Source organism: Perna viridis, chromosome 8, assembly GCF_037379345.1.
Source record: "Perna viridis isolate PV_CMFRI_1.1 ecotype Kerala chromosome 8, ASM3737934v1, whole genome shotgun sequence".
In the NCBI taxonomy this organism is placed as follows: Eukaryota; Metazoa; Mollusca; class Bivalvia; order Mytilida; family Mytilidae; genus Perna; species Perna viridis.
In genome coordinates, this window is record NC_142452.1 from 11526153 (window position 1) to 11814510 (window position 288358).

Below are 288358 nucleotides of genomic sequence, written 5' to 3' on the forward strand. Positions count from 1 at the left end.
TCCCCTTGTTGCTTACATGGATTTAAAATATTCCTCAATCCATTGGTGACGAACACTTTGAAGCAGAATACATGTTCTATGTTCATATGAAGCGAATTATTAAATACTACAACTTTTAGGCACAACGAGTCAAAAAGCTCATGTGAACTATTGCCGATACATAGCGTCCGCCGTTGTCGCCGTGGTCCGTTAACATCTTTTTTCAGAACTATCTACTCTGACACTACTTGCCAGAGTTCGATGAAAACATGTATGGTTGTTCCGTAAGGTAATATGAACAAAAGTTAATTTTATTCATTTTTTTTTCATTATTATTTTTTCATGTTTATAAAAAAGCCACTGTTTGTACATATATAACATAGAGGTAAAGCCACTTATTTCAAGATTAATCTCAAAACAACGAAGAAAGAGAAAATAAAGATGCCATTCTTTCTCCAGTTTGGAGAGCTGTACAAAAGTCTTAATGTAGTTATTGTTGTTCGACGACAGCTTATTAAGGTTACTGTTCTTAAAAGACGAGAAGTGACTTTTTTTGTTGTGTTTAAGACAATATCGTGAAAACTAACCTACAATAGAAAGGAAGAAACTTCCATAATGATCAGCCCTAGAAAAAAATTAATCTGAGTCGTGATATGAAAATACTCCTATAAGGAATTACTGTCACCCGTGCTCGACTTATTACAATTATGCTTCTGGAACAAGGTTATGTTGCTACAGAATTGAACTCATCACTACAAAAGCTTTATGGTCGTCATCGTGAAGTTGTGGATCGTTACGGTGTATCCATCTGCATCATGAGAACCGATTTGTTCACCGTGTCATAGTTTTCTCTTCTTCTTCGTCTACCCCGGAATTAACATTTTATAAGCAACTTAACGGCGTGTGTTTTCAGGAAAGCAGAGGACAGTTCCCCTGTCGATGTACCTGGTTCATGTAACCAGCTTTTGGTTGTGTCCGAGTTGTACAATTGCTTTTGTTCCTTTGTTTCTTTGTACGTGTTATTTTGGTTATTTCGTGTTTTTGTTGTGTGTGTTTGTTTACCTATCTGGTCTTGATCTTTGGAATATGTTTCCTTGATTGCAGGTCGAATCTTGGTATCGTTAATTAGTCTTAAATTGGCGCTTTATTTGGAAAATTCAACTTCATTGATAGACAGTTAACAGTTTACGCTTATGCTTGAATAGCTTTTGATTATGATGATCCAAACCTTAAAATTTGCCATCTTCCAACATAATTGACGCTATTAAAACTTCAAAGACAGTGTCCAAAAGATCACATAGGTGTTCTTTGGTAGTTAAATAGGGCACATTTTAATAATGTTGGGCAGATTTTTACCGAGAGAGCTATTTAAATTACTCCTAAGCCTACCTAGACTTGAATTGAAATTGGAATTGGTCTGTTTCAACTAGATGTAAATAGTTGTCATAGTCATAAGCGAAGTGAAGATCAGGTAAAAAGGTAAACAATTGTATATTGTACAAAAGGGGACTTTTAGAGAGTATGCAAATGACTGGTATCTAATTTCATCGAATTTGAACGACTCGTATCGGACCCGTATTGAATAACTGTACATGGAACATAAATGTCAATGTTCTTTAATTTTTCAGTTCAAATAATGAATGTTTATTAAAAACAATTTGAATCATATTTATTGAAAATAAACACCATCGAAGGAAAACTTCACTGATATCACTATATTGGATCTAGTGCAATATAAGAACAGTATGTAAACCACACTTCAGCTAAAAAAATAATTATTCAGGAACACTTGAAAATGTATTACTTTATAATGAGAGGGTTGCATGAATCTTGGTGAATATAGACCATGACTATCATATTGCACTAGCACGCTCATCCAATATAATATCTGCTCGGGCCAATATTTACCAATATTCTTACAATAACACTTTGAAATTGCGTATTTACTTTACCTTACTTTATAAGGAAATAATGCTAACTTGCAATCATATGCGACATTTAAAACAAATTAATATAACATTTTTTTTTTCAAGTCGGATCGAGATTTGAAAAACTCCAGATTAAAACCCCTTCATACACACATACACAATTTTGAAACATATATATCCCAACCAAATTCGAGTCCTTTTGTGTCTACGTTATTATTAATCCAAAATACATTCAATAACACACAATGTTAGTAAATGGAACTCTTCTATGTCGACTTAAAAATCAATTGATAGGATTAACAGGCTCGTTTAAATGGCTCAGACATAAAATTACACAACATATAGTAGGATAGCAGAGGTTTAAAAAGTCTTCAAATACCGTTTAATGCACCGAAATATAATACGGCTAAATTTGGTATCATATTTTAGGAAAATTATTCTACTTTAAAATTAAAATTTTTGTACAAACGTATTGTAGTCACAGCTTGTAAAATTTTGCGTTTTCTAAAGCACCCTGTTTACCTTTACAAGTACTGGCTGATAAAAAGTCAATATCGATTCTGAAAACATGAAAAATATTGTTAATGATCTAAGTATGTTTCAAAGAGTAATCAAGGGAACTAAGGTTATAGCGGTAATCAAAAGAATGTAATCCAGGCACAAAGACTGACATGGAAAACAGACATACACAACAAAGAACATAAAGTAACTAATATCATACATACAAAATAACAAAAGCAAATGAGCAGCTCGGACTCCACTAAAACTGGGAGCATGGACCAGGTGCAGCGGTAGGGTACGCGTACTCTGCTTTTTCAGAAACACAAGCCGAGTTGCTCATAAAAAGTTAAGTCCGGGGTAGACAAACGAGGAAAGGAAAACTATGACCCGTTGAATAAATCAGTTTTCATGGTGCAGGAGTTCATGATGTCGACCATCAAACTACTGTAGTGATGAATTCAATATTGTAGCAAAATAACCCTTTTTGTTAGAGTTATACAAAAAGTCTGCGTAGTTTCGGCAAGCTCTGGCATAACGTATGAGTTGTAATATGAACACTCCATACGCCGGTGCTGAAGGAATGTTGCCAAAGATGAAAGAAAGTTGACAATTATGAATGAAAAGTCATCACTTGGTCAATAGTTTTCCTTTACCGTCGATCTCAAAGTGTAGGTCAAGATATGAGGCTGACTTCAGAGTGTCTGTCATATCTTTTATCTCAAGTTCTTTGGGGTAGATGCGATGTATCAAAGCCCCGAAATTAGGATTGTTTAAGATAATACGTCATCTATATAGCGGAAACCGAGATTAAAGGATCTAGCCAAACGATATTCTTTCTTTTGGATCAGATCAGTTTTAAAGTCATCCTCATAAGAGTGAAGGAGCACAAGTTGTTCCCATTGGAATGCCGACCGTTTGTTGAAAAACGTCCACCACACTCATTATGAAATCTATAAACAAAGAAACAAGGCAATTCAAAAATTCTCTGCCGCTTATACATGCAGTAATTACAGGGGCTTGCCCCCACTATCTAATATGCAGCCCCACTAGTATATATCCATGTTATATATACTAGTTGGGCTGCATATATTTGATAGTCGGAGTAAGCTCTCTGTGCAATAACCGATCGTGAATCGGGCTGCTAAAATTTGAAAATTTTGGGCATGTTTACCAAAAACTGCTCCGGACAGCACTATTTACTAGTTTACTTAAAAATAGATATTGATTTTTGTAAGGGGGAAATTGAGAGGATCTAGTGTAAAAAAGTTTGGCACCAGCAAAGGGAAGTAAGCCATACAAATATGATACATTTTTTCATGATTGACCTCTGACCCCAATTTGTTAGAGACGTGACCACAATCTATATGTACGACATCGCTATTTCGATAGATCTTGAAATACGTTTTGCATCGATATATAATTTAGCCATACCACATGTATATTCCGGTACATTAAATGCTCAAAAATCGATAGCCTGCTATCTTACTAATAAGTGCCTTTAAATTCATACCTAAAACTTATTCTAAGTGGGGTTGTCTAGAGGACAAATAAAGCAAGGAAAAGTATCAAAAATGGCAGCATTCATTGGAAAATGGAAGGGAGATATGACAACTTCTACTAATTATGATAATTTCTGTAAAGCTTCCGGTAAGACAAAACAGCGCACTGTCATTTGATTTCGAAAAAAATATATACTTCTTCAGGTTTATGTCAGTTTTAAATATGTCTTGCTTTGCTTACTATGATGTTTTGCCAAATGGTAGTTTTAAATGATTTACCAATATTTTAATATTGAAGGTTTTAAATAACTCGTACAGTATCGATAACACACATTTAAATGATTCACAAACATATTCACTCACAGTGTATTTACTGAAATGAGGGATTTCCAATGAATTTGACTTTCTTTATTTAGTAACCGTATGCAACTGGTTGAGGAATGGTGAATCCACAGATTTACAGAAGTGGGTGATTCCCGGGTGGTGGGTAACCAAGAGCCCCATTTTTACTCAAGAATATGTATAAATCTAAATACTGTCTTGTGTTTATAATACAAATAACTAATTTGCTTGATTTTTCATTGATCTATATTGTCTTCTGAATATTTTTGCAATATTTACCATAACAAATGTAAAATTTAAAATAAATTTCGTAAGGGGTGGGTTAATTTTACCTTTTGAATCTGCCTGAAAGGTAAAATACGAATTTTCTCAAATTGAACAAAAAATGATAATTACACATTTTATGGTAGTGTAGTTAATAGTATTTCTTGTCAACTTTGTCAAATTTATTCAGTGTGTCATATTAATCATTCGAAATGTGAGTAATTAGAAAAGTGGAAAGAATAAACTGTTTTATATTGTTCTTTATAGAATAAATTTGACTGCAAAACTTTTTGTTTTAAATTAAAATGAAATACCGTATAACACTTAGTTTTCTCAAAAGTGACTTTCAGAAAGATTGAAAGATGTCTAGGCAAAAGTTTATCTCATTAGACTTCGTTTGTATAATTTTTAGTTGAACATGTGTTTAAGTATACCTTGACATACTTTGTTCTTATCATAAATCTTCAGACCACATTGTCCTTTAGAAAAATTAAATTAGTCATTGAAGGTTATTGTGTGGTCTCAGATATATATAGCATGGTATACTTTATATTGGATCTGGAAAAATGTAACCCTGTACACTTGATTATGTGCGTTTTAGCTGGTTTCGTAAATATAATGGTCTGAAAAATTCCCAACGATGTTAGAACTGTAAAATTTGCGGCGCAGATCTAACATCGTTGGGAATTTTTCAGGCCATTCCCAAGTTGTCGTTTCTCTGTAAATAGTCGGTCTAGAAACGACAACTTTCAATACGACAAGGGAAAAAAAAATTGAAAACATACCGCAAAATAGGATAAAAGGGGGGATTTAGCTATATTTGGATGGAAAAAGGAACGGGTAACAGAAGACAAAATCAGACAAGATCATTGCAACTTAAAAAAAAACAATAAAAAATAAAACAAAAACCTGTCGAGGGTAAAGTTTTTGGACAACTATGATGAGAGAATTATTTATACGCCTTTACTTATTTTATCCACCTCTATGAATGGTTATTGTGTTTTTACAATGTTCAAAGAGCAATAAAATGAAAAAGAAGGTACTTTTTTTGTTTATATTTTATAACATTGAAACAAAATTGAGTAATGAAGCTCAATCGACAAAGATGCCAAAGCTGGTGTGAGAGAACCAAAAAATAAGTTTACCTCAAAACCGTGAAAAAAAACTAAAATCCACCTTTACAATTGTAATACACAAACTGTAATAATGCCTGAAATTAGATAACAAATCAGATATTATATTTTAGGAATCGACGGAGAGCTCGTTGATAAGTTTAGAAACTCCACTTTCGATTTAGAATTTACCCGTGATGGCGACAATTGGACATGTGCATTTAACAGCTCTGTCTGGGGTTCAAAGACTTACGAGTTTAAACCTGGAGTTGAGATGACCACAACTGATCCAATGGGTAAAGGAATGAAGGTATTGTTCTACATGCGGCAGGGTGAAAATCAAGCATAAATGGTATATGCTAACCGAGAGGCAATTTTAGCGTTTACATCGAAAGAGTGCGTTAATGTACATAGTACCATTCACATGCGTTTCCTAAAAGTCTTACTGTATTCTTGATTGCTTTTCTCGCGTAGACTTATTGCAGTGTGGTTTGTTTTCCTCGTAGTCTTAATGCATTCTGGTTTGTTTCCTCTTAGTCTTATTGTATTCAGGTTAATTTTCTTCCTAGTCTTAATGCACTCTGGTTCGTCCCAGTGTGGTGATATTGCATTATGGTTTTTTTCCCTTGTATAGTCTTAATGCATCCTATAACGAGAATGTGTATGGTGAATATGTCTGAGAGACAACAACGCCACCGGGATAAAAATGTCAGCTTAAGGCCACCCATTTGTCTTTAATGAACGACGAGGGAGCCCTAACACCACAAATCAGTGCGAAGCTGGCTAGTTTGTTTCCCTTGTAGTCTTGATGCCTTCTGGTTTATTTCTATTTAGTATTATTGCATTATGGTTGGTTTCATCGTAGTCATAGACTTATCGTATTCTGGTTTATTTTCATCGTAGTCCTAATGTACTCGGGTTCGTCCCCTCGTAGTCTTATTACATTGAGATTGTATATCTCCTTGTCTTAATGCATTCCGGTTTGTTTCCTTTCAGTATAATTGTGTTCTGGTTGGTTTCCTCGCTGTATTCTGGTTTGGTTTCCTCGTTGTATTCTGGTTTGTTTTCCTCGTAGTCTTAACACATTTTGATTCCTTTCCTTCTAGTCATGTTGCATTATGGTTGGTTTTCCTCGTAGTTTTAATGCGTCCTAGTGTTTTCATCGTGGTATTAATGCATTCTGGTATATTTCTACTTAATTATATTGCATTGTATTTGTTTTTCGAAGTCTTATTGCATTTATTGTTTGTTCCCGTCGTAGTCTCATTACTGTTCTTTTATGTTGTCGTAGTTGTATTGCATTCTGGTTTGTTTCATTGTAGCCTCATTGCAATATATCGTGGCCTTAATTCTTTCTGGTGTGTTACTTGTAGTCTAATTGCATTGTGGTTTGTTTCCCTCGTTGTCTTAATGCAGTCGCGTTTGTTTCCTTTCAGTATTATTGCATTCCGGTTTGTATCATCGTAATCGTAGTCTTTTTGTATACTGGTTTGTTTTCATCGTAGTCTTATCACGCTCTGATTTTTTCACTTCTACTCATTTTGTATTATGGTTTGATTCCCTCGTAGTCTTAATCCATCCTTGCTTTTTTTTTATTCTAGTATGTTTCTACTTAATTCTATTGCAATGTGTCCTTTTCCCTCATTGCATTGTGTTTTTCTAGTAGACTTATTGCATTTTTTTTTGTTACATCGTATTCTGATTGCATTACTGTTTGTAAAATTTGATTGCATTCTTGATTGTTTCAGCACACCATAAATTTTGAATCTGATACAATAATGAGAGAAACACAAAAATCGGAAATGGCAAATTGGGTTCCGATGACGGTAGTACGGGAAGTTAAAGATGGTAAAATACACGAGGTATGTGTAATGGTAATAACGAAATCGACTGATTCTTCCTTAGTTAAAGAGTAATCAAGGGAACCAAGGTTATAGCGGTAATCAAAAGAATGTTATCCAGGGACAAAGACTGACATTGAAAACAGACATTCACAACAAAGAACATAAATTAACTAAAATCATACATAGAAAGCAGCAAAAGTAAATGAGCAACTCGGACTCCACTAAAAACTGGGAGCATGGAACAGATGCACCGGTAGGGTAAGCGACCTCTGCTTTTCTAGAAACAGCCGCCGAGTTGCTCATAAAAAGTCAAGTCCGGGGTAGACGAATGAGGAAGTTATTTAGTATAATACCGTAGATTTGTTATTTGAATTTACAGAACAGAAAGTAGTTATTAGCAAAAGCCTCAAACAAAGTAGCAATAATAATTTTATTCAACAATCAAATATAAGATTCGTGGTTCAGGAAAGCCAAACCGCACAAGCAATATTTTTTTCATCTACATACGACTTTAATTTAGTCCTTTCTGTCTGAAACAAGTTACAGCATGTTTGGATCAAATCTTGCATACCATTTGGATATAGTAGGATGTCACACGGCTATCGGATTTTTAAGTGTGTGATATTTGTTGGTTTTGTTTCTGCACTTGTCCCTTAGTATCTTTTTAGAATGACGCTCTGATGACTTACGTTTCACTAAATTTCACAGGAAACTATTACTGAGCTGTCGTTGACTTTTTATACAATCAGTTTATGTGTTTTCTTTCAAAATTGGGTCGCACTGAAACAGCGATGCGAAATTGAGTATAAATTATTTTCATTATCTCTCCTAAAGTTAATCAGCTTTTACTTGATTGTAGACAACAACTATTGAAAGTGGAGTTTCAATGACGTCATTTATGACGAAAGCCTAATTGATGATGTTATTAATGCACTCTTTTGTTAGTGTTCATCGACTGTCTGCAACTGATGCTGTTTCGGATAAAGACAATTGATAGAGATAAAACAGTAGCTCAAAAAAAAACTAGTATCATCAACAATTCTGATATCGTAGTTCAATATGCACATGGTTCTTCTGACTCTTGGAACTTTTTTAAAGGATAGATTGCCGTATTTCGCTAAATAAATCAATAATAAAAACATTTGAAAGCTCAATCAAGGGAAACAATCCAGTGACAAAGACCAGACAGGGAAAACAAACATACACAACACAGAACATATGATAACCAAAATAAAACATACAAAGAAAGTGGGAGAATGAACCAGGTGCATCGGTAGGGTAAGTATGCTCTGCTTTTCTAGAACAATCCACCGTGTTGCTCGTAAAAGTAGGATGTCAATGTGTCAGAGTATTTGAAAAAAAACTTTCTCGTCAGCCCTTGGTCTATTAAAAACAGAGATAATACGACGCAGAGTTGCAACTACTTAGTACACGAAACAAAACAAAAAAACAAGAACTACTTGACTGTCATTGCCGTTATGGTAAATGGTGTTTTGAGACAATATGAAAACAATTGTTTTTTCTTCTTATTTCCTGATTGATCGTGCAAATCAATTATTTGAAAATCCCTCTGAAGTTTAATATGTAAAACAAACACAAAGGTATTCTCCAAATCTAACTCACCTTATAAATGAACTTTCCTATGACCGATGCATTCTGGATAATATGGAAATTACGCAAGTCAATTAGGTCTTAAATGAAAGTACAAATGTCAAAGCATTTTTTCGACTAAACACTGCCCTAAAAGTATTTTTTTGAAAATTGTAGGCTAAAAAACTAATTTATTTACAAAAAAAAATAAGATCAACACAGTATTTTATTTCAATGATCCATTAAGCTTTCAATTTACATTTATTTCTCAATCGACAATTCAACTTTGGAATAAGCAATATCTATAACAAAACGCTGTTACATGTATCTAAACGCTGTTACATGTATTTTAACTTTAAAGATTAAATGTATGTGAGAGGCATGGACTCACAATAGCAAATGTTATGCCCGTATAAGGCAGTAGCTTTTGTAAGAGACGAGTATCTCAACGATATTTTTGCAGAAATGCCGATAAAGGGGGCGCTGACTAGCATAATGGACCTACTCCAGCGATTGTCTACGGTAAATAACATCCATAAATATTCCAGCAGAATGACGAAGACTTCTCCCCCCCCCCCCGCAAATTATTTTGGTGCGAGATTTTTTTCTGTTGCTCTTTGGGTTTCTTTTGGATTTTCTGTGTTAGAATATTTATACCATGTGATTGTTTTTTTCCACTGTCGGCAAATGTCAGTCGAGGAATCAATTAAACGTCAGCATTTTAAATATATTTCTCTTTAAGGCTGTGTCAACGAATGTTTCAGCTTAACCTTTAACTATATCATTCAATTATACTAAAAATATTTTTATAACTCGGGTAAATTCACCTTCAAATCCCCTGTATTGAATAAGTAAATTTAAATGACCTCCAAAACGTATCCAAATATCATGATTTAGGACAAATACATATACACGCATTTGTCATATTTGTAGAATAAAATTCAAGTCCATACTAGATAATACCGAAGGTAAATGTTTCATTATAAAGGACTGAAGTGCATAAAATCAATAGATTTACCGATTTCATGTAGGTTTTCAGAAATGGCAGTCGAAGATGTCAAAAGCCGATAATTATTTTGGCATTCGCGAAAATGGGACATTGCAGTGTTGAATTCAGGAGAGGAAGGAAAATTGACAACGGCAGATAGATTCAACGCCAAACGAGCGGCATACTGGATTGTTGAATCGCAGCCTGAAACTGTGTGTGTCAAAATTGGTATTAGCTAGCGGAAAATGTCTTCATGCTAGTATAAAGATCTTGCTTAGAATAAATAAAGCATTTTGTACGATTAATCCAATTTTCATGTGCTGAAATCTTTGTTATTTCTGCCAATTGACAGAAGTGAATCATGCAATTAATTTTAAGGCATTTAAAGACATAAATAATTTGCCGATTTCGGTTACTGAATATAGATATGACATATTGACACTAAGCGAATTCACGAACAAAACACACACACATACACACTAACAAACATACGCACACTGAAACAAAATAAATTCGATGAGCAAGAAGAATGTACTGTTTATATACACCATATAGAAAAAAAGATTGATTAAATTCCCCAACCCTACCCATCCCTCCTTTTTATCTTGTGGTCATCAAAATTTGTCGACCTTAGTATCCTAGTGTCCCATCCCTTTTTTTATTTCGTCATCTCCATTTCATGTTCATTTTGTCATACTTTCATGTTCATCGCCTGAATATAGCTGAAGTATTTCTGCTCGGGCGTTAAACCTCAATCAATCATTCAATCATATAGAAAAAAAGAATGTTCAAAGTCACTGAAAGCTGTCTCAGAACAAATCAAAAAGTGACAAAAGGATCAAAACTACGAGCATTAGAAATCACCAGTAACTAAAATTACAAAGGACTAGATATGGTGTAGTTACGTTAAATCCGCCAGGGGTAAATGTAAATTGCAATACCACAAAAAATGATCATGTTTTGCGTGGGTATGTAGTTAGTGGTCGTATATCTCTGAAAAAAAAAGGACTCGAGGAATTCTGAGACGTTTATATATATATAAGTCTCAGAATGTGACGACTATTCGCCACACTGCTCCATCGGATCAAATTGATACAGAGAAGATATATAAATAGCCTAGCTAGTTGAGTGATCTAGGGCGCTGGACTTTGTGCAGGCGGTGTTGCCATAGATGTCACAGCGGTACGAGTTCGAGTCCAACGGAGGGAACGACCAAAAATTTGCATTGCAAATTTGACAGTTCTAACATCGTTGGGAATTTTTCAGACCTTTATATATATATATATACAAAAAACCTTTGGAAGAGTAATCGAGGAAACGAAGGTTATAGCGGTATTCAAAAGAATGTAATTCAGGAACAAAGACCAGACATGGAAAACAGAAACCTTAATATAAAGCTTTCTAAGACGTGGAACAACAACTTAGTAGCAATTGAGCAATACAGCATACAAAGATTCCACATCTGTCTACTGATACCCATGCCATTTAGTTTATACAGTAGTATGTCTTGTCTCACTCGATCAACACTTCCTAGTTGTCTAAAAATAATATTTAACTGTTTCTTTAAGAGTATGAATTGCACGAAAAGCCCCATGGTCTTTTACAAACAATATGAATCATTACGTATTCACGAAAGAGTGTTTTATTATGTTATAGAGCAGTTCTTGATATATATTGATACCCAACAAACATAATAAGCGCCATCTATAGGAAGTAAGTACTTTGTCTCAGGGACCGTTCAATCTCCAGCAAGGGAGATTGTCTTTATTCTGCATTGGGTTACACTAAAAAATTTGCTTTGGATTAGCGCAAATGACGAGTTGTATTGATTCATTTGAGACAATCACATAAATCACACTCTATCACAAAACTACTATCACCCGATTCGATTTTTTCAATAAAATGTTTTCTATACTGCTTAAAAGAAAAAAATCTTTAAACAATGTATAGTACCCTATCGGTATTAGCTTTAGAATTAAATACATACAATGTCGTGATTGAAATATTGATCATCTACATTATTTCACATATAGAATATACCAAGATATTATATAAATCGGTCATTTAAGATCGGCAATATACTTAAACATCTAACACAGTAACACATTAATATTTCAATTCGCCATAATATTTAGACCGTCATATGGAGACTGATGACACCAAAAGTATACATAGAACTGATCGGACACCACAACGTTAAACTATATATAGCAAAATATTTACAAGAAGTGCCCATATCAAGACTGATTCCAGTAAAATTTATAACATGTAGTACTGCCAAAATTGGGTAGGCTAAAAAGAATATCATATCATTGCACAGATCATATATCAAATCTATAAATAGCCTTTGATGGGTCAGTGTAAATATTATGCAATCATTTTGATCAAGTTGACATGTAAGGTGTTTTTACAGTAACACAGGAATTGTAAATTAAAAAACATAGAATGTAAGGTCTAGTTATGCATGCCCAAAAATCACTTACTACAATATTTGGTCTTTTTCTAGTCATGTGAAGCCACACAAAAGAATGTGAACAACATTTTCAGTGCAAAATATGTCGATCTGTAACATACAATAGCGGTCACATTGAAAAATTCTACCATTTTGAATTTTAAGGTGAGTCAAAAGTAGATATTTGATACTGTCTGTTCGTGGTGCCCAACACTAATTCCAAGCCACAAATGGTACTTCCATTATCAAACCAATTTTTTTTCTCATACCAACATTGCGTCCTCTAATTTCTAAGTTCCTTTCGGATTTCTCAGATATAAACTGCCTATTCATTTCCGTTTGTTTTTGTTTTTGTTTTTTTTACATTTCTGCAACATGTAGATCAATAATATCACATTTCAGGTATAAAAAAATCAGTACTTATAGTGTATCCATCAGCACCATGAAAACTGATGTATTCAACGGGTCATAGTTTTCCTTTCCTCGTTTGTCTACCCTGGACTTGACTTTTCATGAGCAACTCGGCGGGTGTTTCTAGAAAAGCAAAGGACGCTTACCCTACCGGTGCACCTGGTCCATGCTCCCAGTTTTTAGTGGAGTCCGAGTTGCTCATTTGCTTTTGTTACTTTGTATGTATGATTTTAGTTACTTTGTGTTCTTTGTTGTGTGTGTCTGTTTGCCATGTCCGGTCTTTGTCCCTGGATTGCATTCTTTTGATTACTGCTATAACCTTGGTTCCCTTGATTACTCTTTATACCTTAAAAGAAAATCTTATCGCCTCTAAAACGTTAGAGAAGGATTGAATCTACTTTGAACGCGTTTTGTGCTTACTCATGACATGTTGGTGATATTGAATATCAGTGTCTTAAGTTTTGTCTCGTTTCATATCTTCTTGTGCAGATTGAAATCCTTTGATCAACTTTGCCATTCCATGATTTCACCCAGTGTCTTATTTGTAGCATTTCACCGCCGAACCAATAAATATCCCTATCATCTCCTTTGACAGTTTGACGTTCGAGTAAAACGAGAGCTTGCTGTGAGATTTTGGTATCACAACTTTTTCATTGTCAAACATGCTACATATAGCTGAATTTGTCAGAGCTTGAGTGGTAAAATGCAAAACATCATTAAATTAAAATTTTCTATTACTAGTGCAATGGAATCTTGAACGAATTGAGTTTAAAGCCTCAAGTTATCGATTTGAACCGCAATGTGACATACTGGTAGTGAAAAAAAGGTGGATGTAATTGTCACTATGTTGTTGTGCCATTACTCGAAGGATACCAGACTCTATTCTGGTTCTTCGTAAAAAATAAAAGTCTTATTTGTCCTTTCCTCGTATTTCTGTAATTTCATGGACTTCGAGATCGTTATACATGTGACGCTTTCAAAAATAAATCTTTGGATTTTGATGAATTACTGTTATCTTGAAGCAATGCACTCTTTCATTCACTGTTTTCTTAACAGTAATGGTGCGATTACTTCTGTTTGAAGACCAACGGACAAGACAACTTTGTGATATTCTAAAGAAAAGATTCACCAAAAGGTACGCCACGTGTCATTGCAAGTATTGGACTATGATTTAGAATTATAATTTTCTCTATTTTGCTTAAAGTCCCTTTGATTTTGCTTTACGTTCATTTTCAAGCTTATGCCAGTCGAGTGAGAATGAAAATTATCGTTTAGCTGCGCAACATACCTGACGTCACGTAGCACTCCGCCGAAAAATAGTTCCGAAAGGAAACTTTGCAGCGATTATAAAACTTACATTTTAGGTTAGGAAAACTGAAAATAAAAGAAAACTACACTTCAGCAACACAGGGATAAACAGATTATTCATTTTTTTTTAAAACTCGCGTTGAAAAAATATTGAAGAGACTAATAATTTTATGTGTTTTATTCTACTCTCTACTCTCATTGTGCCATATATTTGATCTCTTTCTAATCCTGAGTAGCCAAATATAAAAAAAAACATATTCAGTGCAAAATGGTATTTTTATGTTCAGTGAAAGCCATCATTAAAAGTTTGCCATTATGATTCTTCAAGGTGGGTCCATAGCTGATATTGGATGTTGCTTTTGGGCTCCTACACTACAATCTTGCCTATTATGATGCTTTCATCACTAAATCCCTTTTTTGCCTAAGCAAACTCTTAGGTATTTTGACTACAAACAAAACGTCTGAAAGGTCGGTCAAAAATTGAGTTTTACAATATCATAAATTTCAATATGCTTAAATAAAGCGGTAGACATTTCTACACAATAGTGTATTCAATTTACAACCCTTTTGTGTCTGTATATGAGGTAATCTTTAAATACCTGTAATATAAACTGCTTTCAAACATGAGTGCATAACACAGTAAATACAGGTTTCTAAATTTGTATTATAATCTCATTTGACGCAGGTTCTTCTAGAAGGTTTGAAACATCAGTTTAACATGGCAGCATTCATTGGGAAATGGAAGGGGGATATGACTACTGCTACTAATTACGATGAGTTCTGTAAAGCCTCAGGTAGGACTGTCATATAGTTGCGAATTTTATATCTGCTTCTTTCTCATTTTTCGCGTAATAAAATGAGATTATGACCAGCATTCGCTTTCAAAGAAAGTTCTGGGTCGAATACATGAGGATTTTACACAATTTTCGGGATATATTTCACTCAAGCAATTTTAATTCATTCCATATTTAAAAGTATGTCCATTGCTAGCACAGTTTTCAATTGTTTTACATTGGTGGCAGTGATAAAAAGTTCGATCGAAATCCGTGATTTGTAAGCAAAAAATTTGCCTATTTCGATTTTTGTTTTAAATTTCATCGATTCCTTATAAAAAGTTCCTGTCTGCATTATTCAATCAGTTTTCAGATTTCTCTCTGTGGTTCCGATTTACAAGGGGCCAAAGGGATCACTTGTTAAAAATTGACTTTTTTATATTTTGTCCTATATTTAAATTTTCAATTTAAGGAAATGTTTTTTTCTGTATTGTGTCCATAATGAACTGTAAGTATATGGGCCATTCGAAGAGTTTTAATTGTATGACAAATGTTGTGCTGCATTTGTACCCAAACCAGTTGTCGACTGTAAGTCTTTATTCTTAAGTGTGTAAAAATCTAGTATTGTGTCCACTCTTGCCCTAAGTGAACAGAGTTCGATATGCTGTGGTCATATTTTCATTTGCTCGGCGAAGCTCTTTATTTTTTAAAAGGAATTCCTCGTCACGGTAATGAATACGAATGCAACAAACATTAAAATACCAAAATACACAATATCATTGACTAACGTTCGAATATTGGCCCATATATGGTCAAAACTGCAAATACAATACAAAATACAAAAGTGCGCCAATACGAGATATAGCCTCAATATTCGTGAAGATGATGATGATAATTCAACTAGATTGCAAACTCTGAATAGAGTTAATCATCAACTATGTCTGATTGATAGTTTGAGAATCAATACATAGGAAAACCTGCACGACATGTTTTGACAACAAAAGAAAAACATTTAATTTTCATATGTTTTTTCATATTATTTAGGATTACCATGAGTCACATATGAAAAACAATTAAATAAATATCATATGGAATTTATAAGTTTGTCATTAAGATTCAAATATGAAAATAATAAGGTTTTCATATGATGATCGTAAAAAAATATCCTTTATTTATTTTTAATATTACTAAAACATTTTTTACCATACCGGTCATAAACTTGTTTAATATGTTTTAAAACATATGAATAATGTATTTTTTCCCTTTGTAAATGTAAACAAAAGAAGTCGGGAAAGTGAAGAAATAGGACGACTGGGTGTTTTATTATCTTTTTCACACTTTTCATCTTTTTTTTTAGTGTAAACGATTCATAGTAGAACGTGTATATAAGTAGCACTCCAGCTAAGAATCACGCAAAATCTGCAGCATCTTTGGAAATACCTACATATTTTTTAATTTTGATATGTTGTTTGAAATGTTTAAATAAACAGAAATTTTCTTAGAAATCTTGTTCTTAAAGATATATATTATATAGAATGTTCCGTAGAATTCAATATTAAGGGAGATAACACTGTAAATGACACTAAAATACAGTAGAAACCATTGCATTTTCAATGTGACTTATCTTTGAGCAGACTTGTTGGAATGAATGATTATACATTTCATCATATAGACATATACAGCTACTTATTTACAATAATAAAAATGTGTATCACATGTTGCAGAATTTTCATGATTGTTACAAAGACTGATACTTAAGTATACCTTAATAAATTTTGATCTTATAATAAATCTTCTGGGTGTATATTTCAAACAGCAAAATAAAATAAGTAATTGAAGTTAATTGTTTGGTTTCCCATTGTAGTATGCTAGACGTTCTACGGGACCTGGAAACCATGTCCATGTAAACTAGATTTCGTGCGTTTAAGTGGTCTTTGAGTTTTATTTGTTAGTCATTCTATAATGCTGAGACCGATAAACTGTCTATTGATTGTATTTAATGGTTATGACTCCATTTTTTATGATTAAACATCATCGCAAGAAAATATTTCAACAAAGATATAGAAAGATACAGCAAAACGACAAATTTTTCGGTTGGCGTATGAAACGTTCTTTTTATAACTTTGGTCCACTGGCATTTCTCAACGAGAGCATCAAAAGGGAAGAATAGTGGCTACTAGATCTGGCATCCCTAAAAACCGACTCTGAATGTTAAGATCCAAAGACTGAAGTAGGTGGTATATAAAGGACAAACCCGGGCCATTTTGTCTAGGATTCTGGTCATAAGTTTAGGACCAATTTATACAAGTCTAACTGTTTGAAATTTTCAATAAACTCTATGTAAAAAGCTTTCTTCCTGAACATACAGTTTTGATAAAATCAGATAGAGGAAGATACAAAATATGGCAAAATACAATAATCATTCATTATTTAACGCTTTGATTGGTTATAAAGCATCTTCGAAACCATTACATTGTATGTGTTTTGTTTTGTTTAGTTTATTCATATATTAATTCTGTTTTAATTTTTGTGTTTAATTGTGTGATTTGAGAAGAAAAAATTTCAAAAGTGCGCTTTGTTAAAAATGTAATTTTTGGGGTTGAAAAGATAAAATACAGGAACAGTACACCTCGCGCAGCTTATTACGACACATTTGGCTTGTAGTTTTATTCTTACAAATCCATTTGGTAAATTGTATACATAGAACTGTGTGAGATCGTTGTAGGAAACGGAGCCAATTATTTAGAATAAAGAACCTTACAATTATTTAGAAAAAACGGAATTATTTAAATGCTAGGCACGAATTTACTGAATTACATTACGCACACGTCTACCCGGCTATTATAGTTGTGCCTTATGTTTTCTTTCCGTTGTTAATGGTTAAGAAAAAGTAGCACGTGCGTTTAATTGATTGTAACGCAATGCCTATGCTTCTAAATCTTGTATGTTTAACACACACACACCGGTGTCTTCTAATCAGCCAAGTATCAAAGGAGTACTATAGGATTAATCACATTGGCTATTGTATGTTCTTTGTTGTGTGTGTCTGTTTTCGGTGTGTGGTCTTTGTCCCTGAATTGAATTCTTTTTATTTTCGCTAGAGTCTTGTTTCCCTTGATTGCTATTGATGTATAAACGATGGCGATGCACTTACAAACTTAACAAAAAAGTCCAAAGCTTCTGAGTGTATTACACCGCTTGAACATCATTAAAATCTGAGATAATGTGTGTTTAATCATTGTGATATTTTTTAAATGTGTTGTGATTCCCGTTTATGCCCATAACGAGCTTCATAAAAATAAGTGTGGTTTGAATGTCTTGAGAAAAGGCAATATTCTGTAGATAATACTATTTTTCTGAAACAAATTTAAAAGTTACTTTTGAAAATTCAAAATATGATTTCTTTAATTTTCCGACACACGTAAATAGGTGGATATCTCTCACAGGAGTGCTTTTTAACCAATCAAGTATAGTATTTCTAGATATGCAAATAAGATATAAATTATTTGTAAAAAGCCTATATAGCTAATTATAGCTTACCCCATGAGTACTTAATACCCGGAAAGTAGGCCCAATTTGGAATAAATGTCGTCTCGTTCGTCATATTTTTTGTTTTGAGATTACTACTGATATCGAATGTTGAATGGCAGTCTGAATTGATGCGGGGAAGCTTTATAGTTCTGTCTAATATATGAAGCCATTCTCCAAATTTAGGAAAGCTAAAAGAGAGAACATCGTCAAAAAATGAAATGTGAAAGGATTTAGCTTCTTTAAGCTTCTTGTCTTTCACTAGAAGTTGAAGAAACTCCTGTTAAAATGAAATAAGTAACAGTGGTCCATTAAAAAATCGTAAGCGTATATTTAGTAGTAAGTTATGATGCCATAATAAATCAGAGTCTTGTGACGTCATAACTTACGACTAATTTTACTAATTTTTTTTTGTGAAAAGTGCTGCAGATATTTTAAAGAGGCACATTAAGAATACATTTAGGATTGATGAAACAGGTTACAGATCGGGAAATTATATCGATTATCGTTGAACTGAAACAAAAAATACCAGTCAATGATACTTTTCTTTAAATTAATTGTACATATTAAAATTACAATTCAAAGTTAATTTCTTTCTTCTCACGTTTCTTTTAATGAAAATCAAAGAGGATTCGACTTTATTTCACTTTTTCAAATCGCCTATAAAGTGTTTTGGGTACATTATGCAGAGAAATGATTGGGCATGTGCTTTCTGTTATATTGTATCAATATAGGTATTAGGTAGTAAATGGGGCACATTCCAAAGATATATGGCTTTATAAATCCATGTTGTTATATTCAAATTGGTTTTAGGAATCGACGGAGATCTCGTTGAGCAGTTTAGGAATTCCACTTACGAAATAGAATTTAAACTTGATGGTGATCAGTGGACATGTGACACCAACAGCTCAGTCTGGGGTTCTAAGGTGTACGGGTTTAAATCTGGAGAGGAGGTGACCACAACTGACCCAATGGGCAAAGGACTCAAGGTATTTTAATACCCACACCTTTGTTAGAATTTCGCAGAAGAAATGATCCCTAAAACTTTATCACTGCTGACAGTTAATTTTTTTATCAATTTGAAAATGTAGTTGATTTGCTGTACTTTCAATGCTCTTGAATGACAATAAATCAAATAGATAGACGTTTACTGAAGCATTTTAATGAACAAGTAATGTTGTAAATTCAGGATGTATGGTAGTCTTGTCGGGCCACTTTCAGGGTTTATATATCACCAGGTTTGTATTAACATGCTTTAATAGAAATGGGTTTTCACATATTGTTATTATATTCCTATTTGTTACAGTACACAGTCACTATCGAATCCGACACAAAAATGGTAGAGATAAATAAATCTGAAATGGCAAATTGGATTCCGATGTCAGTAGTACGGGAAGTTAAAGATGGTAAAATATGCGAGGTATGTTTATCCATTTATCAAAGGACCAGCGACGCTTCCTAGATAGAAGTTGAAGGACATATATCTGAAGTTAAAGTTTTTAACTCCAAGAAAATAATGATGATACAATTAATAGATTCGTAGGTTTACAACTTATGACGAGTTCAGATCAGGGCTATTTATGTTTGCGCCGATTACGTCTTAGAGCATATATTTTTTGCCATCTCCTCGGTGTTCAAATATTTAAGTCAGCAAAAATTTGTCGATTAAATTGCGCAAATTTCCAGTCATTTATAGGAGAACTAAAATAATCGTGTAGTTATCATGAAATCATGATGATGTCTATCTATTGAACTGACAGTGAAATCATACTTCTCATTTGTGAAATTTCCGCTCAGTTGAAGGAGAAGAAATATTTAACGATATTGCGTTATTAGGTTTTTCGAAGTACTTTCTACAGAAATAAGCCTCTCATGTCTTGAAGTAATCAATTCTCCATCAGTTTATGTCTTCTAGTGATTCCTGGGCTGTTGAAGAAAAGTTTCACCGTACAAGATTCAAACTATTATTATTCGTTAAATTTTGCTTTGGAACATGACGTCAACTGCAATGTTGTTACCAACCTGCCAACATATGTTTGGTTAGATATCACGGTACACATACGGTTTTTAATATTTTCCTGGTTTTATTTTTTCCTCACCAAAATTTGTGATGTAGTGCGGATTCAGTATTGGATTGGTGCGATGATCTGGAACTGGATACCACAAGTTCCGAAACAGCGTTCACTCTAGACACTGCAGCCGGCACTCTCAGAAAATGCAAAATCTTGCTAATTCGGAAAAATAATAAATGATTATACGCGACGTTATCCTATTCTCATACGACGTTTCATTTGAAAAGTGTCTGGAAATTTCGAGAGGCCTGTCTGCAGTGGTTAGTAAAAGATGGAACGAACGTCTGACGCTGCTTGGGGCTTGTGGAATACCAGGCTTTAACGAAAACATCAGAGACCGATCTACATTTTATTGCTTAATTCCGGAATCTCGAAACTCTGCGTTTAAATGCAAAATCTTCTATCTGCTGGTTTCTAAACACTTGTATCATGTAGAAATAGATAAATCGATATTGTTGGGTGTTTTTCATGTCTGTAACAGCTGCTTATTTATTGTAGACAACAACTCTAGAAAGCGGAGTATCAATGACAACAATAAGTACGAAAGCCTAAATATGATGTCGCTAATGACTTCTCTTGTTCATCAGTGAATGCTTATCGTTCTATAAAAGTGCTGTCTCTGGTAAAGGCAATGAGTAGTTCGGAATTTAAGGAAACATCCAGAGTTCGAGTTAGGGTTACTCATATTCCGCTTTTCACTCTTTTCTTTGCGTTTGTTTTACCTTTTCATTAAAGAAGTATGAACAATTATTTTCTATTTTGCACGTATATATTTTAGTCTTAATGCAATTGGTAAAAGTGTACTCCCTTTAATTTTGAATATGTAATTAAAATGTCCACTCAGAATTCTTTTAGGTGGTAAGATCCCCGAGTTCTATTTTAGAAATAAAGAAAAAATAAATCCTGACCTTGAAGAGCATTAAATAAATGATCTCCGTCTTGTTGGCTTTCACGTGAAGAAAAAAGTCAATCTTTTCCAGCCGTCTTGTTTATTACCCGATATAAATACCACGTCATATCTGCACAAATAAATATACCGGTAAAAAAGACGAAACAACTACCTAACAAATTGCCTCTTTAGTTCATGTTACCTTTAAATAAAAAAAAGAATTAACCTTTTTTTCAAATCGACATGGTAGATACTGCTATTCTACGGAAATTAGATGTTTCTTGAGATTGCTTTTGACGTATATGAATTTCATTTTTATATTAAAGAATAAACTTAGAAAGGCAGAGATAATTCAATTGTTAGTAAAAAAAAAACCATTATTCGTGTCGAAAACGCTAGAAATTAAACTTGTGCACAAACAAGGATCACTTTCGGTCCATTCACTTTTTCCAGTTTCTCCGATGGTACGTTTGTGCGTCTGGTTTGTCTATTCATAAGGTTCAATGTCTGAACGAACAAGCAAACGCGTCCTATCCGTTCATTAAACGTCGATGAAAAAAAACCAACAAAATCTGCTTTTATCGATTATTTACTTTACAATTGCCATCTAGCAGTGTATTTCCTAACATCTCAAAGACACGTTAATAAATCTTTCTTTAAGTTTGATCAATATTCGCTTAGAAAAGTATGTGTCGTAGTATCTTCTGATAAAGAGTGGTCAAGACTATGAGGGTGAGTCGACACTCGTCACTAATTAGGTAGAACAACATTTAAAAAAAGATCCACAACACGAACAGATGGGCGCAGCGCACGGACCGGAAAGGAAGTATACATTGTATTTATTCCCATAAAAAATAATGAAATGATTGTAGAGCACTGACCAATAAAAGGATATTTATATATTTCAAATATACAGTTAAAAAAATCAAATAAAGAGAATATCCAAAAATGAACCACATCTATAGTGTTTTATAAATTCGAAAACGGCCAAGCAAATTTTGGACAAATTTATTTTGTTTTTGTTTTTGTTTTGTCTTTGTTTATTTTGTGTTCAATGTTCAATTTTAAACGAAAAAGACCTATTACTTTTGTTTTCGTGATATTCCATGAACAGTATTTTTTATTTGCTGTTTACTTATTTATACAACTAAATTAAGAAAGAGAATAGTGAATAAGTGAAGAATAGCTGCGTTTAAAAGGTAAAAAGGAGAACGGAACTTTGAATGGCACCATGCCGCTGTGGTGTGGGCAGGCAGTCTTCTTTTCAATAATTTTTGCCACTGACGAAGAGCATAAGGCCAAAAATTTGAGCCCATGTACATTTTATTGTTTGCGTTTTATTTGTATTTATTTGTATGTAGTTCCTTTTAGCCTTTTTAATGTTGATATTGTATACTTAATCATTACTCTTATTACTCTTATGTTCTACCAAAGTCTTCTTGAGTCAAAATTGTTTGAAAATTTCTTGTTAAATTTATCGCCTTTGTAAGGCAAAATTCAAGAGATTCAGGCCCCTGGGAACCTCTTGTTTCTTTACATTATATCTTACACTTGCGTTGCATAATTATGTGGCGTGTGTTGTGTATGTCTGTTTATCATGTGTGTTGCATTAATTTTATGAATTAATCAATTCAGTCTGCATTCATTTTTGTCAAAATGTTTACTCCGGCTTTTTTATATAAGAAACGTACCTTATATCTCATTTGGTTTTAAATTGTACAACATTGTTCTAATTCATTCTTTATAAAATGTTGTAAAATAGTAATCAAGGGAACCAAGATTCTAGAGGAAATCAAAAGAATGACATCAAGGTACAAAGACCAGACAAATGGAAAACAAATACACACAACAAAGAACATGAAATAACCTAAAATAATACATACAAAACAACAAAGGTAAATTAGCATATCGGACTCCACAACATATTTGGAGCATGGACTAGGTGCACCGGTAGGGTAAGCATCCTCCGTTTTTCTACGAACACCCGCCGAGTTAAAGTGTGATATACTTTATGTTCATGAAGTCATTATGTTCTTAGCAAGTGTTTTGTAATTTATTGGATTTAGACTTAGTTGTAAGTTGTAAGTTGTGAATGTTGGTCTATATGACTGTGCTCAACAATAATTACTATCCCATTCATAGTCGCGTTTTACCATCATAATAAATATAACATATTTGCTTTCTTCTAGTGCGGCCGCTGAAATTGTTCTTCCTAAATATACTGTTTGATCAAAAGTTTTAATCAATAATTAAAATTGCATGTCATTCAAATAGTTCAGTTGCATGTATACAGAAATTCTGTATGACACATACATACAACTGCATTTAAATTCCCTTAAAGCTCATTCTTAATAGTTTTGTCTATACGACGGTAAGCATCAGATAACATCGAAAATGGCAGCATTCATTGGAAAATGGAAGGGAGATATGACTTCTTCTACTAATTACGACGAATTTTGTAAAGCGTCAGGTAAGACAAATTTGGATGGCAAAATTTATAAAAAAAAAAAAAACTTTATTGTCAGTCTCTGGTTTCAAGTTCCTCTTTTCTACTGAAATTCAGCAAAAACAGTCATACCTGCTACTCTAAGACTAAGGTAGCATTAGTTACTGGTGTCATATTATAAATATTGTAAGTTTATTTATTTATAACAAAGATTATATATCAAGAAATTATAATATGCCATGTATTATTCTACTTTTGTTTTCTTTAAAATTACAGGATTCTTTTCTCTTAAATTTGAGTTAAGACTTAATTTTAATTCAATTAAAAACTTAATTTAATTTTGTTGAGTTCAGGTTTGGAAAGGGAACTTTTAACCTTACAGCAGCTTTTTATGTGATTCATCTCATTAATACGCCTATGAAATAGAAAAGGAGTTTCTAGATTATTTTTTAAGTTTCTAGATCGACCGTTGAAGTTTCCATATAAAAAATCCGGATATCTGGAGAAAGGAGGGAGGGCATATATACGAGAGAATATTTATAAATTTATGAAAGCGTTACACCTAGAAAACCTATTTTGGTCTACTAGTATGAACAAACAAAGGTCACAGATGTCCAACGTCGTGCTAAAAGATCACCAATCGTTTCAGTTGAGATACTCAAACATTTTAGAAATTGTAGCAGAGTAGCGACCTCATTATTATTTCGACAGCAATGTAGATAAAAAATGTATATGACTAAATGCTTTATAAATGACCCAAAAACAAGCAAGCCTCTGTTTAAGAAGGACTTTAACTGAATTTGATGGGTTCGAAGAGGAATATAATTGTACCCAAATATATCATTTTATCAGCTATTTTACGGTATTGTTGATTAAACATGAAACACGTGTATTTGACAGTTGGTTGGGTAGTTATCAACAGTACAATATGATTCATTGGTGTAAAAAGATTTTAACAAACTATTATGCAATTTGACAAATTGTGTGCAGGGGAGTTGTTAATATTGAAAATCTTTAGGCTACATATTCACTAAGCAAAAGTATAGGGAAATTAAAGTGTTGAAGTACATATACAAGTCCTGGATAAATCGTGATATGATAACATTGGTTACGTGCGTTTACGATCGTTTGGGCTCTAAACATTTTCTGAGACATTGTTTATATCTAATGATTTTTGTCAAACATTAATATAATAGGTAATATATACTTTAAAAGGTTGCGGCGAAAATCCATAACATAATTAAATGAGAAAGAAACAAGGGTGGAGCAAGAAACGAGTAACAGAAGATCAGATTAGATCATTATCATCAAATATTAACTTGTCGATGGTAATTTATTAAGCACATTTAAAAAAAAGTTGACTGAATGCCAGAACTAATGAATTCATTTAGATGGTCTGAAACACGTGTGAACTTGAAGAAATGATAATTCCCATTTTTTTTTTAACTTTCAGGGTTGTCTGGAGATCTCGTTGAGAAATTTAGAAACTCCTCTTTTGATATAGAATTTAAACTTGATGGCGACCAGTGGACATGTGATTTTAACAGCTCGGTCATGGGTTCTAAGAAATATGAGTTTAAATCTGGAGAAGAGGTGACCACAACCGACCCTATGGGTAAAGGACTAAAGGTACTCTAATACCCGCGCCTGTGTAACAGGCAATAGATAAAACAGTGTAACCTGATCACTGTGAAGTAAATGTTTGATTACATAAAAAAGTGAGTTAAAAAATTATTTGCGAATGAACAAATTAAATACAGTTACGTGTAACTTTTTTGTACTAACGCATACTGAAAAATCTCCAATTTATAGCGTTGTATATAATAAATCACGATGGTCATTCCTAGTGTATGAGGTAATTTTAAGTGTACAATTCGCCTGGCTTGGAAATATTACACGCTTTACTAAATGTAATACATGTGATTGTTTATTGTATCCCTATAAGTTGCATTCTAAACTGTTGCAGTACACAATCAATGTCGAATCCGACACAAAAATGGTAGAGTCACAAACATCTGAAATGGCAAATTGGGTTCCAATGACGGTAGTACGGGAAGTTAAAGACGGTAAAATACATGAGGTATGTTTATAGGTCAAAGAAGAACCGATATTTTCTGGATTGGGAATACGTGTTTATTAAACCATACATGTCTGCTTATTTTAAGTTACTGTAATTGATAATAACATGAAAATAACCATGTCGTTTAGCACATATGTAAAAAAATCGATTCTAAGAGAAACGAGTTACAAAATATTCGGACAATGTCTGTATATGTTGGGATCCGGCGTACTCATGTAATATCAGTTTTGTGATGTTTTATTTATTTCATTTCGAATTCCTTTACTGTATTTGTCACTTTTAAATATTCAAGTATTTAAATTACGTTGAATTTACTTTAATTGATTTCACTTGATTTGTTTGAGTTACCATAGTAATGAAATGCTGTTGTTGGTGCACTTAATAATTATGTATTCGTTCCTGTCCTTGTTTTGTTGACCATATTTGCCATTCTGTATAATCAAGCAATGGGTGGCACGTAATTTTTCTCATTTTTTTCTTTTTTTCTTTTTTTTTTTTTTTTTTTTTTGCCTCAAGTATATTCAATACATCTAGAGAACAATCGAAAAGCTGTATAAACTTATCCTGTGGCATATCAGCATAGATATTTTGGTTGCTTATATAGGAAAAACGAACACGCAAAATTCCCCGTAATTTTGTCATAGTGCATTTCAATTAAATTTGACCCATCAAAATCTTAAAAAGGCAAACTAAGCAAATACTTAGATGGTTCTTTGTTAAGGTCATGGGATATAAATGTTTGAAAATGAATTATAATTGTTGCATTTTTTAATTTTTTGTGCAACACTTTGTACACATTAAAGATTTTAGATAGAGAAGTACTAAATATTATTTCTTGTGTTACTTTGCTTTCTGAGCTGGTATTAAATTAGTTCGAAGTACCGTTAATCTACCTTCTAACGTGTACATTTACAAAATACTTCTTCATTGTAGACAACAACTCTAGAAAACGGAGTATCAATGACGTCATTTATGACGAAAGCCTAAAAAGGGACCTCCTAACGACTCGTTTTTTTTTTATTTCTACTGTACAATGGTGTCTGGGGCAAAGGCAGTGGATATGATTCATGACTAAAAAAAACAACAAAAACAACAGTATCGCTTACATACTGGATTTTTTTTTCTTTTTCATGTGCTTCAACACCCTTTCAATAAAGACGCTTTAGCAATATTTTTTATTTATCGTGTCCCCCCCCTCCCCAACAAAAAAAGCAAATGTTATTATTTTGGCTGAGTTTCATTTTTTATCACACTTCCTCATAGCGCATATATGCCGGAATGATTTCTCGGAGAGCACTCGTCAGATAATGGAAATAATAAACAGATACATTTTAAATATTAACAAATAAAGACTTTTCATTTCAAGTAGACAAAAAAGGTACAAGTAAAACATAAGTTGAACTTTATGCTACTGGAGATGATTTAATTTATTGCCAAGCAAGTTTAAGAATTTTCCATATATAAGGCACGTATCTTTAGACATTATTCTCTATGGAGATAAAAACCTGATAAATGCATTATCAATCATTATCATACAAATCAGTTAACCTGGTAATACGTGGGGTATTGTCTATGACATATTTAAGGTGCATCACGGCAACAGCAAAATATCAGGGCTCTAAAATAAAACGCAGTTAAAAACTACTTGTATCAGGAAAAGAAAAACAAGACATGGTATTATTGCAATAAAACATAAAACAATCGTACCTTTTTTCTTGCTCATTTTTCATAACTGACAATTATTCAAGTACACACGAAATAATACATGATTGAAAATTAACCTGCTGGTTCAGACAAGAGAACACAATTCGGATGGAACCTGTATCTTTTCGGATAAGTTTGAAATAGCATTTTACAACTTTGCGCCTACACAAATATTGCATTTATCTATAAAGACAAAAGTGAAAACAAATGTCTCGAAAAGACAACAGCCATACCAAGATTTGAAAAAAGGAACAAAGAAAAACAAAACTGAACAAAAAACAAACAGATACCTATTCACTTAATGCATGTGGTGAAAATTTTCCAACACCCAGAGTCTGCCTTCGACTGACAATTGAAACCACAAATCTATAAATACTTGCTCTGTTGCCTAAAATCATTATTTACACGAAGTTTTACCTTTCAATTCTAAAACTAACTAAATCAAACTGGGTCAGTTTAGAATATAAAACAGTGTTGTATAGTTAAATTGGTTTGGAGTTTTCCATTTCCTTCGATCTTTAAGTGTAGGTCAAAATATGAGGCTGACTTCACAATGTACGTAGTGTCCTTTATTTCTTCGGGAGTAGATGCGATGCATAAAATCCCTGAAATTAGGATTGTTGAAAGATAATATATCTTCTATATAGCGGAAACTAAGATCAAAGGTGTTCCTCCTTTGGATCAGATCAGCTGTAAAGTCGGCATTGTGAAAGTGGAGGAATAGCTAGTCAGCAAGTAGGGGACTTAATTTTGGGATATCGACACGCCCACCACTCTGAATAAATAAGTTGTTGGTAAAAAATGCCAGCATTTTGACATCTTCTCAAGTATATTAATTTAAAAGATTATATGTTTTTTATTATTATTTCTTCGTTTTTACTAAGTATTGAGTATCTCTACCAAGTACTACGTATTTGTATTTAGGTGTTCCATCTTTTTTTAAAGTAAAAACGATGTGTGTAACGGTTTTGAGTTGGGATTTCAATTGAGGATAAAGGGCTAAAAAATCATAGGTCTTTATTCGATCGTATTCCGCGAATAATCCAGCATTGAGAGTGTCCAGAAAATATTTCCAATTTTTCAGGATTCACATTGAACTGATACCACTACGGGAGTAACAAGTGTTGTGGTTCTACTCATGATCCTCTATGGCAGCTGTACTTTACTTTGAAGGTAAATAGTTTCGAAAGAGACTTTGTAGTACATTAGGCAGATTTAGCTATAAATTGTTGTTTGTATGGATTCTTGCTAAGTTTTTGGATATAATAAATGGACGGAAGGTTACAAGCATCGTTTTCTAAGTAAAGAGACCACAAAAAAGGATAGAACGATTTATGGTTTTCAACTATCTCTTCTTTGGGAAGTGTGGTAATAGTATAGGTCTTGTTTACTGTTATTATTTCTACATCTAACCACAGTCGAAATTTCGGCGGTTTCAGTAGAGAAATTAACTTTTAAAACGCCCACATGCAACATAATATTTCTTTTTTAGCAGTCTCATCGACGTTTTAGGCAAAATTATCATTTAGATAATTTTCAACTGAATCAATCATTAGAACTCATTTTGATGACTTGGGTAACTCCTGTACCGAATAAGTACATTTAAATGACACTTAACAACAAATTTAAAGATCATGATTTAGGGCAAATAAATAGACGCATTTGTTCTATTTGTAGAATAAAGTATGAGTCCATATCAAATGTTTGTCGAAGTTTAAAGATTCAATACAAGGGACTGAGGTTATTTTACGTAGCATTACAGAAATGGCCGGAACACAATTCATTGGGAAATGGAAATCAGATATGTCAAAAGCCGATAATTTCTTGGAATTTGCTAAAGTTTCAGGTAGGCATTTGCAGTGTATATAGCGCGGGAGATCAGATACGCACGAGGTATGAACATTTGTAAAAACTGCGTCTCCGTCAATTTCGTTAATTGTTGAGTCGGTATAAGTGGACGTATGTCTTTGCGCCAGAACGAATAAAATCCTGCTTAGGCACTGACCATTTATGTATTGAGGGGGGTGGAATAATTTGAATATATATATATATTAATTTCACTTTGAAGAAAAATTAAAAAAAATGTTTTTGCTGTAGCAAGATAAAAATAAATGAAGTTGCTTAATGATGAAAATTAATAATAATGTTGTATTCTGTTTTTCATTAAAAAAAAGTTTAGGTAGAAAAAAAGGAAAGGACAGGAGAGGACAGGTATCGCATGTACATATAGTGAATGTACCATAAACTGACATTCAACATGTTAAATTATGTATGAAGGAGTATGTAACAAATGTCTTTAATATTAACATTTATAGTCGAAAAATTCATAATGTTATAATGAGCAACTAAATGGATATCAATATCCAGAGACTTTTGTGTTATATTAATCCAGTTTGTTAAACAAACTATCAGAAAGATGCAAAAAATACACGAACTACCACTAAACATTATAACCAATTTAGATGTTATCTCCAATAGAGAAAAGATAAGAATACCAAGCCGTCCGAGATTATTCCCTATTGTGGACTTCTTGACTATTTTTGCTACCTATAGTTAAAGACCAAGGAACTTACATACGCATGTATGCAAGCATGTTCAGTAATGAACTAATTAATGCAGCTGAAAACATTCACTTTGAAATGAAAAAAAAGAAGACCATGCTATATTTTTGAGCAATGAGAACTTACTTCTAATATTATAATGTTCTATAAGAATAAGTTCTTAATGCGATGTGCAATGAGGACAGTCCCTAGCCGTGACATATGTGACATACAAGAGTAAGAACTTATTAACTATATGGTTGAAAAATTCCCAAACAAGCACAACATAATTAGTTCTGAGATGATGGCTTTATTGTCTTTAATGGGTCTTTTGATCAACTTCAAATGTTATTTAACATGGCTAATAAGAACCTGAACTACTCTAATTTACTTATTTAAGTCCTCAGTAAATTTCTTAGAGAAAGTGCAGTTAAATGGAATAGGGTGAAACCTTACAACACTTAAGATTTAATAGTAGTCCAATGTGCCTAATGCACAATCTCAACAGTTTTAATTCATTAAAAAGTTACCCGGCTTTAAAATATGCAGCTTTTTCTGACCACTAGCAGAGCGTGTGGTCTCCGACTTAAAGTCAATAAAAAGTAATAAAAAGTTATTTAAGAATTAGCTATAATGAAAATTTTGTCTATTGAAAAATAACATAAATTTTCCATTTGCATATTGTTTATCGCGCCAAGTGCAATAAACAAAATATGCACATGGAAAATTTATGTTATTTTTCAACAATTTTTATCATGGCCAATTCTTATAAATTAATTTTAAAACGCATTTTTATCTTTTAACATGTTAAAAGTAACTCTGAATTTAACTGAATAGGGGCGTGTCAGTATTTTTTTATCCATTGAGATATAACAAAATTATTTTAACCAATCAGATTACATTATTTATCTCAAACTAATTTATTAACATTCGTAACAAACTGCGATCCAACATTACATACAATCTCGTATTTGTTACGAAAGCACTGGTCTAATATAATTAATGACCCTGAATGCTCTCAACTATTAAAACCACCACTAAAGCAGACCCTTATCAAACCTTTATAATGAACGTCTTTCGTGAACAATTAAATATTACTCAATAGCACATTATATCTGTAGAAGATAAACTCATCACATGTATACACCGTTCTTTATATATGCATCTTTTACATAGTACATTTAATTACGAAACTAATAAATATTTCCACTATATGATCTGAAGCCAATGCAACATTCCTGAAATATACTTGTGATATGTGTATATGTATTACACAATACATTCAATTTCCCTTAACTATAATTTTTCATCCGCCTTTGAAACTTTTCTCCCTTAAGACTGCCTCAATGAGACATTATACGAAACCGGAAAAGCTGTCCAGGCTGCAATAGAAATGGAGCACTACTACCTTGATATTTTGGGACGAAGTTAGATGGACATCATCTGGAGCGGTCATGCTATCTTCTGGGCAAATTTTACTGTACTCTGATCACAAAACGAGGATGGCAACCATCAACATGGAGTAGAAATCTCACTCAACATGAAGGCCAAATTATCATTCATCGGATGGAATCCTGTGAGTGAAAGATTTATTGTGGCAAGATTTATGTCAAAGATACAAAAAGTAACAGTCATTCAATGCAACGCTCCTACCAACGTAGCAGAGGAAGAAGACGAAGAGTTTTACAACCAGCTCCAAGCTACCCAATATTGAACAAGACTTGGGGCATCTTGATTGTAATCCGTGACAAGACTGCCAAAGATTGAAAAGATAACACAGGGAGAGAACTCATCACGGGGAAGGAATGAATTGGTAACATCAACGGAAATGGAGAACTTAGAATGCAGATTTTTGCTCCCAGAACGATCTGGTCATAGAAGATACGACATTCCAACTCCCTCACAAGGATATACACAAAACTATCCGCGTGTCTCCAGAGATGAAAACTAGAAACTAGATAGACCAGATTACAGTCGCCAGGAGATGAAGAAGGAACATGACAGCCGTTAGAGCTTATCGAGGTGCTGATATAGCATCCGATCATCAACTTGTGTTGGCTAAATTAAAGATCAAGATAGCCATGGCAACCAGACAAGATCAGATTAGAACGCCAAAGTATAACATAAAGACGAGGTGCAGTAGTCAAACAATTGGAAAGAGTAAAATCCACATATAACACCACATGCCAAGAAGAACTTGGATTCTCAAAGAAGGAATACAAGCCATGGTAATCTGACGATACAATCGAGACAACTGAGAAATGTAGGTCAGTTAAGGTATTACTTGACCAGGTCAAGACAAGACTGCTGAAAGAATGTTTGACGAGCGTATAAGCATTAGGAAAGAAGTAAAGAGAAAACAACAGACAGGGTAAAAGAACATACATCAACGAGCTCGCTTCAAAAGGAAAAAGAATGCAATGGACAGAAATGACACAAAAACTGAGTACAACATCACTCGCAAACTGACAGGTAGAAAGACCAACACATCCAAACCAGTGAAAGACAAGATGACAATGTGATAACAAACCTAGATCGACCACTTTTAAATGGAGAAAATATATCAGAAGCTCCTGATCTACCTCCTGGAAAAGACCTTGATGTTGATACTGGCCATTCAGAAATTCAGCTACTCTCCAGATTCTGATGCGGTCGATCATGTATTGACCAAATTGCCACATTACAGGTCATCATCGAGGAGTAAATAGAATGGCAATCAGCCCTCTACATAAACTTCGTGGACTTCAAGACGGCCTTAGCATAGTTAACAGAAATGCACTTTGGAAGGTACTAAGACACCATGGAATCCCTGTCAAATTGTAAAGATTATCCAAGGACTCTACAAACAGACCAAATGCCAAGTCATCCACAATTCAACACTCTCATCATCCTTTAATGAACATACAAGAAATACTCCAAGGCTGTCTCCTGTAACCCCTTATTTTCTATTTAAGTGTGCAAAAATTTAGTTAGATATAATATACAATCATGAATTTTCTTATAGATTGCTTCTTGCCTAATTGATATTTTTTGGTGCTAAAGGGCTATAGACTCTAGATTGGCCATGCACACTTGATTGTGACGTGGGCTACTTCCCTGCACAAGTCCCAGACTTTATCGTGCTCTGTATGGTTTAGAAAAAAAGAAGCATCTCATCATCAATTCCTGGCTACAGACAAAACCATGTCTTGTTTAGGCCAAGTAAATTTCACCCATCCTTCACTAAAAATGTGGGGTGGTTGGGAGGAGTTTATTGTTTTTATTTTTTACTCCTTACCAGATATTTGCTGGCCTGATTTTATCTTTTTGGTGTATGGACATGTTCTAAACCCATAGCCACATCAGAAAAGAATTTTGGTAACCAAGAATTGAAAGATTTGTATATTGTTGTGCCTAAATACAAGAAATTGAAGTGAAAAAAATCCTAATTTTGAAATTCCCGTCCCATTTTAAAAAATAATGCCATTTTTTAGGAGCGGGAGCGTCCAACTACAAGGCTGAAGAAGAAGCACTCATCCATGCGGCAAATTACATCAAGGAAACCGCAGAAAATATGCAGGTAGTATTCCAGATGCCCTCTCCGTAATACAAGCACTGACCAACAACAAACTACTACAACTTGAAAGAGCTATTTATTCCATCGAGAGCCTTAAAACTGCCATACAGTGGATACCTTCACATTGTGGAATCAATGAAAATGAAAATGAAAAAGCAGATAAGCTAGCAAAGGAAGGCCTCAACAACAGCAAGATGAAAATCCTATCTGCTACACAGAGATGAAGACCATCATCAAGTCTTTGCACAATATACCTCAGAAGCAAGATAGCTACCATCAACTAAAAAGATTTGAGCAAACTACAATCTTCATGCTCAGGACAGGACACAACAGATTCAACCAACATCTGTACAGAGTTTTGAATGTCATGCCATCACCTATGTGTCCCTGTGGAGAAGCAGAGCAGAATACAGAACACTTTCTGCAGACGTGCAAGTTACACCAGGCACAGAGAGAGAAAATATGGGATAAACCAACCCCCATTACAGAGAAACTGTATGGGCCTGTGGAAATCCTACAGAAGACGCCAGATTTGTTGAGGAGACTGGCATTCAAGTGTTATGGCGAACGACAAGAAGAAGAAGGAGTGGGAGGGGATGTAAACCTATTAATTAATTTTATTTGGTCTTAACAAGAATACAATATCTGATTATCTGAGTCTTTATTTTCATATGTCCTCCTTTGATATTTATATAATATTTTACATTTATTGTTTATTGTAAAATTGACTAGCAAAAGAAAAAAACGTGCCATATTCCTGAAAAATAAAATTATAATTCATTTGCTATTGAAAAAAATTTAAGAAGAGCAGAAAAGAATTATTTAGCAACATTGAAAATCCTTAGTATTTTTGTCATCTAATATCATGTTAACAAACATTTGAACTTCGTCCTGTGCTGGTTGCAAAAATCAAGAAGTAAAAGTAAACAATGTAACTCGTGTTAATTACTCTACAAAATGTTCTACTGTTTAAACCAGGTATACCTGAAGAATATATTGAGCCTTGGAGAACCTCAGTCAATATAATTACTTTCCAACGTGAAGGAGACAGTTTACAGAACTATAAATGGAAGCTCGTCCATGATAGCTCTATCATGGGGATGAGAACATACGAATTCACATCAGGTGTCGAAGTAACAACTACTGACCCGGAAGGAGGACCCTTGAAGGTAAGTTTAGACCCATACATCAATTGCAGGTTTGAACTTGCAATTGATTCTAGTAACTAAATAGAGTAAAGCTGATTAACAAATATTACTTTAGAAGACATTGGTTATAATAACGGTTTAATTAGTCATATATCTTTGCATAACCTATTGAAAGTAATCAACTAGTCCTTCAGAAAAACATGTAACATCAATACAGACTTTCATTTTTTTAACTTTTTATTTCATATCAGAAAACTGATGCGAGAAAGCGGTCATTAGAATCATGAAGGAGAAATGGTAGCATACTTGGTGATGTAACTTTCATGGAATATTGTTTTGTAGTACTGTATAACGTTTGAATCTGACACAGCAATGATAGAAACAGAGGCATCGGAAGGTTCAAAGTGGGTGGTCATGACTGTAAAACGTCAAGTCGTAGGCAACAAAATTGTCGAGGTTCGTAATAATTGCTAAGGTCAAAGGTTGACCCAAATAATGTATTGCAACTCAGCCCAAGATTAACAGTAATGTGATTGCAAACAGTTCATGAGACATCTGTAGCTCTGCATCCAAGGGTGAAATCCGATTCTCCTAACAAAATAGTAACTTCAATTTAAAGTAAAGCTTGGAACCCTTAGAAACAAGAAAATAGAAATGGAAGTGATAACAAAATCTAAAAGAAATACATCGACAGTCGATTCTAAAACATCCTCCAAATTACTTTGAATTATATATATCATCAGACAGGATAGATAACCATGACTTACAAATAAAAAAAGAGAATCTTCTTGGGATGTTAAGAAGCTGAAATAAATGACATTTAATACAAGACAGAAACAAACAAAGTTTTTAAACTGTGTAAGATTAAAAATTATGTTGGACATAAAGTGATTATGGTTCAATTGTAAGTTATAACTGGTATAGTCTTGTGTTTACTTTTATTGCAAGTATTTTCAATTTACATCTGCATTTTTTTTATTTTAAGAAAACAGAAAGCAATGGAGTGGTGATGACTAATCATTATGAGAGAATATCCTAACAGAATTTTACTCTTCATTTCCATGGAATTGTTATCTTCTGTTTTTGCTAAAGTTGAATAAAAGGATTTTATCTATTTTACATATTACCTTTAAACAATCCTAATTTCTGGGATTTGATACATCGCATCTACCTAAAAGAACTGGAGATAAAGGATACTACAGACACTGTGAAGTCAGCCTCATATCTTGACCTACACTTAGAAATCGATGGTAAAGGAAAACTATTGACCAAACTTTACGACAAACATGATAACTTTTCATTCAGAATTGCCAACTTTCCGTTCATCTGTGGCAACATCCCTTCGGCTCCTGTGTATGGAGTGTTCATATCACAACTCGTACATTATGACAGAGCTTGCCGGAACTACGCAGACTTTTTGTATCGCCCTAGAACTCTCACAAATAGGCTTCTGGAACAGGGTTATGTTGCTACAAGATTCAAGTCATCACTACAGAAGTTTTATGGTCATCATCATGAACTTGTGGATCGTTATGGTGTATCCATCAGCACCATGAAAACTGATTTATTCAACGGGTCCTAGTTTTCCTTTCCTTGTTTGTCTACCCCGGACTTGACTTTTTGTGAGCAACTCGGCGGGTGTTTCTAGAAAAGCAGAGGACGCTTACCCTACCGGTGCACCTGGTCCATGCTCCCAGTTTTTAGTGGAGTCCGAGATGCTCATTTACTTTTGTTACTTTGTATGTATGATTTTAGTTACTTTATGTTCTTTGTTGTGTATGTCTGTTTTCCATGTCCGGTCTTTGTCCCTGGATTACATTCTTTTGATTACCGCTATAACCTTGGTTTCCTTGATTACTCTTACAAACCAAGTGACTAAAATACTTTTTTTAAAAAAACTTGATGTTGGTTTTTGATTTGATATTATAGAAGAATGTAATAGCAATAATGAAATGTTTCACATAATACAGCTTGATATGATAAAAAAAGTTGAAATCTGAACAGTTCAGGACAAGGATGGACAAAACATTAAAACTTGATACAATGCTAATTTAATTGTAATCAAAGGTGATAGCATAAAATTAAGGCCAGAGTGAAAGTGGTGAAAGAATTTTATAATTTGTAGTTAGACACAAGAAATAAACAATTCCAAATTTCCCTGTCCTATAAAAAGCCAAAAAAGGAAGAAAAGTACATTCCAATAATGACTGACAAAAAAATCTGTTTATCATGTCATTCAAAAGGACCAGAATTCCACATGACAGAGCAAAGGAATATCTTCTACAAGTTTTAAGTATAATGTAAATCAGTATTGAAGTCTAAATGTCCATGGTTTCTTTAATTACCTTTGAGGGACAAACTTTACCTTTCAACTTGCATCCAACATACATGTAACTTGATTTACAAACAAGAGTCTCCCAGGACCCTGAATCCCTCACCTGGTTAAACTATACCTTTCAACTTGCATCTAACATACATGTAACTTGATTTACAAACAAGAGTCTCCCAGGTGCCTGAATCTCTCATCTGGTTAAACTTTACCTTTCAACTAGCATCCAACATACATGTAACTTGATTTACAAACGAGAGTCTCCCAGGACCCTGAATCTTTCACCTGGTTAAACTATACCTTTCAGCTTGCATCTAACATACATGTAACTTGATTTACAAACAAGAGTCTCCCAGGTGCCTGAATCTCTCATCTGGTTAAACTTTACCTTTCAACTTGCATCCAACATACATGTAACTTGATTTACAAACAAGAGTCTCCCAGGATCCTGAATCTCTCGCCTGGTTAAACTTGACCTTGTATCCAATATACATGTAATTGGATTTACCAAAAAACCTTTTTTAGCTAAATGATTTCAGAACCTTATTATAAAACTTTCTTAGACTTAAAACAACATTTTTGTGGTGAATCAGAAATTCAACACAACAAAATGTCAACTAGATCAGAATAAATTATTTACATACAGTATCATTTTTTCTCATCCAACACCCTATCCACTATGGCGAATGACGACAAAAATAAAGACAAAATATTTTAATTCTATGAGCTATATACATGTACAAGCACTGACTTTTGTAATGTTCCACCATAAAAAAACCTAATATTGTTACCCTTATTTATAACAAAGATAACTCCACATATTTATTTATCATAACTGTTTTTACAAAAAAACATTTTATAATTCACTTAACTTACAAAATGTAGAAACCAGTAACACAAATTTCAAAAGAGAAATCCAAGGTGGATGGATGGCCATGTACATGAAGCCTGGCCTGAATGGAGTTTACAAATGTATCAAGAAATTCAAAATTTAGCATTGTAATACTAACACAAGTGAATATTAAGGGTCTTGGGGGGGGATTTAGCCCAACATTAGGGCCTTTTGTAATTCGTTGGATTTGCCAATGATTTTCTAATGCTGTATTAACATGAAATAAGTTACGTCTTCGTACAAAAAAGGAATTACACTGAGAACAACATTCATATCTACACTATATCATTTATATATATATATATATGTATGTCCAAGGACAATTCATCAGATCCAGGACATACAATGTACATATGGTCTATAAAGAGGGAAACACATATCTTAAACATTAAAAATTGGTCATTAAAAACCTATTGTTAGTATCTTCCTATTTCTAACTCAATGTTAACATGTTGTTTTATTAACAATATAAATTAAAATGGTAAAATACTTTTTAATATATTTCTGTATTATTTGAACAGGAAATTATAAATCTAAAGTTCATATCCCTATAATTGTGCTTCTTTTAACCAATAAAGAAAAATATTTTTAGAATGTCACAATGAACTGATTAACTCTATAATGAATTGCTAAGAAAAATAATGCACAGAAAGCTGTTATATAAATCAGGTAACTGTACTCAAATTGAAATAAACTGGTTAATAATTGCTATGAGTTAACAGAATTTTAGCAAACCACGAGAAAATTCCTACTCGGTAACAAACCGAAACTCTGATTATTGAAAAGAGATAAGCACATCCTTGTCAATTTATTTATATCTTCCTGAATACAAATAACAGCTGTTAGGACCAATGACTGTTATATAAGCAAGATAAGTAAAAATAATAAGGAAAAAGACCTTCACATTCAGACCTAACAAATAACAACTACAGTCTTTAAAAAAAAGATAGCCGATGCAGTAAAATTTTCTTCTTTTTATTTTTAAGTTTCTACATTTCTTTCAAGAAAATAACAAGATACACAATTACCAATTTTCAATACAGGTTTTTCGAACGCTACTAAGTTATCAGTATATGGCCAATTGGGAAACAGAATTCCAATCAGATGACTTGTGTTTCCATAGAATAGTGTTCTTATGGTCAAAAGGTAAAAAGCAAAACTATACCGACTGCGTCGAAAAAAATAAAAAAAAAACCCAAAATTTCATAAAAATAGTGATAAAAGTAAAACTTCACATGTACATGTTACTTATTTACATAATTATCAAAGTTCAGTACAAAGAAGTAATGGCATCTATGTACAGCCTGTCAAAATCCTGAGTTAATTTACATGTCCACACAAAATGTCAGGATCAGGTCAATTCAAAGAATATAACGTTTAATTTTTTTTCATAGGTGCCATCACTGCTACTAATTATAAATGAACTTTTTTAAGTCATTACAAGCAATTGGCTGCTTCATGAGATTACAAAAATGAAATCACTTTTACTAATGACATAACATATAATGAATTTACAAAGAAAATGTTTTTCATGATTTTAATAACCATATATACTAGTATAAAACTGATACGAAGGTTAATGGAACTTAGTTCTGGGAAGATTCTATGAGGTCAACAAACAAAGTGGAAATTGGCAAATCGGAAGTGAATATACAATAAAAAGAATCGTAACAGTAAAATCCGGATTTGAAATAGCAGAAATCCGCTAAAAAATGGAAGAAAATCATCCCTGTTAGTTAAGGAAGTCATAGAATGTGTTTAACATTTTAACTACATAGTTTAGAATGGATGGTTAATCATGATATCATAAAAAATGTCCTTTATTCCAACACTGTCTGAAACTGCTAGGAATTGCTGTCATATTGGAAAATGAAACAGTATTATTTGACAGACAATAATAACCCTTAATTATTTTGATCCATAGGACATAGGCCTATAATTACTCTACTTTCGACAATGAGATCTTGGTCATGGAGTTTGACAGAAACAATGTCATCATCTTTCCTCCATAGTCTAATATCAATAATTGGTGGTACATTTATTCAGTAATACAAGTATTTTACTAATGAATGAACAGTACAAAAATGTATAGTTTAGTTACTATTATCATATTAAATTACATGATATGATGTTTACATTTTCTGTCAAAACGTCCATTCACACTTTCCAACTGAATTTATGGTTTCCTGATATAAAAAATTGTAACCTGGTGTCTTTCATTTAAGTATTTTTTCTTGTTTTTGAACACATCAGGAATATTAATAAACAGTATGAGACTCTTTCATTATATACATGTTTCCTGTCACACAATGAATGAGTTAGACTCTAAGAATTTCTAAGAAATTGTTGTAGCAGATAGCAATCCAGTCTGGTTGTGTTGAGGACCACTGAATCTGATTTATCTCCCCTGCTGCTGTGTAAGCCAAGATTGGATCTTCAATGGCTCGAGGCATTGACTGTATATCCCAAATAAGTGCTTGGTGGTCATCAGCTGAAAATTCATTAAGTATAAATGTGGGAAATCACGTACAAGGATATTAAACCTTATAGTAATAATAAATTGCAAGTATAGCTAGTGTCCAAAAATATATAGTTGAGTTGACCATGCTATATGTATGCTTTAATACAGAAAATAATGAATTTCATCTACTATACAGAGTTAGTAATTAAACTTACAAATATAGAAGCAACTATTAGTACTAAGACATTAGTTGTTTTTAAATCTATCAACCTGAATGTCGTATTAGAACTTTAGAATCTGTTCCAAACATTAATATAACTTGTTCTCATTTCATCTTAAACCTTGGTTCAATACAGCTGATTAATAGCTGACATTCAATTTGTTTACAATTTCCTGGCAAGGTAACAAGTTGTTCATTATGAAGTACATAAAACCTTTTACAAGACATTAACAGATGGGATGGACAAACAAAAAAAGAACAGACTGAAATGGGGCAAAAATTATATTAAAGGTGAAATGACAAGTTACTTGTATATAACATACCAGCAGTACATATGTGACAACTTGAGTGAGGAGCCCAGGCAATACTGTTGACACAGGCTCTATGGTTGTTCAGTCTGGCTACAGGCGTACAGGGAACTCTAACATCTAATATTACAACCTGTTAAGAAATAAAGCATACAACTAAATTGTGAACTAGTGGCTCAAGTTGGTATACTACAAATTACTTGTCTTGAATATAAACATTAAATAAAGAAAGCATAGATTAACTCAATCATATAAATTGTGAAATTTACTAAGATACTGATGCATGCTTCATATGAGGATACATGTGATTACTATTACAACCTGATATGATTTCTCTATCTCACAAATATCAAAAAAAAAAAAATCTTATTCTTATGTCATGTAAGAATACAAAAAAGCAAAGTTTTTTTTTCAGTAGGAACACTAACCACAAAACTGCTTTTCAAAGTGGGAAAAAAAATCAAACACAATAACATTTGAGAGACAACTCGGAAAACTTAGACACTCTTTAGGTACAATTTAATTGTTCTTGTTGCTGAAATTGATATCTTGTTGATGGGGGTCTAAGATTTCTTCGTTTGCTCTTCCATCATTATAAGATTCTCAATATGTTATGTAAAAAAAAACACACACACACAAATAAATTGCTGTGAATAAGACCCTTTATCGTGGACTACATGTTTGGGAGAGTGTTTGTCCTCATAATGAAAATAAATTGCCATGAAATTGAATTATAGTATACTTCAATAACTGTAAATAAAGTTTTACCTCTAGTGCATCCATGGCCATAGTTGCGAGATAGTTAGGATCCTGTTTGTTCCATCCGAGTCTCAGAAGAGGATGATGTTGGGGATCTTCATAAATAATTGTAGAATGTTCTAAATGACGCAGGTCAAACATACGCACAGACCCATCAGCACCTTCAAGTAAAAAAATTGGCATTTAGATTTCACATTACAGAATCATCCATTGACAAGAACTTATTTGAAAAATCAGTGATTTAGTTTAAAATATAATGAAGCATTAAGCAATACCTTTTGAGTTACAGATTACACAAAGTGGGTACCCTGAAAGCATGACAGACCAGTGGGTGGAGTAAAATGGCTAGAAAACCTGCTTTTACAATTGGCAATGCAGGTTAAATTGACATATTAACTAATTTTTGCCATAATGTTAACTACATAACCAGTGATAAGTTTACACACCTATCTGCTTTTTAATGTGTCACTTTGAATTAAAAAAAAATTAATGTCTGCATCCATTATTGCATTTTGTCATTTAATCCAAAAATGTGATTTTAATTTTTACAATTTGAGGAAAAATTCAGCATCTGGTATAAATGCTAAATATCTCATAATAAGCGTTTTTATCATTGAAATTTAAAGTCAGTTACATTTTAAAATTTCTGAAATTGCACTGTCTGTCTGCTTCCACCTGCTCTATACTGTGATTTTATTTATTTTCCTGATTATCAATATTAATGTTAAGAGAGGAAAAAGACTTGAAAACAGTAACTGGTTTATGGGTAAATAAAATAAATAAAAATGCTTTGCAGGGTACAGCTTGATATGCCTGCAGAGGACCCCTCCATTTTGTGGAATGGCACTTTGGTATACAAATTTCAGAGATCCAGTTTTTGTCTGTGCATAATAAAAATGCTTCCCTTTTGTGGTTTGGAACCTAGTTATAAAAATAAGATTAACCAACTAATAGTTATCTCACAAAAACCAAGTGTCTACAGACGAAGATGACAACAAGGATGACAGCGCCATACTATAATATGTCACAAATTTGTGGTTATATAATAAAAAAAAAATTATAAGGGTATCTGCATTTCAGGCAATTCATGAAGTTGAAGGTGTTGTTGTGTTATGTATACCCTCACTGGTACTGAAGTTGATAATGGATAGCAACCAAAATTGCTTACAACATATGCCTAATCTATATGAAGCCACACACTAAATTTGAAATTAATCCATCCATTGGGAACCAAAATTTCTAGGAAGAAAATTCTGACAGAATTAGGAACAGATAGAATGACAAACAAGGTGTTCCTTGGTGCTAGGTAATTTTAATCATGAATTGAATTTACATATGTGATACATCTGTCAGGGAATAAAGAATCCTATTATCATTTACCTATAACACGTAAAAGTTCTAGTAAATAAGAAATAAGAATTAATTGAATGAAAAATTCAGTCATCATTTCTACTTCTATGATAAACAGAGAGCAGTGAAACCCTGAGTTTTCCTTACACCACATGTATGACAATTGTTATCAAAGGAGAAATGGAGGGAAAATTGGAGGTCACTTTTTATTAATGGTTCACACTGACACAAGACTATTTGACTGCTAAAAAGTTAGTTTGCTGTTTAATTAAACAGTTATGAGATGACAGGATGTCAACTGCTCAATAAGACTATGCCCTCCATGTCTCTTGAATGATACCAAGAGTCAATCAATCTGAATTATCAGTCATCCATCGAGAAAACTGTACACTGGATTTTCAAAGTTCAACATTACCCACGGAAACCATGGAAATCAGTGCTACACTAATAAATGAAACCAAAGTATGTTCTGTTCCTAACTTACCCACACTGGCAAACATGTCTCTGCCTCCACCTGCTCTACTGAAGGCAATGTCATATACTTCCTTGTCATGAGCTATCAACTGTGTTTTAACATGACCTGATACTAAGTTGACTCTTCCTAATACCTGCCCTGTCTGAAATTATAAAAAAGACTAAAATTAAACTGACAGAGAGTTAATGTCTCTACCAGTAACACTATTGATACATTGAATAACTTAGTTGGTGATACCTTAAAATATCAAGTAAATACCCATTCACAACTTATAAGCTTAATCATTGTCATGATGGAGTAAATGATCCACTTATACTTGTAAGCTGTATCATTTGCAATATGCATTACCAATGTACATGAATATATACAACATGCTTTCTCAACCATAACAAAAAATAAGTCACAAGGATAGTAATGCTCTACTCAACTATCATGACAACATTAAAGGCATTCATATCACTGAACAGCTATTAACATATAATACACAAAAAGTAATATAAATAAATGTTCAAGTCCCCAGATTGCACATACTGGATATGACATACTGAAGGAGGTTTACATGTACTTACATGTACCTAAGCCCCCAGATTGTACATGTAGTATCTATAGGTGATGTTAGCTATGATATACTAGAGGAGGTTTACATGTACTTACCTCAAGTCCCCAGATTGTACATGTAGTATCTATACTTAATGTTAGATATGACATACTAGAGGAGGTTTACATGTACTTACCTCAAGTCCCCAGATTGTACATGTAGTATCTATACTTGATGTCCCCAGCAAATTGGGATCAACTTCATTCCAGTCAAAAGAAGTCAGTGGTGCACAAAAATCAGAATTCTTATTCTTAAAAAGAAAGGTAATATATAGAATTAATGGTGTCCATCTCTGAAAAAATAAAGTACTTAAAAAGTCAACTTGTTTAATTTTTGTGGAAAATAAATTTATCATATATTTACATAGTACATGTATTCATTTGCAGAACCATACATTTGTAGTTTTGTACATCATTGTTTTCAAATTTAAACAAGAAAATCTTCAAAATTGGCTCACAATCTAAGTACTTTTTTAAAACAGCAAAATGATCAACCTAAAAGTGAGGGACTTAAAATAAAGTATTGAATCTAGAATTATCTATATTATATCCGACATCACAAACAGTAATTTTAATTAAACTAGATCATTTATGAAGTTTTTCAGCCGACATTTTCAATTTTCTGACAGAGTATAAGTCTAGAAAACCATCTTGCTAAGTAAAATACTGTAAAAGTATTATTGTTCGTGGGGTACCAATTTTTTTTTCAGTTTTCGTGGGTCTGGTAAACCACGAAAGCTTGTTTCTAATGAAAAGGAAATTTCCCATTCATTGTATAATGGAGTTGCAAAACCCAAGATTTCAAGAATCTAACAACCATGAAAATTGGTACCCACAAATAAAAGTACATGCCCTTTCACAGTAAACGGATTTCCTTACATTATTAAGAAGACATTCTTGTCTTGTATCATTATCACTGACTCTCCACACTCTCAGATAGTCACCACTGGTTGCTAATAAGTCAGGGAAAACACCTTTCTGAAAAATTAACAAAACTTTATAGATATCTATGCTAATAGACCATGTAAAGCAGAAAAATGTGCTCCCACAGGAAACAAGAAATAATGACTAGAGATATCCTTGATTTGGTGATCACAGATACCCCCAGTATTTATCACGATATTGGTGATGAGTACCATTATGTAATGATATGTAAATTTTTCAAAGAAGACAGAAAACAATTCTTGCCAGTTTATTGGCATTCAAAGGCAATACTTTGAAATTTTCAGAACTTTTTTCCTCACAGGATATTGATGTACTTGGAAATATAGCTAAATTTGTGAAGATAATTTTAACGAAGGTCGTACCTCCAGGTTAATTTCATTACATAAACAATGGTTTACACATGCACTTTATGTAATATTATCAATGTTTGTATATTTTCTCTGTAACTGTTTATAGTTTAGGAGAATAAAGTAAAGTAATCAATCTTCCTAGTTGATTTTGTGATCACAGATACCCCCTGTATACCAATCTACCTACTTGATTTGGTAATTATAGATAACCCTTGTATACCTATCTTTCTAAGTGAGCTCCTGAGCAGTAATTAACAGTTGGACTTGACCTGTATATATAGTCCACAACATAATCTTGTACACATAGTTTAATTTGCTTAGGTTCAGCATATCATTAAATGTCATCCAAAAATCAAAGTGTAATGGATGAACTGACAAGAGGATCCTTATAATATATTGTCAATACTCTGTAAACACCCTGACTTGTCTATCGTTTATATTAAAACAACAAAATATATCCTAAATTGTTCACCTTTCACAATATCTATGATCACCATTCACTTATAGTAAAAAGCCTACTCCTTACTAAGTTATACTCCAAAACCAAACTTCACATGGATAGATTCTAGGAAATAATAGGGAAAATAACTACTGGTATATTAATATTAACTTACAGCATCAGGAATCCACATTATCTTAGTGGTAGGATAAGGATGATCAAATGTACTTTTAGCAGTGAATTCTGAAGTATCTTCATCAAGAGAAACAATCTGAACCTGTTAAAAAACATAATATATCGAGTTCTATCATAAAGATGTGTGGGGAAAATGATAAATAAGAAGCCATCAGTTAAATTGTCACTGAAAGTAATACTTCATACTTTAGTGTGGGTCTTTCTTGGAAAAGTACATAAGGCTGGTAGTTTGTATTCTAGAAGCATGATGAAACTAAACCTGTAAAAGACTTCATTACAGTTTAGTAATAACAAGAGTAATTTCCCAAAACAAAAAATAATAATAAAATAAAATAAAATAAAAAAATAATAATAATAAATTCAAATCTTCAATTTTTTATACAAAGGGAACATGTTTTTCATTTATTATATCAAGAGTAGATCCAGAAAATACATGTATTACCTCCAAATTACAAAGTTAATTTTTATTAGGAGCTTTCCTGTGAAAAAACAAAAACTTTCAAGAATTCTTGACACTAGACATTGATGGGATGCAATGCAACAAAGAGAGATTGTTGGCTCATACCAAAATAACTGTCAAATATAAACAAGAAAGCAGACAATTATTATCATTAGCTACAAAATGTTTATGTACATGTAGCCATAAGTCTCCCTCAGTGCCAGTATTAGTTAATGAAATATAACTAAAGAAGATGCTTGTTGTTAAGTGGAAAAAATAAAAGGTGTAAATTTAGAAGTAATTGATAAATGATTATAATGATATACAGTGTATGGTTTAGATTTAGCCATTAAAATGTAAGTTTTAGGAAAGTTGCATCTTCTACTCTTGAAACATGCTGAATTAATCAAAGTCCCAGGTAAATACAAGCAACATAAAAACATTATTCACATTCATCAATTTACTCAATAAGTATGACGGGTCTGGGATGGATGGACACATGAACACTATATCTCCTCAAAGATACAGCAGAGGAACAATAAACAGAGGGAAATGTTAAACAGGAAGAACTTTGTTTTAAACCTGAAGGCAGGAATAAAGAATCAACATGCACAGAATGTGAAAAAAAAACATGGAGATCATCACTGCATGCATACTTTGCACTCACTTTGTTGTTATATTCCTCAACAAAACTGCCAAGAGCAAGACGAAACCTTTTATCTGGTCGTATACTCCAGTTCATACTGTACACTGTCCATGGTGCATCATACTTGTAGATCTCCTTCCTCTTCCCCGGAGGTGGGGCTGGTGGTGCTGGAAGCGCACACATTCTTAACCCTGAAATTATCATAAATGCATATACATATACTTAAAGATTTAGCTGTACATGTATGTTTGTGTTGGTGTCACTTTCTTATTGTAAGCCATACATGTCTTTGTGTTGTTACTGTATATTACTTTTTATTTTGGATTTGAAGAATTATCATTGTTCTGTTACCAATGTACATGTACCATGCATTTATTACTTTTTTTGTTAGGACCTTTCACAGCTTTTACAACTATCGAAGACCTTTTGGTGATCTCTGAAAGTATTTTGCTATTTCATATTTAGGTTATACATGTACATGTAAGATGGTGATACATTTTACTAAATTCTCTTTAGTATTATTGAAATTAAACTACATGTACATGTATGTAACCCATCTTCCTTAACATAAAAATCAGCAAGGTGAGCTTTTCTATGTATATTTGTATACATTGACATTTTCATCCTGGTGGGATTGTTCTCTCTTTGACATATTTACCATACCTAATGTTATGATATGTATAGACATTGTCAATTAAAATGTGTACTGTATATGGAAAACTTTAAAAGTTTCCCCAGATTATGTCTATATCATGGTGACCCTCAATGTATTATAAAAAAATAAAAACACATTGATATCATGGACTTTATAGTACACGGACTAGTCACTCCTAAAAAAGTCTTTATAATGTGTAAAAATACATGTAACTGTGCCTCCCTGGTCCTTATTATGTTTAAATTTTGTCTGTAATATTTACATTTGACATATGCATACTGGGGGAGAGAAATCATTCAGAATTTTAGTTATATAAGTTATAAAATTGACAAACTGATAATGACAAAGTTATGATAAAAAGACCTAATTTTGTGCGTATTAATTTGGCTATTTTATGTTCTTTGTTGTGTTGTCTGTTTTCCATGTCTGGTCTTTGTCCCTAGATTACATTCTGTTGATTTCCACTAGAATCTTGGTTCCTTTGATTACTCTTTGAAATAGAAAATATTTATATTCCTCTCATTTTAAATTAAAAAAAATATAGATATATTGCCATTTTCCAATGTTTAATTTGGGGCATCACTCACCAAAATCCATCCAGTGGTTTCTACAAAAACCCTTAGAAATTTAAAAAAATTGGCTAATATTAATAAACAGCCAAATAGCAAAGGCAGTATTCTATATAGATTATAACAAGTGATCTCTCCCTCTAATATAAACTCCTTGATAACACCAAGTGTTTGAAAGATTTTTAAAAAAATGTAGAACTACAAATGTAAATTAATGAGGTCAAAGACAAATTCATTTCTGAACTGAAAATAAATAATAATAATAATAATAATATTATTTATTGGCACAAACACAATTACAATAATTGGCAAAGGCCCATATAATTGATATATAAAAGAGTAACATATATAGTAGCGGTATACATGTAAATAGAATATTAATCAAATGTTATGAGAAGAGATATTTGATATGAAATAAATTTTTTTCTGATAGAAAAGATAATATCTAAAAAATTTGTGATAATCTTTAGTATAGTATATGAATCACTGAATATACATTGTTTCAGTGTGTAGTAATTAACTGAATCAATATCTTTTTTGAGGATATTTGATAATTTGGACATAATAAAAAATGAAAGAAAAATACATAAATGGTTGAATACATATAATTTAAGCCTTAAGCTGAGTTGGGGAACAAGTAAAGTGTCCTTTTGTTTCTTCAGACCATCAGAAGTGTTGGCTTACTTGTACATTGTACATGTACACACAGGTAAAATTTTATTAACACAGGGTATGATTCTAAAATCTAAAATTCTTTCTCAGTCATCCGATAAAGATAAAACTTAACTTACCGGTAAAGTTCCTCACATAAACACTTGCTGTGAATGTATCATATAAATATAAATTGAAAACCAGAAAGAGGAAAAATGCTAAAATTTTGTTGTTTACAAAATCAATACATTTTTTTTTACTTTACAACAACCGGAAATTGGACAATTTTGGGGGTATTTTTTTTTTTAAAGATATTTCATTTTTGAAATATCACAAAAATCTTGTGTTGTATATTACAAGCTTATTATTTTGAATAATTAAATAATCAGATAGTGAGATATTGCTTTTTAAAATTTCATGTATTTTACGACAATTTAATGCAGTTCGTATTCAGATCTTTGTTAGTTCGATGCTTTAGAATACTCAAAGTTTTCATTAGGTTTTTAAACGCAGTTCCGATAACATTATTGATTTATGCAAGGCCAGAAGAAACAGCGGGAATGAAAAAACAATAAGAAAATTCTCTGAAAATGGATGATAAAAGTAGCCAGAAAGTGCCTGATAACCTGTTTGAAAAAGTGAAATATTATGTCGTTGGTGACATACCTCAAAAGGTCTCATTTTCAACCACCTCTTGGCCCATTTCATCTCCAATTAAATTTTCTAAAGCCGGCGCTACTTGCTTTGAATCCTACAAAAATAGAACATAAATATGTTAATGTTATAATAAGTTTATCTTCACCTGCTTATATTATGAGGAAGGCACTAACTATAAGTGCAAGTGAAGTATAAAGTGTTACGTGTACTGAGCATTTATTCTAAAACATACTGTTTCACATTTCTAAATTTCTCAATGTTTAGGGATCTTCATTCACTCTTAAGTTAAACTGTCCTCGAGGTCAGAACAGTAAAACTTATTTATATAAACACAATGATATATCTATTTTATATACTCAAAATTAATTTAACTAAATCAAAATCAACTCAATACGTTTTACATTAACCCTTAATAGAAACTGCCCATTGAGTATGCTCAATGAGTTACTCAACTGAACATTTATTGAAACAAAATGAGCAAAGTATCATATGTAACTCTATTTTTTAATTAATCCTTATACTTGTAAAACACAATTAACTTAATGGTACCTAGACAATGTCTATCGCTTAGCGTGAGACTCTCGCCAAAAGATTACTAAATGCTAAATACTACTGCTCTTTAGAAGTATCCTTAATAAAACACAATAAACTTTACATCGCAATTTAGACGATGTCAATCGCTATGCAAGACTTCTGTCTAAGATCTGTGACCACCAGATCTAAAAAAGAGCGAATTACAGATTGCAACGGCTTTTATATGCCCGGTCACATGACTGGATCAATTAATTAACGCCAAAGGGGTGTTTACAAATTGTTGACCATACCATTGTATTGAAAATGACGGGTTTATCCCCATGTCTAATAAACCAGTCCAAATTATCGTATGCAAACAATATAACTAAATACCAATTGAAATTGCCAAATACAAACGCACATACTTTAATAATTTCATCTAATCAACCATGTACATCGTAATGTATCAGTGGACTAACCTCAGAATTGTCCACTATCTGTCCCAATGACTATATTAAGAATGAACTATATTTAAACCACGCATGATGGTCAACATAATTGTTTAGTTACCAGATTACAGGGATTCAACTGATGTATTTTGCTGATAAAAGCATCATATTTTGTCTAACTTTGAACACAATTAATGACAGTATAATTGGCAGCTGACCATAAATCAATTTCATTACAGAAGTACAAAATATATTATGAAATTTGGGTTACCCCACTTAGTGAGTATTCAAGATCACCAGACACACCCTCTCTATCAGAAGATCTTAAATTCTTGCTGTACACATGCCTCTATGAATTTGGGCACTAACCTTCATATGGTGGTTTTTTTTACGTATTATGAAATAATAGATTTCATGTCAATCTGTCCCCTTGTGGTTCCATCCCTAGTAGATCCATCCCCAATCATAAACTTGATGCCTTATACATTAAGAATTCATACAATGAAAATATTAAACATTAATTATTGAAAATAAATGATCTTATCCTTCTTTTCCTTAAATTTTACAAGATACATGTAAATGAATAGATTATAGTTCATAAAGTATTATTAGTATTAGACCAGTGTATTAGACCTTATTTTATGAGTAAAGTCTATGTTAGTTAAGTATTTAAAATTTTTATAATTTGAATTACAAGGCAATTCTCATAAAAAAGTGACGACAGAAACACCGAAAGTCAGTATTTTTTTTTACACCATAAAAAAATTAGGGTCAGCAGGGTAAAAATAGGGAAGGTCAGGTTACCAGAAACACAGTTTTTTTTTTTTAGGCCTCATACAACCGATTGTGCTGTTGGAATGGAATAAATGTTATCCCTCTCAGTTAGTCAGGCTAACCGATTTACAGGTCCCAAAAGAACAATGCTTTACCATTGTTCCACAGTTACAAAAATGCTAAAGCTTTTGCTGTGGTAAATAATAGATTGGTAACCATTTTACCGGGTGATAGTTAAATTGGCACTTATGTAAATAGTTAGAATGGCACCTATATAAATAGTTAAAATATAGACCTAACCAATGACAGAATGAATGTTTATTTTCCTTAAACATACCAATGTGGAGTCACACACAGACATGCACACACACACACCGACACACACATATTTAGTCATAAATTATTATTTATTTTGAAGAGCTAATTTCATTAAGAAAAGGAAATATTGTTCAATTTTTGATAGCAAATTCATTAAGTTAATCAGTTTGGGGTTAAGGTTTATGACTTTGCTAATTACCTATGATTTATGGCTTTGTTTATTTGGTAGGTGATATAGGTATTATTATAATTATTTAATTAGATTATTTCACCACTTCAATTACCATCTTGATATGTCCTGATATCCACATTACTTTTATAAAAGTTTTATAAGATTATTTACTAAGTCATAAATGTGATTTTTACTTCTGTATTTTAATCTAGTTTTTATTTGTGATAAATTTCACACCTTATTTTTTTGGTATTTCATTTAATTTTGCAAAGTATTTTTATTGTGTTATATAATTTCCCATTTTTATAAATAAGTCAATGAAAATAATAAAATATGTGAACAGAATATTGTAAATGAAAGAACAAAATGAAATTTATTCAGGTGAAATTATAAAACAATTATTTTATTTTTCCAAATCATTTGACAATGAGTTTATAGGGAAATAATCTAGATATTTACAAAACTTGAGCCAAAATATCCGTGAAATGTTTTGGGTAGGCAGAGTAACAGGATACAAATATATTATTGTTTTATATTGCCTGACAGAAAAGCAATTATATTGTGTGACTGAAATCTAGTAGTCCTAGACTGTAAAATTGCATGCAGAAGCCAAAAGTTACCAAAATGATTTGTCTACATGAATGCATGTGTATGTTTGATTAAATTGATTTCAGGTTTTGGATTTGTTGAATTCGGGAGGTGCTAAACAGGACACATATCTCAGTGAAATGGTTAGCCATGTGATTTCAGATGATCCAACTCTAGATGAGTACTCTGAGGCAAAGGAACTCTTTGAACTTCCTGTTGTCAAGGTAATTTTCCATGATATCAAATACTGATATGCTGAAAATTGGTACTTTTTTTAACATTCTTGCAATTTTTTTTGTGCCTCTGCCAACTTGACCAAAAATATTGTTTATAAAGAGTCCAAATATGTACAGATATCCCTTGGTCACTTTGGCAGAAACCCTTGAAAATTTCAAAATTAACATTAAAAATTGATATTTTTACCAATTTTTATTGGTTTGTTTTGCAGATGATAGGCTTATGTACTACTGAAAATCGAAAATGGTGATAATTTAAGAGCACATAAAGAGAATTTAATCATCCATTTGACTGTGCATATGGCATTTTGGTCATTAATTTCGAGCATTTTTTTTTTGTATAATATTTTCTGGTTAACTGCTTCCTACTCTAAGAATGAATCCTTATGACTAATCATCTGGTTAAACTTGACCAAAGTGAGATGAAAAAGTACTGTATATACACTAAATTCAAAGTCCAGTGGATGCTTGGATGTCAAACATTAAGTAACATGTACTTAGAGTGAAGTGTATTAGAGACTTTAAAATCTATGGAATCCTTGACAGAAAGATGGATAAAATATCTAATATATACTCAAAGGAATTATTTTAGAAGCAACTAATTAGTGGAAAAATGAATCAGACTTTGTCATTCAATATTTCAAATGGAATGTCCCTGGTGTATTCCTGTTGATTTGAATGGTCCTTTATATCCAGAATGATATGTCATTGTAGTCCAAGCTACAACCAAAAATGTCAGGAAAAAATGTATGGAACCATATAGAATCAATGATTATATGCATGCTTCTGTTGCCATCTGCAAAAGTTTAGCAAATTTTGTTGGACTGGCAGTAATTGGATTTGTAAGTACTATGTCTGACCAAAAATTTGTGATATATGCTAACTGTAATAAGACATGTTAGTATTAGAAGCTCTGATTCTATGAATATCAATTTTTATCAGAGTTAATAGACTTTAATGTATTTCTGCATTCAACACATAGAAACATAAACAAATGCAACTTATCCGATACCACAGATAAGATCTTATCTAAAGTTGGTGGGATTGTTTCAGTGTTTTCATTAGGAACAGGCTGGAGGCCAATTTGCATGCTTCAAACTCCTGTCTGGCCGGTTCAAGTGGAAAAAGTCACATATTATTCAACTCTGAATAAGTTGATTTGTTCTGTTCAAAATTTTATCTGATCTTTTAGGAGAAAAAGTAATGGACACACTGTTGTTTTTCACCATATGGACTTGATTCTGTTGCGCTGACATTTTAATTTTACAAGGTTTACAGGAGTTGTAGGACTGTTTAGAGTATTTTGATATTGCATATTGGATTTCATCCAAACTTGTTAGGATTGTTTAACACGACATTTACCTGAAACTATTGTCCATAGATTTGCCAATAGTTCTCTCAGATTAGATTATTTTTGTGGATTTACCTAGTTTGACCAAGATTATAGTTTACACACATTATTCCCTTTCACAGTAGCAGTTTAGGCATATTACAGCTAGTTGAAATGGACCAGTTCCAATTTCAATACAAATCTGGCTAGGTTAGCAAGTAATTTAAATAGCTCTCTAGGTAGAAATCTGCCCTACATTATACCAATGTGTCCTACTTAACTCCTACAGAACACCTGTGTTAGCTTTTGGACACTGCCTTTTTAAGTTTGAATAGTGTCAATTATGATGGTAGATGGTAAATTTAAAGGTTAAAGTAATCATAATTGACAGCTATTCAAAATTAAAAGAGATTGTCTAAAAGATCACACAGGTGTTCTATGGTAGTCAAGTAGGACACATTGGTATAATGTAGTGCAGATTTCTACTTAGAGAGCTATTTGAATTGTTCATTAGCCTAGTTAGATTTGTATTGAAATTGGAACTTTTCCATTTCAACTAGCTGTAACTATGCTTCTATTTTATTGCCACACATTTTGTATATATTTGTGGACAAGAACATATGGAAATGTGTATCAATCTTTTTTATGTCATGCCTCATGTAATCTGATACAATTTTATTTTTCAGTCTAGCTGGGTGATCATGTCAGTGAAATGCAAGAAACAGTTACCGTATCTTTTTAAATTCAAGCTTTCATTTTTTTCAGCCATAGTCAAACTAAGTTTTTTACAGACTGGATACTTAAATAAAGTTTTTCTTTTATTCATTTTTCCATTATGACAAATATCTTGAAAGAAACAAACCGTAGCTTTTTTTTAAATCTTTTGTTTTTTTTTAATTTTAATCCTATTGTAAGTTTGAAACACATACCCGTATTCAGTATGGGTGAAACTCGTGTAAGGTAAAAATAAAAATACATGTGCATTCAGTGTTGGAAACCACCACTCGCCAGCTCACCAAATACGAGTATATGTGTAATTTGGTGAGTTCTCATTAGCTTACAGTCGTCAATTTGGCGACAGTCATTTGATTGGCAAGTTTCAAGGAAAGTTAACCAGCCAACAGGTTATTTAGTTAAACATCCCTTAACAACATACATTAAAACATGTTCCCTACATTTTAAGAAATTTAGCTTCAGATCTAATGTGTCAAGTGAATTTTGGCATGATATGTACAGTTTTATTGATGTAAAGCATTGTTCACGATCTGCCATTTTAATTTCTGGTAAATGGGATGTGCCAAAACCTATGCGATGGTCCCAATCTCGAATTAGTTTTCAAACAAAATTATCTTGGTAATTTATGATACATGTATGTTACCTTAAATTACTTGTTTATTGTCAAAATAAAAATGAACTAGAATGATAATGATAATGATGAATCTGTTGAGATATAATTTAATGTTTAAAATATGAGTTCAGAAATAGAGTACAAAATATACTTATTACACATGAAAAACTTCAATGAGAGTGAATATTCAAAAATGGTAAAGTTTTTGATAAATTTAAAAACAAAAGAAAAGATAGTTGAAGAAAGAAAAAGAAAGGTAGAAGATAGTCAAATCCAAGAGAAAACAGATGATAGTACAGACAAAAAAAACCCCAAAAAATTTTACTAGTCGAATTTCTATTTGGCTAGCAAGATCAATATTCCACTAGCCAGAATTGCAAGTTGGGAAAAAATTGGTTTCCCACACTGGCATTTCATTTTTGTGGACCCTTGTGTATTATTGCCAAATATGATATACTTAGGGTATCTACTTTGAAAATTTTGTCCTATATATATATAGATAAAGTGTTAAACATGTTTCTCTTTTAAGACCACAGGGGTCAAGTCACCAGTTATGTATCTCTAAAACTAAGAGATATTGGAAAACAAATGCGACTGTCCTTCTTTAGCTCAAAGAGCTCTACTAATGTCTTCATTAGGTTGAAGTTGTAGAATGTCCTTGAAAGGCGAAAAACAAGATTTTTTGCAGTTTTTAGGCATTACCTTGAAAACTTTCATAGATGGGAAAAAAAACTTTCAGATGTGATACAACTCCTTATTAAAGTTATTGCCCTTGAACAGCGAAAAATGACTTTTTTGCAGTATTTAGCCAATGTCTTAAAAACTATGATAGATAGAAACAAACTTCCAATTAATTTAATGATTCTTATGAAAAGGCCTACGAAAGTTTTCATGTATAAAAGTTGTAGGATGAATCCCTACTTGAGTTAATGCCCATGAAATAGAAAAAGGAACCAGCTGAGCAATTCAGGCTCCTTAGAGCCTGTAGTTTTTTATCCAGGTTTTCATAATGAAAGATCTTCAACTGTCTCAATTTTATGTATGAATAAATTAAAATAGTTTGCGTGTTTAACTTAACCAATTATTTGAATTTAAAGTTTTCATTACTCAATCATCCCCAGTAAAACCTACATATTTACTCTTTTAAATACCTACAAATAAAAATGAAAATTTAGCTTGACTCATGAATTAACACTTGCATATCATGGTGAAGTATTTTTGTAGCCTTAATAGTATAAAGTATACCAGTGTTCTCACCTGCTGATCTGCTGTTTTCTGGCATTGTGGCTTGTCCCTCACAGGTAAGTTTAGTTCTTTGGCAGAATGGGCTGCCTATCACAAGTAAATTTAGGGTGGGTGGCCATGCACTGGAAAATTGGTCTGTTTCCTGAAAATGGTCATTTTTTGGCAGGCGTGGGGCTCACCAGGGCAAGACTGTGACCAAAATGTAATTTATTGAAAATCTGTGTCCACTGATGCTCATTTAAGCCAAATAAGATTCATTACAGTTATAAGTGGGAGGTTAGAAGTCCCTAGAGGGGTCACTCATGATAATAAATGATTTTGTGGAAATTTTTGGCTTCAGATTCAGTTAAAACTGGGAGTGGTTAGTATAAGGGGTTGACATCGTGGGAGTGGTGAGAGACATCATTATTCTATAGAAACCAGGTGAAATGAAGCAGTAAGGGTCAATTTTGCTGTTGTTTGAAGCAGAGAAATGAGCTCCACCCTTAAAAAAATCAACTTTTTGTGGCCACCCCAACTCATGACCTCTTGCATTTTAAGTTTCTTCTTTTAACTGATTAAAGGCAGACAATGAAGAAAAACCAATACATAGGATCCCTGTCATTTAGTCATGTCAACTGGCCATGATAAAAAAGGAGGGATATCTTAATATACAAAGATGACAGCTTTAACAATTGAAAACTTATTATCTTATGTTTGCTTAAATTTTGTTGTATTATAGCTGGAGCCAGAAGACTGCTTAGCATTATGGGGCATGATAACCTATAATGGAGGGAGTTGTCAACAGAAATTGGATGAAAAATGTACTCATTTGATCACCATGGCAACAGACGGGGTAGGATTTAAAACTTTAACAGTGATAATACACAAACATAAACATTTTATTTTACAAGTTTTGCAGAATATAATTGTTTCTAAAGTGCAGTTAGCTTTTACAGTTTCTTACATGGGATTAGAATTTTGAGAATGTACCAATTTTGATCATCTTTAGAATTTCCATCATTCTTAGTAAAAAAAGTCCTGATTTCAGCAGAAAAAAAATGATAAAAGATAAAAGAATGCATAGCACTCTTTTATCCCAATCACTGCATGTTATAATATAAAATTAAGGTAAGAAACAGGGATGTTGCTGGGATTCACCAATGTCATGATTCATGATTTGTTTTATATGATCTAGGTACTGAAATAACCAGTTGGTCATTTTTTGGGGGCTAGATTTTGTATAAATGAATGAAATTGGTAGGAAGTTTGTCATCAACAATCATTCAGACTGATCAATATGTAAATATGTACATGTATTAAGCCCATTTTGTCAAAGGAAAAAAATGTGGTCTTATTCACATAACTAAATGCAAGCTTGACAGCCCTGTTAAATCGGTATTTACATTCAGAAATTTATTACTTCATAATATAATACATTCATTCAGTTAACAATTAACTTTATGAAATTTATACTACAAGGCACCATTGCTCAAAAGGAAGGCTGGGATTGATTTTGGGATTGTCACTTGAACTGCTTAGGAAATAGGGTCTAAATAGGGGCTGGAAACAATCATCTTCATTATTTCTGGACGAAAGCCTGACTATAAATGAATGGATCTCTTTGAAATTGTACCACACTGTACCATACTACAAAAGGAAGACTGGCATTGATTTTGGTGCTGTGACAGAGATTGATTACAGGGGTTGTAACCATTATGGGTCAAATAGAGGCTACTTTGATTCTGGTCAAATTTTTGCCCTGTCTTAAATTCTTAAATAGAATTAAAATTAAGAACAGTAACAAGCTTGAATGGTGTGTTCATATTTGCCCCAACTGTTCAAGGTTTAACATCTTGGGTCGTATCAAGCTGTGCCCAGTGAAGCATTTAATTCATAGACTCTCTCTTACTCCATTTGATCCGTTTGTTTAGGTGTAATGTAATCATTTTTTTTATTTAATTTAGAGGAACTCAACAAAATTGTAATAACCTTAGTATGTCTCCGTAGTAATTGTACATTGGTCCATTGCTTTATTTTGAATTAAATCTGGTTATACAATTGAAGGACACGAAGGATATTAATAATTAGGGGTTTTTTTTATTCTTCAAATCCTGATATTAATATACAAGAATGGAATTTTTTTTACTGTATGTTTACTTCCAATTTATTCCCTGAATATATGATGTAAAAAAATGCGTTTCTAGTAGCCCGACCAACCGGTCATTTTATTTATTCATTGCCAACTTAATTTTTTTCAGCAAATTATTTTTTTTCCAACAGTTAGTCTTCTTACAAATGTTTTGATTTGTTTAACTATACTAATGTGTTCTTGGATCTGCCAAAAAATGGCCTCCTACTGACCAATTTTTATTTATTTATTTATTTTTTTTTTTTTTGGAACATTACTGAAACACACATTTTTTAAGACCTAAGGATTTTTAATTGAACCGTATCCACCAGTACTTATAATTTTGCCAATTTCAGCATTTACCTCATTCCTTTTTTCTCTTGCTGGACCATCCTCTTTAATGAACTATTATTACAAGCATGAAATTTTAAATTTCTTTTGATAGGCCAAGTATGAAAAGGCAATGAAGCATGAAGGCCAAATCAAGATAGTGACACCTGACTGGATAAATGACAGTATAGAAAAGGGTAGCCCACTGGAAGAAGAGATATACCATCCAACACTAATAGTCTATCCTCCACCTGACCCTCCAACTCCACCTACTCCTCCCCCAATCAGAGTCCCTACTCCACTTCCTCCCTTACAACCTATGGAAACAATAGAATCTGCACCACCTGTCCTTGAAAAGTCTAATGTTGGTTTACCTAAACCAATTTTTACAGAGGTCCAAGAGAAAGCTCCCAGACCAAGGACTCAGAAGTCACCCAAAAGATCACCAAGCCATCAGGAGTTCATTGCTAGGAGCATGCCTAATCAGGTGATTTCTCAGCAGCTAGCTGCTGCAGTTCTAGATCGACGTTTGTCCAATGAAGATAAAGGATACCTTGATTCACCCAGTAGTACAGCACGCCCCGGCACTCCGAGTGGCACTGCAAGAGAAGCACTTGCTCGTATGGTCAACAATCGTATACAGGTTTGCTTGATCGACTCTGCACGACATGCATGTCTACGATTGTTGTGTCTCTTGCATGCTCCCAAACCAGACAGAGATTTGTTTATTTTTCCCCATTGAAGTTCTTTCTTCTATATCATTCAAATTTCTGAAGCTAAACTGCTCATTGTTTAAAAAAAAAGGTCCTGTCTAAGCAGTGAATTGAGCAAAGATTTTTTTTTACTTTGCCTAATTAAACATCACTATACTCGGCGTCACATAAATAACATACTGTTAAAATTTGAATAAAAATATTTTCTACCACTTTATTGACACCTACCGTCGTTTAAATTGTCTTAAATGACTTGCTCATTCGTTTAGCCAAACGGCTTCTCCCTACATATTGAATCGTTAAATTCCGGTCAGATTTTAATTTTCGGTGCCAATATTTACATTGTAAAAAGTCGGCCATGTTTACAGTGATCGGGTTGCTAGGAGATGTTGTTTACGTTTAAATGGTTTGTCCAAAAACCGAAGAACCCAGAATGCATTTCAGCGTTATTTCGGATATCTCGGATTTATTTTACGCAAACAACGTACAATACTGAGAAGTTGATCAAGCAGACGATTGTCACTGGAGTTCGACGGGAACTTACGAAGTTCGTTTGTAAACAAATCGTCCCGTAGAAACCAACATGGCAGATATTAGTATGGGATTTTCCCGTAAGGAATTGTTACGCATGATTTAAGCTAATAAGCGACTTGTTTAGGGAGAAGCCGTTTGGCTAAACGAATGAGCAAGTCATTTAAGACAATTTAAACGACGGTAGGTGTCAATAAAGTCGTGAAAAATATTTTTATTCAAATTTTAACAGTATGTTATTTATGTGACGCCGAGTATAACCAATCTGATTATTGGAAATAGAGTTGAAAAATGGCTTTGTGACTATTGAATAAAAAAGATTTTATAACGTTGTAGGTATGAGTTGTTGAATTTCAGAAGTTGAGTTTTGAATATAGAAAGAAATGACTTTAGACTACAGCTGTTTATTGTCATCTTAATTTGAATATATTAACCAGGTGTCCTTTATTTAATCCCCTTATTTTTTAGTTGAGTGTCAACAATAGGAATGTCAAGTATTATAAGAGAATGATTTTTTAGTCTTTGTCGTTTAAATACTCTGGTTCATCTTTTTGTGTGATTTTTATGAACTATGTATTGCAGTTTACGTAGTTTTTAAGAATATTTTAGCTGTACTTGGAAATATTATGGCATGAAAATATACCAGAAATTGCAAATTTATTTTTAAGATGACGTTTTCAAAATTTACAAAGTCTCTAAAAGAGTTGACATCCCAATTTTATGATTTAAAAAATGTGATTTTAGGTAATGTCATCATGAAAATTTGAACATGTACAAATTTTTATTTAAATGATATATATACATGTATTTTGAAAATGAAATGATTAATGTACGTGAAGTACCAGTATGTCATTCAATGTTAAAAATGTGAAAATCAAATCCAATGCAGAGAGGTCTAGTCATGTAAAAAGCTATAAGATAGTTTGAATTGATTTGAAGGATGTAGTAGACCTGGTAAAGGTAGGAAAAATGCTTGTGATTTCACCCAACAAAAGGTAATTCATAGATGAACCATACTATAATTAGTAATTTGTGTGATGATGCTAAAAACAGTATGAGAAGACAGTTGCAATTTGTTCAATAACATGTTTTCCTGCAGGGTGTTGGTCCAGGAAACCGAGGCGGTAACATACCAGTACCCAGAATGCCAACCATTGGCCAGTACCCATTCCCATCACAGTTACAATTCCCTCCAGGAGGTGGCCCTCCGCTTACTCCAGAATTCCTCTCCCACATGAGGACTTTGAGAAACATTACTAATAATGCAGATCTAAGACAAGTACGCCCTCCACAGCCAAGTGATAAGGTAAGATTTTATACACCCTCCACACCTAAGTGATAAGGTAGAATTTTATACACCATCCACAGCCAAGTGATAAGATAGGATTTTAAACACCCTCCATAGCTAAATGATAAAGTAGGATTTTATTGAAGACAAGAACACCCTTCATACCCAAGTGATAAGGTAGGATTTTAATTATTTTTTTAATTTTTTTCAGAAACAATTTAACTGTGTACATATAAATTTAGAGACATTTGATAGTTTTTTGAAACTATACATCACAATGACTGGTTATTTTTATTTTTTATTTTTTTTTTAAATATGTGGTCAAATTTTTGTTTAATTTACTAAGCCATGTTAGAGTTATTGCTGTTTTTCAACATTTTTTTGCTTTTTTCAATGTTATTTCTTTCAAAAATCTTTTCCTTTGACACTACTTGACCAATTGGAACCAAACTTGGTATGAAGGTCCTTGGGGTATCCTGCATTGAACTGATCATTTGATTCGTCTAAAAACATGGCCACCTTACTAAAAAATAGAACATAGGGGTCAGACAGTATTTTTTCGCTTTAAAAAACTGCTGATATGATCCTTATTAGAAGACCTACAAGTCTCCAGGGATAAAAGTTATCAGACAACTTCTTGTAAGAGTTATTGCCCTTGAAAGGGGAAAAAATTACAGTCTTTTTTTCCAGTTTTCAGCTAATATCTTGAAAACTATGATAGATAGATAGAAACTTTCAATTGCTGAAATGATCCTTTTGACTAGCCCTACCAAAGGCTTCTTGAGTCAAAAAGTTATCAGACAACTTCTTGTTAAATTTATTGCCCTTGAAAGGCAAAATTCAATCAGGTGGGCAATTCAGGCTCCTGGGAGCCTTTTGTTTTTGTTTTTGTTTTCTGCATTTCAGTGTAGGTTTTTTTTTCCATGAGTTAATCTCCTTGACAAACTCACTACTTCCATTTGTCTTTGATAGGGAGAAGTTTTTGGAATAAATTAGGTAGACAAAAAATATCAATATTGTTATATTTCAAACAGAACTTACTCAAACTTCTCCTTTTCATTGATGTCTAGATTAGTTGAATTTTCATTTAAACTGTTGCACAGAAAAAAATCTTAAACATTTTTAATAACGTAGACCCTATGATCATAATTGGTATTTCTTATTTCCAGGTCAGCCAGATGTTAGGTTTGAACATGCAGATTCCAAGACGACAACCTCCTCCACGATACACTCCACCTAACCAACAGAGAGTTCAACAATTACACCAACCTCCAACATATATGGGACACGAGCCCACAGATAATGGTAAGTCCTATCCTTTGAAAGTATTCTGAGGGTAAAGTTCTTTGAGACATGAACCCACAGATAATGTAAGTCTTTTCCTATGACGGAATTGGGAAAGTATGTAACTGGGCATCTTGTATAAGTAATATGGAAGAAATTCAATGAAAATGACTGTCAGCTTAAAGTCTGAAAAAATACCAATCTTATTAGTTAATCATTAATCCTCATTTATTAACAGTAAACTTTTATAATATAAATTATTTTATACATGTAGTTCATCAAATGGGACTTATTTACATTGCAAATAAATGTATGAAAAACCTTAATTCAGTGCTGTTTCTTTATGAGATTTCATTGCTGTCTAAAAATGAACACTATCAATGATTTATATCGACTGTTTTCAATTTGATTTACTAAACATTAATTGCTCATCTTCTTTAATAAATATATTTGTTTGCTGTGTAATAATAAACTTATGAAATCAATGATGTTTGTTTCAGTACCATCTGATATGTGTCTTCTTGGCTGTGTGTTCTTTATTACTGACTATCAGAAACTACTGGGACAAGAACAAATTGACAACTGGAAGAAGGTAATACAATCAATACTGTGCTTTGGCTACTTGTATATTCTCAATTGAGCTGAAAATTTCAGCCAAACTAAGAAAAAGATGGTGAGTGCAGACTTTTCGATTTTTTACTACTTAATTAAAAAAAAAATCATGTGACTTTTTTTCAGTCTGTTTTACAAAGACTGAAAAAATTGAATTGAAAATCAAATCCAAAATTGATGACATTTTTAGTGTCATTTGAAATATATATAAGACATGAAATAGGCTTGCAGTAATAAAAAAAAATGTAACAAGAGAAAGAATTTTTTTCCTAATTCATTTATACAAGTGTTTTCTTCTAATTAATTACAACCAGCTTCATGGTCACTGCTTCTCCACCAAGATAGAGACAAAGGCTAAGTTTTTAGTCAGAATGGAGTGACATGCCTTCCTGAGTGCTGCTGCTTAAGTGAACTAGCACATTTTGAATCACACTTAGCCTGTCAAACTAGTACTAAATAGGGTCTGTTCGATTAGTCACTCATTGTCATCCTTAAGTTGATGGAGTATCTGCCATAAGACATGAAACAACAATCAATCTGTTAATTACAGATAATAGAACAACATGGAGGACAAGTGGATACTTCTTACTCCAACAGAATTACCCATGTCTTAGCTGCTAACCAGCACAGTGATGTATTCCATCTGGTAAGGTTATACACATTTCTACTATATAAAATAAATACATACCAAAATGTGCACACATGACAATCATTTGTAGTGCTTTGTTTGCTTACTCCATACGATTATTGTTTTTTAGATTTACATATGAGAATCATGCATGAAATAGATGATTTATCCATTTAAATTGTTTTGTGATTATGTACAATTAAAACATTGTTTCCACAACAGTTTAGTTTCATTTATTATATATGTAGCATTTCTTTTTGTAAAGGTTAACTGGTTTGTTTTCCATTATTTGGTATGAACCAATTTCTCAATTTTACTTCCAGTTTCTGTGGTTAGCTGTCTGAGACAAACCACTGTGTACAAACAAATAATGGAACACAAATCTTTGGTTGAAGTGGAACAAACCCTATAATGGGAAGCACCCCTAGTCTTTGTTTATGCTAATTAGTACTTCTTTTGTTTATATTAATTAGTACTTTCAATGATTCTAGATTGGCCATCTACTAACGGCCTGATCAGGTACAGATTTTGATGTATGGGGCTTGTGTAGAATTAGCGAATAGGTGTTGTAAATTTCTGATTAGACATTGTATATTGATATTTTAGGTTTACCAAGTAAGTATACTGAATCATATTCAGGTACCATCTCAAAATACTAAAAGACAATGTTACAGCATATGTGGCCAGAAACTTGATGGTGCATGAGATATTGAACTGCTTTAAAGTTTCTTGTAATTTACTGTCTATTCATTATAAGTTTACTGAGATGGTCCCTTTGCTTGAAGTACATATTCAGAGTGGGGCTATATAGGAAAATAGATGGTCTTGGTACCAGTAGTGCTGTGTGTTTTGTTTTCAGTCTCTTAATCTTTGGTGAAAATTTTCAGTCATCAACCACTCTCTTCTTCATTTGAAATTTGTTCAAGGTCTATGGATCCATCTTCATATTTTCTCTTTTATGACCTGGGCATGTACTTAGTTTCATGACTTAACCTCAGTCTGTCATTTTTCATTTGGTTAAATAAATTATTAACCAATGATATCAATTGAAACAAAATAGTTGATGATTTTATTTTAAGATACAAATTTACTTTCACTAATTAGGTGCCAATTATGAAATAGTGATATAATCACAACTTTTCATTGTTTAAGGACAAATAAGTTTTATAATGATGTTTAATCCTGGTGCCTTCCAGGTGTTAGTGTTTAAACAGAAGCTAGATGTAGTGAAAATGTCTTGTATGTTTTACTGATTAATTAAATGATAAATAGCTTCAGGGGTCAAAAGTTATGACCTGAAGTATATCATTAATGAAACATTTGATACACTCAGGTTTTTACCACTTTATGTAGGTACAAATTGTAAAAAAGGAAAAGATAAACTAATCAGTGGCAACAAAAAAAAAATCTGGAATTTTTGGTAAACTGGAAATGGAGATGAGACCGCTGAAAAAGGGACTTGTGACATACAAGTTGATGGAAATTTAATAAGAAATTGAAAAATGATTAATCAATAAGTATTTATTGTACAACTTAATGTATAAGAAAATTGAGGTTCAATAATTATGGTTTGTGGACAATAATAGTGTCATATGATCTTTATTATTACCCCCATCCATTTATTTTATATTACCAAATTTTAAAACAAATTCATATAATTCACAAACATGATGGGTGTAAAAATGTATTACAAAACATATATTTGTATTGCAGATGATAGGATTATGGGAGTGTTGATACAAGTTAAAGGAATATTTTATTATTTGTTATACCCCCGCTCCGAAGTAGAGGGGGTATACTGTTTTATCCTTGTCCATGTTTCTGTCAGTTTTCTCAGCAACTACTCATCACACTGGCTTGAAATTTTAAAACATGTCATATGGTGGGATCCTTTTCAGAACTTTGTGTTTACAGAGGACTTTGTTTATTTTTTTTACTTTTTATTTGTGAAAGTTGAAACTTTCATCACTCTTTACTCAGCAACTACTCATCACAGCAGCTTGAAATATAAACATATTCTTCGAGTAGGTATGCCATAAGGTGAGATCCATTTTTTGGAAAAATTCGGCAACTTCCCGTTTACAAAGGACTTTTGTTTATTTTCCCTGTATTGTGATTAAAGGTGGGTTATCACTACTCACATATTTCTTGTTTTTTGCCTTTAAAAGAATGAAAAGTGAGTCCATTTTTGTTTTCCTTTTAAGTTGTTAATAAGTTAGCAGGGAATTCTATGTACAGTGCTCTAGGATTGCAGAATTTTCTGCTTTAAATGAGCAAGTTTAATTTCAGAAACATAAAAATGTTACTTTCCCTCGGTTAATTATCACTTACTTCTTGTGTAGGGAATTTTGAACTCTTGATCCATGAAGGGTTCATGCTTATGAGGTTTGAGTCTGCATTTCACTTTTCTGTCATCTCTTAGATCTGTTGCATTGTGTGAGCCTACATAAGTTATATACTGTTGAGGCTTGTATAGGCTGGTTTGCTCTCTTTGAGCCTGTGTTTGTTATGGTAGAATTGCACCATGTCTAAAACTGGTATTGGTACAAATGTATATACATTATATTTGAAGTTAACACAGAGAACTTTTTCAGGTGTAGTTGGAAGGTGAATGATATCCTATCATCACAACATTACTAACTGTTACTAAATGTAACATTTTGTTTTTGTTAAGTAATGGTTGCACTTCATGTTTTTATGTGTTAATAAGACCTTGACAACCAGAAAGTTTCAATAAAAAAAAATACTGAATTTTCAAGTAAAATTTGCCTGTGAGTAAATACATTGCTATTCAGATAATTGAAATTACTATACAACCAAGTTAGAAATGGTAGCCTGCCCACAAGCCTGAGACTGGCTATTTTTTTGACAGAGCTAGTTAATTTTAGCAAAAATCTATATAGCCATGTAGTAAATATATTGAAAAAATGTATTCAGGAATGGCTAGAATTTGAGTGAGTTTCCTATCCTGCATACAATGAAATACTAATTGTTTGTCATAGTATGAAAAATTTATTTTCCCTTTACCATGGTCTAGAGTACACATTGTACTTGTTATTTTGTTATTTATAAAATTTTATGATCTATAGTAGACTGGTTTGTGGTTAAGGCATTGCTGGAAACCCATGGTTGATAATGCTTAGACCCTTAACATTTCTGTTAACAAAATGTACAAAGTGCAATGAATTGTGGGTTTCCATTGATGCATTTAGTACAATGTTACATTGTTTTTCTAAAAAAATTTTTAGTACAGTTCAGAATTAATGTAAAGCCAAACTTACACTCAACTGTATGCTTTCATTGTACTCATGTGAACCTCTATTGTACTGAAAATAACTAATATTTACATCTTGATTCTCCTGTAGGCATTAAGGGATCAGAGAAGAGTTGTTACAGCTTATTGGTTGAATGATGTTCTGTTGAAAAAGAAAATGGTACCTCCATGGCAGGCATTACATTTACCACTAGTGTATGGGGAGAACAAACCATGTAGTAATCAGGTTAGTTATTGGCATTTCATTTACTACAGGTGTATGGGGAGAACAAATAATGTAGTAATCAGGTTAGATATTGGCATGCATTTACCTCTAGTGTGTGGGAAGAACAAACCATGTAGTAATCAGGTTAGTTTTTAGCATCTTATTTACCACTAGTGTATGGGGAGAACAAACCTTGTATTTACCACTGGTGGTATGGGGAGAACAGACTCTGTGGTAATCAGGTGACATTTAAATATAACAAAACAAGCCAATGTATACATTGTACTGAAAATGCACACACATAAACCTGAAATTGAAGAAAAGGAGTTCATGTTCATCTAATCATTATCAGTAATCTGGTCAATTGTGTGACATTAACCACTAGTGTACAACAAGGACTAAGCATGCAATATTCAGGTTTATTACAGGCCTTACACCTTGAATAAGTATTGTAGTAAGTCTATTTTCTCTTGCATATTATGTGTTTTTATCAATGAGTTTGGTTTTTTTTTCAATTCATTTCAGATTCTGTGTATGACAAACTTCGATGGGGATGAGAGAATTAGAGTTAAACAGATGATCAATGCAATTGGTGCTCGATATACTGGCCACATGACACATCAAAACACTGCACTAATTTGTAGAAAGTGAGTAAATTGGTCATTGTACATAAAAACTTCTTTATTTCTAAACTTTCCAAAAAAAAATATGGGGATGAAAAGTATTCTTTGTAAGAATTTCTCTGATGATTGAATTTTTATAACCTTCAAAACAACAGATGTTACCAGTAATATTTTTTTTGCAGGGTGGGAAATTTTCTTCAGGGGAAACAACTTTATTAAGGTTAACAATATCACTGAGATGGGTTCGCTGATAAAGTTATTTTTGAGTAAAGTTTTCCATATTGGCTTTGCTGTTGGTCCTTGTCTAGCTAGATTGGACAGATACACAGCCTTAGTTCAATATGAGGCCTAAGACCAATGAATAAGCCAATATGGAAAATCATATTGACCATATAATGGTATACTTATATATATATTTTTAATTTACAAAAGTTTGTAAAATTAAGAAAAAGACATGTCAAGATTTAATGACATCAGGAAATATCCAGGAACAGCATTTTCAGGTCCATTTTTATGCAGTCTTAAAATTTTGCCATTGCATAGTGATATGGCACTGTTGTATATGTTTGACACTTGGTTTGCATGCTATAACTTGAGTATTGTTTTCTTTCATATACATATAGTATAAGAAAGATGCGAAATACTACATAAAATATGAGTGGTCTTAGGCTGTTATGTTTACTTGACTTGATTTGTGTTTCAGACCAGAGGGAGAGAAATATGATAAAGCCAAAGAATGGAAATTACCTGTTGTCAATGTCCAGTGGTTGAGTGACCTAGTTTTAGGACACCTAGATGCCCTTAGGTTACCTGTCCAACCAAAGTATGTACAGCTGTATCCTGACCCATTTCAAATGGATGTACAAGTAGTTCATAACCTGATGGGTAGGTCACTTTGTCTTATATTGGCAAGATAGTATGTGTCAGAGAATCCATTGTTAGTTCTAGTCACAAGATATCATGTGTAAGAGAGTCCATTTTTCTTTCTAGTCACAAGGTAGCTTGTGACAAAGAATCCATTGTTCTTTCTAGTCACAAGATAGCGTGTGACAAAGAATCCATTGTTCTTTCTAGTCACAAGATAGCTTGTGTGTCAGAGAATCCATGGCTCTTTCTAGTCACAAGAACTAAATACAGGCATCATCATTCTTAATAGGGCTTATAAGTCGTTCTAGTTTCATTTCCCTATCTGGAATTTCCAATTTAGACAGTATTGAAATCCATAGACCGATCAGCATTTAACTGTTTACTTCTGGGAAAACAGGATGCTAAAATGCATAATCTTCTATTTTATGCCTTTCTTAACATTTTTATTATGTAGAACTATATATTAGAGATTTTTATTGATATTTTTACTCCAAAAGTGTTTTGATATTGAACTCAAGGCTATGTTGATGATGAATCTCCATGCATTTGAATGGTAGAGTGCCTATTTTCATGAAACTATGTCACATATAGTGATAGGAGTGTCTGTCCTTCCTTATGTCTGTACTTTCTTTCGTCTGTTATGCAGAGGAAGACCCATCTTTTATTGTTTACTCCTCCGAACCACTTCAGGGATTTTAATGAAATTTTCACAGAATCGTTATTACATACAAATGTATTACCATTGTGCACCTTCTTTTTAGATTTTGATCCAAATGGATTTGGAGGTCAAAAGGTGAATGTTATCAAATACATACATGAGTTGGGGGGTATCACTTAAGTGAGCACTACTCACAGTTTTTCTAGTTTTTTCCATCTAAATGGGAAATCTTATTTTTTTCCTTATTTATTGCATATTCCATTTCATTAGCTCTAAGTCAATTGTAAAATAGTGTCAACAGTACAAATGCCATAAAAAATGGTTTTCAATACACTCTTAGATTTTGACCAGACATATTCTTCAAAGTGTGACTATATTGTGCATTCTTCCTAAATAGATCTTTTGGGAGATGTTAATTGTCTTACTCATTATTATAGTTGGTTGGAGGACACCATTAAAGATACAGAGGGAAACTTGGAAGGTCAGTATATATCATTATTTGGTATTAATCCGGTTTTTGGGTTATTTGATATTCTGGAAAATTATGTTGAAAAATTATGTAATTTGACCTGCTACATGTATAAGGTATGATCTACATTAATTATATAATTATACAGTGGAAGTATTATTGTTTGTGGGTTGCTGAGGTATGATCTACATTAAGTATAGAATTATACTGTGGAAGTATTATTGTTTTTGGGTTGCCAACCATAATTTCAAGTTCCCAATGAAACATGATGAAAGTAATTTCAAAGTATTGATTTTTTTATAGAAATTCTTACCACAGCAGAAGTTTAGATCAGCCCCTGCTCCAGGCCAGGAAAACAATGTGGAAAATACAGAGCCACCAGCCAAGAAGAAAAAGTATGTGGATTTTTGTTGTTAGAATTTATGTACCCTTATAGGAAGAAATTTATTTTTATAATGGTATAGAAAGAAAAGAAACATGTAGTAATTTGTGTTAGGGGAGTCAACAAGGTTTAAAGATATTTTACAGGTGTCAGAGTGATTTATGTTATGGTAATGTTCTTGATTGCACTATTTTTTTAGTGCCCATTTCACCTTCATTAATAATGCTAGACATTTTTGTCCCCCACCACAACACGGAGCGAGGACATAGAAATGCTGGTGTGCATCCAAAGCTTGTGGATGCAGATCCTCAGAAACAGCTGAAAGGAATTTGATCAAATTTTGTAGGGTTGTTTGTCACCATATGTTGTTCACCATATTTAACTGCTATTTTGATTCGACAATTTTTATGGGAATGATGGGACTTTGTTCATTTTTCATATTATTCGCAAAGGAAAACCTTGTGGATGCATTAATAATGCTAGACATTTTTGTCCCCACCGCAACACGGAGCGAGGACATAGAAATGCTTGTGTCCATCCGTGCGTCCGAAGCTTGTGTACACAAATCCTCAGAAACGGCTGAAAGGAATTTGATCAAATTTTGTAGGGTTGTTTGTCACCATATATTTTTCACCATACTTAACTGCTATTTCGATTCGACAATTTTTATGGGAATTATGGGACTTTGTTCATTTTACATATTATTCGCAAAGGAACACCTTGTGGATGCAACTCCTCAGAAATCGCTGAACAGAATTTGACCAAATTTTGTAGGATTGTTTGTCACCATATGTAGTTGATCATACGTAGCCGCTATTTTGATTTGACAATTTTTATGGGAGTTATGGGACTTTGTTCATTTTTCACATTAATCACAATAGGAACACCTTGTGGACACAACCCCTCAGAAACCGCTAAACGGAATTTGACCAAATTTTGTAGGATTGTTTGTCACCATATGTAGTTGATCATACTTAGCCGCTACTTTGATTCGACAATTTTTATGGGAGTTATGGGACTTTCTTCATTTTTCACGTTCTTTTTTTGCGAATTTTTGTTGTTGTTGTATGAAGAATTCTTAACCTAACTTAATTTGATTCATTAAGATACATTAACCTTGAATCGCCACATGGATTATTGAAAGCACATAAGTTTTGAATCTGCTATTTATACAAGTGTCAAACATTTGTAATTCAACTCTTTCTACAGTGGCTACATGTAGTATTCTTGTTTTATTTCTAGACTTCTAGTGATGGTGAAACAAGCTCTTTACTTTTGGTTTGGTTGTCTTGCTGATATCTGTCTTTAATTAAATATTTTGCTTTTTCACTGTCACGATTTATAAGGATAATATGATATCACTGCCTATGTATGGTGACTACTTTCTTTGACATTATTCCCTATGTATGGTGACTACTTTCTATGACATTATTCCCTGTGTATGGTGACTACTTTCTATGACATGATGTTAATGTATGGGATGTCTGTAGTGTATTTATTTGTTTCCTTAGTTACTGTTACCTCTTTACTAAGCGTAATGCTTCCCTATTTACTTTATTTACTATCAGCTGTGGTAAAATCATCTTCATAACTTGTTTTTCAGGCCAGAAAATGAGGAGATCAGTATACAAATCACCAATGCAAATGTTCCTCGAGTTTTATTTACTGGATTTATGAAGGGAGTTGCCAAAAAATTACAACAGGTTTGTATCACTTTTTTCTTATAACCTCTTGTTAGAAGAATGCTTTAAAATCTTTTCTCTATGATAAGTACATGTACAGTATGAATATAATTTTTGGGGACCAATATTTCAGCTGCTATTAAGATAAAATATTTAGTGTTTTGATTTGAAATTATGAGTTTCTGCTTGCCTGTGATTTACTGTTGTTTGTCAACACACCATTTGTGGAAGGGGACATTGAAATACTGTATAAGTACTTTAATTCGTGGATACAAATTTTCATGGATTACAGTAATAGCACAAGTTTGTGGATCCTTGAATTTGAGGTGAAAACCTGGATAATTGGTACCCCACGAATAATAATACTTTCACAGTATCAGTGTTCATCTGTGCGTCTGTCTGTTATATCTTGATTATTGGACTGGAAAAAGAAGGTCAATGACCCTTTACTTTACGGTATTTGTAGATTGTTATACAGCTAGGTGGCATGGTAACTGAGAATCCTAAGCTGTGTACACATGTCGTAGCACCTGCTGTTTCCCGAACTATGAAGTTCTTTATTGCTGTAAATGTGTGTAAATATGTAGTAACCAAAGATTGGTTGGAGGATAGCATAGCTAAAAATAGATTTAGTGGTATGTAAATTATTTATAATTTTATGTACATTGAATGTAATGAAATGAGTTATATATGTCTGTAAATGTCTGTAATTACCTCCTCATGATGAGTTTGTTACCAAATATGGTCAAACTGATTCTAGTTTTTTATAGCAGTTGATGAGAAAACATATTTAAGTATTCAGTAAGATTTTTACAATATTTCCAAGAAGTAGCAAGTTATTGTGAGTAATTTGACCAATGGTAAAGACAAATGACCATGCTTAAAAGTATTGGGTTTGAAATTATATTTTCGCACTGATTATTACTGTGATTATGATGCTATTTTTAGATCCAAATCAGTATCCCTTGAGAGATTTAAAGTCAGAGAAAGAGATACAGTGTAATCTACAAGAGTCTATATCCAGGGCACAGTCACGACCTTTGTTTCAGGATGTCACTGTCTACGCTACACCTAGTGTAGTTCCACCAATCAGTGATTTGACTAAGATAGTAACCACTGCAGGGGGAACCGTAGTTAAACGTCAACCATCCATGGCTTTACTACAGGAAAAAGATGAACAGGTAATTATACCTCAAGAAGCATTTGTTGTGTATGGTATCATGTCTTTATCTGTTTGTCAGTCTTTATTTCTGTGCAATTTTTATGTATGAAAAATGTTTATGAAACTTACACTAAGGAAGTACATTCTAATTAAGATGTACATGTTGTTACGTTTTTCTTTTGGATTAAATTGAATTAGTTTTTTTTTTTAGCTCACCTTGCCGAAAGCCATGTGAGCTATTGCCATCACTTGGCATCTGTCGTCGTTGTTAACAATTTTTCAAAACTCTTCTCCTCTGAAACTACTGGACCAATTGGAACCAAACTTGGTATGAATGTTCCTTGGGGTATCCTGCATAGAATTGATGCGAGGATTTTTGATCTGTCGAAAAACATTGTTGCTGTTACTAAAAATAGAACATAGGGGTCAGACAGTAGTTTTTCGCATATATCTCCAAAACCATTAGGTTAAGCCCAATTCTGACTGGGTAAAAGTGTTCAGCATGATGAGATCTATCTCTGATCAAGTTTTCATTTTGATCTATTAAGCCATGTTGGAGTTATTGCCCTTTTTCAAAGTTTTTTGCTATTTTGAATGTTGTTTCTTTCAAAAATCTTCTCCTCTAACACTGTTTTACCAATTGAAACAAAACTCAGTATAAGTGTTCCTTGGGGTATCCTGCATAGAATTGAAGTGGGTTTTTTTTTCAGACGCCTAGGTTTTTTTTTACATTTTTCAGCCAATGTCTTGAAAACTGATAGATTTTGACTTTCATTTGCTGAAATGATCCTTATGATAAGTGCTATCAAAGTTTTCTTGAGTCAAAATTGTTGGACAACTTGTTTAATTTATTGCCCTTGAAAGGCAAAATTCAACCAGGTGACCGATTCAGGCTCCTTAGAGCCTCTTGTTAAGTTGAGAATGAGCCCTTAAATAATTTTAAAAAATAAAATACATGGCATGTTACTGTGCCTACAGTAAAACAGTTCTGTTCTGCTTCATTTTGTTTGACAGTGCAAGGATGTGGGGTTTGTGATCACACTCACAAAGGTACTTAAATGCATTTGTCTGGTTGTATTCTAGAAATTCTATACAATCCAGCATTCTTAATTCAGTTTTTGGAACGAGAAACATAAATTGTAAATAAAAATCCCTTATGTAAATTCATTATTTCAGTGACGTATTACTTAAGACAAATAGGATATGTATGTTCTTTTTAATTTCTCTACCGGTGACTTTTACCAAAATGACTTAAAGTTTGCACTTTGTATGTCCATCAGTTCGTCAAATCAGTTTTCCACATTTTTTTTCATTATGCTAGCATATAATTGTTTTATATTTGGTACCTTGCTCAGACATGATTTTCTTTCACTTTAAAGCTGAAATCAGCTTTTTCAAAATCTGTAATTTACTGATACAATTATTTTTTTACCCTATGTTTACTTTGAATTTCAACAATTTTTTGCTTTTTCGGTTGGGTCCGTAAAACCATATATGCTTGCTTTGCCAGGACAAGTTACAGATTAAGTTTCAATTTTGTTTTGGTTTGTTGATTTTTTGCTGAGTTATGGCCCTTGGACTTCATGCACAAACTCAGTTTTCTGCACTTTTTTGTCATGCATGCAGATGTGTATTTGATGTTCGGTATATTGCTTTATGATGACAAGTCACAGATAAAGTTTGAACTTCAGTCCATTTTTTTTGTTTTGGAAATATTAATACAGACTCAGTTTTCCATACTTTTCTTGTTTACAAATTATAGATTATAAATAAAATTTGCATTTTTACCAGTAAGGGACTTTATATTGCAATGAAGTACTCTCAGAACACTTTTTTTCTTTTTGCCATTTGTTGATAGTCTAAAAAATGTAAACATTACAGATAAATATAACCTTTATAGGTCATGATATTTCTATAATATTTACAGGGAAACCCAACACATATAGTGATAACCTGTGAGAATGATATCCCCATGTTACGTAATGTTATCGCCAAAAAGATTCGTAAGTATTCAGTAAGGGCCATTTTCCACTTAATGGTATGATCGAGAAAATATTTGTCACAAAAAAATTTTGGCTCCCTATTAATAGATTGATTTCAAATTAGATGTGTGGTCCATTAAGATGGAGACCTCCAACATAACTTACTGTATGATTGGGGTATGCCTAGCATAAGAACACATGCCCTAGTACGACCATGTTTCACTTTGACTCTGTGAACTCTTCTGATCACTTGATTTCTGTCCTTTCTTGTCTGTGAACATTTAATCAAATATTCTCCTTTGAATGAAGACTTCATAATGCTTATTTTTTTTATGTCCAAATTATCCTTAATAATTATTCAGTTTTGACCTCAGTGAAAATAGACCTTTGATCAATGTATTAGTACTTCAGTAGATAAAATGCATTTAAAAGCATATGAGGAAAAGTGGGTTACATAGTACTTACTTTGTAATTTTTGGGGTGATGCACTATGGAATTTTTTTAAACAGATTTGTCAGCTTCTATTGGAGTGAATGCTTAGATATTTGGGATATTGCTTTGCCATGATGAGTTGTACAGTATAGATTAACAGTCATGTCATCTATTTTGACACTTAGTGTCTTTTTTTAATGTCATCTTTTAGAACGTACATGTGCTTTGGCATGAAAATATTATTAGGGATATAAACTTAACTAATCATACCCCTCATTCACCAATTAACGGATTCAAGATGGTAAAAGTTGTTGTGTTTGAATCATAAGAATTTTATTATTAGGTTTTTTATTTGATAGACTTTTTTTCTGGATCATTGCTTTACTCTTTAGTTGAATAGAACTTTTTTTATTTTCAGCTATCTACAATGCTGAATTAGTGTTAACAGGAGTATTCAGACAGACATTAGACTTTAAATCTTTTGTCATAGATGTTCACTAATGTACAGGATTTGATAACGTGGACAATCTAGTCTTCCAGAGCAGCTAACTTTTTATACTTCATTGAAGAGGATCATTTTCATTTTTAGTGAATCATTTTGTAATTCATCACAACTGCATGATCTGATGGGATATAATGTAACACAAGGGCTAATGGTAGCACAAGGGCTAATGGGTGTTCATCATGCAATGTTCCAATGAGATATTATACAGCACAAAGGCTAATGGGTATTCTTCATGCAATGATCCAATGGGATATTGTTTAGGACATGGGCTAATAGGTATTCATCACTGGAATGATCCAATGTGATATTGTAGTACATGGATAGGTATTGCATGATATGATGTCTTGAGTTGGGAGATTTATCAGTAATGAGTAGCTAACTCTATCAATAGACACACCATTTTAATACAAGGGCATTAAATACTTGTAGTTGTTCTTTTCACAGAACTTCTATTGATGTGAAGACCTTGAGTAGAACAAAACGTAGAAAGTTCTATTTCTGGCTTGTAGGTCAGTTATATTGTTTGCATAGTAACCCAAGAGTTTTATAGCAGAGTCTACAGTATTTTGTATATTTTTGTTATGGATGATCATATTTCATTTCTTATTTTATGTTAATGATGTGAGTAATAAGGTGCTCCTATTAGAGGATATATAGTTCTTCACTCAAGAGTTATTGAAGTAAGATCTGCAATATTTAACCAGTTCTCCTTAGTTGAATGTTAACAATTAGAAGTATACCTATTATTTTTGTATGAAATTTAAACCATTAGTTTTCTAGTGAAGATAACTTATTGCTAAAATGAAATGTTCATATACATGTATGTGTCAAATTTTTATGCCCCTACAGGTAAGCATGGGGCAGTGAGTTCTACTGCTGATCATACATGTGTACATTTGTCCAACAATTTTTTTTTAGCATGAAATGAAGCATTTAATGAAATGTATCAAAGATTTGAAATTTGAGCTTAATGTACTAAATGTAAGCAATGTCATTTACCGTTACATCTTTGCTGCTTTTGAAAAGAAACCATTATTTCATCAAATTAATACTAGCAACCCTTACTGGGAAGGATTTCAAATTTGACCTTATCTTCGGCAGTATACTGTGAATTTGTGGATAAAAATTTTCGTGGAATAGGGAAGAAACACAAGCTCGTTGATTCTTGAATTCATGGTTTTGAGGTTTCAATATACACCTCTATGGAAATCTCGTTTTTGTTGGAAACCAAATTTCTTGGTTTCGTCTACCCAGGAAAACCACAAAAATTGGTACCCTACAAACAATAATACTTTCACAGTAATTCTGTTTGTGAGACTTCAGATTCAGTCCAATATCTACTTGCTTTTTAATTCTCCTCTAAATTAAAGAGGTGGAGGGGGCATCTATGTCCAGTATACTTTTCTACAGTGGAACTCAGATGGCTCGAACAACCAGGGTTTTCTCTAACACAATTCAAAGTACCAAAATTTTCTCCTATATAATCAATATAAATAACCATGGATTTCTCGAACACTCAAACTGACTAGTCGATCAATTCTTTATGAATCTTAGAGAATAACCATCACTAACTCAAACTAGTCAGTCATTTTGTCAGCTTGGGTTATAAAAGGTCTGAAAAACCAAAACCCTATCATTAATCAGTGTCATTTAAGTTAATTACAGGTAATATTTTATGTTTAACTAATTAGGTAGTTTTAATCTAACATAGCACTGATTGAAGTTCGAGAATGTTCTGAAGTCGGAAAGCATGAAAGAAAATTGGATTAAAACAAATTATTGACCAAGGAACTCGAACTCTGAAAGCGAATGAAAAAGATTCACGAACTAACACAACTTTGTAGGGAATAAGCAATTTCTAACGATAGTTGAATTTGGACCAGCAACAAAAAAATCCCGAAATATATAAGAACTTCAATTTCTCAAACTCCCTATAACTCAAACACATTTTAATGGTCATCCTTCTGAGTTCGAGCTACCGAGGTTTGACAGTAGTTAATAACAAATTACCACTGTAAACCTATGTGACCTATATTTTTTGTTCCCTATCAGTGTTTTTTATGACTAGATGTATCTTTTTTATTGAGATAATGAGATATCATGCAGTAATATTTTACATGTATGTGTATGATTTGAATTTAGTACATGTACTAATTTCTTTTTCATGTTTTGTATTTTTTTTTTTACATGTATAAACCAGTCATCATTTTCATATACCATTTATTTTTTTCTGGCTTTAGAGTGACCATCTTCAGCATTTTATTAAAGGGTCTTTTAGATAAAACACATTACTAATGTTCCTGAATGAATTGAGATTATTATCAGAAGTTTTCTCTTTTTTTTGGGGGGGGGGATTCTAGCACTCAGTATATTACAGTTGATGATATATACACAGCACCAGTGCAAATAGATTTTTTCTAAATGGTCATCTTTTCACTTTAATTTAGTAGACTGTAAAATGTTGTTTCTTTTTTTTTTTTGTGGTATAATGCTTAAATAATGATAATTTCCATATTTCAAGTCTTGACACAAAGTTTTATTTTCAGTTGTCTATTGGTTGTATCTGCATTTTTTAAAAAATTGTATTAAACATTATCAGATATTAAAAGACATGTAAATCTCTTTGTTTTATATGACATAACTGTCATCTGTTATCCACAATACTAAGATAGTATATTCTCTTTATCCACTACCAAGTTACAACATGAAACTTGCAGGTTTAGTATTTTACACAACAGGACACATTTTAAACACTTATCAAGTGAAGTTAAAGCTTTGGTGCAAGGAAGTTACGGTCTTATAAACCTAAACAAAAGTTACTGTGCAAACTTACAAAAGGATTATTCTGCTCCATTTTGAGTTACCCCCTAAATGTAAAAACCGTCAGTTCAAATATCACCTTCAGTAATTATATTCCTTCAAGCACATCAACATATTATGCCCAACCCTTATAAATTTCATCAAATCTTCTAAAATATTAGTTGAACAAGGTTTTAAGATTCAGTTGAATATCACCCTTTGTAGTCCTTTGGCAGTAATTATATTCCTTCATTGCACATCTACAGATGATGCCCAACTTTCCACTAAAATTCATTGTAGTCCTTTGAAATGTTAGGAGTTGCAGTAACAACAAATGTGGAAAAAAGACGATCAGACAGACAGGATGATTTTTATATATCCCCAAACTTTGTGGTGTAATAATTGAGACAGTGCACTACACAACATGTCAAAGTTAACATCAATTATGAAATTTCTCAGCTCAGTAGAATTCCATGTATGAACAGAGAGCTTCAATAAGTGTAGCATGTCCAACTCTTGGGGTGAGTGTGGACACAATACTAGTTTTTTAAAGACTCAAGTATTGGGACTTGGTTCATTTTGGACACAATACAGCACATAATTAGAAATTCCATAAAAAAATTCTCAAAATTGGGCCAAAAATAAAGAAGGTGATATTTTGGGTGTGTGGCCCCTTTCACCTATAAAAACCATAAGATGTATCTGAAATCGTATTTCAAATGTGTACCAGAATTTTCTTAGGGAATCCAATAAAAAAAAGTCAAAACGGAAAAAAATTATATTAATTTTTGGGGGGCATGGTCCAATTTTGTACCCTTAAACTCTAAAACGGTTAAAAGATGAGCTTACCTTGTAAAAAATTTCAAAACAGAATTTCAAAATGAACATATTGACATAAGAATGAACAATAAACTCAGCTGATCAATTCTAAGGATAACGCTCATTTTCTTACTTTATCCCTTTTTAGGGCAAAACCCCCTAAAGCTATACAGCCCACAAACATGCCCCTAGGAACAATGTGTCAATATTTCAAAAAGATCGGTTTTACTGAAATTCTCATAAATAAAGTTAAAGGACACCAACAATGACGATGACAGTGTGATTATTCTGTGATACCATACTACAGTATGATAATCTCGGATTTAAAATGTGGTTCGATATTTGACAAAGCAAAGTTTTTGTCAGAGAATGATTGAAGTCATAAAACTTAATTTGAATTTTAAACTTTTGCTTTTCTGGTACATGATAGAAAATTTAAATACATGGTGAGTTATCCAAGAATTAAAAGATTATCTGAAGCTTGATTTTGAACACTTGGACCTAAATGAAGACCAAAATAAAAATTCAATTTATATAGTAAGATTCAGCATATCAAATGCAAACTTGATACAAGAGTCCAAATTTTAACTAGCAGTAAACCATGAATGAAATTATCCAGAAAGTTAAAAATTTACAAAAGTAAATCTTAATAAAACGCTTATTTTGGCCCCTTATTCCAAAACAGTTGAGGCCACAACTCTAAAATCAATCAGAATTCTGTGTTAGGGTTACATATTACATACTGACTAACTTTTTTAAATTATAATGGCAAATGTCATTAAAATTTGATATTTTATTTTTAACTCATCTTTAAGTTCATCACCAAACAGATAGGGGTAAAAAGATCAGTATTGGTCTCAATAGAAAGGTAATTCATTTGACATGACTACCGGTATACACGATATGTATAAAATGAACAAAGCAATACATAAAAGTATAACTTTAATATGAAATTAAACTATGAACACAAAATTGAATTCAACACAGTAACTCATTTAGCCAGTTCTGACTTCCTCCTTTGAGATGTCAAGTGATAGCATGTACATGGAAAACTTGTAAAATAAGAATCCTTTTTAAAATTGTAATATAGCACCTGAAATATTTACTAAAATTTTCTGGTATCAACCATTAGATCAACAAGACAAAGATTGACATATTCAGTGAAAAAGAAAAACAAAATTTGATAGTTAATTCAAAAGACCAAAATAACTAGGTCATCATATGTACTACATATGCACACAACAGACATAATTCATGTAATTACATGGTGATGTTATTAAACAGGTGTATATCAGTAATAAGTTTCTGCTTTGATCTTGTTGAAAGATAATTTTCTATCTCTTGTACATGACAAGATTTAAAAAATATCCATCAAAACATTGGGAGTGATTGTGACGTCACTGGATCTTCTTCAAATTTTGAATAAAAATGACATCAAGCATCAACATTGTGAAGTGGCACTATTGTGTGACAAAGTACCAGTAGCCCAGAAACTAAAAGTACATCAAAATGACTAAAACTGCAATAATATGATAACCAATAAACAGATCAATAGATACTTTCAATTTTGATACTGACAATAGCATGTGGAATATCTCAACTCACACTCACACACTCATTAAGATATTCAACGCAATATTGTCCGTATCAGAATCGAAAGTAACCATTATATACATGTCTAGCATAATTAACACAATGGTAATATTTTACATTGAGAAATGGCATTGATTATTGACAATTTTATTGCATGAAAAATGAAATGTTACAAACGACAAAAATGACAAGTTTACAATAATCGGCCCCTACAATCAGATGATCCACAATAACAGTATAGAACCTTTCCTGGAACACTGCCAACTTCATAGTTATAGTCCCATGTCAATTCTGTACCAGCTCGTATGTATCTAAATGGTATAAATATTTTATAATGAAGAGATGACAAGGTGAATGTCAGAGGATGTTTAAAGTTAAAGCTGCATTAGCTGCCAAATTTGTTCAGTTTTGATTCTACTGAATTTTGCTGATTCAGTGAAATAAGTTTGTAGTAATGCAATTGAAGCAATAAATGTCAATAATACCTACAGAATATTGTGAAAACAAGTTTTTAAATCAGAGAAGGCCGCTAGCTCTGGTCTAATTATTTTTTGCCATTACTTCCGAATATCAACGACAGGATATTCACCTGGGTTAAAAATACTTTAACTATTTTAAAAAAAATAACAATAAGGGATACACAGGTAAGCACGTGTCTTTGTTTTCATTTCATCTACTTCTTGATTAGTTTTCAAATATATAATGACCATATCTGAGCCAAATTAAGTCACAGTAGGTAAATTTCAAAAGGATCCTTGCGTTATATTCGAACTTTTTTCATTTACTGCTTGAGTCCATCGGTCTTCCTGAACGTTGAATAACCACTTTCGCTTTGCAATCAGATTTGTTATTAAAGAGGCGACCCTTACAGCACATACACAGATTAAGGTTACAAGAAGTCACATGCATACAAATTTATCTAAGTAAATTTTTTTTTGTCTTGCAAGACATTAAATATATAGACACCTATTTCATGTATTGAATGCATTTTATGTGTGGATATCAAATAAAGTTATACAGAAAAAGTACAATTTAGTAGAAATAATTCAAAGTTAAGGTATATTTCAATAGAAACAAAAATTTACAAAAATGACAGCTAATGCAGCTTTAATTAACATTAACAATTAATATTTCAAACTTTAAGTCTTTATATGAAATTAAATGTATAAATTTTTATCTTGGTGAAAATACTTTTACTATGCACATTCATTTTATACATTTGTGTGTTTAACTAGTAGTCTTTGTAAGAATCATGCAAATTCTGTAAAATGTGATACACCTAAAAAATGGCTACATATTTTTATTTTTGATATTAAGTTGATTTATGGGTCTATATTATGAAATGTGTAATTATTCATTCAAATCTTCCTGCTCTTAGGAGATAATCAGCATTAAAAATCTAATAGATTCTATTGTATTGGAGTGTCATTTATAGAGTTATCTCCCTTGATTTTGAAATCTCCAGTGCATTCTACATAATTTTAATCTCCTAAGAGCATGGGTTATAAGAAAAACCGAATGTTAATTTCTGTTAACTATGGCATTTCAAACAAAATATAAAAAATAAAAATATGTAGGCTTTTCACCCATGAATCACATTTTGCATGATTCTTAGCTGGAGTACTAATCAAACAGTCAATTCTGTTTTTTTCCCATATATCAAGATATGAAATAGCTTATTTTTTATGCAAATTGATTCCTAACTAAACACCAACACCCTTGATCATAAGATAAGCATATATAAATGTTTAGTTACATGTAGGTAGAAGTAGGAGAATAAGAAATGCAGTCAACTTACTGCCCAGCCCAGAAAGTAACCCATGGAAATCTAAGATCATGTGTATCAACAAATACATTCTGTACGAACACGTTGGGTGAGCAGCTATGCTGTAAAATAGAGACAAACTAATGAATTATATTATAGAAGATACCACATCCATCACAATATAGTATAATGATACAGTATATACATGTATATTTATCATATTACATCAAGTATCTATAAACATTATCACAATTTTGTATTTAAGCCATTGCTGGTAGACCAAAGGTATAGACCAACCAAATACATGTAGTAAGACTTGTTTGACCTGAATTTTTTCATAAATTTTTACTGAAATAAGCAGTATCATTAATCCAAAAACCTTAAAACACTAAGGCTTAATTCTTTGTATTTCACAAGGCAGAACTTCTGGGTGCTGGATTTGGCTACTTATTATCAAACTTTTGGTTTTGTGTACTTCTTGTATACAATTTACTTTTGTTTTAATTTAGAACATCGTAGGTAATTGGTTCTTATGCTGCTGACACGAAGATACTCCTTTAAACTATAGTACAGCTCAACGTTCCAATATCTATATTACATGTATTGGTCTTTTTGTTAATACATATTTAAAATGACTGATTTTTTACCCCAAACAAATAAAATAGCAGATTAGTAGATCTATATTTATATAAATGAAGCAAAACTCAATCATAAAGATAATATTACCCATTGAGTGAAGTCTTTAAACGATCTGGATTTCATGAAGAAAAAAATTACTACATTATCTATATGTCAAAGCATTTTACAATTTGTAGAATCTATATTTTTCTCTTTTTGTAATATAGATCTATTCACAGTGTGAATAAATATTCTATATTTGTTTAATGTATAATGTAACTATCCACATTTTAAAATAATTCCAATGTTTCATATACTATATATGGCTATGTAGACATTGTTCTTGTGATTACTCGGGACTGCATTCTTCTTCTAATCTTTAACCAAATCTCTGTACTTACATTTAGATATCTTCCAATGTTGCCACATGACTTGGCGTCCATAATATAACAATCTTGGCCATCTTGGAAAAATGCTCTGGTACTGGACATATCATCCTGCTCATCTAAAATTATTTAAAGAGTTTCATATCTTGTTAATCTAGAGCCAAATTCTACTTTTAGTGAAAAAAAAGTGAAATTTCTTTTTCTTTAAATTTCAACTTTAACATCATTGTCACATTTTCCCTATTTTAATAAAATGAGCCTTCAGTTTTGGTTATGATTAGATATTTGACACAGGATAAAAATTTAAACAGAACCAAAGTAGGCCATTTTCCTAAATGACTCCAGTAAACACCAGCACCTTGTGGCACAATTTCAAAGCAATCCATTCCCTTTCACTCAAGTTATCGTCCAGTAATAAGAAAAAAAAACTTGTTTCTGGTCCCTTTGTGGTCCTATATTCCTACTTGGCTCAAAAATTAATCCCAAGATTCATTCACTTATAGTAAAATTATTTTCTGGACATCAGAAAAATGCATGTAATTCTGGCCTCCTTTTTTGCTCCTAATTTCTGAAAAGTTCAAATTTTATCTCCCAAAAATCAATCCAAGTCTGACCATTGTGGTATAGAATATTGTGGAACAATAAAATAAGAAATTCCTATGCTTTTACTGAACTTATATAGTTTAATTCTGAGAAATGCTTGTTTTAGGCCATTTTTTGACCCCTTATTTGGTTGGGGCTATTCCACATTTTGAAAATGTAGAATTTTGAAAATCATTACCAGCATTCCTTTTGTGGTTTGGAATCTTCAAAGATCAACCACTTGATACTAAAGTTATCACACGAAAAACAAATGTTTATGGATAAAGTTCTAATGGACACCCCCGTGCAGGTCCGGGTGATAAAAGAATAGGCCTGCAGCAGCGCTAAGCTTGTCGTACAAGGCGACTAAATAGTGCTCAGAAACCTAGCCGGGGGCTAGGCGCTCTGCCCACAGAGCAACTGGGATGTGTGCCCCAGGTGGTGGAATGGGGTACCCCTGGCGTGTTACATGCTGGGGTTGTCAGGCTATAATACGGAAAACCTGACTGCAAACCATAGTGGTGCACCGTGTTGGGAAAGATGCCACGTTCCTCGCACGTTAAAGAACCCCGCTGTGGTATTCGATAGGAGTAGGAACCTTTGCGCTCCGCCACAGGAGGCTAAATTGCCCGATCTTACCCATCCCCCCTTTTTCCAGTTGCAATCAAAATTTGTCGACCCTATTATCCTTGTGACCCATCCTTTTTTTTCATTTCATGTTCATTGTCTGAATATAGCTGAAATATTGCTGCTCGGACGTTAAACCCCAACAAACAAACAAACAAACAAACATCTAATGGACATCCTATTTTTTGACTTATGACCTTCCACTGACCTTCTTCTTCATCTTTACTAACATCCTCAGTCCTGACCAACTTTTTACTTGGATCTGGCAGATTTTTAAACCTAGATGCTTTGTTGGTTGTTGTACTTCTTCTCGCTATACAAAAATATCAAATAGCATTTTTATAGATTATCTTTTTCATATTACGAAAATTTTGGAAATTGAATTTCAGTTATTTCAGGAATGAAAATAACATTTATTGCAACATTTTAAATAAGAGATACAGTAATGTACATTTTATTCTCAAAGAATGTTAATACACAATGTATAACCATAAGTAACCATATTCAAATGAAGATGAGAAAGTTCAACAGTCTATTTTTAAGAAAGCACCAAACAGAAACAGCAAATTGAACAAATAAATAAGAATATTCATGTGTACTGCAATGTAACTGAATCCGTAATATTGTACAACTGTGTAATTTTTTTTGTACACTGTCCTTTTCTAAATTTTCTATCATTCAAAACTTGAGAAAAACGTACCAAACTTTTTGTTCACAACATAGTCAACATCCATATCATTAGCTGTCTTATCTTCCACAACTTGTTCTACAAGAATTCAGTTAAAACAACTATTAGTTAAAAACCTCAGACATTTAAGTACCTGTAATTAACTTAAGCAGGATTCAACAGCCATTTTAAAACACCATTCACATGTATACTGAGTCAATTTTACTATCATGAATACATTTGGACTAATTTAAGATGCAGTAATACAAACCTGCATAAACCTGTAATGTAAATCTAGATTATACATGTAAATGAGAGAAAGGTTTCAAGTAGTTAACCATTTTATCTGAAGAAAAATGCACTCCCTTGGAAACTAGTTCTTAAATATGCTCCCAGTAAATTCAAAAGTATTGATATTGGGTTAATTCATGATTGTTATTCACAGTATATATGCTAGTATAGTTTTTATATAGACAACAGATACTAATAAAGTTATTCTATTTAAAACAGTTCAATCACACTAAATTTAAGAGCTATGACAATATTCCATGAGAAGTACTAACTTGGCTTTAGTCTTTCTTGAGAGGTATTTCTACTGGTAGATTTCTGTTTATTTGGTTCCTCTACAACAGGGTCGGCATCTAAGTCTGGTAAGGAATCAGAATCACCAATAGATTCTACAGTCTTAGTGGTAGAACTCTGGGATGTAGACTTAGGCTCTTCCTCTTCATCATCATCAATTAATATGGGATTGTCATCTGAATTCTGTTTAACTGGACCTGCTTTAACAGTCCTGTAACAGATCAACCAGAGAGTAATTAGAGAAGTTTTTACATCCCACAAACAAAACTTCTACATGTGCAACATGAAGTTGTATACATTACCCTCCCTCTTTGTACAGGAAGTTGATATTGAACAACATGCAAAATAGTTCACAACATATCCCTGTCTATATAAAGCCATACATAAAATTTGAAATCAATATATCCATTTGGATGCAAAGACTTTTGAGTCTATAAAAATGGCAAAGTCCCAATAAACAGGAAATTGATATTGGACAGCACCCAAAATTGCTTACAACATATTCCCCATCTATATAATTTTAAATCAATCCATCCATTGGAAGCCCAGATTTTGTTATGAAATCGGGATGGATGGACTGACTGATGCACAAGGTGATTTCAATTCAACTCATTGAGTATGGGGATAAATTTAGTTATCATTGCAAAATATATGAGACTGGATTGTATTAATACAAAAGACAACTCATATCATAAAAGTGGGATTCTGCTTAATTTCTTTTTTTTTTTGGTCTGAAAAAAAAAAAACGAAATAAAATTGCAATAATAAATGCATACAATAGTTTCTGAATTGACAGTTTTTGGATAATGCAACAGTATGCAAATTAAATAACCTTAGTGAGCGCACTCACATACCCCACGTGTCCCGATGTTGGATACCAAAGTTTTCTTTGTAAGAGAAATAAATGTAGAAGGACCCTGATAAAAAAAGGAATAAGAGTTTTTAAGGCTTTAGACCTTTATCTTCTAACTAACTTCTGTTACTCAGAATGGTAGTTTAAAACTCCAGACTGTGATTTCTTTGAGTTTTAGTTAATCCAAAGTAAATATCATTGCAGTGGAACAAAACATACACTTGACCAATAACTTATCATGGTGAACTTATATACCAAAAATTATGTCATAATCTGCAAGCGTTCTAAAAGGAAAACCCCAGTGACAACCTGATAACAACCTTTTCTTTGAGATTTACTGATACCAAGCAAAACTGTCATTAACAAGTCCTTAAAATATAAACATGAAATACATAAAAATTTGTGACACTACAGGTATCATCACAACAATAAATGACTGGTTTACCATTCCTCTTCCTTTATTCCTGGTTTAGATGAGTCTCTCTTCAGGACTATTTTACCTAACTGTTTCCCTGTTGAGTCCTTTCTGTTTCTAGTTGATCTTCTGTCAATAAACATACAATAATCAGTATTGGTGGTTATTTAACCAGGAAAATATTTTTCTACATCTAAGTACTTGCTCAAATGAAAGGAAAAAGCAATCTTCCTGATTAAGAATTTGAAAATAAAAATTATGAAAACTGACCTTTGGCCTAATTTTACTAAAATTTTATAATACATTTCTTTTCATTCCTATACAAAAATTATTACAATTATCAAATAATAACATAATTATTAAGTCGTTTGACTTTTATAATTCAATTTACTTCTCTTCAACAAATACTGTTATTAGCCCAAGAGAAACACTATCCATATATACAAGTATGTGTGGCTCTGCCTTTTAATCTAAAACATTTTTAGTTCCAAACAAATATTCTGTTTGAGTGACTTGACTGTCCTGTCATAAACATATAACTATTTTACAGGGTTTGACACTAATTTTAGAATAGTTAATAGATAAATTAAATGGTGCTCAAAATTGTTAGAAGTAATAAAGAATTGATTTTAGGGTGTCCAAAGGACTGACAATTTATATTTCAAGGCTGTCCTCCCTCAAATATAAAGGTAGGCACATGACAATAAGACCACTGATAGTGTCAAACCCTGAGTTTATCTTCTCAAAGTTGTAAAACATTTCTAGTCTACATTCTAGAATTTCCATTAACTACAGTCAAACCTGTTGAAATGGTCACTTCCATTGAAAGTAATGGTTGTACCTCAAACTTTTTCAAATTAAAAAAGGTTCTTCAGATTGATAAAAAATGTGTGTATTCTTAAAACATTGATGTCCAAACCAACATCAATGAATTTCAACTGATAAAATCAAACATATGTAATGGAGAGAAGTATGACTGAAAGTGCCCACACTCTCAGGAAGATAGCACTTCTAAGTAGTTATTGACTTTCAGCTGAAAGCATCTGGTTAAAGGAATCGAAATACTTATTAAGAAAATTTACATTTACTAAGTGTGAACCTTTACTGACAGATTTGACTGCTTATTTTAGATGAATAAATAAAAAACTTTCTACAAACTGAAACCTATCTATATTTATTGGTAACATATCATTCAATCCTATATTCCAGAAGAAGAAAGGGGGGTTTCTTGACTTTAGGTGTGAATTACAAAAATACATGAATTTATTTTTTTGTATAAAAAATAAGTGCATATATTGAAACTTAGGATAATGAAGTATCTAGGGGTGGATATGACTTGCTTTATAGATATTTATATTTTCATAAAGTTGTATTTCACAAATAATGCCTTAGGTTTCAATGTACAGTTGGCTACAGTAATATCTTTACTGTTATTGACAATGAAATACCAACTTTACTGTGATTGACAATGAAATACCAACCATAAAAAACATTTCAAAATAATATCAATCTTCACCTGTTGACTGAAGTCTAATTTGTTATATATGCTTAATTGATAAAGATCATGTGGAAAATTGTTCCAATAAGACAGAAATAGGTTGGATTTCATTTCGAAGGTGATGAGCTCTTAAATGTACCATTATATATATGACACTTCTTTTCTGTAATGGCAGTTATATAATCTTAAAAAAAATGTATACAAAAATGTTTTAGTATCAATTGAAATTTTACATAGTTTTATATGAAATTTATTCAAGATAAAATTATCCTTTTGTAATATTTATCTTGGAGATTGGTCATGATCTGATAAAAATAAGCTCAAATAACAAATACATCGTTTCAGGTTAAGGATTGACTAACACAATCATACCCACATCTATATGAACTATTCAAAATAGAAACATTTTTATTTAAAGATATGCAGCACGACAAACCAAACAACTTTCTTGGAAAAATAAAAAATAATTCTATTATCCCAAGAGAGAAGGCTGGATAATTCATTACAGAAATTCATGAAATGGGTTTGAGCCATGTACAAACTATGTACATCAATTAACTTTGGCAAAGGACAATAGTATAATTCATGCACAGTCTCACATCTATGAGAATATCAATAAATTAAGTAGCAATTTTAATAAATTTCAGGATCAATGGTATATACATGTCAAATCCACTGAATTCACTTTAATTTCTAATTCAAATTAAAGAACAGATACACACCACGTAACCAGTCTTAGTTGTATTTTAGTTGTCACATTTTTGAGATAAAAATATATATACAGTAGACTGTATACCAAATTGGCACTTTGCAAGAGTTATCATTCTTGTTATGGATGATAAAGAGATAAATGCATGTTTTCTCAAAAATACAGATCTGTATACAAAAGGAGCTATAGTTACCTAAAATATACGGTATATGCACCTTGTATCACTTCTACCATTTGCAGTGTCTGAATTTTATATGGATGGTACTTAAAACTAATTAATTATCACTTTGTTAACCATCATGCCAATTTCTGTAAACGTATTAATTTTCGCTATTTTCGCAGTGAACAGTACATGTGAAATTTACTTTTAATACTACATAATGTTAGCCATTTTTTTGGAACCGCGAAAATTAATACCAGCGAATATGCTCACTTGGCAAAAGCCGCAAAAATTAGCAACAGTGAAAAGTAACACATTTACAATAATCACTTCTACCATTTGTGGTGTCTGAATTTTATATGGATGGTACTTAAAACTAATGAATTATCACTTTATTGACCATCATGCCAATTCACTTGAAACAATCTTAAGTTACATAACAAACTCCTCCTTTTTTAATAAAAATGGACAAATTAGTTTGGTTTAATACAATCAATGGGCATATTAGGTTGCATTCATACAAATACTGCAATGAAAAATTAAGGATTTTAGCACAAATGCACAATATGCTGTGACATGCAGTATTACTATTTTACATTTACATCCAAATATGAACAATATCAATAAAAAATTTCTTAGGTACATTTATCTAATGTATGGCTACAACTGAAATCATTGTAAACTTTTTAAACACAGTGAAACCTGTCTAAACCAAACCACTTTTGGTATAAACAGATGTCTGGCTAACCAAGATTCACTTTAAAAGTAGCACTATTTTTAAGAATCATGCAAATACTGTAAAATGGGATACAACTAAAAAAAGGCTACATATTTTTATTTTAAGTTGCCTTACAGGTCTTTTAATGAAATGAATAATAATTCATTCCAATCTGTCTGCTCTTAGGAGATATTCCACATGAAAAATCCAATAAATTCTACAGAACTTTCGTGTCATTTACAGAGTTATTAACCTTAATTTTGAATTCTACAGTACATTCTATATAATTTTTATCTCCTATGATGAGTGGGATATGAAAAGCCACATGTTACTTTCTGTTTACTATGACATTTTAAGCAAAATATCAAAAACAAAAATATGTAGGCGTTCCAACCATGAATCACATTTTGCATGATTCTTATGTAGAGTGCTGCTTAAATAGACATACAAGGACTTTCAAAAAAAGTATGGTTTAAGCAGGTTTTCTAGTAGTATTTTTATCTTGATTTATTTTGTGCCGCTCTTAAATGTCCCAATATCAAACACCAAAATACGATGTATGCAAAAATTAAGATGACCATATAAATCAGTGTATCGGTAGGTGTGGACAAAAGCAAGTTTAATGTTGCAATACCCTTGCATATTAACTGATACTGATTTTTAAAAAAATAAACTTTTAACACTCCATCATTAATTGGACTTGTAAAACCTGTACATTTTATTATTCATATCACTGAAAAAGGTAAAACGAAAACAAAAGTGAAAAAGGTTCATAAGCAAGTATTTTATGTAGGCTATCGGTAATTATCTTAAATTGCTTGGAGAACTTCATTGGCCAAAACATATAACACTCTGATAAGCCAAGGCACAGGACCGGTGTTGATTAACAACTCAAATAATCAATAACTGTGAAATTACCTTGAAAAGCTGATGTTTACAGTTAAACTGACCCTCCATTTTTTTTCAGGTAAACTGCAGCAATAAATCTGTCACTGGTAGCATTAGATTCATTTTAGTATGACAAAGGATGGTTTGATTCCACCAAGAAAAAAGTATCAAATCAAAACACTTACCATTCTGAATGCATCAAAATTAAACACAACAAAATTCAATGTCTATATTTTGATAGAAAAACACCAAAATAACCTGATGTCCAAATTTACAGACCCATCTATTTGTGTTCAATAGTTTCATTATAAACTTTCCTAGAATACCAAAACACAAGTAAAACAAAAGAAATAGACAGTTTTTTTTAGTTGCCCTCTCCATAAAAAATCCTTACCTGGTTGCCAATGACGACTCTGATGATGGAATACCTTTCTTATAATCATCACCAGAAAAATCACTGAAATAAAAGGAGACTGTACAGAACTGGATTCTAAACAAATATGACAATCACTTCATGATTTAAGTTCAAAGAATTATATTTTACCAAGTAAGATAATTAATTTTGCAAAAAATCTATTTCAGGGGCCATAACTCCTACACTGGAGAAAAAATCATTTTGAAAATCTGGGCCTATGTCTGTCTTCTAAAGGTGAACAATATAACCCACATCAGAATTTTGCTACATTCAACTGTTTTGAGTTATTTGCAAAAAAACTGTATTTTGACCCCTATCTTCTATTTTAAGTAAAACGGCCACGTTTTTCAACGTTTTAAAAATGTTAAACAATCAGTTTGTGTTGAATACCCCACAAAACAGTCTTACCAAGTTTCATTTGATTCTGAATAGTAGTTTCTGAGATGATTTTTGAAACAGTAACATCAAAAATAGCCAAAAATGTTGAAAAAGGGCAATATCTACAACATGGGTAAACAAATTTTCACCAAAATTGGACAACAGATAGATCTTATTATGCTGAACACTTTTACGCCATGACAGAATTTGGTTAAACCTAATGGTTTTGGGGATATATGCGAAAAACTGTTGTCTGACTCGTATGTTTTTTTTTTATTACTTGGAGGCCATATTTTTCGACCGATGGCCAGGTGAGCAAAAAAAATCTTTGGATAGAGAAGAGTTTAGTAAGATGTCTGTCAGAATCATTTGAGAGATAGGTATTCTGAGGGGGTATCTATAGCGTACCTATCTGAATCATTGTGTGAAAGATTGGCTCCTGCATCATCACTATCCTCTTCCTCCTCTTCCTCAGTACTTCCCTCCCCAAGACCCTCATCCATGTCTACATCACTTTCATATCCCTCCTTCTGCCTCTCTACAACTTCAATGTAATCAAGTTCTGCTAAATACTCATCCCCAAACTGCTGTCCATCCTGAAAATCAAGATATATAAGAATAAGAGATCTTAAGAAATTTTTTGCGCCTGTCCCAAGTAAAGAATTTCTAGCCTCTGTATGTCTTGTTTCTTTTTCACTTTAAGTTTATTTTTATGTTATTTGAGTATACAGGGGCAACTCTTTCGTTGTACCTGTGTATAATGATGTTTTAGGGCCAGCTGCAGCCCCCCTTGTGGTGTGAGGGTTTCCTCATCATTCATTGAAAACTAATGGGTGGCCTTAAGCTGACATTTTCATCCTGTTGGGGTTGTTATCTCTTTAACATACTCACCATACCTATTCTTGTTGTATTAATCATCAGTATAGCAGCCAGCCAAATAAGATGGGCTAAGTCAGACAGAAGAAAAATAAATAATAATAATTACCTCATTAGCACCTTGTTCTGTCAGTAATTGTCCAGCATAGATACAGATAAAGTTACCCTTGGCCAGGTCATCTAAACATCTTAAACCCCAGCCTCTGAAATATAGATGAACAATGAAACTCTCATCCTCTGAAATAAATGAACAATGTAACTCTGAACCTTTGAAATACAGATAAAAATGCAACTCTCACCTCAGAAAGTATAGACAAACAAATTAACATAACAATTGTGAAAACAGAAGAGGAAATTTCCTTTAATTTGGTATTAAACTTTACCAAACTATATACAAAGAACTATCTAATGTACAGGTAGATAATTTAACAACAATGATAATGAATTAAACTTTGGACAATTTTACCATATATTTGTACCAGAGGGTCAATAAACAGCATTTTAGTTTTCTAGAACATCAATAATTTCACAGTTACTCACTTCTGTTCTGTTTTGAACACCTGCAGTCTGACCTGTAAACCATTCTGTACCACACGATTCAAACATCGCTGATCACAGTGGCAGTTGGCATTGCACTCATATACCCTAAAAGAGTAGAAAAAATCTAAAACTATTGAATAATTCATAAAGCATAACACATCATTATTTTATTCAAGTAAAGTATTATCAAAGTAATGAAATGACCCCACCCCCCAAAAAAAAAAAAAAAAAAAAAAATTCAGTGAACCAAAAAATGTTTGTGTGTTTCAGTAAACCAAGTTTATTGGGTATTTTAGTTCACTTTTGATTTTATTACATTAAAAATGTTTGTATGAAAGTTTAGAGGGATTCATTGTATTTTTCATAAGATGAAAGTAATTTAATGGGTTTATACTTATTTCCATTTGGCAATACATAACCTATTCAATAACTTCATATTCAAACCCACATGTGATTGTTCTGAGAATGTACATCATCAAAATTAGTAGTGATCCTTGGGTGAATCTGCTAGTCCCACAGTAATTACTAAACTAGGACATGCCTAACTGATTGGTCATGGGTCATCCAACTATCATTAGCATACTATTACCAAAAGCTTATTAGCTCTCACTATCACTATAAATAAATTCAATGATACCTACCCAGTTATTAGTGGTTCTTTTAATCTCCTATATTCCAGGCCTACATTAGGGTTGGGTTTCCCTGATGAATTACAAGCACTAGCCTCCACTGTCAACTGTTGACAAGCACACTTACTCTTATCCTGAAAATTATTGATTATTCCAATTTTTAAAGGCAACCATATTACAAAATTTACATGTACAGTGGATTCCGCTTAATTGCATAGCCAATTTGCCAGTAAAAATTATGCAAATAACCGGGCTATTCTTATAACCGAAATTACGATTTAACCGGAAGTGTGAGTTCAGGTAAGACGACGATACTGTGGATCAACCAGGGATATCACTATTCAACATTTCTGATCTGGTATTTAATTGTTATAGACCTTCTCATTGTATTGTTCTTTTATCAATAAATAATAATATATATCGTGTTTGTCTTGTTTTTATTGACCTTCTTTACCTTGTGTGTATTTATAAGTAAAACCACATGTTTCTCAACTATAAATAGTCAAGTAATTTCCTGACCTTTCTATGAAAGAAAATTCCATATTTCATATTGCAGCCAGGATTCAGTGTAATATTCATCAATGTTTGCAGTTTCTGGGCTTTTGAAATGGTCTGTGCGTTTTTATTCCTCTGTTCAATCACCATTGTACACTGATAGTTGTGTATTATACGTGTCATTAACCTCGATATATTCCTATGAAGTGTGGATAGTATGGGGCACCTTAGGGTAGTTGTATTTCATTTGACATTGTACTGAATGAATGATGATATTAATTTTCAGTTGATATTTATGGCTAGTAACCCAAGCTCACTAAAAACTGTTCAGCTCATTAAAGAAAATTAAATTTACACTGATAATCATTTGTAGTCGGAAGAATTTAAATAGGGACAAAAAATACCCCAAGCCGCATCATAAGGTGAGGTTTGGCATGTCGTCAGAAGTCATTGTTCGCCTAGGTGCTTGTTTATTTTAATGTAATTAGAAATCATTTAAATTGTCTTTTATGTCCATTATGTTTTTAATCCATTATTAACACCTCCTGAGTGATGATAATCTAGTTTTTACAACAATAAATATGATTGACATATTTATGACCCGAAGGCTTAAAATAGTCTTTATCTGGATGAGGCAAAATTCTCTATGCAATAAACCAAAATGCACCTGCAAGGCTTATGCAAATAAGCGATTTTTTCCCTAATAGAATGATAGGAAATGGTTTTGTGCAGAAGAAAATTATGCTAATAACCGAAATATGCAATAAAGCGATATGCGATTAAGTGGAGTCGACTGTATATACTTTCATAAACTAATACATGTACCAGTTCTATATATACAAGTTTGCCTTGACTCAGTTCTAATATTCCACTGTTACATTATTTAACTTCAAACTGGACTATTGTGCCAACAAATTCCCTCATCAGTTTATACATTCTTTAGACTCATCAGTTTACTGGTTGATTTACCAAGTATTTCTCACAGAGCTCTCATTGTAGAAGCTAAATTTTATAGATTGAAGTCTAATAAAATGCCTGAATATTTGACAAATAACTAAAATACTAACAAATCTTACCCTACAGTTATCTGTACAGTCACAACAAACCATAAACTGAGGATCTAGATTGAGGTTAACTCCCTTGGCAGGTAATCTAACATTAGAATATTCTACATAGTCAGGATACTGTCTGTCTATACCATTAACACACTGTATAGGGACTAATTCTTTACCATAGGACAGGTCCTTTATATCACAGAAAGTCTGTAATAAACAATAGTATACAGGAACATTACAGTGAAAGATACTATTAACATATTAATTCAATAGTTAACAGGTTATTGTTAAGAAATAAGTGCCAAAAATTGAGCTAGCATCATTGATTTTTTACCAGTATGAAATGGTTATAATTTTTTGAAAACTGTGTAAATCAATACCCATGAACTTCATTTTATAGAATCTGCATATATCAGAAGCTTCAAAACTTAATATGTTCACTGCATATCACACAAATATATGTATTTTTATAGTACAAAAAGTATTTACCTACAGTCATTACCTTTATCACTATGGATGTCATTTTTTGTAAAGAGTTCTTGGGCCAATGTGTGTCAGTAATATCGACTCATTATTTTAGCATTATTTTTGTTTTTCATCTATATTAGATATTGTTCACTGGGTCCTTAATTTCATGAATCCAGATTATCCATGTAAGCCACAAAATTCATACTAAAACCAAATAATAATGAAACCACAGTATTGGAAGGAGAATGTCTTAAGGAGTAAAGAATATGCTTCACCTTTGCACTGGAACATCTATACAAAAAGCATTGTTATACACACTTACCTTAACAGGAACAAACTCTGTATGTACATGTAGTACAGGATCATAGCAGAACAAGTCGACATACATAGAACTAGCTGTTAACATCAAGTACTTGTCTAACTCCTGCATGTTACGTAGACGTCTACTACAGGGAGCTCTGTATGCCACCATTCTTCTACCACCAGGCTTTACCTTACATACATGTCTACAACATGAAACCAGAAAGTCCAAAAGATGAAAAAAATGCTTAAGAAATCATTGCAATGTTGTTTGTGAATAATATTTAACAACTGCATATAATTTCATTTTGGATGTAATGTTTTTTTCTGATTGGTTGACATTTTTTTGTTTATCATTTCAAAGACATAATCTTAATGTGTGATTGTGACATAAATAAAAGATTTCAATTGTTTAAAAACTTGTGCAAAATGTGGATATAATTCATCCAGTTAACTAATATTTCACTGTTTTTTTTTTTTTTTTGTTCTTCCTAAACATACAATTATTCATAATTTCACTTTTAAGCAATGAGAAAACAAAATAAATATTTACACATTACATAGTTTTAGTAGTATACTGACCTTTCCCAACCACACAGTAGAGGTATCAGTAATGGATTAGTTCCCCTGTATTTAACTGGGTCATCATCTACATCCTTCAGACATGATGCACAGCAGCTATGGGGCTCTGAAAATAGACATAATAAACAAAAGCTATCTAAATAGCTGTAAATAGAGGCATATATATATTAAATATAAACATGACTGCAATACATATCAAAATCATGAACTTCTTTGTCAGTTGCAAATCTATAAATGTCAACAGATACAAAGACAACAATTTTACATAATAACCTGGTATCCATAATTATAGACATCACAAATAAAATCCAGACCTTAAATGTTCCAGAGATTTAAAAAATGTCTCATCTTGAACGTCATTTAAATTCAAAGGAGAAGAAGGAGACCAGGCCAAATTTTTTCAGGTGATGGAAATCTCCACTGTAGAAACTCAGATGTTGTTTACAGGGTTTATTGCGCTATCACAATACTGACATAGAAGAAACAGATACTATGTAGTAGGAGCATGTGCCGAAGCCACTTTTCCACATTATAAAAGGCAAATCATGTAATAAATTATAAGCCCATACCAATTCATTTTAATTCCAAATATCATAATATAAAGCATTCTAAGATTAGTTGGGACAGAAAGTTGAAAAAAAGAAGATCTTATTTTCAAAAGAACCAGAGAATCATTTTATAGTAAGAATTGCAATTTATCTAACAAGAAGGTTTAAATGTCAAAAAGTGAATATTTAGATTTGCCAGTTTTTATTATAAAAAATTTAACAAAGTTAAAGATCAGACATTTTTTTGTATCTCAGGAATGTCTAAGGTCTGGATTTTATTTATAGGTATAAAACCATGGATACTAGGTTATAACATCTAATTGCTTTTTTTTTTTTTTTTTTTTCGTGTACACTGGCATTTTCTTCATTGCAACTGTTTGAATTTGGGATAAATATAATGGGATAAACATATGGATGAAAATACTCACAAAAAATCACTTTTTTCATCAATTTAGTTTAACATAATAAAGGTGTATAATTTAAGTGACTTCTCTTAGAAACAAATTCTAAATCAGAAATGGTCTAAAAATGATGACTGCCTTGTACCACCATAAAACGCATAAATCAATAAAAGGGAGAACCTAAAACACATACCTACATCCCTGAAATATCATGTAATGATTTGCCTCAGTACTAGGTGTACTTGACAAAAAATAAAAAAAAACTTAAATCTGTATATACCTACATACTGTGTTATCAAGTCAGAAAAAACAAATCCAAACAAAGATTGTTTTAAATGGAGACTTGATATAATCAAAACAAATATGAATTAAATTGTACAATATAACCAACAATATTATGAAATCATTGGAATATATATACTATGATGTGGCATATACAAACATGTTAAGTTATCAACTTAGACGGAGAAAAGTATTGGTTCTTGCTAGGATGTGGTATCTTTGTACCTTTTTGTAACCAAATCAAAATATGATGCTATTGCTCAATATCTTAACAGAAGACATACGAAATATCGCAGAACTCAACCCCAATGACTATAAACTTGTATGATCTTTGACATACAAATCACCCTCCTTTAAATTTCACTTTAAAAGGGAGCAATAAACATACTCATCTGTGTTTTCTGTCTTTCTTTGAGAGGAACTAAAGATTCTACTCTTTCTCCCAATGATTCTTCTTCCACTGTTAATGTAAAGTAAAATGTAATGATTCTTCTTCTACTGTTAATGTAAAGTAAAATGTAATGATTCTTCTTCTACTGTTAATGTAAAGTAAAATGTAATGATTCTTCTTCCACTGTTAATGTAAAGTAAAAATGTAATGATTCTTCTTCCACTGTTAATGTAAAGTAAAGTGTAATAAACTACATGCACCATCAATTAGATAATGACAACTGATAAAAGAATACTTTCTTCCACATTTAGAAATCATTTAAAAGTTTACACTTCCTTCAATACTATACAGGAAATAAAGAAAAAAACGAATCTAAAAGAAAACATAAAACACACTATAATAAAACATATACATTTTCAATTTAGCCATTTCCACAAAGGGTGTACTAACATACATGTACATGTATGTCAGCTGAGTCAACTTTGTGTGAAAATTAAAAGATGGAAGTGTACCTACCAATATCAGCAGTGTCAGCTGTTTTTGACAGCCTCTCTTGGAGTAGACTAGCCATGTCTTTTCCAGCTTTGTTACTGCTTATACTACTGGCTACATACTCTATAAATTAGTTTTGAATTGTTTTAACTGCCTGTTTAAAGGGCATTTCTTATACTATGAAAGTACTATAGTTCGTTGTTTTCGTGAGTAGGCCCAACCACAAAATTTGGTTCCTAACAAAAAGAAGAATTCCATTGATGTGTATACTGAAAACCTCAAAACAATAAATTCAAGATTCCACAAACTTGTATTTTTTCCATAATCCAAGACATTTGGTATCCAGGAATTAAAGTATTTTCACAGTAAATAGCATGGGTAGCCGTATTTCCATCACTTAAAGTAATGCTAAAGGATTTTAGAAAAGACACATGACTGTTAATCAATTGTTTCTTCATAAATCAGTCAATTTATATGTAGTTATGCACACATACACTATTATTTAGGAGCTTTGTCTTCTTGTACAATGGTAAGTTTGTCATGAAGAACTGATACATGCATGTGAACTAATCTTTCCTGACTGAAGAAGGAATCATTAAGAAATAACTGTTCATACAATGTTTTATTGTTTTGTTAATAATAATGATACACTAACATTTTGGTTTACAGCTTAATATGAAACTCTGTTCAGTAAAATTAATCACAATGATATATCAATAAAAGTGAAAACAAAAACTACACATACATCACAGAGACCAAATCAGACCAAAACCCTATAGCACAGTACCCCTATTCAACACATCACAATATATTTCAGTGAAGTAAATACCTTTAGCTCTGTTACTTTCACCTTTGACAGGATTTCTCCTTTGTTGTTTGACCCAGGGAGCTTGCCATGGTCCACCACTTTCCTCTGATGATGACTTAGCACTTCCTTGGGCTGTACTCTTTCTAGCTACAGCTCTCTTTTTAGGTTCTTCTTGACTAGATGATCCCTGTAATCTTACTGAAAGACAAAAGCAAGAATCAAAGTTACTCAAAAATAAAGAGAGAGAAAAACAAAGCAAGAAAACAGAGAGACAGAACATATAACATACACAAACAAAAAAAGTAAACAGAAAATTGAAAGTAAATGAGCAATCTGCACCAAAAACCGATAGAAACAACTACTGGGTAAGTTTTATTGTTTGTGGGGTACCAATTTTTGTGGTTTTCATGGTAGGGCTTAAACACAAATTTAAGAATCCAACAAAATATTAACCACAGGCCATATGTTTAGAGGCAATGACCTACAACACAGTACTTGAGACATACATATTTCTGAAGGATGTTTACCAGCTTGTTCAATCTGAATTGATCTAATAAAATGACCATGCATACTTCAAAAATTGATGTATATTCCATCAAAGACATACTTGTGTAAAAAATTTTCATATTTATATTTGTGTAAAGCAGCTGCAAAATATCATTTGTGAAGGATAACTAACTTCCGTAGTAAGAAAGGATGTTCATTTTATGACAAGACAAGACAAATATTTTTTTATGAAAGTCTCACCATAAATTCATAAAACATCACAATATAACAACAGTTAATATCATTAATCAATGCCTTTAAAAATATGTGCATTTATATATATATGTGTGTGTGTGTGTGTGTGTGTGTGTATATATATATATCAAAATATAAACTTATAATCATCACTTGTCTTATGTCATTAAAATAATCATTAAAAGACTGAACTCTATTAAAAGTGTCTTCTTATATATGGGAGTATAATGGCCAATGTTTCTCATCTTCAATATTATTGTTACTTCTACATGTATCCTTAAAACAAAGTTTATTTCACATAAAATACCTTCATACCAGTCTCTATTCATAATGGAACAATGCTGCGGCAAAATTTAGAAAAAACCACTTCTGTACCAAGCAAAAATTCCACATTTTAAATTTTTTTCTGCACCTAATTTATGTTTAAAAATTCTACATGTTTGCAGTTTACTGTGATAATTTAGATCTAAATCATGATGCAATTATTTTTAAGGATATTAAGATTTATACCTTCAAGCTATATATAGACCTTTTATTAAAGTCAGTATTACATATGTGGTTAACATTCAAATCTCTAAATTTACCATGGACTCTAAAGTTCCATTTTTTATTTGATTGATACAATGTCTGTTGGCCCACTGACAAACTTTCTTATTCAATCTGTCATTACACATTTTTGTAAATCATGACCACATTCTAAAAATGCATGACCATTGTTTCTCTATACAAGGCTACCATGCCTATATCACAATATAATGCAAGATTTGGGGTATATTTACCAACCGATTTAAAGAAACACATTGCTATATTTTGCACTACATCACTACATGAAAATTCTCTGGAGCCCAAAACTGATGCACCATATTCAATGACAGACACCACCATAGTATCAAAAAGTTTTGTAAAAATAGAAGTCAAAACCACCATTTTATGTTCATTTTATGCCAATTGAATTAAATTGTACTAAAATGTCTGCCACGGCAAGTTATAGGGTGGCCTGGCTTCTACATGTATTTAAAGGCCTTTAACTATCACTGAGTAACATCAGAAGATGTTTTAGTAAAGTCTAAGATTGGGTTACTATTTCAAAAGAGCTTGTACAGCTAGCCAGCTTTTCTTTGTTGACTGTGTTATTAAAAAAAAACCAGTTGTAATCATAAATATGTGTAGTAATTCACTCAGTGTTTATTAAAACAACTATTAAAAGTAACTGAAATTTGCTTTTATTTAAAAAATGTTGAAACTACCCAGTATTTTTTATCAGGTTTTTCAGCAGTAATCACAAAATACTACATTGTAGATGAACACTTCACCTTTCTGGACAGCTAAAAAATCCCAAAAAGACAAAAAGCAACACTTTCAATTTTTTTTTCAAAAGGGAAATCCACAAACCAACACTTCTTACATTTTCTCACTCAAATTGTAGCCAGTCTTGAATATAATTTTTCAATATATTTACTATATGGCTATATAATTTTTTGCTCAAATTAGCTAGTCCTTCCAAAAAATAGCCAGTCACAGGCTGGTGGGCAGGTTACTATTTCTAACTCTGTTACATGGGTGCTGTCATCAAACATTGTGTGTATAATTAGACGGGTACCGTCAACAAACATTGTATTTTTTATTTAGATGGGTACTGTATTTTTATTTTGATGGGTATTTGAAGATTACAAAGGTTTTATTCTAATTATCAAAGTTTCATCAAAGGTTAACTTGATTTTCGATCATGGAAGAAGCAATTTTAAGCATCTTTTTTTCTCTGCAAAATTTTATTTGCCCACATGTTTTCTTTAACACTTTTAGAATACCTTAGGCATTGAATTGTCAACCAGCCTTTGCTCATATTTACTACATACTATACCTTGAGATTTATCTTCATTAGATATGCCTCTGGTATACTCTACCACAGGTTTCTGTTTAGAACTGTCTAGATTGTGTCTCTTTACTTTGCCAGCCATTTTATTCTGTGCCTGATTGGCCTATAAATAGAACACCACTTTACCTAAAGTACATTTTAATGTCTTGTATAACATGATTTCTTTGTAATTCTATATGTATAACTAGTTTTTGTATATATTTCTTTTCATTACATGAAGTATCAAAATCTGCATTGATATATTTGCATTGGATAAGTTTCATAAAAAGGTACTTTCAACAACCATAAATAAAATATTCAGACCATTCAATGGTAGGGAGAATTTACAATGTGCTTCATTGAAGGGCCTGTCTTAGCTCTTTACATAAACAAAAAAAAAACAGAAAATAAAGAAAAAACAATGAAACTACTATAACTGTCCAAAAAAAACTACCTTCCATTTCGTATGGATCTATTTTAAGAACAATTTATCTACACTTATGGATTGACTGTTTCACTTTTTGATGTTTCCTGGGTGTGTAATAGCATTGACCGGTCACACATGAAGCACCACTATAAATAGTTAAAAGACTAACGAAACATCAAATGTAAAGGTGATTATCCAATAAGATAAGCATATTTAGTGATATGCACAATAAATGTAATCACTGTTAATTATAAACTATAAATAAACTGTGAGCAGTGCTTACTACAAAATATACACTCCACTCCCCCATGTCCGGGAATTACAAAGGATATGTTTTGCTATGTAAGACCTAAAAATATGTCCAGGTCAAAACCTAGAATAAGAGGGGCATATCTTCAAGATCTAGTAAACATTTTGTGAAAGTTTCATTACAATCTTTTCAGTGATGTAGGAAAAGTTGCAGATTAGAGGAGGCTACCTCTCTGTGTAATGGAAGTACAGAGGGAAGTATGGACATACGTATCCCTGTATATTATCTAATTTGCAAATGGGGATATAAAAAAAATCATTGGAAGTTATATCATGAAACCATAAAATTGGAATTGATATATACAACACTGAAAACCTGTTGTATTTGTCACATTAACATCAACTTTCCAAAGCAGAAAACAGAGGCTCTAGACAAGTGGACCTTCTACAAAACTTACCAGAGCAGAAAACAAAGGCTCAAGACAAGTGGACCCTCTACAAAACTTACCAGAGCAGAAAACAGAGGCTCTAGACGAGTGGACCCTCTATAGATCAACTCCTCTCTTTTGTCAGCAAGGAAAAACATCTTCACTAAGCTAGCATCAACTTCTTTTACTTTAGCTGTCCACCTATTCCAAAATAAATGTCAGGGGGTAACTTGGTTTCATCACATGTAAAGGATCACAATATCATTTAAACAGTATTCAAGACAAGTATAAGATACATACATCCATAAAAAGTTCTGTGTGTAAGTAGTAAAGACAAGTTTACTCATCATCAGCTCAAAGTTCAAAATGAGAACAAACTCAAACTACTAGCAACACTTTTTTAAAAAAATAACATTAAAAATAGCAAAAAAAAAATGTCGAGCAAAGGCAATAACTCAAACATGGCTGAAAAGATTTACATGAAAATTATACCACTGATAGAGCTCATCATGCTTAACACTTTTATTCATGTCAGAATTGGGCTATACCTAAAAGCTTTGTCAAAAACTTTTGTCTGACCCCTATGTTCTATTTTTAGTAATGACAGCCAAGTTTTTTCGATGGATCAAAATCCCCATATCAGTTCTATACAGAACATCCTAAGGAACATTCATACTAAGTTTGGTTCTAGTTGATCAAGTAGTGTCTGAGGAGAAGAATTTTGAAAAATATTTATGGACAACAGAAACAATAATCACAAACACAAATTGATGGCAATAGCTCACATGGCCATTCAGAACTATAATTATATGTTGCATTTACAATAAAAGCATTTGGAAATATTAAAACGATGAATCTAAGACTCCTTCAAGCAACTATATTTAAGACATTTTTTGCTTTTTTTTTTTTATTTCATTATTTGCATTGATCACTGCTGCAAGAGAAATATCTACAATTGTTTGTATCAATGGCAAACTTTTACTTCCAGTTTTATCAAATATGCAAAATGCATGTATCCAGACCAAATTTGTGATAATATATTTTAGAATAAGTAATCTGTAAAAGTTACTATGATCACTAAACATCATTAGCCTTCCATAATATTTGGGGGCAGTGCCTTATCCAGCATATAAGTCCAGTGTACATACCATTTACCATTCCATTCTGTTTTGACCAGCTGGTTCTTATGTAACCTCACCATTGGTCTCTACAAAATACATGTTTTTACCTTTAGCTTAAACAAATGCAACAATCTGTAAATGAAACAGATAGGCTAAATTACAACAGGACAAGCAGTGATTTTGTAAATGGGTCATTTCAATGATATTCTGAATTTTTGTGGACCATCATTTAACATTCTTTGAGAAAACAATCTGTATTTAATGTGACATTTTCAACTGGAATGTGGTATCACCACACTGGTTTGTAGTAAGGCTCCCTCTAATCATAATCACAAGGATAAGTGAACAAAATTTCAATTCTGAAAAAAAAAAAATTATTACAGTAAATGAAGAAAACAAACTCAACTGATAACTGAATTATCACAATATTATACATGATAAACTTACTTAACCTTAACTGAGGCAGAGTTATCCCCCTTCTCTCCCTTGATCATCTAGCCATGAACTGAGAGACCTTTCAATATAAACTTTTTCTTCTAAGGCCATTTTTGATAAACATAAATAATTAGGGTTTATAATATTATAACATTATAATTAAATTATAATTAAATTATATTAAAATTGTATCCAGAAAGTGATAGATATGCTTTTCACATTGTTCATAGCCAACAAATGATGAGAGAAAATATTTATTTTTTTTTATCATTGACACAGCAATCAGAGAGATAATGTGACAACCTTAAGAGGAATGAGGGGGGGTCTGAGAAATATCTAATAATTTTAGTTGGCCTAAAAGGTTCTAGATCAGAAGTTCCTTACCATACTAGTCCTTTTTAAATGTAGGAAAATGTTGTAAACATTTGTGACTATGTAATACTAGACGTACCTCTGGATACTGTTTGTGACTATGTAATACTAGACGTACCTCTGGATACTGTTTGTGACTATGTAATACTAGACGTACCTCTGGATACTGTTTGTGACTATGTAATACTAGACGTACCTCTGGATACTGTTTGTGACTATGTAATACTAGACGTACCTCTGGATACTGTTTGTGACTATGTAATACTAGACGTACCTCTGGATACTGTTTAAGGTATTCTTTAATGAACTCCTGTGAATCTTGGTGGACATCTTCCCACACTCTAATACCTGAAATGCAAATAAGAGTTGGGTTTTTATATTTTTTTTTTTACAAAATTAAATGAATGCCTTTTACATGTAAAATGTTTCAATGAACCTCATGAATGAAGCCAAAATTTGAACCCATTGAAAATTTCTTGCTAGTCATGGTATTTACTTTGGTCCACAACATGAAAATTTCGTGCTTGTAAAGGTACTTACTTTGGTCCACAACATCAGAGTCCAGTCAAGGTACTTCCTTTGGTCCACAACATCAGTGTCCTGTCAAGTTACTTCCTTTGGTCCACAACATCAGTGTCCTGTCAAGGTGCTTACTTTGGTTCACAACATCAGTGTCCTGTCAAGGTACTTACCTAGGTCCACCACATCAGTGACCTGATGAGGTACTTTCTTCGGTCTATAACATCAATGTCCTGTCAAGGTACGTCCTTTGGTCCACAACATCAGTGTCCTGTCAAGATACTTACTTAGGTCCACAACATCAGTGTGTAGTCAAAGTACTTACTTAGGTCCACCACATCAGTGACCTGTCAAGGTACTTACTAAGGTCCACGACATCAGTGACCTGTCAAGGTACTTACTTAGGTCCACCACATCAGTGACCTGTCAAGATACTTACTTAGGTCCACAACATTAGTGTCCTGTCAAGGTAATTACTTTGGTCCACCACATCAGAGACCTGTCAAGGTACTTACTTTGGTCCACCACATCAGTGTCCTGTCAAGGTGCTTACTTTGGTTCACAACATCAGTGTCCTGTCAAGGCACTTACTTAGGACTATAACATCAGTGTCCTGTCAAGATACTTACTTTGGTCCACAACATCAGTGACCTGTTAAGCTACTTACTTTGGTCTACAACTTTATGAATTTCCTCTCTTGTAGAATACTGGGCATAGCCATCATCAAAGAAAACCAGATATCTGTAAAAAAAAATCACAATAATATTTGTCAGCACAGTCCAATACACTACAAATGACTAACAGATTTTTTTTATATAAATTAACCATTATCCACTCAGTAATGACAAGGTAAAAACAGAAGTGATTTGACAAATATCAGTATTTTCCCTACTTTTTTGCATTTGATTGGGTGATAAAATATTAGCATGCATATGCATAATTTCATTATCTCCAATAAATAAGTCAAATAACAATGGACATATAGTGAAAACTCCTATTTGATATGATATCTTCTCCAATTTTTAATCAATTTTCACACCTCCTGACCAATGTGGAAAAAATGATTAATTGACTGATTGTTGGGTTTTAATGTCCTAGCAGCAATATTTCAGCTATATTCAGGCGATGAACATGAAATGGATGATAAAACGAACATGAGACAATGATGATGAAATGAAAAAAAGGATGGAACACAAGGATAATAGTGTTTGACAAATTTTGATTGCCACTAGCAAATGGGAGGGATGGGTAGGGTTGGGCAATTTAGCCTCCTGTGGCAGAGGGCAAAGGTTTCTACTCCTATCGAATACCACAGAAGGGTTCTTTAACGTGTGCGGAACGTGGCATCTTTCCCAACACGGTGCACCACTATGGTTTGCTGTCAGGTTTTCCGTATTGTAGCCTGACAACCCCAGCATGTAAGACACCAGGGGTACCCCATTCCACCATCTGGGGCACACAACCCAGTTGCTCTGTGGGCAGAGCACCCTAGACCACGGCTAGGGTTCTGAGCACTATTTAATCACCTTTTACGACAAGCTTAGCGCTGCTACAGGCCTATTCTTTTGATACCCGGACCCGTAGGGGCCCAATGTGGGAAAAATACTTCTCATCTCTGAGATATTTGAGTTCTCAAGAGCTGAATGATTGAAATACAAAGAGTCGGTTGGTTGTTGTGTGATTGTGTTGAATTGTCTAAATCTAATTGGCTGAAAGTGATGTTGTGATGTTTCTTATGTCGTTCTCCCATCATAACTAGTAACATTACAGACATTGGGTGTTTCATCAATAATACAAAAGATTTTCCATTGAATGTTTGCATGGTAACATACCTATATTGATTACTGTCATATTGGGTGTTTCAGCAATAATACCAAAGGTTTCCACGGTAACATACCGGTAACTGATTCCTGTCATTGGGTGTTTCAGTTATAATAATAGATAAATGTTTCCATTGTAACATACCTGTACTGATTCCTGCCATTGGGTGTTTCAACAAATAATACTAGATAAAGGTTTCCATGGTAACATACCTATACTGTTCCCTGCCATTGGGTGTTTCAGCAAATATTACCAGATTAAGGTTTCCATGGTGACATACCTGTACTGATTCCTGCCATTGGGTGTTTCAGCAAAAAATAATACCAGATAAAGGTTTCCATGGTAACATAACTGTACTGGTTCCTGCCATTGGAAGTTTCAGCAATAATACCAGATAAAGGTTTCCATGGTAACAAACCTGTAACTGATTCCTGCCATTGGCTGTTTCAGCAATAATACCAGATAAAGGTTTCCATGGTAACATTCCTCTACTGATTCTTGCCATTACGTGTTTTAGTAATAATACTAGAGAAAGGTTTCCATGGTAACATACCTGTACTGATTCCTGCCATTGTGTGTTTCACCAAAAATACCAGTTAAAGGTTTCCATGGTGACATACCTGTACTGATTCCTGCCATTGGGTGTTTCAGCAAAAAATAATACAAGATAAAGGTTTCCATTGTAACTTACCTGTATTGATTCCTGCCATTAGGGGTTTCAGCAATAATACCAGATAAAGGTTTCCATGGTAACATTCTTCTATTGATTCTTGCCATTACATGTTTTAGTTATAATACCAGAGAAAGGTTTCCATGGTAACATACCTGTACTGATTCCTGCCATTGTGTGTTTTACCAAAAATACCAGTTAAAGGTTTCCATGGTGACATACCTGTACTGATTCCTGCCATTGGGTGTTTCAGCAAAAAATAATACAAGATAAAGGTTTCCATTGTAACTTACCTGTACTTGTTCCTGCCATTGGGTGCTTCAGCAATAATACCAGATAAAGGTTTCCACGGTAACATACCTGTACTAGTTCCTGCCATTGGGTGTTTCAGCAAAAAATAATACCAGATAAAGGTTTCCATGGTAACATACCTGTACTGTTCCCTGCCATTGGGTGTTTCAGCAAATAATACCAGATTAAGGTTTCCATGGTAACATACCTGTACTGATTCCTGCCATTGGGTGTTTCAGCAATAATACCAGCATACAACGAGGCTGTAGATTCCTCATCTCTATACAATGCTGAGTAATGAAAAATCATGAATATATCTTAATATGTGATTCTTTATTTCAACTCTTGTACATAGATTTACCCATAAAACCTTAATTGAATTCAGTGACCAATAGACAGCAATATATTTGGATTTTTTAAATTATAAAAATAAAAACTGTTTGAATGCATTTTAAAAAAAATGCTTATCTTACGATAGTCAACAATTTAAAAAAAAATAAAATCTTATAAATCAAGGGTAAAAAATAAGTGTATATATCATACCAATGATTCTGGATCCAACAGCTACACTGATACATATGTGTTCTCTAAAGGCAATCTCTCTGGCAGTCAAAGTCTTCCTCCCTTTACCATCAAACTTTATCACATATTTCCTCTAAAGTTACAATAAGCAAGATATGTGTGTTAAACTGTCACAAAGTAACCAATCTAAGTAAAGACAAAAAGACTATTAGAAACAACTAATCAGAAACAAGATATTCACCACCTGGGAACAAAGACCACGAAAACAGATAAAAGATTAAAAACAACATGAATTAACTGAAGAATACACACAGATACTAGAAAAATGTGCTTAAAAAATCTATACCCCCTGCTCCCCCAAAAAATGACCACATACACAGAAATCTCAATTGTAGGCTACGTACAAAACTGAAAAAAAAGAGATTAGAGGATTAAAAGTGTCAATGAAATTTTGATATTTTTTACCCTAGTTGGGTCATTGTCTTGTTGACATATTTTCAAAATCCATTCTTGTAATATTCAAAGTGCTATGAACTTGTAACCTTTGAAGTATTTATGGTTCAGTGAATGTCCTCAGTGGCTTCATGGTTTCTTGCTCATAACAGAAATTTTAAATTAATTAAATGTTATACAAAGCTGTAATCTGTATATAGAAATATCTATACATCACCAAACATCTACTCATTTCTTCCAATGGGTGCTGAGAAATCTGAGACGGAAAATTTCCCAATACCTCATATGTAAAAATTCTAAGTCACTCAGAAGATATGATGAAATTTATATACCGGTAATCATTCATTCTAATATGTCTGCTCTAGGAGATAATTCACATTGAAAATTAAATAGTTTCTTTTGTGTTTCATGGTCATTTACAAAGTTATCTCCCTTAACTTTGAATTCTATAATATACTTTTTATATTTTATATCTCCTATGAACAAGGGTCATATGAGAAGCCACCTGTTAATTTCTGTTGACTACAAACTATAAAAAATATCAAAAATAAAAATATGTAGCCTTCACCATGAAACCACATTTTGAAGATGGAGTAGTACTTGACAGGTTATATAGGCAGGTACCTAGGTCCCCTTGGGCCTGGTGCTGACAAATACAGGGGATTTTTTTCATCAGCAGTAGTAACAATCTTTTATATATCTATATCAAAAAATGAAGCTAAAAAACATGTATATTATTCAAAAAAGAAAAACCTACAACTAATCTTGTAAAATATGGAGCTTATGAGACATTAACTGATTATAAGCCAAGTTGTGGGGCAATAAATTATGCACATCAAAAATCAAAGCCAACAAAAGGTGAAATGGCAAACATTAAATACTAGAGAACTTGTTATATACTTGTGCTAAATACCTCACTTAATTTGTAGTACCAAATAAATGTGCACATTTTGAATAAAATTTTTTAAACTGACGTCATGAAATCACAAAAAGGGTATGACAAGTGTTAAAATAAATCATAACTCCAAAAATCCAAAACAGAGTTACAAATGGAATTGCACTGAAATCAATATCTTAAATCTCTCTTCAAATATAGTACATGTGCTAAACAGTTACGCACAGTTTTTTTTAAAAAATCTTAAGTTATCATCAGAATATCAAAAAAAGGTGAACAGACAGACAAACACATATATGTCAATTAAAAATGGAAGATATCAAATTATACTATTCTAACACTTATCGTTGAGTATAAAAAAAAAAAGAGATAAAACATGTACTTAAAGTCAGCCATGATATGGATCTTCAAAAAGGTCCAAGAATTAAATAAAGTAATAATTTTGTTTATTATGATGATCCCAAATTAAGTTTCCTGGATACACGCCGGTGGAGCCAGTTATAAGCTATCTACAACAATCTAACAAATATTGATAACAAATAATTTCTAAATACAATTCAGTTATTTTACTATGTATTCTAATGTAACTGTCAATACATCAGTGGAAATGGCAATGTAACTGTCAATACATCAGTGGAAATGGTAATAAAAATCTAGAAATACTCTTTGTAATAGAAAAAAATGGAGTCTCTAAATTGAGGAACAAACCACGAAAATGATGATATCCAGTAATATATAATATTACAACAACTGTTGTATTAAAATGATTTTTTAGTCACCAAAACTACCAAGTAATTTTAGTACTCTTTTAAACAGTATATAAACTATTGGAAAAAAATATTTACCTCTAAAACAGGACACTGTTTATTTTGTATGGATTCTATAGATCCTCTGTACCATACTTCATTTGCCTTCTTACCAAATAACTTTGATCCAACTGCCAAACCTCTGTTGATAAAAATCAATATTTGCAAATGTAAACATAGGCTTCTGTACGTCTTGTTTTTTTTTTTTTTCACCTTTAATTTACTTTTATGTTACTTGAGTATATATTGGTAACTCTTTCGCTGTACATGTGTATTATGATCTTTTGGGGCCAGCTGCAGCCTGCCCTCAGATATGAGGATTTCCTCATCTTTCATTGAAGACCAATGAGTGGCCTTAGGCTGAAATTTTCATCCAGGTGGTATTTTCATCTCTTTGACATATTTACTATACCTATTCTCTTTTTATTGACACAAAACAAACCAATTTGTCAAATTTCATATTGAAAAGTACCCATACTAGAATGTCCTAAGACTACCAGGTGTTCAGGTTAACCAAACATGACCAAGGTTCAAACCACATATGAACAGAATTTGGAGGGATTAGTTAAAGGATCTGATTACGACAAGTTTTCAGCATATTCAATATTTAGCCTGAGTTCATTGTATCTCCATCAGTTGTATGGAAGCTGTAGCTATACTCACTAACACAATAAACCTAGACATTCTGTAAAGATACTAGTTCCATGTGGAGTAATTTAATGTCTTATATCATATGAAAATACATCCATATTTACTATTTTGTAAAAATACATTTCATGTTTAAGGAGGACAAACTGGTTCAATGTTATATGATTATTTTTCTGTCCCTACATTGGAATCATCAATTTTTCAAAGGTATTTTTCTAATGGTAGATTCAAGGAATTGACATTTTTGTGCTAACTCTCCTCAACATTACTATGCCCTAAAAAGAGTACTCACTCTGTGTATGGTAAATATGCCTCTAATGTCTGAGAGAGTGTCAGATTTCCATACTTAGGCTGTGTGTAAGGTCTTGATACATCTAATCCCTGTAACATATATTGCATAAGATGATTTACTGTATTTAATTTTAATATAAATAATATCCTTGTTTTAATGAGGAGTTCATATTACCTTACTTTTGATTGTGTTTCATCCAAGATAAATAAATCTATTAGGTCAACCACTTTTGGAGCATTTAAAATTCATTACCTTTCAGAAATCCTATGACAAGACTGCAAGTAAATCTGTTAGCATTAAGTTACCAGTCTATACCACATGATTTATTATGTGATTAATTACCTGATAATAGCTACCTTTCATGTGAATCCACACATATAAGCTTGACCTAGATCCTCTACAATAATTTGATACAGAATGATTACATAAAGAGAACATACCGTGCCATGATGAGGGGGAGATGTCATTTGTGTTGTTCCTGTATACTGTATCTGTTGTTGACTTTGTTGTTGTTCTTTTCCAGAAGGAAGAGATGAGAGTGAAATCATACCATGACCTCCTTGAGCCTTATTAATGGTAGCGGTCAAAGCAGCCCTAAGGTTCTCTAGCTTGGTTTTTGGTAGCTCTGGTGTAGACTGGGTCACTGAAGTTGTTGTTGCTTGTATAGCTGTGCTCTGATGGGCTGGAACCTTTAATATTATTGTCCTGCAAAAAATATGGGAGAAGGATGTATAATTAAAAGACAGACATTTTCTATCCTTCTAACAGTAACATATTCAAATAGACCAAACACAAACATTAAACTGTCACTATTTGTCAAACATGATTTTGAGGCTACAATTACAAAAAAAAATTCTAATTATTGAAAGTAAAAACTTAAGCAACTGCTTAGCAATTAGACTGACATCAAATAAGTATCTTTGTTACTTAATAGGATAAAAAATGATACAAATTTTTTTTGCTGCTGAAACAACATGAATGTGTTTTTAGTTGTGTAGTCAATAATTTCTCCTTTTTTTATGCAGATCTGATGGGAAAAAATCCTTTTCTGTTTTAGTGTTGCCACTGTAACAAAATTTTATTCAATTTTACAACTTTTTTACCTGAACATATGTTTACCTTCTAAAACACTTTGCACTGTAAAATTAGTCAAGTGTGAAATAATTCATTTAGTACATGCAGGATAATATGTATACAGTGGTAACCAGAGTAATCTAAAAACCTATTTAAATATACACTCCCTAAAATCTCTTCATGTCAATTTAAACTATTTTGATATACTTATTTTGTCCTGACTGAACAAATTCTACAGTATAAAAGGGTTTCGTAAGGTTCCACTATATCATGTTCAAAAAGGCAATGAATCATAAGCTTCAAAAGGCTGGTTGGTAAAAAACTGCATAGATCTGTATATACAAACGTCTCAGAATGTGATGACTCTATTCGCTATACTGCTCCATCAAATCAAATTGATACAGGGAAGATAATGCAAACTTATTGAGGTCTCACTAACCACTTCTAACGTTTCCATTACTTTACATGTTAAAAAAGTAATTTTCAAAGTCTCACTGTGAATTCCCAGGACAAATGACATCTTAAAGCTGCATACTGTTGCGAAGCTTGGAAAATAAGGCTTCCAAAATCATTATGCTAATGGTACGATGATAGTAGAAATTCTTCACAAAATTTACTTGAATAAATAATACTGAAAATCCACATTTTTACCTGTTCTGCTAACTGACAGCATGGAAGCATATTACTCACACATGTAAACAATATTCATACACTTTTGTAGTTAATTACATATATGATTTTAAAGTACACATTCTCAGCTTTATTTTGACTACTTTTAATCATAATACACACAAATAATGCACTTACAATGCACATGTCTAGGTTCAGTGCGTTTTGGTACTACATAGGGGGATGGCCATTTGACCCGGAAGTGGTTAGCGAGACCTGAACGGTCTGGAAAATTCCCAACGATGTTAGAACTGTCAAATTTGCGATGCAATTTTTGGTTGTTCCATCTGGGGGACTCAAACTCGTGCCGCTGACATCTATGGCAACACTTCCTGCACAAAGTCCAGCACCCTAGACCACTCGGCCAGCTAGGCTATATAAAAATATAGCTTTCGCTGGCCAGATCATTCCTCCTCGTAGGATTAATCTAGGGCTGTAACTTAGTACAAGATGTATGGTAGTACGGGACAGTTCATCTAAGTATTATTATGTAGGATAGAGGATCAAATTAATATATATCTGTGTGTGTGATTATTAGGATAATCGTGATTTTTTCCAAGTTGCACTATATATAAACAATATCTAATCTCTACAATTAAATATAACTGTTTGACAACTAAAAAAGGTATTTTCGATATAGAAAGTGTTATTTACTATCAGGGAGGATAAAATAGAGCTTTGCTGTACTTTAAAACATACCTTGGACCAGAAGAAGGATTAATACCCAGAGTCTGAGCAAGGTTACTGTTCTGCTCTAAAACAGTTCTATTTTTAGCTGCTATTTCAGGATCAAAACTGGTAGAAATAAACTGTACATCATCATCACTGTCTGTCTCTTCATTCTTTGCATTGGCTTCAGCAGCATCCCTAGCTTCTTCTTCTAAAGCTGCTTCTCTAAGTCTGATTAGAATAAACAACACAATAAACTACTGTGGAAAGTTATTTTAGTGCCAATTTCTGATTTTCTAATTCAAAGGAAAATTTATTTAACCATTCAAGATATTACCGATACCGGTAGCTTCCAAAGAACACATTGATTATTTTTAAACAACTTTATCATGGTATGAAATTGAACTATGTATTTAAGTAGCAGTTTTTATAAAAAAAATCAGACAAGAGGTGATTCATGGGTATCAAAAACCCACCAAACTCAATTTTATTTTTAACTCAGTAACCATTCCATCTTACTTTGTCATTTGAGTTCTTGCACTTTTAAGATAAAAATTATATAGATTGTGTATGAATTGGCATTTTGCAAGAGTTAGGTTTCTTGATTTGGTTTAGTTTGGTTGATTTCAGTAAGAAGGCAATGTATGGTTTTCTGAAAAGTACAGATCTTAATACAGGAAGGGCTATTGTTACTCAAAAGTATTGCATATGTAGACCAAACATATAGCATATGTAGACCAAACATATAGCATATGTAGACTAAACATGTAGCATATGTAGACCAATCATGTAGCATATGTAGACCAAATATATAGCATATGTAGACCAAACATATAGCATATGTACACCAAACATATGGCATATGTACACCAAACATATAGCAAATGCAAACCAAACATATAGCATATGTAGACCAAACATATAGCATATGCAAACCAAACATATAGCATATGTAGACCAAACATTGCATATATAGACCAAACATGTAGCAGATGTAGACCAAACATACAGCATATGTGACCAAACATATAGCATATGTGACCAATCATATAGCATATGTGACCAAACATATAGCATATATGACCAATCATATAACATATGTGACCAAACATATAGCATATGTGACCAAACATATAGCATATGTAGACCAAACATAGCACATGTAGACCAAACATATAGCATATGTAGACCAAATATATAGCATATGTAGACCAAATATATAGCATATGTGACCAAACATATAGCATATGTAGACCAAACATAGAATATGTGACCAAACATATAGCATATGTAGACCAAACATAGCACATGTAGACCAAACATCTAGCATATGTAGACCAAACATATAGCATATGTGACGAAGCCCATACTTACTCTTCTTCTTTGTCCAGTTCCTTTAACTCATCATAATATTGTTGTATCTTATCTGAGCAATCATCTAGTATCTTAGTCACTTGTTTTTGTCGACCTGTAATTCAACACCATCAATGAAAAGAATATTATACACTGAACCGTTTAATGATGGTACTGCAATCTAAACAATGTCAATCAGTAGCATGATAATAATATGATTTAAGCTTTGCCAATGAGGGACAGAGCTATTTGTTGTTAGGGGCAATGTTTTGACCAAAAAGAATTATTGACTTGAAAAAACACTGGCTCTGCCCCTGCATCAAAAGTTCAAACTATCACTTCAGAAATATGTAAGTCATTCGCAACAGAACAATTCTGAGCCATTTATGTGTCAGATCCCTGTTTTTAAATAAGGAAAGAAACCATACACTTGGTTCTGGATACCATTATGGTAATATCAAACCTTACTTTCAACTGTTTTAAGTTGTGATGTGAAGTTATTCAGAGTCTGTTTAAAGTTTACAGTTTCTTCATCATTCTCTGGGTCACACAAGTCTTTAATTGAAGACGTAATTAATTCATTCAAGTCAAAGTCAAATTTATAGACAGTATCATCTGCAGCATCTAGAAAAAAAAGACAACGTAGAATATGGCCTGGATTTCATAAAAAAAATCTCCAACTGAGATTTTTTCTAAAATCCCCAAGTTTTTTCCTCAAATCTTTGACTTCAATTGATATTACTTTGAAATTTTTTTTAAGAAATCAGGCCCTGTTCAATATCTGTAAGAATATGGTTTTTTCATGTAGATAATACCATCTGTAGCATCAAGTAAGAATTAAGACTCAAAAAGGAACTTACAGAAAGTCTCCTATAAACAGGTGACAAGGAACACAGGGGTAATGTGACTATATGTATCATCACATTCCAGCTGAAATGACCAATGCAAATCAGAACTTTTTACAAAAAAATGTTATGGAATGGTCCACTGAAATTCTGAATATCTCTAAAAATAGCCCATTCTCAAAATTTTAATCATTATCACTCATTACAAACTATTATCAGCATATCACTTAAATACTAACAAACAAGATCTTGGCCTGGCCAAAAAACTAAAAAAATGCAGGTAATACTCTGTAAATACTGAAGACAAAACACTACATGAATTGGATAGCTACATAACAACACTGATGCTATGTTTTTCATTGTACTACATGTACAAAACAAAATATTTAATATGCATCACTTTAACCCGGCCACTTTTTTGCACCTGTCCAAAGTGAGAAATTTCTTGCCTCTGTATGTCTTGTTTCGTTTTCACCTTTTGTTTATTTTTTACCTGAGTATATAGGGGCAACTCTCTCTCTGTTCCTGTGTATAATAATGTTTTGGGACCAGCTGCAGCCTGTCCCATGGTGTGAGGGTTTCCTTGTCATTCATTGAACACCAATGGGTGGCCTTTGGCCTTAACTTAATAACTTCAATGGCAGATCCTGGGAGGTTTATGAGGGTTGAAACCTACAACACAATAACTTCAACGGCAGATCCAGGAAGCTTTATAGGGGTTATAACCTACAACACAATAATTTCAATGGCAGATCCTGGGAGGTCTATAGGGGTTGGAACCTACAACACAATAACTTCAACGGCAGATCCAGGGAGGTCTATGGAGGTTGGAACCTACAACACAATAGATTCAATGGCAGATCCAGGGAGGTTTATAGGGGTAAGAACCTACAACACAATAACTTCAACCATCCAGGGAGGTTTATGGGGGTTGGAACCTACAACACAATAACTTCAATGGTAAATCCAGGGAGATTATCAGGGTAGAAACCTCCTTTTGTAGGAAAAATTTCTACAAATCATCACAAAAAACCAATACCATATAGCAAGCTGTTCTTGAACTTGCAAATACAATATGTTAACTTATTAAAAAGTCAATGGTTTAGTTTTCAGTATTCTTCAAATCACACTAGGCATTAGCCATTGTTTTTTGTTATGCTAGCTGTTATTTTATTTTATTTTTTTTTTCATCTCTGAAAATTACAGAATTTCTGAATTTGACTATCAGATTTTTCTTCTGTCTTGTTAAAACTTTCTCTGAAATGCATCCACAAATCCCATACCTTCAAGATTGAGTTCAGGTTTAGATTTCTTTATAGAATCATCACTAGGTTCCAAACAGCATGTGTCCTTCTTGCTTTCTTTACATTCCATTATCTTTCCTTTCTTAAACCAACCTTTATTTTTTCCCATTCTTGTTACCTTAATTTACTTATCGGTAATGAATGCCAGCTCCTTAAAAAAAAGATAGTATTTCTTGTGAAGTATCATTCATATTGTTACAAAATCTTTGCTACAGGCTTATAAAAGAACAGTTCCCTCTTAAAAAAAATATGCAGAGGGTGGTTTCAACCTTTTTTCACAGTAGAATGCAACAAAAATTTAGCAGTAAGTATCCAATGTATGTATCATCTTAGAATAAACAATACATGTACACTTTAGATGAAGTCACCAAAGAATAATAGTGCATTAAAGTTCATTTCATGTTCAAGGTTGTATTTGCTTTTCAAAATTTTGACAATCAATTGTATATTCTATTGGATGATATTGCATAAACATTCCTAAATTCAATCAGTAAAAGAAATATTATACACTATGGAAATAACCTTAATATATCACAAGCCCTAGGTTTGAAATACATGTACTTAGTACTAGTAGATTACACAACATAAAGAGCAAAAAAACTGTACCTAACACCAAATCAAAATAAAGGGATGTCTTACATCTAAAAGTCAAGACTCAGAATGTGTGTTTTTCATTATTCCAGATACTCCTTAAAATAAAAAGAGAATAATTTATGCAAGACCATAACAAAATACAATTAATCCCACATTTTTTTTTCAATTACCTATTGTACATGTTACATTTGTACCAGTTTTGTATCCATATAAAATGTTGTATTTGTAAAAAAAATGATGTACTTTTTTGTATTTTCAGTTTACTCTTCTTCTACCATGTGCCCCATTCAACAAAGACAAGTAAGATTTACATGTAGGTATTTTATATTATAACATGTTAAAAAAGTACTAATTACCTAGAAACACATATAAATGTATAAAAACTAAAACTGAACTATGCAAAATAATGTACAATCTTAATTGCTTTAATAGGGACATAAAAACTCACATTCCAGGACAAAACAACCTGGCACAAGGGTGAACAGGTAATCAGTGTGAAACTACTAAAATTTAGATAGTGTCCCTAAAGCTGTGCTAGCTGTGCACCTCTAGTTAACAGGGACAAATAAAGTCATCCTACTGCCCAGGACAAGTGAAGCTACCATTCAAAAGAGTTAAAATTATACAAGCCTTGAGTACAGACTTGGGGTAATTAAAGAGTCATCAAGGGAACCAAGGTTATAGCGGTAATCAAATGAATGCAATCCAAGGACAAAGACAATACATGGAAAACAGACACACACAACAAAGAACACAAAGCAACCAAAATCACACACACAAAGCAACAAAAGCAAACGAGCAACTCAGACTCCACTAAAAACTGGGAGCATGGACAGGTGCACTGGTAGGGTAAGCATCCTCTGCTTTTCTAGGAAAACTATGACCCGTTGAATAAATCAGTTTTTGTGGTGCAGATGGATAAACCATAACGATCCACGAGTTCATGATGACAACCATAAAACTTCTGTAGTGATGACTTCAATCTTGTAGCAACATAATCCTGTTCCAGAAGCCTATTTGTTAGAGTTCTAGCGCAATACAAAAAGTCTGTGTAGTTACAGCAAGCTCTGGCATAACGTATAGGTTGTAATATGAACACTCAGGTGCTGAAGGGATGTTGCCACAGTTGAAAGGAAAGTTGAAAAATATAATTGTAATTAGCTGTAATTAATTACAATTTTTTAAGTACTTCAATGTTATGTGTAATTCAGTGGGTTTTTTTAAATTACATTTAATTGGAAGTAAAGCATTACTTTCCATATTTTTGCATGTAATTACTTTTTAATTTGGTAAAACCAATACAACTAGAAATTGGGATTGCCTTTACCCATTGATCTCCCAGTTACATGAACACTGAAAGACCATGCCTGTTGTCGTGGTCCATCAATGCATCATACACCAGTTAAAATCTAGAGAGTATCTTGTTCTACACCACAGTTAAAATCAATAGAGTATCTAAGTATAATTATAGTAAAATTGCGTACAATCAGATACTTTTGTCATTGTGTAGAATGCAAAAACAAACGGTAATATTGCGAGTAGACGATACCAATTTTCAAGCGTTTACCTTTGTTTGGATTGAACTCTTTTAAGTGAAAACAAAGTCAGTCAACACGGACTGGTTTTCTGTTTTCTTTCTTCAAACACTTCCTTATGATGATAGGTTACGAAAGGACCAGTAAAAATGTCTTGCACATGGGAAAACTTACAAGTGAAGCTCTCTTTATCGGTTTTAAATACTTTAGCAGAGCTTAAATTTAAAAGTCCTACACCAGTACAATCAGCATGTATCCCACTCTTTATGAAAAACAAAGATGTAGCAGCCGAAGCCGTCACTGGCAGTGGAAAGACATTGGCTTTTGTTATTCCTATCTTAGAAATATTGATGAAAAGAGAGAGACTTACTAAACATGAAATAGGGGCAATCATCATATCTCCAACGAGGGAACTATCCCAGCAAATCTATCAAGTCTTGTCAGCCTTTCTACAGAACACTCCAGATATAACAGCTGCACTATTTATTGGTGGCAAGAATCATGAAAAAATGGTCAATTCTCTAAAAGATGAAGGAGGTATGTAAATATGTAAACATGTAAACACGAGAGGAAATATCACCCTTGGACATGGAATACAATGTAGCATCCTGGTAACCCCTGAGTTTAAATATAGAATCTTGTACTTAAATTTATAGCATCACATTTTTATTGGACCCTTTGCCTTTGGGAAGTTTTTTTGGGGTATCATCCTGGAACAAAATATAGCATCTGGGCAATGTGATGCTATACGGCCCTACTATTTCAGAACACTACACAAAACCATAGTCCAAATGTAATTCCTTTTATGTCATTCAGTACCTCTTTTATAACCAGTAAATATATTTGTGGTATTTTTTTAGCTCAATAATATTCTATTATTTCTGCAAATAGAATTAAGATCTAGTCTTGACTTATCAACTGAAGATTTTATGGACTCCTTTTTGGCCTTGAAAGACATTAATAGTAATAAATTTGCATTCAGGGAATTTAGTTCTTGCAGTAATGTGTCAAGAAGTGTTAAATATATTAAGAATGTTCTATTAAACACACTATCAGTCAAATTTTCCATCCTATCATCAATATTTTACCATTAATAAACAGGAAGTGAAGAGCAGTGATTTTAACCAAGTAAAATTGGCAGTAAAATTCAAATTTTTTAAAATCTTTTGTTCATCAAGGAAATTATTTTCTTACATTGAAATCGGTTTTTATTTGAGTATAATTACCATGTAGGATAAAGACTCTTAATATAGTTTATGAATGTAAATGTACATTAACATTGGATATGTTTTAAAATTTGAGAAAAAGGAGAAATGGAACAAAATTTGTAAATGTGTGTGAGGTTATAAGGCTGTAATATAGATTTGATGTTTGATTTTTTATCTTTAGGTCACATTATTGTTGCTACCCCTGGAACTCTGGAGGCAATGTTAGAAAAAAATGTGCATAATTGTAATATGGCAAGTAGAGTAAAGTCCCTTGAGGTGCTTGTACTTGACGAAGCTGATAGTTTACTAGCCATGGGATTTGAACCTAGTATCAACACTATTTTGCGATATCTCCCTAAGCAACGGAGAACAGGTCTGTTTTCTGCTACACAGACGGATGAAGTAGAAAAATTGATTAGAGCAGGACTAAGAAATCCAGTCAGAATTAATGTCAAGGAGAAAAAGTCTGATGATATTCAGAGGACACCATCAACATTACATAACCACTATATTATAGCAGATTCTGATGAAAAATTTAATCAATTAGTCAACTTTGTACAGTGTCACAAAAATGAAAAGATAATGGTGTTCTTTAGTACTTGTGCTGGTGTAGAATATTTTTCAAAGTGTTTGATGCATGTTTTGAAAAATGACCAGGTTTGTATGTATTTGTAAATTCAGTACTTGTGTACTTGTTAATGTACAGATCTGTAGAATAATGGTACATGATATTTTTATTTTTAAACATTACTTATTAGTATGAATACCTATATTCTAGTGATTGAAAAAGGCAAGGACCATGGGCCATACGCCCATTGAAGCTGAAAATGAGGCATTAATTTTATTTGTTTTGTTAAAAAATGGCATATTTAATCTTGAATACACATATTTGAAATAAATACTGAAAATGGTCCTTTTAAAAATATTCTGTCTGGACTACTGAGATTCTAAGACTTAGTTAAGATACTTATGTATTTTCATACAGATTTAGTTGATAGTACATCAAAGCAACTCCAGTGCATTTATTTGTTTAAAATGTGCAAATTTTAGGGAAAAGAACTCAGATTAAATCTTCAGTGAATAAGCCTTGAGCTGTCATGAGTTATCACTTTTGAGTTCAAAATGTTCCATTAAATAAATTTAAAAATACAAACTGTGATTAGAAATAGACTCTTTATAACAAACATATTTAAATGGACCTACTTTTAATCACAGCTTAACTGTTTTTTTTTTTTTAATTTTAAAGAAACATTATCAGCTCCGCTGGAAAGTGTTCAATGACTTTTGACCCCCTCAAGTCCTTTCCAATGACATTTACCATTGATTGCCTAAATTAGATTGCTGTAATTTATAGTACATATATATGTATATGCTGTGTTGTAGGTGCTAAGTATACATGGCAAGTTGAAACAGAAAAGAGACAAAATAATGGGAAAGTTTCGCAAACTTACAAGTGGACTTTTATTATGTACAGATGTAATGGCCCGTGGTATTGATATTCCAGATGTTCACTGGGTTATTCAATATGATCCACCAAAAAATGCTGAGTCATTTGTTCATCGTTGTGGCAGAACTGCCAGGATAGGAAACACAGGGAATGCTTTAGTGTTTCTCCTTCCCACTGAAGATTCTTATATCAAGTTTATTGAAATTAATCAAAAAGTTATTTTAAAACCTTATAACAAGATGGAAAGAGTACATAACTATTTACCTAAAATACAGAAAATGGCTTTGAAAGATCGGGCTATTTATGAAAAAGGTGCAAGAGCTTTTGTTTCATTTGTTCAGTCATATACAAAACATGAATGTAGCATGATTTTTAGGATAAAAGCCTTAGACTTTGGTAAATTAGCTACTGGATATGGACTCCTGAAAATACCTAGAATGCCAGAAATAAAAGGGAAAGTGATTTATAACTTTCAGGCCATTGAAGTTGATGTTTGTAAAATACCATACAAGTACGTATTGTTAATTAAATTATAAAGACATGGGGTAAATTGTTTCTGAATCTTGTGAGATAAAGATGATGTTAATAATGTCCTTTAAATGACACATCATTATTACCAAATGAAAATCTTTTAGCTTAAAACCTTCTCTGATTCCTCTTAGATTAGAATGATTCAAATAAGTTAAATTTTTAGAGGCATCTGTTTTATAACATGCTTCCAAATCTGTTTTCTTATTTTTGTTTTGTTTATATGTTTTTGTTGTTGTTTTTGTTTTTTTTTTTTGTTTTTTTTTTTTGTGGGGTTCCTCAAAGCTTGTCAAATTTGTGGATACCAATTTTTGTGGATTAAGGAAGAAACACAAGTTCATGGATTGGAGGTTTTCAGTATACACATCTATGGAAATCTCATTTCCTTTGGGAACCAGATTGGTACCCCATGAGCTGTAGTACTTTCACAGTATAGATTAAAATAAACTGTGTTAATTCAAATAAATAGAAATATTTAACTGCAGTGTGAAGACTACATTTTGATCATGTTTATAGTGAAATGAGGGCTAGTTTATTTTTGAATGTTAATCTAATGGTTTCCGAACTTTACCTAAATAAACAGTTAGTTTTGAATAATAATTTTATTTTGTGAAACATGTCTAAACTGGAACCTGAAAATCCAAAAGCCTGTCTAAAACAATGTGAAGTCCCTTTACATCAATTTGAATGTAATTTGAACCTTAGTAAACTGAACTATGTTTCATGAAGATTGTTAAACCCCAACAAACAAACAAACATGAAGAGCAAGTTTTTACATGATATAATAATTAAGATATAATTCATGGAGGGGGTAGATTTGTACTCATTTTAACATGGGTACAGCATTTATATTTGATTATTTAACACCAAGCGACAGCAAGGTGTTAAATAAGAATATAAATGCCAAATCCATGTTAAAATGAGTACATCTACCTCCGGAATGAATTATTTCTTTTCTAATATAACAAATACGGTAATTTTTGTGACAAAATTTTCCCAGGTGTAGCCAAAATAACAGCTGTTCCGTTTAACCCCGCCCTGTATGGATGTTGTATTATATTTGTATTAATATGTCATCATATATGTTAAATGTGTGTATTTATTTAGATAACCTCTCAGCCGTTAAATCATCATGTAAGCCTTTTTAAATGAGTGTTTTGTCTCAAAACGTCAGCGAAAGAAAAGAGACAGTGCACAGGTGCTAAAGGTGGGGGTTGTACCGACATACACTGTTTGATGATATGAAGTTGTCATATTAGAATTTACAATTATTTTATATGTAAAGTGAAGTTTACAATTTTTATTAGAGACAAAGCTAGAGAAAAACAAAGACAGCAAGTAATCGCTAATGGGGAGGAAAATAAACAGAAAAAGCAAAAATCAAGACCACCACGGACACAAGCTTGGTCAGAATTAAAGAATAAAAAACAAATTAAAAAACAAAAGAAAGATTTGAAAAATCAGAAGAGGAAATATTATCAAAGAGAAGATAACTCCAGTGAGGAGGAAGAAGATTTGGAAAAAGACTTCAAAATGTTGAAGAAATTCAAGAAAGGAAAGGTAATTGAAATGTTTTAACTTGTTCTTAAGAAGAAATTTTGCTGTTATATAATGGTACATCATTATCAAGGACCGTATTGTCATTATCTAGGTAGTCCTTTTTGTTGTCAGTAGATGTTTTTTTGTAGAATAATATTACTATTAGTCAGTTGATCTTTTTAAAATTTATAACAAGGTTCAAAGTCATAAAAGAAGGTTGGTAACAATTTTGGGGGTCATGGTCCCAACCATTTTAGAATTAGAGGCCAAAAAACAATTATTCTTAGAATTAAACATGTAACTCTATGATATTGGTCTGCAATATTTTGTACCACAGTGGTCAGACTAGGATTTATTTCAGTGTTTACATATAATAATACTTCAGCTTTAAGAAATTAGAGACCAAAAAGGGGAGCCAGAAACAAGCATTTTCCTAATGTCCAGACAATAAATTGACTGTTGTGCCCATTATTGAAGACTGTGTGGTGATCTGTAGAAGTGTATTTGTTTGTTGCTTTTGGTGGGTCTCATTGGCAATCATATCACATCTCCTATTATTATATTATTGAATGCATCTCTTTGAAATTGTATGACAAGATACATGTACCATACCACTAAATGAAGACTAGGATTGATCTTTGGGGTTAACACTTGAACCTTTGAGAAATTGAGAGTCAAAAATGGGCCAGAAACAAGCATTTCCCTTATGTCTGGACTATAACTTTAGTATAGGTGAATGGATCTCATTTAAATTATACTATAAGGTATCATACCACAAAAAGAAAATTCTGGGATTGATTTTGGAGATTTGGACTTGAGCTGTGTAAGAATAAGGGTCACAAAGGGACCAGGAACCAATACATGTATTTTGTTCGGATTTCAGGATGACAACACAGTAAAAGATCACTGTATCATAAAGTGCTGTAAAAACAAAGGTTGGGGTTAGTTTTGGAGGTTTTGACAGGAACCATTTAGGAATAAAAGGACCAAAAATTAGAAAAATTCTCATTATGTGTTAGATATCTGTCTAATTCCACTAAAATTTCAAGGATGAATCATGTTTGAATGGTGTGTTCAACTGGCCCAAACTGCTGAAGGTTTGACCTCTGCAGTGGTATTTAGCTTTGCCCTGCAAAGCATTTAATGTGTTTAAAATTAAGTATTTTTGCAAGCTGAACTATTTTTGGGATCTGGGAAAAGAGTGAATTATTTATTTTTAAAATTCAACTTAACAGTACAATTACATTAAAAAAATGAGATATTGACCAGTTGTGATAATGCTTATAAGTTTTTTCAGTTAAGAACCATATTTGGCTGCAAGTAAAAAAAAAGTTCTATGAACAGTGATTTGTGTTTACCGTGAATTGCAGGTAAAATTAACCAAAAATTGTGGTTAAAGCTGGACTTGAAAGTTATGGACCCAAATTTGTGGTTTACAATAATACTTCCGTAGTATATTAGTATTATGACTTGTAAGATATGTGTTGGTCATGTGACTAATTGATTATTCAAAAGAATTGAATAGAAAGCAATCAACTAAATCGTACACGTCTGATTTCCAGACTTCATTTTTCACATCTTGATATATAACGGTAAACTTACAATCATTGGAAGTTGAATTATTACGATGAACACATTAAATGTACAAGTCCTTTATTTTCAGTATAAAGTGATTTTTACATTGTTTATTTACAGGTTTCCACGAAAGATTTTGACAGAGAATTCATGAACTTATCAGATATGTCTGACATTGATAATGAATAAACAGATATTTGCTCCATACTTCTATTATTTTTAGCAGAATTGAAAGAATAGTGTAAAGAATATTCTTTGTTTACTGCAGTACTTGAAATTTAAAACAGTAATATATGGTGTTTCTTTGAGTTACTATTTTTGATGTTATGAAATTTATGAAAGTGGAAAGTAAGTTGTTTTAAAATCATACAAATATTTTAATGTTGGGCATTGCCTTCATCACATCCAGATCATGTGTTAGTATACAATAAAAAATGAGTTTTTGTGGTTCACTAGATTGCCTTAAAATTTATAAGAAGGTCAGGCATAATATGTAGATGTGCATGAAGGAAGACACTTGTTTCCCAGTGCCTGCAAGGGAAGTTTTTACGTTAAATTAAATCCAGCTCAACAACTCAATAGTTTTTGATGAAAGTTTTTAAGAAGGTTAGACATATACGGTATATAATTGATACAGAGCATCAGGAACACCCTTTCCACGTTGATGCTCTGAAACATTAATATTTCAAAATTGCTCTATTGGAAGTGACGCATTTAATATACTTTATTAATGTCAGAAAACTCCAGACATTTCAGGCACTGCATACTCATCCATATCCCAAATTTTGAGTGGGGTTTGTTCTGTTTCCATGTGAGTTGTTTGTGTGATATGTAGTATATCTAATGTCCTTCTGGTGCTCATTTATTATTTTGATCATTAATTTCCCTCTTTTCATTTAACTATTTCTCTTTTAGCACAGCCTAAGTGATTACTACTATGGCTAGATAATAACAATTATTTAAAAACATAAAATCATTTATTAAATATAAACAGACATTTACAGAAAACCTGATTCAAAGACAAATCAGCTCATCCAAAATATGATAGTAATGTTCAATCAATACAAGAAGTGTACATGTATGTTGGAAAACAAAAGAAAACAAAAAAAAAACAAATTATAGTTCATGGCCAAGAAGAAAGCTACTATCTATATCAAATAACTTTGTAAAATACATGTTCTATTACAGGTTATATACTTCAATGTTGCATGTGGTGATAGAACATTGCTGGTACATAGTACATATACTTATTATAAATAACATTTTCTGAAAGAGGCACAATGGAAAACTTTCTAAAAAGACCATAACATATAATGGAACTCAAATGGAATTTTACTCACTGTGCAAGCCATTCTTTTCATAAAAATCATTAAAGCAAATTTCACTTTGATTAGTCAGCCAAGATGCACTTGCATACCTAGAATTATCATCAGGGTGAAATTTACCAAAACATTTTGCCAAAATCCTTGAACCATACAAAAAACTTTAACCTTATCTATGACCTATCACAAGTCAATGCATTTGCTTGCTAAAATTATCTTAATAATTGTAGTCGGTACGTTCATAGAATAACAAAAGCAGCTTCAATTATTTTTATCTGTAACCAATAATAATACACTCAATGATTCGCATACCAAAAATTAACTGTGTGCTTTCAAAACAGAACTAAAGGAAAAAATGTCTGACACACTGCAAACCTAAACTGGCAAACCTTGTAGAGGACTTCTTAGAACACTAAATCAAGTAAATGCAGAACAACCAATAAAGAATGATATGAAAAAAATCATGTTCAGATGAAATACAAAAACTGATTTAACACATGTAAAATATTCTACAAAACAAATGGCACTATATTGAAAAAAAATATATTCAAATTTAATCAGATATAAAAAAAAAATTTAACAAAGATATTTTATGCTTGCCTTTTGGTAAGGGATATAATGTACAAAGCTTGATTTTACCTGAGACCTCTTACAATATCAGAGATTAGAATTATTGGAACACAAATCAGTATTAGTATATACTAACATCCATGGAACCCTGCATGTATATAACATGTCCAAAGTACAGATTAAAAAATATAGAAATAACCTAGGTTTGAGTAATTCAGAAGAAAAAAAAGATTAATGTATGGTTTCAAATATAAAATTCAAACAAGATATGTTAGGGTGAGTGGCACATGATGGTTTCCAAATTGTAATTTAATTTTCTTGCTTAAAATGTTAACTTGATAGGAGAAAAATACAGCCAACATATGTAATACATATACAATAAGTAAGTTAATCTTTCATGACCTACTTTGCAGTGAAAAAATATCTTGGTAGGAAAAGTGCAAAAAATCAGAAAACTTGAAATTTTAAAAGGAAATGTTAAATATAAATATATAGGTAATCAATTCCTGTCAAATGTCATCAAAGTTTGAATTTTATATGGAATGGTACTTAATAGACTGCTTTGTTAAAAAAACAACAATTTTCCCTTTCCAATTGTTTGATACATGTATATGCTGTAAGTTGATAAGATGTATGTACTTTTAATTCCATTAAAGACTACAAAAACTACCATCTTAAAACTAATTCTTAACAACAAAAATACAATTAAACATAATGAAATTAAAACCTTTAAAACATGAGATCCATTAAAAAAAACTCAAATTTCACAGTACATATTATTTATAAAATCAATAACTAACACCTCATAAAAAAAACAGAAATCAGCAATCTAAAAAGTTGAGAAAAAAAAACAACAAAAACAACAAAGTGTCAAAGCAGTATTATCCTGAATGAAAACCAGAACCATTTTTTTTTAAATTAAATTTCAGAAAAATGGATAAAAAAATACTGAAATATTACATTACTGAAGTATTTTTTTAAATGTTCAAAACAAGGACTGAAAACAAACAGTTATAATAAACACACAATAATGAAAAATTCTCTAAATTAAATAGTAAAAAATATTTTTAAGTTGAAAAGAAAAATAAATTCAGTAAACAGTATAAAATGAAACAAAGTTTGACACACTGTTGGTGTTGTACCAAATTACTGAGACAGTCATGTCAAGGTAATATATATTATCAGTAATAGTCAGAAACGTAAGGTTTCATCTCCAGAATTCCTTCCCATGATGGCCGACAATAACACTTTACACGATCAACAGATGCAGTAGATTCACCAACACTGAAAAAATGTAATAGTTTCATTTAAAAAAATAGCTTTCATTAAGTTTTTCAAATCTCTAGTAAACGGGGCTAACTTTCCATTTCCTACTTTATAAGGTTTAATACTAATACAAAAAAAACAAATACATGTAATTATGATTGGATATATATTCAAACTGCACTCTGTTCCATTATTCACTGGCCTCATTTTGTTTTGATTAACAGTCTGGGCCTGTGGAAAGTTTAGCTGAATATAGTGCAAATAAGTCGTTTGACTGTCATTAGATTTGCATGACAAATATATAGAAAATTTTGATAACAGACAATTCTGATTAAAATGTATAAATTTACTGCAAAAACCTTTTTGGTCAAATACCGACAAGCAGTTGTTAACCAGGTAACAATGATAGTAAAGACCCAAAGTACATGTATGTAATAATATTAGTTTTTAAAACAGGACCACAATAAAGAAAATGCTTTGACAGGTGAACCCTGAACAGTTGGAGGGAATATGGACTAGGTTTTGATGTCAGATAAAAAAAATATTTTTTCACTAGCACAGATATTTTATTTTAATTCAGCAGCAACCACAATCAAAATTTTTTATCTGAAAATCAACTTTGTTAACTAATTCAGAAAATATATAATCATCCTCTTATTTTTTTCATTGGATGAGTAAATTCCTCCCCCTCCCCAATAAAAAAAGGAACAAATATTAAATATCACACCCCTTGGTATCATACAGATCAACTTATTATACTCAAGTTTACTGTCCAGAAATCAAACATCTATATGCAGCTGATATCCACAATGCATTATGTGGATGTAGGAATGTATTAATACTGCTTATGACCATGATAATGACATTGCCACAAGAATAGAATAGAAGACACAAAAGCCTGATATTGAACATACAGGGGCAGATCCAGGATGTTAGATTAGAGGGGGAGATGCACAGCTTAAATTTTTTGAAGTTATATTTTGGAAATATTCTTCTAGAGTGGGTGCAATGTAGATATCTTCTGTGGTATAATTAGCGCAAAATTAAAGTTTCAACCTAAAACTGCCTAAATCAACCCATGCTTTGCAAATTTTAGGGGCTGCATGCCCGCCATGCTCCCACCTGAATCTGCCCCTGACATATGTACATGAATAATCAAGTTTCTGAAATTAAAAGTGGTGTCAATACTAATTGGTAGGTGACTGTTACAATTTATATATAAATAAAATGCACAGTATTTCTTTAAACTGAAGAGAAGAATTAGGAATAGCACTGAATGAAACACCAAACTTTTAAGGCCATTACATTTAGTAACAAGCACCATTTTTTAGTTTAAAATCTTAATTTCTATACATGTCCATGATGTCTCTCTAATGTAATGATCTCTGTAGGTGTGAGGGATTGCAATTTTAAATAACCACCTGAAGAAGCATTCATGCCTATAAGCTGATATCAACAGAGGTTTAATAGTTCCTTCACCAATTTGAATACAATAATTGAACTTACAGTCAATATTACATGTAGAGTAAAAACTAAAAATAATTTAAGGAGGCCTGACAAAAAGAAAACAAATTAATTTTCAAAACATCCACAATGCACCCTTCTTTGTATTATGTTAAATTACTAAAGGGTTTGAAGGAGACATGACACAAAAATCCTCCGAAATTTGACCTTGAAGTCAAAGTTCAAGGTCATAGGTTACTATCCATGGTACCCAACACATTGTCTTTGAGTGATCTACCTACATGCAAAAGATCAAAAGCCTACATCAAAATCCAAAAGTTACAACCTGGACACTAGTTTGTATCTGATGGATGCACAGACTGACAGACAGCTTGATCACTATTGGAGCGACTGTCACTTTTCTTGGTAGGGCCCTAATTATCAGGCCCTTCAGAATTTATAAGTATTTCCAATTAGTGAAGTTAGTCAGACATACTAAGTGACTGTTTTTACTGGAATCAACAGTGTGAAAAGTGTGGGCAATAAGTTGTGAATTCATCTTGGTTACTCATACCATATGCAAAAATGGATAGAAACTTAGTCCTTTGGCTTTTTTACAAGATTATTGCACTAGCATGCACTGCAGTAAATCAACATGCATAAGGAAAAATAGCAACATTCAAATGTGTATTAATCTTTTTTTTTTCTGACATGTATCCTGTTCAAGACATCAAAATGGAGATTGAGACCAGAAAATGTAACACCTAGGGCATTACTCCTGTTTTTATTTAAGAATAATATCAGTATGAAAATACAAACAAATCCAATTAAACTTTGTGAAGTGCCTGGTAAACACACATTTACTATACTGGTAAATAAACACATTAGGGTTTTTTATATAGAAATAGTAGTGTAGAGATCATTTTTCAGTCACATCTCCTTTAAACGATAATAGTCACATGTATCAGGATTGATTATGACGGGTTAAAATGAAAACCTTGATTATGACGGGTTAAAATGAAAACCAGACTAAGTGGTGTCAATGTGATGATATACCTTACAGTCAGACATCACAAACCATGGCCTGAGTTTGGGCTGAAAAAAGAAAATGACCACAGATTAACTGTGGTACAGGAACAAAAACTAGAACATTTATTGTACAGAGAACATTTTTGGTTGTTTATATTAAGTTATATGTGTTTTTTCATTATATATAGTCTAGCAGACATTTCATGCATTTCAGTAAAGAATCATTTGCTTCATACAGTGATTCCTGCTCAGTACTGATACACCACTTATTTCAAAATGTTAGCTCCAATTTGAAGGAACTGAACTATCGCAATATAAAGCTTACTTGCCCCAATGATATATTTAACTTGGCATCATTTAACAAAGCATACATAAGACATACATGAGTCCTATTGGTTTGTTAAGGATCAAAAAGTGCTTTGTGAAACCATATCCAGAAAACCATCCAAAACTAGGTTGCACAGTGGTCAAACTCTATTTCACTAAGAATTGCCCATCATGAAATATTCTTGCTATGGGCCAGCAAAAAAGTGTTGATTTTAACCCCTGTCTCAGAAGGACACGATAGTTGGACTCTGTACTAATGAGTGTTCTGTCATATGACTCATTGCAGATAAAAAGATAGGCCTCAGGAAGTTCAGTCTTAACTAGCTGACAAAAATATGTTCCTTTCTCTCTGAAAAGAGCATCTTGAGCATTGAATGCTGTTGCCATTAAAATGTAAGAGGTACCCAGAAGGCACTTTCAAATTTGGGTAACTACCCACAGAAGCAACTTAAGATCTTTATACTTTGAATTCTTACACTGAACTGTTAAAAACATAACCAACTATAGAGCAAATCACAGTGCCTTACCTGGGTACCTCATATGTTTTGATGGAACAGCCTTGACAAAGGAGTAATAAGATTCAATTTATAAAGTTGTTGGTACATGTATTAATTCACTGAGGACTGACCCCACTAACACTTACACTTATAAAACTTCAACAACAACAGTAGCAATAGTTGTTGTGCTAGATATACCCCAACTTGTGCAGGAAATTGATATTCAACAGCAACCAGAATCACTTACAACATATTTTCATCTATATAAAGCCACATACTTAATTTGAATTCTATCTAATCAATTGGGAGTCAAGTCAAGATTTTCATTATAATAAATTAGTTAAGACTTTTCCATAAATATAAACATTTGATGCTGAAGGTTGGTTGTACTTGTATTAACTTAATCAAAAATGGAATTTCACATCCTACCAGTAGTTTTTATGGTAATGTAACTTTAACTAGAAATACTGAAAAACAGGCTCACGAATAGAATACCACCTGCTTCAAATGGACACAAATGTAAAACTTTTAATTTGGACTTATCTTCCTTCAGTCACCAAACAGCATTAATACTCCTTCATGTACATCTACATATCATACCAGTACCCAACCTTCCCATAAAATTTCATCAAAATCTCTTGAGGGGCTTAGAAGTTATGCTTATAAAGTTTTAACATGTAAACCTTTAATTTGGATTATCTCCCTTTTGTCCTATTTGTTAAGGCATTTGTATTCTTTATTGATCTTAAGAGTTAAATATGAATTGGACAGATTTCCAAAATTGGTTTTAATGTATTTTCTCGCCATTATCCCAAGTTAGGGGAGGGTTGAGCGCTCACAAACATGTTTAACCCCGCCACATACTGTATGTGCCTGACCCAAGCAAGGAACCTACAGTTCAATGGTTGTCAATGTTTTTTTCTGTTCCTTGTTATTCAGTTTATTTTTTTTTTCTACTGAATAGGTCAATTTTCATCTTTAATGAATAGTTTCACTTCATTTATTTCAAGGTCTCTAACAGCTTGCTTTATTGTATGGGTTTTGTCCATGATTGAAAACCATTTGGTGACCTGTAGCTTGGCATTTCTTAGATGACTATCTCATTTGAAATCATACCAAATCCCCTTTCTTTATAATGGTGACAAAATTCAGACAGATGGACAAAGTGGTTCCAATATACCATCCAGAGCTATAAAAATTTTAAGTATAAATGGACCACATGAAATCCTAGGGTTTTACAAAGAATTCTTAGCTTAATTCTCTCAACTGATGCTATTTTAACCATTATCGAGTTTTTAATTAAATGTTTAAACTCACACCAAATGCTGAGGTTCTACAAAGCGAGAATTGTACTGTTGAGGATCAGGAACAAAATCTGATTCCATTGTGTTGGAAGCCATTTCCTCTTCAGTAGGCCATATAGTCATAGTGGTGTTAGAATACACTTCATCATTTAGATTCATTATCATGTCATCCTGAAATACAAACATATCATGAGTTGTTACCAACATATAGGCAGATTTTTTTCAGTGTGTTTATCATCCTCATGGGAGTTAACATCCTATGTATAAGGTGATAGAATGTGCAGCTGGAATAGGTACACTGTACCATTTTCCAGCTTCCAAATATGTGAATAGGTAAGGTAAAATGAACATAATTATACAACAAGTCAATAAAGTTTACATTACAAATTATACAGATAGTCAAAAACATCCTTGTCCTATCATCTGTTGCATTTAAAATTCATATTTGTAGAATAAATACATGACAAATATTTATTATACGTCCTAGTGTATCATAATCAAGGGAACACTCCTAATATATGTGGGATTTGGTCTCTTTTTTGAAAATACTTACATGTACATTTAAAAATATTGAAGTCTACTGCTGTCCATTGCTCCAATCAGACATTAAACCAGTCTGTCAGGTTTGAAGGTTACTTTCCTTTGCTCAAAATTTTTAAAAAATGAAGTCAAAGTCGGGAATATGAAAAAGGTCTATTGTCCCGTTATCTACCCAAGGCACAGTTTTACATAGCCATGCAAAGTGGTTTTGGAACTGGTATGGAGGAAACCAAATTTTAATATTTTCTTTACACAGAGTTAAACTACAGGGTTCTCCCAAAGATTTTTAGATAGCACTGTATTAAGCGCACGTGATACAATGTTAATATGTCTTGTGTCAAAACTTGTCACTTTGTATTTATTTAATGTATTATATAATAAAGATTGTTCAGTGTATTAAAATGTTCATTTGTACATTGCTGTTTTGGTTTACATGAATAATTTGGAGGTAAATAATACTTTACCTTTTTTCTTCTTTTGCAGTAATTATAACTTAATAACATTTTTTATTTTTCCTTCTTAAATTAACAGAAAAATTAAAGATAATCTATCAAATTATGACAAGTAATTCTTCATAAATACTTCCTCTAATTCATACACACCCAGTGTTCTTCAAATTTTTTGCAGACAGCAGAACCTTGCAAATTACAGTTTTTCATTTGTTTTGGGGCCTCAATGGCTCATTTGACTGTGATATTTATTTGATTAAGAGCAATGGCTATTAAACTTTTTCTAGTCTTAGTAACTTTCAATATATCTATATATTTAGAATATTATTCTAATCAGGTACATGTAAAAGACTACTCTGGTCTTAATATTCAGGTTTCCAAAAGTTTTCAGGAGGTAGTGTGGAGTTGACCTAGTTACACCAGGAAAAATATAAATCTTATTCTTGTTATTTAAAGTTGGCACACTAGTTGTTTTGTTTTGTTTTTTTAATATTATGTTTATATGTAGTTTATTCATGACAAAAACCCCATATCATGATTTACAAAAAAAAAAATTTTCCCCACACCTGTTGTACTATTTTTAGACAGGGGATTTTACGATCTATTTCTTAACGAATTTTCCCACCAAAAAACGTGCTCTTGATGCACAAAAGACGGCCATTTCCTTTTTTTCTTTTCAAAGTGTTTTGTTAGTATCTGATGGAATAAATATTGTTTGGGAATTTAATATGTTCTTTTATAAGATAAATCAGCTTCTTAATCTTGAAAACATTATGTGATTGTGCAATTATTCAACTTTGCATTTATAGCTTTTGGCCAGGGTTGAGTGAATTTTTACCATAGTCAGTTTTGATTGGTTCAGTATCAGATATTAATATCTGATTGACACCTTCATTAAAATTAATTTGTGGCCAGGTGGGGTGACTGATAAAGAATCTTGTCGGCAATGTCGTAACTTTTATTGGCTTCAGACACCTGTGCGGTCACAAGATGATCAACTGACCATAGCATATTTACTGCTTATTACCTTGTAGGATGCCGTAAATGGCCTCGGGGCACACACGATTCCTGTCAGAATTGATTTTTAATCCTCAAATTTAAGTTTATAGCACAGCACTGGGAGCAAGATAGCACAGCGCTCAATCTCGATAGCGCTGTAAAGTGCAGAACTTCAAGGGCCTGGGGAGAACACTGAACTATCTGAAAATTTCTGCTGTACAATGGATTTTAGTTTATTCCTTTGAATGTCACCATGATTGACAGTAACATCCTTTACAGTTAAACCTAACTAAAATGATCCTATTTTGGATTTTGAAACTGGTTCAGTTTAGACAGGTTATTTGTTTACTAAGATTTGAATTACATTTAAACTGATCTGATAGAGATCTATACAAATGAAACAGATTTTTTTTTCAACAATGTCAACTCAGCAGTAATCATCAGTGGCATCACATTTTGTCCTAACAGGCTTGACACAATTGTATAGTTATACTTCTGTTTAGACTTCAAAACTGCTGTTATTCCATGTGTTTTAATCTAGTATTTTCATGAAAACTTGTACATACCTGTTGAACAATACCGGTATGTTGAAGTGGTAACTGTTGGAAACATGAGGAAACCTGCTCAGGCTGTGTAATAACCCCAGGATTTTGAGGTATATTCGAGGATTGAGAAAGAGGGTTATGATTAGGGACTGGTGGCAAAAAACCTGGGCAAGTCAACTGCTGCTGTCCTTGTGTCATGTGGCATGGATTCTGAAATTAAATATAAGCTTGTTTGGATATGAAAACAATGAAGTAGGATTTAAACAATAAATACATACATAAAAAGCAGTTCTCAAGGTCACTGAATAATAATTCCATTGTTTTAATTACAACCTTAAACTTTGATCTACATTGTAAAAACCTCATAAATACTGGTATATGTGCTTCTATTGTTATTAAGCATTCATCTGATCTGAAGCAAGGAACAATCAAACATTAAATACGGTTCTCATACAAAGATAACCTGTGCTTCAAGTGTAGTTAAATATAAAGCCATAAGCTGGATTATCTCTCTATGGAGTCCTTGGACAATTTAACATTGCCTTACGCACATTGACATATGATGCCCAATCTTCCTATAAATTTACAGCAAAATACCTTGAGGGGTTTAGGGGCAGTTGCACTTATGATGTGTTAACATGTAAAACCCTGTAGTAATAGTTGGTTATTTTTTAGTGTGCACCACCAGTAATGAGATTATTTCTTCACAGACTGAATTATCTTGACAACATTGGAAGTAAATGCACAGTAAAAAAAGAATTGCAATGGTAAAATCCGGATTTGATATAGCGGAATTCTGTTGAAAAGTGAAAAAAAATCATGTCTGCAATAAATAGAAATAACTCTAAGAAGAATTGGAGACAGTAATTTGCCTAATGAATAAATTGCAAAAAAAAAGCTATATCTGAAATATAAAAATAAAAGCTGTGGTATGATTGCCAATGAGACAGTTATCCACCAGTTATCATAGTTTATTTTCTAGAAGACAAATTCACACCAAAGTTGAAAATGACACATAAAACAGAATCAAATTAGTCAACATGGCCCACAAAATTAGAAATGAAGTCTTGAAATCTGTGGTGTAAATACAGTTTAAATGGTTATTTCTATGCTTTTTTGCACCATTTAATTGGAGTTTCATTGACCCATTGGATCAGGACTCCAGATTTATCCCTGATCCACTACTTCAATGTCAGCTTTTATAATTTGAAGACACATAAATCAGATAATAAACATTGCCAAAGATTAAAGATGTTTTATACTTATTCTAACTAAATACTTTACATTATTGAGATTCTGTGAGATCATTCGATTGTGATTTTCATCATCCATGCAAGCATCACCTGCTGCGTTTAGTACTGTACACCTCCTTTTGTTGTTTTGGTCCTAATGTAAATGCGTAAGAATTTAAAGAACATATAAAAACTTCAGAAATATGAAATACACATATATACAAATATACATACATTTGTATCAATAGAATATTCTTCATCACTTTTTAATAAAGATACATGTATAAAAAACATTTAACACATGATCATAATCATATCCTCATACATATTATCACTGCACATGACAAGATGGAATGCACAAATGGTTGAATGTCTAGCAAAAATATAGTAAACCAGGAGGAATAGTTTCATAATTATTAAATAAGAGAAAAAGTATAAAATGTAGTTTATTCAACTCACACACAAATCAAATGAAGGAGCATCTTCTGACATCTTCCTCTTCATACCATTACTAAGTTGTGGGGGTGTCTGTACTGTCCATAAGAAATCTGAGAGAGGCATCTGTACAAAATAGTTAAATGATTGATACAAAATGCTTTATTGATCGTATCAAGGGTTCAAATTTACTTCAAGAGTGTAAGGTCCTAAACTTTTTTTGCATCATTAAATGAAAGGTCCTCTTTAGCGAATAAAGTGAAAGGGTTTAAATAAGAGTAAACATAAATATTGGTTTCCTCGTCATTCGTTGAAGACCCATAGGTCCCTTTCATATCAATAGAAAGGTCTTGGACATACATCATCATTACATGACACTATATTAACATTGTATAAACGAGAATGGAAATAGTGAATATGTCAAAAAGACAACAATTCTACTTTAATGAAAATTGTCAGCTCCTGCTTTGAATGTCCCCTATGTTAAATATATCAGTGGATTTTAATTTTTATTCAGAAACACCTTAAAAATTTGCTACAAATTACAATGAATCAATGAGCAACTGAAATACAGAATGGGCACCTTGTCCAAATGATTATACAGCTTAAGGAGACTTATTTTTATTTTGCTTGGTCGCCACTCTGAAACTGAGTGAAAAAAAAATGTTCGATTTTGAAATTTATCAAGGTAATCATTGATTCAAGTTTTAGCAGTTTAGGTTTCGGAAACTGATACCCAGAAACATGCTACAAAAACCTCAACGGTGACTATTTCACGACAGAATTGAGTAGTACCAATGATATTTTACTTAGGTTTTCAATTAGACACTATTTTAATCATAATAAACAACAATACCTTTCTTATGTTTGCGTTGAAGCGTCGACGGCTTGTTTTAATTTCACGCGCCGGTTTCGTTCATTTTCGGCAATTGTCGTAAGCTTCAAAATTAAATCTTCAATCATTCGAGTACGATATGTATTAGCTTAACTCGGCTTTGGTACGGAGGAATCAATAATAATTTAAATATATAATAGTGTTTTGGTTTGAGAGTCCATGTTGAAACTTAATTGTCTTGTATTGTAGTTTTCTGTAGTGATTAGAAAATTACTGTTCCTGTCACTACTTTTCTAAATGTTTTCATAGCAAATTATTTGTCTGAGCCTGATTAAATTCTCCTTTTTTATGGATATACATTTTCTGTATTTAACTCCTTGGTATGGTGGATATTTTATGACATGTTTGATATTTGATTCTGCTTAAATATCTTTAATAAATATAGACATATTTCAGGTGATCTCAACCAACGGCATATCAGTCCGAAGAATATCAAACATTATTTGTTGTATGATATATATCGGGATTATTTGAGCACAGTTGAGAAGCTAGGTGGTGATGTCCTTTACCAAAGACCCGTGAACGGGAAAAGGTCAGTTTCTGTCCGGCCAGACGGAATAAATAAATCGGAACAATCATGAAAAAAATGTGCGCCGACTGTAGAATTGGAAGGATACTACACCAATCATCCCGATAAGAGAACATGCGTCACCATACTATACCAGGCCGCGGTGCTGGAGCAGGAAATTATGGCCCGTACAGGCAATAAGTCTGTCGAGAGTGTGCGTATAAATATAAACGCCCATCTAGTGTACAAACATGCTGAAGGATGTTCTAATGTTTTAGAGCCACAAACCGGGGATAAGACCGCTTAAAGAATCAAATGTGAAACGGTCAGCATGCCCAGTAGTACACTGAGCTCGCACATCGATGAAAGTATTAAAGAAGGCAAAGTCGATCCGAGAGGAAGTGTGTTGAATGGATGTGTCTTTACTCCAGCAGTGCTAGAGGTTGTCTGGCAAGCTATTTTCTGACTTAGTGCCATGCTAACGTTGCGGTATGGAGGAGCGGAATTCCAAATTCTTACGTTGTAGAAGTAGACGTGTCTTAAACTTTCGTACTCTTTCAGCTTGACAATTGAATTATGTAGATACGTTATGAAATATGTTTATTCAATTATATCGTTTTAGTTTTTTTTAAAAAAAGGATAAAGTGATGAACTCTGTATATTTCATTACTACATTACAAAAATATCCGAAGAAAAAGTGCCGAAATTATTAAAAGCAATATGTGTGATTTGAAAAAAAAGCTTTGATTACTAAATAAAAATTGTATTAAATTAAATTCTAGTTTCATTTTAAAGGAAGAAATCTGATATTTCAATTGTGCATTACTTGGTCACCTTGTCTGTTTGTCGCTCCCTTGTGTCACTTTGTCTAACACTTTGTCTGTCCAGTCACCTTCAATGTCATAAAGTATGAAAGGCGAAAATAATATATTACTTGAGAGTTTGAGACATACTTTTCTTCTTAGTGAAGTATTACATATATATGGTTATCTCGTTTCTTATTAGCTCACCAATCAAATTTAAATTCAAGTTTATAGAATTCCTTCTATAGGTTATGTGCAGATAACCTCACACTTTTTCAAAAGAAATTCTACACAACTATGGTACATATAATAGAAAAAGTTCGCTTTCAATGCCAAAATTTAGCCCAAATAGTGTTTGTTTAATAACTAGAGTGGTTTTTTTTCACGTCCGCTACACATCCTCTATAGAAAGAAAGGGAAAGAACATCTAAACTGGGCTCTGATATAAACTAATTTGTGCAGGATACTAAATTTGCTAAATATTAAACAAACATTATTTTTATTGATTTACACATTATATATGCAAATTTTAATAATTCAAGTAATGATGGCATTCTATTTTTTTCTCTCAAAAAAACCATGCAGTTGTCCAGTGTTCCTAAAAACAAACTTGTGTACTAGGGTAAACATTGGGAAATTAATCTATACTTGTATTTTATTTTGGTTTATAACCCATCGAGAAAAATCTACTATTTAGTTACTTAAAGGTTCACAATCTCAATTTTTCACGTATACCAATTTTGTAACAATCCCACGGAATCCTTAATTCCTTAATTGATATATACATGTGTATGTAATATGTAAATACTTGAGGTGACTACACAAGAGGCCTATGATCTATTCTCTTTTTCACGACCATACATGCAGTCCTAATTCTTTGAATTTGTTACATGTATTTATCTTGATTTGTAAGACGCCAAAGTGCACAAAAATCAATAGTAAGATCAGAAAATATTTTTTAATATTAAAAAAATTATTCTTTTGATATAAGGAAATATTTTTTTAATATTAGAAATTCATTTTGTAATATTAAAAATAAATTTTCTAATATTACAAATTCCTGGTTTAGAAATGTTATAAAATATCACACTTTTTGTGACTTTACAAATTGAACTTGATTTGTAATACTAGTATTAGAAAATTAGGTGCCCAGAAACTAAGCGCTTTTACATGACACATATATGTCTATCGAATAACTTGTTGCACTTGAGTTATAAAGCTTATCAACTGAAAATTGTAGTTAGTTTAAAGGAACGCGTGTCTAAGGATATGATTTATTTCAATGATTGTGAATTAAATTTGAACGATTTAACAGACTGTTGCGACCTTGAGGTCGATAAATTAAATTTCGACCTGAAAAATTCGGAATGGCCAGCTAGTAGTTTGTAGCTCAATTGTGCACTATGTCGAGAGTTTTGTATGCATTCATATGGGTGTTCTATGTAAACCTATATCGAACCTGAATATTACCCAAACCGGTGCACTGCTACGATGTATAACGAATTTTGGTGTGTGTATGTGTGTTTCGTAACTGAGTTCAATATTAAACAAAAATAATAATATTAAGGAATTAAGCTTGTGTTAAGATACATTTAATTCGACCCCCGTACTTTCTTTTTATCTCATTTTTTGCAATTTGACGATTATTTGAGGCGTAAAAATTCATACGATCGATATAAATTGCTTCAGTGCATGAGTACTTTGATTCAATAGCCATACGGCTAGTCATAAATGAGGTTTGCTTTAAAAATATATAACACTGTCGCCGGTTCCGTGAACTCATTGAAACACCCGTCACAATAAATTCGAATTTAAACTTATAGACTGTGCAGATGTTTGCCGATTAATCCCCTTTGGGATTCAGTGTCCGGAGCTGTTTTCTGATTTGACCACCCACTGACGGCCAAATCAGAAAACAGCTCCGGACACTGAATCAGAAAAGGGATTAGTTTGCCGATATTTTTGCCAGTTGTAAAGCTTTTAAAATCCATTTCACCCTATTGCCGAGAAGTCTTATTTTTGCCCAAAAACTATTGTTTGTTTTAAACATATTTTATTCGATAAGAATTGATAGCAGGCTCTAAGTCTATATATATATTCTCTCCATACCAGGCAACCAGGGGCAGTCCAGGATTTGAGTTCCGGAGAGGGGGCGTCCAATGAATAAAAAGCAAAGCAAGGCAAAAAATGTTATGGGGTGAAACTTGTGGTGAAGTTTTTTCCTTACCGATTTAGCGATTTGTTGGGGGGGGGGTACGCCTGGCACACCAGTCCAAGAATTCGCGCCTGGCAACATGCAATTAGTGCACATGTATGCAATTAAGAAATATACACACATATAAAAAATGATACCTCTATTATTTTTTTTAAAAAGATGACTTCAACGGAAATAAAAATCTGACTTTTAGTATTCATATCAAAGATATTTACTGCAATCTATTTTGAAAATATAAAAATTATTTAAAAATAAATCAAATAAGTTATTATTGAGAATATCATATTTATCTCAGTTGAGGAAAAAATGTATGTTGGCCAAATCTTATCAAATATTACACTTCTTCACACAAAAAAAATATCGATCGTAATGAAATTTGAGCCAAGTTTTTAAGAAATTTCCAAAAGTTTTTACGCGTAACTTATCAGTTCCGAAAAAGGGCATAGGTAACTGAATCCCATTTCCGTCCCTCCGACTGCTAATAGCAATATCAGTTGGAGTTATTTTAAATTTATATAAAAGCAATAAAATAAAATATACAGATTTAAGTCTGTCAACAAGTCAAAATTACCATCAGCTTTAAATAAAGGAGTCAATATGTACTACTGAAATCTTTTGGTACTTTATAAGAATCTTGTATTGCAAGCAAAATCTTCACATTTTTCAAACGTAAACTGTTCATTTCGAAATAGTCCAAATAGCAAGTTCTGCAAGGTGTAATGGACCTTCAATTCCACACAGACACTCTGCAGCGCCCACCTCTGAGGTTGATAATTCGGACACGATATTAAAAAGTGGTAGTTATCCTCTATGGAGTCTCCACAGTGGGGAGAAACTGTTGAATACTGTCATGATCCAATCTTGTTATGTTGTCACTTGCAAAGTGTGGGGGTATATGGTGATAAGGGTGTCTTCCCATTGTGCACCTCCTATTTCAGAATTTGATCCGAATTAATTTTCGGGTTTCATATAGAACATACATTTTGCCTTTTGTCAATATGGGGACATGGTCGGGATCTCTTTTCCGTTATTCTCCTATACATTTTGTATACCACTGAATTGAACTGAATGCAACTTTTACAGAATCTATATTACATGTGCCCATTGTACACCTCTTATTTTAGATTTTGTTCCAAGTCATTAAAAGGTTAATCGAGGTTAAAAGGTTTCATGTGTTCATATTGATGAGTGGGAGTTTCTATTCCGTGAGTATTGCACGGTTTTTGTAGTTTAATTTAATCTTAGGACCCCAATAGATACATGCTTTTAATGTAACGCCCGAGCAGCAATGTTTTAGCTATATTCAGGCGAATCAAACCAATTACTATTTATTCTTGGTCTCTTTTTACTCGAAGTTTTATTGTGAAAAATATTTTCCATTGAAGAAGCCCGGCACCTTTAAAATGTTTTTAAAATCTGAGGCTGCTTTTATGATCTGTATTATGATATTTATTAAATGTACTTTACAAAATGGATGACATAATTAATGCATCTTTATGGCAAGCCAAAGTGGACAAAAATCAATATTTTGTAATATTAGAAAATGATTTTTTAATATTACAAAATATTTTTTTTAATATCAGAAAAGATTTTTTAATATTAGAAATTCATTTTGTAATATTAAAAATTCATTTTCTAATATTATAAATTCCTGATTTAGTAATATTATAAAGTATCACACATTTTATAATGTTAGAAAATGAATTTGTAATATTAGAAAATAAATTTGTAATATTAAAAAATCCCTTTGCAATATTGCAAAATCAGTCACATTTTTTTTAATATTACAAAATGATTTTCTAATATTAAAAAATCGCAACAGAATACGACAAATCCATTTTCTAGTATTAGAAAATCAATTTCTTATATCAAAAAACCGTTTTTTAATGTTAGATATTCAATTGAATTTTTAATATTAAAAAAGTGTTTTGTGATATTAGAAATCTAATTTGTAATATTACAAATTGAATTTGTAATATTACAAATTGAATTTGTAATATTACAAATTGAATTTGTAATATTAGAAAATGAATTTGTAATATTAGAAAATGAATTTGTAATATTAGAAAATCAGTTACATTTTTTAATATTACAAAATGATTTTCTAATATTAAAAAATCGTCATTGAATACGACAAATTCATTTTCTAATATTAGAAAATCAACTTCTAATATTCAATAATAGTTTTTTAATATTATAAATTCAATTGAATTTTTGATATTAAAAATGATTAGTATGATAGTTGGGATTCGCTATGGGGTGATAGGTATTTGAATTGCGTACTACAATGATTATGTTTTGAAAGTAATCAGTTGAAAAAGTCATCGGGGTAGATACTAAAAGATTTATGGGTAATATTAATATTAAGCATATTAATTGAAATCAGCAATAATAATATTATGTGAACATGTGTGACAGGTATATACCCTATATAAAAACCTCGTGTCTTCTACAAGTAAACAAGCGTATATAAGTATGGTTATTTTCTTGCAAAAGTCACCAAAGGTAGATACTCACAGGTTTTTGGGTAATATAATAATGTCATTATACATGCACAATGCATGTACCCTATCATAAACCTCATCGTGTCTGATGTAAGCAAACAATAATAAATAGACTGTTATTTAGTTGCATAAGTCACCAAGGGTAGATAAAGGTTTAAGGGTCATATTATGGTAAAAAAAATTAGAAAATTCGAATGCAATTCAAATTATATACTAATATGTGTATGCTATACCCAATCACGATTCAATATAATATCAAGAATGATCAAATAATGTGAAATAATTAACCACCATGTTGTCTTACACCACTGGTAGAATTTTGTATTTCGTTATAAATGTAGATGAACCAGTAAGAATATCTATAGTTTCCAAGTTCATCACCCACACCAATTTTTCTTCACAGGTTAAATTTATGGAGTTTGGACGATTTATCATTATGCTTGTATAAAGAGTGATTCTATCATTATTAAATTTTGAACAATTAAATAAAAAATATGTGTTATCCTCTATTTCATTACTAGATGCACATCTCAAGCATAACCTATCTTGCCGAAGAGTGCCCTGATACATTGGTAAATCATTAATGAATATATTAAATAAATTAGGTCTTATCGATTATCGCCCTGTTTAGGGAATGTATATTAGAATAAGTCCCTGCCCATTTTAACTCCTAGGTTATAGGATAAAAAAATCAGTACATGTGTTACAAAGTCACTGATGTGGCTGTGATTAAAATAATCGTAGAAGAATTTTCTTAACCTGTAGTTAAACTTTTTAATATAAAAAAAAAATTTAAGTCAATTTATCAGGTCACGTCCCGTTAACAAAGAATCAAGTCGGAAAAGGAAAGCTAGGTTTTAGCCAAAAGGTCTCTTCCAAACGCATGATGTATCGGACCATAACAAAATACGGACCAAGCATAAACATAAATATACTGCAGGGTCCGGTTACACTGTGGTCCGATTTTGTGTAGTCCGATTTTGTCATAGTCCGTCACAAACGTTCGCTTCTATCAACATTACGGTGACTGCACGGCACTTCTATTGCTAATATGCGTGCACTTACACGGAATTTACATATGACTGATCTCTTCCTATGGAATTTATAAATATCAATGCTAGTAGGCCGTTTTGAATGTAAACTTTATTAAGAAAATATCATTAATCATTGGTTTATTTTATCAATATAAAATGGGCGGTTATTTAGGTTTAGTTTAAGATGACCATATCCATGTTTCAATATATGATAGCCATGAAATGTTTTCTTTAGTAGAGGTGAATACAATTTTGTAATGGTCCATCTTCGATCTGGTCCGAATCATCCTGTCACCTTTCTTTTACCCACAATTCCACCTTTGTGTACATCATGGCGGCAAAAATGGATAGTCGACTTGTTGTAGCTTGCATTCTAATTTTTATATTGAATATTATTACTTTCATTGCTTGTCAAACAACACAACCTGTTGGAAATACCACAACCGCTAATGCAGTAACTACTGATCAAACAACAACTACTGAACAGACCACCACCATAGCGGCTACAACTCAACCCCCAACAACCACAACAACCCCACTGCCGACGTTACCACCAACACAAGTAGCTTCAATCACAGGTCTCAAATCTTATATATATATATATGTATTCAATTTCATGAAAGATATTTGGCATGTAACATCAGAGTATGATTCAACTCACAAAATTACTGCGTCAGACATTGCCACTGACTGACTGAGGTTTAAACCCGGCTATAGGCTAGCAGTAGGTGACAAACCAACGACAAACTGATTCTGCTAAAGATTAAAGCCAATTAACATGTTATTTAAATATTCTACATATTACAATGCAGGTCAGCCATCCTGCCACACCTCCCCAACTCATGAGTCTTCTATCTATGCCCCTGTGCAGGTCCAGGTGATTAAAGAATAGGCCTGCAGCAGCGCTAAGCTTGTCGTAAGGCGCTAAATAGTGCTCAGAAACCTAGCTGGGGGCTAGGCGCTCTGCCCACAGAGCAACTGGAATGTGTGCCCCAGGTGGTGGAATGGGGTACCCCTGGCGTGTTACATGCTGGGGTTGTCAGGCTATAATACGGAAAACCTGACCGCAAACCATAGTGGTGCACTGTGTTGGGAAAGATGCCATGTTCCTCGCACGTTAAAGAACCCTGCTGTGGTATTCGATAGGAGTAGGAACCTTTGCGCTCCGCCACAATAGGCTAAATTGCCCGATCTTACCCATCCCCCCTTTTTCCAGTGGCAATCAAAATTTGTCGACCCTATTATCCTTGTGACCCATCCTTTTTTTTTCATTTCATGTTCATTATATCATCCATTTCATTTTCATTATCTGAATATAGCTGAAATATTGCTGCTCGGACGTTAAACCCCAACAAACAAACTTCTGTCTATGAAGAATTCTTATATGTGCACAACTGGCTCATTACATTGTATGTATCCAAACCCTGGTTTTTAGTAAGGCACCTAATTTATTAGGAGAACATGATTTAACTTAGAAAATTATAGAGTTGCCACTAAGCATGTAGTCCGAATTTCCTCTGACCCTGCAACCCTCCTCTTTTTTATTTGGATATTGATATGTTGGGTTGGGGTCAGAATGAATGCCATACAAAAAGTTGTAGATTTAGCGGTACTGTGGAGTACCACCCTTCAACCGCTTGTAACAACTTTCATGTTGAAATTGTGCATTTCACACCTACCTAGTTTGATTCTGGAATCATTTTCCTGTATGCTGATACCAAATTTGCTACAAAAATTACATTTATTATTGAAATTTCAATAATTTTCCATGAGAGACCCTGTTTTGTTGACATTTGAACCGTAGTAGAGAGTGGGCGGAGCTTGTTAACTTTGTAATGGAATGAAGCAGAAACGATTTTTAAAACCGGAATCTAACAGAATATTTAAAAATTCCGCTGAAAAATTACGTGTCCGCTACCCTTCCATTCCAAAAGTAATAAGCTCTGCCCACTCTCTATTAGGGTTCAAAATGGTGTTGTAACATGTGTATCATTTAAATGATTGTCCTATGAAAAACCCTATTCTTTCCATCTGAAAAACCACTGCACTAACCATCAGACACAATACCAGGGTTCTCGATAAAGTAAGTACACGTGTCCTGTATGCAAGGAAAACTTGCTGGACATGCCAAGTTAAAACATTGTGTGTCCATGGGACGCGTCTTCACAGTATCAGGTGCATCCCAAACTGGACAACCTTAAGTTTACAAAGTTAATTACACATGATGTTCATTATACGATTTTTTCACAAAATAAAATTAAGCTACGAAGTATATGATAAAAAATTGTGACAAATAATTTCAATCTCATTTCTTTAATTGGAAGAGTCATAAGTCTGACAGAAGGTGTTAATTGCTGTCTAAACAGGTAAGGGTATGTAACGTTTTATGGCAGGTAAATAATCTCTGAGGAGCAATCAGCTGACTAGGGTTTTACAATTAGAAAATGAATCTTGATTGGATATACAACTATTTTGTGAACATCCAATCATTTACTAAAGATTAATTTCTACTCCACAATTAATTTGACAATACTGTCATTTAAACAGGTCTCAAATTTGTAGAACCACATGTGTAAACAAATTCTAAAATTATCACTGTTAATACAAAATGAGTTACCTCACCTGCAGTCTTCACATTTCCTGTAATTTCAACAGTGCATTATTTTCCCCATAAGTTTTGTTTGCAATAATTAAAGGAAATGCTATTCCTATTAAGTTGTGATGATTTTGGAAAGAGTAATCAAGGGAACCAAGGTTATAGCAGTAATCAAAACTTTTTGAAAAGAATGTATTCCAGGGACAAAGACCAGACATGGAAAACAGACATACACAACAAAAAACATAAAGTAACAAAAACATACATACAAAGTAACAATAGTAAATGAGCAACTCGGACTCCACTAAAAACTAGGAGCATGGACCAGGTGCACCGGTAGGGTAAGCGTCCTCTGCTTTTCTAGAAACACCCGCCAAGTTGCTCATAAAAAGTCAAGTCCGGGGTAGACAAACGAGGAAAGGAAAACTATGACCCGTTGAATAAATCAGTTTTCATGGTGCTGATGGATACACCATAATGATCCACGAGTTCATGATGACGACCATAAAACTTCTGTAGTGATGACTTCAATCTTGTAGCAACATAACCCTGTTCCTTGAATATTTGTTACATTTCACCTTATATTGCACCTCGTGGTATGCATTTAATGAAAAGTAAGAGTTGCCCAAGTTTCCTTCTTATGAAGAAACTTTATAGCATCACTCTGGTACATAATTCAAGTTAGGCTCATTTTGACTAATAAATTTGCTGGAATGTAATTGATCAATTTCAAACCATGAAAACGTGAATATTAACCCCTTTCAATTGACATCAATGGGAAGAAGGAAATATTTGCTCAGTGTATTCACATAAAGTAGAAATGAATTTGAATATAAATAAAAGTTTTCTCATTTTTATTTATTTTTTTGAATTTGATAAAACTTAGGAATTTTAATTAGGTTTAGAGGAATACAACACAAAAAAGGGGGCTCACAAACTTCAATCTATTATAGTGCATGCACATGTTGTTCAACTGAAAAAAGGCCTTTTAATGATATAGTGATTGTCTCATTCATACATTACTATAGACTAGTACAGTAAAACCCATGCAATTTGCAAAATATGTCCTGAAAATGTCGGTTTACACATTGTCCCACATAAAAACCCCCATGGGAATTTTCAAAAGTTGGCAGGTATGTTAGTATTATAAATATAGTTACATGTAGGTACATGGAACTAAATACGCATTATGTACAATGTATTATGAGTTATGGCTTAAAGCCAGCAAACAGAATAAGTTTGTTTTCAAATAAAAAAAAATGCTTAGTTTACACAATTTAATATGGATGACATGCACAATTGCAGTGAGATACGGTTTTGTATTATTGTACATACATGTATGTAGTACTACAACATGTATGTACACACTAAAATAATGAATGTAGCGTTCAAATTGGTTTTAAACCAGGAAAAGGATGGGACCCACCAAGTTCATCTGGGAATCAGCTTTCCAAAAAGTGATGAGTCCCAGCACTTACCATGTAAAAATCCTAGTGGGAACCCTGACGATACTTTAGTTCATGTTTGTTATACATTTATACTAGACTCATGTAGTAAACATTCAAATTAGGTTGTATTGTAAGATTTTTATATGACTTTACAACACAAGAAGAATATTCTTAAAATACTTGTTAAAATACTTATCCAAGTTCAAAGTTCATCAGAAACTTCATTTTATAATTGATTTAGAAAAAAGTGATTAATACTCAAACTTCCCAATTAAAACTGTCAATTATGGTATCGTATGATTTATATTTTAGTGATCTACTACCCCTACTTCTTTGGATATTTACTTTCCTTAGGGATAATCTAATTTCTTTCTAGATAACACATTTTTGTATTGAATGTTTATGTTTTTCCAACATTCCAGATATTGCTCCATGTCCGTGTGATTTGACAGGAAATGCATGTGATGTGAATTGTTGCTGTGATTTGGACTGTACACCAGCTGATAGAGATGTATTCACTGAATGTCTGGAGTCACCAGGAAGGTATTGAATCAAAGAGAGAAAAACTCACATTTTTGGTCATGGCAAAACAATAAGGCTGTTTGATGAGTGTGCTTTATTTACCCCATTGAAATAGCAGAAATTTGCCTATGATTTTTTTAACTGGTTGTACATTTATAGGAAGAAGCTAAACATGATCCAAAATGATTTTTACCTCGACTGTAAATGGTTGTTCATACATGTATTGGATTAGAATGGTAATTACTGTAACAAAAAGCTTGTAACAAGGACACTAGGAATGTCCTTAATACTGCTAAAATGTTAAATGTACATGTATGTTACTTTTGATGCCTTTATTAATAGTAGATATATGAAACATATAAAGTATAAATGTACATGTATTATAAAAGAAACTTTATTTGTGAGAATCAATTTTCATGGTTTGTTAAAATTCTTGGATTTACTGTTTTTGAATTTGTTGATTTTCTTAGACCATCAAAGTTTTCTATTGAAATTTTCATTTGGTTGGGAAGTTAATTAGTGGTAAGTCTGAACTACAAAAACCACCAAAAAAAAAATTAGTGGTAAGTCTGAACTACAAAAACCACCAAAAAAAAAAAACGGAAAATCTTTTATAGGGTTAGAATGATCTATATGAAATGTAAAGGTCCTTATGGGTATAGAGTAAGTCTTGTCACAAGGGTCCCAATCTACCATTCATAATGCATGATTTATTAATTACAGAGGGTTGAGTTCACCATTAAAAGCAAAACAAATTTCTGTGTAAAAGTATCAATGAAAATAACAACTATCTATTTCTACATGATAAAAGTGTTAAAAAATCAATAAATAGAAGATGTTGCATTGTAATGCAGTGTTTCAGTGTCCCCGAAGTAAACAATAAAATGTAGATTGGTCGTCAGATTTCAGTTCTACATAGGAAATTTCAGTAATGATAATGACATATCCTTAATATAAATGGAGGGAATTCTTAGTATGTAATTAGAGAACTCAGCCTGTACTGTTTAGAAATAGAATGTAAATTGTAGTAGTATTACTTTGTTGATGAAAATTCAAAAATTTGTGATAAGAAAATAGGTAAATTGTTTTACTAAAGGAAGTTAGTAATTGGTAGATAAAACTGATTTTGAGTTCAGACTGAGACTTATTTTAAATGTAAGTTCATGAAAATTGAAGTGACTATCACTATCAAGTGATATAACATATGAATGTTTCTCATCAAATGATTCTTACATTTGATTGTCATCCACATGTCATGAATTTTTAAACTTGATATATGGCTAGCATGATTGTTAATATGCAGAAATATTGTGTTATTGTTTAGCCATTGTGATGATACATGCATCTCTAATATTTTGTTAATTTGTCTAAATTGTTTTTTACAGTGTTGATAATAAGATGTGTGTACAAAAGAACATCCTGTTACTAGAAAATGCTCCTTTTTCAAAAAACTACACACAAGATGGACTTTTCTGTATTTATTTTGACAACTGTAAGTAATTTGTATTAACACTTAGTTATTGTAGGATAGAGAATTATGAAGGGTGAAGAAATTCTGGTGTTTAAAGATGGGTTCAAAATTTATCACAGAAAGAAATAACTTTAGAATTGATTTATTTGTCGAGTTTTCCATATTTAACACTTTAAAAAAATACTAGCCCTGTTTCATAAGACTTTCGATCAGTTACAAGTAAAGGTAACTAAATTCTATGATATCCTTACTAAAACCCTGGGGTATTGTACCCTTTTCTGTCCCTTACAAGCATTTGTGTTATATTAACAGATCAAGAAAGAAATTACTACACAGCTCCAAACCTGGTCACTGATGAAACAACTTTTAATAACTATGTCAACACATATGGCAGTTTCTCATACCAGACTGGAACTACTGGCCAATCTTCAATTGCAAACTATTATAGGGTATGTTCAATACTTAAGCTGCCTTCAAAATCAAAGCATTATCAATATGGTGCATTCAGAGTAAAGACATTGTTACCTTCCAAATCAGAACAAAACAGGTTAGTAGAGTTCAGAGTAAAGACATTGTTATGTTCTAAATCAGAACAAGACAGGTTAGGTGAGTCCAGAGTAAAGCAATGTGTTGTGAAATACGTTTTCACATACATGAATTTCATCTTTCAGAATTATCCTGAAGTATTTTGGGAATTATTATCCTTTTTAACAGAATTCTGTAGCTATTTTGATGTTTACATTTTCCGCCAAAGTAGAGTTATTGTTTTTTTGGGGCACACTAATTTTCATACCACTACTGGTTAGATACAGGTTTAAATTCTGTGTTTTGAGTAAATTAGTCTTGTTATAGAATATTGTTGTATATAATTATGTTTTATTTGCTCTGCATATTTGTCAGTCACGTCGGTGTTATGAACGTCTTTTATTCCACGAAATTAGCATATTGCAAGAAATTTCATGTGTTGTCATTGACAATCTGACATTGCTGTTTCTAACAAAAACAAAGTTGGTAAGTTCGAAATTCGACTGTCCCAGGGATCGGCTGTGTCATTCCCCTGACCTGTTTATTTGTCACGTTTGGACTTATATTTATACAGTTAACGATAAACTTTGTAGCTCTTTTTATACACATCTTCCTGTATTTCAAGTGTTTTTAGATGGTGAATTCCGTAATGCTTTTACTTGAAGGTGCTGTTTTTGTTTAGCCCAACCCCGGCCTAGACTTAATATTTTATTATTATTACTGATAATTATTTAGTGTTATATTTATACCTTTGTCTAAATTACTGACATTATGCAGGTTCTTTGACTGAATTTGTATATTATTTTTGGGTTGTCAAAATTATATTCTTGCATAATAAACTATTCATTTTTTATATGTGTTACATGCAGCTTCTACACCCATCAGTTTTCTGATTATTTTGTAGATTTCCGCTCGGTTTCCTAGTTTTACAATAAATGTAATAATTAATTGACAGTTGTTAGTAGAACAGCAATGTTTCTTTATGGTGATTGCATGAATTATTGGGGAATATCACCTCAGGGTTTTAACTTCAAATTTTGGCTTGGTAGCCCAGAGCTTCCATTCTGGTAGCCATTAATGATTGTTTATTTCTTTACAACCACAGTAGACATTTTAGTAACCCACACCATATGTTAGGGGCCATTGGCCAATGGGTCCTGCTAATTTCAAACCATGTTATCCTGAAAAATATTATGTATTGCATAAGCTTGGGAGTGTAATACATATACATGTATTTATATTATGTAGAATGATATTCCAATATATTCATTCAATAGCCCTATAGTTCACTAGTGTAAAATATGGTTAATTAGTGCACATTTACTTTTGGTATTACATTTTTTCTTCTTTCGTACCATTTACTGGTTGTTAATTTTTATAATAAGTGAAAAAATACTCATGCAAATTTTAGTTCAAATATCACATAGTTACTATCTCAGAATAGTAATCTAAAAGATTGTTAAATTTTTAAAATCTAATATATTCACAAGACTTTGGAAAAATTAAGTAGCAGTCTTGTCTTTGTAAGAATCATGTAAATTCTATGATGTATGATACATCCTAAAAATGCTACTTATTTTTATTTTAGCTCATCTGGCTGTTTGCTTTGTGAGCTATTGCCATCACTATGTTCCCATCCTCATTGTTAACAATTTTTCAAGCATGTTCTCCTCTAAAAATACTGAATGAATTTAGGTAAAACATATGCATGATTATCCTTAGGGTATCCTACAAATAGTTCGTGTTTGTTGCCATTACTACAAATAGAATATTGGGGTCAGACAGCAGTTTTTTTTTTATATTTCTCCAAAACTGTTAGGCTAAACCAAATTCTGATTGGGTAAAAGTGTTCAGCATGATGAGGTCTATTTGTGGTCAAATTTTGAAATGTGATGTTTGGAGTTATTGGCCATTTTGACATTTTTGACTGTTTTTGATGCTATTATTTCAATAATCTTCTCTGAAACTACTATTCAGAAATTAAATGGAACTTGAAAAGTTTCTTACGGTATTCTGTGCAAACTGAATGTTTAAAATGTTTGAAACATTGAAAAACACGGCTGTCGTTACATAAGATAGAACATAGGGGACAAAATGCTTACTTGCTATATTTTCCTCAACTAAAGAAGAATAATGGAGTCAAAGCTACTCTAAGGATAAATATGAAACTTTGTGTTGACTGGCAGTATTGAAATGTTTTTTAAGGCAGCTATTTCCAAAATACTGCCATTTTGCGACCATTTCATCCGGCTATCTCCTTGTACAGTTACAGGATATTTCTAAACATGATGAAGATGTGCAGGGCCAAAGGATTTTGATTTTCATGAAATATTACGGAAATTGTTGATAGTTAGACATAGTCATTTTCACCAGAAATAGGGGTATACATGTATGGCTTGTCTTGCTATCTCCTCCTGTAGTTTTTGAACTGCATCTAAAATATTTTTTGCAGGATGTTTCTACACGTAAGGATGGTGTGCAAGGTCATAGGATCTTGATTTTTGTGGAATATTACAGAACTAGGTGATAGTTGGACTTTGTAATTTTTGTCAGAAATATACCCCAAACAACAAAGTTTGGGATTTGTTAATGGGGGTATTAACATTTTTTATGAGTCAGTCAGTTCGTCCATCAGTTCTCTTTTTCTCATTGCAAATATTTTTGCAGTGCTTAGGCCAACATACCAAATATTTACTGCATCAGCCAACAGTACATACCCTTTCTGAATCTGCAATCCATGTCTTCATACAAAAATAAACATGTTCTTAATTTGACAAATCTAGCGAGCGGGGCATCATTAGTGTCTTACAGGAACATTTGATTTACTAAAATCACTGCTAACTAATAATGCAGGGGATTTTGTGACAAACAAGGCTTCTAGTTTGATATTGATGTACTTATTTCATTGTGTATATTGTAGGTTGGAGAACCTGTGTGGATTGTTATGAGACACTGGTTGATTTCATTGTGTATATTGTAGGTTGGAGATCCTGTGCAGATTGTTAATGAGACACTGGTTGATTTCATTGTGTATATTGTAGGTTGGAGATCCTGTGCGGATTGTTTATGAGACACTGGTCGTAGGAAACCTTCAGCTCCCTAGATCTCTTTCATCCACTGCCTGTTCTGACAGCCCAGTTGGTATGGTTTTTATTTTGGAAGAACTATTTTTTGTAGAGTATGATTATATTGTCTGCAGTTGTTTGTGGTATACTATATACATGTGTATGAAGCAAGTCGAGGAAGATATTTTTTTCTGAGTGTGGTGATATAGTGTACCACCCACAACTGCAGGTGGTATGTTATATTATACAGAATATCATTAGGTTCATGTTTTGATAAATTCTCAAAACTATCTGATGTGCCATTCTGTAATATTGAATTATTTGATATTTTTTCAACAAGAGAGAGTTTCTCATGCTCATCTAGAGTTGAAAAAATATTAAATAATCTGTTTATCGCTAATGTATAAGGTATTAGTTTTCTTTTATTTTCAGTTTTCCTAACCAAAATATGTAAGCTTTTTAAGCATTGCAAGGTTTCCTTTCGGAACTATTTTTTGGCAGAATGCTATGTGCAACTGTAGGATAATTTCCATTCTCTCTTGACTGGCATGAGATTGAAAATTATCGTATAGCGAGATAAAAGGGATTTTAAACAAAATAGCGATAATAGAAACTGAACAGTCCCATTCCTCCTTGCACCGTTCTGTAATAACTGAACAATCCCATTCCTTTTTGCACTGTTATGTAATAACTGAACAGTCAGTCCCTATCGCAGGACGGTTAAGGCCGTTTAAGGTGAAATTTATAAAAAAGATTCTTTTAGGTCGCATTCTACAGTAAAACTATTTTAAAATGACTAAAATTGCTATTAAACGTTTTCTATGAGGTTTGTTTGATAAAACAGGTTTGAAAAGACATGATTATTTTACTTTCGATTTATTTGGATTTTCCCTTGTGAATCACGTGATCATTTCCTGATATCTTTCTACTCAACTATAAAATACTTTTGCCTGACTTGTTAATCGCTACTAAATTTGTTAAAATTTGGCAAGATAGTTTGTATTTATGTATTTGTCCTGAATTTTGCTGGAAAAAGAAATGACTCGTCCGATTAGTCAAGAAAATCATATTAGAAATACGTTGTGTAGTGAAATTTGTTAATCTGTCAAAGTCAGCGAAAGATTATTTTGTTTCACTATACCTCACGATTTTTTGCCAGATACAGATAGATTCCTTATTTCATTCCGGTTCAATTGATGTATGACACAAGAAATTCGATTGAGTGGAACATGTCGGGCGAGATGAAACACCGACATAGTACGTGTCCAACTTTCGTTTCTCTTTTGTTTACAAACGCTCAAATGATCTATTTTTAGATTCCAGATTAAGTGACACAGTGGGTTATACAATTAAGATATCTGGTGTTTCTTTCACTTATGTACTTTATCATAACCGTGCACATTCGTACCTTATCTACTGTATCACAGTGAATGTTTTAAGTTTGTAATACAAGTGTGCATGATGCTGCACATTTCGTTGATCTATATATATATAGCACTCATCGGATATGAGTTGTTTAGGAGATGCATTTTATTGCTGTTACACGCCTGTGTTCAAGATTTTATGGATGTTTTAATGTTGTAAATGTATAGACTATTATGATCATGTGGGTAATATTCACATACAAATGAAACACTGAGTAAATAATTTTACTAAAAGGGGGTGCTGTGAAATGGTCAAGCTTGTAAACAATGCCTTTTTCCATGTATGGAAAATAAACCGCACCTACTAAAATTGTAAGAAATGTGAAAAAAAGAAAACTTTTAAAGAATATCTTAGCTGAAAATTGAAGAGATGATTGAAACATTTTATTTATTTTCTTTTTTCTTCTAATATATCTAGATAGCATTTCCAAAAGAGTGTCTTCTAAATGGAAAATTGTAACCGTCTGCAGATGTTGACGTAAACATTGCTTATGCCATTGTAGCACTTTATAACTTAGTTATTTTATGTAGTAGAAAATACATTTGAAGTGCCTTAACTTTCCTGTGTTCCTCTTTGCACTGTTCTGTAATAATTGAACAGTCAGTCCCATTTCTGTTTGCACTATTCTGTAATAACTGAGCAGTCCCATTCTTTTTTTGCACTGTTCTGAAATAACTGAACAGTCAGTCCCATTCCTCTTTGCACCATTCATTGTCTACCCTTTGCATTCCTATTAGCCATTTGATATTTTCTTCATTTACATTTGCAAAGTTCATTTTCAACAAATTTTATTGTTTTGGCAAAAGTATAAAAAAAGAGGAGAATGGAATGCAAAGGATAAAAAGATTTCTGGTTAGAGTGGGTGGTAGTTTTGTCATAAGGGTGGCAAAGATGGAGAAAATATCGTTTTCATGAAGGGAGGGTGACATTCTAAAAAAAAACATCTTTGTAAACCAATGAAAAATGTAGAATTTTATATGAAGTATAATATATAATGATCATGGCGTCTGTATGTCTGTCCACAAGTATTTTTTACTGATATATGACAGAAGCTGTGTAAAGGTATGCCATATTGTGGAATTTAAGACTGAGAATTCCTCCACTTCCTGTTTATAGTTGGGTTACTGGGGAGGTATTCTTTAGTGACATTTGCTCACAGTTTTTCAAAATTTTATGGATTTTGGGGTCGAACCACATAAATGAAAAATTTTCATTGAAAATTTTTCTTAAGTCCACTAATTGAAAAAAATTGATCAAGGATAAGTAATATCCATGGATTTAAGTACCTTCTGAGTGTATAGAAGACAGATTTTGCTTCTAATTTATTATGTTCCCTCTTAAAAATTTAATGTAGACACTGATATTTTGTACACCCCTACTATATGAGTCATGGGTATAAAGTGGTTTTTATGTATGTCTGTATATTCTGTTTTTATTTCAATCCAATTTTGATCTTTTTCAAACTTTACAATAACAACAATACATATTTATACAGTGCCTTTCAAATACAGCAATTATTCTAAGCACTGTACAAAACAAATAGAAAAGCAGGTGACATACAAATGTAATACATAAAATTATTTTAAAAATATATGTTAATTACTAGAACTGTTATACATTATTGTGAACCATTACAAACAGGTCAAGTTTGTATATGGTTTATATATTGGTAATTAGAACATATTTCATTAACTTTACCAAGAATTTTATTAGCTTAAAAAAACTAGTTTTAATTTAAACAGTTCCGTAATAGCAATTAAAGTATTTGAAGAAGAGGAAGAAATATAAAACTGTTATGAATTATAATTTTGTTTTGTTTGCCAATCTGATAAGACAGTTCTTTTCATTTTAAAAGTTTTTATTTAAAGTAAATATTGTTTATGACAATATCTTCTTCTTTTCAATGGATGCATTTTTTATTCTTAAGGTAGAATTTCAGAAAATCATTTACTTTGTCCACTTTATACAACCTGCAAGTTTTGCTGCACAGATCGTTAGGACTGTCTAGGTGTATTTTGCTCCACCATCCTTTTTATTAGGGATAGATGTATTGACTGATAAAGTGAAATAATTGGTTTCTCTGTTTATATTATTAGTGGCACCCATTTTGTGATCTTGATCGGTCAAATATGACATAATGTTAATTATGATACAGTACTCAAAATAAGCAAGTGTCTGTTGTCTATGCAGTAAAAAATATTAGAGAGGATATTTGCTTATTTATTCTGTCATCTGATTAAAAAAAATGCTTGGTTAGTCCTTTGTCAGTCTAGCTCATGCTCGATCTATACATCATTAAAGGGTCCATATCAGTCTGTACCTTCGTACTCAGTTTTGTAATTCAATTTTTTTTTTAAAGCAAAAGACTGCATTACCAATTGATTGTGCAAGACAATTAATGTGTCTAAATGCAGTCAATCCACTATTCCAAGACTGTGTCAAACATGAATTGTGTGTCTACAGAGGTTCCCAACGTTACGGTTCAATGGGCTGCAGTTTTATTATGTTGTGTTTAGTGAAGCTTTTTTTAAATAATTTTAGAATACCTAGTTTTGTCAGAAAATGCCAAAACTTGGATGCTTATCAGATTTGTGAGTTGTAGTTATCTAATTCATTATACAGTACCATATTCAATAATATTATTGAATGGGGAATTAGTTCAGAAAAGCTTTCTTGATGAACTTGTTAATGTATCAAACCAGTAAATTTATCACTCCATCAACTCCCTGAAGAAAGTTTTCAAAAAAGATTTTCAATTGTTCACATTTGACAGTTGGCATTTCTTTTTAACCGTTTGAAACATGCAAGGTTTACGAAAAAATATGAATGTAAAATTTTCTTGAATAGTCTGTAAGTTTGGTTCTTACAGTGTATATTGTAATGAAATCATTTTTTTTTCTAGCCTATTTGCGGAATGAAGAATCTTCATGTGTTCGACAGATAACAGAATTGAATACCAACAACTGTACTGGAACAACATCATTCAATGCTCAGTCCTATTACACAGGTTTTAGGGTTGTTACTGTAAGTCTGAATATGTAGTCTTCTCACATTCTTAATTTTTAATATTAGAGCTCATTGATATTGGCAGTAAAAAAGGTATTTATTAGAGTCTAACTTCACTCGCTCAAAATTGGATGCCTTGAACACCATGAATTTCTCAAACACAATTCAAAGTACCAAACTTTTCTCTTATGTAATCAGTATAAATAACTGTGGATTTCTCGAGCATTTGATCTGACTAGTCGGTCCATTCTGTCATAAATCTTAGATAATAACCCTCATTAACTCAAACTAGGCAGTCATTTTGTCAGCCTTGGTAATAAAAGGTGTGGAAAACTCAAACCCTATCATTAATCAAAGTATCATTTTATTTAATTACAAGTAATATTTAAGTCATCACTTATTACATAGTTTTAAACTAACGTAGTTCTGATTGAAGTTCGAAAAAGTTCCGAAGTTGGTATGATGAAAGCATCAAAGAAAATTTGATGACAATAATTATTGACCAAGGAATCTGACACTTTTTTAAAGCAAAACGCAGCATTTATAATGTCCACAATCAACATAACCCTCTGATAGTGAATGAAAATTATCATAGAACTAACAAAACTTTGTAGGAAGTAAGCAATTTCTAACGATAAAGTCAGACTGGCAATGAAAAAATCCAGAAATCTACTAACTTCAATCTATTGAACTTCTGATAACTCAAATACATTTCAATGGTTCCTTGGAGTATGAGCGACCGAGGTTTGACTGTAAATATGATCATAGCTTAAAATATAATTTCAGTGGCATTTATGATGGCAAAGTCACACGTATCCTTAATTTTAAGCAATAACTTGGATTTTCATCTTTTCTTTGAGACTTGTTATCAGTATTGAATCCCCTACAATCACTGTACTCTCAAATCACAAGGGTGGTAACATTTAGAATTAATGTTCATTAACATGCCTCTCATACCTCAGTATTAAGTTGTTTATTGTAATCAACTTGTCAATCTTGTTCAACATATATTATACAATAGCAGACATTTTTTTTTGTGTTTTTGTTTTAGAGAAATTTTTAAAAAGTCACTTTCCCAAGTGAAAAAGTGAACACCAGCAGATTGGTGAGAGCAAAATGTCATTCCAAATCATAGGCTTTTTAAGCCCAAAACATGTACAAACATGTATATTTAGTAATTCAGGTATATTATATTTCAGACCCCGTATTTGTTTATTTACATTGTGAATGGGACTTTGGTAACGACAACACCATCCACAACTGTAACCACAACAACGCCGTCACCAGCAGGTAGGTCAAACAAATTGGTCTAAATTGTTTGAAGTGGAATTTTCCTCTGTTTTGTGTATATTTATAGAAATTCATTCTATCATTGGTTAAATATTCTATATAAATACACCATGTATATTTACATACTAGCCCTACATACAAAAAATTCCTTACAGCTACAACTTTTAAAAGTCTTCCAATGATTTAAAACTTATTCTGTGAAAGTTAATCATGTACTAATTTTTGCCAAAGTTATGCCTTTTAAGGTTAAAAATGCTTAAAATTCAAGCTGGTTAAAAAAACTTTTTTTGGCCAGATGAACTATTGCCATCAATTGGTGTCTGTTGTTGTGTGTAATTGAATTTAAAAAAAAAATCTTCTCTGAATCTACAAGGCAGAATTAAATGAAAGTTGGTATGATTGTTTATTAGTGGATTTTGCATGAACGCCTTTGGATTTTACTCATTTGATCCATGAAAATAAAACATGACCACCAATAATAAAAGTTTAACATGGGGATTAGCTAGCATTTTGCAGATATCTCTAGAACCATTGTTTTTAGCTCAATCTATAATGTAATAAGTTCAGCTTGAAAAAGTGAATCTATAACTAAATTTTACAGCCCCTGAACTTAATATTGTATTGAATTTGATGTAAGCTGATTTTAAAAATCTTCTTCAATGAAACCACTCAGCAGTATTGTATGAATATTGGTATGATGGTTCCTTAACCTACGTTTCCAGCTGAGTGATTTAGGCTTATGGGAGCCTCTAGTTTTGGCTTGTGTTTGATAAGAAGTTAATTTCTTAATACTGGTATTCACAGTATATATGATTTACAGACGACAACAGACACCAATTGATGGCAATAGCTCTCACGAGCTAAAAAAAAATCTTTTTTTTTTTTAACAAGTTTGAATTTTCAGCATATCTAATCTCTAATACTTTTTTTTTCATTGGCTGTGTATGGCAATGAAAGAATATACAAGGTGAACATTTAAAAAACAAAATAAAAAAGATATTTATTTTTGGCAGTATTTTATTAGCTTATTAAAACTTCAGATGAATCCAAGCTAAGCAGACTTTTAAAAGGCACAACTGCCAAAAGTGGGTATATTTTTAACTTAATAAGTTAATAATAAAAAAAAATCTGTACCTTTGTTCTTACCAAAGTTAGGCAGCATCTGTTGTTCATAAACACATTTCATTTGCACTGGAATAAAAATGATCTTTTCTATTTACATGTAAATTTTGATTGACCTAAACTTTAGTTCCATGCTCAAAATGGTGCCAGAATTTTATTAAAGGATAATTATCTGGAAAGAGTGAATAATAAAAAAACCCAGTTACAAAGGGTGTGACGATTTTATGAGTAATGATTATTTGTTTCCCTCTTAACTTTGCTTGAATTATGTCCTTCATATAAATATACACTTTAATGATTTATTAAATCCAAGATATTAATTTTGCATGCTTTAATTTTAGTGCTTTAAGAATGCCAATAAATTGTAATATATAGTAATGCATGTAATTGCTTCAAAGATTATTTGTATTTGCTTTTTAATCGAAAATAGACATTTTTAATTTCTGTTTTCTTCTGAAGAAAATGTTTTTTAAAGGATCATTTGAATTTGATTATTTTTATTGACCATTTTTAGGTGACCTGGCCCAAATAGCTTTGTGTGAGCTATTGCTCTCACTTGGCTTCTGTTGTTTTTGTCTTTTTTATCATTAACAATTCTTCGAAAATCATCTCTTCTGAGAAAAATATATCCAATTGGAAACTAGGCTTTGTATGAATATTCCATAGGGTAGCCTGCCCAGAACTAATGTGATCCATTGATAAATATTGCCACCGTTACTAAGAATAGGCCATACAGGTCAAGTTTTTTGGCAAGTGTCTTTAAGGCTGTTAGGTTAAGACAAATTCTAATTGAGTTAAAAGTGTTCAGTAAGATGGAAATTTACATGGCAAAATTTTCATAAAATCCTGTTGACCCATGCTATGTTTTTTTAATTAACTATTTTCATGTAATCATTTCCAAAAAAACTTCCTCAATAATTGGAACCAAACTTTGTATGGATGTTCTTTTGAGTATCCGGTCCGGAACTATTGTGGGTATCTTTTATCAGCTGTTACTAGACTAGACCTCAGCAGTCAAACAAAAAATTCATCTTCACCGAAACTATAAAAGAGATTTTTACCAAATTTTGTTAATATATTTTATAGAGTATTGTGCAATTAACTGATTTTTGTTCCCTTGACAATCATTTCAATTGTTATTGTTATAAGGGTTATATGACAGTTTTTTTCACTTTTTTTTCTAAAACCTTTTTTTGAAGTCTATAGTTATTACTTTGAAAAAAAAAATAGAAAGAAACTTTCATGAAATGAAATGATCCTTTTGCTAAGGACTACATAAGTTTCCAATGGGTTGAAGTGGTATGTCAACTCCTTGTTAGACCTTGGGCCTTTTAAAAATGAATAATACTCTTGCAGTTCTTAGCCAATATCATGAAAATCATTATAATAGAAAAGAACTTTCAATTGATGAATTATCTTTATGTTCAGCCATACAAAAAATTCAACTTAGTCATGGTAAGAAATAAACTCCTATTAGTGGGTTACTGAGTTAAGTAAAAAAACAAGTACTATTGTTAAAATAAAGATGGCAGACGCAATAAAATTTGTTGTTTTGACTTATAAGTTTCTATGTTTCATTCAGGAAATAACACATGGCACGCCATCTTAATTTTCAATACAGTTTTTTTCAATGCAACTAAGTTATCAGTAAATTGCCAATCAGAAAACAAAACTGTGAGCAGGTGACTTGTGTTTCCGTGGAAGAGCATCTTTAAAGTCAAAGGGTAAAAAGCAAAACTATACCAACTGCCTCGGATAAATAGTAATTTTTGAAGTTTTAGGCTTATATATTATAAGAACCACAGTGAAAGGTTTCAGTGACTGGAGTATTCTTTTATTCTTGACATATAAAATTCATTTCGCTAAGAAATGGTTCCAGATGAGCTATTCATGTCTACCTGAGCCTCTAGTTTATTTATTGGATTTGTCTTTTATTATATTAGATGTATCTATCCTAAGGGACTTTTCCAAAAAAATATGTGTGTATTCCCCATTTTTATGTCTGTATGAACATGGTAATTTTTGACAGTAACTTTCAGTGTCAACCGATAATACTACCGAAACAACTTCAGTAGTAACGCCATCTACTACAACTGTTACTATGACAACAGGTAAACAATTCTCGATAACTAACACCCTTTACTGTTCAGCCACTTGAAGTGTGAAATAATGATCAAATCAAAATGATTTTTGTTCCTGCTAAATATTTACTTCATTAGTGGATATCTAAGTTTTTGTATTAGATCATAAAAAATATCTTAAATTAGTCAAGTCATATATGTAAGATGAAAAACAAATAATCTGTAAATTTTAGATCTATGTTTGACTTTTTTTTATGATTTTAACTTTTTGATGTTTCTTCAGTTTTCATTTTTCTGTTAATTTATTTTTGTAATTGACAGTTTATTCTTTTTCTCTAACTTTATTTTCATATTTCATGTTTTGAATCACACCACTATTCACCGTTTCATTATACACTATCACTGCACATGTGTTGCTAGATCATTTTGCTCTTTACCTCACCTTTTTATCCTTTAGTAGTAATGTAGGCCACACCAAGAAATTACTGTTCTCTTTGATATGCCATGAAAACTTTAAAAGGATACTTTTATATGATGAATTTGTGTTCTCACTTCATTTTTGTCTCTCCCCCCCCCAAAAAAAAAAATTTGGTGTGGCCTTGCCACTTGGTATTCTGTTGGTTTGAATTGAAGCTTTCAGGCCTTTGAATACTAAAATGATTCTTATACATTCATCATTGTATGGTATACTGTCTGTCTGTATATACAAAACCATAAATTAAAAAATTCATTTGTAACATTTTAATAATATTTATGATAAAAGGAAGCAATGTTTTCCTTTTTTGTGGAGTAATGGGGATTTGAACATCAAAAACAGGATGACGAATTGTTTGTATGGTATGTCAACAAGTACAACAATACATTCACAGATATGATAATAAGGCAATCAATTGATTAACTCAATACATACATGATTAGTTTATTTGTGAGCTTAAACAGCACCTCTATCACTGATTAACAAACTTCAGCATTTTATTGTTATTTAGTTAGTTTTTTCTTTACATTTACAATTTTTCTATTGTCATGATTTACTATATTTCAAATAGCTTACTAGTATTGGAATATGTTACTACATGTATATAGATATTACAAAGTTTACTAAGCCAGTAGTAGAATTAAATGGTATAGTTGGTTGTAGATAGTTGTACATTATTGTTATGTATATAAACTATAGTACAGAATGAAATATTGATCATTATTTGACCGTTTGAATTAAGCTTGAGGTGCATAGTATGAATTATACTGAATATAGAACAGAAATTGATACTGCCCTGCATGCTATTACCATATGTTAAGCAAACTAATTGAAGGCTGTAGAACTTTGCCAATAAACACAATGCATCTTAATCAACAGAATATATATTTATGACCTCTAACAAGTCATTGACCTTTAACCTTTACAGATACTAACATTACAACCACAGTAACCATAGAAACCACAGAACCACCCACCACAGGTTTGTCAGGAGAGTAGCATGCTATGAACTTTGACCTATAGATAACCCTGCTTGCTTATCAATTAACCAAGAATCATACTGCTACTTTTGACTTGTCCTGCTGTCAGACTTGGTTGCAGACTTATTACATTGTTTTGTTGTATATTTGTATGATAATGTTGTTGTCCTCATTCATTTTTTGGTTTCAAGACAAAAATTTGAGTCTTTATAAAATTGTTCAACAAAACCACATAAGTTTTCAACAAGGAATTAGAGCCAAAAACAAGCATTTACTGATTTCTGGATGCAGGGTTGATACATGAAATAAGTATTAGTGCAGGGTTGATACAATTTCTTGTTTTGGTTATTATTTTCACAGTACAAACTGTATATGTCAATTCTGGATATTGAACTATCGTAGGAAAGTATCAAATTTCAAATTTGATATGTCCCTAGACTACTTTCATTCTGATTCAAAAACCTACCCTAGTTCTAACAATCATAATCCAAAATCAAAACTGTAACAAGCTTGAATGGATTGTCCATATTTGTCATAATTGTTCTGGGTTAATCCTTTGTGATTGTATCTGCAAAGCATTTTAACAACATTAACTTGTGATGATGCTTATTTTTGCAACCAAGTCCTTTGTTAATAATCGCAAGTGTTTGAAGTAACTTTTTTTTCAGGACTTAAATATTGTGAAAGAATTAATATTATTTATGTTGAATTTGATAAACCATGAAATGGTGATGATTTTTTAATGACGTAAAAAACTATAATTTTTTTTTTTTACACATAAATATATATGCTTGATAATCAAAATCTAAAAAGAGTAAAATTTGAACAATATGACCTTACTTATGACCAACAGTCGCCACTTTAAAACAAAGCAAGTTGAGCAGAATTTGATTGATGATGAAATTATAGAACCATACAGGCCTTCCTATCTCTGAATACACTAGTTTCTCTTAATTAAGTATACATACTCAGATTATAGATTTATAGAACCATACAGACCTTCCTATCTCTGAATACACTAGTTTCTCTTAATTAAGTATACATACTCAGATTATAGATTTATAGAACCGTACAGACCTTCCTATCTCTGAATACACTAGTTTCTCTTAATTAAGTATACATACTCAGATTATAGATTTATAGAACCATACAGACCTTCCTATCTCTGAATACACTAGTTTCTCTTAATTAAGTATACATACTCAGATCACTCTGTTGATCATGTTTTGATAACATTTAGGAAATGCAACACAAGCTTCATTCATTATTCAAAAATACTAATCATTTAAATATTGCTAATGTGGGTATGCAGTATATATATTTCAAGGAGTAATTTCTCATCAGCAACATAGGAACTGAATAATGAGAAGTTCAGGATTCAAAGGAACTCAAAACCAAAAATATAAGATAGCATGAATCCAAGTCCAGCAACAATAATTTCTATCAGAGTATGATAAAGGAGCTACATTATTGTAGCCCCATATTAAATACACAGAATGAAGCCTCAGTGCTTTAGGACTTTCAAATATTCTGTTAAGTCAAATTATGGTAAATATATAACATAAATGTAACTGTAACCATACCTTCTGTTGTTCATGTAAACATTTTACGACTGCAAAAAAAAATATTTCGTTGTTGAATGATTGTTTCAGATTCTCTGACTTGTTCCATGTATGGTATATAATTCATATTTAGTGTAAAAGTTAAATAAGCCTCCTCAATAAAAAATGTGATCTTTGTAATTGATATGAAATAAACTAAGGAAGATATTCTTGCTTTTAATCTATCTTTCTTATGCATCTTTCTTGTAGGCATTTATGCAACCATGTCTGTCCAATTTCAACATTTTTTGACAAGTGATAGTAAAATTTGCCATGAAGTATGATTGATTTCTGACTAATTATTACTTGGTTGACAGGAAATCTTATTTAATTTCATGACTTTAAGTACATGTAGATTGGCCTTTCTGCTGTCATGTATATTACTTGATGTTTGGTATTTTTTACACTATATAAATCTACATGGTTATACTTGACTTAAGATGTTGGATTGATGCTTTGTGTAATTGATACCAAAAATTAAAAAGTATCAATAGAAAGTTGTCAGTGAGTTTTGTCTTTTTCCTTAATTAATACAGATAAAAGTTAGTAGATCAATATAATTTGAATTAAAACTACTTAATATCATTATTGCATTATTGAAAATGTTATCGAAGCGGATTTCGTTGAAAATGTAACCCAATCAGATTTTTTTATTTTTGATATATTATTCAAACAGATTTTATTATTAAGAATGGTATCCAATCAGATATCATTATTAATATTATCCAATCAGATTTATTTTCTATAATGTTAACAAGTTAAATTTTGTTATTAAAAATGTTATCCAATCAGATTTCATTTTTTTTATTATTTTATTAAAACATACAGCAGTATTATAACAACATACCATAAGATAGTACACATCAGAGAAGCAAATACAGTAAATTGGTTTCCAAATTATACATTAAGTAATTCAGTTCTGAGTTTTAATGTGTGGAAAAGGAACTTACATAAAGTACTGTTATTCATCTCCATAACATTTCCTATGTTAAATAACTGTTTTATTATTAAAAATATTATCCAATCAGATTTGTTTATTAGGATTGTTATCCAATCAGATTTCTTTCCTCTGTTACAGTTCCTCCCACACAGATTAACCTATACAACAACAGTTATACAATTGATATAGGATTATCTGGTGTTATTTGTCGTGATTCTGCTGGTGTACAGAAAGTCTGTAACTTTCCTGTGGATACAGTACCAGCTCCTACTTACAATGGAGCTACATGTTCTAATGTGGTTAAAGAGGTTTGTGTTATATTGAGAAGGAATTGGGGAATAAGACCTATCAGTTGTTTCATTCAGTCACTGCATGTATCTTTCTGATCAGCCAATCAGATCTCATCTTTCATGATTTTGAAAGCATTATTTCAAGGTAAAAACCTGAGGATTTTGAAAACGTCTTCTGAACAGAAAGTAGAATGGAGTATTGTTTTGTCCTACACACAGTAACCGAAAGGAACAATTGATAGGTCAAATTTTGATTAGATTGATAAATATATACACCCTACGGACTATCACTTAATTTGCATATAAATATATAGACTTCAGATTCTAATGGGAACACTTGAAGCTGCATTAGCTGTCATATTTGTGATTTTTTGTTTCTGGAAAAAACTTCGAATATAATGCAATGATCCTTTTGAAGTTTACTTATTGTGATATAATGTGGCTTAAATATGGTCATTATTCATTTGAAAACTAATCAAGAAATAGATGAAATGAAATGAAAACAAGACACATGCTTACCTGTGTTGCCTTTATTGTTATTTTTTACCAAGGTTAAAGTATTTTTAACCCAGGTAAATGTCTTGTTGGCTATCTCCAGAAGTAATAGTGTATAATAGTTAGATCAGAGCTACTGATCTTCTCATATTAAAAAAAACCATTTTCACAATATTCTGTAGATAATATCGACACTTGTTGCTTTAACTGTATTGCTATAAACTTATTTCATTAAATCAGCAAATTTCAGTTGAATCAAAACTGAACAAATTTGGCAGCTAATGCAGCTTTAAGCTTTTAATTATTTTTTGAATTAGTGGTCAAGTATTAAATAATAAAAATATTTAATGAAACATACTAAAGATTTATTGGATTTCTCTGTGATGTTTAGCTGTTTATACCAATCTAAAAACTTGGTTCCCCTATTGTTCACAGATTTAGAATATGACTTATAATCTTCTTTTGTAGGTTGAGTATATAATCACCCATGATGCTACAAATGGAATATCTTCAGTAAATGTTAGTTTTGTCTTACAAGACATTACTACTACAAACTTACCACTTTCTCAGACCTTCAAATCTTCATTTGCTAGTGTAAGTATAATCATAACCTTTCTACACATGGTGTAAACATAAGAATACACCATTACATGCTCATTTTCTATGCTGGCTTAGTTGGTACTTTAGTGAGCTATCTGCAAAACTTAACTTTTTAGCCATCACTTGGTGTCCGTTGTCGTTGTTAACAATTTTTAGCTCACATGGCCAAAGGCCATGTGAGCTATTGCCATCACTTGGCTTCCATCGTTGTCGTCGTCACCGTCGTCATTAAAAATTATACAAAACTCTTCTCCTCTGAAACTACTTGACTTAATAGAACCAAACTTGGTATGAATATTCCTTGGGGTATCCTTCATAGAACTGGTGTTGGGATTTTTGATTCGTCAATAACATGGCCACCATTACTAAAAATAGAACATAGGGGTCAGACAGTAGTTTTTCACATATATCTCTTAAACCGTTAGGACAGTAGTTTTTCACATATATCTCTTAAACCGTTAGGTTTAGCTGAATTCTGACATGGGTAAAAGTGTTCAACATGATGAGATCTGAAATTTTGGTTTTAATCCGTTAAGCCATGTTTGAGTTATTGCCCTTTTTCAAAGATTTTTGCTATTTTTTATGTTATTTCTTTCAAAACCTTCTCCTCTGACACTACTTGACCAATTGTAATCAAACTTGGTATGAATGTTCCTTGGGGTATCATGCATAGAACTGATGTGGGGATTTTTTATCCGTCGAAAAACTCATGCTTTATGCCAGAGCTTGCCGAACTATGCAGACTTTTTGTATCACGTTAGAATTCTAACAAGTAGGGTTCTGGAACAGGGTTATGTTGCTACAAGATTGTAGTCATCACTACAGAAGTTTTATGGTCATCATCATGAACTCATGGATCACTACTGTGTATCATCTGTGCTATGAAAACTGATTTGGTCAACGTGTCATAGTTTCCTTTTCCTCTTTCTTCTACCCCGGACTTGACTTTGTGAGCAACTCAGCGGGTGTTTCTAGAAAAGCAGAGGACGCTTACCCTACCGGTGCTCCTGGTCCATGCTCCCAGTTTTTAGTGGAGTCTGAGTTGCTCATTTGCTTTTGTTACTTGTATGTATGATTTCAGTTACTTAATGTTTTTTGTTATGTATGTCTGTTTTCCATGTCTGATCTTTGTCCCTGGATTACATTCTTTTGCTATAACCTTGGTTCCCTTGATTACTCTTTCATAGTACATTGTATCAATGCTAAAAATCACAAAATTCAGAATTAGACAGATCATATTTAGAATATGGCCCAAAAAATGAGTCTTTGTAAAGTAGCATAAACAAGTGCACAATATGTATCCATGGGATACCCTTCATATACTGCATCTTAATTTTTTTTATAGAGATAACAATTTAAGTAAGAAATAATTTTTTACAAAGGTGGTTAGATCCTAGTGTTTCAAACTAATGTAAAGTCTTCCTGGTAACCCCCTGAACTTCAATATAGCATCTTGCATCTAAAAATTATGGCATCACATTTATATTGGAGTATGGGAATTTTTTTTTCAGATAGCATCTTGGTAAGAAATATAGCATCAGGGCATTGTGATGCTGTATGGCCCAGGGGAGATAATTGACCATATGTTTTTTGTTCATGTGCAGCAGGGTATCCCAGGTCTTTTTTGAACTGATGTTTCAATCATATCTGATGTACCTGTAAATTAAGATTTCAATTTTTTTAGATATGTCTTGAATATTTACAAATATCATATTTTGTGTTTATTTTTTAGCTCACCTGGCCGAACGCCATGTGAGCTATTGCCATCACTTGGGGTCTGTGATCATAGTTAAAATAAGTTTTGAAACTCTTCTCCCCTGACATTGCTTGACCAATTTGAACCAAACTTAGTATGAATGTTCCTTGGGATATCCTGCATAGATCTGTAATGGGGATTTTTGATCCTTTGAAAAACATGGCCACCTTGACTTAAAAGAGAACAAAGGGTTCAGAAGGAAGTTTTTCACATATATCTCCAAAACCATTAGTTTAGCCAAATTCTGACATAGGGTATATGTGTTGGAGTTATTGCCATCACTATGTGTCCTTTGTTGTCGTCCGTAAATTTTTCAAACATCTTCTATTAAACTACTCAACATATTGTAACCAAACTTTGTATGAATGTTCCTATGGATTTTTTTTAACATTTCTTGTGAGGGAATTTTTTTTTAACTTGATAGACAGGGCTGCTGTTATTAAAAATAGACCATAAGGGTCAAATTGCAGAATTTTGCAAATAACTCAAAAACAGTCCGGTTTAGCTAAAATTTAGCTGGGCTAAAATTGTTCAGGATGATGGGATGCCGATGGACCTATGCCAAAATTTTCAGAAAGATTTGTTGATGAATGAATGAGTTATGGGTCCTGAAATGGATTTTTTTCCCAAAATTTCCAGTTCCAATTTTTTAAAAGTTCTCCTCTGAAACTACTGGATAGATTGAAATAAAACTTAGCATGAATGTTATGAAAAACATGCATGGGGATTTTTCACATAGCAAAAAACTTCGCCACCATTACTAAAAATAGACCTTAGAGGTCAAATTGCAGATGTATGCACATAACTCAAAAACAGTTGGGATTTGCTATAATCTAGCTTGGGTAAATTTGTTCAGCATGATGGGCAGGATGGACTTATGCCAAAATTTTTAGAAAGATTCGGTGAGGTCTCACTAACCACTTCTAACGTTTCCATTACTTTACATGTTAAACAAGTAATTTTCGATGTTTCACTGTGAATTCCCAGGACAAATGACACCTGAAAGTTACATACCATTGCGAAGCTTGGAAAATAAGGCTTTTAAAGTCATTATTCTAATGGTACGATGACTGTAGAAATTCTTCACAAAATTTACTTGAATAAAAAATACTGAAAATCAACATTTTTAGCTCACCTGGCCAAAACCCATGTGAGCTATTGCCATCACTTGGCATACGTCGTCGCTAAAATTATTTTTAAAACTCTTCTCTCCTGACACTACTTGACCAATTGGAACCAAACTTGGTATGAATGTTTCTTGGGGTATCATGCATAGAACTGATGTGGGTATTTTTGATTCGTCGAAAAACATGGCAGCCACTGCTAAAAATAGAACATAGGGGTCAGACAGTAGTTTTTCGCATATATCTCCAAAAGCGTTAGGTTTAGCCAAATTCTGACATGAGTAAAAGTGTTCAGCATGATGAGATCTATCTGTGGTCAAATTATCATTTTAATATGTTAAGCCATGTTGGAATTATTGCCCTTTTTAGACTTTTTTTTTTTTGCTATTTTTAATGTTATTTCTTTCAAAAATCTTCTCCTCTAATTGGAACCAAACTTAGTATGAATGTTCCTTGGAGTATTCTGTATGGTGTGCGGATTTTTAATCCATCAAAAAACATGGCTGCTATTACTAAAAATAGAACCTAGGGGTCAGACAGTTTTTTTTTTCCATATAACCCTTTTTATAAGGTCTTTGTTTCCTTGTAAGAGTTATTGCCCTTGGAAGATGAAAAATGATTTTTTTTACAGTTTTGAGCCAATATCTTGAAAACTATAATAGATAGAAAGAAATTTTCAATCGCTGAAATGATCCCTAAGATAGTCCTACTAGAGTCTTGTTGAGTCAAAATTGTTGGACCACTCCTTGTTAAATTTATTGCTCTTGAAAGACAAACTTTAACCAGGTGAGCAATTCAGGCTCCTGGGAACCTCTTGTTACCTTTTCTGCTAACTGACAGCATGGGGGCAAATTACTCACACATGTAAACAATATTCATACACTTATGTAGTAAATTACAAATATGATTTTAAAGTACACATTCTCAGCTTTATTCTGACTACTTTTAATCAGAATACACACAAATAATGCACTTACAATGCATATTTCTAGGTTCATTGTGGGCTTTGTACTACATAGGGAGGTGGCCATTTGACCCGGAAGTGGTTAATGAGACCTGAGGAATAATTGAGTTATGGGTCCTGAAATGGATTTTTTTTTTTAATCTTTACCTCAGAGAACTTGTAGGATGGATTGTAAAAATTGAGGATTTGTTAGAATTACTCGAAAACCAATGGGTTTAGCCAAATCTGAGAGAAAAATTGATCAGCATGGTGAGATGGACCTATGCCAAAATTTTCATAAAGATCTTGTGTTCGATGTTAGAGTTATTGCCCTTTAAGGGTAAAAAAATGACTACCGGTATGAGAGATTTATTTTATAATATGGAAACTGGGTGGATAACTAAGTTGCTCTCTATTGATGAAATGATTCTTGGGACAATAGTGCATTAAGACTGTATCTTGTTTTCCAGGTCAATGATGTCAATACAACTAAGTGGAGTGGTAATCCTGGTTACGTTGTTGGAAAACCAGTCAGAGCTGGTATTCGGTTTGTAAATGAGTCCTTTGGGAACAGAATGGTTATAGTTGAAAATGGCTATGATCTTACTGTGGTAAAGTCAACAGCCAATGGAGATTGCTCTACAGATGCTGGAAACCGTGTTCAAGTCAATTTTGGACAGGAAATCAGATCAGGATGTCTGCTAAGGTAATTATCTTTTCTTGGTTTAGAGAATATGATTTTTTTTATATTATACCCACACATACCAGTATTTTACCATTGTTGGTATTAAGAAACTTCAAGCATTTGATTATCCTCATAATTGAAAAAAATATATGTAAATTTTTTAGGGTTATTTCTTGACTTTTTATGAGCAACTCAGCGGGTGTTTCTAGAAAAGCAGAGGACGCTTACCCTACCAGTGCACCTTGTCCATGCTCCCAGTTTTTAGTGGAGTCTGAGTTGCGCATTTACTTTTGTTACTTTGTATATATGATTTTAGTTACTTTATGTTCTTTGTTGTGTATGTCTGTTTTCCATGTCTGGTCTTTGTCCCTGATTACATTCTTTTGATTACCGCTATAACCTTGGTTCCCTTGATTACTCTTCCAAACACTTTATTCAATATTCTAAACAAATTACACACCATATAGTGTCCCATAAAGTCATAGTTTTGTTAAGCTTGGCAGTAAGTTTATGAGTGGGAAGAAATATGATATAGACCCTTTCATGTTAACTGAGGATAGTTGATAAGAGTTTGTGGAGCATGCTCAGTATACCCTTCTGCAATTTTATTGTTCTACTGTTTACCCTATCCCTACTCTGCTGAAGTATATCATTTAAGTGGTTATTTTCGCTATATTCACGGTGAAAGTGGAATGCCAAAATTAAATCATGCAAAATACTTATGAAGATAAAACAGAGTTATTCATCTTCGTCCGATTCATTGAACAGTTTGCTTCTCGTTAAAATTACATTACACATAAAAAAACCTCACCCTGCTTTTGAACAAAAACACAAAATTTTCCACTTACAAAAAAAAAAAGCCACTTATACAGTACATCTCACATGCTCATTGACTTTTAAAAACTCAAAGGGTCTGTTGTATTGTGCTATAAAATTTACACTAAAAAGTCATCAAACATCAGTACCTAATCTAGTCATTTATTGCACTGGTGCAAATTGCAGTCTCAAATTCATATTATTTATTAAAAAGGCATTTTAAACATATTCTGAACTTTGCTATGAAATGAAAGGGATATTGCTTAAATATAAGTGAATATTGCCCCTTATAATACATGCACCTGTACATACAGTCAGACTTGTCTAAGGGACCTGTATTCAGCAATAACCTGTCTTAAAAGACTATGATAAAAGTTACTCTATCATGTAATGCATTCTATGTCAAGTAGACCTGTTTGATGTCTTATGTGACCATGAGTTTGGTCAGAGAGGGTTAACTGTATAATGTTCATCTAAACTCCTTCAGTACAAAATGCTCATGAGGACAGTAAAATCCATTATTCATGCAATAACCTTATACACATTAACTGAGGATCCAATCTCCTAGTTCATTTTCTATTTATAATCTTTTATTGTCTTTTTTTTAGTATAAACTTAGACACAATTACAACTGAACAGTACTGTAGCTACATGCAGGATGCTATTAACTTAGCTTTAGAGGGTACTGACGATTTTATCAATGCTAACCCTGATTTGAATAGATATGTTGCTACATTTGGTAACTCAGAACCAGAACAGACAGGTGACTGGGTACCTATTCTAGAGTTCCCAGGTGGAACTGTAGGGGTAAGATTAATAAGTACATTTAATGCAGCAAGGGTTTACATTGGTGGTGGTCCATACCCCTTTAATTTTTGACCTAGGACTGTTTTGAAATGTAATTTACCTAAGTTTTGGACTTTCAACCTTTTACATTGATATTTTATTGGGAACTTTTATTTTCTTAAAGTGATTATTGATTTGAAACTGGGAGGTTCAGAACCTTACACTTAAGAAAGAAAATTTGAACCTCTGCTCAGTACTTAACTCTTTTGATAAAAATAGTTAAAATTTTCTACAATACATTTTTGTTAACTTTAATGTTAAAAAATCTACTGTGTAATTTGGTGGAACAGAATTATATAATTTTTTGTTATCATAATTTTATTGATACTTTGTCAAAATAATTATGAGGCTGTTGGAGGTTGAAAATGCTTTTCCTGTGTACCATTTTCAACTATTTCTTGTGTCAGAATTTACTATGAAGGTACTTTAATTCATGAATACCAATTTTTTGTGATGACGGAAGAAACACAAGTTCGCGGATTCTTGAATTCATGGTTTTGAGGTTTTTCAGTACACACATCCATGGAAATCTCCTTCTATTGCGAACCCAATTTTGTGGTTTGTTCTACACACAAATAACACGAAAATTGGTAGCACACGATTAATAGAACTTTTACAGTAAATAAACCATATGTAAGCAAGTGAATTTGAGTTTCTAAGAAGTAAATTAATCCATGATTTGAAAATTGGGATATCATATAGTTATTGTGGCTTAACTCTTAGTATAATGTTCTATTCTTTTTCTGCCAGTCACCATCAGATAGTCAATCCTGTCTGCTATCTATGGGAATGCACATCCAGATTGTCTATGCTTATGTGGGGTCTGTTGCCAATAGACAAGCTAAAATCCTGGGTGTAGCTTTTAAATACGAAAATGAACAGTTAGTGACATATACTGTAAGTATTGCTATACCATTATTTGATTTTGATTTCCCAAGCTTACTATGTAAATCTAGCAACATTGTAAACCAGAACTTTCACATCAGTTGTTTTCAGTTTAGATACTATCCTTATATCAGTAATACCAACTTCAGTAACTTTCAATGAAATATTTGAAAAAATTATAAGAAATTTTTAAAAAATTATGTCAGTTGGTGACATAAAAGTAGGTTCTTTTTTTGTTCCTAGGTACATGTGTTTGACCACAATATGTTCATAAGATGTATAGTTCAGGCTGAAATAGTTGATTGGGTGTCATATCAATAATTCATTGATTGATTGTTTCTTTAAAATCCAACTACAAATATTTCATACATAATCAGTACAAGAACCAGTTGTAGCAACCATTTTGGAACAGATTAGAATATTAAATGGGGATGGGAAATAAGGAAATGGCTAATTTGATTGCCACTAGAAAATGGCTGAAATGGGTATAATCAGAAGAAATTTATGAATGGGGTCTTTTACCTACACGAAACATAGCGCCCGTTATTGTCCAACATTGGGCTTTTCTCTTTACGCCAGATCATCCCTGAAACGATGACCTACTCCATTTGACCATTAGGATGTACATGTATACACACTTATAAAGCTTTGTGGCCTGAGCATCTGACCAACATTTAGATTTCTATCTAATCAAAGTCTCCTTCTATGACAAATTAATCTTTACTTTGGGTCAATGTTATTTTAACACCCACGTCATTGGGTGTCATATCAATGAATAGATAGGCTTAAACATACATTTCGTAGGTCCCTATCTCAATAAATGGTTTATACATTGATGTGATATAAAACTTATTATTATTACTGTATTTAGGAAATTGGACCTTTAAGAATAATTAGGTCTAAGATACTTACATGGAGTTAACTTTTTATGAAACAGAGTTGGCAACCATTATTTATATGAAAATCTAAATACTGACTTCATTTTTTTAGTGCTCAGGATCTGCTTGTACACCAGGAAATGCTGGTGTAGATCAAAGATTTGAAATCAGCCAATCTGTATCCTTCATAGATGTTACGGAGCCTGCCACTGGTGCTGTTGGTGATGCTCCAGTATTTATTGCCAAAGTGCCTAATGACTTTTTCTACCCCTTTGGTACAGGGGCATCTAATTCATTAAGACATTCTGTGGCAGTGACTATATCTATGGCTTTGTTAGCATGTTTCGTTAGATTTTGTTTGTAGCAGAAGTAATTTTAGATTTTAAATAAGAGGTTTTTTTATTTTGCAAAGGATGTCTGTGATATCATTAAATATTATCATATCAAGGATGTTATTTGAAAAATCATTTCTCATATGAATCATGCAGGAAGAGAGATTACACAAGTTAACAATTTTTAAAAACAAAATTAAGGTATGATAAACGCTAGGTAAACCAGTAAAAATTTTGTAATTGTAAGAATTTATATGATGATATTCTTAGCTTTTATTTATTGAGCTATGAAAGAATGGAAACAAAATTCCTGCGTGACTATTGGTCAGAGTAATTCTTGTCAATAAAATTATTCTTGCCATTTTACTTTTATTTGTTTACTGAAATATGTCATTGAAAATGTATATTAGTGTAATTTATCTGTAAAATGTTGCTATACCAGCTCCTTCATTAATGATTTTTGAAAGGAAAACACAAAAGTTTAGGTGACAATATTTACTTATTGACAAGAACTACTCTGTGGCCAGTTTATTACCAGTCAAATGCGCTCTATATCTTTATATTAATTATTAGGTGTATATTTTGTAATGGTAGTATTTTAGTGCTGAGATATGTATGTGATTTGATAGGTGATACGAAAGGGAGTGCAAATGTGTAAACTGTTTCTAATCATTATTTATGTAAATAAATTTGTTTCTTGTAGTTTTTACTAGTATGTTTGTACTGAAAATTATTAGTTTATATCTACAGAAATTCTATACATAGCCACCCTTTCTTGTGAAAGTCATGCTCCTCTCTTAATTTTATTTGTAAAGAAAGACTTGAGGCTTAGTGTGAGGATACTCAAGGAACAATAGTCTTTACATGTAAATCACTGTTACCTGTCTAAACTGAACCCTGAAAAACCTGTTTAAACTGAACCCTAAATAACCTGTTTGAACAGAACCCTGAATAACCTGTCTAAATTGAACCCTAAATAACCTGTCTAAACCAAACTTTTTGATAGTCCCTTCATATCAGATGTAATGTATTTAGTTTAATTTATTCAACATGAATGAAAAGGATTAGGCAGCAGGCTCAGCCTATGTAAGCCCTCTCCTGTATGTTAAACCTTGGTAAATTAAACACCTGTCTATACTGAACCAAGTTTAAAGTCCAAAAGGTGTTTGCTTTAGACAGGTTTCACTGTGATAGAATAGATCATGAAATTGAATTAGCTTTAACACACGAAACATCTGAATATTTACATTATAGTCAATAATCTTAAAACTGTCCCAAGACATAGTCATTGTATAACACTAATGCCCATGATACAGGTATTGAGGCCAATACAATATATTACTTTCCTGTCAATGTTTTACAGTCAAACCTGTCATTACTACGCTAAATTGTGTTACTATGGACAGGTATTCAGGTTCATTGTGCAATGGAACTTGAAGATGTCAGGTTAAAATATAGATTCTCCATCAGAAATGATGGCTTGAATTATTTGTCTACTTGAGGTGTTAAAATTGAGATTTTCAATATGCCAGCTTTAGGGAGCATGTTAAAAAAATTAATTTTACCACAGAGAGTGGCGAAATTGTCAAGAAGAATCTGTAGAAAACTTGGATGATGTAAAATGATAGGAAATCTCTCAATTTTAATTACCACCTGGTTGCATTTATTAATTGGTTACCAGTTTATCCAAGGTTCAGTCTAGACATGTTTTACTATATTATGATTATTTTTTACAATTTTTATTTTATAGTGAAAATGTTTCTTGTGTAGAATTATTTTTACTCAATATTATGATATGTCAACACTTTAAACTTTATAAGAATTTCAATGTGAGTGCTACAGACACCAGGTTTTTTTCGTAGATGAAAGAAACAAAATTCAAGCATAAAAAAGTGCTTTTTAAGAGTAGATATTAATTGTACAATTTTAAATCAATAATCCATTTCAGTCAGATGTTATACAGTATGATTCTTTTGTGTTAATATATCATAACATTGAGCAAAATAATAAAGTCAGTTTTACTAAGTCACAAGTGTAAAAATGATAGTAAATAATGTTGTAACTATTCAATTTTCTTTGATGACATCAAACTCGTGAATTTGTCCAAGAGTAATACAAGACATGTGACCATATTTATTCCATTGAGAATATATTTGATATGAGTTGTTTTGAATATACATGTGTGTATTTATACATGTGAAATTGTAGAATTAATGCTCCGTCCATTGTTATATACTTGTAATATACACATGTATGTAGATATGAATTTAATTTAATGAACAATTAAAAGTTGATATGATATTTTAATGTTTCTATCATATTTTCATATGAGTGAATATCATTTCCCTGTCATCCTGTACTATATATCCATGTTATAATCAGTACAACTACTTCTTAAGACTTGGCAGGTCCTACATAAGTACAATATCCCAAACTTTTTATGTTTCTAATTTATTCCTTTGATTCTGTAAAAAAAAATCAGTTTTTGAAACTTAAAGACAACAAGAGCAAAAGAGATATTTATTAAAATATTTATATACTTTGTATTGCAGAATCTTAACTTATCCCCCTTTCATAGTGCACAATCTTTATCACAATCTAACAATGCAATAAAATCTACCATGATTGGATTTGGCATGATTGTTCCTTAGTGGTATCCTGTGCAAAATGACATTGTTTGGAATTTTGAGCTGTGAAAAAATATGGTAGCTGTTACTAAAATAGAACACAGGGATCAAAATACAGTTTTTTTTTCATATATCTCCAAAACTGTTAGATTTAACCAAATTCTGGCATAGGTAAAATTGGTTAGCATGATGAGACCTTTTGTAGGTCTAATTTTGGTGAAAATCTGTTGGCCATTGTTTGAGTTATTGCCCTTTTTGGATGAATTTTGCTGTTTTGATGTTACTTCTTTCAAAAATCGTTTCCTCAGAAACAATCATACAGAGTTCAATGAAAGTAGGTATGATTGTTTCTTTATTTTTATTTTGAGTGATCTGTATTTATTTTTTTAAAAGAAATTCAATATACCTGTTTTTTTTAGAAGTTGTCGAAATAATGAAAATACTCTTATCAAAAAACATATAAACATATATATTTGTAAAAAAAAAAAGCCCACATTAAGAATCAATTATCTCAAAATAAAGTTCAGTACTTTTTCTTTCCTTTTTCCCCCTTTTTTCACTAGTCAGGATTTTACACAATTCCCTTACATCACCACCCGATTATGATGTGCAAGGTATTCTTAATGCAGAAATTATTACTGACATACAAACATTTTACAGATACATATAACATATTTACAAAATAACATGAAAAAAAGAGTAAATATATTCTATTTCCATTCTCACATCATTCACCTACCACTCATTCATTGTAATATATAAGTTTGGACTGCAATAAGAGAAATTGATAAACAACAATTCTCCTGTGTAGTAAAATTATGATGGAAAAATAGCTTGTAAAGGAGTCCAGTATCTTTTAAATCCCTTAAATGTGCAATTTTTGTTTGCAACATAACTTTCAAGAGATTGTTACTGTCCAATACGGTTGCAGAGGCCAACCATATTTGGTGTAATTTCCTTTAGTTTACGTCTGTATAAATAGTCTTTTTTGCAAGTATAAACAACAGTTAGAAAATGGATCTTCTGAAGAAAACCCTAATAGTACTTGCTGCTTAGCAAAAGCGAAGTCTCTGTTGTATAGATGTATTTGATGCAAAAATGATGACGAAAAATGTTTTGTGACATGACAGTCCTAAAGTAAATGTGCGATGGTTTCTTCATCTAGTTTACAAAAAGAACACATATTGCTTGGCTTTAGCTTGATCTTTTCTAAGAAGGAATCGGTGGTCTAAATCGGGTGAAAACCTGTTGAACCATGTTGGCTGGATTGCCCTTTAACGTAACTTAATAACAAAAATAAGAATATGTAGCCTTTTTTAGGTGTATCATATTTTACAGTTTTGCATGATTCTTATAAAGACTACTACTTAAATCTTTAAACGTTCTTGGCACGAGTGATCGAATTTATTTCACAGTGTGGATTATCGAAATTTATTACACTGGGAACATTTATAAAAACACTGCCATCTATAATAAAAAATAATTTGCATCTTGTGTGTACGAGATACAAACTTGTAGGCACAACTTACTAACTTGCGCGCTCGAGCTACTAACTTGTGTGCACTGGTTTCAAGTATTGCGCACCAGGGTTTCGAATCTTGTTACAAACTTGTGTGCACCAGTTTCAAATCTTGTGCACACAAATTTCTAACTTGGGCGCACGAGTTACAAACTTGTCATAAGTTCTAAAATTTACTTACCTTAACCGATCTTTACTCTCCCAGACTGACTGCAATGGTATTTGATCTCTGTTTTGATCAACAATGCATATATGTCAACAATTTATTAGTGTATTTCTGTGTAAAGAACAACAACATTGCCATACCATATTACACCCAAATCTCATATTTACATGTATAAATGTGAACACCCAAAGGACCTGAAGTTTCACTCTATTTTACTATTGTAAGCAAATGTATGTTTTCCAACAATGCTCCTTGTTTTATAGTGAATAAATGACTAAACACAATGTACTCTGAACATAATTCCTGAAGCTACAAGACGTCCATAACTTTTCTTATGTACATGTATGAACCGTTATACTCAATGAAATTCATGACACTATACATATAGAATAACAAACAAGATTTAACTAAACTATTTAGTTTAGACTTACACAACTGCAGCTGAAAATACAATGTAGGGTAAGCGTCCTCTGCTTTTCTAGAAACACCCACCGAGTTGCTCATAAAAAGTCAAGTCTGGGGTAGAACAAAAGAGTGAAAACCATGACCCGTTGAATAAATCAGTTTTCATGGCGCAGATGGATACACCATAACGAGTTCATGATGACGACCATAAAACTTATGTAGTGATGACTTCAATCCTGTCTTTCTTCAAGGAAGACAACTAACTATGAAACTTGGAAATGAGAGAAAAAATTGTCAATATTAACCCAAATATTTAATCGACATAGCCAAACCAATATATTAAGCACGTTGAAAAAGAACAAATCAAGCATGGTAAAACAAATAGGAAGGCATTAAACCATATGTAAGCATGGTATCTAAAAGAAAGCATTAAACAATATATAGTTCTTGGTAGAGATTCCTCATACTTTGTAAGAAATAATTCCAAATCATCTTCCAAATATACAGAGGAAGATGTTTACAAAATGCTGGAATTTTTAATCGACAACATATTTGTCCAGTGTGGTGGTCGTGTTTTTCAACAAACTTGCTAACCTATTCCTTCACTCTTATGAGGCTGACTTTATAGCTGATTTGATCCGAAAGAAAGAATTTTGGCTAGATCCTTTAATCTCAGTTTCACTTTAAACAATCCTAATTTCGGAGATTTGATACATCGCATCTACCCCAAAGAACTTGAGATAAAGGATACTACAGACACTGTGAAGTCAATCTCATATCTTTATCTACACTTAGAGATCGATGGTAAAGGAAAACTATTGACAAAACTTTACGACAAATGTGATGACTTTTCATTCAGAATTGTCAACTTTCCTTTCATCCTTCAGCACCTGCGTACGGAGTTTTCATATCACAACTCATACATTGTCAGAGCTTACCGTAACTACGCAGACTTTTTGTATCGCGCTAGACTTCTTACAGTTAAGTTTCTGGAACAGGGTTATGTTGCTACAAGATTGAAGACATCACTACAGAAGTTTTATGGTCACCATCATGAACTCGTGGATCGTTACGATGTATCCATTTGCACCATGAAAACTGATTTGTTCATCGTGTCATAGTTTTCATTTCCTCTTGCGTCTGTCCCGGAATTTACTTTTTATGAGCTGGTGTTTCTTGAAAAGCAGAAGACACTTACCCTAACAGTGCACCTGGTCCATGCTCTCAGTTTTTAGTGGAGTCCGAGTTGCTCATTTGCTTTTGTTACTTTGTGTGTATTATTTTAGTTATTTAATGTTCTTTGTTGTGTATGTTTGTTTTCCATGTTTGGTCTTTGTCCCTGGATTGCTTCCTTTTGATTTCCACTAGAACCTTGGTTCCCTTGATTACTCTTTCAAAAGAATTAAGTAAAACTGCATGGTTCTGAAGTAATGTAATAAGGACACAAAGTCATGATCTAAACATATTCGTTGTGTCCTTTTTTAAACACCCATTACCAAAATAAAAAAAAATATATTTAAATTTCACTTTACTAATAGCTCATCTCTTAACATCAAGTGATCTGTTAAAAATAGTATTAGTTGATATGTTCAGCATGTATTGTTTTGTTTATTTATTTATTTATTTTTTAAATTTTCTTTAATTTTCTTTTTTTATTATTTGGTTTTTTTTCTGATGTATTTGTCATTGCGTTCTTTTATTATGATTATTTTTTTTTATAAATATAAGTCGCATGGCATCTTCCAGTTACAAAAAGCATCTTATGCATATGTTTTACAGTCTAAGAACGATTTTAGAAAGATCCAACGATAATTCAATCCCTACATAAACTTAATTATTGGAACAAAGATGCAAACTATCTACGTTTGATTGGTCCCTCGTTACGTTCTAATTTCTGATAAAACAAATGTCGACAAGAAGGCAACTTATCAAGACCAATCGACCAACTAAGCCTTCTCGAATCTGGCAATACCAAAATTACACAACTCATAATCATGAATCCGAAAGGCAGAAATTAAGACATTATCTGGCAAAATCAAGGATAAGCCATACACAATGAGATTAGCCACTTAGTTCCTTCCGAAGTGATTTAGATGCTTAAACAAGGTTAATGTCTAGCAAAAACTCCCGCTTCCATATTGACCATAAGATTTATGGTGTAAGTTTGAATTGTGGACTAGTGGCGGATCCAGTGTTTTAGGTAAGGAAGCCCAAAAAAATTATAGACAGGATCACCGATGAGAATAGGGGGTTTGGGAGCTTGCCCCCACCAAAGAAAATTTTGAAATATTAAACCTCAAATCCTGCATTCTGAGTGTATCTTGAACAATTTTTCAACATTTTAAAGAAAGAAAATTGCAATTTTCTAAGGAGCCCCCCACACCCGGGTCCGCCATTGTGGGCACAACATAAAGCTACATGTAGTCAACTCGTTGTTAGACTAGACGACTTGTGTAGTAAAAAAAATACCCGTAAGGTAAACTAGTGTTTTATATTATATTGTCCTGCTAACGAAAAAAAACATTGTAAACATAGATACATAGTGTGTAATTATATTAATTAAAATGTTTGTAACATGTCAAGCAAGTAAAAGCCCATGTGTACACTGCCTAGTCTAATAGACTCTAATAATGAGAAGAAATCTCAAGTCAATCAAAAGCATATCTTCTAGTCCCTTGCTTAGTATAATAAACATTGGTGAATGAGATCACACATAATTGATTTTAGCTTTTTATGTGGAAAGTTGGTTTATAAAGTTGAAAAAAAAATACAGCAAAGGGTATGGCTGCCAGAAGAAAGAAACACCTGCAAGAGCTGTGACTGTTATTACGACAAATTTGTCACTTAAGACGAACTGGCAAATCGTTTTAAAAAACGGATTTAAGAATTCTGAGACTAATAGAAAAGCCGACTTCGAATGGGAATTATCCAAGAACAAAGTCACTCTACTTGTTTTTCTCTTTTTGTCCATTTTCTGACATATATTCCTCAATCAACTATGTCTATCAAAACTCTGTCATTTTGTATCCAGCTGCTGTGCTGGGAATAACGGTAATTTGACCTTTTGCAAAAATGTATAGCATTAAGTCTATTAACAAAACTTAGGTTACCAGTAATGGCATGTCCAGTAGGACTTCAATTGGCAAAAAAGATTAGGTGGTTTGCATTTGAACTAATTAAGCCAGAGATTTCGCAGTATTCTTTTTGACTGAAAAAAAGTATCTGATAATTTATCAAATATAACTGTTGCCTTTTTTATCTTTCCATCACGTATATAATGTATATATAGAATAATTAAGGGAACCAAGATTCTAGAAAACTCATCAGGACAAAATTTTAAAGTTGGCTACACTACTAGGTTGTGTGTGGCAGTAAAAATGTGTAAGATTTAAGCAAGTAAGAGTATACATTGTATAGTACCATATTATACCTTAATACAGAATACTAATGCTCTTTTCGATTGGTTCTTGAATTAAAATGCGTTTAAATGTTTTCTAAAATGAAATTTGAAAATTTTCGCTTGTGTCTATTTTTAGTACAAGGAAAATTATGAAAAATTAAAAGGGGATTTTACACTTATTAATTTCGATGGTAAACACACTTCAATTCGTGCTGGTAATGTGAATAATTTTTACAACTAAATAGATTTTGTTGTAAGATGTGAAATGGAAGAGAGTAACGGCAAAGTAACTAGTGATGACAGTATAAAGAAGACGTTTGATGATACATTAAAACTTACTTCGGATCTTAAACAGCACTTAAGATTGATTCCAGCCCAACTTAAGACATTAAAAGAGAATGGCAATGCCGAAGTTATACAGCAAATAATGACTGCAATAAAACCCTTCATTGAAGACTTGAAGGAAATTGACGTACATATACCTAAAGTTGAAGTAGCTTTGAACGAACTAAATACTGATGTTCAATTCAGGAACACAAGTGGAAGTAAGTCTTGTATATATAAATACCGATAAATGCCATGCATGTATATGAATGGGTTACATAAATGCATTACATATATATAATGGGTATCATTGTCGTTTTCATTATATAAATGAGGCGGGTAAAAAATTTCGGGTCCTACTACAAAGGGTTTTTTTAACGTTCTTGACTACTCTTACGAGTCTCGCACGGACGGTATTTCGGGTCCGTCCCCTTTTACCTGTTAAGCCCCCCCCCACCCATCCACCCGTGCTTTGCACTCACTTAAATACAAGGAAGTGTTAGTATTCAGGTATACTAATGTTTTATTACTTCCTGGTTTAATATTTAGGGTACTATAAATATGATTTGATGTAAGCTCTCAGTCTTGCATTAATTTTCAATCGACTGCTCAATACTCACCCAGTAAGTTGGCTAAATTCATTTAATACTAGGCTGATTCGTTAAGTATAGTCGCTCATACGGTCAATTAGTCCGAGGTTGCTCTGACGTCCAACGGCTGATTTGCCAGACAAGCTGGGGCAATTCAGCCATAGGACGTCAGAGCAATCTCGGACTAAGGGTCAACATACTATATTTCAAAGCAGTTTTCGACATGACACAGGTTGTGTCTAATTGTATGACTTATGATATACCATGGCTCGCAACTACTTTGCTGTACTTGTGTGTAATTTTGTTTTGTTTTTTTTTGTTTTTTGTTTTTTTTTTGAGCCAGCTGCAGTCTGCACTGTGGTGCGAGGGTTGCATCGTCTTACATTGAAGACCAACAGTTGGCATTGAGCTTACATTTTTCATCCCGGTGAAGTTGCCTCTTTTTACATACCCACCATATCCAATCTCGTTATATATTCAAATATGGGACAGGTTTAAAGCGAAAAGAACAGTTATAACTCAAGAGGCCTTATTGATAATTATGCAAAAAACGATAAACCTGATGACGCCTTCAGTCATGTAGACTTAGGACGAGTTGTGTCAAACTTTCTTATAACATCATTTATGGAACAACCGTGATGATACTGTTACGGTCGAAATCGGAATTTTCCCATTCCGGAATGGGACGCGTCCTGAATTGGAATAATGCGAGATTCCACGTTATTCCGTTTCAGGCCGTCAGATTCCGGAATGGGACGATCTAGTTTATTAGATAAATAACGGTATTTCAAGTTCCTAGGCGGTATTTATTTGAATATGACAGACGCAGCAAAAGGTCCCAGTCTTGTATTCTTTGCCTCATAGACTTCTATAGTATACCTTAAATTTTCATGATTTAAAAAAAAATAGGCAAGGAGTTTCAACTTTTGACCATGTTTTTCAATTAAGGAAATGTCAAAAATAATTTTTAGGTTCATTTTTGAAAAAAAGGGCACAAAGTTTGGTACACCAGGACTGGTCAAACTAAAAATAGTCCTTTTCTACTTTCACTTTTATTTTGAGCTCATAAAATAGACACCTTTTCTGAAGCATTATTTTTCATGAAAATACTGGTTTTTCCTCAAAAACAAGTTTTTTGTGTCATAGCTTGATATTACCCTGTACTTTTGATGAAAAATGATAGTAATTTGCCAAGAAACAAAAACAGGAAAAGGCAAAAAAGAAAGCGCACTATATTTTCAATCTCCATGTTTTGACGTACACCCGCTCAGGAATATGTAATACAAGACTGATACCTATTACTAAAACTTTTAGATATCTTTAAATGTTGTTGCTTTTCTATAACTTTGTTCAATTTCCAACTTAAACACAAAATATCTCTGTCCTCCTGCTTTCCTGTGAATTTTTGTTCCAATTTTCATATAGGTACCCTTTAACAGTATCAAGTCAAATATCTCAAATTTTGCAAAAAAGTTTTGATAAAAAAAAAAATTTAGTTACCTTTTTAAACATTAAAGGTAGTCTGTATTGATAAGACAAATGCCTTAACTATTCTATGAATACTAAATTGTTTCAAAATCTCAATTTTGTGGCCGATATTCACAAAAGTCCAGTTCGGACCCCCCCTTTTTTAGCATTAACACAAGAGAGCCTCTTGATAATTTAAAATCTGCTTACTGAAACAACCAATTGCACAAAATTGAATTTCTTGTTTCAAAGGCATAATAGGGTCAAAATATTAAATAATTATCATTATTTTAATGAAAAAGACATCTTAGTTCCCCAAAATGCTGACTTTCAGTCACAATTGGTACCCCGGGCATGTATAAATGTACTCGGTAATTACAAATGGAGAAATATCTCACAGAAACAGATTTATATTTTGCAAGAACAGTTAATAACATACACAGAAAACATCAAAGTTTCTACTTACTTCACACTCTATTGAAGAAAATTCATTTTTTATATGTCATTACCACCAATTTTTTATAAGTCGCATTAATATTTGAGTGGAAGTACCATTAGAAATGGTCATTTATGAGATAAAAATTGTTTTATCGTCCAGTTTTTACTTTTAATCAATCAAAGGGCTGTAGTACAGCACTTCTTGAGCAGTTAAAGTGAAAATGCAAAAAAAACATTTCAGTTTTTATATGTCATGAGTAACAAGTGCAATTCAACCATTTTCAAGTCAAGTCTTTACTCCAAGTATTAAAAATGTAATAAAATCAAAACTGTTTATATTTCAGCAATTTAAGTCACACTATTTATTTCTTATATAGTTGTGATGAGAAAACTTTTGATAATAACAAGTGCAATCCATTGGTCGTCTTTTAATCCATCAAAAAATTGCTAATTTCCAAATTTAGTAAAAATATGCCATAAAAGTAAAACGTAAGGCCTTGAATCACTTTATTCCATTTAATGTTGCTCCATTTAGTATAAAATATGATATATTGTTGTTTGAAAGCTTCTAGAATAATTGAAACTCACTAACTAAAAATCTCACTTTCCACTGGTTATCAGGTCTCAGTCTTGTATTCTTCGCCTCACAGGCTTCTATAGTATACCTTAAATTTTCATGAATTTAAAAAAAAATAGGCAAGGAGTTTCAACTTTTGACCATGTTTTTCAATTAAGGAAATGTCAAAAATAATTTTTAGGTCTATTTTAGAAAAAAAAGGCACAAATTTTGGTACACCAGGACTGGTCAAACTAAAAAGAGACCTTTTCTACTTTCACTTTTATTTTGAGTTCATAAAGTAAAAACCTTTTCTGAAGCATTATTTTTCATTGAAAATACTATTTTTCCTCAAAAACTAAATTTTTGTGTCATAGCTTGATATTTACCCTGTACTTCTGATGAAAAATGATAGTCATTTGCGTACACCGCTCAGGAATATGTAATACAAGACTGATACCAAAATGGACACCGAAGTAGAGTTCAAGAAATTTTGAAAATTTCGTCAACAACTTACCAATTGAATTGAACAAATTACTTAGTGGTCCAAACACTGAGGACGAAATAGTTAAAAATAAAAATATTAGAAATATAAAAAATGGCAAAGCCTGTGGAGTTGATGATATTCTTAATGAATATCTTAAACACAATTTTGGAGCTAATACCTGTATACTTAAAGATTTATAATTTAGTACTCGAAACAGGTATTGTACCAGAACTTTGGTCACAAGAACTTATTGTACCTATTTATAAGATCCAAATAACAATAGAGGAATTACACTAAATTCATGATTAGGGAAAACCTTCTCATCCATTTTGAATGAAAGACTTACTAAGTCTTCTGATGAGATTGAGCTCTTATCTGAATCATAGACTTGATTTCGAAAGGGTTATTCTACTGTTGACAACATTTTTGTGTTACACTCCCTTTTAGCTATATATTTTTCAAAAACTATTTTGCACATTTGTTAACTTTAAAAAGCATTTGACATAGTTTGGAGAGATGGTCTGTGGCTAAAAGTTCAAAAATCCAATGTTACAAGGAAAATATTTTCAGTTATTTTCAATATGGATCAGAATATTAAGGCTTGTACTAGGCATCAAGGTAAACTCTCTGCATTTTTAACTGTGGAGTTGGTGTAAGACAAGGAGAAAACTTGTCGCAGTTTTTGTTCTCAATTTTATTGCATGATCTAGAAATTTTTTTTGTAAGACAATGAAGTACAAAATCTAGATTTGATAGAAAGTTCATGCTTAGAAATGTTTGATGTATATGTCAAAATATTTGTGATGCTTTATGCAGATCATACAATTATAATATCAGAAACAAAGGAAGCTTGCAAAAAGAATTGGATGTGTTTGCTAATTACTGTAAAGAATGGAAGTTACAAGTTAATACTGAGAAGACAAAAGTTATTGACTTCAGTAAAATAAAGTGTAAGCAACATTTTCAATTCCAAATATATAACACAAATATAGAAATAGGAGAGTCGTATACATATCTAGGCACGGTTTTCAGTTACAACGGCAGTTTCATTATTGTAAGAAAGCGTCTAATAGATCAAGCCCAAAAAGCTCTATTTGCTCTCTACAGGAAACTAAGAAACATTCCACAGCCAATAGATTTACAGTTGAAGTTATTTGATACTTTGCTATCACCAATACTGTTATATTCCTCTGAGGTCTGGGGTTTTGAAAATAAGCAAAACATTGAAAAGGTGCATCTTAAATTTTCTAAAAATGTCCTTAAGCTGTGAAGCAGCACTCCAAATTTTATGGTTTATGGAGAGTTGGGTAGAATTCCACTTGAAATATTTGTTAATGTAAGAATGGTTAGCTTTTGGGCAAGAACTATGCGAGAAGAACAAAAACTGTCAAATATAATGCTTCGGCTTATGTTAAAATTGCTTGAAAATAATCCACCAAATTTAGGTGGAATAACTATCATGTTAAATCTATCTTGGATGATACGGGTCTTAGTTACTTATGGAACGAACACGTTAAAGTAAATATTATCTGGCTTAAGGTCGCAGTTAAACAGACATTATGTGATCAATTCTACCATGGTCTTGGTTTTTACAAATGGACAACATATCTCGTGGTGAATTCTGCACTTAAGATTAAAATTAAGATGTCCTAACTTAAAACAACCAAACAGAAACTGGAAGGTGGTCTGGAGGCTCACGGAGTCAAAGAATATGTAATCTTTGTAAAAAAAAGGGTGTGGGAGATGAATTTCACATATTCTTCCAGTGAAATAATCCAACGGTTAAGTATTTAAGATCTCGTTACATCCCAGATTACTACTCAAAGCAACCGAATATGAGTAAATTTGGTGGGTTATTGTCTATCTGTAATGTTCAATTATACAAAGAGTGTGTGCTTTTTTACGAAAAATTGCTAATATCATATGAAAATGAATGTGTTAAAATAAAAATGTGAATCTGTATGTATTCACATATTTAATGATATTGACTGTTCTGTGTATTTTGTCGGTGTATTTGTCTTATTTACATGTATGTACATGTTTGTATTTGTTTTTTTGTTGTCCATTTGTACACCTACTGTGTCTGAGGCTATCAATAAAATCTTGTTTTGTTAAATCTTGTCTTAAATGGTCATGATGACGGATGATATAGCTACACACAGAGAGAGAATCGGACTGTTTTACTCATTACAAATCTAAGAAATGTCTCTCATTGTTCAATATCAAATTCATTTGTTTATTTATCACTTATGGGTCAGATACTTCTTTTAAGAATAGTCCTTTTCGATCATGAGCTAAATCGGGAACTAAATACAAAAGCAAGTACCGAGATAAAAAGGAAAAATATATCAAGTAATACTAAGTCTGTTCCAGACTTCCCAATAAAAACTGAAATTTTCTACTACATGATTGCTTGCATTTTATTGATAATTGCTGGGCCCTCGTCTACACCCAGTTGTAGCACAGAACCATTAAATACAAGCTCCACCAGCTTAAACCTAAGTTATTCGCAAATCCTGAAGAATTCCGTATTTTTTGTTCACTTGAACATGCAAAGCAAAAAACCAAAACTTGAGCAAATATCAATTGAATATAACGACTTCAATAGCCTCTCATTTACGGAAAGCTGATTAAAGCAGACTGTATCTGATAATGAAATATCGATAACAGGATACCAACTATTCCGCAAAGACTAGTTCGTTTGGATGGGAGTGTTGTTGTGTATGTAAGATCCAATATCGACTGTATCTGGCATCCCGACCTTTGCGTTGGTCAGTTAGAATGCTTATGGTTTGAAATAAGACTTAAAAAGAAAATGGTGTTATACTGTACATTTTATATTTCACCAAATAGTAACGATAATATATGGGAAGAAGTCTCCGAGTCTTTAGAATTAGCCCTAAATACTGCAAAGACATTACTGTAACAGGTAATTTTATTTATTAATCAACTATCTAATTCTCCAAACTATAAAATTAAAGATCTTCAAATGTTTAGCCTTCAGCAGTTAATCAATGAACCTACCCATTTTACTGAACACTCATCATCTCTTATTGACCTTGTCATGCTAAACAATCCAATCAACCTGTTGATTACTGATGTAGGTCGGCATCTCTTAGATCAAGTCCGCTTCCATTTACCCTTTCTTGGAATATTAAATCTCCCAAATCTAACCATCAAAAACCCTTTAAAAGAAAAATCTATCTATATGAAAAAGCAGATTATAACCTACTGAGAGATCGTTTCGCTAGAGTAGACTGGGACTCCCTATTTGTAAAAGAACAAATATATTCGTCTACTTCAAATATCACGGATAAAAATATTTCTGTCTGTGACGAGGTTATACAAAACCGTATCATTAGTATAAACAAGAAAGACCCACTTTGGATTAACTCTCGCTTAAAAAAAAATAATTAGGAAGAAAAACCGCTGTCATAACAAGGCAAAAAAGCATGATAGTCCGGATAGTTGGGAAATATTCAGAAAAATAAGAAAAAAGTGTAATCTAGCCGTTAAAAATGCGACTGACTATTATCTGACTATTACAGCAACATATCGAACAAAATAATAACGGAGACACGGACAAGGGTAAAAATGTATACCTATCCTTCTGAAAGGGGGTTTAAAAATTACTTTCCCTATTTTAATATTATACAATCTTTTTTTTATAATTTGAAAAGTGAACAGAGCAAATTATGAAGGCCTTCATTGACTCAGTACTTCGGTATTTTGATTATACTATTGTTTTCGGTGTTTTTACCGTTCACATGCATATAGAATTTATAAAAGTCATTCATTTATGCTGATTCTCAAACGTATTTGCTTCTAACCTTCCTTTAGTTCAGTGGAAGAGAAATCGCGTTTTACATTCTTTCTTCCCTTTCTAGAGTTGTCAGTCCCAAGTATTTTTACATGCCTTATTTGGTCCTTTAATTTGGTAATAAAACATTATTTTTGATTCCATTTACTTCCTCTGATTAAATTCGCACAACTTTATTAAAAGCAAAGCATGCTTACGCTGCAATTGCATCTAGTCCATGCTCCCAATTTTGAGGATTCACGCGATTTGATCATCTTTGTACCTTTTTGATTAGTATAAGCCTTTTGTGTGTGTTTGTTTTCCATGTATAGTCTTTATACCTTGATTTATGAATTTCCTTCTAATCTTAAAATTGAATTTATTACATCATATTCAGTACAAATGTCTTATATAATCGGACGACCTGAATCGGAATAACGTTGAATCTCGCGTTATTCCGATTCAGGACGCGTCCCATTCCGGAAATGGCCATATTCCGATTTCGGCCGTAACAATACTTTCTTGAACAATCGGAACTACTCGGCCATTTCCGCTACACTAAAAAATAATTTTTGTTGTTTAAATAGGAGTCTGAGGAGTTCCGATTGTTTCTTGAAACGACGAAAATAGAGTTCATGGGCAAGGCTCTGTCTGAAACGGGTGCCTATTTTTTTTCAGTGAATATAGATTGTTGCATTTTTTATAAAGACTGTAGATAAAACTTTTATAAATGTTTTGCTTTAATGAAAAAGAAAATATGCCCATTACACGGGGAATTCTTTTCTGTTGTGTCTTGAAAACCCATATAGAAGAAAAGAATAATAAAGTTGTAAATTTTATTTAGTAAAGTCGGTATTATATACAGATTAACAAGACAAACATGATCTCTTTTGAGCTCTTAAACCGACTGATATTTCATTTTTTAAAACAACATAGTCTAGCATAATAACACACTGACAAAGCACAGCATGCATAGAACAAACAACAAACACAAATAACCTTTCAAACAGTAAAACAGGACAGTATCACACAAGACAGCACATGGGTGTAACTTTATAATGAAAAATATAAAACATATCTGTAAAGTTTTAAAATATTGAATACGTAAGAAAAGTAGTTCAAAGCCGTGATGCAGCAGGAGGAACATTAAAAGTCAGGTATGTTTTTAAAATTTTGTTTGAAATTATGTTAAAGATATCTTAAAGTCATTTAAAGGGATTTTTTTTTACATGAAACTAAGTATGGTTAATAACAAACATTTTTTAAGCTTCTTGAAAAAAGGAGGATAATTTGCTGGAAATGTCTACAGAAAAGTATTGAGAATTTCAGGGTTTTTTTTTTTAATTACAAGAAAAGTTTCTTTTCTGAAAAAAAAAGTGTTTATGTGATTAACTGTTTTCCTTTTAAAAAAAAAGCAAGAGTTTGAAGTATTATATTTCATCGTTTACCCTCTACATGTATTTTGATTGAAAATACAAAACAAAGTTGAAGGGAAAAAACTATAAAAATACAAAAAAAGTGAATTACATGTTCTGCATGTTGTGAACGATATCATAAATCATACCTCCAATAATAGGAAATAATTATAAAACACTCTGATTTCACCAATAAACACAATGTGATCATACAAAATTATTATCTATTGTCATTCGACTTGTAGAGACCTCATCGACAATTTTGTTACATTTCGTTGTATAGCAACTTCTCGGCCAATCTCGTTGATTCCGAGCATTGTCAAGATTGGCCGAGGGTGTACATATTGACATCTCCTTCTGAATCATTTTAGTGACTTATCTTTTAAAGGGACAACTCAACAGACAGACAGTGGAATTGGCAGTTACGTATGTGACGAACACTCCGTCCAAAACGGAAGTAAGTAATATTGATTGCTGAGATGAAACTGATAAAAGACCGGAACCATATAAACTCAAGGTGATAAACATATAAAGCTTTAAAACAAAGAGATGATTAAACACCATTTTATATTAAAAACTATATGATGTTTAATGATGGAAGAAAAAAATCATTTCACATTTTATAAAAGTGAGAAAAAAAAGAAATGAAGTAGGGAATATCTAAAAACCTATGATTTTGACACATCTATAATAATAAACACAGGTTTATTAAATGATATATAAAGTGTAATGGTAAGTGAATAAATATCTCAAATGGAAGTTATAGAAACAGACAAACAAGAGGCTCTCTGAGAGCCTGAATTGCTCACATTGCAATCCATGCCCTATTAACTAAATAAGTAATGGTATCAAAACAAGTATAAAAATTAGCCGGAAAATGGCCATTCAGACAGATCTGTCGTCATCACCATTCAACTTGAAACACATAGTTTTTATTAAAGAAACCAAAAATAATTGGAATCTGAGCAACTGGTGAAAATAGTCGCAAAATGGCCGCCTAAAAATAATTTCAATACTGCCAGTCAACTCTGAATATCATTTTTATGAATAGCTTTTATTTTCATTTTGAAAAAATAGTAAAAAAAGCATTTTGACCCCTTTGTTCTATTTTTAGTAACGATGGCCGTGTGTTTTGATCGATGAAAAAAATTTAAATGATCAGTTTGTGGAGGAAACCCTAGATAAAATATGCCTTATTAAGTTTTGTTGGAATTGGTTTCAGAGAATTGTACACGTGAAAAACGACAAAAATATGTTTCAAGGGCCACAAATTCTACAACAGGTAACAAATCATTTTAAAAATTTCGACTACTGTGTTCTATTTTTAGTAACAGCGGCCTTGTTTTTTCACCAATCAAAAATCCAAAGAATCTTTCATGAAATTCTTTACAGTAGAATCTGAAGAGAAGATTTTGTAAATAAATTACATCAAAAACAGCAAAAAACAGGTTTTCACCTAAATTACTTCACAGATAGATCTTATCATTGTGAACCATTTTACCCTATGTCAGAATTTGGTTAAACCTAACGGTTTTGGAGATACATGCAAAAAACTGCTGTCTGACCCCTTTGTTCAATTTTTAGTAAGTGCGGCCATGTTATTTAACAGACTAAAAATCCAAGCAGCCAAATTTTGCAGTTTAATTGATAGAAGTATATTATAGAACTTATATGAGATTGTTCAATATTACTTTATTTGTTTTATCTTTCAGATACCTTAAGTGGCATTCAGGACACGAACCCTCCAAACTGCACTGACCTCAACATTGGTTCCCTTGTTCTGTTTGAGGTATATTAAAGACTCTGTAAGGTTGATAGTCCCCTTTTGCCTTGCAAGATTTCGCTATCCTATGTGAGGAAAAAACTGAGATATTTTGAAATAGTCTAGTAGCACATTTCTATGAAGGTTTGGAAAAGTTGACCCTTAACATTAAAAGTTCACTGAATAGTCAAATTATACAAAGCTGGTTAATATATCGATTCGACTTAGTGTGTTTTAGTCATTGTTGGATTAAACACTGGTATGTTCAACTTTCTATGTTATTGAATGCCTGTGAAAAATTACAGGGATTAAAAAAGACGCTCTCTTGCTTGTTGTTTTAGTATCAATATAAAATACATTTACAGCAAACTACAACACTAAACAAACATTAAAGAAACTATGCAATTGCTCATTCTTTATTTTCAGAATTGCAATTCAGATAATAGTGAAGAATGTTAAAGTGCTTATATTAGCAAAGGAATGAATGGATATATATATATGTGAATTTATTGTCTATATGTAACCATTTAGCACTGGCTTCCAAAAGTGTAATTTTTTTATGCCGCATTATTATTGCAATTACACGTCAGTATTACTCATTTGATAGACCTGATATGGAAAAAATAGACAGCGGTTGACTGGTGTTACAGCTACTATTATCCTATATGGTAAAAGAGTAATCAAGGGAACCGAGGTTATAGTGGTAATCAAAAGAATGTAATCAAGGGACAAAGACAAGACATGGAAAACAGACATACACAACAAAGAACATAAAGTAACTAAAATCATACAAACAAAGTAACAAAAGCAAATGAGCAACTCGGATTCCACTAAAAACTGGGAGCATGGACCTGGTGCACCGGTAGGGTAAGCGCACTCCGCTTTTCTAGAAACACCCACCGAGTTGTTCATAAAAAGTCAAGTCTGGGGTAGACTAAAGATCTTGGAAGGGAAAATTATGACACATTGAACAAATAGGTTTTCATGGTGCAGAACTGACCTTACCTAGATATATGATTATACAGTACAAGCATAACCGATTCATAAAAACCTTGTTAGCATTACGTCAAATCATTTGCATTGACATATCATTTGAATGCGTTGCCCTTATGCAAACCGTATATTTATCAAATCTCCTGTAAATTTTGTTTTGTGCTTAAGTATTTTCAACAACACTGAATCTATCCAAATAAACTTTCTAAAAAATCATGTATGTATGAATGTTTGAGAGGAAATTCAGCATTTAAAAGATCTTTTCCTTCAGAGCTGATTACATATTTCACTATACCAAAGCCAAGTTGGAAAAGTTTGCAGTATAAAAAGATAGAAAATAAGTTGGCAGTGTTGTTATATTGTACAATCAATCGCTCATTTTTTGTCCTTCTGTGCATTTGGTGCTATTGTGTCAGTATCATTTATATGAATAAATGCATAATATATTTGTTACTTCGCTTGTTTCCATAGAAATGATGGACTGTACTCATTGTCCATAGAGATGATGAACTGTACTCATTGTCCGTCTATAAGGTTCCTTAAGGAAGTCCCTGCCAGGCATCAATTAAACGCATAAAAAGCAGTCCTTTACTGAGGGAAAATGTTGCAATTAATTAGGTTGGCAAAGAGGACTTTGCTAATCATTTTACTAGATTTAGCATTTTCAAAATGGGGATTTATCTAATTTAACGTTTTAGTAAAAATATTTTTTAGCTCACCTGGCCGAAGCAGTTACCATCACTTGGCGTCCTCGTGGTCCGTCGTCGTCGTTGAAAATTTCGAAATTCTCCTCAGACACTACTCGACCAATTAGAACCAAACTTAATCGTTACTAAAAATAGAACATAGGGGTCAGAGTTTTCCGCATATATCGCCAAAATCTTGAGGTTCAGGCAAATTGCTATAATGTAACGGAATTAAAGTGTTCAGCATGATGAGATCAATCTGTAGTAAAATTTCCGTTTTAATCTGTTTGGTCATGTTGGAGTGATTGCCCCTTTTCGACGTTTTTTGTTGTTGTGTTGTGTCTTTTTGTTTTGTTAAGGGTACAATATAGGCAAAGTAATTTTTTTCCAGGTTCTGTCTACTACGATTAAATTTAAATTTACGCAGCATGGAAAGTTGACTGGAAGCGCGTTTTACTATATTTTGAATATGACAAGTCCATTTACAATTACAATGAAATGTAACAACTAAGTGTTTATGATTTTTAACACATTCAATCAACTGATCATTGAATCTAATACTTGGTCTATCCGGTTTCCGATTTGTAGAAAATATCAAGTATTTTTTTTTTTTTTTTGAGGATTAAAATTTACTAGCTAGTTTGTTTTACCAGTTAGTTATTTTTTTTTCTAAATCTGAGTTAATGTTTTCCAATATGATTTATATTTCCGGAGGCATACTTGATCCGTTGAAAAACATGGCTGCCGTTACTAAAAGTAAAACAAAGATCAGACAATCCGACAAAAAGTTTTCGTATGTATCTTCAAAACCGTTCGATTTAGTCAAACTCTGACGGATAAAAAATATTGGGCATAATGAGGTCTATCTGAAAGAGTAATCAAGGGAACCAAGGTTATAGCGGTAATCAAAAGAATGTAATCCAGGGACAAAGACCAGACATGGAAAACAGACACACACAACAAAGAACATAAAGTAACTAAAATCATACATACAAAGTAACAAAAGTAAATGAGCAACTCGGGACTCCACTAAAAACTGGGAGCATGGACCAGGTGCACTGGTAGGGTAAGCGTCTTCTGTTTTTCTAGAAACACCCGCCGAGTTGCTCATAAAAAGTCAAGTCCGGGGTAGACAAACGAGGAAAGGCAAACTATGACCCGTTGAATAAATCAGTTTTCATGGTGCTGATGGATACATCATAACCATCCACGAGTTCATGATGACGACCATAAAACTTCTGTGGTGATGACTTCAATCTTGTAGCAACATAACCCTGTTCCAGAAGCCTATATGTTTTGACTTCTAGCGCGATACAAAAAGTCTACGTAGTTTCAGCAAGCTCTGGCATAGCGTATGAGTTGTGATATGAACAATCCATACGTAGGAGCCGAAGTGATGTTGCCACAGATGAAAGGAAAGTTGACAATTCTGAATGAAAAGTCATCACGTTTGTCGTAAAGTTTGGTCAATAGTTTTCCTTTACGATCGATTTCTAAGTGTAGGTTAAGATATGAGGCTGACTTCACAGTATCTGTAGTATCCTTTATCTCAAGTTCTTTTGGGTAGATGCGATGTATCAAATCCCCGAAATTAGGATTGTTTTAAGATAATACGTCATCTATATAGCGGAAGCTGAAATTGAAGGATCTAGCCAAACGATATTCTTTCTTTCAGATCAAATCAGCTATAAAGTCCGCCTCATAAGAGTGAAGAAATAGGTCAGCAAGTAAAGGAGCATAATTTGTTCCCATTGGAATGCCGACCGTTTGTTGAAAAACACGTCCACCACACTGGACAAATATGTTGTCGATTAAAAATTCCAGCAATTTTGTAAACATCTTCCTCTGTATATTTGGAAGATGATTTGGAATTATTTCTTACAAAGTATAAGGAATCTCTACCAAGAACTATATATTTGTATCTAGGTGTATTATCTTTTTTGGAAAAACAACGATGTATAATGTTTTTAAGTCGGATTTTAATTGAGTATGGGGAATAGAAGTATACAGTGTTGAAAAATCATAGGTTTTAATGCTATTATATTCAGATAATAGTCTTGAACTGATTGTCTCCAAAAGATCTTTCGAATTTTTCAGGATCCACATTGAATTAATACCACTACGGGAGTAACAAGTGTTGTGGTAGGACTGCAGACCCTCTTTGACAGTTGTATAGAAGTTAAAAGTTTTGAAAGAGGTTTGGTGGTACATTTTGCAGATCCAGCTATGAAACGTTGTTTGTATGGATTCTTGTGAAGTTTAGGAATCCAGTACATAGACGGTAAATCACAATCATCGTCCTTGTTAGAGAGACCAAAAGAGGATAGCACAGACTTATGGTTTTCCACAATCTCTTCTTTGGAGAGTGGTAGCAGTATAGGTCTTATCACTGTTATTATTTTCTACGTCTACCTCTGATAATAAACATTGGATATAAAACGTTTTGCAGACAAAAACAATGTTGTGTTGGGCTTTGTCTGCCGGTACGACAACATATTTGTCATGTATAGTAGACAATGTTTTTGCTACATCGGGGTCTTTGGAAACTGATGTATCATTGGCAGTTGAGATTTTGCTATTATCTGTTAGGCCGTGAGTTATTGTTCTTTTCCGAAAGGCCATGTGAGCTATTGACATCGCTATGTGTCCGTCGTCCATCGTCGTCGTCCGTCGTCGTCGTCCGTTAACTTCTTTCAAATATCTTCTCCTCTGAAACTACTGAATAGATTGTAACCACACTTTGCATGAATGTTCCTTAGGGTATTTTTAACAAGCCGTGTGTGAGAATTTTTGATCTGGCCAAAAAATATGGCTGACGTTACTAAAAATAGACCATAGGAGTCGAATTTAAAAATTATGAAAATAACTCAGAACAGTTGGGTTTAACTAAAATCTGGTTGGGAATAAAATTGTTCAGCATGATGGGATGGACCTATGCCGACATTTTCAGAAAGATCCGTTGACGAATGAATAAGGTACGGTCTTGAAATGGATTTTTTTACAGAATTTTACATTTCAAAATTTGAAAATCTTCTCTAAAACTTATGAATGGACTGAAACAAAACTTTGCATGAATATTATGTAGAATATGTTTAACAATCTATGCGTATGGATTTTTGACCTTCTGAAAAACATGGCCACTGTTTCTATAAAAAAACCATACGGGTCAAATTAAAGAATTTTGCAAATAACGCGAAAGCAGTTTGGTTTAGCTAAAATCTGGCAGGGATTAAAATTTCAGAAGTAACACGGTTTCTGATTGGATAAAAAATTTCGTTCATCATCTCATATACGAAATTTTGCAATGACTGTGATGTCATCGAAATTTTTTAATGATTTACTTGTTGAATTGGCTGATATATTGTTTTGGTCTATTTGGAATAACATCAAACTTACGCAGATTGTTTAGTGTGCATTGAGGTTAAACCGAAAAAAATATAACAGTCATTCCTTAAACCTATCATAGTTTCCAAAATATTGATTGAAAATTGTCATTTTTCGACTTTTAAAGGCAATAACTCCGACAAGGAGTCGTCTGAAATCTTTGACCCACGAAGACTATTGTAAGCCTTATCATGAAGATCATTAACTTTCTTTTTCAAAAAAGTGAAAGTTTTTTTTCCCTATCAATTATAGTTTACATTATAATGGCTAAAAACTGCAAAAACCGTAATTTTTCAACTTTCATGGGCAATAACTGTAACAAAATGTCTTCATACAATTTTTACTTGGTAGAGACTTTTGTAGACCTTATTGATAGGATCATTTCATCAAGTGAAAGTTTTTTCCTATCTATTATAGTTATCAAGATATTGGCTGTAAACCGTAAAATCGTAAATGTTCATCTTTCAATGGCAATAACTCCAACAAGGAGTCGTCTGAAATCATTGACCCACAGAGACTATTGTAGGCCTTATCATAAAGAATATTTCTTCCACTGAAAATTGTTTTTGTCAATTATAGTTCAAGACATCGGCTGAAACCTGCCAAAATAATAATAAAAAAACAAAACAAAACAAAAAAAACAACTCATTTCTTAGCTTTCAAGGGTAATAACTCTAATAAGGAGTGGACCTACAATTTCAAATCAATAAAGACTATTGTAGGCCCTACCATAATCATTATTTCATCTGTCAAAAGTTTTTTTCCCTTCCATTATAATTTTCAAGATATTGGCTGAAATCTGTAAAAAACCGTAATTTCCACCTTTCAAGGGCAACAACTGTAACAAGTGTCGTCCGACAACTTTGACACAATTGAGACTATTGTAAGCCTTATTGTGTAGATCATTTCGTCAATACTTTTTTTCCATCTATTTAAGTTATCATGAATAATCAAGGGAACCCGGGTTATTGCGGTGATCAAAACAATGTAATCTAGCAACAAAGACAAGACATGGAAAACATACAAACACAAAAAAGAACATAAAGTAACTAAAATCATACATACAAAGTAACAAAAGCAAATGAACAACTCGGACTCCACTAAAAACTGGGAGCATGAACCAGGTGCACCGGTAGAGTAAGCGTCTTCTGCTTTTCTAGAAACACCCGCCAAGTTGCTCATAAAAATTCAAATCCAGGGTAGACGAAAGATGAAGGGAAAACTATGACACGTTGAACAAATCAGTTTTCTTGGCGCAGATGTATACACCGTAAGGATCCACGAGTTCATGATGACGACCATAAAACTTCTGTCTTATAGCAACATAACCCTGTTCCAGAAGCCCATTTTTTAGAATTCTAGCGCAATATAAAAAGTCTGTTGACTATTCTGAATGAAAAGTCATCACGTTTGTCGTAAAGTTTGGTCAATAGTTTTCCTTTACCATCGATTTCTAAGTGTAGATAAAGATATGAGGCTGACTTCACAGTGTCTGTAGTATCCATTATCTCAAGTTCTTTGAGGTAGATGGGATATAACAAGTCCCCGAAATTAGGATTGTTTAAAGATAATACGTCATCTATATAGCGGAAACTGAGATTTAAGGATCTAGCCAAACGATAGTCTTTTTTCAGATCAAATCAGCTACGAAGTCCGCCTCATAAGAGTGACGGAAAAGATATTGGCTGAAAACTGCAAAAACCATTATTTTTCACTTTACAATTTTACTTGATAGAGACTTTCGTAGGCTTTATTATAAGGATCATTTCATCAATTGAAAGTACTTCCTATCTATTATAGTTTTCAAGATAATAGCTAAATTTTCACATGTCAAGGGCAATAACTCAAGCAAGGATGCAAGAAACTTTCGTAAACCTTACCATAGAGATCATTTCATCAAGTGAAAGGTTTTTTCCTATCAATTATAGTTTTCAAGATATCGGCTGAAAACTGCAATAGCCGTCATTTTTCAGCTTTCAAGGACATATTTCTAAAAAACCTTAGTTACCTTGATTATTCTATTACCCAGTTTCTGACTCAAACACTGGGACTCGTTGCAATTGACTATAGGTTACAGACCACCAATTCAACCAATGAGCATTTGGAACGTACGCAAAAATAGTCCTACGCAGAAATTACCCCTGTTCCTCTTAGTGCTGTGAAAAAAGTTCTCATCTTATTTTAAAAATTTAAAGAGTTTCTGAAAGGAAAAACATTTCTGTACATTTTATAGGTGCATTTTGCTTCTTGTGATGTGAAGCCTAATCTCCATAATGATTTTTAAATATACCCCTATCTTGTGAAAACACTGGGATTTCCCATGCTATTTATAGACCCTTCACTTCCGGTGACCAGTACTGCACTGCAAGTCTGCTAACCCCACATGCCATTCTGAGGATTGTGAGCTGACATATGTAGAATCATGCTGATATATAGTCATCTGCAGGTTAAAGTTAAGGTAAAGTCCAGAGAAGCCATTGAATATTGTGAAATTAGCATAGAAGCCTATGGGAAGTGGAATTAGTGGTTTTTAGCCTTAAGTTGAAGCCATGGCAAAATGAAAAGTTTCTTGAAATAGCTTTAAACTACTTGAAGATCTTGTTAACTTTGCCATGAGAGGAATACACTACAAAAATCCTTCAAAATATGCATTTTTTTAAGTTATAGGTCCAAATTATGGAAAATTGGTCTTTTTGGCTGATTTTTATGTCCTATCTTGTAAAAAGTGTAGAAAATTTAGTAAAAATATCAAATATTAAACTTTGAGGGCTATATTTACCTAAATATGGTAGTAATAAGCACTTGAAATCAAGTTTTGTGTAGATTTGAGCAAAAATTAGGTTAGAAATGAGGAAAAACTCACTTTCATTACTGCGGTTAAGGCCATATAAGCATTCCCCTATGGCAACATGGAAAATCCATTATTGAGCACTTTTTTTGCTTTAGGTGCCCTTTACTGGTCATGTTTTAATGTGAAAACACTGTATTTACAAATTTAATGCCAAATATATCACCTTTTGTGAAAATTTAAAGATTTAGGATTTTTGACATGTGATCAAGAAAAAGGGGGAGGCATGTCAGAAATAAATTTTTAAAAATAGACCAATTTCTCAGAAAATGATTACTTTTAAAACTATTTCTTCATTAATATTGTTAAAAAACAAGTTGTGATTGATATTTTTTATTTGAAAAGTCAGAAAAAGTTCTTTGCAAATATTTAATGCATTTCAGTATGGTAGAATATTTTCACTTTTTTGCTCGCACAACTTGGTTACCCTATATTTAAAAATCAAATATTTAAAAAAGTGCTTGTCACATTTCACTGAAACTTTGCAAATGCATTCAGTATGTGTGTAGGAAGATACCTGTATAGTTATTTATTTTTTCTAAGACAAAAAGTGACCCTTTAGGTTACAGACCACCAATTCAACCAATGAGCATTTGGAACGTACGCAAAAATAGTCCTACGCAGAAATTACCCCTGTTCCTCTTAGTGCTGTGAAAAAAGTTCTCATCTTATTTTAAAAATTTAAAGAGTTTCTGAAAGGAAAAACATTTCTGTACATTTTATAGGTGCATTTTGCTTCTTGTGATGTGAAGCCTAATCTCCATAATGATTTTTAAATATACCCCTATCTTGTGAAAACACTGGGATTTCCCATGCTATTTATAGACCCTTCACTTCCGGTGACCAGTACTGCACTGCAAGTCTGCTAACCCCACATGCCATTCTGAGGATTGTGAGCTGACATATGTAGAATCATGCTGATATATAGTCATCTGCAGGTTAAAGTTAAGGTAAAGTCCAGAGAAGCCATTGAATATTGTGAAATTAGCATAGAAGCCTATGGGAAGTGGAATTAGTGGTTTTTAGCCTATAAAGGTCATATACATTATCAGGACCCGATATCTATATATAGCCATTGCCAGTTGTTTAATCTGGTTTCGTGGGTAACCAGTTGTCCTGCTTGAAAATATTAAGATCATCACGGTTACGAAGGAGTACGCAAACATATCAAGGGAACCAAGATTCTAGCGGAAGTCCTCTGATTTAAGAGCATATCACGTTTGTGCCATTCCAGACATTGAAAGCAAACCATTTTCAGTGGAAGAGAATATTTGACAATTAGGGACTCTGAAGACTTCAGTCTTTTATTTTTAATGTAATCCGATTTTTAAATACTCTCCCCTGAAACTACTGGAAGGAATTTAATAAAAATTGATATGATTGTTCCTTAGGTATGAGCGTTAGGAGGTTTTATCCAAGAAGAGACAAAAATCTTCAGTCTTTTATTTTTGATGTGATCCGTTTTTTTAAATACTCACCTCAGAAACTACTGGATGGAATTTAATAAAAATTAATATGATATCCTTAGGTATGAGCGTTAGGAGGTTTTATCCAAGAAGAGACAAAAATAAAATGTTGACACGTCTTAAAGACACACTTGCTGTGTCTTCAAAGATGTTTGTCTACAAGACACGTCTTCAAAACATGACATGGTCCAATTCACTGAAATAAAATCCATTTCTAAAATGACTCTTGATCATTTTTGACATCATGTTTTCAAGGCACAAACAAAAAACGTTTGTGTGTCTTCAAGACATGTGTCTTAAGACGTCTCAAGAGATAAAAGAATCAAAACAATACCTCAAAATATGTCATGACACTGAGATTTATTTGCTATGATTTTATTGTTGTTTATTATTTACAATTTTGTAGCTTTCTCTCCATAAAAAAAAACGGAAACAAAATATCCAATAAAAGTGAAAATACTTTTAGTTTAAATATATGTATCTCCATAAACAACACCTTTTTAGTTCAATACAAACAGGTCTATAACAATATAATGATAAACACACTTATCGATAACTAAATTCTGACATAATGTGAAAAAAAAACAATATATGGCACTGACAACATGGTGATTGGTGGGGCGGATGGTGGAAAATTCAAACAAAAACACTAATATAACCCCAATAAATAGCCTGCTCACTCGACAAGAAACTGCAAACTGATGAAGTATCCCTGACTTGCCCTATTAATTGATTACCAAATGGACTCTGGTGTTATTGAATTAACAACTGGTCTTAGATATGACAACATAAACTATTAGAGAAATAATCAATAAACTCCAATATCAAAATAATGATATATATCCCTATTTCTGTATAAACAACAAAAACATTGCCACACCATATTACACCCAAATCTCATATTTACATGTATAAATGTGAACACCCAAAGGACCTGAAGTTTCAAATACTCCATTTCACTATTGTAAGCGAAAGTATGTTTTTAAGCAATGCTCTTTGTTTTGTAGTGAATAAATGACCAAACACAATGTAGTCTGAACATAATTTCTGAAGCTACACCAAGCCTATAACTTTTCTTATGTACATGTATGAACAATTATATTTAATGAAATTCATAACATTATACTTCTAGAATGACAAACAAGATTAAACTAATACTATTTTCTAATTTCAAATTAGGCGAAAACTTGTATGAAAATGACCAAAGACTCGTCTCAACAAGCTGCTTTCATAACGAAAACAAGGTCTGCACATGGCAAAGTAGAACAACAAAACAATGATGCATGTACATTGTATATCAAACTTTGTAAATAACTCGAGACATCATTTCCATTTTTTCCGCATTTTATAAGCATTTACTTTCATTGCTGAAACTGAGTAAATTTCAAAAGCTTTACCAAGGATTGGTCTATATTTAACCCTTGGCTTTACGATGTTTTTAAAACATTTGCCATGCATTATATTTTTAACTTCAAAGAATAGTAAAACCATGTACAAAAATTGTACATAATTAACTTTTCAAATAAGATTATCATTAATAAACAAAAATCACCAGACCCAAACTTGATTGGTCATTACTGTACGCATCACTGACTCTAATTAATGATCATTGGACATCAAAGAGTCGTGGTCACAGACTGTCACTCGTGTGATTGCCGGCACATGCCGGGGAAATTGCACAAAAGACTAAATAGTAATTGATTCAATGACTATTATTATAATGAATTTAGTACAATAGATGCATTTTCAATGATAGTACTTTTACTTTGGAAAGATGTCAACTTATGGGCCTTAGTGTTACTTTTGTGATCTTAATGCACCAAGACTGGTTTTTATGATGTTTAGACATATCCATCATTTTGTGTCACAGAAAATAACAATGTACCATGTCCCCAGCCATAAATTTCAATTTATAAGGGAGAAAAGTCAACCTTTCTTGAATTTCAAGCTTGTTGGAAAGATTAATACAGTTAAACCTTGGTAGCTCGAACTCCAAGGGACCATTGAAATGTGTTCGAGAAATTGAAGTTCGTATATTTCCGGATTTTTTTCGGTGCCTGTCCGAGTTCGACTTTATCGTTAGAAATTGCCTACTACCTATGAAGTTTTGTTAGCTTGTAGATCTTTTTCGTTCGCTTTCGGAAGATTATGTTGATTTTTGGACATTAAAAATGCTGTGTTCACTTTTAAAAACGTTCAGAGTTTGAGTTCCTTGGTCTATAATTTGTTTTCATCCGATTTTCTTTCATGCTTTTATCATAACGACTTCGGAACGTTCTCGAACTTCAATCAGTGTTATGTTAAAGATCAAAACTACCTAATTAGTGATGATTTTACCTGTAATTTACTAAAATGACACTGATTAATGATAGGGTTTCAGTTTTTCACACCTTTTATTACCCAAGCTGACAAAATTGCTGACGATTTCAAGTTAGTGAGGGTTATTCTCTAAGATTTATTACCGAAGGGACTGACTAGTCAGTTCGAGTGTTCTAGAAATCGAAGTTTGAGAAATCCAAGGTTATTTATATTGGTACTTTGAATTGTGTTCAAGAAATCCCAAGTGTTCGAGCCATCCGAGTTCGAGCAAGTGAAGTTCGACCTCTTGTACGATTTTTACCTAAAAAACAACTGAAAAATGTATGTGTAAGAGTGCTTACAAGTTGTGACAAAGGAATGGATACACAAACTCACAGAAATTGTATGGAAACTTGCTGGTTGTTGTATGATTGACAGACAAACAAATTCTTAAACAAGGGCATGAAGCCTTGAAAGAGGGTCTAATAAAAATTAAAAAAATAAAAAAAGCGAACAATAGCCACATTTAACAGGGAACTAAAACAAATAAAATAGAAATTTTGACTTACATAAAATAACAGTGTTCCATGTCCACATTGTGGATCAAAATCAATTTTGAAGGGCACCTTGTCTCTACAGTCTGGGTCAACAATCTTCACTTTTAGAACTTTTGACCCAGACAAAGACAGTAAGAACAAAAATTTTGGCCTCACTTTCTGTAAATTGTGTTATTAACAGTTTAATTGTTCGTTTCTTGGCTTCTGGTTGATGACTGTTTCATTAGCAATCATACCACATCTCCTGTTTTTATATCATAAAGAATCATGATTCTAAAATGAATGTTAATCAGCTTTATAATGACCTTTGACCTACCTATGATGAATTCCTAAAGACCCAAATTCAATCAGTGACACATAATCAGCAGTTCCACTGAAATGCACAGCTTTGTTTTCATGATCTAAACATTTGACTTTCAGGTCTGACCACAATGCCATCTGTTGGGCAAACTGGAACACACCAATACGTCCACCTGTAATTGTTGTATCAAAGATGTCACCACTGTCCACTAGCAGGGAATCAACATCATATATCTTGAGTCTAAAAAATTTTTAAAAAGTTTTTAAAGCACCTCCAGTCAAAGACCCTCAATTCTTTGAAATGCAGATCTTATTTATGTAATCACATGGTCATAATTTAAGGAATTAGACCTAGGGTAAGAGACACAACTCTTACAAACCATTGGAACGTTTGTATACAGCATTTTACATCAATGTCATGTAAGAGTCAAAGTAACTTGGACTGATTCTGTTTCAAATGAAAGCTTGATAGGCTTTAATGACATTGAATATGGTACAAGCAATTCACTGATTTAAGAGTTGTGTCCCTTACTCAAGGTCTACCTTCTTAAAACAAAGTTGTCATACAGGAGGTTGAGGTCACTTCAGTATAAAATACCAATGGCATACTAAATAAAGCTTCTGTCAAAACTTCAAGTGGCAGTGATAATTATATAATGGCATGCAGAAAAACCTGTAATGAAAATGTTATGGATGGACGAACAGATAAATGAACAGTTGGAGACCATGCCCCTAGTCACAGCAGTGGAGAGGGGAAGAGTATGAAAGTATAATCATATCTAAGTACTGTGAAAGTATTATTGTTCCTGGGGTACCAATTTTCATGGTTTTCGTGGGTATGCCAAACCACGATTTTTGGTTCCCGACGAAAAGGAGATTTCCACTAATGTGTAAACTGAAAACCTCAAACCCACGAATGCAAAAATCCACAAACTTGTGTTTCTTCCGTAATCCAAGAAAATTGATATCGACAAATTAAAGTACTTTCACAGTATGATAGTACATAAATAAATTTTTCCAACACAGATAGACTGGTGTAGGGGTGGACAAGCAAAAGATATTCCTATATACCTCCTATTATTGTTTGCATGAAGATTAAAATGGTTCGTTGGAATAATCTCTAATTTTGTGATGTCATATGAGAAGGTTCTAAGAAAATAATTACAGGATATGCATACTGACAAACAGGTAAAAAGGTAGTATAATTGACATATCTGTCTAGGGCAGAAAAATTAGTAATAGTATTCTTTTGAATTCTAACATTAATCCTAAATGAAGTTGCACACCTTGTAGTGTCAGGTATATATCCCTTCTTGTTCAAGTAGTTGACATCTGACAGCACCCAAAATTGCTAAGATATGCCCCAACCGTATAAAGCCAAATTTTCCAAATCCAAGGGCCATAACTTCCATAAACCGTAACCAAAGTCGAACTTAATCTGTAGCTTCCCATAGTAAGACTACATACAAAAGATAAAATCAATTGGTAAAAGCATTACAAAAAAAAAAAGTGCGGAAAACACAGACAGACGCTGGGCATTTCTATGCCCCTCACAAGGCGTCCTGTACAGCCTTTTTCATGAAAAGTGCATAAAAAGAGTCCTTCAGTTACTGAGTTATCTATTATCTTTTTCAATTAATTCCATGCACCCTCCTCTTTTTAGTAATATCCAGCCAATTCACAATGTTAAAATCCAGTAATTAAGCATGACATTATTTCTGTTAAAATAAATACTGCATTTTAATGAAATTATTATAAAACAAAATTCATAAGCTTCGGATTTTTCAAATGAATAAGTACACTGTATAAATCAAAATACAGGCATAATTTAAGGACAAAATGTTGATTCTATAATACATGTTATCGCTATCTTGTTTAAAATCACTTTGATCTTGCTTTACGATAATTTTCAATCTCACGCCAGTTCAGTGACAATGAAAATTATCGCTAGTTTCTATGTCCTTGCGTGACATACAAGCAACAGCGTAGGAATATTTGACAACCCAAATAACCATCTGTTTGCTTACTGCGTATGAAATACTGGCTAATTTGTGGTAATATTTTCTAGTCTTCAATGGAAAATGATTAAATACAGTTATTTACCTGATTAGAATGAATAAATCCCAAAATCATTTAACAAATTTTAAATGTGATCGTCATAGTTAACCGTGCACAACATACATGACGTCATGTAGCACATCGCTGAAAAATAGTCCTGAAAGGAAATTTTGCAGTGCTTATAAAGCTTACATATTTAGGTCAAGAAAACTAATACCTTACAATTCAGCAAAGCAGCGATAAACAGATTATTAAAAAAAATTTTCAACTCGTATCGCGGCTTTCAATGAGAAACTCCCTCTCATTGATAAGATATTAAATAATCTAATATTCTCTATATAATATAAAAGATGAAAAATAGGCCATTTGGCCCTGATATTTAAAAATCAACATTAATTGTATCATATTTCTCAGAAAGTTAGATTAAGGAGGTAGACCTAGGGTAAGGGTAATAACTCTTGAAATCGTTGATATGTTTGTATCATATCCAATTTCATTAAAGCATATCAAACTTTCATTTGAAAGAGAATGAAATCAGTCAAAGTTACTATGATGCTTACATGATATTGATGTAAAATGCTGAATACAAACGTTTGAATGATTTGTAAGAATTGTGTCCCTTACCCTTGGTCTACCTCCTTAAATTCAACTAAAGGAGAGTGCTGACATGAATTATGCAATGATTATAGGACAGATGGAATGCCAGACAGATGAGTGAACCCTAACACAACTCCATATATATATATATATATATGTTCTCCAGACATGCCTTCATACGGAACATATGCTGGTACACCTTCTAGGTTTTGGGCACATTTTATGTCTATTAAACAGACTTGTCACAGACTATGGACAATCTACAATAATAAGAATATCTTGTATCTCATACATTATCATTCACAGAAATATGTACTCCTCTAATTCCACCCTTGTATGTTGCTGTTCCCATTTTGTGGTTGTTTGGTTGCCATGACACCAAGCAAAACTTCCTATTGCTGATGTAACCAAAGATAAATCCAACATAATTATCATCTTCTGATGATCGCACATAAACTGTGCCACTGTATTCTATAGACCCATAGGACTGATCACCTAAAGAGAGAGAATGAATATATTTATGTATTATAGAAAGATAGAAAAATTTATAAGTTTCCCTATTTTTCACCTAACACAGCTCTAACACATTTCTTAAATTTCTATTTTTCACCTAATCTTGGTAGAGTTCTTCATTACTTTGGAAGAAATAATTCTAAATCATCTTCCAAATATACAGAGGAAGATGTTTACAAAATGCTGGAATTTTCAATCGACAACATATTTGTCCAGTGTGGTGGACGTGTTTTTACAGCAAACGGTAGGCATTCCAATGGGAACAAATTGTGCTCCTTTACTTGCTGACCTTTTCCTTCACTCTTATGAGGCTGACTTTATAGCTGATCTGATCCAAAAGAAAGAATATCGTTCAGCTAGATCCTTTAACCACAGTTTCCGCTATATAGATGACGTGTTATCTTTAAACAATCCTAATTTCAGGGATTTGATACATAGCATCTACCCAAAAGAACTTGAAATAAAGGATGCAACAGACACTGTGAAGTCAGCCTCATATCTTGACCTACACTTAGAAATCAATGGTAAAGGAAAACTATTGACCAACTTTACGACAAATAAGATGACTTTTCATTCAGAATTGTCGACTTTCCTTTCATCTGTGGCAACATCCCTTCAGCACTTGCGTATGGAATGTTCATATCACAACTCATACATTATGCCAGAGCTTGCCGAAACTATGCAGACTTTTTGTATGGCGCTAGAATTATAACCAACAGGCTTCTGGAGCAGGGTTATGTTGCTACAAGATTGAAGTCATCACTACAGAAGTTTTATGGTCGTCATCATGAATTTGTGGATCGTTATGGTGTATCCATCTGCACCATGAAGACATGAAGACTGATTTAATCAACGAGTCTTAGTTTTCCTTTCCACGTTTGTCCACCCCGGACTTTACTTTTTATGAGCAAATCGGCGGGTGTCTCTAGAAAAGCAGAGGATGTTTACCAGTTTTTAGTGGAGTCGAGTTGCTCATTTGCTTTTGTTACTTAGTATGTATGATTTTAATTGCTATATGTTCTTTGTTGTGTATGTCTGTTTTCCATGTCTGGTCTTTGTCCCTGGATTACATTCTTTTGATTACCGCTATAACCTTGGTTCCCTTGATTACTCTTTCAAAAAGATCTCATATTGACATTTTTTTAATTTATCGAAGCGCAGGCTTTCCATTTTATTAATGCAAACTCATGATAGATTTGCTGACTAGGTCACTTGGATTTAAGCTGAAATGCTGTTTACTTCAGCAGCCGACTAGTTAAATCACATTTCAAGGTGTTAATATGGCTTACTTATTAATAGAAGGTTACCTATTTCAAGAGGGGTTACTTGCCTATCAATGCTGTAGATTTGTCAGTGTGGGATAGGCAAGTAACATTTCAGGAGATGTTACTTGCCTATCAATGCTGTAGATTTGTCTGTGTGGGCTAGGCAAGTAACATTTCAGGAGATGTTACTTGCCTATCAATGCTGTAGATTTGTCAGTGTGGAATAGACAAGTAACATTTCAGGAGATGTTACTTGCCTATCAATGCTGTAGATTTGTCAGTGTGGAATAGACAAGTAACATTTCAGGAGATGTTACTTGCCTATCAATGCTGCAGGTTTGTCTGTGTGGGATAGGCAAGTAACATTTCAGGAGATGTTACTTGCCTATCAATGCTGTAGATTTGTCTGTGTGGGCTAGGCAAGTAACATTTCAGGAGATGTTACTTGCCTATCAATGCTGCAGGTATATCTGTGTGGGATAAGCAAGGTAACACATTACAGATGTGTAAGAATGACTTGCCTATTAATGCTGTTGGTTTGTCAGTGTCAGCCTGTTGATATATCTCTCTCCCAGCAGCCTTCACCAACCTGTCAGCATCATTACTGTATCCTGGATAGAAATCTACTGTGAAATAAGAAGTGAAGGATGTTTCATGGATGTCAGGGTTGTGTGGACAGATGTCATTACTGTCTTTGATGCCATCTCCATCAGCATCAACATCACAATCATCTTCAACTTTGTTACCTGAAAGTTAAAACAGATTTATCAAGGTGTGGACAGGTGAAAACAGGTATCATTACTGTCTTCCATCAACATTATCACAATCAGACCTTTGTTATCTGAAAGTTAAAACAGATTTATCAACGTGTGGACAGGTGAGAACAGGTATCATTATTGTATTCCATCAATATCATCACAATCAGACCTTTGTTACCTGAACAGGTATCATTATTGTTTTCCATCAACATCATCACAATCAGACCTTTGTTATCTGAAAGATAACAGATTTTTTAAGGTGTCAACATGTAAGATGTGACAGTTCTGTCTACAACTATGATAGCAACTTCATCTGTAACAATATCATCCACTTATTTTATTGAATGAACGTGTGCCCTCAAGTGAAGAAAACACACCAATTATGTCCATCAACATAACTACTACTACCATCATAATTTTGAATTATAACCACAGAGGATTACAGTTTTTGACACAGTTTATTCCAGAAAAATGTGTATTGTTGGTATTTTTGTGGAATAAACAATTACAACAATTAAATTATATATAAAGAAAACAAAATTAAATATATTAGTCATAGGTATCAATTTTAGTGAGTTCACCAAGAAACAACCCCAGTGTCTAACCCCTTGCTTCTAACAAAAGGTCAAGGTTACAACATAAAACAATATGTATGTTGTATGGACATCTATATCAGTCTGTAGAGGGTTATTTCTGCAAGGACAATTATATACTATGATCCATCACTGACCCCTGACCCCTTCTGTACCAAGATCAAAGGTCAATATTTACCATCTATACCAGTCTGCAGAGGGTTATTTCTGTAAGGACAGCTGTCTACTGTGTCAAAAATCTCATTGCCATCTGAATCTGGGTCACAGACATCACCTGATCATTAATTAAAGATTAAAAACATAGTCCATGAATGTATTATTTTTCCAGTTTCACTTTTATAGTGAGAAATTATTGTATTTATGGAAGTGGCATAGTAATTTTGGTCACAGGACTCAATGAATGAGTGGGATATTGGAATATCTTTGAGTGCCATCCAATTTCACAAAGATTAAAAAATATGGTAACATTTGCCATTCACAAAATCATAACTATACAAGAATGTAATCATCATTAACAATACCCTCATATTCATTAGTTACAATTGACTTTTTTGCAAACATCCCTATACAAGAGTCAGCATTCAATATCAATCCTAGCATCCCTTTACAAGAGTCAGCCTACAATAGCAATCCTAGCATCCCTATACAAGAGTCAGCCTGCAATATCAATCCTAGCATCCCTTTACAAGAGTCAGCATTCAATATCAATCCTAGCATCCCTTTACAAGAGTCAGTCTACAATATCAATCCTAGCATCCCTATACAAGAATCAGCCTACAATATCAATCCTAGCATCCCTTTACAAGAGTCAGCCTGCAATAGCAATCCTAGCATCCCTATACAAGAGTCAGTCTTCAATGTCAATATCACTTACAATATCTATCTAGGGTCAGGTAAGAATACATATTTTGTACTGCTTACATTACTATCAACATCCTTGAAATGGTGAATATCACCACTGCTTACTTTACCATCATCATCTTTAAAATGGTGAATATCACCTCTGCTTACTTTACCATCATCATCTTTAAAATGGTGAATATCACCTCTGCTTACTTTACCATCATCATCTTTAAAATGGTGAATATCACCACTGCTTACTTTACCATCATCATTTTTAAAATGGGTGAATATAACCACTTCTTACTTTACCTTGTCCATCACTATCACCATCAGATTGGTCACCATTAGCTACATCCTGACAGTTATCATTAAAGTTCAGGATACCGTCACCATCCTTGAAAAAAAGTGAAGAAGAAATGTCCACGGGAAATTACATGAAATAGCAATGTATGACCACAAAATGTCAAATGGTTAACAAAGCCTAAATTTGAAAAATACAATATTAGCAATGAAAGATAATTGGAAAGAGTAAATAACCCAAGTATGATCACATGCACCAAAGAATGCTCAGATTTAATGACAGTAAAGAACTTGTTATGAAAACAAGTTTAATCTTAATGCATTATAGTCAGTCAAAAAAAAAACATTTTGGTTAATCAAGATAGCAAATTGATTATCCAGTATTATAATACAGATTTTCTCAATAAAATTATACTGCTACTTTCAAGATAAGTTTTAAATTTTGTGACCTGAAGATTGATATTCATGTTGTGACATTTTGATTGGAGATGGTCAGAAGGTCTGAAAGAGAAATTACCAAATTTATTTCAAATGTGATTTATTGAAATTCATTACACAAGGAATATTAGATAAATTGCTGCTATGTATAAGATAAATTCCATTATTTTGTTTCATTTACTAAGCTATAAAATCCAAACTGATATCAAAACTAAATTGATTTTTTGTTGTTGAATATTTACCGATCTTTGTTTGTCCCTCCAACAGTGTCACAATCGTCACCAACTTTATTGTCATCTGAGTCTGTCTGTAGGTTGTTGGCAACATTTACACAGTTACAAAGCTGTCACCATCTGAGTTTTCCTGACCAGGGTTGGCTACAAATTGACAGTTGTCTGATTCATCTAATACACCTGGAAATCAAGAAAAAATGAAATTCAACACACTATTTAAAAAAATCTTTCTAATCTTATTGATATCTTTCTTTCTCAATTTATCAGAGTAAAAAAATCTTTGGTTTATGTAGAGGAATGTCAATATTTATGAAGTCTTAGGCAAAGTAGTTATCAATTATGATAACCATAAGCTTTTTTTTTCATTGAATTATTTTTCTCCCATGGGCTCCATGGAGGCTTAGTGAGCTAGAAAATCATAACCCTTGTCAACAAAGCTGACATCACAGTCATTACAGCAGACTCTTGACATTAGAGCCAATAAAAAGACATTCAGCTGACATTACAAGCAATCACTAGTCTATTCTGTTTTATACAAAATAACACTAATTTTTTAAGTTGAGACAGAAAATATAACAGTGAGCACAATAGGGTGGGACATGATATTCTGTTGAAACATTCAATAGTGACATTATTCTGAATATCAGCAACATCACAGTCAGTTTGACATTATGTTGTTACTGGATATTGCCAATATATTTTAGTATCATGACAGAAGAAAAATTGAATCAAAGTGCTGATATTTAAAACATTTTATCCTTCCAGACACATTACTGCAAAAATACATTCCCTCTAGTAAACTTATTACTAAATATCTTTCAAGGCCAAAAAGGAGTCCCTCAATTCTTGAGCTGATATGAAGACTAGATCTTAATTTTATTTGCATAAATAAGAGAATATTATTGAGCTGATAAATTCCAAGAAATATTTTAACTTGTTATAAAAGAGGCATTGAATGATATAAAAGGACTCACATTTGGACTACATTTTTGTGTGGTGTTCACAAATAGTAGGGAAGTTCCAGTGATAGACCAGTAACATATGGTATTTTGATCCTGAAGAATCAAAAACCAAAACTTTTAAAGTTCTTGACAAAAATAAATAATCTGTGAGGTTTCAACAATTACAAACTTTAATTTGTATTGAACATTCCTTAAAACACAGCATAAAAAGGTATCACAAAAAATAAGTTCCATCACTGTTGTACCCACAAACTGAGTTATCTGATGATTATTGACTCATTATCAATGTCACCAATGTTTTATAATCAGCACATTTACACGGATGGGTAACCCAGCAAAAATCACAAAATTGTACAAAGTCAGAAATATGGTGTATGAGAATTGTACAAAATGATGTACCTACTGCAAATTGAACAATCACTATTTGCATACATATACCTGAATTAGACCAAGTAATACAGACATCGTATCAAACAAGACATTCAAACATAAAATACAATAACATATTCATGTAAAGACCTACTAAGATTTGCAGCATGTCGTTGTAACGATATCTGTTGTAGACTTGTCATTACCAGTTATTAAAGTGTATCTGAAACGTGTCAACGTTTGTAAATAATTGGTGAAATGTCAATGTGTGCACACCGAAAATACGAATCAGTTGATTTCACAAACATTGATGTCATAAAAGTTCAAACATAAATATTCGTTTTGGGCGCCCTCTGTAACAAGGTGCGTTATTTCTTATGTCCAAAACATATGAGTTACCCTGTGTATTACACTGATAAAATTATACATCATCTTCAATTTATATAAGAATAAAGGCACTTTGTTGTTTGATAATGATGGTTCAAATCAGGTGAGCCTGCTAAGGTGAGCTCTGATATTAACCATGATGAAGTCACTATTTAAACCAAGATGTTATTTATTATTCCTTTTATAAGTAATTTGATATTTACAATAGAAAATGATGTTCGATAACTGAAATTTGTTCAAGTATTACCTAAATGTATTTATTAAATACCACCTATTTCATATCAGAATAACCACTGATCATGATTTGTGATACGGTCCAGTCTTAATTTACCGCTTGGGTCAGCTGATGAAGCCATGTTACAGGGGATGGTTGGCATATCACAAGATTAATTTGTTGACATCTTTTGTGAATTATTGTCAAGAATTTCTAAATTCCTTAATGAAGAGTTACCATACTTACAATTTTGTCATCACATTACCATTCTTTGGAATTTAAAATTATGGTTTTGCACATAGATAAATATGTCTCAAAAATAATATGAGATTATTTCATAACTGTGAAAATATACTACTCAAGGAGGTAGACCTAGGGTAAGGGACACAACTCTTAAAAGTCATTGGAACGTTTGTATTCAGCATTTTACATCAATCTTATGTAAGCATCTAATTAACTTGGATTCATTTTATTCTGCTTCAAACGAAACCTTGAGAGGCTTTGTAAAATTGAATATGATACAAACTTTTCACTGATTTAATGAGTTGTGTCCTCCTTAATTCAATAGACTTGCAGGACACACAATGTGGGAACACAGGAAAATGCATCATTATCCATGTTTTCATCTGTAATTTTATATGAGGACAAAAACAGCTGATCTAATGATGTAAGGTTACAGTTATCTGTATTCAAAATTTGAGTGATATCATTTTTTTTTCCAGAAAACTGAAAAAGAAGGAATGCTATGTTTAAATCTCTGTAATTCTGCCCACATGATACTACTGAAAAAAAAATAAAGCACTGTTTATTCAGAAATAAAATACTTTGCAGGATGCAGCATTGTATGAATTCAGAGGTAAAACTGAATAGTTTGGGCAAGAATAGACACATCATTTAAGCTTGATATAGCTCAAAATTTAGAATGTGATTTCACTTTTTTACACTGCAAAAGTTTCTCACTGGAATGAAATGGGATAAAGAACTATAAAAAAATGCAGTTGGACATAAAAAAAGCATTTTCTACGGAGTTTAAGAAGATAATTTTAATGCTCCATATTTTACCTTTAATTAGTTAATTATTATCGTATGAATCATAACCCATTTAAATCAATCAAAATTTTCCTGTTGTGGAACAATTTTATAGCTATCCATTTTCTAAAACTCAAGTTATTGACTGGAAATCTGAAAAATGATTGTGTAAAGTCTCTTTGGCACCTAATTCTGAACCAGTCAATAGAAAAAAGAACAAATATCGGGAAACACAACAAACTCACCAGTGTTTAACCTAAATATAAACAGAGATCACCAAAAGATATCATTCAAAATCAACATCAAGCTTACTTTTGTGGTATGAACCTAATTGTCAAATTTTGTCTCAAACTAATATTTAAGTAGTCACAACAAAACCAAGTGCCTACACAACAGCATGGATCAAGAAAGTGACATACCATTATAAGACCCCAATATCACTATAAGTTGCATGTATAGATGTTCTAAGTAAACTCCATTCTTACAGAATGTTGATGTTACACAGCACCCAAAATATCTTACAACATATGCCCCACCTATATCAAGCCACACACCAAATTTAACATCAATCCATCAATTAAGAGGAGAGATAATTGCTACAAAATAAGGAAGGAATAATGGACAGACAAGGTATTTCCGTTATACCACCCATAGTTTTCCTTTCCTCGTTTGTCTACCCCGGACTTGACTTTTTATGAGCAACTCAGCAGGTGTTTCTAGAAAAGCAGAGGACGCTTACCCTACCGGTGCACCTGGTCCATGTTCCCAGTTTTTAGTGGAGTCAGAGTTGCTCATTTACTTTTGTTACTTTGTATGTATGATTTTAGTTACTTTATGTTCTTTGTTGTGTATGTCTGTTTTCCATGTCTGGTCTTTGTCCCTGGATTACATTCTTTTGATTACTGCTATAACCTTTGTTCCCTTGATTACTCTTTGAGAGGAGGTATAACATATTTTATATTATTACCTAATTATAAGGTTTTATCTTGTTTATTAAATATACACATATTTTTCTCTATTTTCAAAATTTATTCAGGACAGGGCGACCTATTGCACTGTCGATGTACTATTGCACAGTGCAATAGTCTCCTTGAGGAGTCTATTGCACTGACCCCATAATGACCTTTATCTAAGCCTTTTGACTGGTTGAACTTTTTTTAAGTGCTTCATTGAATTGGAATTTACACACAAAAAACTTGTGTTTAAAAACGTACATGTGACTCTCGTCTGCCAATTCGTAAATATGGAGCCGTGAATTTCCTATTCCTGGTCGAATGGTTGTCTCTTTGACATATTCCCCATTTCCATTCTTTATTATATCTCATAGACAAATTAGGTGATAACTGTATAGTATATATTGTCTTATTGCATCTTAAAATTGCTAAATGATAACAATTAAGTTTTGTATTTCAAAAAATAGTAACAAATAATTATAATAAAGGGCCTCATAGAGGCAAAACAATATGACAATAGTATACAAAATATACATTGTATTCTGACGAGAGTAAAACTAACTTACAAATCTTTGAGACTACTTATAGTGGAAAAAGGAACCAGTTTAGTCTCCTTCTGATTAAATGTACTACGTAATGTAGACCCATAACCATTAGCATCCAAAGCAGTTACATTGATGATCAAGTTAGTACCTAGATGGCTGAATTAGAAGACACCTGTTAAATACCTCACAAGAACATTCTAAAAATCAGTATTAAAGTGTAATTGAGATTCTGTAATTTGTTCTAGAGGAAAATAAGACTTGATATTTTGCAGTTTATGTCATCTTCTTTAAAAAGGGTAAAAATTAAAAATAGTATGTTTTCGGCACAAAATAATAACACTAATAATTGCAACAGAATAATTCCTGAATTTCAATAAATTCAAACAAGCTTTAGCTTAACAAATAGTATTTTTTTCTTTATATAATATATCCTGTCAAAAGTCATTTAATGGACCAGTTCAGATATTCAACTTCCGTCCTGGTAAACAACATTGTGCCATCACAGTACTGACTCCGTATCACGGATTCCGTATGTGGGAAGTTTTAGAATCAATTCAGCACTAGGTTTGAGCCTGAGAGCCCTCAATGGTGCCACCTACTTATTGAGAACCCTGAATAAAATAAATGTAGTTTGCCTTGGTTTAATTTGTTTTTTTTACTGCCACTGCTATATCTTAGATGTCATTGTTGCAAGTGATTTTTTTTGTTATTATATTTGTAAAGTGTACACCACTTCTATGTAAGACATTTCATCTAAACAATAATGTATTCTACTGGATCCTTATTGAATTAAAACATCTATATGTAATACCACTACCTACAGTTCAATGATAGCATCAAACCTGTTTCCATAAACACTTGATGTGGAACATGGGTCAGATCATTTTCAGCCATGAATCTGAAACATTGATATATGTAATGAAGTATCAATCCATCTCTTTATCTTTAATGTGTCTTTGTATCATTATTAGTCTTTTCAGGCGTCATCGTTCTGTTACCATGGATTTTATTACTTTTGTTGTCAGGGCCTTGAAGGCTAACTTGATGGTATGTTTACACTTATTGAAGACCTTTTGGTGATCTCTGTAAGTGTTTACTATTTTTATAAAGGTTATACCATGGCACATATGTTGAATTTCACCCTATCTGTTCCTTTTTCTAGTATCTGAGATTATATTGTGTTGTAATTCTTCGACTTTGACTACGTTGCATTTCAAATCAAATGGGTTCAATAGAATGGTTACCTTAAAAGTCTCCTATTAAAGTATTACAAGTGTGGTTGAACTGAAATTTTTACTTCCTTTTTCAGTAGGAATATTGTAAGTACAAGATTCTGTAAACCAGTTTGTTTTTACAGGGCAAAACCGAGAGATGACCTTTATATTACAGGGTTAGAAATAAAAAGAATGACTGTTACAGTGATTACGAAGGTTATTTGATAAAACATGTTTATGCACAAAAGAGGTGACCTTCTGAGCAGGTCAGTCTGTCTGTAACTTACAGAAACTTCAGTGATTTCCTACGTTGATCAAGGAGTTAAATATAATGTTTGTCATCTTCGGTTCCTGTGCCTCTAGTCGAAGTTCTTCTAAATTCTCAAGGTTCATTAAAGCTTCTTTATTTAATACTTGAAATTTATTTGCATGAATATCCCTGGAAGAATTAAAAATAGTATTTAAATAAAGTATTTATGGTGGGAGTTAATTATTACAATTCTTCTATTACATGTACATAGCATAAAAATAAGTAATTTTTAAATACTGAAATATGTCAATCAAAAGATAAAAAAGCCACATACTCTTTTTAAATACATTATAATAATAAAAAATTACCATATTTATGCTATAAAAACAAAAAAATCCATAAGCGATACCATATCATATGGTATACCTACAGAAGGAATGAGTTAAAATTTCAAGCCACTGAGAGAATTTTTTTCAAAATTTCAAGCCACTGTGATGAGTAGTAGCTAAGAAAAGTGCAATGAAAATTTCAACTTTCAAAAAAAGAAGTAAAAAAAATAAACATAGCCTTTGGTAAACAGGAAGTTGTTCTTGAAATATTTCAAGGAGCTGTGATGAGTTTTTGCTGAGAAAACTATGACTGAAAAAAATTGTTACAGACACACATAAACGCAGACAAGGTAAAACAGTATACCGACCTCTCCTGCGAAACTGGAGTATAACGATACTTATCATTTGTACTTGTACATGTAAATGATTAAGGAGGTAGACCTGGGGTAAGGGACATAATTCTTCAAATCAATGATATGTCTGTATCATATACAATTTCACGAAAGCCTTTCAAGCTTCCCTTTGAAACAGAATAAAATCTGACCAAGTTACTTTGATGCTTACATGACATGGGTATAAAATGGTGAATACAAATTTTCCAATGCTGTTTAAGAGTTGTGTCCCTTACCCCAGGTCTACTACCTTAAATTGTAAATGTTGTTTAACTTGTTCAAATGACCTGAATTACACTGTCATTGTCATCAAAAATATTACAATAATGCAGATATATTAGAAGTTAACACAGTTTAGTGTAAAACTGTAAATTGAGATTATTGTGGTGATGGTTTTATTTCGCTTTTTTGGGATCTCTCTGAAAAGTACCAAAATTAAACAAACATAAATATTCCATTTGCCTAATTTTTCATCAGCCAATATATATTGGTGTACTAGAAGGTGTGGACAAAAGCAAGTAAAAATCTAACGGCTTTAAGGATTCTTTTTACCAACAAACATTTACTGACAAGAATAGTGCTATGGTTCACAACCAAGCATTTTATATATGCCACATATCTTTAATTGATTTGACAACATTTTTGCAAAAATATAATTTTTACTAATTATTTTTATGGTAAACAACAACAGTCAGATTAGCAAACATTCTGTTTAGGATAGGACAATAAAGGATAGTTTGTTTTTACTGTGAACAATAATAAAACACTTATCATTCAGAATGCCCCAAAATTCACCACACCAAAATTTAACATGCATATTTTGACAGAAAACGACAAAATATACAGTATCTACCTAACCTTTTATGTTTGGCTAAACTGTGCAGCTGAAATCTTGTCTTTTTCACCAACAAATCATAAAATGATAAGTTATGATGCCACACAATATTCTGTCATGATGCTAAATGTTTTGTGACATCAACAGCTGAGTAAAAAGACCAAGTTAAATAAAGCATAGAGGTACAAACTTACAACAGTTGACAGAAAACTCTACTTGCTTAAGAGCAGAAGTATGATATAGTTCTACATTTTATATTATATATATGTTAATTACACTGACAAACAAATAACAATAAATTGTACAAGTAAACTCTGATCTTCCAATAATTAAAAAAAAATATAGTGTAAAACCGAACAAAAAGAGAGGGGTAGTGATTCATGTAACAAGTCATAGCAATTATACATTTACAGCACAATATTTAAAGGAAAAAGACTTCTACATACAAATGAAGCTGTGGTGATTCTTTGATGTTGTTGATGTGTTTAGCTGACAGTTTCCTGGTTATTCTCTATACCACTGTAATAAGAAATTAAATGTCTATGATCTATTTCACAAACATGAGTATAGCCCCCATAACCTAGTATGTAGGCAAATTCTTTCAAAAATTTCCCTGTGATCCTAAAATTTTACTTTGAAACCTGTCTAAACTGAACCCTGCATAATCTGAAAACCTGTCTAAACTGAACCCTACATAATCTGAAAACCTGTCTACACCAAACACTTTTTAAAATCCCTTAATATCAATTTAAGTATATTTTGAACATAAGTATACCAAACACCTGTCTAAACCAAACAACTTTCTAAACAAAAACACCTCTAAACCAACACCAGTTTAAACCAAACCTTGACTAAACAAAACAACTGTCTAAATCAAACCCTGTCAAAATTAAACATCTGTCTAAACCAAACACCTCTCTAAACCAAAACAATTTTAGACTCCATAAGGGGTTCTGTTCAGACAGGTTTCTCTATAATATGAATCCAGAACTTATACAGGTATTATAATCAGACCTTAAAATATATATAAATCTGAAGATAAAATATAAGATGCACAAAAGTATTCCCTACTTGCGGAGCTCGAGATGCAGCCATATTTTATCCTGTTTTTGCAGCGTTACCTCCCGTAAGAGCAGGTGTAATTTTGAAGTCTCTGTAATCGATGTTCGGATTCGGGTGCAGAAAAAAAGAGGTAACTCGAATGAAAATGGAATACCCAGCAGACAAACACAACAGTGTTTCTAAAATTTACAAGGTATTTCATTTGGTTGGTAGGTTACATAAGGATGATTTTCATTTGTATCCTGGGTAAAGAAAATTTATGGCAGGGTCAGTAGAACGAGAAATTCCCTTTTGACTTTCGAGATTTTCTAAAGTATCGTCGATATCGGATAGAAAACCTTACTTGTTCCGAATAGACACCTGCTCCAAAGGGAGATAAATGTTGACTAAATGTTGGTCCGCAAGTCTGCAATAATTACATAATTGGTATCTTAATGGTATTTAATATAAAAGAAATTGTGTTGTTGGTAGTAATAAAAAATCAGCAATGTTTCTTTGGTTGATTTTACAAAAAATCATAAGTGTAAAATCAGTTTTAGGTTATGACATCACAATACTTTGATCTTTTATGACATCATAATTTACGACTAATTTTACACTTGCGATTTTTTGTGGAAAGGACTACTGGAACTTTAACTTCAGTAAATCACTTGAATTAAAATTACAATGTTCCTTTAGTCATTGTATGTTTCAATTACTTACAAGTAAACAAGATTTGGAAGACTACCAAAGCCTTATACTGGGAAATTGATGAAAGCATTTCCTCCAAGTCTCCTGAAAATAAAAAAAATAATCATAAACAAACCAATGTATATCAATACAAATAACTGTCTATACAACATAAACTTCAGAAAAATAAGGGGCAATCATTCAGCAGTAGAAATGGTCAGTGTTCTAGGATTTTTCAGAAATTGAGGTTTCCTCGGGAAAAATCCATATAAAATCAACTTTCCCACAGTCAATGACAGCTTTCCTAACAAAACAAATCCTTACAGCATATGAAGTTTTCAACTTGCCACGGGAAAGTGTAACTAAGTACCTAACTTTCCCTGACCCAAATTTCACTTGCCCTTGGTAACAGGAAATAGGAATCCTAGAACACTGATGGTCCAAATTTAAGTTGAAGCAGTTAAGACATTTATGATCTCTTTGAGGTCAGAGTGTCTTCTTTAAATAAAAACGATGAGAAAACAATTTTTAAATCAAGCTGTTGAAGAAAATTTCATTAAAATAGAACATGTTTAAGGTACTGTTTCTATTTGACCTCATTTTCTTCTGAGATAAAAAATAAAATGTATCAAACTATCAGGGAGGATTTTACAAGTGTATTTCTACCAAATAGGAAGTATATATCATAGGTGTTAACTCTCCCTCTTTTGGCGGAAACCTCCCATTATTTCATGAAAAATTCAACATTCTCCTGCTTACCTGCCTGTGTCAAAGCAGGAGATTTCGACGCATTTGTAAAAATTTCTCCTGTCTTATTTAAATTTTCAGGTTAAATTTGTAAAGAATTACTTCAATTCCTGTCAAAACATGTAGCGAGAGCAAAAATCTGGCAAATCTCCTGCTTTGAGAGGGAAAACAACCATTTCAGAATTTTTGATATTTATCACCTAAGAAATATATACAATAGAATAAAGAACATTTTCTCGACAACTACTTCAAATAATTTACATAAAAATTTGCTGTACTGTAATTCTTAAAGTTCAAAACTTAAACACTAACTTTACTACAACTAACATTAATGGAAAGACGGAAATATGTGATCATTGTATATTTCCTTATTTATGTTTTTTGCTTAATTTGATAAAACTTAGGAATTTTAACCAGGTTTGGAGGAATCCAACACAAAAAAGGAGGGGGTACAAACTTCAATCAATTATAGTGCATGCACATGTTATTCAACTGAAAAAGGCCCTGTAATGATATAGTGATTGTCTCATTCAATCATTACTACAGTAAAACCCATGCAATTTACAAAATATGTCCCTTGGGGATTTTCAAAAGTTGGCAGGTATGGAACATTCGGTAAATCATTGCTATTTATATAACAACTGATTTCATCTACCTTACTTTACTTACACACTTCTAAGATTAGGACCAGTAAGAAATCCATTAGGTAACCAGTATATCTTGTTTCCTGTTAAAGCCCTGAAATTCATTATCAATTAATTATTCAACAGAATATTTACAATCATTACAGTACCTGACCCAATTTTTGCAACTGTAGTTACAATCCTTCATGGATCACCAATGAGTTTCCGAATGCCTTTATTATACATCACGTGACCACAGATCAGATACATTTTTTGGATTAGTTTGTTGCGTTTTTTTTTATCCATGTTTTATTTACTAAATGGTAAAAATATAGACACAATTCTAATTAATTTTCTTTAATACATGCATTTGCTTTTTTCATTGAAATACAAAATGAATTTAAATTCAAAGTAATTTAATATGGCACTCAATTTGACTCACTCAAACAAAAATTCTAAAATTTATACGAACATTACATTTATATGTAACACAGCAATCAGATTGGTCACTATCAATCAGTGATCAATCAATCACCAATCCAACAAATAATTGAGCAGATTGGTTCAAGGACTGTTTATACCAAATGACATGTACTAAAACCACTCCAAATCTTCAACTCATCTAGGCCAGGCCAAGAACAGAAATGTTTCTAAAGGCCCCAAGAAGCTCTGGACTAATGTGTGGCCCAAAATTCTGCATTCTGGGCCTCGTTTGAGATTTTGCATAGCCTTCAGGTACTTAGTTTATTTTGTATTGGTACAATGTATTAAAACTGGAAATGTGCTAGTGTCAAATCAGTGTATGCTTTTTGAAGGTCATCACTATTTTCCATTTCTAGTAAATTGTAATATAAAACATTTTAAATTATAAATAAGATAAATTCAATAAAACAAAATTTGGATGGAAGAATGGAATGATAGATAGGTGGACATAGTGATTCCAATATACCAACCATTCTGGTAGTAGTAGTAGTATAATATAATAATATTCACATTGCTCTGTACTTGACTGTTTCCTGTGGACATGTGCATCAACTATATTAAAAAGGGAAATGACTGTCAAACATATTACAACTTACACATGAGTAATAGTACTGGGCAGAGATCCTGAAAATATTTCACTTACACATGAGTGATAGTACTGGGCAGAGATCTTGTAAATATTACATTTACACATGAGTGATAGTACTGGGCAGAGATCCAGTAAATGTTACGACTTACATATGCGTGATAGTACTGGGCAGAGATCCTGTAAACGTTGTCTTAATTTCTATGCTGTTATACATCAGATTCCTGAAAAAAAATAATACCAATCAGAGTAGCTAAGTGATCTTATGTCAAACACTGTAATTACAACAATTTATTGGCAACTTTGTTCAGTTTTTCTTTCTAACTAATATTTTTACCTTAAGCAAAAGTAATTATAATGTATATAGATTCTTCTTCAGTCTTGAGGGGTTTACAAGGTTTCTGCAATCTAAAATTTAACTATTGAGAGTGGAAAAATTGTGTAATCCCTGAAAGCATTGGAGGAGAATCTGTTTCTCACATGAAATCTGTAGTGTAGAAAACTCAGAAATGTAAAATGGCAGGAAAACTCTCACAGAAATTTAGTCGCCACCCGGTGGTTAAAAAATCATGTGCATTTTTAATCATAGGCTTAGAGCGAGAGAAATTTAAATATCTTCTTCCAAAGCAAATCAAATTAAGTGAGCTTTGAATGTCAACAGACCAAACAACACAAATACACAAATTAAATTAAAAAAAAATACAAACAAAACTTAAAAAATAAACAACCCAGAATTTACTTATAAACTGGGACTATGGACAAGGGTCTCCAGTATAGTAAGCATTCTCTGTTTTTTTATGCTAAAAGCATATGTCTTGTTACTCAATTGATGTAAAATCTGGGCGAAAACAAAATAAAAAATGTTCATTTGTTTAAGTGTTCAATGGCATTAAGCAGGCCCAAACGACACATAGCTCCTAACAGGACTAATACTCTCGCTGCCTGTTGAACCCTGTAAATTTGGGGACCAATGTGGACACACAATTCTTATTGGACACAATTATAACTGGGGATTGACTTAGCACTTTTGACACACAATTTTGCTGCCATTCTTAAACACTCAATTCCAAATAGAAATCAGTACTATTTTTTTCTGCTGGCAACAAAATAACAGAATATGACTGCAAATTTACTTTAAACATAAATTCCTGACAATATGCACACATCTCTACGGAAATCTAACACTTCATTAGTTACATTACAATCCTGCACGTTGTTAATGAGGAGATGTGGACAACACATCAAACCAAAGAATTGCTAATAAACCTCAAAGTCCAACTGCCATCATTTCTATAATTTTTGCCAAAATATAAAATTCTGACAATATACACCTTTCAATATAGTAATTTAACACCAAGTTTCATAACAATCCTACAAGTTATTGAGGAGAGTTGCAGACAACACTTCAAACCAAAGATTTGCTAAAAAAAAAACGTTCAAGTCCATCAACCATCATTTCTACAATTTGTGCACAATCTTAAATTCCTTACAGTATGCACATCTCCATTATATTACGTCCCACAAAGTTTCATAATAATGCTGCAAGCTGCTTAGAAAATAGTTCTGAACAGACAGACAAAGACAGACAGGATGAAACCTATATACCCCTGAACTTTGTTTGCAGGGGGTATAAAAAAAAATAACAGAAGAGCAAAGGGCACTAAATAAATAGCCCAGGTCTCCCCTTAATACAGTTAATACAAACAGCCATTTTTTAATATGCCAAAACATGAAAGACGCTCAGAAAGGAATACACTTGTATACTTTAATAAAAATCAATATATAACATATAAAATGTGTTATTAAGCTTTGTATTATATGAACAAGTGAATACAATTCCTATTTTTCCATTTTGTGTTGTAAGAAACACAAGTATCCCAATTAATCTGTAAATCTCATGATTTGCTACTGACTTACAGTTGAGTAATTTGAGTTGTGCTTAAGATAGGCATTGTTGTTATACCACTATTCTCTATTACCTGTTACCAAACAAAATCATTAAAAAAAAATAAGAATTATCAACTTTGTATAAGGTGGATTATCTCCCTTCAAAAATTTTAACCCTTACAGAATCTTGGTGAAATTTCATATAAAATTTTTCTTACAGCTTTAAAAATGAAGCTATAAGGAACATGTTACGGTTTCATCCCTATTTCTTCTTAAAATAAGTAAATGGCAGATTATGTTGAACATTACGTAGCACTCAAGATAAGAATCATGCAAAATGCAAAATCATAGAAAACCTTCATATTTTCATTTTTGATATTTTATTTAAAATTTTATAGAAAGTAACATGTTGTTTTTCATATAACCCTTGTTCAAGGGAGATAAAAATTATATAGAATGTATTGTGGAATTCAGAATTCAGGGAGACAACTCTGTAAATGACACTGAAATACAATAGAAATTATTGGGTTTTGGTGTGAATTATGTTTTAAGAGCAGACACATTTGAATTGATAATTATACATTTCATACTATAGACCAATAATGCAACTTATTTACAAAAATAAAAATATCTAGCCTTTTTTGGGGTGTATCACATATTACAGAATTTGCATAATTCTTATAAAGACTGCTACTTAATTTGAAAAAAAAAAGAAATCAAATCATATACAAATGTTAAAACAAAGAATTGTTCAATTGGCTTTGTACAAACTTGGTAAGACTGGTCAGGTTTACACAAACTTACAACTTGGTAAGACTGGTCAGGTTTACAAAAGCATGTTCCAGTATGTTAAAGGCAGTGCAGAATTTGATGGATCTGAAGTAGAAGGAGTTTTTCAATAATATATAACATCCTAGCCAGTCAATAAAGATATATTAGATGTCATTATGATCAATAGACAAAAAGCTACAAGAAATATTTTTTACTTACCATAATTATATGAATTGTTTTCAATTCTTCACGAAATATTAAAGAAAATTTGTTATAAGGAACCCCTCAGTATTACAAGATGTACTTTCTATCCAATAATTGGTAAAGACTTAAACAAAATTAAACGTAACACTTAACACAACCCTTTTTATTTATGGAATCCATGTAAAAAATTTCTTAAATTTCTAATTGAATGCCAAGTTACATACATGTATCACTCTACTCTATACCTACATTTCAGATGTGTCAACATTTTAAAATGTTACATAAGAAATCTCTGGAAACGTGTAATGGGTCACATACCTGCAAAAGAACCAGATCTTTCATCTATCGTATCATACAATTGTGGATAGAGCATTCATTTGGTTTTATTATAAGGTATTTTGGGCATGTATGAAATATTGAGTTTCCCTTTCCCTAACTGCCCAGAAATAAACAAAATCTTTGAGCAAATGAATTCCCTTCCTAAAAACCAAAAACAAGTTTAAATTATTTATGAACACAGGTACTGCTCAATTCATCAATTAATCTTTTTGTGAATACTAAACATGTACATGTAGATAAATGGGATTCAACAAACAATCTAAAATCATTTGAATGATATTGTCTCAATAATACAATGTAATATATGTACACATGAAAAAACATGTTTGAAAATATACTGTAACTGCCTTGGTACAATATAAACATGCATATGTTGACATAGTGGAGTGCCAAGTTTTCATGGACTTGAAAACAAAAACATTGGAACACATACACTATAGATAGGTAGGATTCAAAACACTAAATAAGCTAACTTATTCTATTAATTTTGGAACTACGTCACTGATCTTTATAACTTGATTATATTCATTTGCCCCCCTCCTCCTCCTTGACAAAAAAAAAAAAAAAAAAAAAAAAAAAAAAAACCTAATAAAATTAAGAAGACAAGATTTATAGGAGTGTTCTTTGTGATGTCATCACTTGCCTGTGATTTGGCTTTGGTTGGCAAAAAATCCATCGAGTGGCATAGGGTATCAACTTCAAATCATCGTAACTTTTCCATTTTTAAAGATAACTGAAAAATTTTTTTGGTTCCCATAATTGCAAATAAAATTCTTTTTATCCATGGAATTTTTAAATAAATATTCAGTAATTAGACTATATGTACATAAGATTTTAATTACAATTTTATCCAAAAATAGAGGTTTACATATAAATATCACTACAAATTTATTTTTTCAAGTAAAATAGTTATAAATTCACATACATAATATGAATTAGTTTATCTAAATGAAACATTTTGCAGAACCAAAATTGGATATAAAAAAACAAAGTTATAAAGTTTTGAAAATTGGGATTCTTATCATGGAATTGTCAATTGTTTATTTAGTTGTTTATTTGCCAACCAATTTGACACTTAATGATTTGCAAATTAGTGATTTTGACATCACTAATGAGATTGGCAAACTCTCCTATCAAAATCCTCAGAGACAGGACTTGTCTACTTAGTGACTGAAATGGAACAATGGATTGGTTTATTTTTTTTTAAATTAAGACTGAAAAAATTACCTCACCCCATTATTAATAATTCCCCTTCAAGAAAACTCTCTCCAGAATCTCAATATGACTGGAGGGTATTTTACATAAACAAAAGTTTACAACTAGGGAAATTTGGTTTCCGGAAAAAAAAATAAAGTGATTTTCTGTCGGATGAAAAATACTGATGGAATTCACGGCAAGTCTGACAGTGCTGCTATTGCACTGCAAGAAAATGTAGTGGGATAGATAAGGATTGAAACAGCAAATATGAATGTACATCTGATTAAGATATGAAAAATTTCAATTCTCTGTCAGACTAGACGATGCTGCTGGAACTGCAATGCGAGAACTTTGCGGGGAAAATTATAACTATAATCGAATCTGGTTTACAATTTCCGCAACCTCATCCCAGCTGGCATAACAACATTACCAAAACGTCCAAATATAGCAGCATTGTCATCTAAACAGTAGAACATTTCAACCGTTTGTCGAAGTAACATATACTAAGTAGCCATAGCTTCGCATCGACTGACTCTACACTTTAAAATTAATTAAAGTTTTGAAAATTGGGATTCTAATCATGAAATTGACAATTGTTTATTTAGTTGTTTAGGCTAAAAACCACTAATTCCACTTTCCATAGGCTTCTATGCTAATTTCACAATATTCAATGGCTTCTCTGGACTTTACCTTAACTTTAACCTGCAGAGGACTATATATCAGCATGATTCTACATATGTCAGCTCACAATCCTCAGAATGGCATGTGGGGTTAGCAGACTTGCAGTGCAGTACTGGTCACCGGAAGTGAAGTGTCTATAAATAGCATGGGAAATCCCAGTGTTTTCACAAGATAGGGGTATATTTAAAAATCATTATGGAGATTAGGCTTCACATCACAAGAAGCAAAATGCACCTATAAAATGTACAGAAATGTTTTTCCTTTCAGAAACTGTTTAAATTTTTTAAATAAGATGAGAACTTTTTTCACAGCACTATGAGGAACAGGGGTAATTTCTGCGTAGGACTATTTTTGCGTACGTTCCAAATGCTCATTGGTTGAATTGGTGGTCTGTAACCTTTATACAGCTAATACTTTTCGTTTCTCCGTGTTTCTCACGTGTCATTTCAATAAGCTAATAGATAATTCAAGAGTGACGTTTTTCTTTAATTTACACTCTGCCTTAATAATACCACAGACACATAAAAATAACGCTATCGGTTTTAACCTGCACAGAAATGCATATATACATAACTCTCGAGTGTCAATGGTCTCACATTAAACTACCTTCACAAAACCTGGGTGTTACAAATGTTAAATTAAGCAAATCTGCCAGTACACGGCTCTCGCCCGGGAATGTCACTGCTTTTAACTTACACAGAATTGCAAGTATATGATCATCCGTAGGTGATTCCTTACTGTATTAACTTGCATAGAACTGCTCGTACCACAGTGGGCATGGTTGTTCTTTACTCCTACAGCGTAGGAGGTCGGAATTTCGTTCCTCCATACCTCAACGGCACCAAGTCTGAAAATAGCTTGCCAGACCACCTCTAGCATTGCTGGAGTAGATTGTTCTTCAATAAGCCGTTTTTGTACGATGGTTTGTTCTGTTTTTTTCCACGATGATTCTTGTTTCATGAATGGAATTGTCATCTCTCGAATGTGTTTTCCATTAGCAAGACATAAATGTCTTAAAAATAAACTACCAGAATCATAAAATAGTTTCTCTGATAGTATGACGTTAAAAGCACTAGAATTAATGTATATTTTCAGGTGAATTCTTGGAGAAATACTTAAACGACTTATTTTGATTTTGAAAAAAAAAATTAAACCATAGACATTTCGATTTTTTAAAAATTTTTAGTGTATTGTTATACCCTGACCTAATCGGACTTAACAAAACAGAACAAAATGTTGCTTCATCGGAGAAAACCCAAAACAAATGCAACAACTTTCGGACAAAAACAGAACAAATGGCTTATCGACAATCCATACCCATGAGTACTGTGTGTACGCGACTCTCTAATGTAACCACTTTTGGCTTACACAAACTTGTACACGTGACTCCCGGCTGTCCCTGATTTTAATTTCACAGATTTAAGTTATCCAGAGCTGATTGTACATGTGATCCGCGTATCACTGGACTCAACTTACGCAGATCTAGAACTGCCTGTACAAGAGGCCCCCGAGTTTCACTGGATTTAACTAAGTTTAACAAAACTGGCTGTGCGCCATTGTTTTTACTTACACAGAACTGTATGTACTTATGACATTAAAGTGCCATTGGTTTCACTTACACAGAACTACCTGTACACATGGCATTTAAGTGCCATTGGTTTTGAACTTAAACAGAACTCTCTATACACATGACTTTTAAGTTCCATTGGTTTCAAGTTATAAAGAACTGTCTGTGATGGAAATGATGGACCGTAATGGAAGCAGGATTTTTAGCGCGCAATAAAATCTGGTTTAAGCCACCTTTCATTTTGAAATGCTTGTACCAAGTGAGGACCATTGCAGTGGTTTTCATCTTTTCCGTTCTACAGAAGTTTTATGGTCGTCATCATGAACTCGTGGATTGTTACGGTGTATCCATCTGCGCCATGAAAACTGATTTGTTCAACGTGTCATAGTTTTCCTTTCCTCTTTCGTCTACCCCGGACTTGACTTTTTATGAGCAACTCGGCGTTTGTTTCCAGAAAAGCAGAGGACGCTTACACTACCGGTGCACCTGGTCATTGCTCCCAGTTTTTAGTAGAGTCCGAGTTGCTTATTTACTTTTGTTACTTTGTATGTTTTATTTTAGTTACTTTATGTACTTTGTTGTGTGTGTCTGTTTCAGTGTCTGGTGTTTGTCCCCGGATTACATTCTTTTGATTACCGCTATAACCTTGGTTCCCTTGATTACTCTTGGACAAGTATGTTGTCGATTAAAAATTCCAGCATTTTGTAAAAATCTCCTTCTGTATATTTGGAAGATGATTTTGAATTTTTTCTTACAAAGTATGAGGAATCTCTGCCAAGAACTATATTTGTATCTATGTGTACCATCTTTTTTTTTGGAAAAAAACAACGATGTATAATGTTTTTAATTCGTGATTTTAACTGAGTATGGGGAATAGAAGTATACAGTATTGAAAAATCATGTGTTTTAATGCTATTATATTCTGATAATAGTCTAGAACTGATTGTCTCCAAAAGATCTTTCGAATTTTTCCGTCAGTGAATTTATAACCAGTATTACGCTATTGGCGAGGGTTTAGTCCTTAAACTATCATGAAACAAATTGATTTCATGATATTTTAAGGACTAAACCCTCCCCAATAGTATTAATACTGATTATAAATTCACTTACATACAAACTGAAATATCCATTGTATTGTTTTAGTGATCCGGATTTCAGACTATGGTCTTGCACCTAGCTAGGAATACGCTACCGCAAATAGGTATTCTTTCATGTCAGCTAGTACAGTGATTACTAAAAAAAATCAATTATGACATGCCTTAGACAAATCAGGTGACCCTAGTACTGGTTCTCTGTTGAACTGCGATTTATAATATGTGTAATTAAGTAGCCGAAACGTCCGAGAATAGAACCAGTTTTTCGCGCCGCACGAAGTTGACCTAGTGAGAGCTCATAGTCACAGTAAATGTTTTCCAAAAGTATAATATGTAACTAAGCTTAGAGAGGACTAATGCAATACATTTTTAGCCTTTGTACCATGCTCTTTTTCGGGTAAGTTTAATTTTAAAGCCAAATGTGTATATTTCAAAATAATCATTCTTTGAAGGTTATAGCTACAAATATTTTGCTTGGTTGCTGAAATGTCCTTAAATGAAATAGTTGGAAACAGAGGTAGATCTAGGATTTCAGCAGGGACAGATCAAGATTAGAAAGTGGAGACATAAATAGAAAAAAAAACACAGCAAGGTTAAGCAAGAAAATTGAGCCATTAGAAATTGTGAAGAATCAAGATTTAATGCAAAAATAATTCATTTTTACACAATATTAAGGGGTGTACAGTAGGCTTGTGTACCTCTATGTTTGTGCCTGTTCAGGTGAGGTGGGGTAAATAGAACACAGGAGCTTGCCTTCACTATCAAATATGCAGCACCACTAGTATATAACCTAGAATACTAAATACTAATTTGATAGTGGTAGCAAGCCCCTGTGAATAGAATAAAATGCACAGCGAAGAATTTTTTTTGGGGATACAAATGTACCTAGAACAAGACCTTTATATTAAAGGAACTGGTCACTCCTAACAAAGTATAATTATAGTACAAAAATAATTAGAGCCTCTCCAGTCATTTTATTTGGTAAGCTTAAAATACATATACTCAACATTTGATTGATGTGTACCACTTGGATACAGTTGAAGAGAAGTTATTCAGGAATTTTAATATATAAATTATAAAATTAACAAATTAATAAGGAAGGCCAAGAAAAAAATGTCTGTTTAAGACTAAGGTTATCTTACCTACATGTACCCTATTTTAATGCCTTTTATTGGTATTTTTTAAGAGATGTTACTAAACTTTTAAGTTTTGTTGTTGAGCACTATAAAGAGTCATAGGTGTCTAATAGAATGGTTTTACCTACCTACCTATAATGTACATGTACCCTATTTTTTCATCCAAGGTTACATATGTTCAATGACTAACAGCCATAAAAAAATGTAACTGTCCACAGTATAGATTTTGTACAAGTGCATTCATTTAGTTATCATGGTTATTATCTTCTTATTCATTTATTAAAAAAAAACATTCAGCAGGTCTTAATTTTGATGCATTTATTAGGTTAGTCATTCTTGTCTTTTGTAAAATCATTTTCAATCAGATTTTGGATATCTCCTATGATATTTGAGTTATAAGGGGATCATGAAGGGGCAACACCAAAAAGAAAAATCACATCTATAATTTTGGTCTGATTTAGAATTTTTTTACTACATGTATATACAGATTTTGGGTATCTCTTAAAGAAGCCACACCCAAAAAAGTCCACTTTTTAGCTCACCTTGCCATAGGCCATGTGAGCTATTGCCATCACTTGGAGTCCGCTGTCGTCGTCCATCATTATTGTCGTTAACAGTTTTTCAAAACTTTCCTCCTCTGACATCACTTGACCAATTGAAACCAAACTTTGTAAGACTGTTCCATTGGGTATCCTGCATAGAACTGATGTCGTGATTTTTGATGTGTCAAAAACATGGCTGCCGGGGTCAGACAGTAGTTTTTCAAATATATCTCCAAAATCTTTAGGTTTAGCCAAATATTTCATTAGCTGAAATGATCCTTATTAATAGGACTACAAAAGTCTTCATGGATAAAAGTAGTCAGACAACTCCTTGTAACAGTTATTGCCCTTGAAAAGAGGAAAATGTCAGGTTTTTTTTTTTTTTACAGTTTTTAGCCAATATCTTAAAAAATGTAGATAGATAGATAAAGAAACTTTCAATTGCTGAAATGGTCCTTATGATAAGTCCTGCCAAAGTCTTCTAGAGACAAAATTGTTGGACAACTTCTTGTTAAACTTGTTGCCCTTGAAAGGCAAAATTCAACCAGGTGAGTGATTCAGGCTTCTGGGAGCCTCTTGTTTATGTTTGGACTGATTTTGAAATATAATGGTGCAGTCATCCTCATAATGAATTGTAAGGCCCTATGCTTAAGTGTGAAAAACTAATACTGTTTCCACAATAGCCCGAACTATTAAGGGTTTGACCACTGCCATCTGCTACATGAAGTTTTTTAATTTTTTTTTGGTTTTCCTAATGAAAATCTCAGTACGCATTTTCAATCAGATTTCAATTATATCTTGTTTACTTACAGGGATTAAAGATAAAGATCTTTGATAAGCACCCGTAAAGCAGAACTTTTTTCACTTTTAAATTTAATTGAATTTCAAATTTTGAGCTATATTGTGTCCAAAACAAGTGAACTCTTAGTCCCTACATGTATGCTTAATCGTGTCAGAAACTAATATTGCTCCAGTAAACAGTTCAACTGGCTGCGGTAGAATCATGCTGTGCTTGGCTTAGCTTTATATTGTAAAATATTGCAGAAATTGGAGGCACACGTAGTTAAACTTAGAAAATGGGGCTGCATGGTTTGTCTTGCTACAATGTATCAACTATCACAGTTTTGAGCTATACATGTAGCAATGAAATTCGCAGCATTAAAATAAAGGAGATGTGCAAGGTGAGCCACTTAAAGGTTTTTGAATTTTTGTACAAAATAAAAAGAATATCTAGTGTATATGAGGGAAATTAGTGACCATTTGACTTACTGGGCCTGGCCCTGTCTGTGGGGTCATATTTATTTTTGAAATTTTTTGTCAAAACAATTTTCAACCACACCAAGCCATGAGAATTATTTCTGTTCCAATATACATGCATATAGAACATGTATCTAGACTGAGATAATAAAATTCATTTATTTTCTAGGAGGTGTAGACCAAAATATTTTCAATAATTGCCCTCCTCAGATCTAATGTAATGTACATTCCATCCACTGTGAACAGTATATTTTGGAAAAGGCCAAACAGAAAATATTCTAATTTCCGCAGCAGTATGTTTCCACACATAGTTTTTCATGCATGTCAAGATTTACTGTTGTTCGATCCTCACCTTTTTACATTATACCCATATTGCAATAACCTTGTATATTAGTCTGTCCGTCCGTTACACATTTTTTGTAACAGATTTCTCAGCTGCTTCTGGAGGTAATACTTAAATGTACATGTATGGTATATTGCTTTCTCATGATGACTTGTACCCTGTCACCTCTTTTCAAGTTCATGGCTCATCCACTTCCTGTTTACCGATCTTCGTAGTTTTATTAGGCGCTGCATAAATCAAATTTCTCAGCTTCTGCTGGTGGGAATGCTTAGATAAATGTTATATTGCTTTCTCATGATCTGTACTGTGTGTCTCCTTTACAAGTTGATAGCTCATCTACTTCCTGTTTGTAAGTTATAGGTGCTGTATAATGGAAATTTTCATAACAGCTTCTACTGGAGGGCATGCTTTAATATTTGGTATATTGCTTTCTCATGATGCCTTGTACTGCTGTTTCCCCTTTTCAGGTTCATGGCTCATCCAATTCCTGTTTACCAATTGCCTCGGTGTCTCCCTTTCCTAGGTTGAGTGGGGATATCCTTAGCATGACTTATCATGCAATCTTTAGTTTTATGTTGCTCTGGTGTAGCATTGGCATTCAACTTAAGATTATATTTTAAGTTTCTGATTAAGGTCAGTATTTATTTATGATCTACTAAGTACTTGTGCTAGGTCAATCATATTTGGTATGTAGTTTCATTAGCATCACTACATCGCAGACATGTATATGTATATGCCCCTGCAGTCAAATTTACTGACTTTGAAATTTATAAAATTTCTTATTTAGATTTTAATGTTAAGTTTTCTGATTAGGTAAGATTAAATTGAACTACTTGTGCTACGATTCGGCTGATCATGTTTGGTATGCAGTTGTATTAGCATCACAACAGCAGTCTGTAAAGTGACTCCGGATTTTCCTGTATATTCCTGATTTTTTCCTGAATTTTCCAGAGAAACACGTGATAACTCCCGATTTTGAACCTTTGCACCACAAAAACAATGTTGAAAAATATTTCATAGTGTTTTCAAAGTGAATGTACAATGTATATTGTGCAAAATGACATTGTGTATTCATTGGGTTGCATTGTGACTTTATATATCCTTTACTAAGTGTTTTAATCAAAGTGTTTACACTTCTTTCAAAGTGTTGCTTCTCAAATTGCTACATTTCTAGAAAGCTTTTACTTACATGTAGTGGGGTGGAAGGTGGCCGTTTTCATGGAATTATGTATTATTACATTACTTTTTATGTAAAAAAAATTCTTGATAACCTCCTTTTTAAGAAAATTTTTTCCTGATTTTCGAATTTTTTGGACACAAAAAGTGCTTGACAGACTGCAAGAGCACAAATCTAGGATACAAGAGCGCAATTATTCACAATGCTATTTCCATATGGGGGTCCAGGTGAAATTTTCTCTAATCTAATGCAATGTTTCTAAAATACACCCATACAGCTTTTAAATTTTGAAATAAAAACCACCATGTCATTCGGCGTTTCTGCCTGTAAATTAAGGTTCAAAAAGAGGGATACTTTTTCAAACATCAATTTTTCAGTAGCCACCCTAAGCCTTAAGTGCTCCATAAAATACACATTTATGGGCTGCTAGCATTCAAATTCTGTACTTTTGGTTCCTTACTGTTCGTACAATTTTTTCATGAAAATATCTTTTTAATCACTTGTCAATTGTTTTTAGAATGTAGTTGCATTTAGTATCACTTCATTACAGTTCCATATATCTGTTTCATGTGTCATGATATCCCCCAGTCATAGTCTATTGACTTTGAAACTGTTTTCCCTAACAGCTAGGCATTTGTTCTGTCACTCCGGTTCCATGTATTAGGATACTTGGCATGATGCTTAAATCAATGATATTTAGTGTAAAGATTCATTAACATTTCCATATCTGTTTCATGCCCCTGCATCCATTCTCAAATGTTGACTAATAGTAAGCATGTGGGACAGATGAGACACATAACTGGTAACTGTTTATATTTATCACTAAGTGATTTCTTACTAACAGTAACCATGTGGGACAGACGAGACAAATCTCTGGTAACCGTTTATATTTATCACTAAGTGATTTCTTACTTTTGGTTGTTTTTAACAAAAAAAGATTCAAATAAGTCACTGTTTCAATTACAAAAGGCAACAATATTTGTACAAAATTCAGTAGGAAAGAAGAGAAATCATTACTTTTAGGGAAATATTCTAAATCTACTAGATTATTTCAATATTTGTTTCATTTGTTAATTAGGATATATATATTAATGAGGTAATGGTGTGATGCTTATCTGTAAAGAAGTTATCATTTTTGTCAAATAATGTTGTTAAGGGCAAGACTTAGTTATTATTTTCTTACTTTGGCAGTCATGTTCAGATTTTCATGTTTCGTTTTTTAAGTAGGTCAGTTTGATATGAACCACTTATGCTAGGTCAATCATATTTGGTATGCAGTTGCACTTGTATCTCTGCATCCACTTCATGCATATGCCTTGCAGTCACAGTTGACTTCGAAATTAGGAATATCAAGTTTTGAATAGGAGGGTCTACATGTATGTGCAACAGGTGAGACATCTCTCAGTGATAACAGTTTATTTTATGATATATTTTTTTCTGTTCCAAGTGTTAGTTTTCTTGAACTTGTTTACTAAACATATAAATGATAAGCACTGTTAGGCAGGAACTGGTTTATGTGGGTGTCCCTTAATTGTTCATTTTCTATTCTGTTCAGAGTTCTTTTTTTGCTTTTTTAGTTACACTACAATTAATATTTCTATTGGTTCTAGATAATCTTTTTTCACTATTTTGCTGAAGGCATTACAATGTATGTAGATTCTTCCTAATGCTGAAGGCATTACAATGTATGTAGATTCTACCTAATGCTAAAGGCTATGTTTATTACTGACTAGATTTAAAGCTTTAAAACCTTTGTTCGGTAATTAACATACATTGTACCATTTCATTTAGCAAAGATTGAACAGTCTTTTTGTCTAACTTGTTTAAATGCATGTAGAAATAGAAAATTCTTGTAAAGGTGATTTTTAAAGTGATTACTGTTCAGAATCTACTTTCATGGTATACAATGGGTTCATTTTCATTGTTCATATAAGATCCAGATGAAAAACATAGATTTGTGTCAGTGATTCTTTTGTTTTTATTTGGATTTAAACCACATTGCAATCACTCTGTCTGTAATGGAAATTTTCATAACAGATTTCTCAGCTTCTATTAGAGGGATTGCCAAGTCTACTAGATATTTATGTTACTTCAGCATGATGACCTGTACAGATTGCTCCCCCCTTTTCAGGTTTGTGTCTTGTCTTCCTATTTACTGCACGATTTGTAATAACTAAGGTTGTTTGTAATGGAATTATTTGTTTCAGATTTCTCATCTTCTTTTAGAGGGAATACTTTGATATTTAGTTGGTTGCTTTTTCTTGTATTATTATACTTCATGTCATTTTCTGAATTTTGGTTGGTTCAATACAAGGGTAATATTCTGCTCTATCACATGTCTCAGAGGGTGATAGCTTTTTGTCTATTATCCTCTTGTGAAAAGCTTAACTGATTTCGGTAAAAAATAGTACCAGTTCAATCTTAATCAGTTTTGTGTTTGAGAGAATCAATATGCTCAACATACATATCCAATAACATCCATTAATAAATGCAATTCAGTATACGCATATATATTTATATTTTTTTGTTATGTTGCCAAATCTACTAGAAATTTGTACCCAAACATTTCTAATTGTTTTGTTAAATTAAAAAAGTCACTGGGGCTGGAACTGGAAAAAGATAATGTTCAAGTGAGAATTTATGTCATTGTTGTTCAATTTCCATACACTGCATTAATTCTGGACTTTTATTTTGTTGTTGTGAATTCTGCCTCGGAAAGGTATACATGTACAAGAAAACTTTAAACAGTAAAAAAACAAAAAAAAACTAAGAAATGCAAAAAAAAAAAAAAAAAACAATACAAAAGAAAAACATTTTATTGACATTTCTGCTGGTGAGCAGGGTCCATCAGAGATACATGTACATTAAAAAAAGAGGTATGATCCACAATTGATGTTTACAGTTTCAAATAAATGCAAACTTGAAAGAAAATAAAACAATTTTATTGAAGAAAATATAAAGAACAAAGACAAACAAAAGTTATTGTTAAGATGATGCAACATTTAGTATAATAAAATAAATAACATGTTGCTTAGAGGGTGATAGTTTGTTACCCCTTAAAAATAAATTTTACTCTCAGCTACACCTCAGGGTGACAACGATTTTCTCGCAGTAACAAACTGCTCTATCACCCTTTTAGCTATATGATTTTCATGTACTGTGCATTTCCTTTCCAGGTTTGTTGACATGGCATGTGACATCTTGTAATTTATGAAGTAGAAAGCCAAATAATGGCTATGTACAAAAAGGCCAATTATCTGCAAAGCAGTTTGTTCAGGTCACTATTCTCAGCAGTGAGAACATGCTGTTGGTTTTGGTTGGCAAAAGGTACATATACTAGTATTAATTTTTATTTACAATTACAGGAATAGTAAAGGTACAACACAGATTACTGATGCATGAATAAACTGATGTACTCAAAAGCAACCACATGCAGTTCTGATGATGTTTTTTTACAACTTTAAATGATGCCCTTACCATGAAGTAAGTTCAAAGTACATGTAACTTCTTAAATTATTGCCCTTGAAAGGTGAGCTATTCAGGCTACTGAGAACCTGTTGTTGGTATGCGAGTCAACCTTGATGATTTGCAAAACAAGTTGACCTTTCATTACACTTCAGTGATGCTTTTAGTTGTTGCCCTTGAACTTCAAAAAAATTACTGAAAATTAAGCGTACCACACTTTCTTTTCAAAATGCTTGTAAATATTGAGCTGAATTTTGGTATGTGAGTCTACTCTGATACCTGTTTACCCATTCCATCTGTCTATCAGTGTATTATTCTGGTAAGACTCTTGCTGCTCACAAATTTCAAAGATATAAAAATTTGAAGGTTGTGCATGTGACATATTTCATGAAATGTTCAAAGAGATTTTATATCATTTAGGTTATATTCTGATAAGAAACTAGAAACTAGAAATTTTTATGTTCTGCATTAGTAGATGGTAATGTATGGAGAAGTTTGGCTACAGCTAATTTTAAGCGGAACTTGTCTAATTACTGAAGTTATATGTTGTGTGAAGGTGTATGCCACATGCCAAGACTGAGTCCTGTGACGGTATACATCATCAGTATGTGACCCACAGGGTAAAGTATGAAGCTGTGGTAACCAAATGGGTTACATTACACAGCATGACTTCACTTAGATTTAAGTTTTGCTTGAAGTTGGGATGTACCTAAAATTCTTCATACATTGCCCTGTTTTTAGCTAACCTGGCTGAAGGCCATGTGGGCTATTGCCATCACTTGGCGTCCGTCACCGTCATCCTAAACTTTTTCAAAAATCTTTTCCCCTGACACTACTTCACCAATTTGAATCAAACTTGGTATGAATGTTCTTTAGGGTATCCTGCTTAAAATTGATGTGGGGATTGTTGATCTATTGAAAAACATGGCTGTCATTGCTAAAAAAAAAAGAACATAGGGGTCAGGCAGTTGTTTTTTGCATATATCTGCAAAAGCATTAGGTTTAGCCAAATTCTGACATGGGTGAAAGTGTTCAACATGATGGGATCTATCTGTGGTCAAACTTTCATATTAATCGCTGAAGCCATGTTTGAGTTATTGCCCTTTTAAAAGGTTTTTGTTGAAAAACATGGCTGCCTTTACTTAAAATAGAATGTTGAGATCAGACAGTAGTTTTTTTTGCATATCTCTAAAAAGTGTCAGGTTAAGCTAAACTCTTTCAATTGCTGAAATAATCCTTATTGTAAGGCCTACAGATGTTTTCAGTGATCAAAGTTGTCAGGCTACTCTTTGTCAGAGTTATTGTTCTTGGAAGATGAAAAATGAAGATTTTTTTTTGTTTTGTTTTTTTTCAGCCAATATCTTGAAAACTATAACAGATAGAATGAAACTTTCATTGCTAAAATGATTCTTATGATAAGTCCTACTAATGTCTTCTTTAGTCAAACCTTTTGGACAATTCCTTGTTAATTTTATTGCTTTTGAAAAACTTTAACCAGGTGAGGGATTCAGGCTCCTGAAAGCCTCTTGTTTTGCAATTTTTAATGATATGATATTTAATAATATTTCTTTCAAAAATTTTCTCTGAAACTACTTGACACATGGGATTCCAACTTGGTCCTGCAAAGAACTGATTTGTTGATTTTTGATCCATTGAAAAACATTACAGCCATTAGTAAAAATAGAACATAGGGGTCAGACAGTAGTATATACATTAGGTTTTTTCTGACATAGGGTTAAAGTGTTCAGCAAGATGAGATCAATCTGCGGTCAGATTTTGGTAGAATATAAATAGGACCCAGTATCTCCAACTGTGTGGTACAACTCCTTAAACATGTGTTAATGTTAATATAATAAAACACAGTTGAAGAAATTATTTCTATGTTTTTCTTTTTCATATGCCTGAATGTTTGTGTGTTATGTAGATAATGGATGACTATACCAAATGTCAAATAAAGGGTAATCTGAGGGCTGAAAACACATTGTGAAATGATATCATATAGTCAAAAAATCCATGGGAGCACAATTTTTGTTGTGTTTCAATATATCATGTTAGGCTGAATTGTTCAAGAATAGTTTTAGTATTATTGTTATTATCCATGGGAGCTTAAAATTTCGTTCAAGCTTAAATCAACAAGTAATCTTTTTCATCTTAAGAATTTCAAGCGTGTTGCGTGTCGTGTTTCAATATATCGTGTTAGGCAGAACTGTTCAAGAATAGTTTAAATATTATTACGATTTGTCCAAGTCGGAAAAGTATTGTGACGGTAGTTTCACAAATGAGCAACACAGATCAATGAGGAGTAGTTTTGTTCTACTTATTTATTACTCACGATCGGTAACTAATTGATGGCATGTCGTGTTTCAATATATCGTGTTAGGCGGAACTGTTCAAGAATAGTTTTAATGTTATTACGATTTCTCCAAGTCGGAAAAGTATTGTGAGGGTAATTTCACAAATGAGCAACACAGATCAAGGAGGAGTAGTTTTGTTCTACTTATTTATTACTCGTGATTGGTAACTAATTGATGGCGTGAATTGTGTGTTATATTTGAAATGCTTTAACTTTCAGAATTTTAAGAGATTTCTTTTAATTGTTTTAAAATGTGGGAGGAGGCAAGCAAAAGCTGATTGAAATACTACACAGATGGCTGAAGCCTGAATATTGCAAGGTTATGAACATCTGGATAAACAAGCATCCACATGCAGTTCTGACAATGTTCTTTTTCAACCTAGGATGACACCCTTACCATGAAGTAAGTTCAAAATAACTTCTATGGAATGTTGTTTAATTTGAAGCAACATAATTTTGTGGTTGCTAGATCTCCTACATTTATAGTGGAAGTTTAATGAAACTTTACACACTTAAGTTTAGTGAGACGTGCAAAACACATTTTAAGAAATTATTTTCTATGTTTTTCTTTCTCATACGACTGAATGTTTCTGTGTTACAGTAAAGATGCACATTAATTGGTGGCATCTGTGTCTTTTAGGCAGAATTCTATAGAGAAAGTATCGTTTGGTAGTGCATGGACAACACCATACTTCATCTCTGAGACCCCCCGTGGGACCCACGGGGTATATAAATAGGACCCAGTATCTCCAACTGTGTGGTACAACTCCTTCTTAAAGGAATGTCTTATGAATAAGACAAAATGTGAATCTGTGTGCATAAAATGCAAAGTCTGCGCACTTGAAATATGCCAAATGCAGATTCCAATGAACATCAGACACATCAGATGTATTGATTTGTATACTTGGACATGAAGAGAGGCATCCATTTTTCTCAAAGTCAAATGTAAGAGTAAGATAATGGATGACTATACCAAATGTCAAATAAAGGGTAATCTGAGGGCTGAAAACACATTGTGAAATGATATCATATAGTCAAAATGGGGAGTATTCTATTTAAAATTGGGACTTTATAGATGTTAGAATATAAATAGCCAATTGATGCAAAATGATTTTACTTCCATGGTACGATAACAAAATATATATAAAAAAAAAAAAATCCATGGGAGCACAATTATTTGTTGCAGGTTGTGCTACATCAGTTAAGATAATATATATAGATTTTTAAGATAAATAGCCAATTGATGCAAAATGATTTTACTTCCATGGTACGATAACAAAATATAAAAAAAAAAAAAATCCATGGGAGCACAATTATTTGTTGCAGATTGTGCTACTTCATTTAACATACATGTATATATACTTTTATTGGGAAAATAATTCTTGTGACTGCTCACTTTTTTGGGGGAACCTGAAATCACAACAAGAGTTTAAGTCGGGTTCAGTGTTGCTCAAATACTGTCATTTTTCCAACTTAAGTGATTTCTAGATGTGTTTTGTTTTGTGTTCATAGATTACACAGCTTTTTGCACTGGTGTATGACTCTATTTTCTTCTATTTTCATAAAAAAGAACAGTTCTAGAGGCCGTGAACTGCCAGCTTTGATGAAAACTTGAAACTTTCTTTTGAAATTGATATCTATGTCCATATTTAGTTTAAATGGATTTTGAAATTTCACTTTCAAATATTTGAAGGCCATATATGAGGATGTCTAGTGTTAAAACTTTTGAAAACAGTATTCTTTAGTTTGGAAAAATGTCATTTTTCCTCATCACAAAGAACATATAAAGTGTTTGCTGTGTAGAGAAATAATCTAGCTACGAAAGGGGGATAATCCAACTTCCATGTTTACCATCTGTTTAGCCTTGAACTCCTTGAGATGGATTTTAATGAAACTTTACATGGATAAGTAAGCTTCATATGTGTATGGGCATAAAGCAAGGTACTTTTTAGTATATGTAGATGCTGACAAAGGAAGACCATCAAACTTAGTCTTAAATATTTGACTTCAATTTGCATGGAACTGGTATAGGCATTCTAATATTGATATAAATGAAAATATTTAGATTGTAATATATGGAGGGGTCCAGCTATATTTAGTCAAGCTTAACTTGAAAGAGATGTGTTCCTGGGCCAGGCCTCACACACCTAAGTGTGAGGTGAATTAAAATCTTTCTATGTACCAAAAGGGTCCGATGAAGTGAAGTTGGGAAGTGTTTTAAGTACATGACCTGCCATGATGTATTTCCCGTTTTCCCCCATAATTTGTACCATTTCGGTAATTTGGTAGTTAATGAGTCCAATCAGTTAGGCTATTTTCTGTTTTTTCTTATCTTTCAAGAAAACAAACTACTACTTTATTTCAAAAACTACATTTTGTATTCACCATGTGCAAGCATGGAATTTTACTGTTTGGAGGAAAATTTCATTTTTATTTAACTTGTGAAAATTTCAGATAAAGTATGTTTATATTCCTTGTAAGTTTTTACTGTTTGGAGGAAAATTTCATTTTTATTTAACTTGTGAAAATTTCAGATAAAGTATGTTTATATTCCTCGTAAGTGTTTGGCTTAAAATTTCGTTCAAGCTTAAGCCACCAAGAAATCTTTTTCATCTTAAGAATTTCGAGCGTGTTGCATGTCGTGTTTCAATATATGGTGTTAGGCAGAACTGTTCAAAAATAGTTTTAATATTATCACGATTTGTCCAAGTTGGAAAAGTATTGTGAGGGTAGTTTCACAAATGAGCAACACAGATCAATGAGGAGTAGTTTTGTTCTACTTATTTATTACTCGCGATCGGTAACTAATTGATGGCGTGTCGTGTTTCAATATATCGTGTTAGGCGGAACTGTTCAAGAATAGTTTTAATGTTATTACGATTTGTCCAAGTCGGAAAAGTATTGTGAGGGTAATTTCACAAATGAGCAACACAGATCAAGGAGGAGTAGTTTTGTTCTACTTATTTATTACTCGCGATCGGTAACTAATTGATGGCGTGAATTGTGTGTTATATTTGAAATGCTTTAACTTTCAGAATTTTAACAGTTTTCTTTTAATTGTTTTAAAATGTGGGAGGAGGCAAGCAAAAGCTGATTGAAATATCACACAGATGGCTGAAGCCCGAACATTGCATGGTTATGAACCTCTGGATAAACAAGCATCCACATGCAGTTCTGACAATGTTCTTTTTCAACCTAGGATGACACCCTTACCATGAAGTAAGTTCAAAATTACTTCCATGGAATGTTGTTTAATTTGAAGCAACATTATTTTGTGGTTGCTAGATCTCCTACATTTATAGTGGAAGTTTAATGAAACTTTACACACTTAAGTAGAGTGAGAAGAAGTGCAAAACACATTTTAAGAAATTATTTTCTATGTTTTTCTTTCTCATACGACTGAATGTCTCTGGTACAGTAAAGATGCACTTATTTAATTGGTGGCATCTGTGTCTTTTAGGCAGAATTCTATAGAGAAAGTATCGCTTGGTAGTGCATGGACAACACCATACTTCATCTCTGAGAACCCCCCAGTGGGACCCCCGGGGTATATAAATAGGACCCAGTATCTCCAATTGTGTGGTACAACTCCTTAAAGGAGTGTCTTATGAACAAGACAAAATGTGAATCTGTGTGCATAAAATGCATTTTAATGAAACTTTACATGGATAAGTAAGCTTCATATGTGTATGGGCATAAAGCAAGGTACTTTTTAGTATTTGTAGAAGATGACAAAGGAAGACCATCAAACTTAGTCTTAAATGTTTGACTTCAATTTGCATGGAACTGGGTATAGGCATTCTAATATTGATATAAATGAAAATATTTAGATTGTAATATATGGAGGGGTCCGGCTATATTTAGTCAAGCTTAACTTGAAAGAGATGTGTTCCTGGGCCAGGCCTCACACACCTGAGTGTGAGGTGAATTAAAATCTTTCTATGTACCAAAAGGGTCCGATGAAGTGAAGTTGGGAAGTGTTTTAAGTGCATGACCTGCCATGATGCATTTCCTGTTTTGCCCCATAATTTGTACCATTTTGGTAATTTGGTAGTTAATGAGTCCAATCAGTTAGGCTATTTTCTGTTTTTTCTTATCTTTCAAGAAAACAAACTACTACTTTATTTCGAAAACTACATTTCGTATTCACCATGTGCAAGCATGGAATTTTACTGTTTGGAGGAAAATTTCATTTTTATTTAACTTGTGAAAATTTCAGATAAAGTATGTTTATATTCCTCGTAAGTGTTTGGCTTAAAATTTCGTTCAAGCTTAAATCACCAAGTAATCTTTTTCATCTTAAGAATTTCGAGCGTGTTGCGTGTCATGTTTCAATATATCGTGTTAGGCAGAACTGTTCAAGAATAGTTTTAATATTATCACGATTTGTCCAAGTTGGAAAAGTATTGTGAGGGTAGTTTCACAAATGAGCAACACAGATCAATGAGGAGTAGTTTTGTTCTACTTATTTATTACTTGCGATCGGTAACTAATTGATGGCGTGTCGTGTTTCAATATATCGTGTTAGGCGGAACTGTTCAAGAATAGTTTTAATATTATTACGATTTGTCCAAGTCGGAAAAGTATTGTGAGGGTAATTTCACAAATGAGCAACACAGATCAAGGAGGAGTAGTTTTGTTCTACTTATTTATTACTCGCGATCGGTAACTAATTGATGGTGTGAATTGTGTGTTATATTTGAAATGCTTTAACTTTCAGAATTTTAACAGTTTTCTTTTAATTGTTTTAAAATGTGGGAGGAGGCAAGCAAAAGCTGATTGAAATATCACACAGATGGCTGAAGCCCGAACATTGCATGGTTATGAACCTCTGGACAAACAAGCATCCACATGCAGTTCTGACAATGTTCTTTTTCAACCTAGGATGACACCCTTACCATGAAGTAAGTTCAAAATTACTTCCATGGAATGTTGTTTAATTTGAAGCAACATTATTTTGTGGTTGCTAGATCTCCTACATTTATAGTGGAAGTTTAATGAAACTTTACACACTTAAGTATAGTGAGAAGAAGTGCAAAACACATTTTAAGAAATTATTTTCTATGTTTTTCTTTCTCATACGACTGAATGTCTCTGGTACAGTAAAGATGCACTTATTTAATTGGTGGCATCTGTGTCTTTTAGGCAGAATTCTATAGAGAAAGTATCGCTTGGTAGTGCATGGACAACACCATACTTCATCTCTGAGAACCCCCCAGTGGGACCCCCGGGGTATATAAATAGGACCCAGTATCTCCAATTGTGTGGTACAACTCCTTAAAGGAGTGTCTTATGAACAAGACAAAATGTGAATCTGTGTGCATAAAATGCATTTTAATGAAACTTTACATGGATAAGTAAGCTTCATATGTGTATGGGCATAAAGCAAGGTACTTTTTAGTATTTGTAGAAGATGACAAAGGAAGACCATCAAACTTAGTCTTAAATGTTTGACTTCAATTTGCATGGAACTGGGTATAGGCATTCTAATATTGATATAAATGAAAATATTTAGATTGTAATATATGGAGGGGTCCGGCTATATTTAGTCAAGCTTAACTTGAAAGAGATGTGTTCCTGGGCCAGGCCTCACACACCTGAGTGTGAGGTGAATTAAAATCTTTCTATGTACCAAAAGGGTCCGATGAAGTGAAGTTGGGAAGTGTTTTAAGTGCATGACCTGCCATGATGCATTTCCTGTTTTGCCCCATAATTTGTACCATTTTGGTAATTTGGTAGTTAATGAGTCCAATCAGTTAGGCTATTTTCTGTTTTTTCTTATCTTTCAAGAAAACAAACTACTACTTTATTTCGAAAACTACATTTCGTATTCACCATGTGCAAGCATGGAATTTTACTGTTTGGAGGAAAATTTCATTTTTATTTAACTTGTGAAAATTTCAGATAAAGTATGTTTATATTCCTCGTAAGTGTTTGGCTTAAAATTTCGTTCAAGCTTAAATCACCAAGTAATCTTTTTCATCTTAAGAATTTCGAGCGTGTTGCGTGTCATGTTTCAATATATCGTGTTAGGCAGAACTGTTCAAGAATAGTTTTAATATTATCACGATTTGTCCAAGTTGGAAAAGTATTGTGAGGGTAGTTTCACAAATGAGCAACACAGATCAATGAGGAGTAGTTTTGTTCTACTTATTTATTACTTGCGATCGGTAACTAATTGATGGCGTGTCGTGTTTCAATATATCGTGTTAGGCGGAACTGTTCAAGAATAGTTTTAATATTATTACGATTTGTCCAAGTCGGAAAAGTATTGTGAGGGTAATTTCACAAATGAGCAACACAGATCAAGGAGGAGTAGTTTTGTTCTACTTATTTATTACTCGCGATCGGTAACTAATTGATGGTGTGAATTGTGTGTTATATTTGAAATGCTTTAACTTTCAGAATTTTAACAGTTTTCTTTTAATTGTTTTAAAATGTGGGAGGAGGCAAGCAAAAGCTGATTGAAATATCACACAGATGGCTGAAGCCCAAACATTGCATGGTTATGAACCTCTGGACAAACAAGCATCCACATGCAGTTCTGACAATGTTCTTTTTCAACCTAGGATGACACCCTTACCATGAAGTAAGTTCAAAATTACTTCCATGGAATGTTGTTTAATTTGAAGCAACATTATTTTGTGGTTGCTAGATCTCCTACATTTATAGTGGAAGTTTAATGAAACTTTACACACTTAAGTATAGTGAGAAGAAGTGCAAAACACATTTTAAGAAATTATTTTCTATGTTTTTCTTTCTCATACGACTGAATGTCTCTGGTACAGTAAAGATGCACTTATTTAATTGGTGGCATCTGTGTCTTTTAGGCAGAATTCTATAGAGAAAGTATCGCTTGGTAGTGCATGGACAACACCATACTTCATCTCTGAGAACCCCCCAGTGGGACCCCCGGGGTATATAAATAGGACCCAGTATCTCCAATTGTGTGGTACAACTCCTTAAAGGAGTGTCTTATGAACAAGACAAAATGTGAATCTGTGTGCATAAAATGCATTTTAATGAAACTTTACATGGATAAGTAAGCTTCATATGTGTATGGGCATAAAGCAAGGTACTTTTTAGTATTTGTAGATGCTGACAAAGGAAGACCATCAAACTTAGTCTTAAATGTTTGACTTCAATTTGCATGGAACTGGGTATAGGCATTCTAATATTGATATAAATGAAAATATTTAGGTTGTAATATATGGAGGGGTCCGGCTATATTTAGTCAAGCTTAACTTGAAAGAGATGTGTTCCTGGGCCAGGCCTCACACACCTGAGTGTGAGGTGAATTAAAATCTTTCTATGTACCAAAAGGGTCCGATGAAGTGAAGTTGGGAAGTGTTTTAAGTGCATGACCTGCCATGATGCATTTCCTGTTTTGCCCCATAATTTGTACCATTTTGGTAATTTGGTAGTTAATGAGTCCAATCAGTTAGGCTATTTTCTGTTTTTTCTTATCTTTCAAGAAAACAAACTTCTACTTTATTTCAAAAACTACATTTCGTATTCACCATGTGCAAGCATGGAATTTTACTGTTTGGAGGAAAATTTCATTTTTATTTAACTTGTGAAAATTTCAGATAAAGTATGATTATATTCTTGTAAGTGTTTGGCTTAAAATTTCGTTCAAGCTTAAATCACCAAGTAATCTTTTTCATCTTAAGAATTTCGAGCGTGTTGCGTGTCATGTTTCAATATATCGTGTTAGGCAGAACTGTTCAAGAATAGTTTTAATATTATCACGATTTGTCCAAGTTGGAAAAGTATTGTGAGGGTAGTTTCACAAATGAGCAACACAGATCAATGAGAAGTAGTTTTGTTCTACTTATTTATTACTCGCGATCGGTAACTAATTGATGGCGTGAATTGTGTGTTATATTTGAAATGCTTTAACTTTCAGAATTTTAACAGTTTTCTTTTAATTGTTTTAAAATGTGGGAGAAGGCAAGCAAATGCTGATTGAAATATCACACAGATGGCTGAAGCCCGAACATTGCATGGTTATGAACATCTGGATAAACAAGCATCCACATGCAGTTCTGACAATGTTCTTTTTCAACCTAGGATGACACCCTTACCATGAAGTAAGTTCAAAATTACTTCTATGGAATGTTGTTTAATTTGAAGCAACATTATTTTGTGGTTGCTAGATCTCCTACATTTATAGTGGAAGTTTAATGAAACTTTACACACTTAAGTTCAGTGAGAAGAAGTGCAAAACACATTTTAAGAAATTATTTTCTGTTTTTCTTTCTCATACGACTGAATGTTTCTGTGTTACAGTAAAGATGCACATTAATTGGTGGCATCTGTGTCTTTAAGGCAGAATTCTATAGAGAAAGTATCGTTTGGTAGTGCATGGACAACACCATACTTCATCTCTGAGACCCCCCGTGGGACCCCCGGGGTATATAAATAGGACCCAGTATCTCCAATTGTGTGGTACAACTCCTTAAAGGAGTGTCTTATGAACAAGACAAAATGTGAATCTGTGTGCATAAAATGCAAAGTCTGCGCACTTGAAATATGCCAAATGCAGATTCCAATGAACATAGACACATCAGATGTATTGATATGTATACTTGGACATGAAGAGAGGCATCCATTTTTCTCAAAGTCAAATGTAAGAGTAAGATAATGGATGACTATACCAAATGTCAAATAAAGGGTAATCTGAGGGCTGAAAACACATTGTGAAATGATATCATATAGTCAAAATGGGGAGTATTCTATTTAAAATTGGGATTTTATAGAAGTTAGAATATAAATAGCCAATTGATGCAAAATTATTTTACTTCCATGGTACGATAACAAAATATATAAAAAAAAAAAAAAAAAAAAAAAAAAAAATCCATGGGAGCACAATTATTTGTTGCAGGTTGTGCTACATCAGTTAAGATAATATATATAGATTTTTAAGATAAATAGCCAATTGATGCAAAATGATTTTACTTCCATGGTATGATAACAAAATATATATAAAAAAAAAAATAAAAAAAATAAAAAAAAAATTCCATGGGAGCACAATTATTTGTTGCAGGTTGTGCTACATCAGTTAAGATAATATATATAGATTTTTAAGATAAATAGCCAATTGATGCAAAATGATTTTACTTCCATGGTACGATAACAAAATATAAAAAAAAAAAAAAAAAAAAAAAAAAAAATCCATGGGAGCACAATTATTTGTTGCAGATTGTGCTACTTCATTTAACATACATGTATATATACTTTTATTGGGAAAATAATTCTTGTGACTGCTCACTTTTTTGGGGAAACCTGAAATCACAACAAGAGTTTAAGTCGGGTTCAGTGTTGCTCAAATACTGTCATTTTTCCAACTTAAGTGATTTCTAGATGTGTTTTGTTTTGTGTTCATAGATTACACAGCTTTTTGCACTGGTGTATGACTCTGTTTTCTTCTATTTTCATAAAAAAGATCAGTTCTAGAGGCCGTGAACTGCCAGCTTTGATGAAAACTTGAAACTTTCTTTTGAAATTGATATCTATGTCCATATTTAGTTTAAATGGATTTTGAAATTTCACTTTCAAATATTTGAAGGCCATATATGAGGATGTCTAGTGTTAAAACTTTTGAAAACAGTATTCTTTAGTTTGGAAAAATGTCATTTTTCCTCATCACAGAGAACATATAAAGTGTTTGCTGTGTAGAGAAATAATCTAGCTACGAAAGGGGGATAATCCAGCTTCCATGTTTACCATCTGTTTAGCCTTGAACTCCTTGAGATGGATTTTAATGAAACTTTACATGGATAAGTAAGCTTCATATGTGTATGGGCATAAAGCAAGGTACTTTTTAGTATATGTAGATGCTGACAAAGGAAGACCATCAAACTTAGTCTTAAATATTTGACTTCAATTTGCGTGGAACTGGTATAGGCATTCTAATATTGATATAAATGAAAATATTTAGATTGTAATATATGGAGGGGTCCAGCTATATTTAGTCAAGCTTAACTTGAAAGAGATGTGTTCCTGGGCCAGGCCTCACACACCTAAGTGTGAGGTGAATTAAAATCTTTCTATGTACCAAAAGGGTCCGATGAAGTGAAGTTGGGAAGTGTTTTAAGTGCATGACCTGCCATGATGTATTTCCCGTTTTCCCCCATAATTTGTACCATTTCGGTAATTTGGTAGTTAATGAGTCCAATCAGTTAGGCTATTTTCTGTTTTTTCTTATCTTTCAAGAAAACAAACTACTACTTTATTTCCAAAACTACATTTCGTATTCACCATGTGCAAGCATGGAATTTTACTGTTTGGAGGAAAATTTCATTTTTATTTAACTTGTGAAAATTTCAGATAAAGTATGTTTATATTCCTTGTAAGTTTTTACTGTTTGGAGGAAAATTTCATTTTTATTTAACTTGTGAAAATTTCAGATAAAGTATGTTTATATTCCTCGTAAGTGTTTGGCTTAAAATTTCGTTCAAGCATAAACCACCAAGAAATCTTTTTCATCTTAAGAATTTCGAGCGTGTTGCATGTCGTGTTTCAATATATGGTGTTAGGCAGAACTGTTCAAAAATAGTTTTAATATTATCACGATTTGTCCAATTCAGAAAAGTATTGTGAGGGTAGTTTCACAAATGAGCAACACAGATCAATGAGGAGTAGTTTTGTTCTACTTATTTATTACTTGCGATCGGTAACTAATTGATGGCGTGTCATTTTTCAATATATCGTGTTAGGCGGAACTGTTCAAGAATAGTTTTAATATTATTACGATTTGTCCAAGTCGGAAAAGTATTGTGAGGGTAATTTCACAAATGAGCAACACAGATCAAGGAGGAGTAGTTTTGTTCTACTTATTTATTACTCGCGATCGGTAACTAATTGATGGCGTGAATTGTGTGTTATATTTGAAATGCTTTAACTTTCAGAATTTTAACAGTTTTGTTTTAATTGTTTTAAAATGTGGGAGGAGGCAAGCAAAAGCTGATTGAAATATCACACAGATGGCTGAAGCCCGAACATTGCATGGTTATGAACATCTGGATAAACAAGCATCCACATGCAGTTCTGACAATGTTCTTTTTCAACCTAGGATGACACCCTTACCATGAAGTAAGTTCAAAATTACTTCCATGGAATGTTGTTTAATTTGAAGCAACATTATTTTGTGGTTGCTAGATCTCCTACATTTATAGTGATTGTTTAATGAAACTTTACACACTTAAGTATAGTGAGAAGAAGTGCAAAACACATTTTAAGAAATAATTTTCTATGTTTTTCTTTCTCATACGACTGAATGTCTCTGGTACAGTAAAGATGCACTTATTTAATTGGTGGCATCTGTGTCTTTTAGGCAGAATTCTATAGAGAAAGTATCGCTTGGTAGTGCATGGACAACACCATACTTCATCTCTGAGAACCCCCCCGTGGGACCCCCGGGGTATATAAATAGGACCCAGTATCTCCAATTGTGTGGTACAACTCCTTAAAGGAGTGTCTTATGAACAAGACAAAATGTGAATCTGTGTGCATAAAATGCATTTTAATGAAACTTTACATGGATAAGTAAGCTTCATATGTGTATGGGCATAAAGCAAGGTACTTTTTAGTATTTGTAGAAGCTGACAAAGGAAGACCATCAAACTTAGTCTTAAATGTTTGACTTCAATTTGCATGGAACTGGGTATAGGCATTCTAATATTGATATAAATGAAAATATTTAGGTTGTAATATATGGAGGGGTCCGGCTATATTTAGTCAAGCTTAACTTGAAAGAGATGTGTTCCTGGGCCAGGCCTCACACACCTGAGTGTGAGGTGAATTAAAATCTTTCTATGTACCAAAAGGGTCCGATGAAGTGAAGTTGAGAAGTGTTTTAAGTGCATGACCTGCCATGATGCATTTCCTGTTTTGCCCCATAATTTGTACCATTTTGGTAATTTGGTAGTTAATGAGTTCAATCAGTTAGGCTATTTTCTGTTTTTTCTTATCTTTCAAGAAAACAAACTACTACTTTATTTCAAAAACTACATTTCGTATTCACCATGTGCAAGCATGGAATTTTACTGTTTGGAGGAAAATTTCATTTTTATTTAACTTGTGAAAATTTCAGATAAAGTATGTTTATATTCCTCGTAAGTGTTTGGCTTAAAATTTCGTTCAAGCTTAAATCACCAAGTAATCTTTTTCATCTTAAGAATTTTGAGCGTGTTGCGTGTCATGTTTCAATATATCGTGTTAGGCAGAACTGTTCAAGAATAGTTTTAATATTACCACGATTTGTCCAAGTTGGAAAAGTATTGTGAGGGTAGTTTCACAAATGAGCAACACAGATCAATGAGGAGTAGTTTTGTTCTACTTATTTATTACTCGCGATCGGTAACTAATTGATGGCGTGAATTGTGTGTTATATTTGAAATGCTTTAACTTTCAGAATTTTAACAGTTTTCTTTTAATTGTTTTAAAATGTGGGAGAAGGCAAGCAAAAGCTGATTGAAATATCACACAGATGGCTGAAGCCCGAACATTGCATGGTTATGAACATCTGGATAAACAAGCATCCACATGCAGTTCTGACAATGTTCTTTTTCAACCTAGGATGACACCCTTACCATGAAGTAAGTTCAAAATTACTTCTATGGAATGTTGTTTAATTTGAAGCAACATTATTTTGTGGTTGCTAGATCTCCTACATTTATAGTGGAAGTTTAATGAAACTTTACACACTTAAGTTCAGTGAGAAGAAGTGCAAAACACATTTTAAGAAATTATTTTCTGTTTTTCTTTCTCATACGACTGAATGTTTCTGTGTTACAGTAAAGATGCACATTAATTGGTGGCATCTGTGTCTTTAAGGCAGAATTCTATAGAGAAAGTATCGTTTGGTAGTGCATGGACAACACCATACTTCATCTCTGAGACCCCCCGTGGGACCCCCGGGGTATATAAATAGGACCCAGTATCTCCAATTGTGTGGTACAACTCCTTAAAGGAGTGTCTTATGAACAAGACAAAATGTGAATCTGTGTGCATAAAATGCAAAGTCTGCGCACTTGAAATATGCCAAATGCAGATTCCAATGAACATAGACACATCAGATGTATTGATATGTATACTTGGACATGAAGAGAGGCATCCATTTTTCTCAAAGTCAAATGTAAGAGTAAGATAATGGATGACTATACCAAATGTCAAATAAAGGGTAATCTGAGGGCTGAAAACACATTGTGAAATGATATCATATAGTCAAAATGGGGAGTATTCTATTTAAAATTGGGATTTTATAGAAGTTAGAATATAAATAGCCAATTGATGCAAAATTATTTTACTTCCATGGTACGATAACAAAATATATAAAAAAAAAAAAAAAAAAAAAAAAATCCATGGGAGCACAATTATTTGTTGCAGGTTGTGCTACATCAGTTAAGATAATATATATAGATTTTTAAGATAAATAGCCAATTGGTGCAAAATGATTTTACTTCCATGGTATGATAACAAAATATATATATAAAAAAAAAATAAAAAAAATAAAAAAAAAATTCCATGGGAGCACAATTATTTGTTACAGGTTGTGCTACATCAGTTAAGATAATATATATAGATTTTTAAGATAAATAGCCAATTGATGCAAAATGATTTTACTTCCATGGTACGATAACAAAATATAAAAAAAAAAAAAAAAAAAAATCCATGGGAGCACAATTATTTGTTGCAGATTGTGCTACTTCATTTAACATACATGTATATATACTTTTATTGGGAAAATAATTCTTGTGACTGCTCACTTTTTTGGGGAAACCTGAAATCACAACAAGAGTTTAAGTCGGGTTCAGTGTTGCTCAAATACTGTCATTTTTCCAACTTGAGTGATTTCTAGATGTGTTTTGTTTTGTGTTCATAGATTACACAGCTTTTTGCACTGGTGTATGACTCTATTTTCTTCTATTTTCATAAAAAAGATCAGTTCTAGAGGCCGTGAACTGCCAGCTTTGATGAAAACTTGAAACTTTCTTTTGAAATTGATATCTATGTCCATATTTAGTTTAAATGGATTTTGAAATTTCACTTTCAAATATTTGAAGGCCATATATGAGGATGTCTAGTGTTAAAACTTTTGAAAACAGTATTCTTTAGTTTGGAAAAATGTCATTTTTCCTCATCACAGAGAACATATAAAGTGTTTGCTGTGTAGAGAAATAATCTAGCTACATAAGGGGGATAATCCAGCTTCCATGTTTACCATCTGTTTAGCCTTGAACTCCTTGAGATGGATTTTAATGAAACTTTACATGGATAAGTAAGCTTCATATGTGTATGGGCATAAAGCAAGGTACTTTTTAGTATATGTAGATGCTGACAAAGGAAGACCATCAAACTTAGTCTTAAATGTTTGACTTCAATTTGCATGGAACTGGGTATAGGCATTCTAATATTGATATAAATGAAAATATTTAGATTGTAATATATGGAGGGGTCCGGCTATATTTAGTCAAGCTTAACTTGAAAGAGGTGTTCCTGGGCCAGGCCTCACACACCTGAGTGTGAGGTGAATTAAAATCTTTCTATGTACCAAAAGGGTCCGATGAAGTGAAGTTGAGAAGTGTTTTAAGTGCATGACCTGCCATGATGTATTTCCCGTTTTGCCCCATAATTTGTACCATTTCAGTAATTTGGTAGTTAATGAGTCCAATCAGTTAGGCTATTTTCTGTTTTTTCTTATCTTTCAAGAAAACAAACTACTACTTTATTTCAAAAACTACATTTCGTATTCACCATGTGCAAGCATGGAATTTTACTGTTTGGAGGAAAATTTCATTTTTATTTAACTTGTGAAAATTTCAGATAAAGTATGTTTATATTCCTTGTAAGTTTTTACTGTTTGGAGGAAAATTTCATTTTTATTTAACTTGTGAAAATTTCAGATAAAGTATGTTTATATTCCTCGTAAGTGTTTGGCTTAAAATTTCGTTCAAGCTTAAACCACCAAGAAATCTTTTTCATCTTAAGAATTTCGAGCGTGTTGCATGTCGTGTTTCAATATTGTGTTAGGCAGAACTGTTCAAGAATAGTTTTAATATTATCACGATTTGTCCAATTTGGAAAAGTATTGTGAGGGTAATTTCACAAATGAGCAACACAGATCAATGAGGAGTAGTTTTGTTCTACTTATTTATTACTCGTGATCGGTAACTAATTGATGGCGTGTCGTGTTTCAATATATCGTGTTAGGCGGAACTGTTCAAGAAAAGTTTTAATATTATTATGATTTGTCCAAGTCGGAAAAGTATTGTGAGGGTAGTTTCACAAATGAGCAACACAGATCAATGAGGAGTAGTTTTGTTCTACTTATTTATTACTCGCGATCGGTAACTAATTGATGGCGTGAATTGTGTGTTATATTTGAAATGCTTTAACTTTCAGAATTTTAACAGTTTTCTTTTAATTGTTTTAAAATGTGGGAGAAGGCAAGCAAAAGCTGATTGAAATATCACACAGATGGCTGAAGCCCGAACATTGCATGGTTATGAACATCTGGATAAACAAGCATCCACATGCAGTTCTGACAATGTTCTTTTTCAACCTAGGATGACACCCTTACCATGAAGTAAGTTCAAAATTACTTCTATGGAATGTTGTTTAATTCGAAGCAACATTATTTTGTGGTTACTAGATCTCCTACATTTATAGTGGAAGTTTAATGAAACTTTACACACTTAAGTAGAGTGAGAAGAAGTGCAAAACACATTTTAAGAAATTATTTTCTATGTTTTTCTTTCTCATACGACTGAATGTCTCTGTGGTACAGTAAAGATGCACTTATTTAATTGGTGGCATCTGTGTCTTTTAGGCAGAATTCTATAGAGAAAGTATCGTTTGGTAGTGCATGGACAACACCATACTTCATCTCTGAGACCCCCCGTGGGACCCCCGGGGTATATAAATAGGACCCAGTATCTCCAATTGTGTGGTACAACTCCTTCTTAATGGAGTGTCTAATGAAGAAGACAAAATGTGAATCTCTGTGCATAAAATGCATTTTAATGAAACTTTACATGGATAAGTAAGCTTCATATGTGTATGGGCATAAAGCAAGGTACTTTTTAGTATTTGTAGAAGCTGACAAAGGAAGACCATCAAACTTAGTTTTAAATGTTTGACTTCAATTTGCATGGAACTGGGTATAGGCATTCTAATATTGATATAAATGAAAATATTTAGATTGTAATATATGGAGGGGTCCGGCTATATTTAGTCAAGCTTAACTTGAAAGAGATGTGTTCCTGGGCCAGGCCTCACACACCTGAGTGTGAGGTGAATTAAAATCTTTCTATGTACCAAAAGGGTCCGATGAAGTGAAGTTGAGAAGTGTTTTAAGTGCATGACCTGCCATGATGTATTTCCCGTTTTCCCCCATAATTTGTACCATTTCGGTAATTTGGTAGTTAATGAGTCCAATCAGTTAGGCTATTTTCTGTTTTTTCTTATCTTTCAAGAAAACAAACTACTACTTTATTTCAAAAACTACATTTCGTATACACCATGTGCAAGCATGGAATTTTACTGTTTGGAGGAAAATTTCATTTTTATTTAACTTGTGAAAATTTCAGATAAAGTATGTTTATATTCCTCGTAAGTGTTTGGCTTAAAATTTCGTTCAAGCTTAAATCACCAAGTAATCTTTTTCATCTTAAGAATTTCGAGCGTGTTGCGTGTCATGTTTCAATATATCGTGTTGGGCGGAACTGTTCTAGAATAGTTTTAATATTATTACGATTTGTCCAAGTCGGAAAAGTATTGTGAGGGTAATTTCACAAATGAGCAACACAGATCAATGAGGAGTAGTTTTGTTCTACTTATTTATTACTCGCGATCGGTAACTAATTGATGGCGTGAATTGTGTGTTATATTTGAAATGCTTTAACTTTCAGAATTTTAACAGTTTTCTTTTAATTGTTTTAAAATGTGGGAGGAGGCAAGCAAAAGCTGATTGAAATATCACACAGATGGCTGAAGCCCGAACATTGCATGGTTATGAACATCTGGATAAACAAGCATCCACATGCAGTTCTGACAATGTTCTTTTTCAACCTAGGATGACACCCTTACCATGAAGTAAGTTCAAAATTACTTCTATGGAATGTTGTTTAATTCGAAGCAACATTATTTTGTTGTTGCTAGATCTCCTACATTTATAGTGGAATTGAATGAAACTTTACACACTTAAGTAGAGCGAGAAGAAGTGCAAAACACATTTTAAGAAATTATTTTCTATGTTTTTCTTGCTCATACAACTGAATGTTTCTGTGTTACAGTAAAGATGCACATTAATTGGTGGCATCTGTGTCTTTTAGGCAGAATTCTATAGAGAAAGTATCGTTTGGAAGTGCTTGGACAACACCATACTTCATCTCTGAGACCCCCCGTGGGACCCCCGGGGTATATAAATAGGACCCAGTATCTCCAATTCAGTGGTACAACTCCTTCTTAAAGGAGTGTCTTATGAACAAGACAAAATGTGAATCTGTGTGCATAAAATGCATTTTTATGAAACTTTACATGGATAAGTAAGCTTCATATGTGTATGGGCATAAAGCAAGGTACTTTTTAGTATTTGTAGAAGCTGACAAAGGAAGACCATCAAACTTAGTCTTAAATGTTTGACTTCAATTTGCATGGAACTGGGTATAGGCATTCTAATATTGATATAAATGAAAATATTTAGATTGTAATATATGGAGGGGTCCGGCTATATTTAGTCAAGCTTAACTTGAAAGAGATGTGTTCCTGGGCCAGGCCTCACACATCTGAGTGTGAGGTGAATTAAAATCTTTCTATGTACCAAAAGGGTCCGATGAAGTGAAGTTGAGAAGTGTTTTAAGTGCATGACCTGCCATGATGCATTTCCCGTTTTGCCCCATAATTTGTACCATTTCGGTAATTTGGTAGTTAATGAGTCCAATCAGTTAGGCTATTTTCTGTTTTTTCTGATTTTTCAAGAAAACAAACTACTACTTTATTTCAAAAACTACATTTCGTATTCACCATGTGCAAGCATGGAATTTTACTGTTTGGAGGAAAATTTCATTTTTATTTAACTTGTGAAAATTTCAGATAAAGTATGTTTATATTCCTCATAAGTTTTTGGCTTAAAATTTTGTTCAAGCTTAAATCACCAAGTAATCTTTTTCATCTTAAGAATTTCGAGCGTGTTGCGTGTCGTGTTTCAATATGTCGTGTTAGGCAGAACTGTTCAAGAATAGTTTTAATATTATCACGATTTGTCCAAGTCGGAAAAGTATTGTGAGGGTAGTTTCACAAATGAGCAACACAGATCAATGAGGAGTAGTTTTGTTCTACTTATTTATTACTCGCGATCGGTAACTAATTGATGGCGTGAATTGTGTGTTATATTTAAAATGCTTTAACTTTCAGAATTTTAAGAATTTCGAGCGTGTTACGCGTCGTGTCTCAATATATTGTGTTAGACTAATTTCTTGAAGAATATTTTTAATATTATTAGAATTTGTCCAACTCGGAAAAGTATCGTGAGGGGAAGATTACAAAAATTAGCAACACGGATCAAGGAGAGGTAGTTTTGTTCTACTTATTTATTACTCGCGATCGGTAACTTACTTATGGCGTGAATTATGTGTCATATTTGAAATGCTTTAACTTTCAGGTTTTTAACAATTTTCTTTTAAATGTTTTAAAATGTGGGAGAAGACAAGAAAAAGCTGATTGAATTACCACATGTATTGCTGAAGCCTGTACATTTGTATGGTTAAGAACATCTGGATAAACAAGCATCCACATGCAGTTCTGATGATGTTCTTTTTCAGCCTGGGATGACACCCCTACCATGAAGTAAGTTCAGAATTACTTCTATGGAATGTTGTTTAATTTGAAGCAACATTGTTTTGTGGTTGCTAGATCTACATTTATAGTGGAATTGAATGAAACTTTACACATTTAAGTTCAGTGAGAAGATGTGCAAAACACATTTAAAGAAATTATTTTCTATGTTTCTGTGCTACAGTAAAGATGCATGGCATCTGTCTCTTCTAGGAAGCCCTTTTTTTTTAAAGAAAGTCTTTATAGTGCATGGACAGCACCATACTTCATCTCTGAAACCCCCCGTGGGATCCCCGGGGTATATAAATAGGATCCAGTATCTCCAACTGTGTGGTACAACTCCCTCTAAAAGGAGTGTCTTTTGAACAAGACAAAATGCTAATCTATGTGCATATAATGCCATGTCTGGGCACATTAATCTTTTGATTAAGAACTTTGTAGAAGCGTGCATTTGTGAAACTTAAGTTAGTAAAACTTAGTACAGATGTTATAAGGTTGAGTGAAGGAGAAAATGGTCAATAAATGGTGATGTCTTGGTGAGTAAGGCTATTGCTGATTTCAGGGTTCGTACTGGCCTAGGGACACATCTCGACTCTCACCCCCCACCCCCAAAAATAAAAAACCTTTTCCTTGGGATTAGTGTAGTCTTAACTTCTCCATGCATCTGTTTTGTTGTCAATCTCCTTTTATTTTGATCTGAAAACATCTGTACAGAGTTTTGCTACCTTATGGTTCTTAAGTGCTTGCTTCTAACAGTTCCCAATTAGAAAAGGACTTCATGATGTGAAATCATCATAAACATTTCATGAAATATGGAATATGCATTTTCAAGTATACATGAAATATTGTGAGGAGAATCGTGAGGTGATACCACACACTCCCACAGAACTCAGTTTAAATCTGCATATCTCTAGTTATAATCCATCTTCTTGTGCATTTACATATGACTCATAAACTTTATGTTTAGTTACAAAATCCTTATGATTCCTGTAGCTGATGTGAAATGTTACAAATATATATTGAAGTTGGATCTTAAATATAGTTCTGGGAATTTCTTTGAACTTTATGAAGAGGTATTTTGTAGATGTGCACAAAGAAGACACTAACATTATAAGTTTATGTCTTATCATTGGAATGCCAATGTCCTGAAGCTTTCATTTTCTGTCCATCTGTCATTGTTTCTTTTCATTTTATCTTGTTTTTGTAAAAAAAACATGTCATGAACTATAGCTACAAGTATATTGAGATGTGCATGTTAAGAGTTTGATCAGAATTAGATAAATATACCTGTCAAAGAATGTATCAATTTTCTGAAGATACGCATATTAAGGATTGGTAGCACTTGAAAAAAAAATAATTTGTGTGAATTGTATTTAATTGTCAGTAGTGTGCTTAGCTTGAGTGCAGAGGTATTAAAGTTTCCCTCCAGTTTGATCACACTAAAGACTTTAAGATAGTGCTTACATTTCCATTGGTGATAGAGTTACCACTGGTTTGCTCTGAGGGTTATGGTATGCCTATCTGCAGGCTGTTGCTTCTGCAAAGTAGCACACGAAATATTTGTCTCAACATGTCAGATCTGTTAGATTGAAATACAGTCTGGTAAAGCAGATTTTAAAACAATCAGCCAATTTTTCTTTTACTTTGTATGCAAAGGTGCCAACTTTTCAGTTCAGTAGTTCTTGCTGCAAAACACCGCATCTGAACATATAGTGTTGAACTCAGATATTGTTAATGCGTTAAATACCATATGAAGATTTACATATAATTTGGATTACAATATTCTTTTGTAGTCACATGTATTGAGAATCAGATGTTGTGACTGCATGATCCATAAAAAAAAATAAGTCTTGAACTGAACTTGTAAATTGCTAAAGTTGTGCTTAATAAATGTTTTGGTTATAGTTGAATGAATCATTATGTAAAATTTTCATTTTGTGAATGTAGTTTCTAATTTTGATTTTTAAATGCCAGCCAAAATGGTTTTTTCCATCGTATAATGGTATCAGACTCGTCATTGCTCCTAGGGACATAGCAGAGAGTCCTTTTTTATACCAATGTTTTTCTTTATGTAACCCCTTCAGAAAATAAGGAGGCTAAAAGGGGAAAATAATTGTTATCAGTTAGACTTGATAATAGGTTAGATGAAGTGAAGTTGGGCAGTGTTTTTAGTGTATGACCTGCCATGATGAATTTCCTGTTTTCCTCTATAATTTGTTCCATTTTCGTAATTTGGTATTTAATGGGTCCAATCAGTTTGGCTTTTTTCTTTATTTTCTTGTCTCATAAGAAAACAAATTGCTACTTTATTTCATAAACTCTATTTTGTATTCACCATGTGCGAGCATGGAATTTGACTGTTTGGAGGTAGATTTCATTTATAAAGTATGTTCATAACCCTCGCAAGTTTTTGGCTTAAATTTCATTCAAGCTTAAATCACCAAATTATTTTTTCATCTTAAGAATTTCGAGTGTGTTACGCGTCATGTCTCAGTATATATTGTTTTAGACTAAATTGTTCAAGAATATCTTTAATATTATGACAATTTGTCCAACTCTGAAAAGTATCGTGAGGGGTAAATTACAAAAATGAGCAACACGGATCAAGGAGAAGTAGTTTTGTTCTACTTATTTATTACTCGCGATCTGTAACTAATTCATGGTGTGTCGTGTTTCAATATATCGTGTTAGGCGGAAATGTCCAAGAATAGTTTTAATATTATTACGATTTGTCCAAGTCGGAAAAGTATTGTGAGGGTAATTTCACAAATGAGCAACACAGATCAATGAGGAGTAGTTTTGTTCTACTTATTTATTACTCGCGATCGGTAACTTATTTATGGCGTGAATTATGTGTCATATTTGAAATGCTTTATCTTTTAGGTTTATAAAATTTTCTTTTAAATGTTTTAAAGTGTGGGAGAAGACAAGAAAAAGCTGATTGAATTACCGCACGTATGGCTGAAGCCTGTACATTTGTATGGTTAAGAACATCTGGATAAACAAGCATCCACATGCAGTTCTGATGATGTTCTTTTTCAGCCTGGGATTGACACCCCTACCATGAAGTAAGTTCAAAATTACTTCTATGGAATGATGTTTAATTTGAAGTAACATTATTTTGTGTTTGTTAGATCTCCTACATTTATAGTGGAATTGAATGAAACTTTACACATTTAAGTTCAGTGAGAAGATGTGCAAAACACATTTTAAGAAATTATTTTCTATGTTTCTGTGCTACAGTAAAGATGTATGGCATCTGTGTTTTCAAGAAGACTTTTTTTTTAAAAGAAAGTCTCTCTCTTTATAGTGCATGGACAGCACCATACTTCATCTCTGAAACCCCCCGTGGGATCCCCGGGGTATATAAATAGGACCCAGTATCTCCTACTATATGGTACAACTCCCTCTAAAAGGAGTGTCTTATGAACAAGACAAAATGCCAATCTATGTGCATATAATGCCATGTCTGGGCACATTAATCTTTTGATTAAGAACTTTGTAGAAGCGTGCGTTTGTGAAACTTAAGTTAGTAAAACTTAGTACAGATGTCATAAGGTTGAGTGAAGGGAAAATGGTCAATAAATGGTGATGTCTTGGTGAGTAAGGCTATTGCTGATTTCAGGGTTCGTACTGGCCTAGGGACACATCTCGACTCCCACCCTCCACCCCCAAAAATAAAAACCTTTTCCTTGGGATTAGTGTAGTCTTAACTTCTCCATGCATCTGTTTTGTTGTCAATCTCCTTTTATTTTGATCTGAAAACAACTGTACAGAGTTTTGCTACCTTATGGTCCATAATTGCATGCTTCTAACAGTTCCCAATTAGAAAAGGACTTTCATGATGTGAAATCATCATAAACATTTCATGAAATATGGAATATGCATTTTCAAGTATATATATGCAATATTGTGAGGAGAATCGTGAGGTGATACCACACACTCCCACAGAACTCAATGTTTGAGAAAAAAAGTTTAAATTCTGTGCATATCTCTAGTTTTAATTCATCTTCTTGTGCATTTACATATGACTCATAAACTTTATGTTTAGTTACAAAATCCTTATGATTCCTGTAGCTGATGTGAAATGTTACAAATATATATTGAAGTTGGATCTTAAATATAGTTCTGAGAATTTCTTTGAACTTTATGAAGAGGTATTTTGTAGATGTGCACAAAGAAATAACTAACATTATAAGTGTATGTCTCATCATTGGAATGCCAATGTCCTGAAGCTTTCATTTTCTGTCCATCTGTCATTGTTTCTTTTCATTTTATCTTGTTTTTGTAAAAAAAAAAAACGTCATGAACTATAGCTACAAGTATATTGAGATGTGCATGTTAAGAGTTTGATCAGAATTAGATAAATATACCTGTCAAAGAATGTATCAATTTTCTGAAGATATGCATATTAAGGATTGGTAGCACTTGAAAAAAAAATAATTTGTGCGAATTGTATTTAATTGTCAGTAGTGTGCTTAGCTTGAGTGCAGAGGTATTAAAGTTTCCCTCCAGTTTGATCACACTAAAGACTTTAAGATAGTGCTTACATTTCCATTGGTGATAGAGTTACCACTGGTTTGCTCTGAGGGTTATGGTATGCCTATCTGTAGGCTGTTGCTTCTGCAAAGTAGCACACGAATATTTGTCTCAACATGTCAGATCTGTTAGATTGAAATACAGTCTGGTAAAGCAGATTTTAAAACAATCAGCCAATTTTTCTTTTACTTTGTATGCAAAGGTGCCAACTTTTCAGTTCAGTAGTTCTTGCTGCAAAACACCGCATCTGAACATATAGTGTTGAACTCAAATATTGTTAATGCGTTAAATACCATATGAAGATTTACATATAATTTGGATTACAATATTCTTTTGTAGTCACATGTATTGAGAATCAGATGTTGTGACTGCATGATCCATAAAAAAAAAATAAGTCTTGAACTGAACTTGTAAATTACTAAAGATGTGCTTAATTAATGTTTTGGTTACAGTTGGATGAATCATTATGTAAAATTTTCATTTTGTGAATGTAATTTCTAATTTTGATTTTTAAATGCCAGCCAAAATGGTTTTTTCCATCGTATAATGGTATCAGACTATCGTCATTGCTCCTAGGGACATAGCAGAGAGTCCTTTTTTATACCAATGTTTTTCTTTATGTAACCCCTTCAGAAAATAAGGAGGCTAAAAGGGGAAAATAATTGTTATCAGTTAGACTTGATAATAGGTTAGATGAAGTTAAGTTGGGCAGTGTTTTTAGTGTATGACCTGCCATGATGAATTTCCCGTTTTCCTCTATAATTTGTTCCATTTTCGTAATTTGGTATTTAATGGGTCCCATCAGTTTGGCTTTTTTCTTTATTTTCTTGTCTCATAAGAAAACAAATTGCTACTTTATTTTAAAAACTATATTTTGTATTCACCATGTGCAAGCGTGGAATTTTACTTTTTGGAGGTAGATTTCATTTGATTAAGTATGTTCATATCCCTCGCAAGTTTTTGGCTTAAATTTCATTTCAAGCTTGAAATCACCAAATTATTTTTTCATCTTAAGAATTTCGAGCGTGTTACGCGTCGTGTCTCAATATATTGTGTTAGACTAAATTGTTGAAGAATATTTTTAATATTATTAGAATTTGTCCAACTCTGAAAAGTATCGTGAGGGGTAGATTACAAAAATGAGCAACACGGATCAAGGAGAAGTAGTTTTGTTCTACTTATTTGTTACTCGCGATCGGTAACTTACTTGTGGCGTGAATTATGTGTCATATTTGAAATGCTTTAACTTTCAGGTTTTTAACAATTTTCTTTTAAATGTTTAAAATGTGGGAGAAGACAAGAAAAAGCTGATTGAATTACCACATGTACTGCTGAAGCCTGTACATTTGTATGGTTAAGAACATCTGGATAAACAAGCATCCACATGCAGTTCTGATGATGTTCTTTTTCAGCCTGGGATGACACCCCTACCATGAAGTAAGTTCAGAATTACTTCTATGGAATGTTGTTTAATTTGAAGCAACATAATTTTGTGGTTGCTAGATCTCCTACATTTATAGTGGAATTGAATGAAACTTTACACATTTAAGTTCAGTGAGAAGATGTGCAAAACACATTTTAAGAAATTATTTTCTATGTTTCTGTGCTACAGTAAAGATGCATGGCATCTGTGTCTTCTAGGAAGCCCTTTTTTTTAAAAAAAAGTCTCTCTCTTTATAGTGCATGGACAGCACCATACTTCATCTCTGAAACCCCCTGTGGGATCCCCGGGGTATATAAATAGGATCCAGTATCTCCAACTGTGTGGTACAACTCCCTCTAAAAGGAGTGTCTTATAAACAAGACAAAATACCAGTCTATGGGCATATAATGCCATGTCTGGGCACATTAATCTTTTGATTAAAAACTTTGTAGAAGCGTGCGTTTGTGAAACTTAAGTTAGTAAAACTTAGTACAGATGTTATAAGGTTGAGTGAAGGGAAAATGGTCAATAAATGGTGATGTCTTGGTGAGTAAGGCTATTGCTGATTTCAGGGTTCATACTGGCCTAGGGACACATCTCGACCCCCACCCCCAAAAATAAAAACCTTTTCCTTGGGATTAGTGTAGTCTTAACTTCTCCATGCATCTGTTTTGTTGTCAATCTCCTTTTATTTTGATCTGAAAACAACTGTACAGAGTTTTGCTACCTTATGGTCCATAATTGCATGCTTCTAACAGTTCCCAATTAGAAAAGGACTTTCATGATGTGAAATCATCATAAACATTTCATGAAATATGGAATATGCATTTTCAAGTATACATGAAATATTGTGAGGAGAATCGTGAGGTGATACCACACACTCCCACAGAACTCAATGTTTGAGAAAAAAGTTTAAATCTGCATATCTCTAGTTATAATCCATCTTCTTGTGCATTTACATATGACTCGTAAACTTTATGTTTAGTTACAAAATCCTTATGATTCCTGTAGCTGATGTGAAATGTTACAAATATATATTGAAGTTGGATCTTAAATATAGTTCTGAGAATTTCTTTGAACTTTATGAATAGGTATTTTGTAGATGTGCACAAAGAAGACACTAACATTATAAGTGTATGTCTCATTTCTGTCCATCTGTCATTGTTTCTTTTCACTTTTTCTTGTTTTTGTGAAAATACATGTCATGAACTATAACTACAAATATATTGAGATGTGCATATTAAGAGTTTGATCAGAATTAGATAAATATACCTGTCAAAGAATTAGTAGTGAGCACAAATTCTGGATATTCACACTGTTGAACTAAATTATTTTGTTAATGTATCAAATTGATGAAGGTATGCATAGTAAGGTTTGGTACCAAATGAAGAAAAATTTTTGTGGAAAGTTTTTTTTAATTTTTAGTAGTGTGCATTGCTTGAGTATTGGAGGATTTAGATTTCCTCTCCAGCTTGATCCTAGTAAAGAATTTAAAGATGGTGTGCACAGTTCCATGAAAGCAGTATATTAGTGATAGAGTAACCACTGGTTTGCTCTGATCCCGATGTTATTCTTGCCTGTAGGTTGTTGCTTCTGCAAAGTAGCACATGAAAAATTTGGCTCAGCATGTTAACCTGGTATAAAACATGTCAGATTGAATTATGGTCATTCAAAGGAGATTTTAACACAATCAAACAACTTACATTTATATGCAAAAAAAGTGTTTACTTTTCATTTCAGTAGTTTTGACTGCAAAATCTCTTAAAAATACATCTGAAAAATATTATTATGTTAATTACTATTTTCAATTGGTGAACAGTAAATGGATCAATATTTTTGTTAAGTAACAGATTTTTAGAGTCGGATGTTGTGACAGCTGCTTGATCCTCCAAAAAAAAAAAGAAAGGAAAAGAAAAGAAAAAGAATAGTCCTCATGAGGGACTGAACTAATAAATTGATAATGATGTAAAATATGGATTGATTACAATTGAATGAATCTTTATGTTAATTTTTGTTTTGTGGAGGAAATTTTTGTTTCAAATGACCCTCAATTTTTTTTCTATTGTAATGATATCACTGTCATCATTAACATCCATTAACTTTTGTTTTATTTATTAAGTGGAACTAACTTACTTGATCCTTTTTTTTTAATTTTATTTTATTATTATTATTATTAACACAACATACCTAAAGAAATGGCAGAAGATTTTTGAAAAATCAGAGTTAAAAGGAAAAATAGTTATAAGAATTTGTAGAATAAATTGTTTATCTTATTTTGAAGACTCAAATGTCAATGTCAAATGTCAATGTTTCTTTTGTAAATTCTGTTTTAATTTTTTTTTTACTTGGGAAATTAACTTTTTTTTTCTGTCCATAATTTTGTTTATTGATTCCATATGAAAATATCTGTTTATAGATATCTTTTTACATTATTTTAGGGGCACATCCCAAGAAAAGAATCTTAATTTCTAGTTTGATAAACTTTTTTTGTGTGATAGATTCCTTAGGAAAGCCCAGTCCACAGCTTTCAAATCAGACAATATCTTAATTGATATGCACAAGTGTTAACTTTTCAGGTCATTAGTTTTTACTGCCAAATCTCAAGACTCATCCAAACATTTTGTTGAGCTGAAGTATGTAACCTTATAAAGATGTAACCACAGTTCAAAAAGAGGACATTTCAAACTGCTTTTATTTTATTTCTTTCTTCAAGAAAAACTTTAATTAGTTCTGTTACAATTTGTATTAAAATAACATGATTTACCAATATAATTTCTGTTAAAAAAATGAAAAATGTTAACCATTGCTTTCAAATATATTGAAGTAGGGAGTTATATGAAATGGACATCTGGTTAAATAATGCTTTTCCATATATAATTTCACTGAAACATGAATAACACAATCTGTCAATGCTAAAAAACTGCCTCTTTCTATATAACTGCAGTGATTAGTGAAGATCTATATATTTAACTTTGGTAATAGTTTGGCCAACACTCTTGTAAAGTCACATATTGTGAATAAAAGCTTTCATAGAAAGTTATTACAGAGGTTATCAGATTGAATGAAAGGAAAGGGGTCAATAAATGGTGATGTCTGGTTGAGTAAGGCTATTTCTGATTTCAGGGTTTGAACTGACCCTGGTGCACATCTCTGCACTCCCCCCCCCCCTACATTTTACTTGAGATTAGTGTAGTCAGACTTATCCATTCATCAGTTATGTTGTCAACCTCCTTTCATTTTGATCTTAAAACAACTGTACTGAGTATTGCTCCTTCTGGTCCATAAATGTGTGCTTCTATATCATATCATCATTTCATGAAATATGGAATATGCATCTTCAAGTATATATAAAATATTGTGAGGAGACACATGATGAAATATTGTGAGGAGACTCGTGAAATTATCCCAATGACTCCCGCTGAACCCTTGAAATTTAAATATTTTTAAATGATCACTTTTCTGTGCAAACTATATTTCTATTAAACACAATATTATGTTAAAACTAGGTGTGTAACATTTGGCTAAACAACTTTTTTGGTAAATTATTGTCTTTTGAAAAAAAGAATACTTCTCCAATCAAAAGAAAAATTGTTGAGTTCTATTTTACATTTAAAAAAAAACCCAAAAAAAACAGACCTTAACTGTGTCCTGTGATCCGTTCATACTTGTTAGTTTTTCTATTTTAATGGTTAAGAGATATATATTTCCTTTTCTAATGTCCAACCTCTTTCTGTAACATAAAGCATATTGAAGTAATATTTACATAGGGTCCATTTGTCCATCTGTAAGATCTTGTGAAGACGACACCTAAAACCACTGGTTAAATTTCTTCCATAATTGGTAGGTCTGTTAAGAAGTGTGGCTGGGCACGCTATGCCATATATTTTATTTTTGTTCAACAGTCGTAAGGTATTAATACATTAAAACAGGTAAACTTAAGCTTTAATTAATAATTTAAGAGTTTATAAGACAGCTTTTGATTAAGGGTCAATTGATGAAAGTTCAAAGTAGTTCAAAGTCATGTATACCTAAAGAAGTATTTTGTAAAATAAGAAACTACTTTCTTGCCTTTACATCTGAATGCATAAATATGTGTATTTTCACAAAATTTGTACTAAATAACCTGATAAGATATTGATTCATTTTTGGGCAGTAAGGTTCATGTTTGAGGTCTGTTAGTATGTAAAGAATTAAAATTTTGTATTCCAAGCTTAGTTTTATAAATTCTTTTGTGCATTTTCAAGTTTGTTCAAATTTTTTTAGGAGTGAGAGAATCAGTGATATCATGACAGGGTCAGTAAAGTTCGCGATTCAAAGTACATTTCAGAAACAAAATTTTTTTTTTTTGGGAAAACATTCATTCCAGAGAATAATTATAACCTGTGAGCATGCATGAAAAAAAAATCAATGATAGAGTTAAGCATTTAAGTAGATCAGCTGAAAAATTATGTCGCAAAGTTTATTACTTTACCAGTTCTGTTGACACACTTCAAGTATTTTTGTTTCGGTGTATTTTTTGGAATCCTAACTGCTTTTTGTTTCTATTTGGGCTTCAATTTATTTCGATGGTAGGGTAAATATTGCAATGTGCAGAAATATTTTGAAATTTATTATCTTGTTTTTTTACTTTAATACTTTCTATTTTAAAATTTGTTTTCTTCTTTTTGGACTTAATCCTTTCTATTTTGAAATTTGTTTTCTTGTTTTTGTTTTTGGACTTTAATACTTTCTATTTTGAAATTTGTTTTCTTGTTTTGGGACTTTAATACTTTCTATTTTGAAATTTATTATCTTGTTTTTGGACTTGAATACTTTCTATTCTGAAATTTATTATCTTGTTTTTGGACTTTAATACTTCTATTTTGAAATTTGTTTTCTTGTTTTCTTGTTTTTGGACTTAAATACTTTCTATTTTGAAATTTGTTTTCTTGTTTTTGTTTTTGGACTTTAATACTTCTATTTTGAAATTTGTTTTCTTGTTTTTGTTTTTGGACTTTAATACTTTCTATTTTGAAATTTGTTTTCTTGTTTTTGGACTTAAATACTTTCTAATTTGAAATTTATTATCTCGTTTTTGGACTTTAATAGTTTCTATTTTGAAATTTATTATCTTGTTTTTGGACTTTAATCCATTCTATTTTGAAAATTTGTATTGTTTTGGACTTTATTTCAGTTTTGATCATTTTTTTAATCTCAAGTCACCAAATTGTGGCATTCTGAAATGGTTATACACCTGTCAAACCTGCAAATTGGCTCAGGCTTGCAGTGTAGACACTATTTTGAATGTTCACACTATCAGCACATGATAATGAGGATTATTGAACAGATTCAAGTCAAGATACATAAAGATTATGCAGCAATTACTTTCCAGGTATGTTAACCTCAATTACCAGAAACTACACAATGTAAAATTAAAAGAATATGCTTGCCAACCTACACAATTTATACCAACTTGAAAAAAATGATACTATTTTCAAAACCAAAATGGTTAAAGATTAGTAAACTCACGACATAACAAGGACACTTCTCTAATATAAACTAAAAGTCTAATAAAATCATGAAAATACATAAACGAACAACACCTACACAACTGTACACTAAAACATAAAAGAGTTAAAGTTCAGCTGAAAACTTATTTCAAGCTGAACTTAACAAAATCTTTTTTTGTACCAAAAGGGTCGAATGAAGTGAAGTCGGGCAGTGTTTGGGGTTCACTGCAGCAGCCATCGGCTGCCACGTCCCCCAATTCGACCCTATACTAAGTAATTATAGGGTGGCATCAGGAGATGCGGCAGATTGTTCAGCTTCCATGAACAAGTTTTGTTCAGCTTCCATGAACAAATTTTCTACTACCTTTTTGTTTTTTGTCAAACGATATGCGTTTATAATCTAATACTACTTTGGTATCAATTAACTTAAGTCAAGTCCAGTAAATTTTTATTTGATTAATTTTGTGACATTTTGTTATTTTCCATCTTTGGGTAATTTAGCAAACTTATGAAATAGTTAAATTTTCAACAATTTGTTAACAGTGGATCTTTTTTCATCCAAATTAATTAAGTAAACTATCTACTATCCTTTTCAGGACTACCCAAGCATTACAAGCTGATTGTTAGTCCAATGTTTCATCAAGGAGTATGACCTGTTTCTCCGTCTATTAGGCTATTCCTCAGTCCATCCATAGGTCCAAGATATTTTCTATGTGCACAACACTCCTTTCACTGTTGAAGTGATTGAATTGATGAAACCAACATCAGATGTATATGTGCTAGTTGCAATGAAATATTGTAACAATACTTGAATAAAGGAATACATATAATATGATGCTAGTAAATATAGCATTACTCATACAGTTTACAGGATTTTGATGAAACTTTATATGGAGGTGATGTAAAAGCCCATTCTATAAGTTACAAAAAAAAACGTTCAATGCTTTAAAATGGGGTAGTTCAATTGCCATGTTTTGAGACCACAGTTTTTGGCTTGAACTCCTCCTTCAGATGGATTTAAATAAAACTTGACATGGATAAGACATATATATATATATATATATATATATATATATATATATATATATATATATGCATAAAGAAAGACTACATGTAGTTGCTGGCAAATGAAGACCATCCAATTTACAGGATATATAGAGGAGTCAGGCTACTGCAAATTTCATGCTGAACTTAAAAGAGATGTGTTCCAGGGTCAGGCCTCACACACTAGTGTTAGGTGAAATAAAATCCTTTTATGTACCAAAAGGGTCCCCTGATTCAACCATTTAATTACTATTTCAGTGATTATAGGGTTGCATCAGGAGATGTGGCAGATTGTTCAGCTACTATGAACACATTCTTTTTCTGTCAGAAGAAGACAAAAACACATTTTTTATTCAACTTCTACTTTTTACATCTTTTAAAATTCTGTGCAAGTCCAGTAAATTCATTTTCAGATAATTTTTTACATATAAAAACTGGTTAAGTTTAAAGAACTTTTCTGTTGTGTTGAAAAATCAAGGACTTGCAATTTTAAGAACCAAAAGTGTATTTCCAACAGGTTGTGAGTCAGGTCATAGTATATCTGTTTAGGTAGTTTTACATATACATAAAGTCATATATACTTAAAGAAGTATTTCGTAAAATAAGAAATTACTTTCTTGCCTTTACATCTGAACACATAAATTTCTATATCTTCACAGAATTTGTACTAAATAACCAGATAAGATATTGATTCATTTTTGGGCAGTGAGGTTCATGTTTGAGATCTCCTAGTAGGAAAAGAATTAAAATTTGGTATTCCAAGCTTACTTTCTTAATTTTTTTGTGTGCATTTTCAAATTTTTAAAAAATCTTTTAGAGTGAGAGAGCGAGTGATTCATTCATGACAGGGTCAGTAGCTCAAAGTTCACGATTCAAAGTACATTTCAAAAATAAAATATTTTTTGGGGAAAATATCCATTCCAGAGAATAAGTATAACCGGTGAGCATGTATGAGAAAAAGTTTCAATTATAAAGTTTAGCATTTAAGTATATCAGCTGAAAAAATTGTCACAAAGTTTATTACTTTTACAGTTCTGTTGACACAGTTCAAGTATTTTTGTTTGGTTGTATTTTGGAATCCTAACTGCTGTTTGTTTCAATTTGGGCTTTCATTTTTTATGGTAGGGTAAATATTGCTATGTGCAGAAATACTTTCTGTTTTGAAATTTATTATCTTGTTTTTGGACTTTAATACTTTCTATTCTGAAATTTGTTTTCTTGTTTTTGGACTTGAATACTTTCTATTTTGAAATTTGTTTTCTTGTTTTTGGACTTTAATCCTTTCTATTTTGAAATTTGTTTTCTTGTTTTTGTTTTTGGACTTTAATACTTTTATTTTGAAATTTGTTTTCTTGTTTTTTGTTTTTGGACTTTAATACTTTCTATTTTGAAATTTGTTTTCTTGTTTTTGGACTTTAATACTTTTATTTTGAAATTTGTTTTCTTGTTTTTTGTTTTTGGACTTTAATACTTTCTATTTTGAAATTTGTTTTCTTGTTTTTGGACTTAAATACTTTCTATTTTGAAATTTATTATCTCGTTTTTGGACTTTAATAGTTTCTATTTTGAAATTTATTATCTTGTTTTTGGACTTTAATCCTTTCTATTTTGAAATTTGTTTTCTCATTTTTGGACTTTAATTCTTTCTATTTTGAAATTTATTATCTTGTTTTTGGACTTTAATTCTTTCTATTTTTGAATTTATTATCTTGTTTTTGGACTTTAATACTTTCTATTTTGAAATTTATTATCTTGTTTTTGGACTTTGATCCTTTCTATTTTGAAATTTGTTTTCTCATTTTTGGACTTTAATTCTTTCTATTTTGAAATGTATAATCTTGTTTTTGGACTTTAATTCTTTCTATTTTGGAATTTATTATCTTGTTTTTGGACTTTTATACTTTCTATTTTGAAATTTATTATCTTGTTTTTGGACTTGAATACTTTCTATTTTGAAATTTATTTTCTTGTTTTTGGACTTTAATCCTTTCTATTTTGAAATTTGTTTTCTTGTTTTTGGACTTTAATACCTTTATTTTGAAATTTGTTTTCTTGTTATCTGTTTTTGACTTTAATACTTTCTATTTTGAAATTTATTATCTTGTTTTTGGACTTTGATCCTTTCTATTTTGAAATTTGTTTTCTCATTTTTGGACTTTAATTCTTTCTATTTTGAAATGTATAATCTTGTTTTTGGACTTTAATTCTTTCTATTTTGGAATTTATTATCTTGTTTTTGGACTTTTATACTTTCTATTTTGAAATTTATTATCTTGTTTTTGGACTTGAATAATTTCTATTTTGAAATTTATTTTCTTGTTTTTGGACTTTAATCCTTTCTATTTTGAAATTTGTTTTCTTGTTTTTGGACTTTAATACCTTTATTTTGAAATTTGTTTTCTTGTTATCTGTTTTTGACTTTAATACTTTCTATTTTGAAATTTGTTTTCTTGTTGTTGGACTTAAATACTTTCTATTTTGAAATTTATTATCTTGTTTTTGGACTTTAATCCTTTCTATTTTGAAATTTGTTTTCTCATTTTTGGACTTTAATTCTTTCTATTTTGAAATTTATTATCTTGTTTTTGGACTTTAATTCTTTCTATTTTTGAATTTATTATCTTGTTTTTGGACTTTAATACTTTTATTTTGAAATTTATTATCTTGTTTTTGGACTTGAATACTTTCTATTTTGAAATTTATTATCTTGTTTTTGGACTTGAATACTTTCTATTCTGAAATTTATTATCTTGTTTTTGGACTTTAATACTTCTATTTTGAAATTTGTTTTCTTGTTTTCTTGTTTTTGGACTTAAATACTTTCTATTTTGAAATTTGTTTTCTTGTTTTTGTTTTTGGACTTTAATACTTCTATTTTGAAATTTGTTTTCTTGTTTTTGTTTTTGGACTTTAATACTTTCTATTTTGAAATTTGTTTTCTTGTTTTTGGACTTAAATACTTTCTAATTTGAAATTTATTATCTCGTTTTTGGACTTTAATAGTTTCTATTTTGAAATTTATTATCTTGTTTTTGGACTTTAATCCATTCTATTTTGAAAATTTGTATTGTTTTGGACTTTATTTCAGTTTTGATCATTTTTTTAATCTCAAGTCACCAAATTGTGGCATTCTGAAATGGTTATACACCTGTCAAACCTGCAAATTGGCTCAGGCTTGCAGTGTAGACACTATTTTGAATGTTCACACTATCAGCACATGATAATGAGGATTATTGAACAGATTCAAGTCAAGATACATAAAGATTATGCAGCAATTACTTTCCAGGTATGTTAACCTCAATTACCAGAAACTGCACAATGTAAAATTAAAAGAATATGCTTGCCAACCTACACAATTTATACCAACTTGAAAAAAATGATACTATTTTCAAAACCAAAATGGTTAAAGATTAGTAAACTCACGACATAACAAGGACACTTCTCTAATATAAACTAAAAGTCCAATAAAATCATGAAAATACATAAACGAACAACACCTACACAACTGTACACTAAAACATAAAAGAGTTAAAGTTCAGCTGAAAACTTATTTCAAGCTGAACTTAACAAAATCTTTTTTTGTACCAAAAGGGTCGAATGAAGTGAAGTCGGGCAGTGTTTGGGGTTCACTGCAGCAGCCATCGGCTGCCACGTCCCCCAATTCGACCCTATACTAAGTAATTATAGGGTGGCATCAGGAGATGCGGCAGATTGTTCAGCTTCCATGAACAAGTTTTGTTCAGCTTCCATAACAAATTTTCTACTACCTTTTTTTTTTTTGTCAAACGATGTGCGTTTATAATCTAATACTACTTTGATATCAATTAACTTAAGTCAAGTCCAGTAAATTTTTATTTGATTAATTTTGTGACATTTTGTTATTTTCCATCTTTGGGTAATTTAGCAAACTTATGAAATAGTTAAATTTTCAACAATTTGTTAACAGTGGATCTTTTTTCATCCAAATTAATTAAGTAAACTATCTACTATCCTTTTCAGGACTACCCAAGCATTACAAGCTAATTGTTAGTCCAATGTTTCATCAAGGAGTATGACCTGTTTCTCCATCTATTAGGCTATTCCTCAGTCCATCCATAGGTCCAAGATATTTTCTATGTGCACAACACTCCTTTCACTGTTGAAGTGATTGAATTGATGAAACTAACATCAGATGTATATGTGCTAGTTGCAATGAAATATTGTAACAATACTTGAATAAAGGAATACATAGAATATGATGCTAGTAAATATAGCATTACTCATACAGTTTACAGGATTTTGATGAAACTTTATATGGAGGTGATGTAAAAGCCCATTCTATAAGTTAAAAAAAAAACGTTCAATGCTTCAAAATGGGGTAGTTCAATTGCCATGTTTTGAGACCACAGTTTTTGGCTTGAACTCCTCTTTCAGATGGATTTAAATAAAACTTGACATGGATAAATATATATATATATATATATATATATATACATAAAGGAAGACTACATGTAGTTGCTGGCAAATGAAGACCATCCAATTTACAGGATATATAGAGGAGTCAGGCTACTGCAAATTTCATGCTGAACTTAAAAGAGATGTGTTCCAGGGTCAGGCCTCACACACTAGTGTTAGGTGAAATAAAATCCTTTTATGTACCAAAAGGGTCCCCTGATTCAACCATTTAATTACTATTTCAGTGATTATAGGGTTGCATCAGGAGATGTGGCAGATTGTTCAGCTACTATGAACACATTCTTTTTCTGTCAGAAGAAGACAAAAGCACATTTTTTATTCAACTTCTACTTTTTACATCTTTTAAAATTCTGTGCAAGTCCAGTAAATTCAATTTCAGGTAATTTTTTCATATAAAAACTGGTTAAGTTTAAAGAACTTTTCTGTTGTGTTGAAAAATCAAGGACTTGCAATTTTAAGAACCAAAAAGTGTATTTCCAACAGGTTGTGAGTCAGGTCATAGTATATCTGTTTAGGTAGTTTTACATATACATAAAGTCATATATACTTAAAGAAGTATTTCGTAAAATAAGAAATTACTTTCTTGCCTTTACATCTGAACACATAAATTTCTATATCTTCACAGAATTTGTACTAAATAACCAGATAAGATATTGATTCATTTTTGGGCAGTGAGGTTCATGTTTGAGATCTCCTAGTAGGAAGAGAATTAAAATTTGGTATTCCAAGCTTACTTTTTGAATTTTTTTGTGTGCATTTTCAAATTTTTTTAAAATCTTTTAGAGTGAGAGAGTGAGTGATTCATTCATGACAGGGTCAGTAGCTCAAAGTTCACGATTCAAAGTACATTTCAAAAATAAAATATTTTTGGGGGAAAACATCCATTCCAGAGAATAAGTATAACCGGTGAGCATGTATGAAAAAAAGTTTCAATTATAAAGTTTAGCATTTAAGTATATCAGCTGAAAAAATTATGTCACAAAGTTTATTACTTTTACAGTTCTGTTGACACACTTCAAGTATTTTTGTTTGGTTGTATATTGGAATCCTAACTGCTGTTTTTTTCAATTTGGGCTTTCACTTTTTTTTTTATGGTAGGGTAAATATTGCTATGTGCAGAAATACTTTCTATTTTGAAATTTATTATCTTGTTTTTGGACTTTAATCCTTTCTATTTTGAAATTTGTTTTCTTGTTTTTGGACTTTAATCCTTTCTATTTTTAAATTTATTATCTTGTTTTTGGACTTTAATCCTTTCTATTTTTGAATTTATTATCTTGTTTTTAGACTTTAATCCTTTCTATTTTGAAATTTGTTTTTTTCATTTTTGGACTTTAATTCTTTCTATTTTGAAATTTATTATTTTTTTTTTTTTGGACTTTAATACTTTCTATTTTTATATTTATTTTCTTGTTTTTGGACTTTAATCCTTTCTATTTTGAAAATTGTTTTCTGGTTTTTGGACTTTCCTTTCTATTTTGAAATTTGTTTTCTCATTTTTGGACTTTAATTCTTTCTATTTTGAAATTTATTATCTTGTTTTTGGACTTTAATACTTTCTATTTTGAAATTTGTTTTCTTGTTTTTGGACTTTAATCCATTCTATTTTGATAATGGTTTTCTTGTTTTGGATTTTATTTCAGTTTTGATCAATTTTTTGATCTCAAGTCACCAAATTGTGGCATTCTGAAATAGTTATACACCTGTCAAACCTGCAAATTTGCTCAGGCTTGCAGTGTAGACACTATTTTGAATGTTCACACTATCAGCACATGATGAAGAGGATTATTGAACAGATTCAAGTCAAGACACATAAAGATTATGCAGCAATTACTTTCCAGGTATGTTAACCTCAATTACCAGAAACTACACAATATAAAATTTAAAGAATATGCTTGCCAACCTACACAATTTATACCAACTTGAAAAAAATGATACTATTTTCAAAACCAAAATAGTTAAAGATTAGTAAACTCACGACATAACAAGGACACTTCTCTAATATAAACTAAAAGTCCAATAAAATCATGAAAATACATAAACGAACAACACCTACACAACTGTACACTAAAACATAAAAGAGTTAAAGTTCAGCTGAAACTTATTTCAAGCTGAACTTAACAAAATCTTTTTTTGTACCAAAAGCGTCGAATGAAGTGAAGTTGGGTAGTGTTTGGGTTCACTGCAGCAGCCATTGGCTGCCACGTCCCCCAATTCAACCCTATACTAAGTAATTATAGGGTGGCATCAGGAGATGCGGCAGATTGTTCAGCTTCCATGAACAAGTTTTGTTCAGCTTCCATGAACAAATTTTCTACTACCTTTTTATTTTTGGCAAACGATGTGCGTTTATAATCTAATACTACTTTGATATCAATTAACTTAAGTCAAGTCCAGTAAATTTTTATTTGATTAATTTTGTGACATTTTTTTATTTTCCATCTTTGTGTAATTTAGCAAACTTATGAAAAAGTTATATTTTCAACAATTTGTTAACAGTGATTCTTTTTTCATCAAAATTAATTCAAGTAAACTATCTTCTATCCTTTTCAGGACTACCCAAGCATTTCAAGCTGATTGTTAGTCCAATGTTTCATCAAGGAGTATGACCTGTTTCTCCATCTATTAGGCTATTCCTCAGTCCATTCATAGGTCCGATAATTTTCTATGTGCACAACACTTCTTTCACTGTTGAAGTGATTGAATTGATGAAACTAACATCAGATGTATATGTGCTAATTGCAATGAAATATTGTAACAATACTTGAATAAAGGAATACATAGAATATGATGCTAGTAAATATAGCATTACTCATACAGTTTACAGGATTTTGATGAAACTTTATATGGAGGTGATGTAGAAGTGCATTCCATAAAGTAGAAAAAAAATCTTTAATGGTTGTAAAGGGGAATAATCCAATGTCAATGCTTTGACACCACATTTTTAACCCTGAGTCCTCTTTCAGATGGATTTTAATGAAACTTTACATGGATAAGGTGAAGCTTCATAAGTATATGTACATAAAGCAAGACTATATGTAGCTGCTTGCAAAGGAAGACCACCCAATTTACAGAGTGTAAGATGCTTGAGTTTAATTGGCCTGGAACTGGGTACAATATTTCATAAGTTCTTGTATGTGGATGTACATGTACATGTAAAACATTTCACAAAATGTTGTGTGAAGATTTCAAAATTATGAATGTTATGTAAGTTTTGAAACTTGGAATATAGTATAAATGTCAGTAAAATTTTGTATAGACAACATATCAATACAAATGGAGAAGATAACTAAATGGTAATGCATGGAGAAGTCAGGCCACAGCTAATTTCAAGCTTAGCTTAAAACACTGATACAAGGTCAGGCTTCACACACCAGGCTGAGGTGAAACAAAAACCGTTTGTGTACCAAAAGGATAGAATGGACTGAATCCAGGCAGTGTGCCGTATTCAATCCTAAAATTACTATTTTAGTAATTTTAGGGTTGCATTGTGTCAAAAGAAGGCAACTTAAGCACATTTTTGATGAACTGCTAATTTGGCATCAATGGTTTTAATTAGAACTATTCAAGTTTGATAAATTCTTTATTGGGTAATTTTGTCCTAAAAAAACTTAAGAAGCTGTTCATGTAAATACTAGGCAGATCCTATGATATTGGTAGCACAGGATAAATTTTATCTAACTGAATTATTTGTTCCAATGTATTACCGTATTTGTAAAAATTCCATGCGAGTCAGTTAGCTGTCCATTTAATTGATCTTGGATAATTTAGTTGAGTATAAACTTGTCAAAAGTAAAAGAATTCACTACTGACATTTTTCTCCTTATAGTTCTCTGTAGTTTTAGTCAAAATTTATGGAACTTTAAAAGAACCTAACAAATC

At 32.4% G+C, this 288358-nt stretch overlaps 12 protein-coding genes and 1 long non-coding RNA gene across 27 annotated transcripts; 8 read left to right on the forward strand and 5 right to left on the reverse strand.

Moving 5' to 3' along the window:
• The first annotated feature begins 3874 nt into the window (after positions 1 to 3874).
• On the forward strand, positions 3875 to 8610 carry LOC148609331 (gastrotropin-like). The gene is made up of 4 exons (XM_088540885.1): positions 3875 to 4055; positions 5760 to 5935; positions 7374 to 7487; positions 8329 to 8610. Exons 1-4 carry the CDS (start codon positions 3980 to 3982, stop codon positions 8380 to 8382), a joined length of 420 nt encoding a protein of 139 aa, XP_088397011.1. The 5' UTR covers positions 3875 to 3979; the 3' UTR covers positions 8383 to 8610.
• A 6219-nt stretch (positions 8611 to 14829) lies between these two features.
• LOC148609332 (fatty acid-binding protein 1-like) lies at positions 14830 to 21341 on the forward strand. Its single transcript, XM_088540888.1, has 4 exons — positions 14830 to 15012; positions 19333 to 19508; positions 19826 to 19939; positions 21090 to 21341. Exons 1-4 carry the CDS (start codon positions 14937 to 14939, stop codon positions 21141 to 21143), a joined length of 420 nt encoding a protein of 139 aa, XP_088397014.1. The 5' UTR covers positions 14830 to 14936; the 3' UTR covers positions 21144 to 21341.
• Positions 21342 to 23188: 1847 nt separating this feature from the next.
• Positions 23189 to 27177, forward strand: LOC148609333 (fatty acid-binding protein 1-like). Its single transcript, XM_088540889.1, has 4 exons — positions 23189 to 23950; positions 25380 to 25555; positions 25893 to 26006; positions 26940 to 27177. Exons 1-4 carry the CDS (start codon positions 23875 to 23877, stop codon positions 26991 to 26993), a joined length of 420 nt encoding a protein of 139 aa, XP_088397015.1. The 5' UTR covers positions 23189 to 23874; the 3' UTR covers positions 26994 to 27177.
• A 1619-nt stretch (positions 27178 to 28796) lies between these two features.
• LOC148609334 (uncharacterized) lies at positions 28797 to 36073 on the forward strand. 4 transcript variants are annotated; one of them, XM_088540887.1, is made up of 5 exons: positions 28797 to 28883; positions 29388 to 29556; positions 34785 to 34975; positions 35297 to 35410; positions 35940 to 36073. In XM_088540887.1, the coding sequence occupies exons 2-5, from the start codon at positions 29475 to 29477 to the stop codon at positions 35991 to 35993; spliced, it is 441 nt and encodes a 146-aa protein (XP_088397013.1). In that variant the 5' UTR covers positions 28797 to 28883; positions 29388 to 29474; the 3' UTR covers positions 35994 to 36073. The 4 variants fall into 4 exon arrangements, 1 of the variants encoding a protein (XP_088397013.1); XR_015914505.1 differs by lacking the exon at positions 28797 to 28883 and adding an exon at positions 29885 to 29989 and having other exon boundaries at positions 29417 to 29556; positions 33724 to 34975; positions 35206 to 35410; XR_015914504.1 differs by lacking the exon at positions 28797 to 28883 and having other exon boundaries at positions 29417 to 29556; positions 33724 to 34975; positions 35206 to 35410.
• Positions 36074 to 37982: 1909 nt separating this feature from the next.
• Positions 37983 to 49513, reverse strand: LOC148609335 (DDB1- and CUL4-associated factor 7). Its single transcript, XM_088540886.1, has 9 exons — positions 49375 to 49513; positions 47381 to 47550; positions 46255 to 46356; positions 45225 to 45323; positions 44483 to 44596; positions 43758 to 43890; positions 41933 to 42084; positions 41180 to 41297; positions 37983 to 40666 (listed from the first exon to the last, which is right to left on the reverse strand). Exons 2-9 carry the CDS (start codon positions 47540 to 47542, stop codon positions 40494 to 40496), a joined length of 1053 nt encoding a protein of 350 aa, XP_088397012.1. The 5' UTR covers positions 47543 to 47550; positions 49375 to 49513; the 3' UTR covers positions 37983 to 40493.
• A 227-nt stretch (positions 49514 to 49740) lies between these two features.
• On the forward strand, positions 49741 to 79223 carry LOC148609336 (PAX-interacting protein 1-like). Of its 2 annotated transcripts, none has more exons than XM_088540890.1 (20): positions 49741 to 49908; positions 52792 to 52929; positions 54958 to 55001; positions 56860 to 56920; positions 57586 to 57699; positions 59420 to 59947; positions 61648 to 61854; positions 63006 to 63141; positions 63621 to 63712; positions 64283 to 64378; positions 67726 to 67860; positions 68365 to 68486; positions 69166 to 69347; positions 70425 to 70468; positions 70760 to 70851; positions 72442 to 72541; positions 72987 to 73155; positions 73469 to 73701; positions 75610 to 75685; positions 76515 to 79223. In XM_088540890.1, the coding sequence occupies exons 1-20, from the start codon at positions 49825 to 49827 to the stop codon at positions 76595 to 76597; spliced, it is 2736 nt and encodes a 911-aa protein (XP_088397016.1). In that variant the 5' UTR covers positions 49741 to 49824; the 3' UTR covers positions 76598 to 79223. The 2 variants fall into 2 exon arrangements, with proteins under 2 accessions (XP_088397016.1, XP_088397017.1); XM_088540891.1 differs by having other exon boundaries at positions 49743 to 49908; positions 59420 to 59791.
• Positions 79224 to 81148: 1925 nt separating this feature from the next.
• LOC148609337 (histone-lysine N-methyltransferase SETDB1-like) lies at positions 81149 to 121621 on the reverse strand. Of its 5 annotated transcripts, none has more exons than XM_088542671.1 (34): positions 121561 to 121621; positions 119379 to 119550; positions 117719 to 117874; positions 117272 to 117365; positions 115928 to 116128; positions 113926 to 114190; positions 113486 to 113574; positions 112585 to 112687; positions 110413 to 110524; positions 110078 to 110159; positions 107755 to 107828; positions 106843 to 106916; positions 105789 to 105847; positions 104721 to 104841; positions 103543 to 103660; positions 100962 to 101138; positions 100157 to 100255; positions 99638 to 99709; positions 98019 to 98124; positions 97459 to 97642; positions 96690 to 96875; positions 95131 to 95252; positions 94490 to 94594; positions 94059 to 94152; positions 93482 to 93669; positions 92675 to 92737; positions 90178 to 90192; positions 88338 to 88436; positions 87021 to 87250; positions 86491 to 86556; positions 85999 to 86103; positions 84597 to 84700; positions 83611 to 83699; positions 81944 to 82123 (listed from the first exon to the last, which is right to left on the reverse strand). In XM_088542671.1, the coding sequence occupies exons 2-34, from the start codon at positions 119506 to 119508 to the stop codon at positions 82006 to 82008; spliced, it is 3900 nt and encodes a 1299-aa protein (XP_088398797.1). In that variant the 5' UTR covers positions 119509 to 119550; positions 121561 to 121621; the 3' UTR covers positions 81944 to 82005. The 5 variants fall into 5 exon arrangements, with proteins under 5 accessions (XP_088398800.1, XP_088398799.1, XP_088398797.1 ...); XM_088542670.1 differs by having other exon boundaries at positions 121478 to 121573; XM_088542672.1 differs by lacking the exon at positions 121561 to 121621 and adding an exon at positions 120039 to 120088.
• A 4-nt stretch (positions 121622 to 121625) lies between these two features.
• On the forward strand, positions 121626 to 128030 carry LOC148609338 (ATP-dependent RNA helicase DDX55-like). Of its 2 annotated transcripts, XM_088542675.1 has the most exons (6): positions 121626 to 122065; positions 122918 to 123393; positions 124120 to 124694; positions 126019 to 126271; positions 127134 to 127191; positions 127946 to 128030. In XM_088542675.1, exons 1-6 carry the CDS (start codon positions 121678 to 121680, stop codon positions 127963 to 127965), a joined length of 1770 nt encoding a protein of 589 aa, XP_088398801.1. In that variant the 5' UTR covers positions 121626 to 121677; the 3' UTR covers positions 127966 to 128030. The 2 variants fall into 2 exon arrangements, with proteins under 2 accessions (XP_088398801.1, XP_088398802.1); XM_088542676.1 differs by lacking the exon at positions 127134 to 127191 and having other exon boundaries at positions 121627 to 122065.
• A 750-nt stretch (positions 128031 to 128780) lies between these two features.
• On the reverse strand, positions 128781 to 140719 carry LOC148609339 (uncharacterized). Of its 2 annotated transcripts, XM_088542678.1 has the most exons (7): positions 140640 to 140719; positions 139808 to 139909; positions 139401 to 139502; positions 138138 to 138326; positions 135597 to 135754; positions 133483 to 133521; positions 128781 to 131001 (listed from the first exon to the last, which is right to left on the reverse strand). In XM_088542678.1, the coding sequence occupies exons 2-6, from the start codon at positions 139907 to 139909 to the stop codon at positions 133497 to 133499; spliced, it is 576 nt and encodes a 191-aa protein (XP_088398804.1). In that variant the 5' UTR covers positions 140640 to 140719; the 3' UTR covers positions 128781 to 131001; positions 133483 to 133496. The 2 variants fall into 2 exon arrangements, with proteins under 2 accessions (XP_088398804.1, XP_088398803.1); XM_088542677.1 differs by lacking the exon at positions 133483 to 133521 and having other exon boundaries at positions 140640 to 140717.
• A 7322-nt stretch (positions 140720 to 148041) lies between these two features.
• On the forward strand, positions 148042 to 182240 carry LOC148609340 (tectonic-3-like). 4 transcript variants are annotated; one of them, XM_088542051.1, is made up of 15 exons: positions 148042 to 148320; positions 152209 to 152329; positions 153694 to 153800; positions 154092 to 154228; positions 157346 to 157445; positions 161697 to 161818; positions 163000 to 163090; positions 166252 to 166323; positions 167697 to 167750; positions 170428 to 170597; positions 171543 to 171668; positions 175968 to 176203; positions 177607 to 177805; positions 178595 to 178741; positions 179720 to 182240. In XM_088542051.1, exons 1-15 carry the CDS (start codon positions 148074 to 148076, stop codon positions 179969 to 179971), a joined length of 2181 nt encoding a protein of 726 aa, XP_088398177.1. In that variant the 5' UTR covers positions 148042 to 148073; the 3' UTR covers positions 179972 to 182240. The 4 variants fall into 4 exon arrangements, with proteins under 4 accessions (XP_088398177.1, XP_088398178.1, XP_088398179.1 ...); XM_088542052.1 differs by lacking the exon at positions 167697 to 167750; XM_088542053.1 differs by lacking the exon at positions 166252 to 166323.
• Positions 182196 to 188152, reverse strand: LOC148609341 (uncharacterized). Its single transcript, XR_015914703.1, has 2 exons — positions 188087 to 188152; positions 182196 to 182404 (listed from the first exon to the last, which is right to left on the reverse strand). It is a non-coding gene; the product is annotated as an uncharacterized LOC148609341 (long non-coding RNA).
• A 36-nt stretch (positions 188153 to 188188) lies between these two features.
• Positions 188189 to 200340, forward strand: LOC148609342 (uncharacterized). Of its 2 annotated transcripts, XM_088542055.1 has the most exons (5): positions 188189 to 188601; positions 197521 to 197589; positions 198355 to 198414; positions 198845 to 198921; positions 199321 to 200340. In XM_088542055.1, exons 1-5 carry the CDS (start codon positions 188322 to 188324, stop codon positions 199351 to 199353), a joined length of 519 nt encoding a protein of 172 aa, XP_088398181.1. In that variant the 5' UTR covers positions 188189 to 188321; the 3' UTR covers positions 199354 to 200340. The 2 variants fall into 2 exon arrangements, with proteins under 2 accessions (XP_088398181.1, XP_088398182.1); XM_088542056.1 differs by lacking the exon at positions 198355 to 198414 and having other exon boundaries at positions 188196 to 188601.
• LOC148609343 (uncharacterized) lies at positions 198848 to 236727 on the reverse strand. Its single transcript, XM_088541289.1, has 15 exons — positions 236491 to 236727; positions 232591 to 232652; positions 230826 to 230897; positions 229655 to 229719; positions 228268 to 228339; positions 219131 to 219204; positions 218363 to 218447; positions 217389 to 217484; positions 216381 to 216605; positions 214374 to 214576; positions 213530 to 213641; positions 212713 to 212885; positions 211443 to 211667; positions 200607 to 200719; positions 198848 to 198980 (listed from the first exon to the last, which is right to left on the reverse strand). The coding sequence occupies exons 1-11, from the start codon at positions 236725 to 236727 to the stop codon at positions 213570 to 213572; spliced, it is 1263 nt and encodes a 420-aa protein (XP_088397415.1). The 3' UTR covers positions 198848 to 198980; positions 200607 to 200719; positions 211443 to 211667; positions 212713 to 212885; positions 213530 to 213569.
• Between the last annotated feature and the right edge of the window lie 51631 nt (positions 236728 to 288358).

Coding starts and splice junctions, on each gene's coding strand:
- LOC148609339 (XM_088542677.1), bottom strand. CDS start 139,909: ATGCCTCTCTCAGATTTCTTATGGACAGTACAGACACCCCCACAACTT. Junction 139,503..139,807: donor CTCCTTCATTTGATTTGTGT/GTGAGTTGAATA, acceptor CATTTACATTAG/GACCAAAACAACAAAAGGAG. Junction 135,755..138,137: donor ATACCGGTATTGTTCAACAG/GTATGTACAAGT, acceptor TTTGTATTTCAG/GATGACATGATAATGAATCT.
- LOC148609336 (XM_088540890.1), top strand. CDS start 49,825: ATGGATGATAAAAGTAGCCAGAAAGTGCCTGATAACCTGTTTGAAAAA. Junction 56,921..57,585: donor TTGTGGCTTGTCCCTCACAG/GTAAGTTTAGTT, acceptor GTTGTATTATAG/CTGGAGCCAGAAGACTGCTT. Junction 69,348..70,424: donor AGTAGTTCATAACCTGATGG/GTAGGTCACTTT, acceptor TCATTATTATAG/TTGGTTGGAGGACACCATTA.
- LOC148609332 (XM_088540888.1), top strand. CDS start 14,937: ATGGCAGCATTCATTGGGAAATGGAAGGGGGATATGACTACTGCTACT. Junction 15,013..19,332: donor TGAGTTCTGTAAAGCCTCAG/GTAGGACTGTCA, acceptor AATTGGTTTTAG/GAATCGACGGAGATCTCGTT. Junction 19,509..19,825: donor CAATGGGCAAAGGACTCAAG/GTATTTTAATAC, acceptor TATTTGTTACAG/TACACAGTCACTATCGAATC.
- LOC148609342 (XM_088542055.1), top strand. CDS start 188,322: ATGGAAGAGAGTAACGGCAAAGTAACTAGTGATGACAGTATAAAGAAG. Junction 197,590..198,354: donor ACACTCCGTCCAAAACGGAA/GTAAGTAATATT, acceptor AATTGGTTTCAG/AGAATTGTACACGTGAAAAA. Junction 198,415..198,844: donor GGCCACAAATTCTACAACAG/GTAACAAATCAT, acceptor TTTATCTTTCAG/ATACCTTAAGTGGCATTCAG.
- LOC148609337 (XM_088542671.1), bottom strand. CDS start 119,508: ATGGGAAAAAATAAAGGTTGGTTTAAGAAAGGAAAGATAATGGAATGT. Junction 94,595..95,130: donor AAAGAACCACTAATAACTGG/GTAGGTATCATT, acceptor CTACTCTTTTAG/GGTATATGAGTGCAATGCCA. Junction 84,701..85,998: donor TAGTAAAGATGAAGAAGAAG/GTCAGTGGAAGG, acceptor AAATAATTTTAG/ATGAGCAGGATGATATGTCC.
- LOC148609343 (XM_088541289.1), bottom strand. CDS start 236,727: ATGACAATTCCATTCATGAAACAAGAATCATCGTGGAAAAAAACAGAA. Junction 229,720..230,825: donor CCCAGTACTATCACGCATAT/GTAAGTCGTAAC, acceptor AATGAATTTCAG/GGCTTTAACAGGAAACAAGA. Junction 216,606..217,388: donor TCTGCAGACTGGTATAGATG/GTAAATATTGAC, acceptor TTTAACTTTCAG/GTAACAAAGTTGAAGATGAT.
- LOC148609331 (XM_088540885.1), top strand. CDS start 3,980: ATGGCAGCATTCATTGGAAAATGGAAGGGAGATATGACAACTTCTACT. Junction 5,936..7,373: donor CAATGGGTAAAGGAATGAAG/GTATTGTTCTAC, acceptor TGATTGTTTCAG/CACACCATAAATTTTGAATC. Junction 7,488..8,328: donor AAGATGGTAAAATACACGAG/GTATGTGTAATG, acceptor ACTTGATTGTAG/ACAACAACTATTGAAAGTGG.
- LOC148609333 (XM_088540889.1), top strand. CDS start 23,875: ATGGCAGCATTCATTGGAAAATGGAAGGGAGATATGACTTCTTCTACT. Junction 25,556..25,892: donor CTATGGGTAAAGGACTAAAG/GTACTCTAATAC, acceptor AAACTGTTGCAG/TACACAATCAATGTCGAATC. Junction 26,007..26,939: donor AAGACGGTAAAATACATGAG/GTATGTTTATAG, acceptor TCTTCATTGTAG/ACAACAACTCTAGAAAACGG.
- LOC148609335 (XM_088540886.1), bottom strand. CDS start 47,542: ATGTGTGCGCTTCCAGCACCACCAGCCCCACCTCCGGGGAAGAGGAAG. Junction 45,324..46,254: donor TAATGTGGATTCCTGATGCT/GTAAGTTAATAT, acceptor TTAATTTTTCAG/AAAGGTGTTTTCCCTGACTT. Junction 44,597..45,224: donor AAGAATGTCTTCTTAATAAT/GTAAGGAAATCC, acceptor TTTCTTTTTAAG/AATAAGAATTCTGATTTTTG.
- LOC148609340 (XM_088542051.1), top strand. CDS start 148,074: ATGGCGGCAAAAATGGATAGTCGACTTGTTGTAGCTTGCATTCTAATT. Junction 166,324..167,696: donor AACTGTTACTATGACAACAG/GTAAACAATTCT, acceptor TAACCTTTACAG/ATACTAACATTACAACCACA. Junction 171,669..175,967: donor TCAAATCTTCATTTGCTAGT/GTAAGTATAATC, acceptor CTTGTTTTCCAG/GTCAATGATGTCAATACAAC.
- LOC148609338 (XM_088542675.1), top strand. CDS start 121,678: ATGTCTTGCACATGGGAAAACTTACAAGTGAAGCTCTCTTTATCGGTT. Junction 122,066..122,917: donor TTCTCTAAAAGATGAAGGAG/GTATGTAAATAT, acceptor TTTTATCTTTAG/GTCACATTATTGTTGCTACC. Junction 124,695..126,018: donor GTTTGTAAAATACCATACAA/GTACGTATTGTT, acceptor AATTTTTATTAG/AGACAAAGCTAGAGAAAAAC.
- LOC148609334 (XM_088540887.1), top strand. CDS start 29,475: ATGGCCGGAACACAATTCATTGGGAAATGGAAATCAGATATGTCAAAA. Junction 29,557..34,784: donor GGAATTTGCTAAAGTTTCAG/GTAGGCATTTGC, acceptor TGTTTAAACCAG/GTATACCTGAAGAATATATT. Junction 34,976..35,296: donor CGGAAGGAGGACCCTTGAAG/GTAAGTTTAGAC, acceptor ATTGTTTTGTAG/TACTGTATAACGTTTGAATC.